Source organism: Fistularia commersonii, chromosome 10, assembly GCF_037954325.1.
Source record: "Fistularia commersonii isolate RoL2024-O1a breed Wild chromosome 10, RoL_Fcom_v1.0, whole genome shotgun sequence".
NCBI lineage: Eukaryota > Metazoa > Chordata > Actinopteri > Syngnathiformes > Fistulariidae > Fistularia > Fistularia commersonii.
The window spans coordinates 15963864-16250173 of NC_141293.1; the positions used below are offsets into that span (position 1 = coordinate 15963864).

At 43.1% G+C, this 286310-nt stretch overlaps 16 protein-coding genes and 1 non-coding gene across 28 annotated transcripts; 5 read left to right on the forward strand and 12 right to left on the reverse strand.

Annotated features, from left to right (window-relative positions):
• Positions 1–28218: 28218 nt before the first annotated feature.
• On the reverse strand, positions 28219–59595 carry LOC147230602 (forkhead box protein O6-like). Of its 2 annotated transcripts, none has more exons than XM_086154053.1 (3): positions 59467–59595; positions 58060–58563; positions 28219–31486 (listed from the first exon to the last, which is right to left on the reverse strand). In XM_086154053.1, the coding sequence occupies exons 2-3, from the start codon at positions 58555–58557 to the stop codon at positions 29711–29713; spliced, it is 2274 nt and encodes a 757-aa protein (XP_086010179.1). In that variant the 5' UTR covers positions 58558–58563; positions 59467–59595; the 3' UTR covers positions 28219–29710. The 2 variants fall into 2 exon arrangements, with proteins under 2 accessions (XP_086010179.1, XP_086010180.1); XM_086154054.1 differs by lacking the exon at positions 59467–59595 and adding an exon at positions 59224–59302.
• Positions 59596–65969: 6374 nt separating this feature from the next.
• med18 (mediator of RNA polymerase II transcription, subunit 18 homolog (yeast)) lies at positions 65970–67798 on the reverse strand. Of its 2 annotated transcripts, none has more exons than XM_086154462.1 (3): positions 67498–67798; positions 67160–67256; positions 65970–66637 (listed from the first exon to the last, which is right to left on the reverse strand). In XM_086154462.1, exons 2-3 carry the CDS (start codon positions 67230–67232, stop codon positions 66081–66083), a joined length of 630 nt encoding a protein of 209 aa, XP_086010588.1. In that variant the 5' UTR covers positions 67233–67256; positions 67498–67798; the 3' UTR covers positions 65970–66080. The 2 variants fall into 2 exon arrangements, with proteins under 2 accessions (XP_086010588.1, XP_086010586.1); XM_086154460.1 differs by having other exon boundaries at positions 67345–67798.
• A 1784-nt stretch (positions 67799–69582) lies between these two features.
• On the forward strand, positions 69583–77045 carry cyp4t8 (cytochrome P450, family 4, subfamily T, polypeptide 8). The gene is made up of 12 exons (XM_086154048.1): positions 69583–69818; positions 70766–70910; positions 71031–71075; positions 71151–71278; positions 71505–71629; positions 71710–71864; positions 71941–72047; positions 73133–73323; positions 74229–74362; positions 74910–74974; positions 75442–75524; positions 76584–77045. The coding sequence occupies exons 1-12, from the start codon at positions 69630–69632 to the stop codon at positions 76759–76761; spliced, it is 1545 nt and encodes a 514-aa protein (XP_086010174.1). The 5' UTR covers positions 69583–69629; the 3' UTR covers positions 76762–77045.
• A 1013-nt stretch (positions 77046–78058) lies between these two features.
• ppp1r8b (protein phosphatase 1, regulatory subunit 8b) lies at positions 78059–82416 on the reverse strand. The gene is made up of 7 exons (XM_086154050.1): positions 82348–82416; positions 81739–81799; positions 81264–81417; positions 80614–80828; positions 80320–80464; positions 79851–79915; positions 78059–79709 (listed from the first exon to the last, which is right to left on the reverse strand). Exons 1-7 carry the CDS (start codon positions 82398–82400, stop codon positions 79356–79358), a joined length of 1047 nt encoding a protein of 348 aa, XP_086010176.1. The 5' UTR covers positions 82401–82416; the 3' UTR covers positions 78059–79355.
• LOC147230606 (small Cajal body-specific RNA 1) lies at positions 81531–81699 on the reverse strand. Its single transcript, XR_015106764.1, has one exon.
• Positions 82417–84230: 1814 nt separating the features above from the next.
• On the forward strand, positions 84231–88932 carry themis2 (thymocyte selection associated family member 2). The gene is made up of 6 exons (XM_086154463.1): positions 84231–84326; positions 84952–85092; positions 85163–85585; positions 87019–88205; positions 88594–88705; positions 88808–88932. Exons 1-6 carry the CDS (start codon positions 84236–84238, stop codon positions 88852–88854), a joined length of 2001 nt encoding a protein of 666 aa, XP_086010589.1. The 5' UTR covers positions 84231–84235; the 3' UTR covers positions 88855–88932.
• Positions 88932–94168, reverse strand: rpa2 (replication protein A2). The gene is made up of 9 exons (XM_086154464.1): positions 94043–94168; positions 93784–93878; positions 93209–93310; positions 91455–91568; positions 91173–91247; positions 90354–90470; positions 89840–89965; positions 89599–89693; positions 88932–89355 (listed from the first exon to the last, which is right to left on the reverse strand). The coding sequence occupies exons 1-9, from the start codon at positions 94053–94055 to the stop codon at positions 89268–89270; spliced, it is 825 nt and encodes a 274-aa protein (XP_086010590.1). The 5' UTR covers positions 94056–94168; the 3' UTR covers positions 88932–89267.
• A 2287-nt stretch (positions 94169–96455) lies between these two features.
• smpdl3b (sphingomyelin phosphodiesterase acid like 3B) lies at positions 96456–99709 on the forward strand. Its single transcript, XM_086154445.1, has 8 exons — positions 96456–96516; positions 96600–96813; positions 97236–97333; positions 97419–97562; positions 97682–97851; positions 98046–98226; positions 98316–98449; positions 99341–99709. The coding sequence occupies exons 1-8, from the start codon at positions 96456–96458 to the stop codon at positions 99707–99709; spliced, it is 1371 nt and encodes a 456-aa protein (XP_086010571.1).
• An 86-nt stretch (positions 99710–99795) lies between these two features.
• mecr (mitochondrial trans-2-enoyl-CoA reductase) lies at positions 99796–103850 on the reverse strand. Of its 3 annotated transcripts, none has more exons than XM_086154465.1 (10): positions 103544–103850; positions 102358–102455; positions 102130–102261; positions 101908–102051; positions 101593–101695; positions 101301–101403; positions 101121–101194; positions 100966–101026; positions 100800–100872; positions 99796–100335 (listed from the first exon to the last, which is right to left on the reverse strand). In XM_086154465.1, exons 1-10 carry the CDS (start codon positions 103801–103803, stop codon positions 100178–100180), a joined length of 1206 nt encoding a protein of 401 aa, XP_086010591.1. In that variant the 5' UTR covers positions 103804–103850; the 3' UTR covers positions 99796–100177. The 3 variants fall into 3 exon arrangements, with proteins under 3 accessions (XP_086010591.1, XP_086010593.1, XP_086010592.1); XM_086154467.1 differs by having other exon boundaries at positions 102194–102272; positions 103544–103575; XM_086154466.1 differs by having other exon boundaries at positions 102130–102272; positions 103544–103575.
• Positions 103851–109609: 5759 nt separating this feature from the next.
• lin28aa (lin-28 homolog Aa) lies at positions 109610–115870 on the reverse strand. The gene is made up of 4 exons (XM_086154447.1): positions 115840–115870; positions 115419–115591; positions 112222–112406; positions 109610–109835 (listed from the first exon to the last, which is right to left on the reverse strand). Exons 1-4 carry the CDS (start codon positions 115868–115870, stop codon positions 109610–109612), a joined length of 615 nt encoding a protein of 204 aa, XP_086010573.1.
• Positions 115871–119645: 3775 nt separating this feature from the next.
• On the forward strand, positions 119646–130212 carry LOC147230612 (glycoprotein endo-alpha-1,2-mannosidase-like protein). The gene is made up of 4 exons (XM_086154051.1): positions 119646–120298; positions 122764–122873; positions 126262–126338; positions 127718–130212. The coding sequence occupies exons 1-4, from the start codon at positions 119737–119739 to the stop codon at positions 128352–128354; spliced, it is 1386 nt and encodes a 461-aa protein (XP_086010177.1). The 5' UTR covers positions 119646–119736; the 3' UTR covers positions 128355–130212.
• yrdc (yrdC N(6)-threonylcarbamoyltransferase domain containing) lies at positions 129391–139346 on the reverse strand. The gene is made up of 6 exons (XM_086154052.1): positions 139098–139346; positions 137972–138158; positions 136081–136195; positions 135854–135973; positions 131095–131225; positions 129391–130960 (listed from the first exon to the last, which is right to left on the reverse strand). Exons 1-6 carry the CDS (start codon positions 139261–139263, stop codon positions 130897–130899), a joined length of 783 nt encoding a protein of 260 aa, XP_086010178.1. The 5' UTR covers positions 139264–139346; the 3' UTR covers positions 129391–130896.
• A 3003-nt stretch (positions 139347–142349) lies between these two features.
• mtf1 (metal-regulatory transcription factor 1) lies at positions 142350–154914 on the reverse strand. 3 transcript variants are annotated; one of them, XM_086154055.1, is made up of 12 exons: positions 154830–154914; positions 153302–153367; positions 152520–153049; positions 148472–148710; positions 146905–147036; positions 146537–146610; positions 145892–146025; positions 145368–145445; positions 145182–145284; positions 144434–145083; positions 144272–144341; positions 142350–143859 (listed from the first exon to the last, which is right to left on the reverse strand). In XM_086154055.1, the coding sequence occupies exons 3-12, from the start codon at positions 152985–152987 to the stop codon at positions 143390–143392; spliced, it is 2418 nt and encodes an 805-aa protein (XP_086010181.1). In that variant the 5' UTR covers positions 152988–153049; positions 153302–153367; positions 154830–154914; the 3' UTR covers positions 142350–143389. The 3 variants fall into 3 exon arrangements, with proteins under 3 accessions (XP_086010181.1, XP_086010183.1, XP_086010184.1); XM_086154057.1 differs by lacking the exon at positions 153302–153367 and having other exon boundaries at positions 154830–154902; XM_086154058.1 differs by lacking the exon at positions 154830–154914 and having other exon boundaries at positions 153302–153679.
• Positions 154915–155092: 178 nt separating this feature from the next.
• inpp5b (inositol polyphosphate-5-phosphatase B) lies at positions 155093–179021 on the reverse strand. Of its 2 annotated transcripts, XM_086154059.1 has the most exons (23): positions 178853–179021; positions 177354–177432; positions 177092–177189; positions 176971–177000; positions 176761–176871; positions 174540–174683; positions 170478–170568; positions 166448–166618; positions 163775–163876; positions 163447–163561; positions 162483–162599; positions 161122–161309; positions 160902–161013; positions 160684–160793; positions 159816–159951; positions 159611–159721; positions 159230–159395; positions 158611–158846; positions 158416–158517; positions 156897–156981; positions 156138–156265; positions 155933–156044; positions 155093–155546 (listed from the first exon to the last, which is right to left on the reverse strand). In XM_086154059.1, the coding sequence occupies exons 1-23, from the start codon at positions 178908–178910 to the stop codon at positions 155449–155451; spliced, it is 2700 nt and encodes an 899-aa protein (XP_086010185.1). In that variant the 5' UTR covers positions 178911–179021; the 3' UTR covers positions 155093–155448. The 2 variants fall into 2 exon arrangements, with proteins under 2 accessions (XP_086010185.1, XP_086010186.1); XM_086154060.1 differs by lacking the exons at positions 174540–174683; positions 176761–176871; positions 176971–177000; ... (1 more) ...; positions 177354–177432; positions 178853–179021 and adding an exon at positions 173014–173111.
• Positions 179022–180166: 1145 nt separating this feature from the next.
• On the reverse strand, positions 180167–187942 carry LOC147230616 (uncharacterized). Its single transcript, XM_086154468.1, has 9 exons — positions 187855–187942; positions 186662–186719; positions 185507–186028; positions 185378–185433; positions 185170–185268; positions 183099–183264; positions 182948–183018; positions 182721–182819; positions 180167–181204 (listed from the first exon to the last, which is right to left on the reverse strand). Exons 2-9 carry the CDS (start codon positions 186693–186695, stop codon positions 180959–180961), a joined length of 1293 nt encoding a protein of 430 aa, XP_086010594.1. The 5' UTR covers positions 186696–186719; positions 187855–187942; the 3' UTR covers positions 180167–180958.
• A 3285-nt stretch (positions 187943–191227) lies between these two features.
• On the forward strand, positions 191228–195876 carry LOC147230617 (uncharacterized). Of its 5 annotated transcripts, none has more exons than XM_086154471.1 (8): positions 191228–191410; positions 191514–191615; positions 191697–191784; positions 192149–192333; positions 192407–192494; positions 192591–192693; positions 194388–194624; positions 195360–195872. In XM_086154471.1, exons 2-8 carry the CDS (start codon positions 191541–191543, stop codon positions 195415–195417), a joined length of 834 nt encoding a protein of 277 aa, XP_086010597.1. In that variant the 5' UTR covers positions 191228–191410; positions 191514–191540; the 3' UTR covers positions 195418–195872. The 5 variants fall into 5 exon arrangements, with proteins under 5 accessions (XP_086010597.1, XP_086010596.1, XP_086010595.1 ...); XM_086154470.1 differs by having other exon boundaries at positions 191517–191615; positions 192576–192693; XM_086154469.1 differs by having other exon boundaries at positions 192576–192693; positions 195360–195870.
• Positions 195877–198161: 2285 nt separating this feature from the next.
• Positions 198162–208094, reverse strand: zc3h12aa (zinc finger CCCH-type containing 12Aa). The gene is made up of 6 exons (XM_086154475.1): positions 207994–208094; positions 205777–206147; positions 204612–204751; positions 202686–202920; positions 202393–202499; positions 198162–201590 (listed from the first exon to the last, which is right to left on the reverse strand). The coding sequence occupies exons 2-6, from the start codon at positions 206127–206129 to the stop codon at positions 200686–200688; spliced, it is 1740 nt and encodes a 579-aa protein (XP_086010601.1). The 5' UTR covers positions 206130–206147; positions 207994–208094; the 3' UTR covers positions 198162–200685.
• Positions 208095–286310: the final 78216 nt, after the last annotated feature.

The following is a 286310-nucleotide window of genomic DNA, read 5'->3' on the forward strand; positions in this document are numbered from 1 at the left end:
TTTAAGATATTCAAAGAAATATAGCTGAGACCTTTTGGGTAGTCATAGCTAACACCGCTAGCTTTCCCCATGTAGCCTGCAGCTCCATGGGAAAAAAATATATAGTACAGTCTGATTATTTTAATTAAATTTAAAGTGAGAACACTGTCCTCTCCATGTTTGTCATGGTCCAGGCTGGAAATGCAATCCATCGGAATTTGTCTCCAAACAAAAAAGAATTCAAGTAACAAAACAAAAATCATATGAAACTTTAGATCAATATATGCTGTTGTTTGAAACAGAAAGCATTGCTTATTATCTTTTTAGCGCTACCTTTTGGATTCATTCAAGAATGGATGAGAGAAAATTACTGCAGATATCTGTCAAAAAATTAAATGTTATTATCCTTACTACATAAAGAGTAACACTCCGGTATTAAAAACAATATTGGTCCATAGCATTTCTGATTACGGTAAAGTAACCTGGAAAATCAACAGTTTTTCGAATGTATTTTCCGCTACATTGAATTGCAGTTGTGTTTGTGCAGTTTTGCAGTTGGTGTTTTTGGAGAAAAGAGCGGTTACACACTCAAGGTGGGTAGTTCAGGGAGCCTGGGAATTTGGAGAATTTCCATTGTGAACACTGTCTGCTTTCTCTGCTTAAGTGACTGTAAGAAAAAAAAGTTTTTGGGCTGTTGGTTTGTTGATTCCTCAAGCAGTCTCAAGAAGACACATGAGATTTGGGAGGAAGAGAAAACACAACTTTTTGAGTTTTTTCCACCAAAACAAAATTCAAGAAAATATATATTTCTTTTTGTTGCAGCCATAGATGCAGTTCTTCAATCTAATCCCAAATCACAGTGCGTGAAGAGTGGAATGCTGGCATACAATTACCGTTTTCGTGAGACGGAACGCAAAAACGCAGAAAGAACGTCCCCTGTTCAAGTCCAGCCTTTCTTTGTGGGCTCTCCAAGTTCTCTGTCTTCTTCTCACAGTCAAGAAACATCCAGCTGGTTCATTGAATTCTCCTAATTCTGAATGAGAGAGTGAATGGTTGGATTTACCTATAAGTGGTCAAATGATAGGTGATCAGTCCTAGTTAAACCTAAATGACAGCTGGAATTGGCTCCCCACTGGAAGGATAAGTGGCGCACATTGCAAATGAATGAATGAATTTCATTTCTTTCAAACCTAAAAGACGCTGAAAGGTACAAAGGACGGGAAAGTGGGCCCTATAACAGCGCAGTTGCAGGTAATTTGAGGTGAGGTGAGATGTGTTTTAACAGGAAGAGGCGGATTATCATGCCGCTTCACGGCATGTTGGTCCAGTGCAACGAAACACATGTTTGCGGTAAGTTCCGGCGCTTTCCTAACCACATGTTACCACTTTTCTGTGTGTGTGCTTTTTTTTTTCTTTCAAATTGACCAATTTGCCAAGCATTTAGCTGCAGATGCAGATAATCCTCTCAGATCCGCGCACAGAGGCGAAGCACCTAAACATATAACAATAGCACTATACCTATACAACGCCTAACTATGCCAAGGCGCACGAAAAATCCCAATGTAGCACAATGTGATATCACCTACCACTGTTGCTTCACGGGGTATTTCAATTCATTTCATGAGTTAATTATGGTACAGCGCTTCCACCTCAGAATAAAAAAGGGCCCTCAGAACAGTGGGCCAATGAGAGAGGAGGATACAGAGAATAGGGTTAGATGGAGAAGGTTGATTGGCTGTGGTGACCCCTGAAAGGAAGAGCCACAAGGAGTAGAAGAAGAACAGCGGGTCTATCAGTGTGGAGTCTGCGTGTTCTCCCCACATCCACATGGGTTTCCCCCGGGTTCTCCAAAAACATGCAGTAGCTTCATTGGAGAGTCTAATGTGAACAGGAGTGTGAACGGTTGTATGTCTCCATATCAAGTGTGAATGACAGAGTAAATCCATGTGAACAATTGGCGACCAGTCCAGGGCGAGTACACTCCGCTTCTCGCCCGATGACAGTTGGGATAGGCTCCACCCTCCAGGGGTAAATAGGATAAACAATATGGAAGATCGCCAAATGATGATTCCTGACTTTGGCCCAGCTGGTTTCTACAAGAGGACGTGACGTTTTTTTTCTGCCATTGAAGGGAATCATCGTGAAGCTATTTGCAAAAAAAACCAAATCTATGCGGTTACATCTCGAGGCGAATATCAGTGAGGTTTTGCAATGAGTGGAGAGCCCAGAGGTGTATGCATGTGTGTGTGTGTGTATATGTGTGTGTGTGTGTGTGTGTGTGTGTGTGTGTGTGTGTGCACAGGTGGGGGAGGGGAGGATGGGATGTTGAGGGATGCAAAGAGAGGGGAGCTGGCTGACGGGCAAAGGCGCTCGCTTGCCTGCAGGTTCAATCTGCCCGCGAGTCAGGCATCAAACTTTCACATCCACACATCAATTATTCAGCGCTCCGCACTGTCGGAGTGTTAGATGCCACAGTGGCAGACGACAACGCTGGGCGAGCAGGGAGAAGGAGGACCCAAGGAGGAATACAATCATCCAAGAGACAAGGGGGGGAAAGACCGCAAGCATGTCCGACTGGTTTTAAAACATTCTAAACACCGGCTATGTTAAATATTTTATCTTAAACTCTACCCGCTCTGCAGTCAGAGGTGAAACACAGTCCTCTTTCATTTTTTTTTTTTATTATTGCAAGTTTCAAGTCAACACAGGCAAAAAAACCCAGCACAAAACTGTGGGGTTTTTTGAATCCTAATTTGGTAATAATTTTAAGGAGAAAAAAAATCACGCTTGCAAAAAGATATATTTATTTGAATCATTCTGCCCCTTTAGCCCTAATAAAGAAGACGTGAGGTCCAATAAAAATCATCCCATTACCTCGAATTAAAATTTAAATGCGAAAAACAAAGGGAGTGGAGTGACAACTATATTTCAGCAATGTCATTCTCTTTTGTTTGTTGTGATGATTTAGCCAATCTGATAGATCTGAATATATCATATGTCAGAATGTGTGTGTAATAAATATATATATACAATTACCTTGTATGAGATTGGAAAAGTCAAATACACTATACATATATTTTAGTGTATTTGTGTATTAGTGTACTATAGTGTATTTGACTTTTCCAAAGGTCATACGAGGTAATTGGCGCCAAAGCCGATGTCCAATGGGAAAGACCAATATTCACAACTCCATGTCCAAAGCAGATCCAACTTCTTAGGCCTGATTCCTTGGGGGTCAAATTCACACTTTATTTCAGAGAAGCAAAGATTTTTTCTCTCTCTCTCTCTCTTTCTCTCACACACACACACTCACTCACATATCAGTGTGAGCTTGAATCAGAGTGGATTAATGCTAAACACATGTATGCATTCCAGTATGGCGCTTGTCGTGTATGTGCCTTTTTTTTTTTTTTTTTAAAAAAACCCATACAGAAACCAACATTCTTCAAGATCAGGTTTCTCTAATCCCCACAATGCCAATTACGAGAAGCGTGTTCCTTTATGTTTACCGGAAGAACCGCAGCTAATCTGCATTTGTGTGAATATGAACGCCCTACGCTTGTGGTTCTGGTTGTCTTGGAGTTTGTCTCGAAGTCAGCGAGTTCAGTCTTCGCACGCGCTCGGCTCCCAGGACATGTGACCGAGGCACGGCGGGAAACTGAAAACGGCAAAGAGCGAGCGATAATGTCATAAACGGTGAAAAGTCGAATCAGATTTTATTCATATAGCACCAAATCCTGCCACAGTTTTCTCATGACACTTTTCATGTAGAGCAGGTCTGGACCACGCTCTTTAAAATGATTTACAGACTCCTAACCTTCCTCCATGAGCAAGCACTTGGCAAGAGCAGCCAGGAAAAAAAAAGCAGCTTTTTAACCGGACAGAGACCTTGGACAAATCACAGCTCCGTGCAGGTGGCGTTCTGTCTCGACCACCTGGGTTAGAGAGAGTGAGGGGAGAAGGAAAGACAGTAATAGTGACAGAAACAGGGGGGTATGAGGATGAGGACAGATTATCTCACTAAAAATTACTGTATAATGATAATTATATTAAACAAAATGAATAACAGTTACATGTCAATAGTTGACAATAATAGTTTAACTGGCATAACTCGGGGCTGGTCTTGCCCTGACGATAAGCTTTCTCAAAACGGAAATGTGCTCTGCACCTTGTTAGCACCACAAATACATGCTACTTTAAAATCCAAAACATACATTTCCTTCATATGAATTTGAGTCTATACATAAAAACACCATTGGCTGAAATCCTTTTGTGTATAGATCATCATCTTCTTAAAATTGTTGAAATTTTTTGGCTAAAATTTTTGTTTTTGTGTAAATCAATCAATAATTTTGCTTAATCAATCAATAAGCCTCAGTTTTTACGTATTTTGGAAAAACCTGAGAAAACAACATAGGCAAGTGTATTAAGAATGGGACAATAAAGGCACAAGGGGAAAGTCAATACTAGCAAAAATGTACCTCGAATATAAAGAAAGGAAAAGATAGTAGCTAAAAAAAAATATTTTGCCATGAAACACCGACAGATACCTTGAAAAATCTATAAGAATTTTTTAAGAAGTTATTGAGGCAAAAAGAAAAAAGGAAGAACAGTGATTTGAATATTGACTTTGCAGGACAGTCTGTCATTCATGTGATTTTTACGAAACCCCTGAGCAGCGATCCCTCCATAAATTTATATCCTTCATTTCTCAAGATCACAAGTTTATTTTCTCGTGATCTCGAAAAAAAACAGTTTTTTGTGACAGGAATATGAAGTCATTATCACGGAAATCCAAGGGAACGAGACATTAGAAGAGATGGCCGCTTGAGGCTTTCTTAGACCTTCAATACCCAATCAATCATTTGTATCAATGTTGAAAAGAAGAATATTGGCACACATCATATTTTCTGTTTGTCTCTCTGACCTTGAGTGGCACGCGATTTTGCTGAAAATGGATTTGATCTGAACCCCAGGCAAAGGTTATTTGAGAGGGGAAAAAAAATGGGAAAGGGTTGAGACAAAGGTGAGAAACCCACGGCAACCGAACAACGGATTCCCGGTCGAAATAATGACCCTTTTCCACTCCACACTTCCGACATGTACTCCACTCAACTCTGTTTGGGCGGTTCTTCTTCAACGTTGGCAGGGAAGTAAAACGCCACGGCACAAAACTGCGATGATGTTGCTTTCTACACGACAATAAACACAAACAATGGAAGACGTGGAAGCGATGGTGTGCCGGCTGTTCGGTCTGTTGCTTTTTGATAAGAACGCTAGGAGAAGGCTTGTAGGTGGCGAGACGCAGCAGCCACCAAGCCATGTGTAGCACTCTGGCTTTGGTTTTATTTCTAAAAAATTCTTGTGTAGATTGACTACTGACGACATTCTTTGGCCAGTAAGTCTGTTGACGTAACGTTTTAGCAGTGGTGGGCCGTTGGGGCCTGCATGGCCTGCTCCGCTCGCCTAAAAGATATCCGAATCACAAACTGATTTTAATCATATTTTTCCATGAATACTTATTAAATAACTCCAAATGGTCTGTTCGCTTCCTTTCATAGCTTTTTCCCTGGCTGTGCTGCTTCCAAACATGTATTTTCATATTCAACCAATCACATTTCAGCCATTATTTGTTACTAGGCAGAGTCAACATCAAAAAAAATCTGCCTGGAGGCCTGCAGAATCAGATTCACAGGCGCTCTGGCAAAAAAATAAGTGTCGATGAAACTGTTCCTTCCACCAATCAGATTTTGAGTTGCGACACGAAGGCCTTCTAGAAGGGTGCGATAACATCAGAATGTCTATCCTTTTGATTGGATAGTCGGGGAGTGAACGAGCTAGCATCTGTAGCGAGCTGCGCAAACATAGATACAGTTGTGATGTGTTTGTCAACTCATGATGATTGAAGGAAGAGAAGAAATTGATACGGTTGCAGATTTATTGTCAAAGCCATTTTCAAGACAGACTTTTCGAGAAAAGCTGGACATCGTTAAGAAAGGTCACGCATTTCCGAAGCCAGCAGGCCTCTTACGGCGAGGAAAAGGATTTGTCTGTCACTTTCAGTCCAGTAACTGTGAGCGGTCCCCCTGGCTCACGGGCTCCGAGGAAAGCTGCAAATTGTATTGCTGGGAGTGCTTGTTATTTGCCACTGATCGACATGGTGGAGCCACACAGGGCTTGTAAATTTGACTTGCCTAACCAAGGCAGCAATGAGACACATTTTGGCATAATGAGCTGTTTTTTATGGTCATAAAACAGTTATTGAAGGATGGATTGATCAATGGAGCATTACTTAAACCTTAGGTGTGACATGCACAACCCGCCACTGTGTTTTAGAATAAGCTAGGGTGGCTAGGTGCTAAAAAAAAATACTTGGGACCGGGTACTGTTCTTGATGGAAACTCAAAAAATCCGGGTAGTGCTGGAATTACGGTGTGGAAATGTGCTATAAGATATCTAACCCCCTGCAGCCAACGGTGCCTTGGGCACAGGCAACAATTTGGGTGATTTGGGTGTGAGGCCGCCTTCGCAAGGTCTGACACCTGAAATATAGTGCTTTTAATGGCAACGGCGGTTCTTCAGGAATTTTAAAATAAAAAGAATGAATAAATATCTTTCTGGGCTATGCTGAAAGGACACATTAATTTTTCCACTCATTAGCCTTTTTTTCTTCTTTCATTGTTTTTAAACAGATGAAGTTACAGGGCTAATGAGGAGCAAAACATTTTTCCAGATTAAAAACAACTTCAAAAATAAAATATATGTATAAATGTTTATGCACACATATATATGAATATCTATATACAGTAAGTATGTGTGTGTATATGTGTAATTTTCTTGCAAAAGCTGCATTTTTGACAATGCAATTTGTTGATTTTGTGAATTGATACTTGTTTAAGTTCTACTTTTAAAACCCTGATAATCTCCTGGTTTTGATTTGAACAGAACAAAGGCGTCTGAAAAGTGTGTATCAAATCGCTTCTTTGAAAACTAAAATGAATAACAACAACAAAATGAAGCACAATTAATGTCATTTTTTTTGAGTTTTGGTACCTTTATGGGGGTGGGGGTTAAACCAGAATACAACAGATGCAGGTTGCAAGTTGTTTTACGCTTAGTATACGCAACCAAAAATCGTTTCTATGCTGATAACTCTGCTTTGTACACAAGAACGTCAGCCCCCTTCACCGCGGCATTGCTCCTCTGGATGGAAGCTCTTCAGTTTCACCGTTCCCAATCACAAAGCGAGATTGAAAACAAGGATAACTCAAAAACAAATAAAAACAAAATTGAAGGGCCGGAAATCGATGAAGAGTTCAATTGAGGAGTATCTCGTCTAAGTGATCAGCCGGCTGCTTGTTCAACAACAGAAATGTTGTCTTCGCACCGGGACATTGCTAAAAAAAAAATTTCCGCAGTAGTTGTTTCATAAACCGAGGCACCCGTGTTACATCTCAGAGTCCAAGTGTGAGGAAAAAGACTCGGAAACGTAGTACATCCCGAAACAACTGTCGCAGGCAAAAGAGTTTAGAAAAGAGAAGGAAAAGTGAGACACCGAGGGATTGGAAGAGGATGATACTGAGGGATGATACTGAGTGATTCCCCCCGCGAAACGCCGTTTTGTTTTAGATTCCCTGGATAGAACCACAGCGGCTACAGACCTTCACCTGTCCTCTACCTTTGGCTTTTAACCATCTTGCAGGCAGTAGGACGCCACCTCTGTTTTTTCCCCTTAACACACACAAACACATACGCCGGTTTGTACGATCACACTTACGACAACCTTCGCAGAGCTACTTGCCTCCATCTACTCAGGACTGTAAGGTCAAGCAATCACGAGGGAAGTCTTGCTCAACTTCCTGTGGGCGAGCAAGCGGGAGTATCAATAGTAGTACATATACTACTACGGCTACTTATACGCCCATTTTTTTCTTTTGTTCGGGTACATCTAGCCGCAAAAGACCCAAAGAAAAGTGTTTCAGCCTGGATACTCACATTACCTCCAGTTCTAAAGAAAAAAAAAAAAACAACACTTTTCTCCACCTAATGGGAAGAGCACTTGAACACAACATGTTCTGTTCACCTGGGTTCTTCTGAAAGTGTTTTTAAAAACAGCCGGTAGACTGAGACGTGCGCGACATCCCAAGGCCGAGTCCTTCAAATGCGGTCTGTGCTTGAATCGAGACTGGGGCACTCGTTGTCTGCTGCCCCCCTCCATGCTACGGCCCCCTCCCCGATACACATTTTCCATCAATACGAAAATAAACACTTTCAGAGAGACTCATGAGTCACGCATCTTTTTTTCTCTCTTTTTTTTTTTTTTTTCCTCCCTTTGTCGCCGCGTAGCCTCAACAAGTTGACGGAATTTACTGACAGTGAGTTTTGCCTTTCCCCTTGGGCGTGACATCGTAGGTTACCGATGGCGGGGAAGGCGGGGTGGGCGGGGTACGTAGGCAATTCATCAAAAAGTGAATCAATTGGGAGTACATATTAATAATAATAATACATTTCATTCAAACTCAAGGACACCGTACAGACGTTTGTATATACACAAAATACAGATAATATAGATACAATGAAAATAATAGCAATAAAAGTGGAAAAAGTGGTATAAAATGATATATTATATATGTATCACATTCTAGCTATTGAGTTTTTCTCATCATTACCGTCAGGCAAATTGTCATGGAGGATAAAAGAACAATAAGGATTTTCCTGTAAAATAAATGATAAATGATACGGGTCAATCTCCCGGTTGTCGACGGCCCGACACGGAGCGATGACAACATCATGTGACACTGAGCAAATTTTCATAGAGTTCAATGGAGGCCCCTGAACCCGGTCAGTGACCCCTGACCCGAATACCAGGATTTCCCCTTCGCTCATTGCGTTTCGTTTCAGATTATTATAATCTGTTATATCCCATTGGGCTCCTTAACCTTGTAAGGAATGTGTGTGTGTGTGTGTGGGAGGGGGGGGGGGGGCTGCCTTCTTGATCTTAAATCAGTCAAGCAGGCAGACAGAAGACGTGCGCAGCATTGGAGACGACTGTGTGTGTGTGTGTGTGAGTGTGTGTGTGTGTGGGGGGGGGGGGGGGGCTCAGACATCATTTATATTTCATAAACCTCTCAATTAGTCTCAGTGTTTATGGGTGGGAGGATGAGGAGGGGGTACCCGCATACTTGGCCTGTACTTCTGCTCATGCTTGGAACCCCCCCAGGAACCCTGCAACGTCGACCCGCTTGCACCCCCAACCCCATCGCCACGGAAACACAATGCAGGCTCTCCACATTCACTCACAGTGCACTAGGGAGGGAAGCTTTTATGGGGGGGGGGGGGGTATGCAGTTTGATCTTATATTTTCTAAATGCAATCACAATGTTGTTTTTTTTTTCAAAAGGCGAGAACATAAAGGAGCAACGATCCCTCGGGACCTCGGGTTTATCATGGTTTTCATGATGTACATTTGGCAAGGTGGGATTGTCGTAAAACACGAACGGCATTAAATCTAACAATCTCAGATTAACAACTTCGCCGGTTAAACGCATCGAATTAATAATTTAAAATCTCATTATATGAATTGATGTGGAACTTTATAGTATTATGTGACAGATGATGCTTTTTTTTTTTCTTTTTTGGTGCAGGAATGGAGGGTACATTCATATTATCTGGATAAGCGCCACTACCTTTCCTATGACGTGTCAAAATGGTAACCTCAAGGAATCTAAGTAAAGTTACATAATTTCATGGACAGACAACTCATTGATTGGTTCAATCCAATTAAACCATGAATATCATATTATGTTCCTCTGCGATGATCAGATTCGCAGTGACACAGAAAATTAAAGAATAAATTGCAAGTGACAATTTCAGGGCCGTAGACTCATGGTTATTTCATCCAGCATGAAAACGCTGTTTAACACACATCACGCAAAATAATCAGCAACGTCAAGATCGGCTCGTCAGACGGTTGTTAAGGTCTTATTCTGGCACCCCGTTGCCTCATCTGACGCTACAGAAAAATATTACAATTTATAAAACCATAGTATCAATAGAAAAATGACCCGACAAATTATGACTATAAATTAAATGACTTATTATTTTTAACTGTTTTTTAACCAAGAAATCAACAATTGCAACCATCTAGCGCTACAAGTGTTTCAAAGGGAATTTCAAAAATGTTGAAAGAGTACGTGCTGCCCTAAATCCTAAAAAAACGAATCTTTTTTTCCAAATATTAATTGAGCGTGACGATGTAAAATGCTAATTAGCTGTGTGTCTAAAACGCATCCAAGTTTCACCTCAAGTCACTGTTCTGCATCCTTAATGTTATCAGATCTGCATGTTGTCTTTTTTTGGTCCGATCCATCTTTATATTTTTTATTCCGATGTCCGCAAGTATTAATATACGGTAATAGCCCAATTAGAAATGATCATTATGTCAACACACATATATATATATATATATATATATATATATATATATATATATATGAGGGAAATATTTGCATTAGTTACAGCTTCATGAAACCGCACATGAGTGAGAACTTGTTTTTTTCACGATAATCCCTTTGTCATTGAGAGTTTGAGTTATCCGTGTTTCCAGAGTCATGAGGCGTTTACGTTGAGATTTTTTCAAATTTGGAGGAGCTAGAATGTGATCATTACCACGATTCGGATTACAGCGGGAGCTGATGCCGCACTTGTTTACAGCTGGATCTGCGAATTTGGTAATTAACTATCTATGACTGTTATTAAAAATAGCCTACCGGAGACATTTTTCTTCTCATACACGTTTCGCACGGACCGCCATCTTGAAATAATCTTATTTTGACAAACGCAGCTGGATAGCGGGAAGACGGATGCAGCTCTATCACAAGACAGGTGCCCTGAGGAAAGAGGTTGTCATAGATGAGAAAGACATCGCCATAGATAAGTAATAAGCGACTACGGGGAAATAAGATCTATCTATAGATGAGGTCGACGCTGCCATTCACGCTGTCCTTAGTCAATTAAAAGCAGAAATTACTTTGAAACCTAAACATGTTGTTTGACGCACTGAGAATTCAGTCTGATACCATGCAAGAAAAACAAAGGGCAATATAGAAGGGGGGGGCGGATTTTTTTTTCCCTTCTTTTGTGAAGTCGCACAAAGACGTTCGCCTCCGTTGGCATTGAGGAGAAGCACGGCTCTGCCTCTCCTCCTCTGTCTCCTTCTTAACCCAGCTGGAAGCTCCAGCTGCGAGGTTATAGCTTGCCTGCTGCTCCCCTGTGTCTCATTTAACCGGAGAAGGCAGCGATGTAGAGACAAGGAGTAAATGAGGGTTTATCAGACAAGCAGAAGCCGCCAGCCAGTGAGAAAAAAATTAATATTAAGGAGAGAAAATAAAGAGTATAAAAGAGGAGTGGACAGTTGCGTTATACATGTGCAAAAGAAGTATGATTTTTTTTTTTTTTTTTTTTTTTGCCACGAAGTTTTACCATTCAGTTTTTGACTCAAGGACTCCGCGAACACACTAGTGGAGGTCGGTGTCTCTCCCCCGCTTATTTATTTACTTTTTTTTTTTTTCAAGTTGCCGCCTTTTCGCCTCAGACGGCCGAGAAAAAAAAAAAAAAAACGCTCCGGATCATCTTTTCTTGACAAACGGCAAATCATTTTCCCGTCGTCGTGCCATTTAAGAAAATCGGGTTGCAAACGTTGATTATATACAAGCAAGTCAAAAAAATGCACCGAATGAGAGAAAGAACTACGTGGCCTCCAAACAGAAAGAAAAACATGATGAATGGACGGACCGGGAGAAGAATGTGTGCAGGATTTACTCTTTCGACCCAGTTTGGTGACCATGGAGGCTAAAGGTCAAACCTATAGGCCAATAGCAATTGGTTCCCTTGAGAAGAGTCACAATGTGCATCTGGCCTTGAGCTCATCCATGCATTTTGTATCTTTCTCTTTTGCTCCTCACACACACACACACACACACACACACAGCGCGGGGCGACCTTGAGAACGTCTGCTTGAATTCCATGCTTTTTCTCTTTTTGTCCTCCCTTCCTCCAACTCGCACAACAATTACTGCCATAGGAGTCTCGGAAACCGGCGCAATCGCTATTTTTGCTCGAGGAAGAGACTAGACCGCTCCAGGGGAGCGAGTGTGCACGCGCATGTGTGTGTGTGTGTGTGTGTATCTGTGTGTGTGTGTGTGTGGGTGGTACCACTCACCTCAGGTCAGCCCCCCCAACACTCTTTTTTTTTTTCTTGATGCAATAAGTAGCTGGCAAATGTGGATTCGGTGAGCATTTTAGGTTATCCCGGGATTACCTTAGGCCGGGGAATAGGAGAGGGGTGCAAAGGTCAGAGGGCCAAATGTGACTCAGGCCGTGAGTGTGTGTGTGTGTGTGTGGGTGTGTGTGGGTGTGGGTGTTTATGTATGTGTGGGTACATGCATTCAGTCCAGCGATGATCTATTGAACATACCGGACAATTTTCCTTTGGTTTAATAATTCATCTCCATCAGACACCAAGTCAAGTCAGATTTTATTTATTTAGTGCTAAATCACAAAAAACAGTTGTCTTGTGATCCTTGGCGACAGCGGCCAGGAAACACCGTTGCAGAAACCTGGGACAGAACCCAGCTCAACGCAGATGGCCTTCGGTCTCGACCAGTACGGTATCACAGTTGTACCCATCACCGCGGCGGTCAAAGATCCAGCACTTCAACGGGACGAAGACCTGATTATTGGTTGTTCTAACACATCATCAAAGATCACATTTATTTTCGTTTCTTCGATCATTTAGCAAGAATCTTTTCCATTTCCTCTCGGTGTAACTTTTTTTCATTTTTTTGACAATGGCAGAAAATAGGAGGGGACGGAGCTCACAGTCATTTGTTATATTTCTATGATAATTGGTCCACAGTTTGGTCAAGAAATAATAAGAGCAGCCTTTGCAGGGGCCATTCTGTTGGTCCCGTTTAAACAGCATATCATATTTAATCACGAGAGGTTGCGAGACAGCTTTTACCTGCCTCGCTTCGGAGAAATCATTGTTACCGCTACAAAAAAAATGGATTCATTTTCCAAATAAGGCTGGAGGTTAACCCGCTTTGCACATTCTTAGATTTGAGGTCAGGACTCTGGATCGCTTCAACTATTGATCAAATATTAACAGGCCCTTTTTTCTGCTTTCACCTCCAGCTATACATCCAAATCATATGTTTTGGGAAAAAAACTGGAATCTCATTACAGCTATGATGGCTATACATTAGTCACTTTCACACTGTGGGAACTTTTTGCAGTTCCCAGAACCTTTTCGGGAACTGGGCATTTTTTCATGCATTCGGACGGCATAGGAACCAGAGACCATGAACCTCAAGTACCGCTCTAACTCCTCCTCTGAGACGGGGTCTTTTTTGGGTTCCATGGGAACTCATATGACGAAGATCTTGGTAGAGCTCTTAAACCACACCCATTACCAGATACTTCTTGTGGTTCACCATATTTAAAAACTATTGTGGTCACTGGTCAGCCATTTTCTTGCAATAAAATGGAAAGAACCAGCACAGAAATGGATCAACGAAGAGGAGGTCTAAGCTCTTCTGGCACAGAAAGAACATTTTAGCCAAAATAAGTACAGAGTTAAATAACAGATGGACTTAACATTATTCCCACCGTGCAGAACATGAATGCTGCGGCAACTGCGTTCTCCGTGTCGTCTTTTTCTTCTTGCGGTAAGACTCTTAAGGTAAGACGTCGCACCTGTCCCTACGTGTGCGAACGCGCAACTAAAAGGTTCCCCTGAAGGAGGGTACCTAGAACTTTTCCGGACAAAAGCGGCTATCGATGCCCAATACACAAGGCGAAACGGCGTGCTCGCAAGTTGATTGGTTGCATAAGAAAAGGGGGAAAAAAACATACGTGACCTGGCCTTTCATCGCACTCATCATCATCGGCGAGATGATACTTGTTATATTTGCATCTCATTTGCACCCTAATGACAGCCCAGCGGGGTGTGCCCGCCCGGATGCCATAAGTTGTTTTTTTTTCCCCCACGGACGATTCCATACATGGACCAAACGCAGGAGCATGAAGTCATAGCTAGCGCTCGCCGTAAAATTAAGCTTCTAACATTATCGGGGGCCGCTCTTCGCTAATTGCCCGTCGTCTGAAAGTGGCTACTCTCGGCCCTTCGAGGGCACTAGACATCATCCAAATCAAGCAACGTGCTCTTTGTTTGCGTCGATCGCTAATCACGTCCACGCGAGGTAATACGAGACGCAATTACGGGTCATGAGCGGACATTAATTCATTTTAATCACCTCAAACCATCAGCAACCGCGATAAAAGTACACTTTGGTCGCCTCCTTTAAGCAAGCTTCCGTGGCTCACTTCCCGTCATGTGTAACCTTTTGTGGCGGCTTTGTTTTTTTTTTTGTTCTTTTTTTATTGTCATCTTCTCAATCGGGTTTTAGGGAGCGCCAAAAATGAACAAGCGGACAACACGCCCGAAGAAAAACAGTAGGACTCGAGCGCAGCCCATTTGATTTTGCCGCGCCGGGGTACGAAACCAGCTGACCCCTCGCAGAGTCTAATGGACTGACGGCGCCGATGGCCGACGGTGACTCGTGCAAGTGAAACCAATCTGGAGCAGGGGAGGAGGAAGGGTGGGGGGGCTACATCCCGTGGCAAAGTCGTGGCGGACACCTACCTTAAGCGACGCTTTGACTCGGAGAGACGAGCGAACCGTAGCTGGGAGGCCGGCTGAGAAGAGCCGCAGCTCCGGGCTCTGGGGAGCAGTGAGAAATTAATTAACAGTGAAACAGCAGCAGGAGGGAAGAAAGAATGGGGGGGGGGGGGGGGCTGAAGAAAAAGAGACCACAAGAAAGAGAGAGAAGGAGCCTCCGGGAGGGGGGGCCTCCTGGAGGATCAAGACAATTATTGCTATTATCATTGTCTAATTTTTCCTCCTTAATGCCCTCCCCACACTAACTTCACTTGACTCTCCCTCCCTTTAGTTTCCCCCCCGTCTGCTCATCCTCCCTTTCCTCTTGGAGAGCGCGGACGGGCCTCTCGCCGGTGGGCGCAGAAAAAGGAAGCGAGAGACTAATGAGATGTCTATCGCCTCCGTCTAGACCCCGGACCGCTCCTCTCGGAGAAGCGTCGGTGCTACACCGGCCCAAGATGTATTACACACTCGGTGCCCTGTCTGTTTAGAAAACTACCGCCTGCTGAGGGAACGGCAACGGTTTTATTTGTGTGTATGCAGAGTGTGTGTGTGTTTGCATGCCTCAAGGCTGTGTGCGAGGCCGCGCATGGCAGCAGCATCGGCTCACTTCCGCATTTTGAAACGGCGTGGCCAGTGGTGGAGCGGGGTTTTTTTTTGTAGGGCGCCGGTGCGAGTCGGCGCTCTTGTTTGTCTGTGTTTTTTTTTTTTTTTTTTTTTTTTCTCAGCGACACCATCTCTCCGGTTTGGAGTGTGTGAGAAGCTGGCCGTCGGGCAGACGATATTGTGACGGATGCCCTCGCACACGCCCTCCTCCACTGTTGCCTGTCAGGGCTCTGCTCTCAAAGGCCGACAAAAAAAAAAATCTGCCCTCCAAATAACGCCGCCACACACACTATGTTTGCTAAAGACCCTGTGCATTTCCTGTTGGCCCAGCCTGTGGCGAAGCTCCACTACGGGGGACCTCTGTTATTCCGGAGAGACCTCTCCATCGGCAAAGTCACCGGCTGTATACTCAGTGCTCAATTACGCCTGTTTTCCTGTGTCCATCTCCATTTATCTTTTATAAACAGAAAACACTGGTGCAAGTACTCATCTATAAATGAGTAATGAAAAACTTTGGGAAAACTTTTTCCCAAGCACTGTGAGAATATTTGAACGTGTTTGCAATAGAAAATCGAAAACTTCTCGTGAGGGAGAGCTCCTCTATCTTAAAGCGATATGGCCTTTTGCTAAAAAATAAAAAAATAAAAAAAAGTGCATCGGGGACAGATTGAATTTTTTTTTTTTTTCTGTATCCTGTTGGTACAAATTTCATCCTGGTAAAAGGAGCATTTCAAATCTTACCAAAAGGAGGGAAACAAAAAAAAAATGTTCAAAAGAACTGACAAAAAATCATGGTTAAATCATATATCCCCAAAAACAAAACCGCCCAAAAAAATCTTCGCCGCTCGATAGAAATAAAATTAATCAAGGAGCAGAAGATCGGCAGTGCAGGTCGTCCAACACTGAGAATGTTGAAGTTGCAAAACAGGTTAAGAAGTTAGCCAAACAACAGCAAAAACAAAGAAAAAAAACGCATGTTTATTTTAGCCAGGAGTTCGAAACCAAATATTTTGCTGCTCTTCTAGACGTTTTACCAAGTAAAAAAAAGTTATAAGGCCATTCTTCGGGTTTTGACTCAGAAAACCTTTAATAAACATGCAATTACCCTTTTGCAAACGCCGGCGCTTTTCTCAATATTATTACTTTTTCATTCCCTGAACCTTATGTCGGACGCCACATTTGGAATTTCAGTTTGGTCACTGTGAATATTTACATCAGGGACTCTCTTTATCCACACATCTAAGATTTTTACGCAGACTTTTGTGGGAGAACGGCCTCAATCATTTCACATGAGACGCGTAAACCTGGGACTGATCCATACGAGAAGGGACAATCACCAATAGAAGGGTCTTTTATATTGCCATTGAAGGGGCAGCTGTTAGCTTTTAGCTGTTAGCGTCACATGCTATTATAAACACAGCCAAGCTCTTATCGTTTTTCAGCTCGGTTCCCAGCGGAGCGAGCTGTGAAAAAGCTGGAGCTCATCTCGCTGGCAGCATCTTTCTCTCTCTCTCCCTGTCCGTCCATCTCCCTCTCTCTCTCTGTTTGTCTCTTTACATGGGGTTTTATTATCAGGAGCTCTTGTGTGGCATCTCTTATGCTAACCTGGTCACCACACACACACACACACACACACACTCTGTTCATTAAAGCGCCACTTGTTTGGAAGGGTAACGAGAGACATAAATGAAAGGAAGCGGCGAGAGGGTGAGAAAGAAAGAGCATGAAAGAGAGAACGAGAGCTTGTTAGCAGCCATGCTGAAAGTCTGCTCCAGTTATTCGGCTGAGTGTGAGGCTCCTCCTCTTTTTGAACTCTTCCCCACTATTTTTTTTTTTTTTATTCCCTCCTCTTCCCTCGCTATGTCTGTCTTCTCTGAGCCCCATTGGCTCCAGGTGACAGGCTTAGTGAGGGTCAAGCAAGACTGCGCCACGTGCACGTGAGCCGAGCGTGCGCGGAAACGCATGCATTTACTGTCTGTCTCCATCTCTCTCTCTTAGAAACACACACACACACACACACTCGATGTGTTCACACACTGGGCTTTCGACTGCAGGCCTCATTAACTACACTACAGCTGCCCCTGTTTTAGAGACACTCCTCAGCATGCTGTCTCTCTCACACACACACACACACACACACACACACACACACACACACACACACAAGTACGTATATTGTCCCCTAAGCTTTGTATTTTCTGTTCGCCTCTCTCTTTGCCTTCAGCATCTGAATCTCTCTTGCCGTTGTTCACACCAGTGTCTTGACAACGTGCCCAATTATGAGGCTCATTGATTTGGGGGGGGGGGGGGTTCTGATTTTAACCATTGATGAAAAAAAAAAGCAAAATTTGGGGAAGAAAAAAAAGTCAAGGAATATTTCCACACTGAAAAAACAAATTGTTTTTTTTTTTTTTTTTACCATGCCTATTGAAACAAATACACACTGTGTGCCACTTCATATGCAGACAGTATGGCTAAAGTGCCTTTCATTTTCTCTAAATAATATCATTTATGGTTATGGAGACGCGAAATCACCACCCCTAGATAGGAGTTTGTTAAATAATGAATGCAGAAAAAATAATGGTGGATGGTATAGAAATTGTTCTTGGGGGAGGTTGTGCTTTTCCTTTAACATAAAAAGACATTAAAAGCATTTTTTTTTCACTCAAGGCTGCAGCAAATGCGTGCAATACTGATATAATGCAGTGTTAATGTCAATTAACGCCTTCAACCCCCCCCCCCCCCGCCATCCCCACCCCCGCCGTCTCCGGCGAGTTCAAGAGACGAAGTATTTCACCTGAGTTCACCTCAGCACTGTACTTCACAACCAGACTGACGGGTCGTAATTGTAAGCACTTTCGCATTATTTATGTGTGTGCTCGTATGTATCTGCGTCCCTCGGGAGCCTGCAGCCTCGGCACAAACAGCTCTTATCTGCAGCGATCGAGTCTGACGCTCCAAAGCTGCTGCCATCAGCCACAAACTCATTAATTACTCTTTAGTATCAAGCCGTAATTAGAGACACCAATCAGGCCCCCGCTCTGCCCCCCCCTTCCCCTCGTCTCCCAACCCCCAACCCCTATTAGCACTCCACATTGCACAAGCTAAGCTAGTGATGTCGACTGGCGCAGCGGCGGGATGAGCTCCCCCATGTGTAATATTAGGCCGCGTGTGATTAGATAGGAGCGGGAGGGAAGGGGGAGGGGGGGGGGCAGGTAGTGCCGGGAGGAAATAAAGGATGAAGACAGAAGGGAAAGACGGAGGCGGTGAGGTGAGGGCGGGGGGGGGGAGAATACAAGAGGGAGGTGAGGGGATGTCGATGCTCAGGAGGAGCATTAATTTGACATTAATTGTGTCATCGCCGCTTTAGGTCACCCCAGCTCCCCCCGGCAGCCCCGCCCCTAAACCCTTCCACACACACATTTGTGCACACACACACACATACACACTCCTCCTCTCTCGCCTCTCAAGAGTGGATCAGGAGAGGAGAAAATATCTGATTAGATATCTGTCTTGTCTGTCTTCACTGGAGGAGGGTGAAACAAGGACAAGAGGGAAGAGGTGAGAGGGTGGGGGTTTGGATTCATTAAGGACAGTGATTGGTGTAATAATGTGCAAAGGAGAGAGACGGATAGGGTTTCCTGTTAGATCATTTTCATTTAATCAGGAAGAAAAGTCAGTGGCCGTGGACACCCAGGGGACATTAAGGATGATTATGTAATGTACATATTACCTTTCTACATATTGTTATGTGGGATTACTTTGAAATTTTCTTTTTTTTTTTTTTATGATAGAGTTTGGTGACACTTTTTTGTTATATAATAATGTATTTTTTTTCTGAAATTCAATTTTTGTACGGCATCCTTTTACAGTCACTTCACGCGCCAATTATCGTCATGTACAGATCAAATAATACGTTTTTATACAGATTCAATATACGTATGCAGTCGTTTCACAGGAAGACGGGATCCGAATGGTGTTACATCATTACGCCTGTTGCAAAGGTTCTGTTTCAACGGTACTAACAACGTATTTTCAGTTTTAGGAACAATCCTGTTCCGTCTTTGCACGCAGATCAAGGACTTGAGCACTCCAAATGACTCTGTTTTCATTTCGATGATCCAAAATCATCAAGAAAAACTGTAGTCTATTTCTTTGGCCTCACGCTTACAGTGAGCTGCCAGTGAGACGTGAATAAATTAAAATACAGGGTTATTACTCGTCATTGTCAAATTCATGTAGTTCTTCTCCAAAACAAGGAAACCAATGCCTCAAGTGGTTTGCGTAGAAAATCACTCTCACAGCTGCCGTACATATGTGTCACGAAGAGGTGGGGGGGGGGGGGGGGGGGGTCATTTTCCAAGGGGACTCGATCCCTGCAGAAGTATACCCCGGAGGATTAAATGCTTTGTTTACAACTGGTCAAAGGCGCGGATTCTCGGTATAACGGAAACGGGCGCAACGACAGCTCATTTCTAGGAAAGTGCATTAATAGTGTCTAGGTCCGTTTGTCAGCGGTTCGTGGATCCGGAGAACACCAAGGCACCACATTATTGAATCAGGTCAGGGTAGTTGGAGGGAACATAAGGCCAGTCACCTCCGCCTCGCTGCGAGAAGGTTGCCGGTTCGACCGTGGACGGAGCTCTCTTCGATTTCTCTGCTTTGCTCCAATCGTCCAAAAACATCCGGGAGGTCAGCTGAACGATCCTTCGGAATGGCCGTGGATCTTCTGGTGTAACCCTGTGATTGACAGGGTTACACGCACCTCTCAACCCCAGTGTCAATTGGGATTGGCTCCAGCCCCACCCAAGTCGAGCGTGCACATTAAACCCAATAGATCGATGTTTCATGAGTTGTCGCTTTTCTTTTTGTGTAAGGGCCTGTTGTCCCTACACTGGCTACCGGTAGCCGCCCGCATCAAGTTCAAGACCCTGGTGCAGACCCTGGTCGGCCCCAACTTATCTCCAGGAAATGGTCAAGCCACGTGTCCTTACCCGTCCCCTCCGATCTGCCACCTCTCGCTCCCGTCCACCCCATCGCTCAGAGCTCCTGGCCGCCGATCGAACCGGTCCAGGATCTTCTCGGTTTCGGCTCCTGAGCTGTGGAACAAACTCCTGAAAAAGGTCAGAACAGCGGGGTCGCTGCCCATCTTTCGGCATGAGCTGAAAACATACCTTTTCACCAAGCGCTACGCTATTAATCGCACTTAGCACCCAATCACCCCGCAAAAAAAAAAAAAAAAAGATGAAACAAATGTACCTATATTGTTCTGAGATGGCTATTTGTGGTTACTTCTGACTTCCGACTACTGGTACTTTGGATCTTCAGTGACTGAATTACATTGCATTACATTACATTGCATTGCATTTGGCAGACGCTTTTATCCAAAGCAACTTACAACAGAGGACATAGGGACTCCAAATACACTTGCAAATACGCAATGCACAGGAAATATACAGAACAGTAAGCTTGGGTTAGTGAGGGTTTTTTTTTTTTTTTTTTGGGACAGAGACACACAAACGTACACACACACACACACACACACACACACTGCATAGCCTAACTTGCTGCCAACCTGATCTGGGGCATCAGCGCAGTAAAAAGTCCTGAAAGAGAAACGTTTTTACCTGTTTCTTGAATTGCACTTTTTGTAAGACACTTTGGATAAAAGCGTCTGCCAAATGAATGTAATGTAATGTAATGTAATGTTTACAGTACAATTTCAACCAATGACCAAAACCATAGCAGCTAATTCCAAATGCCATTACAAACATTTCCATCAAGACACCTATCCAGATTTTATTCAACAAAAACTACAGTACATGCTGTCATGCAGCTAAACATGGATAACCTTGTTAACTCGGTCATGCTAATATCCAAGGCTTGATGCAACAGCTAGTATCACATCGCATGTCACTGTTAGCTCTTTGACCAAGTCTCTTTTCTTTTCTTTTTTTTCGCGAGGAAGCGGACAATTCCGCGAACAAGTTAGCGCGGTCCTTTCCTCGGATGGGAACACAAGAGAGATCATTCACACCAGATCTGGCGCGCACAGTTGTCCATCCCTCATGCCGCATTCTCACATCGCACTGGTGAGAAGTAGCTTTTGGTGGACTGCATGTTTTTTTGGCCGGTGTCATCGGCCGGAACAATTTCCCTCGGGTGTTTTTCCGCGCTTCCCGTTGTACTGATTTTTTTTTTCCTTAGTTCATATGTTTCATGTCGCGCATGAGCCTGAAATGAGGCAAATGCTTTTGCAGCAGTAATTCTGCCGGCTTTACCACTCCTGCAGGTCACAGGACACAGAGATATAAAGACTGCAGGTCTAAAAATACTTGAAAGGGCTTCGCTGATATTTCATGGGGAGGGGAGTTCCTCTCTCGGAGTTACAGTGAATACCAATCTATTATCAGCCTGAATATCTCGATATATTAAATATGTCTCAAATGTGCAGAGGGCAGCAGGGTGGCGTAGTTAACGGTTTTGCCTCACAGCAAGAAGGTTGCTCATTCGATTCTGACATTAACTCATTTGTGCCAATTTAAGGCCATATCAATAATCTGATCAATCAGTAATTGAGGGTGATTATTACCAGTTATTATGGCGTTCTCACTGATGTTCATTAAGCAACATGGCTACGGCTAATGCCGCTGCTATGGCACGATCATTAAGGAAAGAAAAATGGTACCTCAAACGCATTTTAAAGGAAATCTTTATATCGTAGGCGGCGCGGTGGTTTAGCCCTACACAGCAAGAAGGGTCCTGGTTCAATTTTGACAGGAGTCCTTTATGTGTGAAGTTTGCATGTTCACCCCGTGTCCGCGTGGGTTTTTCGCGGTTTCTCCGTTTTCCTTTCCTCTCGTCGTCGAGGCCCAGAATTGCCCGGATGTTTGAGGAAAGAAGTGAATGGGTGATTGTCTCTATATGACACGTGAATGAGAGAGTGGATGAATGAGTGAATGGTTCTGCGATTGCCTGCCGATTGGTCCGGCGTGAATGCCGCCGTTTGACAGTTGGGATCGGGGTCAGCCCCTAGATCAGGCGTGGGCAAACTTTTTGGCTCAGGGGCCGCATTGATTTTTAAATTTGACAGGCGGGCCTGATCAGCACAAGATACAATACATAAAAAAAACAAAATAAACAAACAAAAAAAACAAACATTTCATGCACAAACTGATTTTTCCCTTGTAGCTTTCCGTCCAAATCATTCTCGTGTGTCAGTGTGTCCGCAGTAAAGGCGAAATCACAAAGCCAATCTGCGTCATTCAGGAAAATTCTCAAGTGTTCTCAAGTAGCTCCAAAAATGAAATAATCTCCTGTTTGAGCTCCCACATTCATTCATCCAATCATTCACATCAAGTATGAATTCTGCGCCAATCTTGGCGGGCCGGATGAAAAAGACCAACGGGCCGGATGTGGCCCGCGGGCCGTAGTTTGCCCGGCCCTGCCCTAGATAATCCTGCACATTCCTTTTGGCAATATGACTGAAATCTAAAGGCTAACTGTTAGCCTGGCTTTTTGTCCCCCTCAACATTAACTGTTTTCTCAATCAAGGCGGGTTTGCTGTGTGTGTGTGTGTGTGTGTGTGTGTGTTTTGTAATGTAATTTTTCTGAGAGTCACATCGTTCTTTCTCTTGGATTGGTTGAAGGTCCAGCCAAATCGATCCAGGGAGAGCAGCTCACCATGCCTGGCTTACAGGTTGGAACAATACAATTCAACAGATCATTTATTTTGAGAAAATAAAGCATAAATCGGGATATATTACACCGAGGATGTAAGAAATTCAATTGAATTTAATTACTATACCAAAGGTTTGCTAATCATCTCTTCTGACTAGCTTCCCAGCCCATATTTTCCTTAAGGGTTAAACCATCGGGGCCTTTGGGGGATTGTTTTCTTTTTCAATTCGGACGCAGAAAAGGCGGAATCTTGCCTCCTGGTCACGAGCAACATCCCCACCAGTCTCCTTTTTTTTTTTTTTTTTGGACGTTTTCGCTGTTGTTGATGTTGTTTTTGCTCGTCATTTTTCCCGCTCTCCCTCTTCCCCGCTTCAGCGTTCATCATATCTAAGCAGGATTCAAACCGCACAGGATTATTATTATTCAAGCCTTCAAGCGGCTAAGGGCGCGCATGCAGATCTCATTGTGTTTCAAGATAATTGGCCCAGATTCATCCTGGTATGATCAATGTCTTTTTAAGCAATAGCACACATGAAAGGGTTGATTGCGGAGCTGCTGCAGTGATATCCCAAAACACCTACTATGACAAAGCTTGATGGCTTATTTGAAGAATCACAGCGGTCTGAAAGACTCTTAATTGATTGTGTGAGTAATGGTTAAGACGGCTCGCGATTCAAACACAAACAAAGGAGGAGTCCGACGGCCGCAATTTTGAAAAAGAAGAAAAACATAACTGGAAACGGCACTAATTCCCAAATTGATTGACAGGTCTTTAATACACGGACTAACACGATGCAACCTCTGAATCCAAGTTATTAATGTTTGCCCATGCCGCTGAGGTTTGTTTACATCGGTGTGATGAAATTTAAGCTGTCTGAAGTGATGCAAAGACTCCTCCACGGTGAACCTTTATGGAGGCTCCGAACCTAATCGATGGCAATTCATTTAAAAATACAAAACGTGAAAAAATGTTTTCGTCGGAAACCGAGACGCCTATTTCAATGTTTCTCCCAATTATCCCGGCCGTGTGTTTTGTCTGTCCACAAGGCCGGTTGTATTACGACACAAACAAAAACACAACTCGGTTGTCTGATGATACCTTCCATGTCGAGCAGGTGTGCAGCACAGTCTCTCAAGCACTATTCGGCGACGGCGGCAAGGAAGCGTCGGTTGGGTGCGGGCGGCCTTCCGCCTCGACCGTTCTGAGTGGAAAAAAAAAAACAACGAGAGAAAGAGCTGCGAAAGAGACGGTGGACGGGTTTGAGGCACAAATGATCTATTACTAACAATAATAGCGCTAACAGTTACATGGTTGCAGCCGAGGTGTTCCGATAATAGTTTTAAAATTCATAAAGGCAAGACAGCTACAGTAGATCAAGCGAGACCCCCTGGGAACCTGCAAAATGAGAGAGCCCAAGGACTCGGGAGGAGATTTCTGTCTTGAAGGGACACGAGTGCAGACAGGATGCGGAGAGTGGGAGGAATTGAAGAAGTGCATCGTGGGATATCTCTCGGCAGAGAAACCCGCAGCATAACTAAAACCTAAACCTCAAAAAAGGTTTTAGGCCGATCCTTAAACAAAGAGAGGGTGTCCGTCCCCGGATGGAGATTCGAGGAGAGGGGAGAATTAAAACGCCTTAAAAAAATTAAAAGAAATCGACGACCGTTTCCGTCATCCTCGTTTTTTGTTTGGATTTTGTTTTTTGCAATTTAGTGTCTAATATATCTTCGTGGAAATGCCGCTGTCAGAAATTTTCTGGTTAATTTCTTTATTTTAATCGCTCGAACCCCCGGCAGCCTTCAGCCCCCTCGTGAGGAAAAGGATGGTTTTTTTTTTAAAACCTGGGAAATATAACGGCGCTCTCAGCTTTTGTAACCGAGTTCACATCACCCGTAACCTACCAGCTCCGAGTGCAAATGGAGCGTGAGGTCCACTGTTGTGGCTATTTAAGCAATTTCTATCCTGTTAAATCGCAACCTGGCCTTGAGATCGCTCCTTTTTTTCCTTTATTTTTTTCTCATTTCAACACGAAAGTGGAAAAACTTGTTAAACAGTAACCCCCGTCTGTAAATCAAAAGTGTATCCAGGAGTATTTTTGGAATCCTGTGAGGCTTTTATATGTATAGTTCATTTAAAGGACTTTTTTCGGGGGGTTTTGAGAATCATTTGGCGTCCTTAGGATCATTTTCGATTGTTTATAGAGCTCCATTTTTCCCCTTGTAGGTAACACAACCCAGACAGTAATGAATGTGTGGCCCAAATATGGCTCACATCTGTTCTCGTTTCATTTCTCTCGTAACTATGAATTACGTCGTCACGGCCGGCGTCGAACCCGAGCGCAACGTACCGGTCAAGGTTAGTTCGCTTCTCATTACCACAGCTGAGTACCTTGCATTATCCACAAATACCCGTGCTATTTGTTAAATACTACATTTTTACACGCACCCCATGCGGAGGTGAGTCAATGGTAAAAGTAAAAAAAAAAAAAAAAATTCTAAAATATTAAATTGATTTTTAAAAGACAATGAGAATCAGCCTCGGGACCGGCAGATCCTCCTGAGCTCTGAAGGACACGTGCACCCCGGAGCTGCGCTTGGGTGGGTCTGTCTGTTAGCGGTTAGCAGCCGTGTCCCTAGCCAGCCTTTAGCTCCGAGGGCGGTCTCCACGACGATATCGCCGGGGCCAGGCGAGGAGAGGACCTGCTCCCAGATGCTTGAGTGGATGAATAATGACACTGTAACACGGCTTCTCTCTCTCTGATAATGAGGAACAGAAGAGCAGACCCTCCCCGAGGCGCAGCACCTGGACGAGACTGCCTTCCTGTCTACTCCAGCCTCCATCTCTCTCGGAGCGCCGGCAGGAAAGAGCGAGACTCTGGCCGCTCGCCAGACGAGTCTCGCTTCCATCCAATCACCTGTAGTTTGATCTAATCGTCAGACATATTTGAAGGTTTTAAAGGGATACGTCTCTGCCGTGTCACACCTCTTGAAATGCTCGTGAAAATACCATTTTTTTTTTTTTTTTACCTCTATGCCAGGTACGTTTAATCCTAATATATGCTCCCTGACTTCCTCTCTCCGCACCTATGCCTCCCCACTTCTCACGTCCCCCCCCCCCCCCCCCCCCCCCCCACAGGGAGGCTTTGCCAAGTGGAGTCAATTAAAACTGTACATCTAAGTGTGAAGCGGCTGTTTGAACGTGTGTGTGTGTGTGTGTGTGCCGGTGTGTGTACCGTTTCATAACCGTGCCTCTTTGTGCAAGCGTGTGAACTTGCGGTGTTTTTGAAAGTGTTGTGAACATGTTGCCTGTGCGCGTGCGTGGATGTCTGGGAGGAGGCTCCCCTGGGGCCTGGCGGTATGGCGCCCGTAGTGCTGCACACTCCTCCTGTGAAAACGCCTCCAATGGGACCAGGACAGCTGTGGCCATCCTACACCGCTTCATGGGCCCTAACGAGCCTCATGACACACACACACACACACACACACCTCTTCCTCTCTACCACCGACAGTCCTGTCTGGGGTGTCTCCCTCGCTTTGTCTATTTGGGAATTATTTCTCTCTCTTTCTCCGTCTCTCTCTCTCTCACACACACATAAACAATCCCGTCCAATTTCTGATGCAGACCGAGACACAAGTGATGCTTCCAGACATATGTGAATGTACCCCACACACACACACACACCGCTAGTTTTAATTTGTACAGCCCACCCCTCCTCCTCCTCCTCCTCCTCTTCCCTCCCACGTAGCAACTTGGTGTCCTGGTCAAACATGACTGCCAGGAGGGATTGTCTGCATATGTGATTTATGTGTAAAATGTGGCAAAATAGCCAGCGAAAAAAAAAAAAAAAAAAACGTGTTTACAAGCCGTATAAATTTGTTCATCCTGGCAGCCGCCGAATCAAACAACTTGAGAGAGAGAGAGAGAGAGAGAGAGAGAGGGAGCACCTGACATGCAGAAGTAACCTCAGCAGAACCCACTTCAAGTCTCCCTGAACTCCAAGGTCACTTTCATGCGTCTTCATGAAAATCAAATCCATGTAGTTTGGTCGCCATCCAACAGACGCAACAGAGACGGCCTTTCTTTTAATTTCATTTATTTAACAGTCACCAGATGATGAGATACATTCTCTTGAAAAAAAAAAAGAGAGAGAGAGGGAGAGAGACAGAGCAAGAGAGAGAGGGAGAGAGAAGAAATAGACAACAAAACTGATATTCTTCTTGAGATTTTTAAAAACTATTTTACAATATTCTTAATATATAGATTTTGTACAAAATAAAAAGTAAGTCAAAGGGGGTAGAGTGACATCTTAAAAAACAGAGGGGGGAGGGGAGAAAAAAAAAGAGGAGGGGGCAGGAGTTGACTCAAACTACCACATTTAGGAGTGACAAAGACCATTCTCTTTCATAAATAAATATAGGAAAATTAGACATCATATATAGCTCTCTTTCCGATAGAAGGGCATCGCTAAGCACGGGTTTGGAACGTAACTGCATCGTGAAGCCCATTTGCTTAGAGAATTCCACGCATTTTCCATCCGGAGATTAACTGGAACCAGTGTGGCTAAAAGCCCTGTAATAAAGGTATTTACCTCAGTAATGGATCTGATAGTCTATGCCGTGCTTGACCTTTGGCTGTAACAATAACCGCCACCCCCACCCACAACACCCCCCGCCCCCAGCACACACACACACACACACACACACACACACACACACCCAGCCGACCCCCTGTCCCCACCCACCCTCCTCCTGCTTTTCCTTTGTGCGCCGCACTTGGTACGGGCTAAATGCAGGGAGTCTCCTTAAGGGAATTGGTGAATAGGGGTGTCCTCTCCTCTTTTTTTTTCCCCTTCTCCCCAAGGCCAGTGAGAGGTTTCAGAAGGCCCCCCCCCACCCCCACCCACCCACCCAACACCACCACCACCACTCACGAACACAAGAGACGTCTGAGCAGAGCACACGTAGGAGGGCGCGTGGTATTCGGAGCACAGGGAAGGTCACACCGCACTACCGACATTATTTCACCACAGAATTCCGTCCGTACACTATGGAGATTTCATCGTTGTTGGTCCTTACAATTTTCAACAATACAACAACAACTACAAGACAACAGAATAAACACACAGGGGTGGTGGTGAGGCGGGGGGGGGGGTGAGGATCTGTCTGACAGGGACGTCTGCCGCGTGGATTGGCGGACCGTCTCTCTTTGCACTGCTGGTGGGTTCCGAAGCTTCGGGTTGGGGGGGGGCGTCGGTAACGTGGGTACGATAGAAAAAAAATGATTTACGATGATTTTCAGACGCGCACGCCCAAACGGCGTCGGATGATCGATCCCGCTATAACAACAGACCCGGTCTATCCTTCGTCTCCATCTTTTTTCATTCGTACCCTCCGCGACATTGGCCTTCCCAGAGCGGGACGGCGGGCGGAGTGACTTGGCATTAATCAAGGGTTTTCGTCTCGCTTTCTTGGCACATTAAGTTGGAGAGGCGAGTGGCCGCCCCGGATGGCAGGGGGGTGAGATATAGGAGGGACAATGCGTTGAGATTCTCAATAATGACGCGTCGCCGCTGCATCACTTTAGAGATTAAAAGCAAGATGCTGAATTTCAATCAAGCTACATTAATGGCTCGCCATGAGTAATGGTCACTTTGTCTCCGGTGGCAGGCTTGAAAGTGCGAGTGACTTAGAAGAGGTGGGAGAGGGAGAGAGAGAGAGGGACAGGAACTGGCATGAGAAGCCCAGGTGAGACAAGGTGATGCAACATTTTAATTCACCAAATTGCATGCTAGCCGGTAATGATAGAATCCATTTTATGATGTAGTGACAGGATTGTTTTAACCGTTGGCGAAAGGGCATTAACGGACTGTTACGTCGCAGCGAAAAGTCAAAGTGCCAAGGTCTGGACACGCCGAGCCGTAAATAACGACTCCGTAAGATCTTTTTGATAAGTAATTGGTTCGTACGGGCGAATTTCATTAACGGCGAAAAAATGCCCAATCCTAAAGCTAACCCTAACCTCGGTTTGACTTCAACGCACTGAATAGGTTTTTAAATGTACGATAGATTGAGTGATAAGGAAGAATGCAGCGAACGCTTAATTAAAAGCTCAATTCAAAAAGAGAATTTTTCTTTTTTTTTGGGGGGGGGGGGTGAAAAGTTCCTTGTTATCGATAATGACTGCCTTTGAGAGAAGAATCCAATTTGAATTTTCGACACGGTGATCTCATGCCTTATCGACGCCGCTCGCGATTTCCTCATTTGTTCCCGTCACATTCTGCCAAAAAAAAAAAAAAAAAAAAAAAAAAAAGCGCCGACCTCCGCCTGAGCCGCTCTGCGAACGCGTCGCGCCGTGAAACCAGACCCACTTGCAGTAAAGTGCACGGAGAGTTCAGTTCTCACGGTAGATGAGAAGCGATGTTAGGCAAAGCACAGCTGAGAGATTGTCATCACAGTATAGCTGATATGAAGAGAAACCTAATGTGACGCGAACGGGATCTCTCCGGGGTTAGGGTGATCCGAAAAAGAAGAAAATACAAAAAAAAAACAAAGAAGGAGGGAGGGGGGGGTTGACAGAGGCATTGTCAAGACAACAAAGAAAGACATGAGTGTTGGTCCTATAGTCTCTGTGTCAAGTCAGGAATGTCACAGTTGAGCACAGTGCTTCATGGGTAGGATAGTCTTTTTTAAGGAGGGGGGTGGGCCGGGGCGTTGCCGTCCTCCGGTTCAGCCGGGGACCCAGCTCTGGTTAGTATGGGTTTGTTGCGGACCGGTCAGCCCGTTCATCCCCATACCCATGGTCACACCCATCCCCATCCCCATCCCGATGCCCACCCCCTGGGCAAGGGAGCAGTCGAAGTTAAAGTCCATCTCCTCCCCCGAGTCCATGATGTCGTGAAGGAGGATCGACTCCACGTCGCAGTCCAAGCTGCCGTGGAACATGTCGATGTCTAAATCGGCCGGTAGTCTTTCGTGGGGGTGGGGTTGGTGATAGCTGTGGTAGTTGCTACTGCTGCTGCCGCCGCCGTTGCCGACCATCCCCTGCCCGTGATGGAACGGTCCATTAGCCATGGCTTGATGTTGCAGGTCGGGGTAATGGTTGTGACGGGGATGCGGGTGCGGAGCTGTCGCCACGTGGCAGGAGTCCTGGGGCATGCCCAGCATACCTGCCGGGTTCGGGGGCAGGGTGGTGGAGGCGGGGAGGTGGGCGTGTGACGGAGGGCTGTACAGGTAGGGAGTTTTATGGTTGTAGGTCTGCAGCTGGTTGCTGTTGCCGCACGGGGTCAGAGCCAGGGCTCGGGGCGGCGTGTGGTTGTGGCTCTGGCTGGCGTTGTGACCGTTCCGGGTCAGGCTGTGAGGTGAGCTGTGACTGCTTACATTGGTGTGATTATGAGCTGGGGTATGGCTGTGAGTTCTGTTATGGTTGTGAGCTGAGTTGTGAACATGAGGTCCGTTGTGGCTGTGGCCATGACCGTTGTGGTGGCCGGCGTGATGGGTGTGATGGTTGGAGCCTACTCCGTTACAAGCTTGGCCCATGATGGGATGGCTTTCTCGTTTCTGTCCCAGCATCATGTCCTTGGGACAGTACTGCTGCCCGACCGACACGCCCGTCAGCAAACTCTGCAGGGCGTTGGTGCCGGAGTACGCCCGCATGGTGCCGGAGAAACTGGCTGGCTTATTCTCTTGGATGGTCTGCATGGGAGAGTGGTGGCGCAGCATCCCCATGCCCGACGCGCCATAAACGCCGCCGCCGTAGGAGCTCTGCCCCTTCACTCCAGAGCTGTAGTGGTAGACGGGAGTCTGGTGTTTATGTCTGCCGACCGCAGGATGCTGCGGCGGCGGCGGCTGCTGCTGCTGCTGCTGCTGCTGCTGCTGCTGTTGCTGCTGCTGCTGCTGCGTGTGACGGTGATGATATCCATCCTCCATCAGTTGTTCGTCCAGACTGATGGCACCGGCCAGATTGGCCAACTGAGGCAGCTGCTCGAGGGGAGGACAACGATTCCCCGCCCCCATAGACGGAGATCGGGCGCTGGTGGGCGAGGGGTAGAGGTGGGGCGAGGCGGAACAGGACAGGCCTCCTTCCTCCGGCTCCTCCGGTTCTCCCTCGGCGAGGATGGGCGACAGACGCCCGCTCAGGGTGGAGGCTGACGAGCTGGCCCTGGAGTGCAGGTCCGTCCAGGCGTCGAATTCGCCGTCCGTCCCGGACGTTCCCCCGGAGCCGGGCAGGCCTTTACGCGACGGGCTGCCGTGGTCGGGGGAGCTCTGAAGGCCCGCGACGTTCGACGCCGCTCCGATGCCGGGACGCCCGGCCCTCTTGCCTCTCACGCGGCCTTTGCTTTTAAGATACTTGGTGCTGTTGTCCATGGAGACCGCTCGTCGCCGCGGCGCTTTGCCCATCTTCCCCCCGTCTGGGTTTAGCATCCACCAGGAGCTCTTCCCGGTCCCCTCGTTCTGCACCCGGATGAAGCGCGTGTGCAGGGACAGGTTGTGTCGAATGGAATTCTGCAAAGAAAAGGTGGGGGAAAATAAACAATCGGCGATGGAGACCCGGCACATCGCATCTTGTTTACTCCAAATGTATTAGCGGTACCGAGATGAGCTATTGAATTTAGAGGAGTCTATAGATGACTTATCTCAAACCGTGAGGAGAAAACATTAAGACGTCAACTCCGCCGACTCCTGCTGAATCATACAGGGAAATGTGACAATCTATCAGACCGCTTCAATATATATCATTATTATTTCTATCAGCCGTCTTTGCAGTCGACCAAAGTCACCGAGTCAGGCAATCAAAAACACGTTTCCCGAAGAACAAACACGTTTCGGAGGACAGCTGGAGACATCGGGCGCGACCCCGTCGGCCGACCCGAGGCGACCCGAGACAGCTCTCAGATGCCCGTTTTTTTTTTTTTTTTTTTTTTTTTTTTACATCAATCCGTGCCATCCTCCTCTACCCCGCCGGCGCGATCGTGATGCGAGCCGCGGCACTCGGCGTTCTGTACGTTTGATGTCTTTGCCAGTCTGGCTTAACGCCAGCCCCGTCTCTTTTTTGCAACCGCAGCCCGAACAGGTCGGCGTAAGAGACGACCCAGCCGGGTTCGGGGAGGTGGCGAGGAAGGCTAATGGATATTTATCCCACCTTCAAATACCGGCCGCCACTAACCCTCTCCTTTCCCTCCCCTTCCAGTCTCGATTCGCGATCTGCCCCCCTTTCCTCTTTTGTCGCTAAGTGTCATATATTTCTTCCCGACTTTCCCCTTTTTCTTATTTCACACACTTGTGTGCTCAGAAACGGAGCTCTTTCAATTCCGCTTTCCGTCTCCGTGCCTTCAATTATGCAGTGTGTCACCAATTACTTTCCTATTATCCTGGCAGCATGTACAGTCACTGACTCAATAATTCATAGGATATAATTTTTTATTATCATTTACATCTCAAGGGTTGCCGAGAGCCGGGGTTCCTGATGTGCAACAGAGGCTGCCGTTGTAATACCGCTTTTTGTTGTTTGCCAGGCATTTTGACGCTCAAGCAGGAAAATATCAAATCAAAAGCACCTCCCGTGGTTTCGATATATTCCGGTAGAATAGATTGATTCAGATTGAGGGGTACACACACTTCCACTCCATTATGTTGCAGATTATTTGTATTCACACGGAACTACGCGGCGGGGAAACAAATAAATCAAATTCCGGCAGAGAACACATAAATGGGGAGGCGAACTGAATTCAGGTGATCTGTGAATGCCTCCCCGGGTTATCTCGCTGTGACACCTCCAGCATTGTGTAACCATGGCAACGGCGTAAACGTGCAACAGCAGAACTATATCATATTGTGGTGAGAGTCAAGAGAGGGAGAGCGGGGGGATGGTGCAAATGATGCGAGAGGTTGTTTGATGCTGCTGCTTCAACACTAAACAGCCTTTCATCTCGGCAGTGCGGGTCCGCAGGGGACGCCTGCTCCCTGCTATGGACGGCTTCTCTACGTGCCGCGCCAGTCCTTCTCCCCCCCCCTCCGTCTCACCCCGGCTGGATTACCTACCCACCAACCTACCATACCGATCCAAATCATCCTTATCGGGTCTCGTGCATGCCCAAATTCAAACACGTGTGAGCTTCTCAGCCATTCCGCTGCAGAGCCGACGGCGAACGGGGGCATATTTCACAGAGCCGAGCCTCTTCCCCCCGTGCAACTCCATCGACACCACCCGTCTCTTTCAAATCTCAATTTATCCCTGTAGAAGGGAACGGCGGCCACGTTGAACTTGAAGCGGGGGGGGGGGGGGGGCTGGATTTGTCATCATCCCCGAACCCTCATTATTTGATGAATCCACCTGCTAGTGTTTTGCCTAGAGTTTGACCAGCGGCCAGCCGCGGCGCCATCATCATCATCGTCGTCATCGCCATCATCATCATCGTTGCTGTTTTCAACCGCTTTTTTTTTTTCAAATTCGCCATCCTGTCTGCATGTGTGTGTGTGTGTGTGTGTGTGTGTGTGGGCGCATGATTTAGCATCTAAGAATAGTACAGCTCGCGAATGCTTCCGCTGTGGGTGTGGTTCTCTCCACCTCCTGTTCCCCCCTGAGTGTGAGTCAGGGGCAATTTGGCCAGACTATGGCCCTCACGCCCCCGAAACAGGCAGTCACTACTAATCCCCCTCTATCCCAGAGTAATCCCAGACAATCCTGGGCTAATCCCAAGTTGATTCAGGGGCACTCCCAGCTGGGTGTCTCACACTGAGCCATGCCAGGTCACCGTGGACGCAGTGGGCTGCCCGGATATTCTATGATCCAATAGTAATACCGCATAAGGGGAGTGTGACATGCGGTAAACAGGGATAGTATGTTGCTCTTATATTCTTATATATAATTCCAAATGGACGCGTTTATACTGCGTGCCGTCCTTAAAGGGCAGCTTTGCTCTTTTTCTTTTTTTTTTTTTTTTTTTTTAACCCTCGCAGATTGAATAGAACAAAATTGAAAACTTTATTATATATTAAAAATTCATCAAATGGAAATTCTCTTTTAGCCGCCACCCCCCCCCACCCCCCCACCGTCCCCAGGCTTCCCGAGGCAGACGAATGGAGCCCGGCAGAAACACACAGAGAGACAGAGTGGGAACACACACACACACACACACACACACACACACACACACACACAACACACACCTGTGTCCAGGAAGCGACGTCCCTATTCAAATCATAGTCCTTTAATACAATGGGCTGAGTAGAGAGAGCTCTAAATAATGAATGAAGCGATGGCTGGGCTTATACAGCGGAGATGTACTGCCTCCTCGCACAATACTGAAAAAATATCACAAGCGGAGGAGGGAGTACTTTGTATTGTCATCAAGGACGTAAAACCACGCCGACTGACCGGAAAAAAAAAAATGGGACTCGGGTCAAAAAGGGAATAACTTGACCGTGAAGTAAAAGAGGATGAGGGTAAAAGAGGCGGACCAATCGTGGCCAATTAAGGTGAACAAGCCCCCCCGGGTTGTAAGAAAACAATCGGCTTGGATTAAACTCTCATTGAGGCTTTAAATCCGTGAGCTGATATATTTAGACGCCGTGATAGGCTTCTTTGTCTTCAAAATAAAAGGTTGAGCCCTTTTCCGACAAATCTGACAGGTCGGGCCCTGTTTTCACCGGCGCCCGATGAGGGTTTTCACCAGGGCTTAAGAAATAACTCTAGTCCGGCTCAGATTATTTCCGAACGGTCGTCGAGCGTCACTTTTCCTCGCGCCGTCATCCCAGCTTTTGTTTTAAATAGTTAATAATCCGTACTCCCCCCCCCCTCTCTTCCGTCACGCAGATAGAGGTTGACTCAAAGGCCGCAGAGGCCCGTCAGGCTCCAGAAATCGATCAGATGTAACGACAAGTCGCCGGCGCCGGGGCTTATCGAGGATTAGAGATCCGACAGCCGACGCGGGCGCCCGAAATGCCACGTCCTCTCCGGGGGTATCCGACGGCCGCGGGTTTATTCGGTTAGGTGATTCCGCCCATGTGCCAACCCTGGCTTAGTTCCCACGTCCCTCATTTGCCACCCCCGGGATGTCGGTCAGGCATTAGCATTGGAAGTGTCGCGGGGCGAGGGGGTCGTCACATCGCGCCCAACCTGACTGGCACGGCGGCAGCTGTGCGAGGGGGTACGAGAGGAGGCGGGGGGTAAAGGCTGGGAAAATCGAGATCCAGCGAGGGGGGCCCCCTACAAGCCACACAAAAGGGGTGCCCTCATATGCCTCCCCCCCCCCACACACACACACACACACTCACACCCCCGCCCCCATCGCAACCTGCGCAGGGGTTTTTCCCGCTCGCACACATGCTCACACACACCGAGGGGCGAGGAAACAGGTCAAACGGTTTATTGGGCCCATCTTGTGGTGAATGTGCACTCATTCAAACTGAACTGAGTGAGTAACTAAAGGACTGTGAGTGGGGTCTGGGAACTGGCAAAAAGAAACCACTCACCCGATTCAAACAACCTCAAGGGTGAAGCAGCGTGGTGCGCTTTGCCCAACGAAGAACACAGCAGCTGTTCTTGTAGTGGCACTGGGTAAAAAAAAAAAAACGTTTGCCACACTCGACTGGTATTACCGAACCATTTCATGCAGAATAGACCCATTATAAGAGGGTAAAGGGTATCCCTCCGTGGTGCACATTCATTTGATGAGCCTAAATCAAGGGGGAGTAACAGAACCGCTAACTGTGTTTATTGTGATGCTGTTTTTTTTTTTTTTTTTTTTTTTTTTTTTTTCCGCCTGTGCGGAAAGGCAGGAGGGATCGCGGGGAGGAGCGTGTGTGTGTGGGGGGGGAGGGGGGGTGATTTTCAACACAAGCAGTTTTGTTCAGCACAGGAATGAGTTTTGTCAGCTAAGCTTGTCTCCAGGCTATTGGTGGAAATTAGCGCCGGCTAAATATTCGCTTTCCGTGATTGATGTCACGGCTCGCGTTGTCCCTTTGAAGGGAAATAAAGAATTTAGAACCATGTGGATTAATAGGGACGGGGTTGGGGGAATTTTTTATGTGTCTATTTGGGGGGGGGGGGCTTGAAGAGGGACTAAAGGGCCTAATGGCTCCACAGATATGGCACAATGGAGCTGAGACAATATGTCGTATCGGAGACTGAGCGAAGACAAGTGAGACAATGACCGAGAAAACAAGGGAGAACATTAGAATATGTTTACGTGCGTGTGTGTGTGTGTGTGTGTGTGCAAGTGCATGTTCCTGTGTGTGTGTGTGAGAGAGAGAGAGAGATGGAGCTATTTGCCTGAGAAGCTCAGAGTCAGATGATTAAAATCCCTTTAGGAGGCTTCTTTAAGAGAGACAGATGGGCAGACGGGCCTGTTTTTGGAATGCAATCAAATTGAAAAGATTAAAAAGGAGTCTCTTTTATTAGGAGGTGAGAAACAGTTACTTCTCCGCCTCATGCCATCGTCGCCTCCGCGGCAGCGGTCACAACTGCGTTGGCATGCGAGGCGCATTACGCCGCTCATTGTGACAGAAATAAACCTGGCATTAGGGTCTTATCTCTGTACACGGGATCGCCGGTGGTCCGTGCCAGTTTGACCCGCGTTCGTAATTCCATGTCAGACGACTGGGGTAAAAAAACGTTTAATTTTTTTTACAGGCTCGTTCTCGATAAAAACGAGTCGCTTAGGGCTTTTTTTTTGTGTTTTTTTTTTTGACGAACACCGCTCTGTTACGGATGCCGCGTTATCACAACGCCGATCCGAAAAGGTACGATTTAAACTTGCAATCCCTAGATTACTTGAATAGTCTGGGTTTGCACAGTGCGGTGATTCAAGCACTGTAAAAGGTGCTCTGTGTTCGACCCCATTATTCTACTACGCTGCAGGAGAGCCATTTATGAAAAGGTTTAAAATGGAAAGCAAGTGTGTGTTAGTGCCTGGTAGCCTCAGATCAGGAAGTGGCTGTGGAGAGGGTGTGTAATGGAGTTGGTAGGGGATTCCTGCCTGACTGTGCACTAATTGAAGCCAATGGCTGGCCACTCATCAACCGTGCCCACCTCAGCGCCAGCGAGAGCGTTGGCATCGGGGCGGCAGGGTGCGGGTTAGAGAAAGGGCCGCCGCGGCTTTTGGAGTTAAAAATAGACACCGACAGATTAGTGGAGCATCTGAGACCCGGACAGGGGATCGGAAAATCCACTCCGCCGATGCCAGGGGCAGCTGAGTGTTTCCGGTGGGCGTAAAGGGGACACAATCTGGACATCTGACGCCCACGCGCGGAACGGCCGCCTCGGCACATAACCGGCACGTGCCGACCGAACGAGAACGGGGGGGGGGGGGGGGGGTTCTTTTTATTTATTTATTTGTTTGTTTCGCGTTTCATACCTGCAAGGTAGGCAGACCTTCACACCCTCCCACTGAGGATTCACACAACAGGTGTTTGGGCTCGGCCACCTGTGGGGCCCACCGCCTGTTCACGCTTCACACACTCGGGGAGCAACTCACATTTTCCACTGGTCTTGCCATGCCTTATTGCCGCTATTGTTGAAAAAAACCAACACGTTCCTGGCTCTTTTTTTTTTTACAGCTTTTTTTTTTTTTTTTTACAAGATCATCAAAATTTGAACCAGCGTGTCTGCATTTAGTCTCCTTAATGGACGACAGGCATGAAGCGGATTTGATTATATCCAAAGCTCCCTCTGGTCCGTATGAAGAAACCGTTAGTCCACGGTGGAATCGATGCAGCCCCAGATTTTTTTTTTTTTTTTTTTTTTTGCTCATACTTAGCCTCCACATAATCTCATTCATAACAATGAGCATCTCATTTCCCACACTGTAAAGGTCAGTGCACACCTCTGATCACACTTTAATAAACATCATTCTCAACATTTAATTTAATTTCAGCCAAGCAGGGAACTCACTGGCATGCAAAATTTATTGGATTGTCCCTTTAATTGCTTCAAATTCACAGTGTGGAGAAGAATGCTTCTAATCTCGCCGGGGGGAAAAAAAAAAATGTGCGCTTGCGCTGAAACACGGACGGGCATCTGTACGCTCACACACACACACACACGCACACGGAGGGATGGTAAGTTGTAGGATTGCTTGTTTTGGATGCCTTTGAATAAAACAAGCTTTTTTCGTTGTTGTTGGACAGCGAGCGAGTCTCGCCTGCACATCTTCGTCATCGCACGTTTTAACTCTCACATAAAGTGACAAAATGCATTCTCGCGCTCACACACACACACACACCTTAAACGCACACGCTCACAAATACAGTGAACACACATGCCAGCATGACACAAAGCCTGGCACACTTGGCATACTCATTACTGCAATGCCACGCTACCAGTTGCTAAGGAGACCTGTGGGAGAGGGAGGGTTCCTTGTTGTTGCCATAGCAGCCAGCTCACTCCCTGCCAACTCTCTCCCTCGGGGAGAAACAAGGCAAGAGGTGGGGGGTGAAGTGGGTAGAGGTAGGGGGCAGCAGTTTAATAGGGCTATGAGGTGCAGAGGAACTTCATTAGCCGTCAGTGTGTGCCGAAACCGACCGCCGCGCCCGGTGAAAGCCTGCCCGCGTGCTACTCTTCAGCCGGCGGAACCGCCACTTACTCACGCACAGCCCATAGACAACCCCCACCACCACCACCACCACCACCACCACCACCACACACACACACGCAGATCGCACACTCTCGTGCACGCACCTATACGGCGAAGAAGACGGAGAGCGGCATGCTTAGAATGAAAAGTATGGAGAGCCACGGCTGTGGGGGAGGGGGGTACATGTGTATAGATAGCGGGGAGGGGCTGAGAGGGCAGAGGTGGGCGAAGGACTAAAAGAGGATGGCGGAACAAAGGGGAGTCGAAAGGGGGTCTTGAATGTGGAGGCCTGCTCGGAAGAGGCTGGGCTTTTTTTTTTTTTCTTTCTTTTTTAAAGGCGGCACAAAGGCGCCTCTCTCCTAACCCTGTTCTCCTCCTGACCTTGACCTTCAGCTTCAGCATCCATCCCTCACAGTTTATTTTGCTGTTTTTTTTTTTTCTCTGTACACTAAGCTATTGTACACGGAAATGATTCTCCTGCACGGCATGGTATTTTTTTTAAGCGGATCTCAAGATCGGCGTGCTAATTTGTTCTTTCTAAACCTTTCTGACCCTCTAGACTCCATGAATTGCGGCTAACTGATATTACCGCGTAGCTAATCGGCACCCGTACACACCATCGATTTCCATATCGGTCGTGACCGTCAATCATCTTTCTGATGCTACAGATATAGACGGCGGCGTAATGTTATAATGTACACGACCTCATTAGGGATAAAATCAATAAGACGAATGACTTTGGCGTTCTGATTGGTGGCGCTGCCCTCATTATCTTCCATAAAACTGATTTGGTGCCAGAGGTATCATACCAGGGTGGTATTTGGAGGCTATTTTGCTAAAAAAAAAAAAAAAAAAAAAAAGGCTGTCATCATCCATAAATTGCGAAAAAGAGAAAAATTAGAAAATGTCAAATGTCTCCTAATGGAAATTTACAAGCCCCTTGAGCCGGCAGCTAATGAGCAGCTTTTTTTTTCCCTGCCAAACTTCGGTGTTGTGTTGTTGTGCTGCTCGTAGAGACGGCGGCAAGAATATGGCGGCTACGCCAAAAATGCGTGATATGACAATAACAGGTTTGTTACTATATCAATATGATATGACACCTACATATTAATATGTAATCTACATTCTTAAAGCCAGAAAAATAAGGTGTACGATCAATGCTGTATCGCTGCACCCTTTTCAGACCCACCTGGAGAAGCAATGGATTTTTGGTATTCGCACACTGATGTCTTTATTTGCTGCTCAGTCACGGCGAGCGACAGTCGCCGGTTTGATATTTGGCGCCCGGAGCACGGGAGCGAGAGAAAGCCACGAGTCAGAACTTGTTTTTTTTTTTGTTTGTTTGTTTTTCGGCCTCTACACTTGGTAGAGTTTTGATTTTATAAACCCCAATTCGGCAGCCGAAGCCTTAATTAATGACGGTTGTGCGTCGGAGAGATACCCACCCCCGCGTCGCACGCCGAATCCACTGACGCCACTGTCAATTACTTCATTCGGCCTCATTAAAGAGTGAATCCTGCTGTTTTATGAAGTCTGACAATCACTGAACAACAGCATGTTTAGCTGCAACTATTTAATTCATTTTATCTCAGAGGACGGATGAGTAGAGGATGATTCGCTCAGTGTATATTTATTCGAAGGTGCCTCACAGCATGAGGGTCTTTGGTTTGATTTTGCTCAGACCTGCCCGTCTGGGTTCTCCCGCGCAGTCCAAATACAGTCGTCGGGTTCACTGAAGACTATAAATCGTCCGTATGCGTGAACGAAATAGGGAATTGTCGGGCATTACTATAAGTGGCCCTGTGATTGAAAGGTGAGCGGTCGAGGTGAGGTTAAATCCCGCCTCTCAGCTGCGATTCGCTGCCAATAAATGCCTGGATAAACATTCATCCTGCACTCGGCAAGAGTGATGAATTATAAGATAAATATTTTTGACGATGACTTCGGTGTTTTCATTAGTTTATGCAACTCGCCTTATAGTTTTACAGTTTGTTTTGTTTTTTTTAGTCATTTATTGTCACAATAAAACTAAACAAGCACAGAAAAACAGTGCATCCAAAGCCCTTTCATTACGGTATCTCGCACAAATGATGAGGTAGTAAAAAAAATAAAAATAAAGGATGCTATGTACAACTTCATGAAAATATCTGCTGGAATTGATCCCATTGTGATCCTGCTTGCAGGATAAACAGCTCAGGTGATGAATGAACGCATGAATGAATGAATGGGGGGGCGTTTTTGTAGACCGACTTACTGAACTACTGCATTAGTAGTTTAAGAGTTTAATAAATCTCATGTATAACAGGGGGAATCGATTGAGATAAGGGATGGAAGTCAAGATTCCAGACCGGTCTTTTGAGGGGGGGGGCTTTTGGTGGAGTTGGAAAAATAGAAAGTGGAGAAGTCGGGGTGGACATCTGGTGGGCAGCGTCAGAAACAAAGGAGTCAAGGTCAGAAGAGCTCAACTCCTGTATTTGTATTCAGGATTCGCCCGCCGCTTCAAATATTGACAGCCTGATAACGCACGATACCCCCCTGCGCCTGTGCACGTACACCCACCGCCCACCCGGAACTTTCACCCCCCCTACCAACCACCTCCCCCGACCCAACCTTGACCGATTTTTTAATCCAAGCTGCTAAATGGGAACAAAGAGAGAAGATGAACAAACTAGAGTGAAAGACACTTTGCAACTGAGAGGAATGAGATGGGGGGGGGGGGGGGGGGGGTTGGAATGCACCCTCCTTTCTGTGCTTCATGAAACAAAAAGAGCCCAATTAAGTCAGTTTGAGTTAGGGTCTTGCATGTGTGTGTGTGTGTGCGTATGGTGGGCGGGCATAAACGTATATGAGTGTGTATGCAAGAAATGGAAATCAGGAAGAAACACACAGTAAGTTGCGGAGACTCTGTGAGAGGGTTGGGGAAGGGGCTGTGTGTGTGTGTGTGTGTGTGTGTGTGGGGGGGGGGGTCTCTCTCTCCCTTGCTGTTCGGCGTCTCTCTCCAGCCCGAGAGGGCCAAACTCGCTCTCAGCTCCTCGGCGGGAGACGCTAAAATATTAATCGCCACGCTCCAGCCGCAGACTAGTGAACACAATCGCTTCAAACTCCCACCCTAATGAGTGTGTTCATGAATGGCTAATGTGCACAGATGGGTGGCTGATGACTGGATAGATCGGAACGGGGGCGGCGGGAGGGAGGGGGGGGGCGAGGGAAGCCGGGGAGGGTGAAATTTTGGCGGGGCTTGGTGATAGCAGTTGCGAGAGGGTGCGGAGGCATGCCATGACCTTTTAAGAGCCTCCTGAAAACTTAATTAAGACTGCGTTACTCTCCCTTTTTACTCCCCTTTCCACACACACACACACAGCGGATTGCGCTCGCACGCCCGCGCGCACACACACACACACACATTAAGGAAAAAAAAAAAATCCCCTCGCCTCTCATCCGACTACATGCCGAATCTTCGCCCCCTTGCCCTTCTGCCTCCCGCCGGGCTTGACGTCTAAGAGATTTTCTGTGGGGGGAGCGCGGGGTGGGGGGGGGGGGGGACTTCTGAATAACATCACGCTGGCATTTTTGGACAAAGTTTTGTATGCATGATGAGTAAATTAAATAAAATATAAAAACAAAAAAAGCACAAGAGGGCATTAAATCTGCAAGAGTAGATATGTCTGTGGCCGCCCCCTGCATGGAAACATCCTAGAAACACCGTGGAACCAAAGATGCCGGGGCTTCGGGAAGAAGGGCGAGGTGAAAAGCTCTTTCGCCTCAAATGTTATTTACTTCCGGGAAGAAGGTTGAGCGGCGCCGGTCCTCACCTGCATCACAGGGGGGTTGGAGGCGGGAAAGGAGGGGTGGCGGCCACAGGACCCTCTCAACTCGGGCTTGTTCTTTGGGAATGTTAAACCCGCACATGCATCTTTTATGGTTGTTATCTGACCCACCCCCGCCCCCCTGCCCACAGGAAACCCCCCCCACCTCCGTCTTTATATCCGATTTCCCCGCGTTACGCTCAACCAACATGGCCGAACGTCATCGACGGGGCGGGCGAGAAAACAGAAACGCGGGTCAAAGCGTCTTCCCAGGGATGTTCCATAACCGCAGAAGCCGCCTCGGGATTAGGAGACCCGGCGTCCGGACACATGTCCAGACCCACATATGCAGAGAGGCGCACACACACACACACACACATGCATGCACACACACACAGAGTGGCAGCGGCGAGCACACACTCAGCATCTAATTAGAGGAGTGCGATGCTGTGACCTAATTCCTAACCTCTCCTGCGCAGTCTGTCTCGGGGCCTCCACTTGGATCAGTTAGATTAAGCGGGAAAATGGAAGGTGCCTTACCGTATGGCGCAGGAATTAATCAGTAGTGGCCAGGATTCTTACGTATTAAAAAAAAAAAAAAAAAAAAAAAGGGAGATGATGGATGAGGTTTGGTTACACAGAACTGAGCATCAATATTAAAATTAAAAAGAAAAAAAATTAAAAAAACAGCTTCTTATCAAGATGCCCGGTAGCAGAAACGAAATCTGGTGCTTTTTATTGTGGAAAAAATGCAAACAATCCCATCTCAAAGGGCAGCCTGTCCGACAAAACACACCGACGGTAATGCGTTTGTAGCTGAACGTGAAGGTGACCGTACACAGATTGAAGGATGATGTGAATTTACATGAATTTTTTATGACAAATGGATCACTTCAATAAGTCTCTTGTTATTACATTATCATTTGCCAAGTGCGACAGGAAAAGGTTGATCCCTGTCACTCTGTATTGATCCAGTTAGGAGGAGGACTCAAAATGCATGGAGCGCTTCCATTTTTCTTCAAATTGAAATGCAACATCTTGCTCAAAGCACTAGGGTTGCCGGGAAACTCATAACTCTCCGAAATATTTTCAGTATGAATCGAAAACGGGCTACGCAATGAGAAACCGCTTTGGAGAAAGTCACGCGAACGGAGCAACGTCCTCTAGGGGTCTCCAGAAGTCCCAGATCTGGCGGCGTTCGACGGAACGGCGAGAACGGACACTTCCTGTAACATCCCGTTTCAGCCCACGGCCCACTTGAGCCCACTTGAGCAGCTAGAATAATTTAATCTTACAGCTTATGTGGAGTTTCTAAACGTTGTCTGAGCGAGTGCATAAATTAAACGGTTCATAAAAATATCTCGGGGATTTCATAGCCGTTTTTTCCTCAACGGAAGTGGGACATCCTTCATCGCCCCGACGACCTTCAGAACACAAGTCGCCTTCTGCCCTTTGCCTTGACACTTTAAAACGCAGCTCGCGACTGGGGGGGCCGCGAAAGGTCAAAGGTCACTGTCCGACACCTCGGAAATCATGTCATTCAAGATAAAGGAAAGAAACTGTCTTTTTTTTTTTTTTTTTTGGCATCAGTGCGAAACCGCTCGCTTTTTACGAAAAAAAACTCCACCCGAGTTGTACGCCGTCACGCATTCCCAAAACAACGAGCGCCTCAATTCCATTTCTGCATCCTTTCGTGATCTCCGTCGCATCCGTGTTCCGCATATTTATTCACGGTGATGCTCGCAGGCCGCAGGAGAACCTGGTAGCATCCTTAACAAGCCCGCTGATCACCTAGATGTCCCGCGTCTTTCAGTCGCATACAAATTCCCCAAGACAGGCGCAGCTGGATGGAGGCGTATTTACAGTAAGTGCGTGACAGCAAACGCCACGGCGGGGTGTGTGTATGTGTGTGTACGTGTATGCAGGGAGGGGTCACACCCCAATACACATCTGTCAGCATCTTTGCATGAGCTAATACACGCCTGTGAGAACGTGCCTCACCTTTGTATGTCATGGCCGCGTGCGCGCGTGCATGTGTGTGTGTATGTGCACGAGCATGTGAGTGTGTCACCGCTCTCCTGGAAGGGGGGCTGCTGCATTTCCGCCTGAGTGCGGCTGTCAGTGGGCATCATTCAGCCCCGGCAGTGTGGCAGGATGCGAGGATCATTAGTGAAGACGGAGAGAGCGAGAGAGAGGGAGCAGAATGGAGGAGAGCAAAGGAGGAAAAGGGGAGAGAGGGGCAGCCACTGTGTGAGTCGGGCAGCGTGTCTTAATATCCGTCTTGAGAGCATTACACACACGGCAGTGCACTTTCCTCTCAGTCACGCAATCGCCCCACCACAGAGACCCCAGCGTGGCCCCCTCCTCTGTCATTTTCCCCCCTCTGTCACTCTCACTCCCTCCATCCATCTCCCCTCCCTCCGCCCTGCTTCTCTGATTGACCCCCTATGTCCGTCCCGGTATTTCTCAAGTGCCGGCCTCACTTAGGCACAGTGTGCAGCGAGGTTTAAATTTCCCCCGCCGCTTCCCACGCCGGTTCTCGCCGGCCCGTCGACACGGCGCGGCTCGTCTACTCCTCGCTACACTTGACCTCCCCGCGCACGCAGCGGGGTGAAACAGCTGTATGACACGTGTGAGCAGATGCACGTCGCCGATTCCGTGTCCTAAATGGCAAAAATGGCTGGCGAAAAAGAGAAAAAATTTGCGTTTTTTTTTTTTTTTTATCGCGCTGAGGGACGTGGTTGCTGGGATCGAAAGTTGCGACCTCACCGACGCCAGGTGTGCCCCCACGTCAAGCCGATGACGGCTCTACAGTGTTTAAAAAAAAAAAAAAGAAGTGACAAAATGACAAGCTCCCCTCACTTTGGGGATTGACAGCAGTCGCAGAGGGTCATTCGAGCTCAGGGTGGTTGGCCTCGTGAATATCAATACAAAAAAATGCGATGAATTTTCAACAGAAAACACTGTCTTAAAATAGTTTCTGCAACGTACCTTCATATCCCTTACTAAGTAGTGATTAGTTGTAGACACTATTACAGTAGTGATCCTTATGAGGGGTCAACGCATCTCATAAATGTAAGAGGTAAACATAATAAATACCTGTAAAGTCTAAAATATCAAAAAAAACTAGCTGAGCAGTCTTACCTGTCATTCCATCGCCTAACCATCCAGCACCTCTTCATCCTCGATCATCTCTTTTAACTTCCCCCGATCTCACACCGGAATCGACACACGCGGCGTTTAACTGAAACTCACTGAGCGACCTCTAAAAAGCTATGTTAGCACAGCCGCTAATCCCCCCGTCTAGTTTGCTCGCCCAGTGGGTTTCCAGGTTCAGGATCCCTCTGTTTGCTTTAGTATCATGACATTTATTACACAAATTTGGGCCCATTGTGTAATATATTCAGCCCCGTGAGCCGAGCCTCCGCCTCCCGCTGTGAGTGTAGTTTAGCATTATAGTTTGCCGAGCCGCCCTGGAAAGCTGCCAGGTCTGCCGAGGGATCGACCGCTTCCCGATGGCACGGAGTCAGGAGCAAGGCTGGCGCGTGAGCGTGGGGCGCGCAAAGAAGGTCGAGGTGCGAAAGAAGGCGCCGCGGCGGGTTCTACTGGTTGTAATAAACGCATAACGACAATGTGATTACAAACCGAATTTCAGGCCGCGCTGCCCTTGTCGCTCTAGGACTGCCGATGTTGCTGTCAGCCCTTAATGACCCCTGATATTTCTTCAAGAGCCATCAAGACGACACTCCGTTGTTGTTTTAGAGGTCTAATAAATGGTTTGACACGGCACTTCAGTCATCCCTCCCTGAGGTAATCACTCTGACACGCCCCTTAAAAATGCATTAGGAGACCTCCTGGACTTATGACCCAATATCTGCCTGATTCAAATTCCCAGAAGCCTTGACTCTATAATCACTTGACTCCAAATGTGAAGTTGTTGTTCTCCTCCTTTTTTTTTTTTTTTTTTTTTGTTGTTTTTAGTAGGGGTTGTGGGGGGGGTTGGCTTTTTTTTTCCACGACAAACATTTAATTTCAGCATAGTCACCGAGAGCGGGTCAGAAGTTTATTAGCTCGAAGCAATAAGAGATTGAAGAGGAAAAAAAAAAAAAAAAAAGGATTGATTGATAAATTGCGCAGCGCCACAAAGCAGAACGGTGGTTTCATCAAAACGGGGACCAAAGAAATCTAACAATGGTTGTTTGTGCCTTTCTGGTTCACTGGAGACCGACCGCTTAATTGCTTCACTTGGAGAAAGTCCAAAGATGAATGTGAAGTAAGAAAATATATAATCGCTTAAAGTTTATGATAAGTTAATAGATTTGACGTATCATAAGATCTATGTGTTAATATCCATTGATTTAGTGCAATTATCCCATTCATCAGACAATAATACATCCTAGTGAGGCATTGATTCACAACCTTTATCTACAAGTGCTGTTTTAGTTTTAAGGCAATAATAACCTGCGTAAACATTTAACATTTGTTAAATAAAAGTGCTAAACAAATGGTTATGACGTGATTATGAGGGAAAGTTTAGTTGATGATCTTCAGCAGACGATAAGTTACATATTACTGATTCTTTTTTTAATATAATCCACCATTGGGCACAAACTGACATCATTAAGCCAGCCTAAAATTAATGTTAAAGCCAAAACACAACCTTATTACATATTAACTACGGCGTATCAACAACAAATAAAGAATTGGAATAATGTCATCCTTTGTTATTAAAGAGTCAAGAATTTCGCAATCATCTCTCACCATCTCAACATCACACCTTCCAGCGGTCGTCTAATACACACACGCACACAAACACACACACACACACACACACACACACACACACACGTAGACACAGGCGCGCGATCGGACATGCACACACACCTTCCGCAACAGTGCGACAAACATCATACCGCCGTCACTTACTCATTTCCACACGCAAACCCGACGTTACGACCTTTCCCTAATAAGTATTCCAGACGCACACGCCTGTTGTCCTGGCGACAGCTGAGACACACACACACCCATACGCATACAGACACACCGTTGACCCCAGCAACGTCCCGTCAGCTCTGTTTGAACCCCGCAACCTTGACACCCTCCCCTCCCCTCCTCCCCCCACGCAACACTCATCCAGATCCCTCCCTGGCCAGTCTTTGAGAGGGATCACTTGTAAGGATTTGAGAAAATACTTTGTTAAGATGATTGCTTTAAAACACACACAACACACACACACACACACACACACACACGAGGGGTGGGGGTGGGGGGGGAGAATTACCATTGCACAACTGCGTAAAAACCGTCTTGGCTCATGATTCGCCTTATGTAATACATTGTGCGGTTGTGCATGTTCCCGAAATACCACTCCCCCTGCAGCCCCTACCCCGCGCCATTTACCCATTTCGCACTAATTGAAGGATCTTTTTTCAGAAGCTGTAATTGCACGCATTTAATTATTTATTTTGATGGGAAGCAATCTGGTGGCTCGGGCAAGGAGATCGCGAACGTGTGTGTGTGTGTGTGTGTCTGTTTGAGAGAGGGCGGTGTGGTATGGGAGGTTGGCAAGTGTAGGTCAGTGTAGCTCTCAGGGTAAGTGTGTGTGAATGGGGGCAGAGCTACTGTAACGTTAACTGTACTTTGTCTGCGGGGATTTGAATATACGGACAGCGTGTAAGAAATTCACTCTTTACATCTGTGTGTGTGTGTGTGTGTGTGTGTGTGATGCATCCCAAAGTGCACGGCTTTCTGAGTGCACTAATGGACGCACACTTGAACTGAAGTGTGCAGAGTGTAGCTGAAGTGCAGCCAAGTCTGGCTTCCACAGTCCTGCTTGGAAGCCCTATAATCTCCACTCTCCCCCCCCCCCACACACACACACACACACTTCCCTCTCCCTGTCCCCGACTCTTTTATCAATTTAATATTTTCATCCCCCTTTCTTCAGTCAGCAACCCCCACCTCACCCCCTGTCCTCACCCCCCTCTGGTGCGCTACCCTTATTAAATCCCTTTATCCAGGTTCTCCAAAATTCAAGACATGCAAATGGGTGGACTTTTCCTCCTCCTGCTGAGCAGCGCGGAGAATGAAATAAGGGAGGATGACATGTAACCACCAGCAGTCTTGACCTTTATCAAGCTCCAGTGCCTGCGGCTGGGTGAATGAGACATTAAGAAAATGACTGAGCATTATTAACCCCTACTTACACACACACACACACACGCACACACATTTGCATAAAGTCTAGCCTGAACAATGGCTCGGGCGCTTTTTTTTTCTCTCTCTCCCCTTGCGCTTTTCTAAGCTCGGGACAAATGATCAAATGGAATTAACACTTACGCATTCTGTTTCAAGGCCCTTTGTAAAGAGGAGAACCGGCGGACCGGCCCGGTCTGCCAGCTAAGATTGTTAAACTGTGATTGATCCCCTGTCGAGCTCCAGCTTCCCACCGCTTTGCGAATGCAAAGCCCTGTCGGAGGATTGATGTTTCATTACTAGCCGACCGCACAAGTTCTTCAAATGATGCCCCCCAACCACCCACCGACCCCTCACACACCACCACCACCATCACCCCCCCCTGCTCTCCTTCGAGAAGGGGGCCGGCATGTGAGAGCAAGATGTGAGCCCAGACGGCCGCAGTCCCAAGTCGAGCCGCGCTTCTAAACGATAGATCATCCCCCCGCTACCCCCGTGTGTGTGTGTGTGTGTGTGTGCGTGCAAGTGTATGTGCATGTGCATGTGAGCCCACCCTCGTACTCTAGTCAATCAATGAGCAGAGACAATTCCCAGAGTGACATTTAGGGAGAAGAAAGCCAGCGATTTATCACTTTAGTTTTGGGATAGTAAAAGAATGACTTAGTAGGGCTGTGTGTGTGTGTGTGTGTGTGTGTGTGTGTGTGTGTGTGTGAGAGAGAGAATGAGCATAGGAAAGACACACACACATACACATAGAGAGAGTGAGAGACAGAGGCAAAGATGAGAAGGGGATTTCAAAAGCACATGAAAGGAGCAGGAGAAATGAGTGAGGGAAATAAGTGATAAAAAGAGGGGGGGTATACTTTGTGTGTGTGTGTGTGTGTGTGTGTGGAGGGGGGGGTGTAGAACAGAACAAGCGAGTGAGCGAGGAGGCCGTCAGCGAACGACAGAAAAAAAGGGGCTCAGGAAGGAAGAGTGGGAAAATGAATTAAGAGAAAGGGAGGGTTCGGAGGGGGGGTGAGTTCATCCGAGGGTATGAGCAGAGTCTGCGTTGGCGCTGCACGCGGTCAGCATGCTAAACACCGGACCCAGAGTCCTGACCCAGATTAATGCCGGTGACATACAAATCCAATTGGGAAGAGAGGGATCTCACCAACGAACCCCCTCAACACACACACACACACACACACACACACAGAGCGCCGCCACGCCCCCACCCACCCACATTTCCCTCCCTCAATCCCAGCTGGCCTCGCAGTCACCCGACAACCTCGCCCAAATCCTGTAACCCACGCACACATGCTGGCTCTCACACAAACGCACTCACATACACACAAGGGTTGCCTTCTCTCCACTCACACTACACTACACACACACACACACACACACACATGTAAAGTGATTTCTTTTCCAAGGTCGGTATCCTCTTTTCAGCTCAGGTCAGCTGACATTACAACTCAGCGGGGGTGCAGCTCCGGTGCCAGACCGGCCGCTACCCGAGGTGACCCCTGCTCAATCCATCAGCCGCGGGGGCGCGGGTCGGCCCCGTGCGCGCCCTGCCGTCCATTAGCATAACAAGCATCATTCTCAGACATAACTCTCGCTACTCCGGCCATCCGCCATCAGTCACCGTTAACTACATTTCCCTCCATCACCAGCCGCGCACTCAGGTAAACTGATCGGCGGGGCCTCTCGCACGTCCAATAACCCGGCGGCTTTGTGACGGATGCGTGACGGACAGGTGGAGATGCCCGCTCGGCGGGCGGGGGCGGGGGAGGTTCCGGAGACGGAGCGTTGTGAAATACACGTTTAGCCGGACATACATCATCTCCCCCCCTCTCGGGGACGGGACGTGACAACCCCCCCACCCCGACGCACACGCCCACCCTCCGGCGCTCACATTTACAAACATGCGCGCAATCATCAATCCCCTCGCATTCGGGAGGAGATCGGAAAAAGTGAATTAGGGAATACAGGCCAGGTGATTTGTGGCGAAGGCGATTTTGTGGCCGCGAGAGAGAAATACGGCTCGGGGCGCACTTCATCTTGGCGCGAGAACGAAGAGGAAGACGCATCTGTGTTGTTTATCTAATGCCCCCCATCTAGTCATGACGGCACGACTTGAAATATTCATATACATGTATGACAAGATCAGGCCCATTATGTTGCTCTCTCAGCGGGGGCTTCGCTGAACGGATTGAATAGGAGCCCATCAGTCAGAGTAAATTATGAAAAAAAAAAAAAAAAAAAAAAAAAAGATACGTTTCATAATCCTGTAGATGGGCTTGAAGAGGAGCATTATTGTAACCGAGCATCGATCACAGCACCGCGTCTCGTATTGTGTCATCAGTATGATAATATGCTATAGGCTATTTCAAGGATAAACCCACCATTATAATATTTCACAAAGCTTGTGAAACCAAAGGAAAACACATTAGGCTATATGTTAGCGTAGCATCATCAGCCATTATATGACTTGTGTTTTAGATGCATATGGAAGGAAACAAAGGATACTTCAATTACGGTGAGCCATAACTCTTACAGCCCGCCGGGGCGGTGGAGAATTATTATTTTACCTCGTCAGATTCGGTTTTGCTTGGCGACAGACTTGTTAAGCGCATCCAGATGTCACTGTGACAAAAAATGTCTGGCATGATTGAGTTTGAGCCGCGTTATCCGCGTCGGATAAACAAGGCCGGAATAGGACGCAAAAATAGATTTTTTTTTTTTTTTTATTAACTTGCATAAAAAAAAAAGAAAAAGAAGCTAACTCATGTAAAGTGAATAAAATAGACCACTGCGCGGCTAATCAACCAGAATCTTCCAACATTAGGAAAGATTAATGGAGCGCAGATAGGATCTTGGAAAATTAAAATCGATGCGAGATAATTACAACCAGCAAAAAGAAAATTAAATAATGCAAAATGAGTGTCATATCCTGTGCTAACAATGTAGATGAATGGAACGATAAGATGGATTTTAATATTTTCAGCTAATGCAGTTACACGTTACCCAAATCGAGGCACGTTAAGCGGTTGACTCTCTCTTCCAACATGGCGGCCGATCCGATGATTCTTAATAGGAAATGACTCCATCGAAAAAGGGGGGAATGTTAGCACTACGCTAAGACGTAGCACAGAAACAGCGACTTTTCGCCTCAGCTGGACAAAAACAAAAATCTACCGCACCCCCACCTGGCGGATTGCATCTTTTTCAAACTCACTGTAATTCCCGCTTCAAAATGGGCAGGAAGTAGAAAATGAAAAATAGTATTCGGGCAGTACATTAGTGCTATTAAAGGTGTAGGTTAATATGGAGTTGGCTGGCCTGAGGCCACATTGCTGTGTCGGATGGAGAGGCGTGGGGGGGGTGGGGTGGGGGGCACCGGAGATGGAGCGGTGGCGGAGAAAGAGGCAGAGCGCGTCGACCCAGCATGACTACCGCCTGCCTGAGAGGAGCAGCCTGCCCGCAATTAAGGTGGAATCAGGGAGAAATCTGCGCTGCCTTGATAATGAGCCTCGTCTGAATTATTAACGAGAGCTGTTCCCCCGGGACCAGGGCTCCCACTGAGCCCATCAACCCCCCCCACCCTTCACACACACACACACACACAAACACACACACACGGGAGAATAGAGAGAGATGCATGCATTATACTCGTCATACACACACACACAGAGCAACAACAACAGCACACTGACACAGATGAGCAACAAGCCGGTACACGTGTGGAAATGTCTTGCCAAAGCGTTATTTCCTCATTTGTCATCTAAAAACGGGATTCTGTGACATTTGACTCAAAGCGCCCCCCAAAAAATATTTTTGGTTAATATGTTCCGGTCCAATAATTTCCTCTGATTAAATAAAAAGCACAATCTTTTTTTTTTTTTTTTTTTTTTTTTTCATTCCTGAGAAATGAGGGGAGTCATTCAGAATGGATGAGTCATGTTTGGAAGGTAACATCGGTCAACGGTGAAGAAAAAAAAAAAAAAAAACAAAGACCTCGCTCACGTGCTCCCGCTCTAATTTGAATTCAGCCCATCCAATATAAGCAGCAAATGGATTTCTTTGTTGTTGTTTTTTTTTTTTTATTATTAATAAATGAATAGCGCTCTGCGTGGCACGGACGACCCACGTCCCGCTCCTGCTGCTGGTGTCAACAGTGCAGCTGGAGGCCGACCGGGCAGGGACACGCTGATGTTTATTCCTGTTTTGCTGATATGTGGATATTGCGAGTGTCTGCCCAGGGTGAATCCTGGAGCTCTGTTATGACACATACCCCCCTCCCAACCCCACCGCCCGAAATGTTCCGTCCTCTTCTCCACCGATCTCATAACGTGTTTTCCTGGAAATAGAAACGAGACGCGCCTCTAAACGTGCCTGTCGATTGGTCGTGACATGGAATCGCAAAGCCGGCGGAGGGGTGGGGGGGGGGGGGGGGGACAGCGACACACACAGTGTGAGAGAGAGCGAGGGAGATAGAGACGCGAGGCCTTCTGCGCCTGCAGCTGGGATCGGTATTGCCAAAAAATCCAAGGGCGCTCACCAAAACAGAGCCCCGCCTTCCGTACGAGCCAATTGCCGCGAGTCAGTCAGGTTTCAAAACAAACCAGACAGCAGAGCAACACAAGGGAAAGTCTCTTCCGCTCTGGGTCAGCCCCCTCTTCCAAAACTGGTTCACCCCACCCAAGAACAGAGTGTTCCTCCGCGGGTGGTTTGAGGAGGCACAAGTGTTTCTTTGCGAATATGCATGTCGGAGCCGGAGGGAGCGGCGGGAAGCGTCGCCCTATGGAGGGAGAGGAAGTTCACTGACGCCCGCCGCGGCCAAAAATGAGTCGAAACAAAGCCGACCCTGTCAAATCCGGGCGACCTCGACGGCATCGTCCGAGAGTTCACTCTTGGTCAGGGGCGTAAAAAAACATTTTGCAAAATGAAAAAAAAAAAAAAAAAGAAAACCAACATTGTTATCCTATTATCTCCGAGATAATGCAAGATATGAGATCTCCTTTAGATAAGACCAGGCGCGCCGCTTAGGGTGAGCTCCATCAACCTGCCGGAACTCAACATCCTGACACCACAGCGCTCTTTCTCCTTCTCAGGAAAACACTCTTTACCTCAATTGGCTCTAAAACAACAACAACAACAAAAAAAATAGCAAGAAAGAAAGAATGCTTGGAATATCTAATGAGGGAAGGTGTGTGTGAGAGCCTGCAGATGAAGGAGGAGATAACATGTGTCTGCTCGATGGACGGATAAGAATGAGGATGGTAATATCAAAGAAGAATTTATATTGTTTTTCATATTCTCCTGATCGCCGGCGCCCGTAGTTGAATGCGTGCCCGCGCTCCGGTAATTTGCATGCGCATTAATCATTTGCGGTGAGAAATGAACTGCCGTAGACGCACGGAGGCCCTGCGGTGGTGGTGGAGATGGAGGGAGGGAAGGAGGGAGGAGGAGGAGGAGGAGGAGGAGGGGGGTTGAAAACGGTCTTCTTGGCGTCAGACGCCCGGCACCAAACCGAAATATACCGCCTGAGCCCAACCTGGCTCCGGCTGCGGGGAGAGCCGAGGAGAGATGTAAGGTGCTCATAATCCGCCGACATAAATCTGTCCGGCATGCATCATATGCTCTCATTTCGATTGCATGTGTGTGTGTGTGTGTGTGTGTGTGTGTGTGTGTGGTGCGCGTGTCTGTCGCACTCTCGAATTACTCTGCTCCCCCTGAGCCAAGGCGGTGGATAAAATATGAATCAGCTGATGTCTAGGAGGGTTTCCACCCCCCCCACCCCCCCGCAACCCCCCCGCGCTCCCAGGGTCGTCATTAAGTAACGCAGGCGTGCACACAAGTCCCGCACGTCGCACGCAACTCCACGCGCCGAAACTTCCTCCACTTCACGCTAAGCTTCTGTCAAACACGCTCTCCGCGCCGCGTCTGACATTCATATCCCTCCTATTTGGAGGGATATGAGCGTGTCTCTCTCTTTCTCTCTCTCTCTCTCTCTCTGCCGCCGCAGCTGAAGCATGTCCACAGTGACAGGATTACAGAGGCCGCTCCGTCTCTTTGTAGATAGATTTTCTTTAAAAAAAAAAAAAAAAAAAAACATCAAGTGATATGATCTGCCCAGATAAACGTAACTGTCCATGGAGAAGGGGGTTAAGAGTCTTCCTCCTCCTGTTTATACCCTCCCAAGTATTTTTGCTTTACACCCTTTCCTCGATTGAGAAATGTGCTAAATAAATTTTAAAAAACGTCGCTCCGGGTCCGGGAGCATCGGTATCGGTAACCGCCGATCGCAGACACGTCAGTTTTTGTCGCGTCTCGTCGATTTTGTCCAACCGGCGCTCGGGCTCAGACGCACGCCGTTGTTTGGATGCTAATATTTGTAAATCTGCATCGCTTTGACTTGATTTCAGATGTCTGACGGTCAACGCACGCGGTCCCCAAGTGGTCTCAAAAAGAGGGGAATAACACACTAGTGTCATATTTCTGCTTCTTCTCAGGAACGACCAGCGGTGACGTGCGCGTTGAAGTGACCACCTCGCCCTCAAGCTTAGCGATATACGCCAACCGCGTTTTAAAGAAGCCGCGGGTACCTTGTGGTCCCTGACATCGCATTCGTCACCCGGACCGATCACCTGCTCTCGGGAGTCACCCCACACGCACCCTGGTTACGACACACACACACGGAGGGCAACGACACGAAAGAAGATGCTTTTTTTTTTCTTGCAGAAGTAAATCACCCACTCGCGCCCTTAAATCACAGCTCCCGAGCTTAAGTCCTGCTAATTTCTAGGTTGGAAAATAACGGAGCCGCGGCCGAGACCGGCACACCCAGTGTGACGGGAGGATAACAAGTGCCCAGGTCTTCCTAACCTGCCTCTCTTAAGAAGCTGATTGGGAAGTCATGACCTCGGTTTAATTCAGCTTTCCTAGAAGTCAGGAGCCATTAATAGGGGGCTTTAGGCCTACTGTCTAGGTGTAATCGTCGCCCTGGGCTCCCGGTCAAGAAGTCGTCATCGCGTCCTCTCCGGCACAGGAAAGAGCGGTGGCGGGATAATTCCTGACAAACAACACGTTTGGGATTTATTTTCCCTGCTACCGCCAGATCCGGGTTCGATAAAGGGTCTCGAGAGGCTTCCTTTGCCTTTCAGTTGGCTATCCCTGCCCTCCACCACCAAACCCCCCTCCACTCCCCCGCCTGGATGCCTCCCACGCAAACAGCCCAGCTATATCACTTTGTTTCATTTCATTTCATCACCAGCTTACCATCAATTACTTTATATATATATATATATATATAAAATAGAATCTATATATAAGCTCTCTACAACAGAAAACGCATGACTGTTTAGCATTATTATTTTTGTTTTATTTTATTTTATTTTATTTCATTTTTTTATTTTATTCTATTTTATTCTATTTTTTTTTATTATTTTATTTGTTGAATATTGCACATGAGCCAAGTATCTGTCAAATATGATTGCCTTCATTATACAACTGTGTGTGTGTGTGTGTGTGTGTGTGTGAGTGGGGGGGACATGACCAAAACATGTTGCTCCACGCAAACTCGCACTGGGAAGCTAATTCATTCACGAGCAAAGCCCCGATTTCACATGTTACGTTCTTGTTCCAGGACTATGAAGAAATAAATCAAATCGAATAAATCTGCAAAGTTTCTTTCCAAAAAAAAAAAAAAAAACAGGAAATGGATAAAAGTTGAAAACACTTATTGCGAGGGCCAAAGTGGGCAGTTGCATCAGAAATGAGACGGTGCAGAACGCGCACGCAGCAGAACCCGAATACGCGCCCCCCCTTTTTTTTTTTTTTACTGTTTGTTTGCTTCCTGCATGTGACTCCTGTATGTGTGTGTTTACATGACCGCTCTGACCGAAACCAGGTCGGCTCTGCGACTGACATTATATGACTGGCTGCTTTAAACAACTTACCTAATCCCAGCCACCACCACCGCCGCCGCCGCCGCCCCCTTCCCCACCCCCCTGTCATTACCTGGTGTGGGCCCCATGTCTCGTCTGTGGCCTGAAACGGCCCGGGACCCGCCACCGCCAAACCCCCTAATTTGCAGTTTCATAAATAGCATGCCTGAGATGTTGCTAAAGATAACGCGGCCCTGCGGTCGCAGAGGTTGAGTGCAGGCCTAATGCCTACCTGGAGACGTGCCTTAGCAGAGTTCACTTTAATGGGACGGGATTAAGGTGTCAGTCAGGTGCTCTGGATTAAGGCTGAGGCCGGCGGAGCCTTGACGCCGAACGGCGACAGTTGGCGTTACGCAACCGCACCACAACAAGTTTTGACAAAAGACAGATCCTTTAGCGAGACAGGCGCCGTGCAGCGCGAGCCGGGTGAAAAAAAAAATCATTATTTTTGCATTTCAATCGAGATTGATGATGCGAATGACACGCCTAGATGGTTCCAGATAAGAGGAATTATGCCGTGATTTCAATTCAATGATCCACCCCCCCCCCCTTCCCGGTAAGTATTTAATGGGATAAATTTAGCAACGAGCGTCTGAATGCATGCTCAATAATGAGCTTACTCCTGGAAGTAGACGCGGCCCGCCAATGCGGAGGAGTCCCTTTCCAAATCTTGGTGGGTAGTAGTAGTAAAAAGGATATCCGGCAAAACCCAGATACCACGTAATGGCATTTTCCACGCAGAGCGAGATTACGGTTGGAAATGCAAAGCAATTCAGATGCTAATATCACACACACACACACACACACACACAGCCGTGACCCCCATGCACTTTTTAAGATCTCAGCTCAGAGAGGTGACTGATCTCCATGTCCTCAAACAGCCACAGACATTGGAGGGGGTTCGATAACGCCAGCGCACGTCCAGGCAGGAGGTTATTCCAGGCTTCGGGCCAGTGAATATTTATATATCGGCCAGGTGACCCCTGATCTTCTACAAGAACCCCCCTCCCACTCACACACCGCCCCCCCCCCCAGTTCATTCTAGTATCTTTTGCTCCAAGGAGACAAAGCAGTGAGTGTTTATTGCTCCCGATTTCCAGTAAACTAGAATGATCAGAAATCCGAGATTTGTTAATCCGGAACATGTTAATCCGCCACGTTTAGAAGAAAGAGAGAGAGAGAGAGAGAAAGAGAGAGAGAGACGCTCATCAATCATTAACCGGCGCTCCCGGTGAAGAGCTTTTTCACGCACCGTCTCGCACACACACACACACACACACACACACACACACACACACACACACACACCGTTGACATCCAGCGTCACCGGGCGATCCACCGGGATGACTGACGGCCCGTTAATGAGCCAAGACCCGAGATCTCTCGCGGCGCCGTCGGTGCGTAACCGAGCACGCCGTGCACCGGCGGTGACATGTGCGCGTGCGCGTGCGCGAAAAGCCCACCGTCTTTTTTTTTTCTCTCTTTTCTTTTCATCTTCTTCTTCTCCTTCTCCTTCTTCTTCTCCCGTGATTGTTTGCTGATGTGCGTGTGCGTGTGCGCGTCCGTACCTTCCAGCCCGCCGAGCTGTTGCTGTCGCCCTTATCCTTGAAATAGGGCACGTAGCGGACCATCCAGTCGTAGATCTGTGACAGGGTGAGACGCTTTTCCGGGGTGCTCTCGATGGCTCGGGTGATGAGATCCGCGTAGGACTGGTTCCCCCACGCGTTCCGCCGGGAGGACTTGGCTTTGCGCAGCGGTCCGGTCACGTCGAGCCCGGCGCCGGCCAGGCATGGGTGCGTCGCGCCGGCGGGCGCCGGAGCGCCGGCCGGGTGTTTCAGCTCCCGCGGCGGCGTTCCGCCCACCAGTCCGGCTCTGCACGCCGGCACGTCCTCCGGCTCCACCTTGATGCCGGCCAGACCCCCGGGGAGACCCCCGCTGACCTCGTGTCCGCCGGGGAAATCCTCCGGGCACGGCAGCGGCCAGGTGCAGGAGCGAGGCCGGCTTTGCGGCTCGAAATCCGAATCAACCTGATGAGCGTCTAGTTCGTCGTCCTCCATCATCTGCATTTAACCCTTCAGCGGAAACAGGATAAATCAAGTCGGGAGCGAAAGGGGGGGAGGAAGATACATCCACGGCTCCCGTATCCGCCCGTCCTTCGGAACCACCTCGTTATTACGCGGTTATTAAACTTAACAGTCCGGCGTGGATGAGGCGGGATTCAGTGGAGCGGCGGGATCATGGTGGTGGAGGAGGGGGAGGAGGAGGAGGAGGAGGAGGAGGAGGAGGAGGAGGAAGAAGAGGAGGAGGAGGAAGAGGAGGAGGAGGAGGAGGAGGAGAAGCGGAATCACAGCGCCGTGTGTAAAGATAAGAGAAGTAACAAAAGTAACAGTAGTATCTGGTCCATTTTCTTGTCTTTTTTTAAATGTCAAGAGCGTCACGTCAAGACGCGTGAATCGGAGCCACGGTCACGGCTGTGTCTGTGTCTGTGTGTGCGTGTGTGTGTGTGTGTGTGTAGGGGATCCTCAATCCGGCTGCAGCAACAGATGATAATTCAGATAAGGAGCATATGTCGATAAATCCTCCACGAGACAACGGGAAGAATGAAAAAAATGGGGGGAGGGGGTGGTCGTGGGGAGGAAGGAGGGATGGGTGGAGGGGGGGGGCGTGGGGTGGGGGTGAGAATCACCGGGACTGAGTGGAGAGCATCCACGGAGGCGATAACGCGCGATTACCGTGAATTATTAAATCTTCCAGTCGGCGCGGATTAAACCGGCAGCGGCTCGTTCAAGTCAATTCAGGCTGAGCTGACACACACACACACACACACACACACACACACACACACACACACACACACACACACACACGCAAACTGTCTGGGATTATAATGAAGAGCCGCCGCGCACACGTGACGAATCGATAAATTCCCCAGGCTGAAAGATCTTTAAAAAAAAATACTACTTCACAAATCAAACCTCGTATCCACTTGTCGGGCTGATTCGTTTCTCTCTTTTTCTTTTTTTTTTTTTCCTCCTAAACGCGCCTCCTCTTCCTCGCCTCTTCCTCACGCTCAGATCCCACACATGTTCTCATTTGCTTACAACTCGCTCCGCGGACGCGACGCGCGGATGACGCGCCGGCGCGGTAGTGAAGATGCTGCCAATTGGAGTAGCTCACGAAATCAATACCCTCCGAACACGATTACACCGAGATCTCTCTCTCTCTCTCTCTCTCTCTCTCTCTCTCTTTTTCTCTCTCTCTCTCTTTTCCTCTCTTTCTCTCTCTCTCTTTCTCACACGCAAAAAAAAAAGCCGCGCGTTTTAATGGGAATTCTGGCGCAGCGTCACGCCCCGCAAGATTATATATATTTTTATTTCTTCATCCTTTTTTTTTTTACGACGGTTCTTTTTTGCCATCTCAAAAAAAAAAAAAACGGTTGGACGTGTTTTGTCTTTCGGTGTGTGTGTGTGTGTGGAGGGGGGGTGCAGGGGCTGCAGGGGGCTTCGCTCCTCAGCTGATTATTTGCAGACGATACCGCGGTTTAAGTGTCGTTTTCCGTGCCGATTAGTCCGATTTACTTCAGATTAGAAGGGTTTTAAATATCCCACGGATTTTAAATCCAGGAGGAGTCAGGTGAAATAGTGCTTTTCAGAGTGCAGGGCACCTATATATCAACATACATATATATTTGTTTGTGTATATTTATTTAATTCATCCGATGCTCTACGTTTATTTTTTCCCAGTTGGTCAATTGTTAATTACTCATCTCATTCTCTAATCCACTCTGACTCAATCTGTACATTAATCTTTTTTATCCAATGTCCACCCATTCTGTAAATATACATTTTTATATCCATCTCACTCTGGATATATATACACTGCTCAAAAAAATAAAGGGAACACTTAAAAAACACATCCTTGATCTAAATGAATGAAATATTCTTATGAAATACTTTGCTCTTTACACAGTTGAATGTGCTGACAACAAAATCACACAAAAATGATCAATGGAAATCAATTGTATCAACCCATGGAGGTCTGGATTAGGAATCACACTCAAAATTCAAATGTAAAAACAAACTCCAGGCTGATCCAACTTTGATGTAATGTCCTTAAAACAAGTCAAAATGAATCTGCGTTGCTTCCTGAGTGGACACTATGATTTCACAGAAGTGTGATTGACTTGGAGTTACATTGTGTTGTTCAAGTGTTCCCTTTATTTTTTTTTGAGCAGTATACATAATTATCTATCTATCTATCTATCTATCTATCTATCATGATCAAATTTTGAAATAAAAGTGAAAAACAAACATGTCCGGTGGTTCAAGGGGGGGAGAAACAAACTCACAGAAGGAGTTGTGTGTGTGTGTGTGTGTGTGTGTGTGTGTGTGTGTGTGTGTGTGTGTGTGTGTGTGTGTTGGGATCATACCTGTAAGCCCACTACCCTTGGAAAGTCACAGGTGCTGCAATTCAATCAGCAGTTCATACATACATATATAAATTTAGAGAGAGAGAGAGAGAGAGAGAGAGAGAGAGAGAGATGGATGGATGGATAGATAATGGATAGATAGATCACCAGCTTTATCCAGGTTTTCTGATGTCAGTCTGCTCCGCTCACACCTGTCACACTGAAGGCGTCATTGCGAGGCCGTGCCCCTGATTGACAGGCACAGATCCTGGGATGCCCGCTCATCTTCATCATCATTATCTCCAGCAACAGTTTAAAATGGCCTTAAATACACCCCTCTCTGTTCGTAAACCCCCCCCCCCTTTTTTTTTTTTTGGAAAGATAATTTCTGTCTTCTTTAGTGGGTTCATTTAAAAGTATCAGGACATTTTTAGGTCATTTTTATTTTAAATGTATTATCGGCCGCTTTTAGGTCGATTTCCAAAAATTAAATAAAGTTTTGAATGATTCTCCGGGGCAACACGAGGTCTTCCGGGGATCTCTGGGTATTCTCTCATCTTCCATGTGATCTCTTTGACTGGAAAATTGTTTTCCGAGGCGCGTGGGAACCCTGCCACGGGTAATCGTCGTGCCCTGAAGGTTCGACGTTGGCGCAAACGCCGGTAGTGGAAGGATTCGGTGGCGGTTGATTGATGCCTTGTAACCGCACTGACACGTACATTTCACTCCCTTCAACAGACTCTTAGCCCGGCCTTCCTGTTTCACAGCGACGCAGGAGCTACCCGAGTGAGTAAGATCAAAACAAGCTCAACAATCACAGGGGAGCCGCCCTACCGGGGCCAAATCAGGCTCAAGGTACGGCTAGAAGTTGCACAAGACTCTGGTGCGTGTCAGAAATTGTGGGAGGATGTGTCACAGGACGACCTACTACTGAACATCAGCATGATCACATATGTTGCTAATAGTCACACCAGGCATCTGTGACTCATAATTGTCTTTTTTGGGCGGTTGGGAGGAGAAGGACGGGGGTGCTGGCGGTCGTGACGAGGGGGGTGTTTCTGGATCACTTCAATATGTACGAGGAGTCGGTCCAGTACCGGAGACAGCCTCTCAAGGTGCTACTGCTCTTGTTCAAACTTGATGTCACGTAATTATTAGGCGAGCCAGAGAGCCGGTCGCCGAACAGAGGAGGAAGACCCACACAGTGCGAGTTAAACAGCTTCATATGTGTGAAGTCCCTTCCAGGGCTGACTGCTACACTGTCCCCATACCAGACATTCCAGAGGCAGTGTGGCTGGCTGCAGGCTCTGTGTGGCTGATCCTGGAACAGCATGTTCCGCACAGCAGTAATCACCTCAGCCAGCCACAAGCGAGGCAGAGCACCACGGCAACAACAAGGCACAGCTTTGTGCCTGTCAATTTGCACACACACATGAAAAAAAAAAAAAAAAAAAAAAAAAGTGCACTGATATTTCATCCGTACACAGGAAGAGACAAATTTTCAGCAACACCCCCACCCCCCTTCACCTCAACCCTTCTTCTGCTGTCCTAAGGGCCCAAGATCCATCCGGGGGCAGATTAGGACAAGGGAGGTGGCGGCGGCGGTGGTGGTGGGGGCTCTGTGAGACCTCTACTGGGGGAGATTGATGCCGGTCTGGGAAAACACCTCCCCTGGTTTTCCCTCCCCTCTCAGCAAACAAGCCGCGTTCACTAACAAGCATATGGGCTCCAATGACAGAGGAAGGAGAGGGCTCCGATCCAGCTGCCCCCTCCGGACAAAACATGGCCGACTTGAAGACTTCCTGCCCTCGCCAGAGAAAGAAAACTCTGCGTTGGCGGCGGCAACAAAAATTTGAATATTTCTTTCAGGGGCGACAAAGACGACCGGTGGCGAGAGTTTCAATCAGAGGGTGTTGTGAGATGGAAAGTAAAAGCATGTGAAGATAACACCCAACCCCCACTATTTCTGAGGTCTACCAAAAGAAGATTAATTAACACTGTCTGTTTTGTCCATTAAGTGTATTCAACAGTTAAAACCCTGAACAAACAAATAGTCCTCCAAAGAGTAAAATTACCGTGGACCCCCGGCGCACCTACTTGGATTTTGTTAAACCACAATACACCCAATTATGAGACACACTATCTGAGGCCTCCGTGAGTGGCGGACGGCTCAGATCGCGGTGTGGGTTCTTTTAAATGTCAGCCTGCGATGCTGACTAAACATATTTCTCCCCTTCTGTGTCACCGGACCGCGGGTTAAGAGAAAAGAAGCCGTTTAAAGGCGTCACCCGGGGACTCTGTTCTCATCCCCGCTAAAAATGTTCTGACAATAATTAAAATTCTTGTTAGCTCCAGCCCTGCTGCAGTGGCTCCAGTCGAAAAAAAAAAAAAAAAAAAAAAAAACTATGATAGCGGCGGTGTCGACATGCTGCACCAGTATTTCATCACTTAGTGAGGGAGCATCACAATGAGAAGTGATCGGTTTTGACGCTCACACGCTAATGCTAAACCCATCGGGGGGGAAGCGATAAAGTGACCTACGCGTACATGTTGGAAGAGGGCGCAACTGAAGTCCATCTTGTGGAATAAAGAGCGTGGCATCTCACACCAGCCTCCGGCGATGAGTTAAACCCCCCCTCACTTGTGCACATCGATGGTTTGGCTGCATCCACAATAACCGAGTAGGCCCGATGCCAAGACACTGATTAGCCCAGCTCTGCCTCTGTTCTCCAGGCAACGTGGAGCGAAGGTGCAGTGGGAGTCCAGCTCATCACCAAAGAGCACTGTGCTAAACACAAGTTTAAGTGGAAGAAAGCCAGCAAACTGTAGAGTATCCATGCTGGACACATAAAGCCTTGGGCAATGAGGCATCTGCCTCTGTAATACATAATTCACTGAGAGCTGGAACATCATGCTTTACTCCCTCTGGTTGTTCGGAGCATGACATGCGGGCACCGCTCCGTTACGGCGAAACTCATAATCTCGATTATTCGGCCAATATCGGGTTGGCTGTTACTTAACACGATGACACACCGGATTTGGGAACATTCTGCTCGTCAGATGTTCTACTTCCAATTCCTTGAATCCATTTTTTTTTTTTTTCAACCCGGAGCTCAACTGACACCACTGCGAATTTGATACAATTGGGATGAATGATTTTAAAGAGAGATGTTACATTTTTGTTACGAATCAACATCGCGTGCTAACAACCACTCTCGGCTGTCATCCACGTTTGAATCTCGATGGCTGCCTTCGACATCCTGTCACCTGCCTCACGATCTACCGCGCACCGAGCGTCAACCTCGGTTATCCAGCCGCGGATGAAGATGCACACAAACACATCCGATCTCATGCGTATCAAATATTGATCTGTGAAGTTTCATATCGGGCAGCACAGCCATCTGTGCTATTGGCCAATAGAGATCAGCTGACCGAAATCGATCAGGCTGTGTTCCAAACAGCTGTGTGTGTGTGTGTGACCCGACAAGAGCCTCACAGCAGAACACAAGAGTAGTTTAGCCTCTAGCGTCCCGTCACACAACAATCAGAAGCTGAATTTGGCCTTAAAAATTCAATTTGATTAGTTTTCCGGTCATGCAAGAGTCTCAATCGGCTTTAGAGGCGTGAACGGACAAGTTGTGTTGTTCAGAGGATGTTTTCAAGGTGCAGCGCGTGCATGTTTGAAGCAATGTCACCTCACCTTTCCACCTCAGCGAGCCGGTCCTCATCAACTGTGATGTGCAGGTGGGTCAACACAGAGAGACAGCCGTCGGCCCCGGGAGTTCTTCCCACGGATACGCGCGTGGTCACTTTACATAGGCGCCCCTGCAAATGCATCCCGCTGAAGGGATATTATTAGAGGCACTCAGAGTCTTCAGGGTCACGTTATCATCACAGCTGACAGGATGTGCATTGGTTACTTCTGTCGGCCGTAATTTTGACATTGCGAGTACGCGGGCCCTTTGAGATCTCGGTATGCAAACGGTAGAGGAACATGTGCGTGTGGGGTGGGGTGGGGTGGGGGGGGGGGCGCTTTCATACATAATGGTCCCAGCTCAAGTTCCCATGAAAGAGGCACTAATGGGTTAACAGTAGAAACGAGAGGGTAGGAGAGGGAAAATCAATGCTTTTGTTGAGGGGAAGAAAGGCTTTCACAGGTCTATGTATCATTAAGCAATTGAGAAAGCTAATTAGAGCGGGTGGGGGGGGAGGGCAGATCTCACAGCTAATTATTTCCATGGCAACCAAAGCCACCCTCCTCCTACCCCCCAGATATCTGAAGTGGAGATCCAGCGGTTCCCACTTACCTCGACAGTGGCGTGAAGAGCAAGCGTGACCCCTAGTGGACAGACGTGAACTACAAACGCAACTTACTTAAGCCAAAACTTCATTAGACTAAAAATGTAAACTAAAAATAGCAGTTAAAAGCTTTCAGCCATAAATACCCCCAACTTCTTGAAGAAAAGTGAAAGCCTTTCATTTTTCAAATTAACATTTTAACAAATAAAACCGTAATTGCTGGTGACTTGGCGAAGTCTATGTAGTTACACAATGTCAAGGCGACATTAAAGGGCACAGGATAGTGTATATACTCAAACACAGTTCCAAAATTTGAAGATAAAAAAAAGATAAAGATTATTTGTTTAACAATAATATAACCCACACAGGAAAATAGTCCCTTTCAACCATGACCGTAGTCAAAGAAGCTTTAGAATATTTGTCCCGTCACACAAACACATGGATGGTAAAGCTACGATGTAACCATGTTTTCTGTTAGGATTGCTACTGAAGTGGATTTTATTTAAATCCAATTATCTATTGTTGAGAAATCAAGAGGCATATGGAACCGAGATTTGCGAGATCCCAGTGACAGAACATGTCTCATGATATGCAATGATGCTTTGTGTGGTCTACAAAAAATCTGAAACATTTTTTGCAAGCCAAGGGGTGAATATTTGCCTGGAAATGAGACTGCACTATATTCTTGTATCAAAAATATGGCATAACATTAGTGTGATGAGGAGGGCAAAAGCGACATGAATTTGGAGGAAGACAAACTGGACCAGACAGTTGACTCTCAAGTCAAAGCTGCACTGTATTTCATTTTCATAAAAAAAAAACTTACTCAGCAATTAAACAGACAAGAGGTCAAAGGTGACTCAATCCTTCACCCTCTGCAACTCAGTGTCTCTGTTTGCTGGGGTCAATCTTCTCCAGGTGAACAAGCGGTTTGAGCTGCTCAGCGAAGTTACGCATGTCCTCTGACACGGTGTCCTGGCCCGCCGGAGCCAGAACGCTCAGCTCCACCAGGTATGACAGGGACAGGCGCTCGGTGTTGTCTGTGTTGCCGGGCACGAGGATGCGCGACAGCTTGCTCACCACGACCTTCATGACGCCTTTGCGAAAAATATGCCCATTGGACACAAACTCGTGGTCCATGCGGAAACCCATCTCGTTCAGGAAGTCGGGCAAGCTGTGTGAGGCGGCCACATCTACGCAGTTACGCACCAAGGCGTGTCGACTCTTGTCTCCCACCTCAGGCTGGCCCAGGTAGCGCAGATGCCACGGGGTTGTGGGGTGAGAGAGGGAACGCCGTGCTCGCAAGATGAACGGGTTCCCCTGCTGGCCTTTTAGAAGGAAAACCAGTTCGTGATCGGTGAAGGTCTCGGGTTCCATGTTGTCGCACAGACCTCGGAGGCGATGCAGGAGGCTTTCGAGGGCCTGGTCCAACACGCTGCCTGAATGATGAGCACAAGTTCAATAAGTTATGTGACACTTGTGCGCAAAGTCTGGAGGAAATTTCACAATTTTTTCCCTCTTCTTTACCTTTGAACATCATACTACTGAAATTCATACTGGGGATGAGCTTCTTGCTCTACTTCATTGTCATGCTTAACCAACAACTGTTATTTGTGTTTATCAGTTTCATAATATCTATCAGCAGTTATGCACCGACTTCTTTTTTTCATCCATATGTTACTGTTTATGTATAAATGTGCAAGCATTGATCTGGGCACCGGTATATTACATTTACAAACAAATAAAACACCAAATGCATTTAGCACAGGGAGAAAAATATGTCATGTAACAACATATAGAAGAGTGTTACATTTCAAGGACAATGTTACATTTCTTAAGCCAGCTTGAGTCTTTGTAACGTTTCACTTGGTATTCTTTGTTTGAATTTTAGTGTAGAAAGACAACAGTCTATGACAAAAATACGTTTTCCCTTTTCTTCTGTCATAATATCTGAGGCTCACCTTGCAGCAAATACTCCATCATGTTGATGGTCCCGCCGGTAACGGGCATCACTGTCACAGGTGGAGCCTCCATCTCTCGTCGGTTTTACTCCGGCAGCTGCAGGAGTGCAAAAAATACAAACAGACATAAAGCCAGAGGACAATCACTTTTGCACTTTAACCTCACTCATCTCTTTATCTTGTACCTTTTCGATCGGAAGTTCGTTGGTGTTAGCAAAACAAAGTCGGGCACTAGCGCCTATGTCCAACTCGCTCCCAGTTGTCGTTACCGTAAACTGATGTGTTACCCGGAATAAGTGAAAGAAAAAAAAAACAATGGTAATAAAGGAGTCCCTCACTTTAAGAAAGTTGTGATTTTCTCCTGATATCCTGGTTACAATTGAAAATCCCGACGGCTGGGCTCGTCTGTTCGATTCAAAGCATGGCTACTAGCAACACAGCTAATACCAACTAGCATCCTCAGCTAGCTAAATAGATAATTCGATGCTAAGCTTTTCTACCTCCACTGAAAAATTGCAAAGTGTCAGTATTTCGCCTTGATTTTTCATTATCAATAACACAAATTGGGAAGAAAAAAAACAAACGAAAAAAAATACTCGTGCGACTCAATTGGCGAAAGAGATTGAAAACGTCACTCGCTCTTCTTCTGATGTTTTCAGTGTTTTGTAACTTGTGGGCTCAGTGGTGACATCTACTGGACAAAGAGGGAAAATAACCTATATCATGCCATTCAAGCCCCAAAATTTATTTTACCATAATGTATTAATACGCGGATTAAGCATCATTATGATAACTTCAATTCTTAAGATAAATAAAGACATGTTTACATATTTTTATTCAAAGTGGAAACTAGACTGAGAGCAGAAGTCAGTATTTGTGAACAGCAGTATAGCTTCGTGCCTAGAAAAAGTACTACCGATGCAGTGTTTGCTTTAAGAATGGTAATAAAGAAGTACAGAGAAGGCCGGAGAAGGTGCATTGTGTCTTTGTGGACCTAGAAAAAGCATATGACAGCGTGCCAAGAGAGGAGCTCTAGTATTGGATGAGGAAATCTGGAGTGGCGGAGAAGTACGTTGGACTGGTGCAGGACATGTATGCTTGCTGCGGGACAGTGGTGCGGTGTGCCGTAGGGGTAACAGAGAAGTTCAAGGTGTACAAGACAGTGATGAGACCAGCGATGCTGTGTGGACCAGAAACAGTTACAATGACAAAAAGACAGGAGGCAGAGCTAGAGGTCGCAGAGATGAAGATGCTCAGGTTGTCTTTGGTAGACGGATGCTGGAATTGGAGCTGCCAGACAGGAGGTCTAGAGGAAGACCAAAGAGAAGATTTATGGACGTAGAGAAACAGGATATAAAGTTAGTTGGTGTGAGAGAGGAGGATTCAGAGAATAGTGTTGGATGGAGAAGGTTGATTCGCTGTGGTGAGCCCTGAGGGGAGAAGCCAAAAGGAGAAGAAGAAGCTCATAGGCCTATTATCCAGTAATTATCGGTTATGTATTTCCATGGAGAAATGCTGCTGTAACTTATTACTGCTACAATGTAAATATACCCAATCTTATCAATAGAAGAGGGAAATTAGCTATTAGGCTATTATTGGGCTAATTAATATAGTATAATATAATATAATATAATATAATATAATATAATATAATATAATATAATATAATATAATATAATATAATATAATATAATATAAAGCTTGGAGGGAAATGAAAAACAATAAGCTTTTGCATATGATTAATACAATCTGAATACATAGCTTCAGGGGGAAAATTATTTTTAAAAAACAAGAAGTTTTTGCATATGATTAACACAATCTGATTCCGATATTTCAAATTGCTTTAATATTTTGTGCTGAAATTTCTTCACCCCAACGAACCTATTTCTAATTCAAATTAGTTTTAATTTGTTGGCATAACTAAGAGTAACTTTTATGGTCATAGTAGTGATTACTCACCAAACAAGAAATGACGATCGCGATCCCTCATGAGATATATATATATATACACACACACACACACACACACACACACACACACATATATATATATGGCCACATAAAAGACACTGAAAAACACTTAAATACGGTGTCATTATAGTTGTAAACATCCTCAAAATGGAACAAAAAACACCAATAAGGAAATTGTTGATTGTTTGAATTTAACGAATTCGTTCAGAAGAAAAATAAACCAAAAAACTACATATTGTTCAAAATGTGCTTTTGAAAACATCTGATTCGGGAATGTAAGAGTTAAATGTGAGACGAATATTATGACGGTTATTCAATATTACTTTTAAGTAAATTAGTCACTTATTGTGTGTGTCGCGGGGAGGGGAATCTGATATTTCCGGGAGTCCGTGAAGGCATCACTCCACCGCCTTCCGTTCGCTTCACGTCACCGACACTCGAGTTTATTTCACCCACCGGTGGTCACCGTCCGATCTGCTCTCGTCACGCCTCCCCGTGGATGATGTTGACCGAAGTTCTTCGCGATCTGAACCCGGGCGTCCCGTTGCATCACGCGTTTGCGTTAATCGTCCTGATCGCTTGTTTTTACAAATTGACGCTCCTGATCAGAAAAAAGAGGGATGACCTGCGTCATACCGAGTCCTTCCCCGGACCGCGGTCACACTGGCTTTTCGGACACGTCTTGCAGGCAAGTCGCGTTGCTTCTAGCCGATAAAGTTGCACTTGCACCTATAACATTTTGGATTTGTTATTGTTATTATGCTCTTTCACGTTCCAAAAACTTTACTTTGTTTTAATGTGGGTCACTTACACACACACAAACACACACACATAAATCAGTTCCCTTACACCAAGGGTGTCAAACTCAAATACACAGTGGGACAAAATTCCAAACAGGGACAAAGTCGTGGGCCAACATTGATATATATTTAAAAAAATATCTTCCTCCAGATGTAACAGTGACCCCTTTCACCCGAACAAGTTGTGCTTTAAAACTGTATACGGAACAAGCAAAGCGTAATGCTAGGCAATATACAACTTAATATTAAAATTGAAATTCAAATTATTTTGATAAAAAATTACATAAAAATGTGCTTCTTTTTTATTTGCAACGTTCTGAGTTAAATTTTAACCTTTTACCACAGGCTGATATTAAATGTAAAAATGAAATAATAATAATAATCATAATAATGATAGTGCGTCAAGAAAGTTCAGTTTGCTACACACTGATCTACTCTGATCATCTTTTTGCTATTTTTCGGAAGGGTAGTACGTTACCAGTACCAGCATAATGTTGCTAGGATTACTGTCAACAGTGGAGAAGACGTTTATGCGTCCTGTCGCGATTTTCGTGCCAAAACACCAGCAGAGCATTCTGGGATTTGTGGTAAATCATGCGCTGTAGGCTATAATACCGGCAGGCTGGCACATATTATTTAGCATGGCTTTGCGGGTCAAAAATAATTACACTGCGGGCCAAAAGTGGTCCGCGGGCCAGAGTTTGACACCTGTACCTCACGCACACATACACACACACCCCATCAACACCACCACCCGCTTCCGTTTCAAAACAAACCAGCAGAGGGGCTGCAAGAGCTGCAAACCGAGGCTTCCCCGTCCCACTCCATTTTTCAGTTCAAACAAGATGGGACGGACCTGGACAAGATGGTGAAATTCGGACAGCAGTACCCGTACGCCTTCCCTCTGTGGTTCGGTCCCTCCCTGTGTTTCCTCAACATCCACCACCCAGCCTATGTTAAAACAATTCTGACGTCGACAGGTAACATGAGTTATTTCGCTACTAGTGCATCGTTATAACACAGTAACAAACTCGGTGACCAGCGTTCACTGGTTTCCCTGTTATTAAACCTTTTTTAAACTTGAACTTGTTATCCCACAGAGCCAAAAGATGACATTGCATACAGGTTTATCCAATCTTGGATCGGTAAGACGCCAGAGTACCGCGCCCCTCAGCGTGTTATTATGGAGTTGCACACCTGTCCTCTGCTTCTGTCTGCAGGTGAGGGTTTACTGGTGTCAGATGGTCAGAAATGGTTCAGGCACCGGAGGCTCCTGACGCCAGGCTTCCATTATGATGTTCTGAAGCCATATGTAAAGCTGATGTCGGAGTCGGTGAAAGTGATGCTGGTAAATGAGAGTATAAGGTCGTCCCTCCTCGGTTGAAAAGCTAAAGATCCCCTGTAAGAAAAAAAATCGTTCAAAATATCGATCTGCAGAAGTTTACAAATTTGGGAAACATACTGATATTTGTGAGAAGCAGCTGTCTCATAAACAAGTCAGCTCCAGTATTTGTTGCTGGCAGACTTGCACGTCGAAGCTTGAAAAAGAAAAGCTGATCGCCCGCTGTCTTCAGGACAAATGGCAAATCTACGAAAACGACGACGGGCCCTTTGAGCTGTTTGAGCACGTGAGCCTGATGACATTGGACACCATTTTGAAGTGTGCATTCAGCTATGACAGCAACTGCCAGACTCAGAGGTCAGCCTCACATACACACACACACACACACACACATTTTTGTTGACCGTGTAACAGATGTGTAATAACCGTCATTCCAGGGGAACAAACACTTACATCAGAGCGGTGTACGAGCTCAGCAATCTGATCAACCTGCGCTTCAGGACCTTTCCGTACCACAACTCCCTCATCTTCTACCTGAGCCCACACGGGTACAGGCACAGGAAGGCGTCTAAGGTCACTCACAGTCACACAGGTAAGGCGACGCGATACGTCGAATCGACAAGATTTAGTTGTAAGCGCTTTACGCCAGCCCTCGTTGTCACCTCAAGAGAAAGTCATCAGGAAGAGGAAAGAAGCGCTGAAGGAAGAGGATACACTGGATCGCCTGCAGAGCAAGAGACACCTGGATTTCCTGGACATCCTTCTCTTAGCCAGGGTACGTTCGACGAACCTGACCCGCTTTCAAAAACCGATATTATGCTGTCAGATCTCCCAGGACATCAGGCCCACCTCATCGTGTGTGTATTGTAAATTCCTGTTGTGGGAATGCAGAATAACATGAATATATTTACCCAGAGAGTCTCTACCCTGGAATAAATCTAAATGTTTAAGTAAAAATGTAAACGCATTTATCTCGTCAAGACATAAAATTATGTGATATTGACAAATTTCAGAAAGTGCGCATTTGTTTTGACGCTGCATTTGTGAGCCCAAAAGCATAACATGAGTCTTAGGCACACCACACCCACACACACACACACACACACACACACACACACACACACACACACACACATAGAGCATAGTATTGTTGAAGGGGACGAGGGTTGTAAGTAATAACAATTATATAGTCCTAGTAGTAGGACTATTATGATATAATAATCCATTATATTATTATTATATTACATAGTAATCATTTTTTGTTATTATTGTTATTATGCCAATGATAATAATTACAATGATGATAATTGTTCATAGTTGTAATAGTGTTATCATTAGGCTCATGATTATATAATAATAATAATAATATGAGTTATTGTGATGATGATGATCAGGATAATAATAACAAAAATAATAGTAATAATTATGATGATGATTTATTTATAGAGCTTGTAAGTGCTGTACAAATGAAGAGGGTTAAGGGAAGGACGCAAATGTAAAAAAATCACTTACGTGACGCTATGAAACCACAATGACCTCATAATGACCACGATTCATTTATTATTCAAGATGATATATTTAAACCAGAAACCCGTCTGACGCTTTCTCTACTTAGCTGTATAATAAGATATCACTTTCATACTGCTACCACTTTTTTTACAATTCTACAATATCCACCTTAGCATAGCCTGTCATTGTTCTCTGTGACAATTACTTATAATTTTTTGTATTTTTGCACCGTGGGTCTTAGAATAAAGCTATTTCAATGCTCCATATGTGTGAACACATGGCGGTATAGACAATAAAGTTGACTTTTTGACTTCGATGAAGAAGAGTTTGTTTTTTTTCCCACTCCACAAGGATGAGATGCAGCAGGGTCTTTCCGACGAAGATATCCGGGCAGAGGTCGACACCTTCATGTTCGAGGGCCACGACACCACGGCCAGCGGCATCTCTTTCATCCTCTACTGCCTGGCCTGCCACCCGGAGCACCAGAAGATGTGCAGGGACGAGATCATGCACGTCTTGGACGGGAAGGACACGCTGGAGTGGTACGACCGCCAAGGAAATCCTCACACCAAAGATTCACGGCGAGACAGGACCGAGCCGCCGAGGCCAAAACGCTCCCTGAAACCCCCCCTAGACACAACTAAACACAGAGTTTGCATATCATTCATTGGCGGTTCGACTGGCAGCTCCTGCATGCCGAAGCGTCCTTGTTGAAGATGCTGAACCCCTCCCTATATATCCTTAACAGGATGTTAATATAAAAATATAAATGTGTGTGAATTTACAGTCAAGCCCAAATTAACTCGTAATCGGGGGTATTTCACATTTATATCCATGTGCATGTATTTCTATGTGTGTATATGTGAAACATATTTAATGACGTGTTTACAGACATTTTTCAGTACTGTTTATATATGCTTAATTATGCCGTAATTACAAGGCGATCTTTTGTCTGATACAAGCCCCCCCCCAAGCGATCAAGCGATCTGCAAACCTTTTTTTTTTTTGTTGATATTGAAATGGAAACACTTCCATGGATGCCTTCAGAGAGCGTTGAGAGGCAGATTACAATTTTTTTTCCAAAAAACCCTAAGTTTGGAAGTTCAGTTTAGGGCTGGAGAATTGGTCTCGATCTCGGTTTTTAACCCTCATATTATGTTAAGGGTCTATTTGACCCATTGAGTCAATGGGTGAAATGGGTCAAATTGGCCCTTAACATAATATGAGGGTTAAAAAACACCAGAGGGCCCCCTTTTTAATCACTTTTTTAAAACAAACTGGGAGCAGCTAGCAGTGAGACCAAGAACGCTTGGATTGTTGTTTTGGAAAAAGAGCACTCTGCTGCATCTGTATAAACTCCGGTTGCTGGTTTGAGCCTGTTCCGTCCCGAGTCTTTGCTCCTTGCTCTCCATTGGCGATCATTAACGGTGACACTTTTCTTTTCCAGGGACGACCTTGGTAAAATTCCTTACACTACAATGTGCATAAAAGAATCCCTCCGCCTTTACCCACCAGTGCCAGGCATATCCAGAAAAATCACCAAACCGATGACCTTTTTCGACGGAAGGACGTTGCCTGCAGGTCAGTGGTTGTGATTGGATACAAACCCTTGAGTTCATTACAAGATAATTTAATTCTGTTGAGTTTGATTTCTAATAAGGCTTTCCACCTGTCACCATGTTGTTAAACCTCGGCGGTGGCAGGCTTTACTTTCCTACTTTTCCTGCACAAGTGTTATAAGTGGGGCGTTGAGACAACAGGTAGATCCGCAGCAGATCCTGGATGTCATGCAGAGCCAGAATGCTGCTATCTCAGGAATCCGAAGCTGAAATACGTTATTACTTTACTTTATTGATGTGACTGAGGGTCAACCTGTGGGACAGTTGCGCCAAAAATAAAATTAAATGCTGATACGGGAAAACAAACCTCTTGTTTGCATGTGAGAATATCTTTTTTTTTTTGTATTCAGAGAGAGTTATATAAACTTTTTTTTACATTCACTGAGGTTCAACTGATTCCAGATAACTTGAAATCCCAGCTTTTAGGAGGTATTTTAACATTTACCTGAACAATAAACCAGATTTGTAACTCGAGCTTTGAGAAAAAAATGGTACCTTTTGTCCCTCAGGGTTTCATGTCGGAGTGAGCATATATGGACTACACAGAAATGCTACCGTCTGGGAAAACCCTGAGGTATGTGAATGCATTTTATAACCCCACCGTCCCACCTGTCACCTCCAGCTTTTTGCGTTTTCCTTTGTCACGTAATAGAAAAGAGCCTAGTTGATGATTGATTACACGTTTATACAGTTTGAAGTTCTTTTACTGAGCACCGTGGCTAAAATGCTACCGCAAAAGATGTTTGGGATGTAGTGTCACATGGCCACAAGAACAAATCATGAATTAAAATGTTCAAGCAAAATATAAAGAAATTGTTATAATAAGCGTTGTATTTCATATTTTCAAGTGTATTTTTACAACTACTTTTATTTAAGTGAATTGTGTTCACATAATAGATTTTAATATTTCAAATTAAGCCTATCTTTGGTGACACATGCGGGAATACAGCATTTCAGGCAGGCTTATTTAAACATTTTGTAAATTTGTATGAATGAGCTTGTTTTTTTTTCTGAAATGCTCCCATCTTGTTTCGTCCACAGATTTTTGACCCGCTTCGTTTCCTGCCCGAAAACGTCTCCAAGAGGTCACCTCATGCATTTGTGCCCTTCTCCGCCGGCCCGAGGTTTGTCTTCTCCTCACGCCATCTTGACCGCCGCCATCTAGTCAGGGAGCGGCTCAGTTAATGGCTGCTCTCTAGTGAAATGTGTAACTTACAAGTGGTTCCCACCAATGCATTAAAAAACACTATTTTTTTCGGAGGGGTGGTGTAAAATAGCTCAGTTGCCAAGGATAGAATCAGCTCAGAAATATATTATTTGATATTAGTGCTTTAAAAGTTTGGAGATTACCAAACAATTTAGAGATTATTCAGCTTTCTTTGTTTGCGTGTTTTTTTTTGTTGCTTTTTTTTTTTCGATGTCACAAAAAAATAATTTAGTCTAGCCGGCGTCCGGGCCTTGAGTACTGCAAAGGTCAAACAAGTCTAAAATATCATAATAAAGATAGATAAGATAAAGGTGATAGAATTGTATGAAGGCCTTACACCATTTTTATTGACATTATTATACATTGATGTGTATTATTAAAGCATAGTTATAATGCTTATGGTGAAGTCTTTGCATAAGAAAAATCTATTAACATCTCATATTTTTGTTTTATCTGTTTCACCAGTAATTAAGTTTTTACTTCATGAAGTGTCTCACAGAGGCTGTAAATGTAATAGTAAGTGCATAATTTAGGATTAATTCTAAATGCCAAAAATGCTAAATAAAACTGACAGTGCACAGTTAACAGATAATTCATCAACAATAATGTTTGTTTTCTAATCTTTGATAACACAGGAAGTAAACATGATAAAACATATTTATATCAAGCGAGTCAATTAAACAAAACAAAACAAAGGACAGTTATAAGAAACTCAAGTTTGATTAGTGTTAGTTGGCATATAAACAGTTAAGTTTCCTATAATCTAAAATAACAACAACATGGTTGTCATTTGTTATTGACAAAATAATAATGTTAATAAGAACGTTATAAGCTCTTTGTTAACATTCAGGGAACACCATTAGCTTGTCTTGCTGCTGATGAGAACTGAAAACACTCCTTCTCATATAATCACACACACACACATACACACACACACACACACAGTCCTGCATTTATTTTTTCATCTCCTCTCAAGAAACTGCATCGGCCAGAACTTCGCAATGAACGAGATGAAGGTTGCGGTGGCCCTGACACTGAAAAGGTACCAGCTGTTGGAAGACCCCAGCAGGAAACCAAAGATTATTCCCCGCCTGGTGCTCCGTTCCCTCAACGGCATCCACATCAAGATCAAGCAATTGGATTCCAAAGCCTGAAAGGAAACCGCAGGAACAAACCCCAAAATGATGGAAATCTAATCATTCTAATATCAGCGAGAATCGATTGGTAAATTATGCCCTTCTTTTAAATCGATAGGTAAATTATGCCCCTGTTTTAGCACTAACTCCTCTCTTCTGTTGGATTTAACACAATCCTCTGGCAAGTTCATTTCACTGATGACTCATTTTGCACTTAAGAAAAATGACCTGCAAGTTGCCCCTCTTTGCATATTTTCATAATAAAAACATTAATAGGAGACCGTTATCCATCTTCGATGCAATACGTCGTACATTTTGTTTTAGAATCATTTCATTCATTCGTGGCGACTGACGCCTGTCCCAACTGGACGAGAGGCAGGATTCACCCAGGACCCATCGATCACAGGGTCACACACGCACACTTACAATCAATCACTCTCTCATTCACACATCTGGGTAATTTAGGGGCTCCAATGAAACTGTTATATGTTTTGGACTGTGGGAGGAATCCAGAGGGAGAACGCAGAGACTCAGACCACGGACATTCTTGCTATGAGGCGTAAGTGTGAACCACAGCCCCCGACCCCTGTCAAATTATTACTGCACATTAAAATAAATGAACACGTCAATTAAAATAACAACCATAAAAACGCAAATCTTATAAAGTTAATCTTCACTTTGTACTGTTAACAACTCATCATTCATGTTGTGCAAACATTTGCCCCTGACCTGGATTCGTGCTCAAAGTTCCCCCAGGACTCTCAGTTAATGTTTAACCTTTGTTGAACCCATTCTACAGCAGTTAACCTCATCAACATAACTCTTTTTTGAATTGTGTTTTTTTCTATTTAGGTATATATGTTCTGGGTCAAGAAAGGACTTGAGATGTAGATTCAAAAAAGAAAATGAGTGATAAACTAGCAAGGAATTACTTCCCTGAGTCACAACAACACAAAAAAATAATCTTTAAATCTACAAGATGTGGGAAAGCAATACACATCATCAGAGATGGAAGCAAAAACTGAAACTGGAACAAAGTAATTAGCTTAAAATCAATTATACCTCAATTATTTCGATAACAAGAAGGAAATCAGAAAATCTCCTTAAAATTGAAATTACCTTGAGATTAGAAAATCTCAATAAAAAAATTTAATAGCAAAATCTAATTAAAAAACATTATTGTAATTGAAAGTGTCATGACCCGGGGTCTAATAAATTATATTTAATGAATATAGAGTAAATAAATAAATCATAAATCCACCAGCCTTGAATCAGACTTAAAAATAAATAAATAAAATTTCTCAGACAATATTTTGGTTGTTATTTTTATTGTTATTTCATTTTTTTTTTTAATTTTTTTTTTTTATTTACAGTCAAGTTTACAAAAAGAAAAAAAACGTCACCTGCGCACTTTGTCCCCAACCCCCTTAATAAAATCCTGGGCTGACGGGTAAAATCCGGAATCCGGAGTAAAGGGGGACGGCTTTGTTTGTCCGACCTTCCGTGTCGCTTTTAAAACCCCGAAATTGTCCAGTGAAAAATCGGGGGGCAGAGTAGGAGAGGGGAAATGGGAGGGGTAGAATACCATATTTAAAGTTTACCTAACAAAGGAACCTGTTAAGAAAAAAAAAAAAATTTTTGAACATCTGTAACAGACACTGCTCACCTGCTGCAGCGGCTCTGCGCACGTATGAGTGCGTGCGTGAGAAACACTCCTGTTGCGACGCTGTAAAAAACAAATAAATCCCAAACTTGTTGGTCCGCCCCACCTCCTATTTTGCGCCCTATTTTGTGTTTTGTGCTAAAAAATCCAAACATGACGTAAACAAAACAAAAACAGATCCATACATCAATGGTTCAGCGGTGTTCTAAGGCAGAACAGGGCGACAGACTTAAAAAATTTAAAAAAAAAAAAAAACTTAAAAATAGCAAAGAGGAACAACCATGATTTGGGGAGTGAAGGGGAAGGGGGCGGTGGTGGGGGAAATGGCTTGGTTCCATCCAGACCTCTTCCACTTCTTCGCACGTGGAGAGTTCACATGAGATGGTCGCTATCTAGTGGCGGTCAAGAGAACAGCGAGATGCTTGTGCCACTGGCTCAAAGTAAGATGCCTGATGGGAAGTCGCTGGGTGAGAACGACAAGGAGGGCCTGGATAACGCTGGGGGAGGCGGGGGGGGGGATTTAATGCGTTAAAAGAACAAACCCTCCAACCGTCTCTCTCGTCTCACAGTAAAGTATCTCATATAAAAATACGTTTCTTGCCATTTGTTTAATAGCACTTTCAAAATATCGAAAAGGAGTGAAAAGATGTAAGTAGAAAAAAAAAAAAAATCGTACAGCTTTACATCCGACACACTGGATAAAAAAAAAAAAAAAAAGGCGATTCAGTTTTGTGTGTGTTTTCTTCTGTCGTTTTCTTTGCAATTAATGACATGTAACTGTTGAAGACGCTGTTCGGTAACGGGGACGTCCTGCCGTACGTGGTGCCTCCTTGTGACGACGGGATGTAAGGAGCGCTAAAGTGAGAGCGAGGCGTGGGCGGCTCCGTCCGGCCGGGGCTCACAGTCGCCCTCGGATCCGCCGGAAACCTGAGAGTCAGCAGCCGTCCGGTCAGATGAGTAGTGACGGGGTGGGCTTCTTGCCCGGCCACGCCTCCTTTGCGTACTTCTTTTTGCGCGGCTCGTTGTGGGTCTCTGGCAGGTAGGGGGCCGTGACGGGCGTGGGGTTGAGGGTGACGGGCGGCTGGGGGGCCTCCGGGGCCAGGTCCACCTCCGGCGCCGGGTTCGGGAAGGGCAGGGGGAGTCCTCCCTGCATGGCGGCTCCCCCCGGAGCCCCGGTGGGCTGGTTCTCATGACTGGTGGGAGGCAGGTCGCCGTAGAGACCCCCGCCCATTCCGTAACCGTGGATGCGTTTCGCAGTCATGTCGTCGAGGCCCAACGTGTTTTGACCCTCAGATCTCCGTTTCTGTAGCATCATCACAAAGTACCAGTATGACGTCTTATCAAAAGAAACACATTTATTGGCTAAATGAACTGAATAATCACAAGACCTAACTGGACATGAATTTGCATTCTGGGGAAATGTGATGGGCAAAGTAAACCTTACCTTTAAGGGGATGACAGCGGTCTGCACCATGTTCCTGAAGCGTCCCACTGAAGGGTCTATGTCCTCTGCAAATGCACAGAAATACAGGTGAGAGACAGTCACCCAACATGGATGTGCTGTGGAAAAGGTCAGCAATACTGGAGTCTTTTTTTTTTTCTGGCATGAAGTATCCCTCTGCGAAACCATCTTTGGTCATATTCCTTTATTGTGTTAACACTTCACCTGAGGGCATCTCCTTAAAATTGATATCGCTGTGTCATTTTTGATAACTGACAGTACAGGCTGTAAAATAAAGGCGTTTCTGAGATGTCCAGCAAGCGCTCCCATTTTGGAGCCATTTCAAACGGTGCATTGTGAGAAAAGAAAAAAATGCAGGAGAAAAAGTCTCTCGGAAATACTTTGCATTTAAAGCACATGCTGCCCAAAATAATGAGAGTATATAATCATGGAGCTGCTGTTTGTTTTGAACCTGGATTGATGATAGAATCCTCCTCGCTGAAGGTAACTCTCGAGTTCCTCCGTTTCCTCTTGGGCCTCTGGATTTCCAGGTTGCCCTCCTCAATGGTCAGGAGGGAGATGCGCTTGTTGTGAGCAGTGTTGAATTCTGTAAGGTTCTGCCAAAGAATGGAAATCAAACAATAACAGTATAGGTGACTCAGTACTGTACTAACATAAGAATCCTAAATGCAGATACTTGCTTATCCCTATAACACCTGTTATTATTAATCACGTTATTAATACTAGGCAAAGGTCACGGCTGTACCTCCAGCTCTGTCTCTTCTTCTGGCAGCCCGAGGAGTCCCTTCAGCTCCTCGTCATCTCCGGTCTTGTCCCCGGTCCCAGCCGTCCCTTGGGTTTGGGGCTTCTCCCTGATGGTGTAGGTCCGCGTCGAGGCCCCAAAAGATATCGTGGAGTCAATGGGGACTTGCTGGGGCTTGTGGGCTTCCAGACGAATGCGTCCCAGAAAGGTACCATGTGCTTTCGTGAAAACATAGAAATAAGTACACCTGCATGTTACAGTGGGTTATTAGCCAGACACTTAAATGGTAGCAGTATTTACTATAATTACTCCTTTATAGTGCTTATCATACACTGAGTTTTAATACAAACATACTTAACAGGACACTGGGTTGACAATTTGTCAATTCTATTTTTTTCACTATTTCAATTCGAAAATAAAATAAAAATCTGATACAACATCCCTGAGCTGACATTTAAATATTATTAAATGAGAATTGGACAATAATTTAAGTATGTATCTTATTAATGATCCACGGTAAATAAAGGTCTTAGGTAAGACTTTACAAAACAAATACAGCTCTAGAACATAACAATGTATTCAATAATTAAAAGAATGCCTCCGCTCTGATAGATCCATATATTGACAGAGCAGAGATTTTAAAGGTTTCTTACTGCTGTTGAGGTCTATCAGAAAGACCCTCTTCAGGTGTTTGTGGTAAACCAGGGCCGCATGGACGCGTGAACATGACTGATGGTCGATAGTGAAGTCACACCAGTCCGGATTCCTTCCAAACAAGTAATACTTCTTCTCATCTATGATCAGTTTCTGCAGAGAGCGTGCGAGAGCAAGAGACACGCTCAGCTCATCATCTCAGTCACTTGTGAGTCCACACACACACCTACACACACACACACACCAGAGCGAACAATCCACTGTCATTCTGTGCCTCTGAGCCATAACCCAGCAGTGTGGCTTCCCACTGAAAAGCTTAAATCTCAGGGCTGCCGTTCCTCTGGCACCTTGGGAAGCCGTGCAGCCATGGGACTCCCACCCGGACGCGTAACACGTCCGGGGCTGAGTGGGCTGTCAAGCTTGTATCTGATGCCGATGCCCTCAATATCACACCATCACCACCCAAACACTTACCTCGATCAGTTTGTCTCCCTTCATCACGTCTAGATGGAGTCCAGCGGGTGGTTTTCCTCCCCTGCAAGCAGACCATGATGAGTTAAGGCTTTATAATAATAGTAATAACAGTAATAGTAGTAACAAAAGCACTTGAAGGATTTGTGTATCCATGCAACGGATACATTTGTCAGTTTCCTATCCCCTATTGCGGTTAGAAACGTATGAATGGAAAAAAAAAAAAAACCAAAGGGGCTCGACCCCTGCAGTCTATTCCTGCACACAGCGGTGGTCACCATTCGCAAGAGCAAACGATAAAAGAGGGGTAAAAACCGGGGTAAACCGTACTGTTATAAGCACGGTGAAATTTATGCTCAGTTCGGTTCACATCCTAAATAGTAAAACGCAAACGCCGGATCACACACGCGTAGCCATCGATGAATTACTGGTGACATGAACGAGTTAGCATAGCAACTGGCTAAGATGCTAACGTTAGCTGCACCCACTTAAGTGCTGAATTCTCTCTGACTGAATGTGACTGATACAAATGAATGACTCTTCATTCTCCTCTCGGTACCTGACAGTATAATACATATAAAATTTCAAACTTTAACATGCGAATTTTCCCACCATGACGGACAATCAAAAGGAGGAGGACCGTCTTTGCTTATTTTAGTCGCCATCTTGGCTCATCTTCTTAGCAACGCATTGTATTCTGGGTAATGTTTTTTTTTTAATAGAATTTAAAAAAATATTTGTCACTTCTTTTATTAGTCTAAACACAGTATCCCTATTTTTGGTTAGATTTTTACTAGTTATAAAAACAGCATTTAAATTCGCAATATTCTGATATATTCGCAATATATTAACTCAGTATTAGCTCAATATTTTAGTTCCCTCAAATGCCACTAGGTGTCACTAGATCCTCCTTCTTCTTCTTCTGTTCCTTTTGGCTTTTCCCTTCAGGGGTCGCCACAGCGACTCAACCCTTCTCCATCTAACCCTATTCTCTGTATCCTCCTCTCTCAACCAACTAACTTCATATCCCCACTCGCTCCATCCATAAATCTTCTCCTTGGTCTTCCTCTAGACCTCCTGCCTGGCAGCTCCGATTCCAGCATCTGTCTACCAATATATTCACTGTCCCTCCTCTGTACATGTTTCTCTGACCTTCTCTCCAAAACATCTAACTTGTGCTGTTCCTCAGATGGACTCATTTCCGATCCCATCCATCCTGGTCGCTCCCAAAGAGAACCTTAGCATCTTCATCTCTGTGACCTCTAGCTCTGCCTCCTGCCTTTTTGTCATTGTAACTGTTTCTAGTCCATACAGCATCGCTGGTCTCACCACTGTCTTGTACACCTTTCCTTTCATTCTTCTATCACATAGTACCCCTGACACTTTTCTCCACCCATTCCAACTTGCTTGAACCCGTCTCTTCACTTCTTTTCCACTCTCTCAGTTGTTCTAGACTGTTGACGCCAAGTACCTGAAATCCTCCAACTTCTTGATCTCCACTCCCTGTAGCCTCACCGTTCCACCCGTGCTCCTCTCATTCACACATATATACACTGTCTTGCTGCGACTAACTTCCATCCACCTCCACCTCTCTAGATTTTCCTCAACCTGTTCTCTGCTCTCACGACAGACCACAGTGTCATTTGCAAACATCATGGTCCACGGAGATTCCTGTCTAACCTCGTCTGTCAGCCTGTCCATCACTACAGCAAACAAGAAGGGGCTCAGAGCTGATCCCTGATGGAGTTCCACCTCCACCTTGATCTTCTCTGTTACCCCTACAGCACACCGCACAACTGTCTCAAAGCTAGCATACATGTCCTGCACCAGTCTAACAAACGCCTCTGCCACTCCAGATTTCCTCTCTTGGCACCCTGTAATATGCTTTTTCTAGGCCAGCAAAGACACAATGCAGCTTCCTCTGGCCTTCTCTGTACTTTTCGAGGTGTCACTAGATCTGCTTACTTCAACTTCAACTGTGGAAGGAAAAACTGGCGATGCAAAACTCAATCCACCGGGGGGGGGGGGGGGGGGGGGGGGGGGGGCAGAATTCAGCTAAGATGGTAGAACTAAAGTGGAGTTTGACATGAGGGACTGAATCTGAAGCATTACGTATGATGTGCGTAATTGTTTGTGGGTGTGTAATAGTGTTGTATTGAACTCAACAGTAACTACTTCAGGAACCTTTAACTATGTTTTTTTTCCTTTGTGAATCCCATTCCTAAACCTGCATTGTGGTGACACACTCAACTGTTATGCGTATTTTTATTTTGCACAGAAAATTGTTTTGTCAATTGCCAGTTTCCTTATTTATTTACATGTTGCCCCAGTATTAAAATCACAGGTCTATTTTCTACTTATGTTTGCATTTGTGAATTCAAGCATTGTGAAAAAGCCACTCTGACTTCCTTATTCACATTGTGGTTTTGCTGCTTCATTTTTGCTGCCACTTCTCAGTGCTGAAAGGCAGCACAGCGAAGCAGCAGTTATGGCAAGCATCATGCCGGTCCCCCTTCAGCAGTACATAGCATCACTGGACAACAGCTGTCTGCCGAGGATTCTGCAAATTTGCACTGGGATCTACTTCCAAGGTATGCCGAGTGGGACATTTGTGCACAATTCCAAGATACATAGGAGAGAATCTTTGGATATCAAAAGTAAGATGACTGCTGCTTAACATGGTGTGGAAGTGTCCACCGTGCTGATTTGTTTTAAAACTAAAATTTTACTAGGTAAGATCATTTTAATTTGATGAGTTTATGAGGGATTTAACAAACAGATATTCATCATTGGCTTGCCTCATGTAGGATAACAATACAACAAACACAGGATAGTGATGAAAGAAGTAAGTGAATAGATGGACTTATAAAATTGTTTTGTTTTTTTTTGTAAATGAATAATTCAATAAAATATATACTTTGCTGAAAATCGCAGCGCAATAAAAAAAAAGGGGTCAGTTTATTGCAAATGGGAATCTTCTGCAAATTTTATTACTTCAGCAAACATAAAAATATACTACCGGTAACTACAATAAACAGTGACAATGGACAAATTAATCGATGTAATTTCTGGTTTGTTTGTTTTTTCACAAAAGAGGAAAAGATAAAGCAACGGTATTAAAATACACGTCTGTTGAAAGTACAGTCCGTGAAACAAAATGACGCTGCTTTTGAAATTGACAAGGTTTGACATTCTGGATTCCCGTTTCGGTTGCAGGGTCTGTCTATGAACTCTCAGGCAGCGAGGTTTGCTTTTCAAGCGGCGACGTGGTGAAGATCATAAAGCTGGAGCTCCAGTTCATCTGTTGTGAGAGCGTCGACGGCGAGATGAAGTTTGAGCTGCCGGTGGACCACAAAGGTTGGTCTGGGAGATACTAGTGAATTTTTGTCAATGTTTTTTTTTTCTCAGACTCATTGTTGTGCCTCAGGTCTGTTCCAGTTGGTGCCAGAGGACATGCCTTATAGGACTGTGGAGGAGATGGTGAGGCTCAGGCCCTTGGGCCTGGACTCCTCCCTTCCCTTCGCTTTTACCAACAGCTATGACATGACCTTGGAGAATTATACCGTTCGAGCAGGGACAGTCTTGACCGTGCTCCCCTCAGGATCCCATGAAAGCAGGGATTACCTGCGCTGCCTCATGGCAGGGCAACAAGAGGCTTCGGCCGAGGTGTGCATCCCAATTTCAAGCCGTGGGGAATTCAGGGTGTGCGCCGGGGAGGATCGCTTCACCGTGCAGGAGATCATATCCTCCGCAGGTCTGTGCAACCAGAGATTCCGCTTTGTCAACAACGCAACCTCTGAAAATACGCTCTTCCTCAGTCCCGTCTACAAGATCCATGCTATCATGAGCTGTGAGTACCACCTTTTTTATTTATTTTTTTCAAACTCACATTTCACTTTTTAATTTCAAAAGATCTATGTCGCACTTCCCCTTTTTCCAATGAGACTCTCACGCGATTTACTCAAAACTCCTTGTGGTGCAAACACATGGTTCAAATTGAAAATGAATTCATTTGGTGAGATCCTAAACAGAAAGTGTGTCAGAGCCCCCAAAAAAGGATATTTGAAATAGCACTTTATTTTTTATAAAATCTCACATCCCTTTTCTTCTCCCGGATACATTTTCTGATAATGTTCTGAAATTGAAAAGGAGGAGTCCCCCCCTACACACAGACACACACACACACAAGCGCGCACGTCATCGGAAGATATTTCCTGACCTGTCTTCATTGACTTCAGTTTCACTGGATGGCACAGGAAGCCCTTCTTTAACTCGATGCTTCATCTAATCGGAACTCTTTCTAGGGCTTCTCTTTCAACCAGACCCTTCCGTATGAATTTTCTCACCAGAGGGAAATTTTGCGATGAAAATTATACATATTTTCCGTCCGAAAATACAAATAATCACAGCAGTAAAGGGGAGGCGGGACTTGTGGACCTTTTCAGCACCTTTACGGGTAGTTTTAGACTTAATGTCCATTAAGCGAGAGCGAAGACAGCAGTTTCGTTTCCTCATGCTTACTGTATTATTGACATCTTACTTTTTAGGGGGTGATTGTTTAGTTCAAGGAGGATAATGTCAGATTTGTGGAGACAAAATAAAAAAAATAAAAATTCAGGCTTATTTGAATGTTACAGCATCACCTAATGTCATGGAGGACTGTTAAATGCAGATTTCCACGACATTTCCCAATAAGAATTGGGATTGATGCATTAAATAAAGAAACACTTGACTATGGCAACTCGCTTTCAGTAAACAATCACTCCATATTTTGACGGCCCCCCATGGCCCTGTCCCTCATGGCCATTTAGACAGACAGTTCCAAGGTTGCCAGCTAGAAAGAATAACGTCAAGAAGAGAAAACAACAAGAATTTATTGTAAAAGGGAAGTTCCTTACAAACCCAAAGCCACAACATGAACACCGTGCATTTCTGAAAAATATGTGTGATCATATGTGAGCATTAGTATTGGAGCTCAGTGTCACTCAATGAAATCACTAGATAAGAACTAATTGGAACTTTCTAAGACCACAAGAAATAAATTATAATAAGCCGATAAAAGCAGATTACAGCAAATTGAAATTGTTTTTGGTTCAAAAAGTTTTGATGAATTGATGTTTGTTTTAGTTGTCTTTAGAAAAAGGCTTATATTTCATTCTTCTATCTTGTATCCTCTCGTCTGCCATGTTTATGCTACCTTATAAAAGAAGAATCTTAAGTACTCATTTACTTTATTGTGTATCAAAAAATATTCTGATGTTGGTTCTCCTGTTTAATCTATAGTGAGGAGGACCATGTTCAGTTTCTCATCCAGCTTAGAGGTGGATGTAATCGACATCACCGATCAATGCAAGGATGAGAGTTTCTTGACTCCGCTCAGTCTGACGGAGGTCCTCGCCCTGCCGGATGACTCCCTCCCCACTGTAGTGGAGGTCCTGGAAGCCCCGAGGAGTCACTCCCTGCTCAAGCCCACTTGGCTGCCAGACCTCCGGGTGAACAGTCACCTGATCTTCCACAGGAAAGGCCCCGAGCTAATGTTCCTGATGTCCAACTGCAAAAGACGGGCGGGCAGGCAGTATTTTCTTGTATCCCATCGGTACGGCGGACGATTCCGGAGGCGGCCTAGGGAGTTTCACTCGGTGTACGAGCTGCATGTTGCTTCGCTCCAGGCGCCGGGTCTGAGAGTCAGCGTGACAAAAACTTGGGAGGAAGAGGACGACAGCCTGCCTGCACTCGGTGTTGGGGAACAGCTAGAAATAGTTGGCTTTGTCAGTGTGGAGAGGCCTTGCAAAGGCAGTAAAAAGAAGGAGATGACCGAAGCTCTGCTGTGCCTGCATTATCAAGTCATGGAAGATGAAGACGACAGCGGGGATGAGAAGGTCGAGGAGCACAGGGAGATTCACCTGCCTTTGTTCATGCAGGGTCACTTTGTGGAGGTGCTCTCCACTACCAAGAAGTTCTCCCTGGGAGGCTTGGGTGACAAGTTTACCCTTCCACTGGATGTGAAAGTGGCGAACTGTGATACCGACCTGGAATGTGACCCATTGATGGGGTTGTCCTTGCTGAGGATAGAGGGGACTATGCTGGAGCCCACCATCCATGCCAGCTTTCTAAACAAGCCAAACTGCGGTTTCAACATCCCAACCAAACGCTTTGAAATGTCCGTTTCTCTCACTAATGACGCCCTCCCGTGTCCCATCGGGGAGCCCCTGAAGTGCCATGTTGTTACAGTTACTGAAGTCACAGAAGCTTTTTACTGCGAGTTTGTAAAACACGGTGACTTGAACACGATGGCACCACCGCCTCGGCCCCCAAAGAGAAGTACGCCGTGTTCAAAAAATTCCGACGGATATAAAACTACATTGAAGTCACACAAATCCAGAAGTGAACCAGACGCATCCATCCTCGGAAAAGGGTTGGAGGACTTGAAATTGAGCAGCAAACAGATACACCCAGTGGCCCCAGTTCCAGTAAGTGAATCCGTGGCATCCGAAAAACCCTACTTAACACATGCATTTTATCGCTTGATTAACAAAAAAAAGGGTCAGACATTAGTAGTCTAGTAATTTAATGTTGGTGTCTTTCAAGATTTCTGCTTACTTAAGGGGAATAAGGGGTGATTTTCATATCCTTTAAGCCCTTCAGGTTAATTTTTGGCTGTTTTTTCAAAATTCGTTTAAATGTATTTTCGCTCTCCCACCCTGCAACAGTAAACATAAAAGAATGGCCTTGTTCCTGTTGTGGTTACAAAAGCTTGAATTTTTCTCAAGTATCGGGTGTACGTGTCGATTGGGCGTATTGTTAAGTTTGCTGTCAAGAATTCAAAGCTTGTGTTAAAATTGGTGTCTCATTTGACAGCTTGGCTCAGGGTCTCCTTGCTACCCCCCCATTCCTCCAAAACCTGGTACGGTCCACGGCAGCAGGACGCAGCCCAACACCTACATAAAAATAAGGCCATCAAAAAAAAAAGGTGAAGCTCTGCTGTAAATGATTCTGATAAATGGAAATTCTTCCTCTCTGGCTGAAATAGTTACTGTGTGAAAGTGAAACCTCCCTTTTTGTTCTCCCCCAGCTCTCCTTGACAGCAACGAAGAACACGACTACGAAGACCTGAATTAGCAGCAGCCGGTTTAGTGATTAAAACACTTGTAACCTGTAAATAAAATGAACTTTGTGAATTAAATTTGAACATGTGCTAAGAAGAGCAGGAGCAGAAGAATTTTTTTTATTAAGTCACACAAACTTGAACACAAAGTCGATAATTAAGTTGCCAATTTTCAAAATGGAAGCATTTTTTACCAAGTGGGGGAGCAAATGGGATAATTTGTTAAGAGTCTTTAACTAAGATGCCTCAGGAATACAGGTATGTATTACTTCCACCATGAAATGTGAAGGTGAAATGCCTTTTTACTTCATCCCACATCAACAAAGAGACCAAGCGAGATGACAGTTAATGTCATTCTGTACTCAAACAATTTTTTGGGGGGGTGGGGCGGGTAGAGGGGGGTCAGATTCCATTCTGTGGAAGGTGGCTAGTCATCACTGTCCGTTGATTTGAAGTGGTCTTCATCAATTGTGGAGAAGATGTGACCTTCATTGCTGAGGAAATCCACAGCCTGCCTGTTTTTTTTTTTTAAATTAAAAAAAAAAAAAGTGTCAAAGAATCCATGTACAAGCTCGCCTGGAAAACTCACCTCCGTCCCTCTCTCTTTATCTACCAATCAGTCCCTTTCTTATTCTTTTCTCCCATACAGCATAAGAAACCAGCATTTACAAGGCCGAGCTAGACATAGGACGATAGGATTGTTGCCTCAATATATGATTTCCCTACGCACTGACCCTGAACCGGCGTCTGTGACTTACTTGATGACAGCCATGCTCATTGTGCCGAGCCTCTGCTTCAGGTCCTGGATGCTGATGCCCTGTGGTTCCGGACAGGCTCTTATCAAACTCAGCACCTGCTCGAGTGAGGAGATTTGGGGTCAACGTAGCCAACTTACTCATATGCGCAGATTAAAAATGATCACAACCTACTTAAAAAGGTAGTATTTGACATTATCAATGAACAACTTGAAGGGAGTTGGAATTAATACCTCAGCCTCACCTGATTTTGATTCGCACTCAAACCATTATTAACCATGTCGTTCGCTCCAGCGTAGCTCCCACCCATGCTCCCCAATCCTGATCCGGACATGGGTGTGACGCTGCTCATTCTTCCTCCAGCCGTCATCTTCAACAGTGAACAACAAAAGTGGTGACACGTTGTCGTTAAATATTTCAATATGCAGGATTGACAAGTTGCCACCACACAGTTCCTGTATGAAAATAATACACCTCAAAACAAGCGTGAAAAGATTTTGATGTGCCAATCCAACTGAACGTTTTTTTTCTACCAAAAATATGAAAATACCCTGCTCACAAGGTCTACCACTACCTCTAAATAAACTCCCCACCAGCAAAAATAGATGAATGTGAAACATAGTCAACTCCTGAAAATGTGTTCAAGTCCTTTGAAACGAGCATGGCAAACAGTAAAAACAGGATCTACTGAGGTCAGACAAGTTCTCTATTTTGCCTACAGAGTACAACTGTTTCATGAAACAAGCTAAACGTCTCACCGAGGTTTGCGGTTTGCTGAGGGCCATGTGCGCTTGTACCACCTCAAGCATATGGGAAGTAATTTCATTCATGTCCTCGAGTGGCCTGACGTTGAATGCCACCACAGATCTGTGGCTCTTCGAAGAAATGAGCAAGTGAAAAAGAAAGAAATAAGATATACAATAATAAAGACAAAGAAATTGCATCTGTTTGGCTTTTAGTTGGCTGATGAATATCCTAACTGTCCAACAAAACCGGAGTTTAAACCTGAGATTAGGTTTGATTGACCTGAGTAGAGGGGAGGTCAAGCACACTTTCCAAATATGGAATAAATGGGGACTCCAGTTTTCTCCATTTTATCATTTGTCATCACTGCAGTGATTCATATGGTCAGAAAAAAAAAAAAAAAAAGTTTTTCTTTCCTTTCCTGTCTTTTCACTTGATTTCAAAGAAATGGAGATTTCATCCTCAATGTTCTGAAGACTCGCTGAATGATGGAGGAGGGAACTAGTGAATAAATGAAGGTCCCTGAGACTATTTTTATTGCTTTGTTTGGTTTGGTTTTGAAATGCAGTAAGGGCCAGAGCAGCGGTATTATCGCTGGTGTTTTCAATTCTGGGATGTTCTGTCTTAAAAGTAGCCAAAAGTCTCAGCTGGGAAAAACACTGCAGTTTGTTTAGAGAAGCAGGAGATTTCAGTCAGGCTGTATGTCTGTCCACCTCAATACCAAATAAATGAACACTGCGTGTTTTGCAGAAACTTTGTTTTACTCCCATAATAAACACACTGTGACAAATCCATATTTATGGTAACTCAGCACAGTTAAAAACAGAACTCACCTGAAAAGAGCGGAGACTCCCCGAGACTTTGACATAGGTGCCTGGAGGCACAGCGGCATTGTCCATGCTGTTGTCCTGAATAAAAACAAAAATGTTGCTGCTTCATGTCTGCAGTTTCCAAAACAAAAATCTGGTACAGCTTCATGAGGCCAAAAATCACAACACCACATCCAACTTCTGAGTTTTAAATATCAAATGCTTGTTAAAAAGACTTAATTATTGCTCTTTTAATAAAACTTGGTGCATCAGAATATTTTTAAACTGTGTGCGATGTGATACAACCTCCATATCCACCCACTGCTTGACATCCATGGGGGATCCTGTCATGTCATCCACCTTGTACTGGATGTTAGTCATGGACTTTTCGGTGTTCCTGATGATACCCACGATGGTAACCTGTGTGACAGAGCCGGAAGTGGTCACACACGGAGATCTGAATCCAACCTGACCATATTCACTGACTATGATAACCCCAATTCCAAAGTTATGGCACTGTAGAAAATTTAAACAATTACAGAATGCAATGACTTACAAATTTGATAATCCTATATTTTATTCCCAAGAGAATATAAACATATCCAATATGTAAACTGAGACATTTCATCATTTTAATGAAAAATATTAGCTCATTTTAAACCTGATGGGAGCAACACCTCTCAAAAAAACTGGAGCAGAGGCGAGAAAAGGCTTGGAAAGCAAATGGCACAAATCAAAACAACTGAAGGAGCATCTGACTACGAATTACGTTAATTGGTAACAGATCAAGAACAAGAATAGGAATAAAAAGGGATATTTATAGGAAGTGGGGGCTCTTTGATGTAAGGATAAACCTCAAAAATTTAGAAAAAGGGAAAAATTCAACATATTTTGTGACTCATTCAGGAAGCGGATTCATTACACAGAGTGAAATATTTCAAGCCTATATTTCTTGAAATTTTCATTGTGGCTTACAGATAATGAAATGCAAAATTCAGTATTTCTGAAAATTGGAATATTGTGAAAAATTTCAATTCTGGAAAGTCATGGAGCCTTACACTAAACAGCTAATTAAACTCAACACCTGCAAAGGTTTCCTGAGTCTTTAAATCAGGCGTCTCAAACTTGGGGCCCAACTGAGTTCCACAGGACAATATTTTGTGCCTGAGGGAAACAACTCAGCTGGATGTGTCTGTGTGCAGTGGCTCTTGATGCACTGACTCACTCCTTGTGAAGCTCACCCCAATTGTTGAATGGATTTTGCATGACAGCCCTTTCAAGGCTGTAGTCATCGCTCTTCTGATGCATCTTTACCTACCACTATCTCTTTCCCCCTTCTATGAATATGCTTGAATACAGCACTCTGAAAAAGCAAGTTCCGTAGCAAAGACCTTTTGTGGCTTATCCTCCTTGTAGGGGGTGTCAATGACAGTCTTCTGGACATTTGTTAAGTCACCAATCTTCCCATTGATTGTGTAACCTCCTGACCCAGACTGAAAGACCATTTATAAACTCAGGAAATTTTGCAGGTGTTTAGAGTTAATTACCTCTTTAGGGTGAGACACCATGACTTTCCAATATTGACCTTTTTCACAATATTCTAATTGCCTGAGACACTGAAGTTTGTGTTTCACTTCCTATAAGCCACAATCATTAACATTTAAAGAAATATGGTTTGAAATATTTTACTTTATGTATAATGAATACACATAATGTGTGGATTTCCCTTTCTGAAAAGAGCGAACTTTGTCAACATTTTGTAGATATACCCGTAAAGCTGGGCAGAAGTCTATCAAACAGTTGTTGGAGAAAGAAGGAATATAACACAAAGGTAGACATCACCCTGTCATAACTTTTGTTGGATGTGTTGCTGCCATTAAATTAAAAAATAGTTAATATTTTCCATAGAGGGGTGCAAAATGTCTGTTTTAACATCTGATGTGCTATTTAGGTTCCATTGGGAGTAATATACAGGTTCATGAGACCTGGAAATCATTGAATTTCTATTATCAGATTCTCATAGGATTTTGATCATCCATCAGCGTGGACTCTCAACTTACCTGAGAAATTTCAACATCTCCCACTCTGAACACCTCATCAGACTGAGAAGCTGACATCAGCTGTGAAACAGTGCAGGGGATTATCTGTGTTGCACGCAGCCTCTGAAACACACACATTGTATATATATAAAAAAGACGAAGACAAGACAAACTGACGGCATGTATATCCCATTTGCCACATTTTGATGTGCTTTAATCACTCATGAGTCAAAATATAAAAGTATACAGTTTTAATGTATTTAATTATTGTAAAATAGGTCTTGATACGTGTGCCAGCTGTCAAACGTACAAACTGTCACTGCTCCTACTGACTGATACATACATAGTGGTTAATATAACACATAGTTTAAGGAATGAGAATAAACACTACCTCAATGTAGAAAAACTGAAAAACAGGGTGTTTGTTACTTTTGATGTCAAACACGGTGGGAATACCACCTGTGGTTTTACAGATAGGACCAAATGGGTGAATACAGAGGGATGTGAATGTATAGATACAATACTAGGGCCTACGGCGTTGAGTTCATTCAAAAACTTCAGTGCAAATAAATAAATACAGAATATTGTATACGAACCCCTTTTTTTTCTCCTCCCTGGGATAATGCTGGTGATGCAAAGCCTCCCGGGGACTGAGTGTAACCTCCACCCATACTGGGTTCACTGTATCCCCCTAAGAAACAACAACTAGGTTTAATAATCAAGCTTAGCAACGTCTGGGTTTTTGCTAGCTGCCAACAGCTGAAACACGACAAAGAGTAAGTTCAGTCACGCTAACGTCACTAGCTTTCAAACAGAAACGGCGTAGAAGTAAAAGCAATATGGAATTAGACTCACCCTGATTCCACATTTTGTGAGGACCTTCTGTTAACTATAAAAACTAAGACGTGGAATAAAATTGGCAGAGTAAACAAGCACTTCCAAAGGCTCTTCCCTGCAAGATCCCGCGCGCCAAACGTAAACGTAAGAGGCGCATGCGCGACCCAGACTCCCGCGAACCGGCGTTCCTGCGTTCATGTTCGTTTACCCTGATTTTAGTTTGCCAGGACGCTCTTTTTTCCTTAATATACCAGCACGGTGTGTTTTATGCTAAAATCGTCGACTAATAAACACCCTCGACTCTCGTAAAACGCTTGGAGTTAAATGAAATTACAACTTAGTGGTTGAATATTTGAATAGTCTGGACAAGAAGACCTGTCAGACATAGTTCAGGAACTATTTTCCGCATTACTCCTATAAAGCAACATGCGTAAAAAGAATCTGCGCCTGTGCGCTGCAACAGCACTGCAAACTGCAGACTACAATAATTCAGCACATCTCATCGAATGTCATAATACTACAACTATATACTTAAATTACTTTCACCTAATAATTTCAAATATGAAAAGTTTAGAGACAATTAGAAGCTTCTACAGAATAATGTATGCAACTCAATCAGTATGCCACATCATAAGGCCAACATATTTTGTATGCAATATTAGACATAGAGGAAAAAAGGAACCTAGCACTACCTATTACTTGCCCTTAGCTGTGCCTTACACAGTTTGAATGTTTGACATTTGTTGGCCTATATCTAATTTAAAAGTCTTTATTCTAATTCCTACGTTAGAATGCTGTTCATCGACTTTCGCTCAGCATTCAACTCAATCATCCCCCAGAAGTTCACTCACAAACTGGAGCAGCTGGGGCTCAATGACTTGATGTGCATCTGGCTGTTGGACTTCCTGAAAGGCAGACTGCAGGCAGTACAGGTCGGCAGGACAGGTCGGCAGGAACACATCCAGTACCATCACTGTGAACCCCTCCAAAAGGGTTTATGCTGAGCCCTCTCCTGTTCATGCTGCTGACACACGGCTGCACACCGACACACAACTCTAACATCTACATCAAGTATGCGGATGATATAACTCTGTTGTCATCAACAACGGAGATAAGACCAAAACTACAGGAGCGAGGTGAACCACCTTGCTGTGTGGTGCAGTGCCAACAACCTCTCTCTGAATGTGGAGAAGACATTTGTTGTGGACTTCAGGAGAGAGCAGCACCAAGTTCCTGGGTGTGCATGTGTCAGAGGATCTCTCCTTGACCACGAACACTGCGTTATTGGCCAAGAAAGCACACCAGCGTCTCTACTTCATCCACAAGCTGAACCCCACACCCCATCATGACCACCTTCTACAGGGGCACCATTGAGAGCATCCTGGCCAGCTTCATCACAATGTGGTACGGCGCCTGCACAGCATCCTGCCTCAAGAGCCTCCAGCACATAGTGAGAACGTCTGGGAAGATTGCTTGTGCCCCCCTCCCCTCCATCCAGGACATCTACAACACCCACCTAACCTCCAAGGCCCTCCGTTTTGCAGGTGATCCCTCGCACCCGTCTGACAGCTACTTCAGTCTGCTGCCATCAGGGAGGCGACTGCGAAGTCTCCAGGCCAGGACCAGCAGACGAAAGGACAGCTTCATCCACCAGGCTGTCAGGAAGCTCAGCTCCTTCCTTGCTGCCCCATCTGCACTTTCAGCCAACCCCACACCCACATACAATGGATTCTGGACCCCCCCCTCCCAATCCACACATACATTCCAAGCTCTGCCCCCACCCATACACACACTAGGACTGTCATCAAGAACCAACCATAAGAACTTTTTCATAAACTCACTTACACACACTTAAATGCAAAATATGCATTGTAAAAAGCTGTTGATGCAACTGCACTTTGATCGTGCTATCACTTTTCTTTTTTTCTTTACAACTGCACCTTAGTATTAGGGTTCTTTTAAAAACAAATCAAAGTAAAATTGCACCTTAACCATGACTACCTAAGCATAATTCGTAGTTGTTTTTTGTGACAAATTATTTATAATTGTTTATATTTTTACACCGTGGGTAGTTGAGTAACACTATTACAACGCTCTGTCTGTGTGGACATATGGCAGTATTGACAATAAAGTTGACTTTGACATGACAGGTCAAGTCGACACATTGTCAAATAGATGTTCCAAGATGTTATATAATATTCTGCCTATTTGCAGTGAAAGACCATTCCATGTTAAATTTCTAAACTAAAAGACTGTTTGACTTTGACTGTTTAAATCAATAGACCATGTAGTATTTTTTGAATTAGTATGTTACTGCGTTGAACCGGAAGACGCTCCACGATGGAGGAGCGTACACTGAACTTGCGACTCCCGGGAACCCTCCTTATCTTATCGACGCTCACATATCTTTTAGTCGTTTCCCTTCTTCACCATGTCTGGACTGAAGCTGCTGTTACGGTTTCTTCTCCTTCGAGAGGCTCTGGCTCTATCAGGTCGGGGATCGAAACCTCTAATACTTAATTTCAATGCAACCGTCCCAACTTTGCGTGCGTAATTACGCGTGGTTTTCCATCAGGGACCTTTTGGCACATCACGGACCTGCACCTAGACCACACGTACACGCTGACCCTGGATCCCGAGCGGGTGTGTAATTCCAGCGGTCAGAGACCTGCAGAAAACGCGGGGATGTACGGGCACTATGTCTGTGACGCGCCGTGGCACCTTATTAACTCCTCCATACACGCCATGAGGGACATTGTGCCGGATCCCGATTTTATTGTATGGACGGGGTATGTATGCATATATGTGCTGATTGTCACCTACTGCTGCTGGTGGACAAATACTCACCCCGTCTCAGTGTCCACCACGAGGACCGTAATTAAAATGTTTTATATTTAATTAAATGAATGGCTGCATGAAAAAAAGTCAGACCAATAAATGTATGTTTTAATATCTGGGAAAAAATATTGCGTCAGTATTACGAATCAACACCTACTTAATTGTTGCTTTCTAAAGAAACGTAAAACTCACATTAATGTCATGACCTCCTTACACACAGACATGTACAGTATTTTCATCAAATTCAGTTCTGCATATTAGTTCCCTTTTTCATTGTCTTTAAGTAAACTGCATGCAAGATACTCCTTCCGCAGACAGTTTCCCACGGGTGTTGAAATTCACTTGAGGTGATTTTGAGTGCTTTGTTTTGAAGAGACGACACGCCACATGTTCCTGATGCGGAACTAGGAGAGGAAAAGGTGTTGGAGATAATCAGCAATCTCACGCAGGTCATAAAGCACGTCTTTCCAAGTAAGTACTGTATGTATTAAAGCGGCATCAAGAGGTGAGGGTCAACACAGGTTTACTAGCATTTTCACTTTCTTGTCCTCCACAGACACAAAAGTCTATTCGGCCCTTGGGAACCACGACTTTCACCCTAAGAGCAGACTTCCCCCGCACTCAAACTCCATTTATGACAAAACAGCTGAAATGTGGCAGGATTGGCTGGAGCCACAGTCCCAGGTCACATTCAGAAAAGGTGGCTAACTCCGTGCCGTCCCTTTTAACTATACTATAGATTTTGTTAAACTGAGAGTGACTCACAAATCACATGCGCAAAGATCAGGGTGTGTTTTGTCGCACCTGCATCTCCCATAGGTGGATATTACACTGAGAAGCTGCTCAACCACACGGGGTACAGGATGCTGGTGCTAAACACCAACCTTTACTACGACCAGAACAACTGGACAAAGGATCTGGAGGACCCGGCGCAGCAGTTCAGCTGGGCAGATGAGGTTCTCACAGGGGCGGCTGAAAAGAAAGAGAAGGCAAGTTAAACAGAAATCATATGTTCAAAATATGGATTTAGGGAATAATTAAGGGCCTCAATACAGTGGCTCTGTTGTGAACTGGCACTACATAAATAAACACAATCAGATTTGAAGTAATGGGAGTTTTTTGTGAAAGAAAGGTGTCTTGACATTTCATCGTGAACGTCCGACTATTGCGATTCGTCCTCCAGGTGTACATCATCGGTCATGTTCCCCCTGGTTTCTTTGAGAAAAAGAGGAGCAAAGCTTGGTTCATGCCACGCTTCAATGAGCGCTACCTGGCGCTTATTCGGAAGCATCACTCAGTCATCCACGGCCAGTTCTTTGGCCACCACCACACTGACAGCTTCCGCATGTTCTACAGCCTGAACGGTACCTTTACACAGTTAAAAAAACACTGTTTTTCAAAGAAATACCGCTGTTTGTCACGTGTGCCGCCATGGGGGGGGGTGTTTTCACAGGGTCTCCTATCGGCTCGATGTTTCTCAGCCCGGGCGTCAGCCCTTGGAAGACAACTCTCCCCGGCGTTGTGGACGGTGCCAACAACCCCGGGATTCGCATCTTCGAATATGACACACAAACTCTCCTGCTCAAAGTAGGTCGATGGTATATACAAACAAAAATAAAGCAATCAATAATTTGATAACTGGATTACAGCTATATTATTTCTTGCCAAAGTATGTCCTCATATGAGGGCAATAGGTGAATTTAAACACGCGCCCGCACCAAAGGCTTTTTTGGTCAAAGAGCTTTCCACTTCTGGTCGAGTCCACCAAGGTGTGTATGTGGTTAGGGAGGGTTTGGTTCAAATGTCCTGAAATGGGGCTTTTTGTTTTGTCAAGTTAGTTTATTGCTGGGAGCTTTACATAAAATAAAATAGTTAAAAGTTGGTTGCGCGGTGGTTAGAGCATCGGCCTCACAGCACGAAGGACTCTGGTTCGATCCTGACAAGGGAACCTATCTGTGTGGAGTTTGTATGTTCTCCCCATGTCTGTGTGGGTTTCCTCCCACAGTCCAAAAACATGCAGTAAGTTAATTGGAAAAAAAAAGGAAAAATTACCCCAAATGCGTGAGTAAGTCAATGTTTGTCTGTATACGTGGCCCTGCTACTGGCTGGCGACCAGTCCATGGTGTACCCCACCTTTTGCTCCCTGTAACCCAGAGTGGAGGATAAGCGACAGACAATGGATGGATTGATGGATAGTTAAAAGGTTAAATACCATGTATGTAACTGGGGTTACTTTGGACTTTCAGAAATCATCAAGTCAAAGTCAGGTTTATTGTCAGTTTATCCACATGTACTGGACATAAAGAGGAATTGAGAAGATGTTTATCACAATCCCACAGTGACATGAAATTAACAATATAACAATAACAAGAGTACAAGGCTTCTAGTAAGGTGAACTGTTACATCAAACAGTAAACATTAAACTATGCGGTATATAATTTTTGACACTTTGTTTTCTGTTTGCCTAACCAACCTCAGGATGTGGTGACCTACTATCTGAATCTGACTCGTGCCAATGCAGCCCAGGGTCGCTGGGAGAAGGAGTACCGGCTCACAGAGAGCTTCAGAGTCCCGGACGCCTCCCCCGCCTCCATGGACAAGGTTCTGAAACGCATAGCCAACGACCGCTGCTACCTTCAGAAGTACTACGAGTTCAATTCTGTCAGTTACGACATGTCGGACTGTGATGGCAACTGCCGCGTCGATCACGTCTGCGCAGCGAGAGAGGTGGACTTTCATGATTATCACCTCTGCGTGACATCAGGAATTTCATATTTCACTTGTGGTGGGTTTCTGCTGCTCCTCTGTGTCGCTGCAAGTCTGAGGTTTAATTACTCACATCTTTAGTTGAAAGAAATGGTGATCGTGAGCTTTGAATATTACGGTAAGATATTATTAATATTGTATAATATCAATGTATGATTCAGAACAAGTGTGGCAGTAACCTTTATTAAAGGGGAAAAAGGGCAACCTTTGGCTTCAGCATTCTCCGGTTTGTGATTTTGTGCATTGATTTGACAAAGGCAAACACATTTTTCTGTTTTAATAGGAATAAAATTGCAACATGGACTGTTGATTAGAATGATCTGGATTTATGTTCTATTCATTTGAAGTACAAGAAGTTAGTAACCATAACAGATAAAGCTTAATTATATCATCATTCAAGTTATACCATATCCTTTTATGGAGACTTAATTGCTGCAATCAAAGTAAGATGAACTTGCCAATGGGGACCATAATATTGCACTTAGAGCCTCCTCCAGGCACATTAAGGATTCATCAATGTGAAGTGACAGTACAGTGACAGCAGTGAGGTCACATGATCAGGACCTGTTTGGCGGTGGTGAAAGGCTGCATAGACATGTCGAGAGCTTTGCTGTAGTCCGGGAGGGCCACCTCCGTGCAGGCGGGTGGGGCCAGCTGCCCCCGCTGGATGAGGGAGCAGAGCTCGCTTAGCATGGCTCGGAAGTCTCCTTCAGCGAGAAACAAAGTCAGTTACATCTCTCGTGAAATTAGTTGGAAAAACAGTGTCTACAGACTTAAAAATAGTCTAATACTGCATTTATATATAATCTCTAATCAGGGAGATTTCATTTTAACATAAGATAGACTTCAAGCCGATGGTAGATTTTGTTGACACGAATTTAAATCAGGTTGACTTTTAAATCCATTCTCTTGAAACAAACTGTTCCATGTCAAGAGACATGAAAGCATTGAGTGGTTGGCTCAGGGGTACCGAGCATTGGCATTACAATGTCCTTTCAAGAATAAACGAACATCTATAAACCTTATGTTTTTGAATGGAAATGTAAACAAGACAAACTGACTGGATCTTCCATATCACGAATATTGATCCGATTCTCATATGTCATTGAATAAAGGCTGATGTTATTATTGGGTGAATGATACATTGGTCGGAGTCTAAAATATATCATACCGTATGAGTGGTCTCTCTTCCACTGTGTGACCCAAAACCCACGAACTCTGACATCTTTGAAGATAAGAGCGCTCTGGCAAGGACAAGTGTAGAGGGACACTAAATGTGAACACGTGGCATGAAGGGTAGGGTTGAATCGCAGAGGCGGGAGCAGGATCTGTCTTACCACGGGGATGGTAACAGGCTGTTTGGCCATCCCTCCGTACGTCACCATAGATCCTCCCAGCCTGCAACAAATATTGCACTTCATGACTTGGTTTGTTTTTAATCTCAGTTGATATTCATAATATCAGTTTGTTTTTTTCTTTCCTCCTTCCTTACTGTAAATGACGAAGCAGTTCAGTCGCACTCTTGCCTCCGACTCCGTTTAATGCCAGTTTAGGCTTTGGGCAAGTCTTTGAAGAACAAAAAAAAAAAAAAAAAACCACACACACACACACATTAGAGTCGTGTTTATTATAGATAACAATAAAGATTGCATCTATAAACCTAAGTGCGGACCTTGAACAGTTCCTTCATCTCAGGCCGCCTGAGTGACTCTTCATTGATCACATGACTGGCCCCGATAGCCTTTAGCCTTTCGCTAAGCTGTGTGAAATCCGGCCTTTGAGGGGAAGACAAAAACGATGTTCAATACAGTCATAAATTCCGACTAAGGACAAAGACCCAAAGCTTTTTCGGTCAGATCGGGCTACAAGTACAAGCCGCTGATCAGTGTCATAGCAGTATGTCTGTTATCAATATTTAACAATTCAGAAAAATTCATTGAAGCATGAAAACCGTCTGAGTATACCTGTTGCGGACAACATTAATGGTTTTTATTCCCCTCGCTGCGGCGATCTGAATCACAGCCTGACCAACTCCACTGTTGGCCGCGTTCTGGATCACAGAATCACCTGGATGGGTGAGAATATAGCAGGAAAATCTAGAACTGCCCTTCCAAATACCTGCAGAGACTACCCATTTATAACCTGTCATACCGCTTCTCCAAAATTCAACTGACATTTAGACTTACATCACTTGAGGAGTTCATCATGTAACTCTCTTCTAGAAGGAGATTTTTTTTTAAATTCCTTCAAAAATATCAAAGAATCTGAAATGGTTCTACCTGGTTTGAGGTCCTCAAAGTCAGAGAGCATCCTGAAGGCGGTGCAGGGATTGACACCAAGGGTGGCAGCGGACAGCAAGGAAATGTCACCGGGCAGCGAGATGAGGTCGTCCTCGGCCAACACTGCTTTGGTCCTCCACATCCCTGTGACATGCAACGCACGTCACACAGAGACACGTGATGGTGGCCCTGCGTGCTCTCTTATTTTCTCTTATTATTTACCCAAACCAGCATCTCTTGGAATGACCCAGTCTCCTACTTTGAGGGACTTCACTTGGCTGCCCACCTCTAAGACCCTGGCCACTCCCTCATTGCCCCCGACAGCCGGGACGTCTGGCAGGATGGCGTAAGTGCCTGAAAAAACACTGTTAGGATTTATTTAAATGTTTTTACGTTGTCCTTTTCATTCAAATAGCCAGATAATTTGGGTGTAGGATGACCGTCACACACCTTGGATCATGTTGATGTCAGATGGGTTGACTGGAGCTGCAAGTATTTTCACCAGGACATCCTTCGCCTTGACGGGAGGCAGATCCATGTCCACTAACCTGACAAACAAAACTTCTGTGATAGCGAGCACATTTAAAACCTGCAAACTAGTGACATGCAGACATAGCAAACACGAGTTTTCCTACGATGGCACTTAACGTCTTTTCGGATCCACCAGTTGTTGCTATTATTGAAATAATCAAACATGTCAAATGGTGACAGACATAAAAATGGAAGTCAGTATTTATCTTGTGGTAAAAATTAGGTATCTTGATTTTTAAACCACTCCAGTGACTTAATTGCAAATGTTTAATTTAGTGCAGGGGTGGGCAAATATTTTGGCTGGCAGGCCACATGTCTTTTTTAATTTTTATGCACGGGCCAACTAGGTAGCATGTAAATTGAACAATATAAAAAAAATAATTGAAATATTAAAAATTTTTGGCATTCTATTTCAACATTAAAATCATTAATGATCATATAAATGTACCAACATAATTTTGTATGTAATCACCCATACAAAATTAAATAAAAGGAAAAAATAAGGAGTTTCTAAATTCGATATTGTTTGAAGATACAAAGAAAATAGTTTGGCGCACAAGATAAAAAAACAAAATGGGACAGATGTGGCCTGCGGGCTGTAAAATGCCCTGGTCTGCTTTAGTGGTCACAGAATGAAGAATAAATAAGGCAAAACAAACAAAACACCTACTGAATGTTTTGACATCAGTTTTTTGCCATAAAAAAAAAACAACAAACAAACAAAAAAACACAGAATTTCTTGCACCCCAAACCACATCCACAAAAATCACACAGAAAACAAGCATCAACATAAATGCCACCATTCGCGACTCGCAGCAATATACACAAATCTGCAGGAAACAGTCTTGTTTTATTGAGTCTCCCATCGCGTGCGATTTGCTGTCTATTATTGTACTAAATATGTCGTAATAGTTTGATACAAGAGTGGTGAATATCACCATCCAGTTTCTGTTTGAACGCAGCGTTGTGAAAGGGACTTCTGTGAAAAGGCATGTTTCCTGTAAGTTCATTAGTTACGTCATACGTTAGCAGGTCAAGAGAAACCGAGCTAAAATAATAAAAAAGATCGTGTGTAGTCAGGGCGATGCTCGGTTATTCATCTTACTGTATAACTTGAAGAGGATCTCCGTGTGTTCGGTACTGAAGGGCTTGACAAGTTGGGGCAGAAAGTCCAGCAGACTTGCTGAAATTGCGAACGTTAGCATGATAGCTGTGTCGTGGACGTTTTAGAAGAGCGACGCTTTTCGCGCATGTTGTCCGACTCCGTCGACAAAGCGTTTGAAGCGGAAGCCACATATTGATTACTTGATAAATCCGGCTAGCAAATAAACAAGTTTGTTTTTTGACAAGTTGGTTTCCTAGCATCCTTCACAGACAGCGGCCATATTGATATTACCCACAAACCCTTGTCAAATAAAAATAAACAGAACAGCGCCCCCTACTGGTTGGATGTGGTAATTGCGCCGAGTTCAACTCCACGTGTAGTTCATCGACCGTCAGATAATCGAAAGTTTCTAATTTTTATACACTGTCTAAACAACATAAAATGTCGATAACAAATACATCACCACACCATAAAGAATATGGCTAAAGGAACTGTATGAAAGTTAAATTTATGTCAGATTTTTTGCAACCGATTTGACGATGTTTACACATCATGGCCAGTTGTATTTATTACAGAATTATTTCATCTTTTCTTTCAGCTGCACCCTTTAAGGGTCACCACAGTGAATCAACCCCCTCCATTTAACTCTACCCTGTATGCCCCCATCTTCCTGCCTGGCCGTTCCAACCCCAGTATCCTTTTACCAATAGAATCACTATCCCTCCTCTTTACTTGACCGAACCATCACTAGTGGTGGCGCCAGTCTTTCCTGGGGGTCATCTGCCTCTCCAGAGTCTCCGGACGACCAATACAGTCACAATCTCTCCTATGTACATGACCAAACTTTCTCAGTCTGGCTTCTTTGACTTTATCTCAAAAACATCTAACATGTGCTCTGATGGACTCATTCCTGATCCTATCCAGCGTTGTCACTCCTACAGAGAACCTCTACATTATCTCAGCCACCTCCAGCTCTGCTTCCTGTCTTTTCCCCAATGCCACTGTAACTAAACCATAGAGCATCGCTGGTCTCCCCCTGTCCTTTCATTCTGGCTGATACTCTTATCACACACTATCCCTGACTCTTTTCTCCATCCATCCCAACCTGCTTGAACACATTTTTTCCATCCACTTCTTTTCCAAAACTCTCAATTGCTTAGAACTGTTGACACGAAGTACTTAAAATCCTCCACCTTCGTTATCTCTTCTGGTACTTCCCAGAGGGGTTTCCTCAGCCATGACAACCAGCAGGTACCATTACCCACCCAGCGAACATTTGTTAAGGCAGGAGAGCAGCCTGAGCCACAATTCAAAACCTCTGCTGGCCCACTGTGTTCTGCACAGGACTGGCAATGAATGGTTGCTCTTGGCAAGTAACTCAAGCTTCCAGCAAACATCCTTGCAACTAGACATGATTCTTTCAGAGGCTTCAAAAAAGCTTGCCATGATACAGTTGACAGTGCCATGGGAGGACTGCATAGAGGAACCTTTTGAAAGGGGGTACACCAAATATCAGGAACTCGTCGAAGAACGCCAGAGACAGGGAAGGTAACCCTGCTGCTGTCCCGTAGAAGCAGGCTGCAGAGGCTTTGCATGTCACTTTGCTTAGATTCTACACCGCACTGGGCGTAAGAGGGCCAGAAGAGGACGAAAGGTCGCAAGAGACACAGCAGAGCCTATTGTGGATATTGTGAGACTTCAAACACCCGATGAACCCAGGATACATCACTAATGATGCGTCCCACGAATGGCATGTATCGATCACAGGACAAGTTACCTATGAATAATTCACAGTAAAATGATTTCGTTTATTGTGGCTTACTGGTGAAATAAGCTTAGGTCACTGACAAAAATAGAGATTTTGAAACTAGGGAAAACTTTTGCTATTAAATTGGGAGGACATTTACAAGTCAAGAGCAAGCAGTGCGTTTTTTTTTTTTTTGCTCAAGTGGGTCGCCCATGATTACAGGTGGTAAATGGTTGAAGACAACAAGCACATGAATATTGATATATTTATTATGAAATGGAGCAGATCTTTACATATAGAAACAATCACAGTAATACTTTGAAAAGTCTACATGCTGCTCATCTTTGACAAACTATGCACTGAATTGCCTGAGATCAAGAGATTTGTACTTTTATGGCAGTAAACAGATACATTCATCAGTAATAAATGCACATTTTTTGGAAGTAGCTCTAGCCATTAACCTGATAAGATAAACACCACAAATTAAATGGCTGATGGTCACAAACAAGATGTGCCGTGAAAAGCACACGAGAGGAAACTGTGAAACAGAATTATTACACATTCGCCAAACGTCACCCTGAGCACATTCGTCTTACAGCTCCTCAAATCTTCAAGTCTAATCTAACCAGATATAAGAAAAAACACCCAACAATGAAGTCACAGTAACACGTCGATGGAGTGTTGCAAAGAGAATGTCTGTCATGAGGCTTTTAAATAACGAAGGGACATAGGACTGGGCGTTAAGACATAAAACAGATAGTTCGAAAATGGCATCAAATGTCAAAATTAGCATGAAAATTGCCAAAAAAATATCGGGAAAAATTCGAGCCTGATAATAGTCCTATGTCAAAAAAAAAAAAAAAAAAAAAACCTGTTACCAGCATTTCAGTAGAAGTGGAAATAAACTATTAGTCCTTGACCTGGAAAAAGCTTGTCTTTCGTGGCTTACATTTCGTTTTCTGCACCAAACAGATTTCCGTGTCGCCCAGTCCTCAAACGCACAGCAGATCATTGCAAACAGTACAACACTGTCATTCAGACTTTTTAACCCCTCCCTCCCCCCTCCCCAAAGTAAAGTGGGTGACTGAGTGGTTACAAATTGCCGAGATCAAATTTTACTAGCACTGCGGTCATGAGAGAGCCTGATCATTTCCGTTCATCACATCATGAGTGAAACTTGATTTAAAGTACAAAGCAAAGCAGCAGAGGATGAGCGAGGAGCCCAAGAAATCTGCCGCTCAATGTTTTTGTCAAAAGCATTGATAGTCTGAAACACCAAGCATCAGCCATGTGTTGAGATGAGACAACCCCCCGATATACACTACAAGCCCTTTACAATATTCTACTACATCCCATCTACGACGATAAAGAGAGGAAAAAATTAAGAACATTTTCTTCATACGGTATTGAAGAAATCATATAATGGCATGTTATGTCATAGGAGAAAGATTAAGAATGTCGCTGTAGTGGCCGAAAACCTTGTCAGTTGAAACATCCTCTGAAATAAAAGCAAACGTGGCAAAAGCCACTTCATATCATGAGATCGGACATTTTGCCCGCTTTATCACTTAAACACTCAATGACTCTTTTTGACAAATCTGAGGTATCCCTGAGTTTTCAGATTGGCAATTCCTGAGATAAGCCAAAGAGTGTCTTGTTTTTTGTTTTGTTTTGAAAAATAAGCAGCTGGTTGTATGTGGTTTTCCCAAAAATATACACAAAACACATTCGACAGGTAAATCTATTACAAAAAAAAAAAAAAAAGACAGAAAATTAATGCATCTTGAGCCTGCACGTGATTAGTGCAGAGTAACATTGCATTGGTTTTGGCATATATAGAAAAGGTATCGGACTTTGCCTCTACAGTATCCCGAGAAGGGGGAAGTAATCATACAAGGCAAAGGCAATACAACAAAAAAAAAAAACAGCAAACAAATTTATCAATAACTACTGTGTATCCGCGCAGAGATCTGTATTGATAAGTTTGTTGCAATATATTATTCCTGAACTGCATTGGATTATCAAAGAGAAAGACTAATGAAAGTACAAAAAGGTAAAAAGTAGTAAAATCAGAATTTGAGCAACACTACATATATGGAGCTAAAAAAATAATGATAGACAAAAACAGCTGATATCTGAACTGCATATTAGTTGGATACCGTTGGACGCACCCCCACCCCAAAAAAGAGCTGCCCTGGACATTAATCTAATGTAAGAATGACATTAGAAAGAGGAGACTAACCTCTTCAAGAAAAAAAAAAAATCTAGATCTTTCACAAGTAAAAATGGTGATCTGAAAAGTTTTTGAACACAAATACCAACATGTAAAACGTTATCATCGTATAATCAGTTAGCTTGTAAACACATCTGGCACTAAATAGGATGAACTGGATGTCAGAAACACTTTACCCAAATATTTCCTCAAGATGTAGCTTTGAAACCGCGTTTGTTTTTCCTGATGAACCGACTTTGCTGAGAGGCTTCGACAAGAGCACAGGAAGAGGCGGACGTGCTCTTGAATGAAAATAAATACGTAGTAGGATTTTTCACACAAAAAAAAAGACTTTAGAATAATTTTACATATATATTAATTGGGTGTATAAGTCTCGTCAGCGTCTCCTGTAAAACGGGAGTACAAAGCTGATTAGCTAGCTAGTTCTACAGGCTCCTCCTTCTACAGGCAAGGTGGTCCTGAACTCTGACCCCCGCTAAAGGGGGGGTCACTGGGAGGCGATGTCTTCTATAAACTACCTGGGAGTGGATCACTTTAGATATTAAAATAAACAAAAATAAAACTCACTAGCCTTCCCAATATCATTTCTGATTATGCCTAGTTTCATTCAAGTATCAAGAGGAGAGCTAGCTGGACTTCTCAGTAACTCAGTCCAGATCAAGTATCTTTGCCGTAGTGATGATTTGGGAACAAGTTTTCTGTCAGCTGTAATTCTGTCAAATTCAATTCTAGTACATAAAGCAGTTTTTTTTTCTCCTTTTCAATACATAAACCAGCCTCTGATATGTGAAATGTATGATGGCTGGGAATGTCACAGGAGCAAACTAATGACAAGCCCACATTAATGCTGCAGTGTGCAAAGAGGGGGGAAAAACAAACAAACAAAAAAAAAAAACAAAAACACAATTTTATCTAGATTAAAATAATCTAGAAAATCAGATTCTGAAATTAATTGAAGGGAGAGGGAAAAAGGGTAAAAATGATATCTATTAACGGCCTTGGCCTCCAAGATCATAATTCCTCTTATCAAAACGGTTGTTTCTCCAAAACACACACATGCATTGTGAAATTAACGGATAGCAATTAGGGATTATTTGCATAACCAGCCTTCTTGAAATGCATACATTTAAAAAAACAGCAGAAATAATCTCTTTGTAATGGTAAGTTTAAACAGTAGCTAGGTTAAAAGGAGAGAGTACATCCACTGCAGTTAAGTAGGGGGAAAAAAAGGCCAAAAATATATCAATCTCTACCAACAACAGACCATTATATTGAAGGAATGTCACATGTTGGTAATGCACTTGGAAAAAAAAAACTGAGGTATCCATCAAATCTTACCATTACCTGTCCCTTGTAGCGTGTGAGAATATTTGGTTCACTGTCAGTGGTTCAGATGACAGGTTTTAGTAGCACCAAATGCAGGTAAAACGCTGGATGGCAGAAAAAAATAAACTAAAAAAAAAAAAAATGACCATAAGCTGGAAACCCTTTCTGGTCTGACATTCATTTTGCCCCGGGAAAAGTGGATGGTCCATTGCGATATTGGCAGGTGCCAATATATTGCCTATAGCTATACCCTTAAACCCTAACAACCCCCATCCCCATCCTATGCAAATAGACATTCAATAGAGGTACTGACCACCACATCTCTGCCTTGTTGGGTGTAACAGTCAGGAAGGAGACAAAAATTATTTTTTTTGGTAAGGCAGCATAAGTGAAAGTCTACAAAACACACAGACTGAGAACTATGCAAAACTAATTGAGGTATATCGCCTACAGCAGAGGCCACGTAGCACAAAACAGATTTGACGCAAAACCCCTGAAGATTATCTGTTATATGGCATTACTCGCTACAATCTCTCCCCTCAACCACAGCAGTGATATAACATCGTGCAATAATACAGCAGTATTCCTGAGTGTTACACCGAACGGAAGAAACAAACAAAAGGGAACATTCTTTGTGAGATTTTGCTTTCCAACCTGAGGTAGTTCCAAAACGTTTCAGGTGAAAGTGGACCTTACGCTCCGCCTTTCTAATCAAAAGCAGTTTGATTGGCTCCTGTGCTTCATCCCCATGGTTCACCACCTAGTCGGAGGGTTCGGGACCCGGCAGCGAGTGGCCCTGCTGCTGCTCCTCCTCCTCCTCTTTCAAGGAGGATGCTTTTCCCTGAGAACCCGCTGCGGGTTGCTGTGCTTTGATTGGGCAGGTGGCAACCATGTGGTCGATACTCTGGCAGAAATGGCACTTCTTGGGCTGGGGTGGCAGCTTGCACTCTTTGGCGTGGTGGTCCAGGCCACCGCAGTTGTAGCACCTGCAAACACAGGCGGCATTCGGTCAGTTTTGAAAAGGGAAATGTCACCTGTAAGACTGTTGGTACTTTTCTAGACTAGCACGACGTTTTAAAAATAAACAGTGGGTATTACATTATGGATGCTAAGCGGTGCAAACAGACGCTTCCTTCGATTTTCCCTGTGTTCAAGAAAGGGAGTGTGTTTAACTCGTCCTGTTCCTGCAAGAATGCTACAAATAAGGATTTTCTTTTTTTTGGAATAGTTGGGCCAGTCCCACTCAAAGAACAACCTCTACAGCTCAGACGCAAGTCAACATCTTAATGAACGCCAGGTTTAAAATACAAAAACCCAAAAGGGGCGATGCGCAGGACACTTGTTCCACATTTGGCCACTTGATGGCAACATTTCACCTGAACATCTGGGGGCATTTCAGGTCACACTACAAATGGCCTGAGACGAACTGTCACAAAACTACTCCCATAAATCCACTTTCATACACTGTGCATGTACAAAACTATAAATGACACACTCCTGACATGTAAATATACCAACTTAAAAAAAAAAAAAAAAAATGACAGTTTCAATTGTCAGTATTTCTGGAGTCGGGAGCCCACTTGGGGGCATCACAAAGTATACCCCCCTCTTGGAAAATCCAATATTCCTAAAAACAACCAATTGTGATTTACACAGCGAGACCCAAACACCTGGTCAGAACAGGAAAGGTTTTGCGAGCAGGTCTCGGGGCGAGGCGGTGGGACAGAACCTGCTTGCCAGCTGGGGGGGCTCCCATCGGACACCTTGTGTCAGTGGGACGTCAGTTTTGCCGGTACTGAACTCGAACGCCACGGAGGGCCGGCGGGGGCCGTACATGCTGTTCGGACATAATCTATAGAATGGCCACGCGTGTGGGGGGCAGAAGACAGATGGGAGGTGGGCGTGATGGAAATGAGGGTTGGATCGGGCGGCCGCCGAGGGGTCAGGGACGCTTTGTACCGCTGGCCGTTGGGATGGTGTCAATGTCTACGCCGTCACATGGCGGAACCTCCCTATATCAGCATCCATCAGGAGGCAAGTGGAGGGAACTGGAAGTGGTCCTTTGTCTTGAAAAGCTGCAGTAATGACCTCTGAACTCTGACCCCCCTCCACCCCACCCTTTCCTCAGTTCTTTAACCCCAAAGTCCCGTTCCCAGCCCCCAGCCCGCTTGCATTTACTCATACACTGTTGCCATGGCAACACTGACCTTTCACCCGCTTGCCTGGGCTCTTGCATCTGTTATCAATTAAATGGACGGGAGGTCCCCCCCCCCCCTCCACCCCGTACCTCAGTGAAACACAAAAGATGGATTGAAAATCCACAAAAAAAAAAAAAAAAATCCAACATGAACCCGGAGCCGACGACCAGAATGCATAGTTACCTTTACTCCCATCCCTCAGATTATCCCATCCGCCATACCTAAATAAAACCCCGAAATGACGCCTGGTATTGCATAATGAAACCCTATGGGAGGAAACGATATCTTATCAATGGATTAGTGCATCGGAGGAGAGTTATTGAGCCACGGTCGGCCTCGCAGGGCCTTTTGAAGCGGTAATGATCTCTGTTCTCACCCCAACTACTGCCAGGCTCTAATCACAGCTGACAGGGAGGTGAAGTTGATACACCACTAACCCCGCAACGTATTAATATTCAAAGAACCCCCCCATCGAAGCAACCTTCTAGGATCTTTTAAAACGAAAAGCTCTGTAAGATTTCCTAGTTTGCTCATTCGGGGCTTCTTTGCGTCACTTCTGCAGGGCTTGGGCTTTTCCGGATATGTATATTATTTTTTAATTGGGATTTTCTTTTGAAATTATAGCTTTTGCCAGCTCCGGCAGCATAAACGCATCCTCGTGTCCAGGAAAGAGCCACGCACCGGCACAAATATGCAGGGTGTGTCCACGTTTCTCTTGATTTTTGACAGGTTTTGGTGTTGCAAATCACATTGGTAAGAAGAGGTTTGGGAGGAGAGAGTGAATCAGTGGGTGTGAATTCACCAGGGGCCTGCAGATTTAAACAGTTATTGATCCAGGTCACACGTCAGCCCCGCTGGTGTGACCCCAGGGGTGGGGGTTGGGGGGTCAAGGAAGAAAAATGGAAGCTTAAACACTATTGTATATCTGATCCAAAGTGGTCAAAACAAAGACCGTTCACAAAGAAACATAAAAACAGAGGTTTTATAAACACTATTTTGCAAGTTTGACTGCAATCCCTTCACGAATTCCGATCAAATGAAATCAACAATGCCGCAGAGGCTTCTTGAAGCTCTATTTTTTAGCCTTGCATCACGCGGATACATGATACCTGCTTTCAATGAAAGCGATAATCCATAATATTGTAAAACTTCCCATCCCAAAGACCCCACTTACCGATCCCCCTTTGAGCGTTTCTTCTGGACCTTCTTCCCTTTGGGTCTCCGCTCGCTACCCACGCAATGGATGCCACCGGGCCCCGTAACGCGCTGTGACTCCAGGCCCTTCGATGACTTCTTGAAGGTGAACTCCACGGCTTCACCCTCCTTCAGGCTGCGGAAACCCTCCATGTGCAACTTGCTCTGGTATCGGGTGGGTGAAAAAAAAAAAAAAAAATCATAAATAGTCAGGGATAATATGATCACATGTTGCACTAAGAGAGACCGTTTAGCTGATATGGGGAAATAAGGAAACAGTCACACAAACACATATTTAAAATAATCAAACAAATAAAAAATAGTCGCTTGGTGCCTCTGTCTTTTTGTGTTTGAGCGGTAAAACCTGATTAGGATAACCTTCGCCCCATCCCCCCCTCTGGAGGAACGGCATTCCACACTGCTGCCCCCACCCACATCACAAAGCTCCACTAACAAACTGACCACCACCACTAACCCTAAACTGCAGGATGCAGGGGTTAGCATGAGGGATGGGGGTGGGGTGGGACAGCGGCATGGCTTCTCTGGGAGGTCGGGGATCAGGATGACATTCCTTGGATGGTTGTTTGGCAGAGAGCCATGCAAGAAAAAAAAAAAAGTTAATGGGAAGCACTGGCGGTGTTGGGGATACTGTTTGATCTCGCTGTCTTCAGACAAAAAGGTTTAATTCGGCGGCGCGCCAACGACGGAGAAACGATCGATCACTCAGTGATGAAGATGGGATACACGTGGAATAAACAACGAGCCCTCGCACGTCTACATACGCAACCCATCACTTCACCTGAAGTGACCTTTTCAAAAAAAAAAAAAAAGAAGGGGGAGCGCTGGATACTCCGGCATTTCCTGAGAACCTTTCAAACGAAAGTTGGGAGACGAAAAGGTGAGTACGACGCATGGGAAATTCCCTAGAAAAGGATGGATGGCGGGATTAGACGGTCACGGATCATCACGTGGAACGTTACTTTTTTGGTTTTTTTTTTGCCTCTTTTTTTCTCAGTATCCCGCAAACCCATGTCTTCAATTACAGCACCGCCACATGTTTGATCTAAAGCTTATATCCTCCCAGATCTACTTTTCTGCATTAAGAAAACAAATATGCGGGAAGAGTGTGAAAACAATAAAACACTCGTCTTTTAAAAATCTGCCGCAAAGTTCTTTGCAGTAGCATCGTAAGGATGTTCGCTGAGCCCCCATCAGACCTCACGGCCCTGGTGACCGTTAACCCACTTCCTCTCCCATGTGTGACCCGTCCCCTCCCACACCCCAGAAACCATTCAGCCCATATAACGGGCCTACAAAAAAACAAAACAACCCCCCACCACACACACACACACACACACACACACACACAGGTGAGAAATGGAAAACCTCCAACCACAAGGGCAGAATCAGAGCAGGGTGGGGGAGTGTTACTGTCTACAGTGAGTTTGTGGGAGAAGAGTGGAAACAGAGAAAGACATCAGGGCTGTGAGGGGACAATAGCGGGACTGTCGTGGAGACTAACAGGGGCTCGGTCACGGCCAGGAGGGGGGTTTGGGAGGCAAGGGGGGTCTTATTCACATGCGGGGCCCCATTGTCCACCTGCACAAAGGCCACTGGATCCCGGGAGTTTATTTTTCCTTGACACGTGGCCACTAATTTTAGGGTTGGGGCCTTTACGTCGCCATACCCCTTATAATCCATCATTGGCACGCGTGTGCGCGAGCGAGCTGTGGTTCAATGCTAAGGGGGAAAGGCGGTAAGCCGTGCCCAGCTATGCATTGCAAAATAAATCTGGTTTCATTCTCTAACACCTTTGGTTGTTCGTCTCATCGGCCCTGCTTCACTCATTTTCACGTTCTTGATTTCTGTATGAGTCATTGAAAAAAAAAAGAAAACCCACTTCCTGCGTTTAGTCGTTTCGGTTACAGAATTTAAATATCTCTGAATGAGTCAGCCGGGACACTTAAGTGTCTCTATAGCTGAAAAGTAAATGGAGTATAAGTTCTCAGATGAAGACTTCACTCTTAAGTCTGGTCAAACTCACATCAATTGTGTGTGTGTGTGAACAGAAAAGAAGCCTTAATCACTTTATGACAGGAACCGAGAGGTGAATGAGGAGCAGTGGGGATTCCTTTCATTCATATGTTAAGCCTTTATCTTATCAGACAGCAGTAGGGGGCACGCAGGCGCGTGCACGCTCGCTCATGCACACACACACCACCTTCACCAAAAATGTTGCCAGATAAGAAAGTGTTTGCGCAACCATCACCATCCCATTCAGTTACATTTTCTAAAACAACTGGGACATGAGATTTACAAATCTGACCAGTTAAATGCATCCACCTATTTTCAGAGCATCTCTGCGGTTGGTGTTTGCTTGCTGACAGGAATATTGTTACAAATCAACTGATAAACACACACCTTTTCACAGCCTGTCAATCAAAAGTAGATACCACATGCTTAAAGTGCCTGTAAATTAAATTCAAGATGGGGTAAAAAGAATGTATCCAAAGACAAAAAAATGGGGGTAAAAACTAAATACTGCAGGTAGAGGCACGCACACGCACACACACACACACACACACACACACACACACACACACACACACACACACCTCATAGCCTCATAAGCAGATCAATGACCTCACCGTTTCAATGAGTTTCAATACAACACAAACACCTTAAGCACATTAACGTCATAAAAAGTTATTATTTTTTTTATTCTTCTTCTTAATCTGCGGGTTTGCTCACCGTCCGTGCGCCACGAGGGAGACCAACAGCGCAAACACGTGTTTCCAGGAGAAGCCGCACATCCACGGCAGGGGAAGGAGGGGAAAGCTCACCCTCCGTTCCGATTAATCGTTAATCGATAATCGAACCTTGTATGTATAACTGACTTCAAACGGTGGTGGTGATCACGTCCCGGATCATTTATGTCCTTTTGTCCGAAACCGTTTTCTTTCCCGCCCTCAAGTTTTGTTTTGTTTTACGCAAACATTACGCGATCGCGGGGAATCCAGCTTGCACGAATAAGCTATTGATTAATCGGTTATTGGAAGCAGGTGAGATGACTGGTTCCAATGTGCGGGGGCGCGCTTTTTTTAATTCAGAAAATGCGCGCCCCCGACTCCCCCCCCCCCACCCCATCCATCCACGCATCCATCCATCCATCCTTACCTGGTGGACGAACACGTCGACCGGCTCGTCCAGCGGAACCCCGTCCCGGGCGGTCATGGACAGGAACCCGAAACCCATCCGGACGTTGAACCACTTGCACATGCCGTGTCCGTGGAAAGACTGCGTGTCTTCCTCCGCGCTCGGTCCTTCGTCCTCCTCGGTCTTACTCACCCCTGCCATGACAAGTGAAAGCAGACGCGATCAGGGAAAATCCACAGCGAAAGGGAGGAAAGAAAATGAATGAATAAATGAAAAAAAAGGCATGAAAGGTGTGAGGAGGGAAAAGAGAGAGGGGGGGGGGTCAATGCGTTGATCACAACGCGCATCCGGTAACGGGACAAACAGATTAAACAGTCGATTCTGTTAGAGTTTACAAAAAAACAAAGAAATAAGTTGCATTTTTTTTGTGATTTTACCCAACCTGGGAATTCCTGGTTCGAAACGGAGCCCATGACTTCCAAGCTCCCCCCCCTGCGTGCACAAACTATCCCGCTTTTATATATATATACATATATTACTTGTATATAAATATATATTATAATATCCTGTCCGCTCCTTGGGTCCGCGGCCGTCCCACTTCCACGCAAAGTGAAGAAGAAGAAAAAAGAATGGGGGGACGCGGAGAGAGGGAAAGCGGGCAAAGGGGAGGTAAACAAAAGGGGGCAGGCAACCTATTCCCCCCCTAAACAATAAAGGGGTGTGTGTGTGAGTGTGTGTGTGAGGGGGGGGTGTTGAAGACACCCCCCCTCTCACACACACACACACACACACACAAATGAAAGACAATTCAAGGAAACCCGGCCTCTCCTCACAAAATAGTCCCATCTTTTACCTTCTGCCATGTTGTGCGCGCCGGCCTCCTCCTCTGCAGCCACGGCGACTCTTCCTCTCTGCTCCTTCCGTGGGTCGGTCAATACAAATAACCGTTTCTCTTCCCCCCACGCCTGACACCGCGCACACACGGTCACGTCCACGTGACGCCGCAATATCGACGCCGCAGTGGACGGCAGTTCGTCTTAAGTTGCACGCATACCCTCGAAAAAAAATAATGAAAAAAAAATATTGAACATTTTTTTTTTAACTTCAAAGAAATCTGTTTAAAAAATTTGGGAAAATATGACAAAAAACACCAGATTTTTGGTGATATTTGATTTAAGGGGTGTTCACAAAATTGCGTGTTTCTTTTAAGTCGAGGTAATATTTTTGCACTTTATTTCTTTTTATTTCTACCTCCTCACGTGACCGGGAATGTTGGGGTGCGGGGGGTGTGCGCGTGCGCGTGCGCGAGTGGCGGGGTCCCTCAACGAAACATCAGTCCACGCAACTCAAAAGAAAGAAAAAAAGGATTAAAAACAGTGAGGGGAACGAGAGCAATTGTTTTTTTTTTCTCTCTCTCTCTCTGAAATAAAATCACATTTAAAGCTGGAGGGGCGGTTGGGAGGGGTTGAACTGGTCGAACGGATCGATCGATAGTGATTGATCACATCATGTTAAGATGTTGACTCTTGTCCTTGTGGAATGATGGATGAATCAAAGACATACAAGAGAAGTGAGTTCTCTCTCTCTCTCTCTCTCTCTCTCGAAACCTGGCGGATTAAAATGCAATCCTAAACAATAATGTTTAAAAAAAACAAATACATGAAAAATTGTCGTCATTAATTATAAGCCGAAATATGTTTTATTAATGATATACATGATATAATATAATTGTACGAAAAATATTAGCAGGATTGATTCCAAATTTAGGATTTTAGGCCCATGTTTATGCGTCGATCAATGAAATCGTGAGATAAAGATAATTCGTTATTCATTTTCTGCAGGGGGGGTAAAATTGTTTTGAAATTCTTGTACCGTCGCTGCATCTCTGGGTTCTGCCGAATGTGGCGGATTCTTTTCGTGATTTTAATCCCTGGACCCACAAGAACCGCCGCAGTTCTAACGTTATTATGTAATTCAAGGCCTCTCCGCAAAACATCACCACATCCGGTGGCAATATGACACATCAGAAATATAAAAATAAACTTGCCCAAACAGTCCGTAAAGAATTAGTCTCCCGTGCTGTCTACGTCGATAAGATATACTTTAAATTACTTTTCAATCATTCATATGATGAAACACTTCTTCTTAGGTTGTTTTTTCTTTTAATTTGAGACACTTTTGTGCATTAATCTCCAAATAAGATCACCGGATAAGGGCTCCTAACAATCACTTTAAATATTTTTATTGGTTTAAAAATAATAGTATTAATTATTATGAATTATTATTAACCACATAATCTATAAAGACTTTGTGGCAATATGTCACGTGTTTCAGTGCGGATTTTTAACCATATATGGGAATTTCCTTTTCAACAATCTCGAAATGATGTTTATGCAGAATATTTTCGAGCGCATGTTTGTTGCAACTGCGGCGGGTAAATTCGATCTTCTCGCGAGAAAAACAAACAAACGAAAAAAAAAAGGTTCGAACCCGACGCCACCTTGGAGGAAGTCACGTGATCAAACACCCATGGCTGCTATAGTTTTACAGAGAAATGCACCCCTCAAACAACAAACTTAATCCATCGAATTCACATTTGAATATTGCAAGTCGTCGAAAAATAACCGAAAAACCAAATGAATCATTTATTCATAAGTCAAGATTTTGTAAAACGTTTTGCATTTTTTGGCATCATGACATTTACGCCATTTCTGTCGTTTTGCGACACGTCATTGTCGCAATTAATTCAGTTTTGTCAACATGTGGGCTTTTGTTGAACTTTCTGTGTGAATATATATATGTATAGACGTGTGCGTGGGTGTGTAGGTGTGTGAGTGTGTATATGCATTTATGAAAGGATGTGCTGTATGTGTGTTTGTGTGTGTGAGTGTCTTTGCATGCATGCATGTACTTTATGGAAGTCAGTATGCATTCATCTAGTCATTAAAAAATTAAAAATAGATTAAATAGATACATTATCGAGATTATAAGATTTAAAAAATAACAAAAATTAAAAATGTGTCACTATTACTTTGGTTTTGAAATATTTCCCAGGAAAACTATTGTTAAATAATTGATAGATAGATAGATAGATAGATAGATAGATAGATAGATAGATAGATAGATAGATAGATGGATAGATAGATAATGTAGTTTTACGGTGGTAAATATGCAGATAAATAAACCGTGGGGCCTAAATCAGTTGAGATACAACACGACTCACTACTGCCCCCTTATGGTCACACAGAGAATTACAGTTTCGGGATTCCGGGGGGGTAGATGACGTAGTGGCAGTAACACGTGGATTTAAAAATTATTCTATAAATTTAGTATTTCCATTGAGTCTTCTCAGTGAACCCATTCATGTCATATTTATTTCATCTTCCCATCAGCACTGTCAGGTAGTATTTGCCTTATCGTGTTTGCCAGGAATCTCAATTGGTAATAAAGTTTGATTTACAAGTTCACGTTTCCGTGACTTCTGGATTTACCTTATAAAAATAGTGATATTATCATTTAACATTCCAAGTACATCTATCCATTTTCCATTCCAAATGGATAATGCACCTACCAAGAAATGTTAAGAATATACACCCAACGTGATCTCAAACTATATTTGCAAAATATATGAATCTCTCAGTATGAGTAAAATGTCACCCAATAGTTTTTTTGTACTACATGCACCTGAATATTTTCGTTAAAAAAAGTATCATGATCTCTCTATCGAATGTGCCTTCTTAAAATATTCCTCCATATCCTGTAAACTTCATTATAATATTCTCTGTGTTATCACATGTTATTAACATATAAGTCGCCCTTACTACTAGGGTTCCTGCACGTATACGCACATACTGCCTGTGAGTTTTCCAAATTGCCACTTGATGTCAGCAGAAGTCTAACTCTTCACAATCGGAGCCTTAACTTTAATACCAAACATCAGGACGTTCTGATCCACGACAGAACCCACGCAGCGTGTTCCGAGTCCGTGTCACCGCACGTAAGACGCTGGGTTGGGGGGGAGGATACAACTGGACAAAGTAAGGCGGATGTGCGGGGGGGGGGGGGGGGGTGCATAGGAAATCCCGCGGGAAGCCCACCCACCCACCACCCCAACGCAATTTCCACGCAACGCCTGCCGTGTGTCGAGTCCAAACATCCGGTCCGGACCGCTCAGGGTTGCACGACGCTTCCGGTTGATCGGCGGAGGTGGGAGGATGTAGCTGCTCCTGGTCGTCCGGACAAGGTGTGTGTGTGTGTGTGTGTGTGTGTGTGTGTGTGTGTGTGTGCGTGCGCGTGGGGGAGGGGGGGGGGGGTAGAGGAGGGACGTGCCGTTCGTTGGATGCCGAGCCGGGACGCACCGGGGAGGACCGGGGGAAAGATCGACATGGCGCGGCTGCGGAGGAAAGCGTGCGTCGCCCTCTTTCTCTTCACCCTCTTCATCTTCGGGACCATGATGGGACTGAGGACCCTCAAACCCGCCGAAGGCTTCCCGGATCTGGCACCGGGCGCGGAGCTCCTACCGATGATCGGCGTGAAAGCGGAGCAGCGCTCCGCGCCTCGGGTCGCGCCCGCGTCCCCGGCCGAGTCCCAACCGGCCGCCGCCGCCGCCGACATCAAACCCCTCCTGCGGAACACCGGTCCGGAGGGGACGGTGTTCTACGACGTGCACATCTTCTACTACGTCTGGTACGGGACCCCGCACATGGACGGCAAGTACATCCACTGGGATCACGTCCTGGTCCCGCACTGGGACCCCAAAGTGGCGTCCAGCTACCCGCGGGGGAGACACATGCCGCCCGAGGACATCGGCTCCAGCTTCTACCCCGACCTGGACCCCTACAGCTCCAGGGATCCGGATGTCCTGGAGTCCCACATGGAGCAGATCGGGGCTTCGGCTGCAGGTAAACTTGAAGGAAACTGCTGCTCGTTTTCTGTGAGTCTCCGGAGAGCGGACGTTGTTTCTCAACGCCCGCTTTCCTGCTTGAAAAAGAAAATCAGCACCAGCGTGGAGTGGACAGCTCCTCTCCACGCAGCAAGGAGCAACCCAGGCAGGGAAACAGCTTCTAACAGTGTTATAACATCCTAATAACTGCTCTAACAGTGTCAGAACTCTTAGCAGAAACTCCCAAGTAATTAAAAAAACACACATTGCACTTATTCTTCCCCTAAATCCAGTTATTTGCAAAGGAATATTTGAAAGATAAATAAATAAAAAGGTTGGGACGTTGATGCTTGGCGTGACAGGAACTGCCAAACTAGAGTCGAGCCCGTTTTATACTGATCGCTGTCGGAATACGTAATCAATGGATATGTCGGCGTCTGATCGAAAAGATCAGAATCCCAACTTCTCTCAGACAGAACATTGTCGCTTTTCACAGCTCGTCTTTCTAGCGCGGGGCGGGGTCAAAGGTCAGAGGTCAGAGCACGGAGAGGACAAGACCAAACGTCACTTTTGAAAAATTGTGTCACCTTGACGGGTGGATAATGGAGGCTCTGGCTGCCAATCTTTTATTCTATTTATTTATTTTTATTTTCCTTAAGCTATCCATTTAATTAGACAGCGGCCGGCCAAACTCTTGCGCTCTAGGCTCGTAAATAAATATATCCCGTAGCAGTGGCCATATTGGTAATACACACACTGACACGCATGGGGATTGAAATTTAATAGTCCCTGTGGCTCCCAAGAAAAGAGGACAAGAGTTTAATGAATTAGCCGGACCCCCCCATACACACACACACACACACACACACACACACACACAGAGTTCTTGGGCCCCCACCATGACAACTGCAAAGCCGTATCTCAGCTGTCGTCGGTGCACAAATGAACACTTCATCTGATCGAATTTATGGGACGTCACTCTCCGGAGACTGCCGCTGAAATATAAATAGTTCCCCGAGCTGAAGAGTGGACCTTCATCAGTCAGCTGAAGGATGCAGGTTGTCACAGAGACGATAAGAACACAAAACAACATCCGGGACGACATTTCTATCTGAAAAATAATTATGTGTAATTAGACAATCAAGCAGGGGGTCTTCTTTCGGTGATTTCACCCCCCACCGCCGCCACCATTTCACCGCTCCCGCTTCCAAATCGGTTTATAACTGTTATTAGGAGCCCCATGGGTGCCAACCATAAACATAACTGTGTGTTATAACTCTAAGAAGGGGAAAGATGTGCACCCTTATTCTTGCATCTGCAAAGTTTTGCAGTTGCATTTACTCTGTCCTCATATTCCACTCAGATGTATAAAGTATGGAGACAAACAAAGACAAAAGATGGCAAGATATGACTTGATATTCATTGTTATGATTTGTGATGTTTGCATCCAGGTGTACCTGCGCCAACTCCCAGCCTCTGCTGTCGTCCCTTTTTTTTTTTTTTTTTTTTTTTTTGCTCTAGTCGCGCCTTCCCAGGAACTTTTTTTTTTATATACTTATTTTTTTTTTGTTGGATTTAAAAAAAAAAAAAAAAACACAAGCTGCGAGAGTCCTATTATGTCCAATTTAAATCAACATGTTATCCTTGGGGGAGCCGTTGACTGAAAGTGAATCTGAACCTGTGCAGAATATGGTCTTCAAATCAGATAATTGTTGCTCGGGCTTCTTGTAGCAACAGCTTTATAATCCGCGTCAGTCATTAGAAATGCACATATAAAATCAAATTTTTTGGTCAATCCGTCCCCTATAATGGTGGGGAAGGACCTTATCTCTCGAAAGATCCGGCGTCTGGGCCGCACTCGCTATCTATGGACACTGAAGTTAGTGACTCCGAGTAGAGACAGGAATTTAGGGATATGCCAAGTGAGGCGGGTTTAATGTGGTGGGATTGACCTCCGGGGGCTGGACTTAGACCGGCGCCAGCTGCTTCCCGCACCTTGACTCACTGCGTCCAATCAGGGCAAATACAGGTGTCTGACGTCGCCACACCAAAAAAATGTCATAATGACAAAAATGACAAAAAAATGTAATTGTTCTGGTGCTGTTTGGAATATTGGAGACGGGTGACAGAAAAAATGGACCTTCAAAAGGATATTCTGTCGGAAAAAGTAACAAATGGGAAAGGGGTCAAAGAGGTAAAAAAAATATAATAATAATTAAAAAAAAAAAAAGTATTGAACTGGGCAGGTTGGTGTGCTTACCCAGCTGGAATAATAGAAAACCTAACCAAGGAAGTTGAAGTGGGACATTTCTGGGCCAAACAGTCCACGCTGGTGGCCTTCTCAAAATCAGCACCTTCTAAAAATATCACCACGACCGCTATGACATGTAATTACATACATATAACCGATAAGTTTTACAATGCGTTAAAGAAACTACTGGTGAGCCAGAATGGACCGTCACCCCCAGTGCATTTTGTGTCCAGGGGTCCTGGTGGTGTCTTGGTACCCCCCCGGCATGGCTGACGATAACGGGGAGCCCACAGAGGATATGATACCAGCCGTACTGGATGCGGCTTACAGACACAGCCTCAAGGTAAATGAAACGGATGTAAACGCAATTAATTTGTCAAATCTACTTCTCGATTTCATTAAAAAGCGCAGATTCCGCAACCCGCCCTCTCTGTTTACAAATCAAACTCTAGTCTGGGATGCGGACAGTGACATTTCAATTGGGCGTCAAGAAAAAGTGTGTCAAAGAGCTGCAGCTGGATTGGCTGTTTAGCGTGTTCCAAGTGAGCTTAGCATGTCGGCGCAGGAAACACGGCCGCGGGGCCACGGGAGCAGAAACCAAAGGGCCGATTGCCAATTAGGTCGTAAAAGAGCACTTTGGAAGGAAACAACCGCCCTCCGTGTTGGACCCTCTGCCTGCTGTCACCGCAACAGAGGCCGATTAAAATTTAACAAGCAGCGTTGTAACGCGATCCACCGATGTCATCCACCGCCCGCCTCCTGGATAGAGAAAAATACGAGAAAAAGAGGAATCGGACCTTCCCAGCATCTTTGCCAATATGGCTCTCGGTGTGTTTTATCAGCACTTCCCGAGGGGGGGCTTTCTCCAAAATTGGAGGCAAAGCTAATTCGGAGAATCTCTCCTCTGCACGTGATTGAATATAAGGAGACAGAAAAGAGATGCCTCCCGCCTCCCCGGCACCCCCACCCCCACCGCCATGGCAAACAGGTAGCATTAATATTGCATCCGCAGCTCAATTCACTGCAACATTAAGTAAAGAAAACCAGTCAGCTGACATACGGAGTCTGGAGTGTTTCTGCGTGTGCGTGGGCGGGGGTGTCAAATATAATCTCTCCTGCTGTTTGTTGAAAAGAAATACACTCATTGGGTTTAAAGTCGTCTCTTTCTGCATCTCGGTTGCAGGGTCGCCGCTTAAAACTGGCACGGCGAACTCACTCTGGATCATTGTGCCAATAATTGGAATTTAAGTAGAAGAGGTAAAAAAAAAGAAAAAAAATATAGAAAAATATTATTTGGCCAATATTTTTGCGCTATGTTGAAGGACCTCAGCGTGTTTGGGAAGGCGTGCGTTCTGTTTGTCTGTATCTGTATATCTATATTAGTAAATCATAAGATGAAAAAAGAAAAATACTGTAATGCTGCAAACCAGAGAGGTCAAAAGGTTACTGAATTTGTATTTATATATGTCAAGAATGAAATAGTAAGCCATGAAATGATGAATCAAAAGAGTAATGATATTGTGATTCGAAAAATGGTCACTATTGCTGAGGGTGGACATTAAAATGAGAAAAATTTAATGAACTTATGTAATAAAAGACTTGAATTTTAATTCATTTCTTGATTTTTAAGGTTCTAAACAGGTTTACCGTGTTTTCACTGGGGGTTCAATTATCAATGCGCTGGTCACATTTTGCTACAAAATAAAACAGGCCTGCAAAATAACAATTTATTTGTTTATTATCTGTCCATATTGCCAAAGCAGTTACAGCCAGGGAGATTAATAAGATTAAAAGGACGGTGCTGTTTTCGAATGCAGCACATTATATTTCTGCCCTACGTGGCTACGCTCAGGAACGCGAAGAGGTGAAGGGAAACATTTTTTATTTAGAAAGTTGTTTTTATTTCCCTCTTTTTTTTTTTTTTTTGAGCAGATGTAAGAAACCCGAGCACCCGAACCCTGCCGGTTCCAGTCCCACGCCGTGCGGCTGAAGAAGCGGGCCCACTTTGCTAAAAAAGACAGTGGTACTTCTTTTTTTTTTTTTTATAGGATTATATAAGATGAGCAGCTCCCACACACACACACACACACACACACACACACACACACACACACACACACACACACAGAGGGCTTGATCATTGCATGGTTGAGCTGGAGAGATGAATGTAGTGTAGCTGCTGCTCGACCCGAGTTCCAAGCTCCACCTTGATGACCCCCCAACCCGCCCCGCCCTCACCTGGGGGGGGATGGAGCCGCTCGGGGGTCGGAGGCGGGGGTTGGGGGCGACGCATCCCGTGTGATTCAGAACGCCTCTCCGAACTATCTGAACCCCGAGGGGCTGAAAAAGCTCCGATGTGTATATAGGCCACGTCGGCCGCCTGCCTGAGCACACGGGGACCCCTGGGTGCCTGATGATGTCATCGCTGAGTCAGCCTCACTTCCTGTTTTGGCACGACTGGCTTCCACAACAGGCCGAGAAAAGCGGTCTCGGTTTGCAAAAAGAAAGTTTTTTGATAATATCGATGTAATTGTTTTATACAGCTGTGCGCCATTGTTTCTGCATGCTAGGACACTAAATTCCGCCTCCGCTCAGCATAAATCACGGCTACCGAGGGCTGACGCCGTCAGTGTTTATGAGGGATTAGAAATGCTTCGACTGTCTCGTTTACCTCTAATGTGAAATGGGATCGGTGTGCCTGGAAAATGCGCCCGGGCTGCAATGAACACACACACACACACACACAAACAAACACACCGTCAACGATCCGTGGCTTCATATCAGACCTACATCAGTGGACGAATCTTTTCCGCCGTACTTTGAATCTGTATTTCAACTCAGTCGCCACCATTAGTTGCAAAAATAAATCGGGACCGTTCTCCTACCGACTATCCGGAAAACCTTGCTAAAGATCACGCGCATCTTCTCTAGATGGAGGGTCCATCGCTTGTCTTGACAACAGTGTGACGGATTGTTATAAAACCTGGAGCGGACGCCGGGCCTCCTCTCGGGGCCGAGCCCTAATGACTCCTAGGATGGATTGCGGACCCCCTTCTGGTCCCACTGGGGCTTGACTGTCACTTTGTCGATAATGGCACGGCGGTTTCAGGGCCACGGTCCTGAGAAAACTGATGAATTATACGAACTGTGAATTGATGTTTGGCTCGGTAAAAAAAAAAAAAAAAAAAAAAAAAAAAAAGGCACGTTTTCTTGGCAAGATCACCATCACGGATCCACATGGTTGGGATTTGTTTGATTTCAGAAGCAAAATGATGTTACCATGCTAAAGTTACGAGTTACATTCGTGTTTCCTGCGTGGAGCAGCCATCACGGCCGAGGGCTTGTTCCAACATAGTGGAAAAAAACGGATGGTATTTTACATCCTCTTAAGTTATTATTCAGCATCCATCATCCACAAAAGCCATTTTCCTCCACATTTCTGCCATTACCCATTGTTTCCTCTTTGTCATGCATAATTCGTGAGTGAATTGTCCATGAATGCCCTTGAAATATTCAACTTCAGAACATTTTCTTTTTTGAGCAGGCGTCACTTCATATCCCAGGTTACACTTGTTCCAACTCATGTTCTACAGCTGCAGGTTTTGCGCACTTAGCTCGCAAAACGCGGTGGACGGGCGACGTCAGAAATGCTGACCAAGTGGACTTTTTCACCTTCTAAGACTGTAATATGATGAAAGATGCCGGTCTCACGGTGTGTTATACCTTCCCAGGTCACGTTTCACATCCAACCCTACAGAGGGCGGAATGACCAGAGCGTGCATGACAACATCAAGTACATCATTGACAGGTTGGCACTTCGTTTTAAATCCCAGAATGAGAAAATGCAGTAGAAGTTGTCCAAAAATTAACAGTAATGTTTTTAAGTCCAGCACAAATGCATCATGTATAAGTACAACGTGTGCAAGAGTGTTTTAATCGCGTAGAAATACGAGGGGATTTTTATTTAAGATTATTTGATCATAAGTTTTCTTTCATCGCATTGTCACCACAAAATCCAATTCAAAAAGTTACAAATTATAATTTATTAATGACCCTTTTCATAAAGATAGTTCAGTACAGGTGTCAAATAAAAGCAGCGGGTATAAAGTACAATATTTCCCTCTGCAATGGAATGGAAAGGCAGTATGAAGTAGCACCAGATTTGCAAGTAATACTGTACTCTGACACATGGTTCGTGTCTAAGTACACACAAACCAAAGTCTTGAATTTGAACCTGTGAATTCCTTTCACATAAAAAACCATTTTAGCCCAAAAAAGAATAATACATTTTGGAATTAAATGAATTATTCATCTTATGTGTGAAATACCGTTGACTTGCTGACTGCATGCAGATGTAACTTTACTTTGAGCTTTTATGCTTCGATGCTTTCACTTTAAAAAAAACCCCAAAGGTTGCTTTACTAAAAGTACTTCAGTACTTTTGCTTTAACCCACCCGAAAATATCACCAGGCACATTAGTCTTCTTCGAAATACAGCCAAAAATGCATGGAGGAGTTATCATGAAAGCACAGAGGAAAAACGTGGAGAGCTTTGTTACATCTCTCAGAGGACTTTTCAACGGACTTAGACTTAGAAATAATAACTAAAAGTACGCTGGAGCTCACTTATCATTTTGCTTGTTTGTAATTAAATCATAAAGAACGCTGTCAGCATTCTCTGTTTGTTTACCCTGTAGAACTCTGTGAAAAAAAAATGGAACAAATGCATAGATTCAACCGACTGTTTGTATAATTAAGAACTTACAAAAAAAACAACTAGGATTAGTGTTTTAAATTGTCGCCTGTGTGTAAAATAATATTGATAACGATAATAAAAAACTATAGCATTGTAAAAACTACATGCGTGAATCAGTGATATTTATATTTATGCTTTTTTTTTATTTTGGCTCAAAATACAGCATGTTATGTATTTGTAAAAATGCTGTTCAAATGTTCATTTTTAAAATCAAGTTTGACAAAACAGGAAGGTGTGATTCTTTCCACAGGAAAATCAGCTGTTTTAACCTCTTTAGTGTAAAGCCTAAAAAATATAAAAATGAGGGTATTTGAAATTGTTTCTGGGAAAAAAAAACAAAAAATAAAAGTTAAATCACAGAAGTTTTTTGAGGGTAGCTGGTTCTCATTGGAATATAAGTAATCTATTATGGGATGTCATTGTTTCTAAAGGTACGGGGACCACGGAGCCTTCTACAAGTTCACCTCCAGCACAGGGAGGAGTCTCCCTTTATTCTACATCTACGACGCCTACCTGACCCCTCCGGAGTCCTGGTCGGAGTTTTTGTCAGCCACCGGCTCCCACAGCGTGCGCGGATCGGCCTACGACTCCGTCTTCATCGCCCTGATCGTGGAGGAGAGGCACAAACATGACATCCTCGCCGGCGGTTTTGACGGCATGTACACTTACTTCGCCTCCAACGGCTTCTCCTTTGGCTCCTCCCATCAGAACTGGAAGGCAGTCAAGGCTTTCTGCGATGGCAACAACCTCATCTTCATCCCCAGCGTGGGGCCCGGGTACATTGACACCAGCATCCGCCCGTGGAACAACCACAACACCCGCAACCGGGTCAACGGCCGTTACTATGAGACGGCCCTGCAAGCGGCCCTGAACGTGCGGCCGGAAATAGTCGCCATTACTTCCTTCAACGAGTGGCACGAGGGAACCCAGATAGAAAGGGCTGCGCCCAAAAAAACCATCACCCGGGTTTACCTGGACTATCAGCCCCACGGGCCGGACCACTACCTGGAGCTGACCCGCCGCTGGGCGGAGCAGTTTAACAAGGAAAAGGAGCAGTGGCTCATGTGAGCTTTAAAACAAATCTTAGAAGCAGCGACGTCTATCAAAGAGCTGGGATTTACGGATTGCTTTGTCGTTCCATAAACGGCTATTTGAGACGCAAATTCTTGATATACATATTAATAAACAAACTGTATATTCATAAATACAGTGTCGTCATGCAATGGTCGCCATGCAATGGTCATGTTTCTCTTTCCGTGATATCCAGGCGCCATATTGAATTCAGGCGATGCTTTATGAGCTTAAAATACGAGGAAAAGTTAATTGACATTCAATGGCAACGTTGCGAAGACGATAGCAACCGTTGTCACGTAGTAGCCGGTCAAAGCTTTTAACATGTTGCGACGAGGCGTTATTGTTGACCATGCAGCACGTTTACCCTTATTCCAGCGTCACAACATGGAGCAAACTACAAAGATGATTTGTCGGGAGTTTACCGGGACATTATCGTTGACAGATTTGGAATCACTTGGTCAAAGTAAAGTTTTTTTTTTTTTTTGTTAACCAGCTCAGCATGTCAATAATCCAGTGTGAGCCTGACACTTTGTTTACGTTGCAATCACATTAGCATTAGCTTAGCCAACTCAACTTTGATTGGTTCAACATCTTGGTGATATCTGACGTCTGTTTTCCATTTTCTCTTCTGAAAACACTGAATTCTTCCTTCACTTCCTTGGAAAGTGAGCGTGTGATTCTCACCATGAAAAAAGCAGTTGTATGATCTACTCCAAATATCCTGGGTGGATGTATGATTAAAAAATATTGACAAGCAAATTAATTAAATTGCCACAGAACGGTCCGTGAGATATGGACTTTGTATTGTTAAGTAAAAGTTACTTCGGGAGTAAAAATAAGCGCTCTGTCACGGTCTTGGTTCATTTATCTTTTTTTAGTCTGATTATTGATTTTTAACAATAACTAGTTTCAAGTTCAAACCCAGGCACTTGATAAAAACATCAATCTTGAAAGGGGCTTTTATGAGTGTTGACGGGAAATCTTTCGCTTTGCATCGGAAGATTCAAAGATACTGAAACAACAAAACAAAGGTGGAATAAAAGTGGGCTTGTACATTTATTACAGTTCATCTTCCATCAAGTTAAACATATCTCCCCAGTGTATATTACATTATTTTAAGTATATATTGCTGGTGTCCGGTTTGAATTGTAAGCCTCAGCAAACGCACAAGCTGATAAAATAAAATAAAATAAATAAAAAAGGGGGCAAGAAATTATGTTCTGGAGCTTCGTTGGTAAAGTTATTTGCATTTCGCACGCAGAGAAGTATTTAAAATAAATCTGGATGATGAGAGTCTAGTGTTGGTTCAAATGCTCCCGGTGTGATAAAATACATAATAAAATCTTTCACACTACATTGATTTTTTAAACATTCACTGTTTCAGATCAAAACAAATTATTTCTATTTATTTATCTATAGTCTCATCCAGGCTTCCCTGTGTTCCTCAGATAAATGTAGAGAAGTGCATCTTCGCATTTTTCCCCTTGCACAACTTCCTATTTAAAACATACCCAAGTGCTACCGCGATGATGAAAATGACAAAATCAAGTTATTCGCACTTTTACTGGGGTTTGTTTGCATCATGATTCAGATTGAGAGCACGGTCATGTTGTCTGCTTTGGGCGTAAAAGCTGACGTACACTTTATTAAAGTGTGAAGGTGTGTCACAGAGACAGGAGGGGGAACCAGACATGACCGGCGTAGATAATAAACGCTTAAACTGAATGTGTATTAGTGTCAGACATGATATACACATCATTGGATCATATTTTAAGAAGTGTCTTGTGTAATTCCTTAATGTATTTGATGTCATTTTGCATTTACAAATGAGGATATAAATTTTACCGCCCGACACTCTGAGTGCCTCTGAGTTCCACTGCTTATGAAATATTCAATGGTCTTTGATTAATTTCATTTCAATTGTCTCGTATTTCAAATTAAGAAGGTGCTCGTCGAACAGTTACAGCTCAGTAAAACACCGGTCCAGGGACCGAGGCTCGAAGTTTATTATTACACGGATCTTTAATTTACATTTGAGATCAAGCCAAATTAAATGTGCTTTGGGCTTTATTATACAATCTTTCTTCAAAATATTTTTACAAATGCAAAACTATGCTTGTAAAAAAAGACATACGCCCTCTCTTGGATAATTGCAGTTACATGCAAAGGTCCCAGAAATTTGCGAGTGTAAAAAAAATAAGGCTCATATGGAGGTTACGCCAGACCGAAACGATGCCTAGAAAGTAATGGTTTATTTTCATAAACCGAAAAACCTACAAAATAAAAGACCCCCTCCCACATTTTTCAGTAAATAGCATGACAGAAATGAATGCAGAAAATACAATATTATCATAAAAAATGTAACACATTCACTCAATTCGGTGTGTCACGTTTAAAACTTTGAGTGGTTTAGTATTCACGGCATTCCTGAGTGAACATCGCTCCCATCGGTGCCGTGGAAAGTCGGAGAAAACAGAAGAGGAAGCTTGGAGAGGAACTCTTGTGCGTCTCAGCATGTTGAGGTGTCAAAGGTCATTCATCCCAAATCCTCCAACAGTCCATATTTGTTTTTCAGCACATCAACCGTTGATGCAAAGGCGCTGAAATCAGGGTTATAGTGATGAGAATCAGACAGTACGTTCTATGTACTTTTTCTATGTGTGGAGTAGCAAAATTGCCACATTACAAATCAATGTAAACTGCTGCTTGTAACTACGAATAAAAAGAAATTTACCAGCCTGGCCTGATGATGCGGTATTTTCCGTACACTGCTAGGTCCACCACGGTTGACCCCAGCCGACTTTGGTCTGCGATCGGCCCGCCGTCCACCACCACTGCTAGTTTGGGCCAAAGTTCCTGAAACTCCTTTGGAGTGGAAAATTAAGACTTAAAAACTGTACTTCGCTGAATCCTGACCTACATGGCTCCATTTTCTAACGAAACAGCCCCACTTGATTATTTTTGAATGTTTTTACCCAATGGGAGGAGTAACTAAGAAACAGCTACCGCACTGCTGGAGAGCTCATTTCTTCCCAGTCCTAACAGAGTAAAAAAATAGAACTGCTACAATACAGCTAACTGGTGACAAAAAATACTGCAACCACAATGCTAGCAAAGGCTAATGGTCTACATCATAGCTAGACAGAGGCTAATGCCGCACTGATGAAGTCAATACACAAGTGGTAAACGTTGCACATAGAAGTAGCAGCTAGTTATCCTCTACAGTACAACACACATGGGGGAAGCTTGTGTTGCAGCACTCCTGAAAACACGTGTAAGTTGTAAGAACTCGTGCATCTTCTGTCTTTCTAGTCAAACCTTTTTCCCTCCCTCAAAAAAGCAGTGTGGGTGTGTGTATGTGTGTGTGTGTGTGGGTGTGTGGGCTGCTGTGAGAAGCAAATGCTAGCTTAATGCATTTCAGGTTACCTGTATCTCTTCCCAAATTTGATCAAAAATAGACTTGGGCAATAAAAACCTTGTCAAGGGCATTTTAGCAATATCGCTTTCCCGGCAACATTTCGGTGTCTTATAGTACTATGTTCTTGTGGATAGGTGGGTGGTTATTACAACACCAAAAGGAAGGACAGGGGCAAAATTAATTTTGACATTGACTGTTCGTGGGAAAGGGCTGGAAGTGATTTTTTTTTTTTTACTATGTAGTCAGGGTGGCAAGCAGCAGCCCTCCTGGTGTGTTTTTAATTTAATAAGAGGTTAACACGCTGGTAGCACACTGCCAATATGCTAGCACACTGCTAACCAAGGTGGAAAAACTGCTAGCACACTGCTAACCAGGGCTAATGATCTGCAAGCATACTGCTAATTGAGGCTAACGTTGCGTTACCACACCGCTAATCGAGACTTATGCACTGCTCACGGAAGAATTATTTCAAGTCGCTAACCGACGAAAGCTAACATTTCCTCCGGCAACCGAAGGCTTTTTGTTCTGGTTGCAAGGGGACTTCAATCACATGATTACACGCTACCCAGTTTTTACTAGCATGTCAACTTTCACGCACGAGGAGGCAACACTCTGGACTGTGTGTTTAGCAACATTTGCAGCGTGTAAAGAGCTCTCTCACCCTAACTGACTACATTTCCATCCTGCTCGTGCCAGCATACCGCCCCCTGCTGAGAAGGGTCAGGCCAACAAAGAAGACGGTCACTGTGCGGCCCAGAGGTGCAGCCTCTGTGGTCCAGGACTGTTTTCAGTGCACAGAATGGCAAAAAGCAGCCACGGGTGAAGAACTAATGCAACTCCCTCCTTGCCGGTGCCCAAGCGGTGACCATCAGGCCTCTGGAGCTTATTCAGAAAGCGGCAGCCCACCTGGTGATCAACCGTCACAAATTCTCCCACACAACCCCCCCTTCTTGTGTCCCTTCACTGGCTCCCGGTAGCCGCCCGCATCAAGTTCGAGACCCTAGTGCTCGCCTACCGGGCGGTGAATGGGACGGCCCCGTCATATCTTCAGGATATGGTCGAGCCACACGTCCCTATTCATCCCCTCCGATCTGCCACCTCTTGGCGACTGTCCGCCCCATCACTCCGAGCCCCCGGCTGCCGATCGAACCGGTCTCGGCTCCTCAGTGGTGGAACGAACTCCCGGAAAAGGTCAGAACAGCAGGGTCGCTGCCCATCTTCTGCGGTGATCTGAAAATGTACCTCTTCACCAAGCACTACCCCGCTAATCGCACTTAGCCCCCCCCCAAAAAAAATAATAACCCGAAGAAATGAATGTATGTATGTATATGGTTTTGAGATGGTTATTTGGCAGTGATGACTTCTGAATAACGACTACTGCTACTTTGGATTTTCGGTTATTGAATTGCAATTTTTGTAGGTCGCTTTGGATAAAAGCGTCTGCTGAATGACTGTCATGTAATGTAATGTAATGAGAGGTGCAGCCATCGCAGAGGCCAAAGCCACCAACGCTCTGAGAATTCAGGGCCACTTCAACACCAATGACCCCCGGCGCATGTGGAAGGGCATCGAGTTCATTACAGAGTACAACACCAGAGATGCACGATGCCCGAGGGACCCGTCGCTGCCAGATGCTGTCAACAGGTTCTGCACTCGCTTTGAGGATCCTGACATCAACCCCCAGCACCACCAGATGACACGCCCATCAGTGTGACCACAGCAGAAGTGAGCGAAGCTGCGGGAACATTCCAGGGTGGCTACAGACGGATTGTGTACACCGGCTATGTGAGATGCTGGCGGACATCTTTAACACGTCACTGTCACTGGCATGCCACATGCCACCATCGTCCCCATCCCCAAGTGCTCCACAGTGACGTCCCTGAATGACCACCGACCAGTTGCTCTAACCCTGATAGTCAGGAAGTGCTTCGAGAGGCTGGTCACGAGCCACACCAAGGACTCTATCGACGTCACTGTGGACCCTCACCGGTACGCCTACAGGAAAAACTGTCTCATCGGTGGTCCATACAGCCCTCACCCACCTGGAGAGCAGGAACTCCTACGTCCGTCTGCTCTTCCTGGCCTTCACCGCCATCATCCTACAGATTCTGGTGCAGAAGCTCCTCTCACTTGGACCGAGTCCCACACCGGGAGACCGGATCCTGGACTTCCTGACCAGCGGATCAAAAACCATCAGGATTCACAACACCGTTTCCTCCTCCATCACCGTCAGCGCCGGCTCGCCCCGGGGCTGAGAGCTGAGCCCCTTCTTGTTCACTCTGCTGACGTATGACTGCTGAGCTGTCATATTGTGAAGCTCGTGGATGACACGGTAGCGTGATGCCTTACGAACAACAATGAGTTAAATTACAGAGAGGAGGGGGAACACCTGGTGCAGTGGTATAGAGATAACTTCTGCATCATTGTGAAGAAAACCAAGGAGATGGTGGTGGATTTTCAGAAGGTTCAAGCGCCCTCCCCTGCACATTAGAGGAGAAGCTGTGGAAATAGTCTCCGGCTTCAGGTACCTGGGTGCGCACACATCCAATGGCCTAACTTAGAATACCAACACCAACTGAACGCTGGTCAGAAAGACCCACCAGCACTTCTTCTTCCTCAGGAAGCTGCAATGCTGAACTTGAGAACCCAGTCTTGAGGAGCTTCTACCACTACAAGGTGGAGATCATCATCCTTTGCAACTGCATCACAGTGTGGCACGGCAGCTGCACTGCTGCTGAGATGAAGGGTCGGCAGAGAGTTGTAAAAGCTGCACAGAGGACTGTCGGGAGCAGCCTTCCCACCGCCTTGGATCGCTAGATGTCACGAAGCAGGGGGAGGGCACTGCGGATCATGAAGGACTTCACACATACCACACACAGAGTGTTGAGGAGCATTCAGAACAAAACCACCAGGCTCAGAAACAGCTTCTTTCCAGAAGCTGTCAGACTGCTGAACTCCAATCGTGCTCTGTAGACAGAGCAGCTCTCTCTCTCCCTCTCCCTCCCTCCCTCCCTCTCCTTCTCCCTCTTCCTCCATCCATCCTCATCACTCCCAAAGAGAACCATAACATCTTCATCTCTGCGACCTCTAGCTCTGCCTCCTGTCTTTTCGTCATTGTAATTGTTCCTAGACCATACATCATCGCTGGTCTCATCACTGTCTTGTACACTTTTCCTTTCATTCTGGCTGATAGTTTTCTATCACATAGTACCCTTGACACTTTTGTCCACCCATTTCAACCTGCTTGAACCTGTTTCTTCGCCTCTTTTCCACAAACTCCGTTGTTCTGGACTGTTGACCCTAAGTACCTGAAATCCTCCACCTTCTCGATCTCCACTCCCTGTTGCCTCATTGTTCCACCTGGGCTCCTCTCATTCACACACATATATTCTATCTTGCTGCGACTAACCTTCATTCCTCTCCTTTCCAGAACATACCTCAACCTCTCAAGATTTTCCCCCTCCTGTTCCCTACTCTTACTACCGATCACAACATCATCTGCAAACATCATGGTTTATTCCTGTCTAACCTCATCTGTCAGCCTGTCCATCACCACTGCAAACAAGATGAGGATCAGAGAAGATCCCTAATGTTACACCTCCAGCACAACCCACCACTGTCTCACAACTAGCATACATGTCCTGCACCAATACCACCAAACAATCAAAGTGCAATATTTCATTATCACAGGTGCAAAAATACAAACTACCTCCTTGCTTTCACATGTAAATTTAGTGCTAACAGGGCTAACTTTTGCCTCTACATAATTGTTATTCTTACTTGTTAACATGTTTACATTGTTGCTATTTGTTTTTGTTTTTTTGCTCATTTAATTATTAATTATAACCACAAACTGTAAGTTGTGCTGGTATGACTATAAAGATTCCTGTAATTCATCATTCATTTTAATTTTCACTGAGGAGTAACAACTGACAGACCAGATTAAATATCAATTCTGAAAGCAGTTCAATGAAAAGAAAAAATTAAACCCATTCATACAAACAGAAATTAAAATATGCTTAAACATTTTTCTGCAAAAATGTCACATTGCTAGGATGTACAACTTCAAACTTACATGGACGGCGACAGTGCTGCTCTGAGCACTGATGTTTGCGCTGGTGAGAGCGAGGGGCTCCTTGCAAGCCTGGCAGAGGCGTCTGATAAAGGGACAGTCTGGGATGCGAACTCCGACCCGCTGAGGGACAAGGGCATGACACGGACTTTAAAAGGCTCAAGTGTGAATAAACACAAAAACATGGATCCATCCTTGTGGATGGATTCACACAAAAAGGCCAGACTTACAGACGTGAAAGGATTGAAATCTGCATTGAGGAGCTCAGAGCGCTCAAACACCAGGGTGACGGGTCCAGGCAGCAGGTCCGACAGCAACTCCTTTTGCACCATCACCTTACAGTACCTGCGTGAGAGAAGCAGCGCGCACACACACACGGGCGGACAGACGGACGGACACACACACATACACACAGTGACCCTTATGTAACACATACTAGGTGATTCATCTAGTGCAGCACAATTCAGAAATGGGTGCACAGGTTGTGTGGGAAGGGAACTAAATAACATTTTAATAACGGTCAGAAGCTCCGTCTCTTGAACGGAGATCTCATTCATGCTTTGGAAATAAATGAATATTTAAATAAACATCAATCAATCAAATGCTGGATATCAACACGTAAAATGCAGATTTCCCCCTCCCTTTTCAGGAAACTTCCTCTCCCATTGATTTCATGCATTTTTCCAGGAGATTTCATGTAATTTCACAATAATTTTCCTCCCTTGTTCTTTTTACAGGCTCTCTGCAGTTTTCTTGCTGTTGCTTAAGGAGGTTCCTTAGTAATTCTCAGCTATTGTCTCTGTATTTTTCGTCTGATTATGGATATGATTTATTTCTTAAATATCAGACAATTTCTTGCTGATTTATGGGCAATTACCCGTGTAATTACATCTATTTATTGGTATTTTTTCTTCTTCCTGATACTACTTATTTACTTAATTTACTGTGTGACAACGACTGAAAAAATGTTTGATAAACGTTTGATATTGCAATAATGCAGGTTTCAATGTGAACATAAAACATAGGTAACATTATGCACATGGGATTTGGGGGTCATCATCATTAATAAATTTGTGACATTGCAGCCACATGGAAGCATCACACACACACTTCCACTAGTCCAGTTCATCAGAGAAATCGATCCTCCATATAATATATTGTGTGAAAACTCCCTTTGCATTAGCAGGACATTGCAATATCCAATATATTCTTTTTATTACATTTTGCCCTTGAAGGCGAAGAGTCATTTTTGCAGTTATTACAAAGAGTGATTTCCAATGTCAGAAATTAGTTTTGAAGAGTTTAACTTATTCAGACTATCCAGACAAGGAAGTGAGATCATTTTGTCCGAAAACATTCTGGAAACAGAGGTATATTCTTAAAATAAATTAGTCATTTCCAGAAAGCAGTGAAAGTCAGACTGAGCGGCTATTACACAAAGGCCTGAAGCTCAGGGCAATAAAATGGGATATAATGCCAGCGAAAAGTATGAAAAATTTAAAGCTATTAAAAACCATATTAAAATGGCAAGGGAGATGTATAATACTCTTACATTTTATTACATACTTTTAATGATTTTTTGTAGTTCCCCTGAAGATGTAAACATGAAAAATATATTGGGAGGGGAGGTGTTTACTTATTTTAAAAGGGATATTTGGCAGTGAAACTGCATTTGGAGTTTGACGTGGGAACAAAAGGCTTTTCTTTCTTTTTAAAAACAAAATGCATCAGAATGCAGTGAAAATACAAACAAATGAGGTTTAAAAAAAAAAAGGATAAAACAACAACCATGACAATAAAAGCAAAGAAACAAATGATACAATCAAAACAATAGGGAGGTAATACATTTAATAAACACTTGGCTTTTTCAAGGTATTGAGATATTGTGGAATTTTCCAATATCATATTTAAGCAAATTAATGCAATTAAAAAAAGACTTAACGGTAATAAAACTATTCCTGCGCAGCTGACAATCATTTAAAAACAGCCTTTGGAATTTGAGTATATACATTCTGTTTCCATACAACCCCCCCTCCCCACGGTCACATGACCACACGTGGAACATCAATCCCAATTTGACATTAAATTACTGGTACAACTGCAGTGAGCCACTCTACTTACTTATATATATCCTGAATTTCTCCCACACAGATGGCCAGTGGCTTTAGCTCATTGCGTCCCTTGATGTTGTAGGTTTTTCTGATGCCGTCGGAGTTCTGGGCCAGGCACGCCAGGCCATAGATGGTGTCTGTCGGCAAGGCAACAACGTGGCCGTTCTTGAGAGCCTTAACAGTGCACCACAGGGCATCTGCGGAATTTAAATCCAAAAGACAGAAGTCAGGATTGAGGCCGTGCAGCAAGTGATACAAAGAGGTTGAGGATGAATAAAAAATACTGAGCACCTTAATGTCATTGTGTTGATATCATAGAGTTAAGAGATTTTACTATACACAAATGAAAATGAATGTAATAAGACCGAGATACATATTAGAAAAAAATATGTTTTTTGAACTATAGTTATAGAAGCACCCCATTGTTTTTCTTAGGATACTTGATGATATTTGCTTTTTGCAACCAACAATGACCCCGTCAATGGTAGTGACATTGAATGCCAGCAATCATGGCATTATATATTTTTTATGGTTTAAGTTGTTTTTCTGTTTAATATCCATTTAAGGTTGATATGTATGTAATTCTAAAACAAAACATCCCAATTCTGCAAAAAACAAAAAAAAAAGCCAGCTCCAAATTGATATAGAAATCACAGAAGAGGCTGAAAAAAATTAGTAAACAAACATATTTTTGGAAAAAAAAATTCCCCAATAATTTGAATGTCTTCAATACACATTAATATGGATTGAACATGTATATGATTGAGATATATTCTATGTTTATAAAAATAACATGAATATATGAATCTTTGAATATCTTGGTATTACATGAACAATAACCAGGTATGTTTATATGACACTAAGCTCAGTTTAATATAAAAGACAACTTGATAAATAAATACATTTGTTTATTCCTGAAAAGAGGTAGGGAAATGTAAGGACACATCGTAAACAAATAACTCGCACTGAATAGAAATGCAACAAAACCAGTTCCTGGGTTGACCATGTGACCAGAAGCTGATGAAATAGGCTGCCGTTTTTACGTTGGTCAATATCGATAATCGAGGATCAAACTCTTCGGTTATTGTCAGACAGACAGCGGCAGCCCCTGCAACCCGCTCCCGCCGGACACGAACCTGTCTGGGCCTCCGGAACCAGCGGCCCGTTGCCGGTCTCGGGACACAAATGTAGCACTTTAGTCTTCAGTTCTTTACACATCTCGGATCCGCGTCGACGAACCGCCGCCGACCCGCTGGCTCCTCGGGAGATGATCGTCACGGCGAGGCCGAACACGGACTTCATAAACCGGCGTGATCTTGTCAGCGGGTCCTCGTTTCTCAGCTGAGAACCATGTTGCTTGCGCCGAAATCACTTCCGGGTTAAGCCCCTCCCCCAAACAATGACGTAACCCACAAAGAACTTAAAGGGCGACGACGGTTATTTAATAAAACCCCTTTTCTTTTCTATTTTAAACTGTAACTTGTTAAATTACATTTTATTATCTATATCCATACAACAATGTATAATAATTATACTCTGTGTGTTGAAAGCTTCTAATCATTTTTTTCCAAATTATATCAAATATGTTGTAGCACACCACTTCATTTTGCACTTAAAAATAAGTTTCATGTTAATGAGAGTTAGTGACGGTAAAGGAATTTTAGAATTCAAGTTAATTTTACATTACTTCAAATAACTCCCAAATGTGACAGAAAATGGTTTCTCAATTACGTTTCAAGAGGTTTCTCCCCACACAGTCCAGGTGGGTTCGACCCCAAATCACTGTGTTTACATATCGTCAGCCTCTTAAAATAATCACCTAAGTAATTTTTTCAGATTTTTCAGGAAACACATAAAACTGAACCATTTGACACACTCTTTACATTGGCAATTTCTACCAACGGGGTAGAATGGCACAATCTGTTTAACTGAGGATGTAGGCAATTTTGTCAGAGGTGGTCAGCATCATGAGGAGATGATTTGGGGGAAAAAAAAAAGTAGAAAAATGACTGAGGAAATTATTTTAAGAGGGTGACGATATGCTTAAAGAAACTTTTCTCGTTTTTTTTGTTTGTTGTCAAGTCAGAATAAAACTTGTTCAACATAAAACCGCCAACTAATTTGGGTCATTGAATGCACCTGATGAAGAACATCAGACTCACCTGTTGGCCTCTGACCCACTTCCGGTGTAGAAGGTAAAAGTGCATGCGGCTTCTGCTTCCAGCCTTTCCCGCGATGTCGGAGCGCAACGAACCCCAGCCCCCTCTGTCTCCCGGGGCAGAACAGGTCAGCTTCCCCTCCTCCGGCACCCAGATCCACGGGTAAGCTCCCCTCTTACGGGACCTTTCTGCCCCCCCCAGGCGCTGGGAGAGATGGAACAGAGGATGGAGAACCTGTCTGAGAAGGTGATCTTGTGTGACCAAGTCCTGCGAGATTTGAAAGACCTGGCTGATGTTCTGAGGGTGAGTTCCTCCGCAGCCATGGTCGGCTTCTGTGGTTTTGTTGAACTTGTCTTTTTCTCTCCCCTCAGAAGAAATCTCTACAGGATGAGACCTTCCTTCCGCAAAGCTGAACGGAAATGGACCTGGAGGATAATTTTCTGCATGTAAATAATTGTTCACCAAGCCCAGTAACACTTCCGTGACAAGTATAAGGTTTTATTAGTATATATTGCTCTCAATTCAGAAAGTTTATCATATTACTTTATACAAAACAAGCATAAGCAAACGTTTTCACATTATACATTCTTTTAAAAAATACAAATCCTCAATTCCTCACTCTTTGGGTGACAAGACATCCCTTTGGAAGCTCTGTTTTCTTCCTTTTGGAAAACAAAAAAAAAAAAGGAATTAAACATTCCAAACGGTCCATTTTTGCAAACAACCTGCTTCCAAACACGCGTCGCCTTCAGGGATTTGCACTGGCTACGAGTTCCGAAAAATGTCAAACCGTATCTGCTTCCTGTTTGCACCAAAATACTGGCTGCTGTAAAGTTGGACTCTCATCGGAAAGGCTGACACAATTACATAAAAGGAGTGGGCCCAGATCAATCCTGTTGGAAATAAAAAAAAAAAAAAAAAAATGTATATATCTATGACCCAAATAATTCTTAAAACAGAATCATTAAATGAGCCTTTCAAACAAATCAGTGTTGTGTTTTTTAAATTGATACCTCAGAGGCGAAAGCAAGCATGAACAGAACACACCACAAAAATCCAGGCTCACACCACATGTGAAATTCAAACTATTGAGATGAACTGTAAGAGGCATGCCTTGTATGGATCGGAAAGGAAACTTTTGGCACAGGAGTTCTGCATATCGCATTATAGAATGGGTGGAGTTATTTGGGGATCATGTTATGCCACATAAAAATTGCATAGTTTTATTGTCCGTATGTGGTAAATGGCTGGAATGAGGTGAATTTAAGAATAGGCTGAGCACATCGCCCCCCCCCCCCCAAAAAATCCTGTGGCTGTAGGATCAGCGTTATAATCAATGAATGCCGCACTGATCGGAACACAAACATAATACAACCATGTGTGGATAAAGGAAAAACAAAATTCCAGCCAGTTAGAAACTGAACAAATCTACCGTCATGTGTAATAATTGATGTGCATATGGGACTGGTTCGGTTCCGCACATATGAAAATGTGCTACTTTCACCTGGCTGTACGCCGTTTCTCTGGGAAAGTGTTGGCCTGGGTGCGGTATGCATGAAAAGAAACGCTTGCTTCCCTGTGAGGGTGAGTTGAGTTGGCAGGTCTAATGTTATAAGGCCGTGAAGCTCCGGTAAACGGACACGTTTCCTCAGCTCTCATTGCATTGTGTCCCACTGTGAAACAATACTGTTACATTACGCACTGAGCTGCAGGCGATGGGTGAATATTTCTAGTTTCTAGTGACTGAATAAGCGTCTAGTTCCGTGAGGAAATATTCGAATAAACTGCAACATTTCCCGCTTAAATGTGACTCGGGCCGAGGAGGATGCAATGAACAGAAGTACGTATTAACTCCAAACTCTGCAAGTTAGTAATTCAAAATCTATACAAAAATACAAATTCTAGAATCTACAAGTGTGAAATGTTTACACTAAAATGAACCATATTTACACTGTCACCAGGACACAATCTTCTAAACTGATACTATACAGCAGTTGTGTACAAAAAAACTGCAGTGGTGCTGCACCGGATTACTCACTTAACAAGCTAGTGTGCAAGACACTGGGAGCAGTGCAGCAAAACGTAGGGCTACTGCGAGTGTGGGGCAGAAATGCGATGGACTAATTCAGGGAACCAGGATCAGTTATGATTTGATGCATCCCTGAGAGGGTCACAGCCCTGGAGAACATGGGATGATGACAGTAGTTGTTTACTGTGTCGAAATGAACGTTTTTTTTTTTTTTTACTCTTGCAAACAAGTGGATCCTAGGAATTGTTTGCTAAACTGTGCAGTCACCTCACTGAAACCCATTATGTCCTTGGAAAGCAAAGCAGTTCAGTAACGCAGATCAACTAAAAAATACAAGTCATCAGAATAAATTAACAAGATGCTTTTGCTATCTTTATAGTATTACTAGTATAATGAAGTTATTGAGCATTTAAATAAATTAAAATGTACAATTTTAAATTAATTTTAAGTTATAAGCAAGTTATTTGATGTGTTGATTGAATTTCACAGGCAGATCTCATCACACCTTTTTTTTCCCTCTGTTTGTAAATAATACAATGTGGAAAATAATCACATTTTCTGGACTAAATTTCCTAGAAAAAAAAAACAAACACTGAGGAAATCACTTCACAACGTAGGAAAAGTCATGAGGGGCCGGGCGGCCGATCCCTAGCTTTTTCAAATCTGCCGGGAGCTATACTTGATAGAACTACAACAAATTTCTATACAGTGCATTTTGCTCAATTGCATACCAGCTTTAAGCATTAGATAGGATTTCTAGTACAGTACAAAGATATCGACAAACAATAAGGACACACATGTTGCTCTCCTGCTCATGCTTGTGACGTCCAAGCCAGGAAATTGGAAATCAGAAGTTTTCAGTGCTTGGACAACACCCACTGGTTTCATTCAGTCAAACCACACCAGATAACGATAATGGGTTAATATATACACAACTTGATTATGTCAACAAAAAGGTTCTACTGCCTTTTCCCTGTATTAATTAGGATTACCCTAGCTAAATCTCAGTAAGCAAAACTAATCTTGCTTCAAAAAACTCAACTACTGCAAAGAGACTCGATAGCAAAAATCAGTCAGTTTGTGTGTATATATGTTGCACAACACCAGAGAAATAGAATGCACCTTGGGCACGGTTGGGGGGGGTGCGATGCACACACTATATAGGGAGAGATGAGGCTTCACTGATGGCCTGCCATGTGGGTGGGATTGATCCCCGTGAGAAGCCAGACTGGCGGCGCCTCTAAGGATTGCTGTCAGTGGCCATGTTGAAGTCCTCGGTGACGAGCAGCAGCGCCTCAATATTGGCAGCCGTCTCGGGACTGAGGAAGTCCGCGACTTCCATGTTGGCCAGTCCGTCAGGTGGGGAAGGGGTGATGGCGCAGCTGCTCGTGATGGCGGGGAAACTCTGAACCGAAGAGGAGGAGGGCGCCTCTAGCCTCACTGTAGCCAGCTTGGAGGAAGACTCGGGGAGGCAGCATGACGAGGAGGAGGTGACAGGAGGGTTCAGAGGCTCTTGGTGCTGCGGCAGGTGTGGAGGAGGAGGAGGAGGCGGCTCTGATGGTGGCGGTGCTGCAACGGGAACAGTGGAGGAGGCACTCTTTGAACTCTTGTCTTTAGCAGAGTCCCTGCAGGCACACTGGCACTGGCAGGATTCCTCCTGTTTGATGATGATGACCGGCAGGCTCAGACCGATCTGTTGCACCGAGTTTCCTAGGGACACAAATGTCACTCTTTTAAACTCGCTGACAAAGAACAGACACCCAGCCGACGGTCGAAGCCTTTTACTTTTCTGAACGACCATCCGATGGAAAGAGAAAATATTTCAAGGCCCTGAAGACTGCTGACACACCACTCTAAAGCGGTCCCACTTTGTGCTCAAATTAACAGTCATTCTCGTCAGCTAGGGGAGCGTAAATGAGCTTTCTGCCCAAATTTGAGTTCAAGCTGGTTCATTGAGACACTGAATTCATGAAAAAACACGTCAGACTCCATTTTAATCTGGTGGATGTTGATTTTCTGAGGCACAGTGAGTAGAGCTCCAATATTAACTCATTCCGGGTTGGCGTTGATTGATCACTTTCAATCATTAACATGAAATCTGATTTAGCCGGCATCGTCTTACCCGCGTTTCCTCCCACTGGTATGGCTGTGGTGAAGAAAACCTTCTCCACCTTTGGAGCTCCCTGATGTGGCTGTGGACAAACATCAGAAGTCACATGTCAAAGCGGGCGCTGGAGGACCATCGGTGTTGTCGGCAAACAACACTTGAGTCACTACTACTCACCACCTGCTCTGGATTCTGCTGGCTGTTGGCGGCGCTACTCAGGATCCACTGAAGGTTCTGATCCGACATCACCAAGCTGGGCTGCAGCAGGTTCTGGGTCGGTGCTATGGTGATGGTGGCGGGGGCCGGGGCCAGACCGGGGCCAGAGTTAGGAGCGGGGTTGGTGGCCAAAGGCACAGGTTGCGCTACGGCTGTGAGACCATCCGTCGTGGTGCCTGCAACAACCGGCACCGCAGGTGCGGCGACGGGTGCTGCAGGGGTCAGTGCTGGGGCCACGGTGGCAGGGACAGAGATGGGCGGGGGCAGAGGGGCCGTTTGGGTGGCACTATCTGGCTGAAGGAATGTTGCTGGCAGCGTCATGTACTGCTGAGGGGGGGCACGGATTGGTGCTTGGACAGAAGCCTGGGCAGGCACATCGGAGAGCTGCATGAAAGGGGTCGGTTGAGTGGCGGTGATAGCAGTAACTGGGGCGGGCGTAACGGCCTGAGACGAAGAGCTCTGATTGAGCTGGGAAGGAGCCTCCATGACTGCCGTTAAGTGGGAATGAGTGGATGAGGAGGTAGGATTAAGCGAAAAGGTAATGAGGGATGAGGCATCAGTCACTCCCGGGTGGGTGGGGGTCTGCAAGGTGAACGACTCAGCAAGGCTCTCTGAAGAAAAAAAAACCCCAAAACAAACAAAGCCTCCGTAAGTGGGTAAAACCTCCACCGTAGTAAGGGAATGGTCAAGAGGTGCTGAATGGTCTTACCACTGGGGTGGGCATCATCTTGGCTTCGACTGTTTTCAGTACTCTGTAACATGAGCTCAAAGATTTTCATGGGCGTCGTATTGCCGAGGTCCAAATTTTGTGCCTGTGGAAAATGTAAAAATGGGGAGCTGCCACTAGCCGGTGTGTCTAACCGCCTCCTTTTCTCGTGTGTACTTTTCTACTTACATTGTGGATGTTCTCCCGCAGCTCTGAGTCCGTCGAGATGAGACTTAAATCACTGAGGCACAGGGAATGATTCGCATCCTGTAATTAAAGTCGAACAGGACCTGATTAAACTGGTAACTGCATCGGGATTGGAAGTTGAGTTGTAAAGACGAGACAGTGACATAAAGGAATGCAACCCTTAGTGTGCAAGAACGTCTTACTATTAAAAGTTAAGGGGTTTCGGTCGAAGCAGCGCTTTGAGCCAAACAAAGTTCCTTTTACATGCTCGATTTCCTACTGTGTAGTTAAAACTCCTAACTTTGGCGTATGCAGCCTCACGTCAAATATGGCTGCGGGTCTTATCTCAGACCAGACTGCCCTGGAGACGGTTTCCGGCTGATCCGAAAAGGTGTCTTTGGAATTGAAACAATTTCGGATTAGCGCCACTGTCGTGGTGCCTGCCAAAAAGAGCATTACCCCTTCATCACAAAGAGACGAGAAAAACCAGTCCCGACACACCGAGAAGCCGCCGCATTGTGACTCACCTCCGACAGCGGGTGAGTGAGGGTGACGCTGAAGGGCTGTCCTTTGTCGTGGCCCCGGATGTGACTCTTGAGACTGTACTGGCTGCTGAAAGTCTTCTCACAGCCGTCACTGGGGCAGTTGAAAGGCTTCTCCCCTGCAACACATTTGGAAAAAAGATAGGAAGACTTTAAGATGCAGTGTTTTTCCCAAATCTAAAAAAATACACAAACAAAAAGAGTTGGAAAAAAAAAAAAAAGACAATGTAATTCTATGCATTTACTGGTCAAAAGGTTGAAAGGAAATGGCCATTTTTGAATATTAAAATCGTCCTTTAGCAGGAAAAAAAAAAAATCTCTGCTATAACGGTCCCACTGGAAATTGCAATGGATGTTCAAAGTCGAAGTCAACTTTCCCGTCCATTTCTCCGCATGTACTGGACATATGGAGGAATCAGGAAGACGTTTCTCACGATCCCCACAATGACATGAAGTTATTTACATTGGTGTGAGCGTGCTGCGCCTGCAGTTACTTTGATTTCAACTGACTTTGTACGGTGACAGACATGTTAAGCTGGTGCAAGCAAACCAAATGTAACACTACACGTCTGAAAGTAGTTAAGGACGTGAGTGTTAACTGGATGGAGTGACAGGACAAACAACACCTACCTGTGTGGGTCCGGACATGGGTTTTTAGGTGGTGACTAGCAGCGAAAGCTTTGCCGCAGCCGTCGTGGTCACACCTTGAGGCAGAGACGGAGACACCATGTCTGATGTGCACTGTAGTGGAGGCTAAATAGCTGCTTAGGACTTTGGGAAACAATGGATGTGACGTTCACTAACAGTTAAGCAACAACGGCCCCCAGCACGAAATCAGTAAACAATGTAGGTGGAGACTTTTACATGGTTCATTTCGCATCACTAACAGACACCCGTGGTACAAACCGACATTTGACAGGTGTAATGCATCAAATATTCTGTTATTTTCTTTACACCTGATATGACTTAGTCCTTAGTGGGGTCAGGGAGATGCTCACCGGAAAGGCTTCTCTCCAGTGTGCGTTCGAATGTGCTTCCTCAGGTCGCTGAGGGTGGTAAAGTACTTTGTGCAGCCCTCGGATTCGCAGTTGAATGTTTTGCCCGTGTGAAGTCTCTGGTGTGCCTTTAGTCTGGGGGAGACGGATGGACGGACGACAAGAGCAAAAAAAACAAAAATAAAATCAAGTGCTTTTCATTAAAAATCTGAAAAGACGACTCCACGAGAGAAGCAGAGTACAGCACCACTAAATGGCCAGATTTTATTCTGAATACACGCAGGGCCTGATTTATTAACATTCTAAATTTGTAGGGGGAAAAAAGCATGCTAATTCCAAAAGGCAGCAGAGTTGTGCAACCTTGTATAATTCTCAGCACGACTGTGTTAGGGAGGAGGCTTGTCTCTAATCCAAAAGAACAAATACATCAACCGGCTAACAACAGCTTGATCAGAACCTTCCGGAGAACCCCCCCGCACACACACACAAACAATGGAAACACAAGGCAATAAAAACAAGTCATGAGGAAGGGGAAATTAAAAAAAAAAAAAGATTTCTGATAATAGAAAAAGAAGTTGTTTGTGGAATACTAGGAAGTTAAAATGAATCACGTCAAAAAAAAAACAATAACAAAAAAAAAAAAAAACCACTTTCAGCCTATATATCCTTAACTTTGTGCCTTAAACACCATCCCTGTGTTTTGCTTGGCTGATGATCAAAATTTGACAAGTGTTTTAGAATGAAGAGAGAACCCAGGCTCCACCTTTGCTATCAGTGAGAGCTCTCCCCGCTCATGGCTGCGCTGCAAACTTCATCGCGATGGGACGGAAAAAACCTGCAGCGTGTTGTCGAGCCAAAGCTCACTGGCAGCATCCTCAGTGCCGGAAGCCCCCGGCCCAATGGATGGGATGATGGGCCACTGATGCGACAGTAAAGGCTGTCTGAACAGCAGGAATGATGAAGCATTTGTCTGCGCCAGAACTACGTGCAGACACGGGACGCCGAGAGAGATTCTCGGTTTACTCAACAGGGTAAATAATTCTCTCAGTAACTGGAGAAAGGTGGCAAAATAATCCGGTCAGATCAGAATCCGAAATGATACTAAATTCCCGATTTACTTTTAAAAGAACTGACTTGTTTTGATCGACCACAGGCTTAAGAAGTTGTAACCTAAACGGGACACTGTTGAAGAATTGATTATTTCTTTTTATGTCCAGATTCTATTGCTATGGTTTCATCACATGGAAATGTGGTTGTCCCTAAAACACCAGTTACAACCCAAGCCTGACTGGAGAGAGATGCATCTTATTATGGCTGCAGGTAATTCCATCCCCTACTAGGACTGTTAATAGTTAAATTAACCCTAGCCCAGGCAACATTACTGACCCTCTTTTCAGACAGCAGGGACCTTGATCTTACGATCAGACCAAAAGTGCAGATGGGTGCTGGATCTCTACCAAAATGCTACGTTTGGATATACTTGTGCGTGTGTTTTTTGCAAACAGAGTACTTTTTCAAACCGCTCACAAGCGATGGACGGTGTAAACAATGGAGCTTTGTTTGAGTTCACCTGTACAGGGTGTTGAAGGCCTTCTCGCAGCCCTGCACGTCGCACTCGAACGGTTTCTCCTTTGTGTGCACCCGTACGTGGATCTTGAGGCTGTACGAAGTGAGGAAGGCCTTCCCGCAGCCCTGCTGATTGCACACAAACGTGTACTCGCCGCGGTGGGTCTTCTGATGCGTCCGCAGGTTCCCCGCGGTGCTGTATGTCCTTGTGCAGCCCTCGAACATGCATTGGTAGCGCTTTACCTGACAGAGAGCGAGAGAGAGATTCAGTGTAAGCACTGGGGAGTCTGAGGATGATGAATTGATATCATCTGCAATTAATGACATCCCCCTGACACTAAGGAAGATAAAACCACCTCTGGTTGCAATCAATGAACCACAGTCTTTAACTGGTATTTTAAATGGCCAGGGGAGTAATAGGATTTAATTTGACTCAGCAATAACCAGACGTCCTATTCAGTGAAGTGACAGATTGAGTGTGTGTGACCTTTCATCGGGGACTTGAACTCAATGACTCAGCCAGCCGTCAGCGGATGGAGCGAGTGAGCATAAAGGACAGCAATGATGACTAACCCCCGTGCAATACATCTCCTCTAATTCAATTTCGCTGCACCGATGTCTGTCTGCTGTGCGTGCGGATACACACACACACACAAACGCACACGCACACACGCCCCCTAGCAGCCCATTCTGTTATTTGGAAAACACTCTCCTCCGCTGAAACCTAGGCCGTGCTCGAGGGAATCATTTCTAAGGTAACCTTAATTCCCTAATGTTCTGAAGATCTTGAAATATGAGGTAACATTAAACTCATTTCTTTTAATCTGTCAGCCCATCACAGCGGAAATGTAGCAATGGCACACTCAGATATTTAACGTCAGGTAATGCATTTTTTGATGTGATGACAATGAACGACCTCACGCCAGACTTTTTTCAGAGTAAGTGCTCTACATTTAGCCTGAGTGACTGTGAAAAGCTGGGAGGAAGAATCTACTTACAAATATGTGATCTGAATTTTTTTGGCAGTGTCTTTCAAAGCAATTAAATTGTTTTGTATTTGTGAAAAGTGAGGCGTAAAATTAGCCCTAAGCTGAAAACAGTTTATTGCAGTTTCTGTTGTAATTTTCTCTCAATTTATCCACCGAAAGTGACGTCCTGCGGATTTGTTGTAAAGTGACTGTGAATTCCAGTTAAACAGGACTTATTTGATGTATTGAGAACTACACTGCAGGTATGAACCGAACCAAAGCTCTTTTTAAAATCGATGCACTAAAATACAGCTAAGTCATTTGCGATGTAAATATGTTTTTAAAATGAAAAAAAGAAATTGAGAGTCATGAGACAAATGACGAGCATTTCAAATGTTGTTTCAGAAGAAACTTTCTCCAAATTCTTAAGTCATTTTCTTGTTGAAGTAAAGGGTGATTATGCAGGGTTTATTTTCAAGTTTTTTTTTTCTCCCTTGGTAAATCATGTTATTTCTGGCTAATTTTGAGGAACTGATCCATTTCTTGCATTTCATTCATTAAACCTCCCTGAGATTTAAGGTTGCCAACAATTTACTTACAAAATTTCGCAAGATTGCACAGTATCAAAGGAATGTTAAACATGTGAGTATAAACCGAAAGAAAGCAAATAAAGGAAATAGCTGTCAAAATTATACAAAAATGTCACATGAGAACAGCCAGAGTTAACATACAAGTTTCACTAAAAAACAGCTTGATACTTTAATCGAAATTCTAAAGTATTTACTTATTAAACTGCCCAGCCTTAAACACACTCTCCCCCAAGTTATTGCTTTGTCATTGGAGAAAACAGTTTGCATCAGCAGAAATCTTTCAATGTCCAGTCAATGAATTATTTCGTTGTGACACATTCATCAATATTTCCATGCAGAGCTCATACACACAAAGAATGTGTTCAAGAAAAAACAAAAAACAAAACAAACCGAGATCATTGACCAAGAAGTAAAAAGGCACATAATTTCGAGGGGAAGTGAGAAAGATGATTTGTTAAGCAAATGTTAATGCAAACCCCTGGGGGGAGCCCTTCTGCTGCCAAAGGCTTGCTGCCGTGGTCGTTCTCCACTTCATCGTGACTCTACTCGACCGTTTGTTTGCTCATTGTGAAGGGCCATTGTATGCTTCGGGGTCACGCACAAAGTGGGAAAATTCCACTCCACGACAAATCCAAGGTTTATACAAGAGTATTTACAGTGACATCAATGGGTGCCTGATGCTTTTGGCAAATGGGGTTCTGGGAATTAATCAAATCCGGCTACCATTTATTCTACTTCTGTTGTTCAGAGACCAAGGCGTCTATTTTTGTTTCGATGTAAATAAAAGGGACTTGGACATCCAATTCTCAACATGAAACATTTTTTACAGCCATGAATTACAATAATTCAGCCTTTTCTGACTATAGTTTTCACTGAAAAGTCTTCCAGAGCTGTTAGGGAAAATATGACAAAGGTGGCTGGATTTGTTGTTGTTGTTGTGGTTGTTCTCTCTGCTGTCTATTTATTAGTGGATGTCTTTTGGTTTTTCTAATTGCCTCCTAATTGTCTCTCTATTTATATGCATATTTATTTGACACTTGTAACTGTACGCTGCTGCGACCATAGAATTTCCTCTATGGGGATCGATAAAAGTTTATCTGATCTTATTTCATTTTCGTTTTTTTCCCTTTTTTCCCCTCTAAGACATAGTCTGTCATCCTGAGATTTTCACCTCAGGTCAAGTGTCACAACAATAAGAACAAATGCTAAAAGCAAACTCAAAAATAAAAGGATGCTCACCATAGACAAGCTTATTCAAGTATCATAATTCTTTTTTTTCAGAGGTTAAATCAACAAGTGCTACCAGTTTGGTGGTTCTCATGGTATAAAAGTCAAAACAATACTGAAGCGGGACGCTGCAACTTAACGCAGTCACTAAAACACAAGAGAAATATTGATAAAATGCCTTGTGACTCAACTCAAGAGGACGAGGTACTAAAATCGAAACAAAATTCATTATTAGAGAGACGCACCATATTCTTCTCACCATTCTATGAATTCAAGGCAGCGATAAATACATCTCCGAATTTCTCTGCACATATTTTCTGTTGCCATCATCTCACTCACAAAATGTTTTGCAAGTTTCAAGAACATCTTGTAAACATATTTATGAGACAACTTTAGGATCCAAATGTGAGATTCTTGTTCTCATAAGCGTTCAAATGTTGGCAAAGTACAAAACTGAGAATACTAGAGTGGAATTAGATTGTCCTGTCGCACTTCAGCTTTCACGACTCATGGCCCGTGAAGACAATACACTGCACACAATCGCTCAACGTTGCATTTTTTAAGCTGTCACTTTCTCTCCAGTGGTTGACAACACACTGATTGTCTCAGCTGCTCTTCTACAATACATGTGGAGTACCCCTCCTTCCAACTTATATTCTGCTGGGATTTAATTATCACAAAAACAATGACAATTCAAAAGGACCACATCAAGTTGGACACTTGATCAATTCTGTTCAAGAGCTGACAGACATTTTTCACCCAAGATTGTGAATTTTGTTTTGTTACACAGAATTGTCTGAGCTAAATGACAATGTCATTTTCAACATTTTTTTTTTTAATCTGTTATATACTTGCAAGCAAGTCTTTTTAATATGCATGGATACACAAACTTATCTCTTCCTTTTATCACTTTGTTTAATTGAAAGGCTTTTCTGCTGGCTTAAATGTGGACAAAATGAAACTGCCCTTAAGTTAATATTTGTTGTTTTGATTACTTAAAGAACTCATGCATGTAAATTACCTCACATAGCGACGACCAGAGGGGTGACGGCTGATGGAGTCAAATTACAAATATAAAAGTATAATGTTATGATGCGATAGTAAATACACTGGTGGGCGGTCACAAATATGTCAAGACTTCCCAAATAACCCTCATAAGTTTGCTTTTCATGTGTATTAAACATTTTTCCCTCTCCTTCTAAATAAGGTACTTGTCAGCATATAGCAAGTAGATATTCTTTACATTCCGAAGAAAATGATGACTTACCTCTCTCTGCTTGGTCTCCGGACACTCGGAGTGCAGCGTAAGAGTGGCACCCTCGATGTTGCGTGGCATTGGAGTGGAACCTGGATTTATTGTGAACTGTATCTGATCTGGAGAAATGGTGTGGTGCACATAACCCTGTGACATGGCATCAGGGTCAGCCATGAAGGCCAGAGAGCCCTCTTCCTCATCTCCATCCCCCTCCCCTTCAGTTAGGAAGGTGACGCCGTCTTCGTCGCCTCCGCAGTGGCCTTCTTCCTCACCCTCCTCATCCAACCGAATAGGGTCCCGTTCAATGAGTACGGTGGTACGGTCGTAGACCCGCCCAGAAGACGACGACTGCTCGGGGATCAGGTGCTCATCTTTGTCAAAATGAATCTTATCCTCTTCTTCTTCATCGTCCCGATCCAGGGGATCCACTTCCACCTCAAAGTACATTGGCGCCTCCGTGCGAGGGCCATTCTCACTCATGGTCCCTAGTGCGTCTCCTTCCCTTGCAAGGAGGATGGCACACTCAAACTTCACGGCACAACCTGACAAATAAGAAGCATATTCCCTTTCATTTTCATCACGAAAAACGGGCTTATTTGATTCATCGAACACTCCTCTCCTTACTCAAAGCACTAATTCACCCACATTTATGATGGATGTTGACATGATGATGGCCAACAAGGTCATCAGTAGTTATAACATTTGAATTTTTCCTCAAAGTAACAAAAAGTACAGCCCCCAGGGCAAAATAAACGCACACTTGGGGCAACTGATGAACACAAGTGAATTCTTACCCAAATGAATGAATCCATGGACTGCCCCCCGAAATGTGTGTGGGTCTGTGTTCAGTCAAAGCAAAGCTGAAGGCATGGATGACAAAAGCACACAAGCTGAGCCAACTAGTCGGCCTGGTTCTATTTGCGGTTCCCCTCTAAATCTCATTTTGGCTTTGGCGAGGATGACAATGAACACAACAGAAGACATGAAACTCGCAAGTCAACATACTATTAATCGTATGCCAGGTAAATACTCGAAATGATCTTGATATGACTTTCAAAGCTAACCGTGTGGCCCGAGAGGAAGGCCACTCTACATGCCCACTCCACATGTCATATTCTTGCAGTAAGTTTCCAGAGTTTACTTTGGGGAAAAAAAAAACAAAAAAAAACAAATTGAAAGTGCCTGCTTAATATGAGGAAGTGTGGTCCAAACAGTCGCACGGTGCAAAAGAAGCAGTGATAACACGGTCGGAAGATATAATAGGAAAACTTTGATAAGTTTAATTGAAAAACACCACTCGGGTGGAGGGACAGTATCAATAAGTGCACCATCCAGACAAGGGCTATTTGTGATGTAAAGGTACCGGCATGCAACTAAAGACGCATATCAGTTTGTCAACAAAAAGGACAATTACATTTTTATCAGCAACAAAATGCTTTTCATATTTGTTTGATGACCAACGGAAAGAATAGCGTTAGCTCTGCTTGGCGCTACCACGTCGAAACCAAGAACTTTCTGTTTTTGAATGACAGAAACCGAGAGACGGCAGGAGCGAAAGCGAAATGACAGCCTTATTTGAGATTGAGCACAAAATGTAAACGCGTTTGTTTATCGAAGATATGAAGTGATCGGCGTCAATTATCAGGAAAAAACGTAATAGTTGTCACATACTCGAGTTTGAGCTAACCTGAAACGTTACTTCCAACTGCGCCGTTACAAACCTGGCCTGGTCAAGATAACAATGTCCGTTAAGTTTATCACAGATTGAAAAAAAATTCGAAAAATCACATGGCGATGACAGCAATGAAACCCTTTTATGCGGTAAAATGCCGCCTCGCTGTTAAGGTTGATAGTCTGATAGTTGATTACCAATCCGATCTGCTTTTGCACACCATCTTGACGGACAGCGGTGCTAGCCACACAACATAAACCGCTAACTAGCCTCTACCAACAAAAACATTTTGCTGCGACTTGAAGACCTCGTTGACATGTTTACCAGGATTCACCTTGTCAACTTTACCTGTCCCGAGCCACGGATGCGAGCGAAACAGAACCGCGGTCTTAAATCATCATCATCATTCGGCGACATGGATGTTAGCTGGTAGCTTTTAGCTAGGTCGTAATGCCCAGGCGTATCTCTGCTAGCAACCGATATTAGCTCATCTTGGCCCGAAGGCTAGCTAGTGTTATAGCTAGCCTGCTATCGACAGTTAACATTTCCGACTTCACTTAAATGAAGTCCAGCATGATGCCGCTGATATAGAGATGGACATGCAGATTAACTTTGTCGAGTCAACTTGAATGACATTAAGATATATTTACCTGTGTCAATTTAATCTTGTGTCTGTGCTTTGGATGTTGGGCAGTTTCGCCTTATGCCCTCCCACACGACACCGAACAACGTCACAGACCCAAAACCATCCCCGATGAATTATGGGAATTTATATGTATTCAAATAATATCATTTACATATTGACCAACTGGACTATGGATCAGCAGTCGAGAATCGTCAATACTATTTTGTTCATGATAAACAAAATCAACCCGAAGATTAATATTGAATGAAATCCCAAGGAAAAAAAAGGTTGCTGAAATCACTTTATATGTATATGTATATATAAAAACACATGATTCTGGCATGATCAGAATCATTAAAATACAGAGTTTTAAATAAAATATACATACATTATAAACTGTTATGTTTCTATGGATGCCGACAATGTACATTAAACTGTGCATCAACAGAACACAGAAATTGCTTTGAAACAAATACAAGTGTCATTTTTTTCTCTGACATTATATATATCTATATAAAGAATTATCTATGAATATGCAAAGTCGTCACAGTTTTTTTCTTCTCAAATACTGGACTTTACAGTTCTTAGTGTTGCTTTTCATATTGAAAGTCAAGGAAGGGAAGTCCTCCAATCTTGGTGGAGCCTTAGACCAGGAAGTGCTGAAAGAACTCCTGAGTCTTCCTCTTTTCTGCAAGATCCTGCTTTGTAGGTGACCTCAGGAGCAAGGAGGCAAAAATAGTGGCTATGGAAAAAGAAAATTAATTATTACCTTTACTTACCATCAGAAAAATGTTGTTTTCTGGTCTTTGCGTGTTTCTATGTTAGCAGTAAAGCGTGATTATTATAATAACAAATATATAGAGTTCAATTTAATTATTCAAATTCAGTTGGGTATTAATGACAAGCGTATGTATTTTATCTTTTATTTCAACTGAGAAGTTTATTTTTTTACGAAGAAATGAGAACAAAAATGACAGGAGGTAACTATCGAAAGCTTAAATGGTTGATTCAAGTCATTTTCATTTCCTTAAATAAAACCCACGAGCTAAAGCAACATCCAAACATCCAGTAACATCCAAAAATAGTTTAAATGCAGAGCCTGAGGAGCATCCCGCACTTGTGTCTTACCCAAGATGTTGACGTCTAATCGGTTGCTTGTAGAATTCTTCAACAGTTCTCGAAGAAAAGCAGCTAAATAGTTGAATACGTTTCGATGGCATTGAGGTAGCACGGAAATAACCTTCAAAGAAAAAGGAAGGGCTGTCATTTTATTTAACCCAGGGGATAAATGAAGCTATCGGTGAATTATTGCAGGCAACTATCTCAGGTTTACCTTCTCACACTGGCTGGCATTGGCACAACATTCTAGGCATTGCTGGTAAGAAGAATAGGGAACCACAGGCTCCGGCAGGGCATCTAAGAAGAGCAGCAAGGCCTCAGCTACTGAGTGATTGCTGCCGGCTAAAGGTAATTACACAGTCAAGGACAATTATTTCACATCAGACATGCTTTTAAATATTGAAATTGGGCCGGTATTGTTACGTCATTGAACAAATTCAAGGTGGAAAGTTCACATGTATCCAGATTGAATATCTTATGGCAAATTTACACAAACACGACGGAGTTTATACATGCCATGCAGAAAGAATGTTTCAAGGGTTAGGTCAGTGAGTAGGATAACTGGGAAAGTTTGTAAAATTCAAGATTCTGGAAGAGGGTACATTTGGAACATTATCTTACTGAGGTCTTTATCATCGGTACAACAGGACAGCAAATCCTTGTAAGAGAGAAGAAGACTTCGGCCAATTTCATTATAATTATAATTTATGTGTAAATGAGAACCAGAGTGGCTCATTTTCACGAGGCATGCACAGAATTTAGAGATCAAATTTATTTTCCAGAATGCTGGCAAAGATGTACCATGTAAAAATAGTTACACTTTGATAATTAAATTGAGGAAATGATGCATGTATAAGAACACGATGTCTATGATAAAACAAATTTACCATGAACTGAATATATCCATAAATGAATTCAATTTTTCAAAATTATTCAACGGAGAGTATTTTACACAGATGGTTTGAAAGGATACGGAGAGAATCTGGCATGCCAGTGTCAAGACAGTCCCTTATTTCGGCAAATTCACTCCGGAGACCAGGTTGCTGGAATAAGTCCTCCTACAAAAATGAGGGCCAATGATGAGGATGACACTTAAAATGTGTTATTAGGATTTGTCAGAGAGAGATGTCCTGCAATGGTTTACCAAAGTAAATCAGGTTGACACTGGAAATAAAAAACATAGTTTAATAAGAAGAGTGAACAGATGCAGGAAGAAAATTCATTCAGGCAGTAACACAAGAGGAAAAAGAATTCAGAGCACGGTTGTTCCCGATAGGAAGATTCTGACTAATGGTACCCGAAAGGTACTTCAGCTTTCACAATATTTTAACAAGCATTGCGAGAAGGACATGAAATGACCTATATTAGAATTGGTTGTATGGAAGTACTCCTCTGTAGTCAGACATCCACTGTGTATTTTGGTCATAAAAGGTTTTTAGGTGTTTGAATTTACTTGCAGTTTCAGAGTCAGCCCTTGCTCCAATAAGTTTCTGACTCTCTCCATGAAAGGAAAATTTCATCCCCATTTATGTGTTAATTGCTCTTCTTGGCCATCAGATGTTTCTGGTTTTCCAGGTTTGCTTCAGGAAAGACTAACATCAACAGCACACATCCTTGCTGGCTGCTGATTCTCTGACAATGACCTTCTCTGCTGACATGAGCTAAACCAGACATCACAGACTGGCAGGGTACAGTCTGTTTAAAGCACATCAGGGCATTTTATTCCATCCTGTGGCGACATCCGGCTCTTTCGCTGCCCCTGTACAGCCTCGGTGATGTTAATAGGAAATTACAAGTTAAAAGTAAATATGCATGCAATACAACTGCAATACCTTTATTCTGAAGGCAAGAATTAGAGTATATGTGAAAACATATGTTCCTTCACAATAATATGTTGGATAAGTGATTTCTGCAAGTGATGCTGAGTTAGATGTTAGCCCATTGCGCCCAGAAAATTTTACTTTGAACTCATTGACCTGCTGTTTGCTTGTAAGTCCGAATCACTAATGGGTATTTCCACAAAAAAGGAGGTTCGATAAATATATGTGATATAACAGTATGATATAATGTGACATAGTGCTATATTTGACCTACTGCACATCTTATATGCATTCTTTGTAGTAGATACTAATAAAAACAGTAACATTTACTGCCTTTAAAACAAACTAAATCATTCATGCTGAGCAGAATTAAGTTTAGTATTGATCCGTCCCTTAACGACAGGTGGAATTTCTCATGGGGCTTCTTTGGAAAATAACTGACCGCCCCAGGCTTAACATCAGGACTGACTAACTTGGTCATTTTCAGACATTTTGAACAGCTTCCAGTTCTCTGGAAAAGTGTGTGTGTGTGTGTGTGTGTGTGTGTGTGTGTGTGTGTGTGTATATGTTTGTGTGTGAAAGAAGCCAATGGAATCTTGAATCAAAAGAGCCCCCACAAGTTAGCTCAACTGCTGGAATTTTGGTTTCTTGATTATAATGTTGTGTTCTGACCTGTTTAATTGCATTGCGGAATAAGTGATCCACCATCATCCAGAGTTCTTTAGGAATGTCTAGAGGCTTTTCAGTGTTTGCTACAATCTCGTTTCCAGCCGCCTGTAGTAGAAAACAAAACATCCAAAAAGCTGTTGAATCAAAACTGAAAAACTAAGAAACTTTAAGAGCATGCATTACTATGTTGACACTTACCAGCTCCAGGAGAGTCTCCTGTGGCATGTCCTGGATGGGTTCCCTCAGGTGGCACAGTGATTGGATGGAGGAGCCGTAACAACTGGGCAGGTAATTTCCTGTCACTGAGATAAAGTAGTCCTTGCCGCGCTCTAGATGAAGGACCAGAATGTCTTCAATCTGCTGCTTGCCATAGTTAAGTTCAGGCGCTGTTGAGCGATTCACAAAAACTTCGAGGTCAATGTCCATGGAGCCACCTAGATTAAAAAAAAATACAAATAAGGAAAACGGGGAAGAAAACTGTCAGGCTCAATAAGTGATGTCTGCTGCTCCGCCACAACTGATATTACTAACTATTTTTTCACACAGTTCGTGGTTGAAGACCAACACTGTCATTCATTTGTGAAACTGAGCGGTGCTGCAGCCCGGTGATAGTTTCATGTTCATAATTCAGAAGGAAACATTTGACAATCCATACTGACAATTCATGCACGATATTAACAAAAGTGACACTTAAAAGAACGACAGATGTGAAAATGCCTGACTCACTTCTAAACATTTTCATCCGCTGTCTATATTTATGTAGCTAATGAGTCACTATCTGCTTTACAATTTGTCTAATCTGAAATCAGCCACTCACCCTGAGCAATGAAGCCTTTAGGGGGGTTGGCTGTGAGCCACGGCTTGCAGTATGTGGGCTCATTCAACTTCTGGATAAATTCAAACTGACAAGGAACCTGGCCATCATTGAAGAGGCTCAAAGTCTCTGCGTGGTGCTCCATAAACTTCACATCCTTAAAGTGGAACTAAGAGGAGTAGGGGGGGGATTCACGGAGAAAGATGGAAAGTCGACTTACATCATTGTTTCCTCTAAATATTTGGACAAGGCTAAAAGCCAAAGATCAATGCAGATGATTAATTATTCATAGTTAATTCATCAAACAGAAAGCCAGACAAATTATAAAGATATGACTGCTCCACTTATATTGGCTTCGGTGTAAAAGTGATAGTAAAAATGTACCTCTCGCTGAGACAATGTCAAGGACGGAATGCACTCATTTTCCATTTTATCTATGTTTCGGACAATGTCTTCGAAGGTTTTCTTATAAGCCTCAGGATTTACTTTCTTGATCTGCAGGAACACATATAATTGCACCGTGTGTGGTGATATATCTTTGTAAAAAGAAAGAAACTCTGTCAAAATTTGTTATAGTTTGAGAATTTACCCCTATGATAAGCAGAGAACTGACTGGCTTGTGGTCACTGGTTTTCAGAGCCATGTGACTCTGATAATGTTGCTGCTTGATGTTTTTTCCTCTCCAAAGGACACGGTCACACCACGCAGGCACACGACATTTTTCGCTGAATGCAAGACAAAAACAAAAAAAAAGTTCCCTTTATTTAGTCTTCTTTGAATTATACTTTAGAAGTGAAACCTTAACTTTTCTCAATTATCTGATGGGTTTGTGTTGTTTCCTGCTTTGTTTGAGTCAGTGGTGGTGATGAACATTTAGTGGAAGCTTCTTGAATAAACTGACTGTGCTTACAATGTGAGAATTTCTAAATCTGATGCAGGGGCAGGTGTGGGGGCTAAAATTCTGTTGAAGACAGAATGTCACCTGGGCATTACAGTGCTGAGATGGCAGTGTTTTGTTTCGACCAAGCAGGCACAATGTCTCTTAATCTCATTGTTCTCCAGTTTTCTATCTACCTGTATTCGGTATGCTTTTTGGCCATTTCTTGCATACGCAAGATTTTTCTATGTTTGCGACTTGACAACACAAATGCGAGACTGCAGAGCTGGCTTTTTTCAAGACCACTGCATTTCTGGGCTAACTTTTCTTATTTGCCTTTAGATATGGAGCTCCAGTGACTAAGACCTGATACATCAGATTTGCACGGGGCTTTGGCCAGCTGTTTGGCAGGTTTTACATGATACATGAGAGTTCATCAGACCAGAAACCCTGTTACATGTGGCTTAATCTGAAGAATTGGCTTCATTGTCCTGTACTCATACTGGAAAACATTCCCCAAAAAATTAGGATTATTGAAGAATTATGTCCTCGCAGGAATTGTTTTGTTCTCCGAGATTACCTTGTGTCCCACTTGTCAGAGCCGGTGTCGTACTTGTAGGTGGGTTGGAAATCAATTTCTCCCTCCACAAAGCCAACAAACACAGCCTCTTCGTCGATTTGCCTCTTGAGCTGTGAATGGCACATTGCTGGTGTCACTAATTATAAACAGTAGTGACTAAAATAAATGTTATGAAAAATAAGGGCGGGTTGGGGGGACAATAACAGCGCTGAGATTACCTGATCGTAATTGTGCAGTGTTTCAAAGTCCTTCTTGCTGATTAGTTCCTTCACATTGTTTACATCAAGGTCACTGATTCTGTAATTCAGGTCCCCAATCCATAAGACCACACTGTTGAGGGAGGACAAAAATGTAACAGTTACATGTTTAATTCAACTACGCCACATTAAAACATTCATTATAAAAATTGCATTTTTTGATCCACTCATGGTTTCATACTCATGCTTCAAGATGGTGAGTGCCGGCTGCGTTGGGTCAACCTGACGAAACTGTAGACGGCTACAAATATCTTTGTAGTCTTGGTTGCGTCTCTCAAACTCTTCGATGTGTGCAGCAAGGTGGGAGTTGACCACACAGATATCAGAGCTGTGGAAGCGGAAGCGGACTGCCACAGCTCCCTTGTTCCCCTGCAATTCCATGACAATTTACAAGAAGCGAAAAATTTACAGTCAAAATAAACACTTTGGGGCAAAGTGATGGGAAGGAAAAAAACAACACGTAATTTTACATTAGAAGTCCGCATACACTCTGAGTAAAAGGGCACGATTACCCTTTTCTCACCCTAAAACAAATACTATACTACTGCTCAAATTTCTCAATAAATGATGGCCATTATTTGACATTCATGCCTATTTTTGCCTGCTTTGTAAGATGCATGAGAGCTTTGGGTCACTGGGACTCTGGGCTGACACACTTTAAATTGAAAAGCTTTCTTCAATTCTGAAACAATTTTTACAATATTATTTTTTTGATAATTTTTTTTTAAAGAAGAAGAAGAACTATATAACTTTTGACTATTCCATTTCGATGACAGTAGGCAGCTTTTCTGGTCAACAAAGGAAATGTTTCAGATTCTTCTTCTTTTTTTTTTTTTTTACACAGAACATAGATAAGATATATCATACTGCAGCAGTGGGTGGAACAAAGCCAGCCAGCTTTACACCACAGGGAATGCTGAATAAGTCCAGGTGCATAAAAGGAAAAAAAAAATCTGCAACAAGGCATGAGGCGCATAGTATGAGTTGTTTGGATGTGACGCATTACAAATGAATTAGCCATGAAGAGGCTTAGAGCAGGTGGTATTGCTTGTGATAATATTCTCATTCTATTCTTTGTACTGGTAGCTGAATACCATGCCTGAGCTGTTAGCATTTAAATTAAGTCTTCAGGGTAGGCTACTATCTCATTGCTGGCTTTTTACAAGTAGTTTAGTGTAATTAAATAATAGTCACTTTATAGTGACTGAGACATTTTCTCTGATCAGCTTCATTGGTTGGTGTGAAAGGCTTATAATCCACAGATGATAGCAACACTTTGGAAGCGTTTATTTTGAAATTTCATGTGTGCTTCATTGCCTTGAGGGTCATGAATGTGATCAAATCTGAAAACTAAGAAATAATATAATTTGCCATAGACAAAAGTTACAGGAAAAATTTTGTAAGTGATTTAACAGCTTAGTTTGAGAATGTGAACAGTAAAACAATGACAATGAGAGATACGGTCTTAACTGCTTTCAGCAGCAATATAATCTCCATGTGAGCTGTGCAGCAATGAGTTCAAACTGCGGAGTAAGTCCTCACCATCCTTCCCATGATCCCAGTCCCGACTGTCTCCGTCTCTACATCAGAAATGAACTTTGCGTGTTCCTCTTTCACATAGAAGAGGAGCATGATGCCCACTAGGCGCACCAGCTTCACCTGCAGTCAAAAAGGAAGAACAAAAGTAAAAACATTGGTTGAGGAACGTGATAAGACCTATTGTCAAGTACTAGTTACATACAGCCAATGTTCGTTTAGCATGCTTAATTTCTTAATTTCATGTTTAATTTACATATCACAATTCATGGGATATGGTTTTGTAACCATGGAGGTACATTACAGGGGCTTAAAACCTATTGGGTGATTAGGTTTCTTGTTTTCATGTTTTTAGCTTTTTATGCATTTTAGTTGCATTTCAGTGCAATCAATACTCATAGAAATGCTTATGGTTGATGAAGGGGAAAAAAAATGGGACTTAAATGCAGTAGTACAGAAAATACTGCAGATACCTTTGAAATGAATTGTATGACTACCTCTTACATGAACAAGTTTCAAAAAATGTATGAATAGCGTAAATCGAATTAGATGCATTCTAAAGAAAATAAGTGTTTCTGTAGATGATCTCTGTCATCACTTGCAGACTTCCTGTCATTCTATGAGAGGAAACTTAAGACTATGCAGTCAGCATTTTCAGCGAAGGGAAGCACCATGAAAGCAAAAAATAGGAAGAAGACAAAAGCAAAAAATAACTGAGAAAAAGGCCTGACAAAGCTAGTATGACAATCAAAAATAAAAAAATTCTGAGTGGAGTCATGTGTAATAAAGCATCGATAATGGAGGACAGTAACTATGGCTGCAGCCATAAGCTAAATTACATTTCTGAAAGGTAACTAATAGGAGCGTGAGAATAATTTTTAATTTAATAACATTTCGCAAAAACAGAATACTGTGGTTCATACCATTAACAGTAAAAAAAATGATTAAAGTAAAATTAAGTTTTACTTACAAAGGCGTACTTGGTATCTGGGTGCAAGGCATCTGACACGGCCTTCATCCATTCCACCTCTTTTGGGGTGTCATTGAAGAAAAAAGCCTCTTTGCTCAGGTCCAGCTCCTGAAAACTACAGGAAAAGGAAATTATTGAGTTCTTCACACAGTATTGTAATAAGCTTTCCACCACATCAGTGTTGAAGCAGTGAGCCGAGATGGAGGCATGGATTAATTGACAGCTCCAGTATGTTTTCCTACCTAAAACAGCAGCAAGGTCTGTTTCTGTCATGCAGTTTGAGAGGTGAATTGCAATATTTCTCTTCAGTACGGCTGACGTTACTTACCCCACGCAGTAAATGTCAGGAGGGTTCAAAGTGCAGCTCAACCACGGACTGAGGCTTTCTTTCGGCGTCTGACCGTTTACGTTGTATGTGCCGAGAAAAAAGCTGAAAAAGATCCAAATGATTACAAACTGGGATTGAAGACGAAAATAACGCGGTCTAATTCTTTTTCCCTACAGGTTTACTAAACCAAAGCTGTATCATTCTGTTGATGACCTATTACAGGATAATATCTATGTCTCAAACAAACAGATAGGAAGAATGCTATTAATGTCGCATTCATTTTTAGACCAGTACTTTGGGCTGAGTTCTGTTGATCCTTTAAAGTGTTTTGTTTCCACATAATTAATTAACAAAGACTTGTTTGACAGAAAATATCTTAATTCTTTGATTTTTCCACAGGTAAACTACCATATTTTCCGGACTTAAGTGCACCTGAATATAAGCCGCATTGGCTAAAAATATACAAACAAATATGTGTACATATACAGGCCTCACTTATCTATAAGCTGCAGATGTCCACCTTGCCACATGAGATAGTAACACAAAAATAGTTTTTTTTTTACTTTTAATTGAATAGATAGTAATAGATAATAATATTCACACAAAGATGTACTGGAAATGCTTTTTTTCCAAATGCCTGTAACACAGCTGATGATGAAGCTTAATAATAAATAACACAAGGAAAATTCCATCCATCCATCCATCCATCCATCCATCCATCCATCCATCCATCCATCCATCCATCCATCCATCCATCCATCCATCCATTTTCTATCCTTGCTTTGTCTTACTTGAGCTGATTGCTATCTTTGTCTTCCTCCTGCGCACTAAAACCATGAAAGTCTGCTTCTTCTTCTTTGGCGACAAGAAGCTTGTTTGACCCATAAATAAGCTGCGTCACTGTTTAAACTGCAGTGTTCAAAGTGTGTGAAAAAAGTAGCAACATAGACTTCAGAAATTACGGTACATGCTGCTCTTCGACGGAGATAAGAAAAAATCTTGTGTTGTTTATTTCATGTAGGTAGGATGCAATGTTTCTAGTAATGTTATGAGTCACATTCACACCTCAGCATTGCTAAAAAATAACCAACAACATTTTTTATCTAAAACAGCATCGACTTCCAGCCACGGCCTGTCAACTGTCATCTATATGTCCACAGAGACGTACTTCCAGGTTTCGGTTAAAAATCAGCTTCCCCCTGCTGGCTTGCTCCTGTCTCTGACCTTCCAGCATCTGCTGCGCTGTTCGTTCTGCTGTTCTTTTACTTATTTATTTATGTTAGCTGTTGTCCACCCGGAATAAAAATGATAGATGGTGCAGACAGGTTTGCATACATTTATGGACAGCTGCTCAAGTAATTTATTTTGGGCACCTTTTAAAATGAAAATACAAAATTTAAATCAAGCAGTCAATGTCCACCGTATAGCAGGATAATAAAGGATCAGTCATTGGGAAACACAGTCTGAGAACCTCCCACATGGAAAAATCAAGAAATATTTATACTTTTCTCATACTTTAAAAAAAAAATTCAAATGGTCTACTTGCTGGTTATCGGAATGAGCACAAATACTGTTAGTCTTGTATTTCACATTTAATAGAGCACTGTGTTTCCATGATGTAACACTGGATTATTTCTGTATTAATTCTTATGATGTATACAGTAATATTTGTCAGCTGTATAAATTAGAATATCCACCTCAATTTACCAAACAAACTCCATTTTACTCCTATTTTTTTATTCCTTGTAAGGTTTATGCAGGAACAGAATTCCCTGCATGCTACAAGATAAAATGTGGGACAAAACAAAAACAAATACAAAAATATGGGCAAGTCACATTACCAGCAACCACGCTCTGACTCAAGACTTAGAGGCATTTTTTGCGGCCCAGCTTGTCTAACCTTCACAAAGGGGGAGGTTCTCAGAGATCAGCCGCATGAGGATGCAAATTCATCAAAAACAGAAAACATAAAATTGCACTAAGAAAGGGTCTTTCATTGTTGATGGCAGCAGTCCTTTTATTTATTCATTCATTTGTTGACTATACCAATTATCCTGCAGCTGTTATAAGCGAGAAGTAGGGTACACCTTAATGGATCACAGGGCCACAGATAGACATAAAACCATTCACTACCTTATTCACATTACTGAGCAATTTAGAATCTCCATGCCATTTAACATGAATTTAAAAATGTTTTCTTTTACTAGTTTCCACTGGCTACTTCACAACTGTGGATAAATGTTTTCTGTACTGACTCGCCAACAGGTGGCAGTGTGGAATACAAATACAAGGTTAGTCAGAATATTGGGTTGCACCGAATATTGAGCAAGCAGCACCTGATGTAGCGAAGAGGACTACACTCTGAAATACCCACAAATATTGACTCATTCTTTTTACATAACGATCCTTGGATGCAAACTGTGCCCTACTATGGCATACACGGTTCCTGGACAAAAAACATCCATCCTTCATTTAAAAACAACAATCTAAATACTAGAGTACAGTGGAAAATGAAATCCGTGTAAGAGGGTATCGTGTGTTTTTTTTTAGCTCTTCAGGTTGGCTGAGACAAAAAAAAAAAACAAAACAAAACCCAAGACTGAAATTTCTCTGTCCAGTGCGAGTGATATGATATGAAAAAAAAAACTTCACAAGCAGTTGAGTAGTACACACCTGAAATGCTCTCTGTAAATGTAAACGTCCTCATTCTTGAGCAGTTCACATCTGATGAGGTTGTCTCGCAGGCCGAACTGAGGCATGGCCAGTATCTGAGCTTTGTTGGACGGGGTGTGACTGGAGGAGCGAACAAGGTCATCACGGTCTTCTCGGCTGGAGATGCCCTGACTGTATGCCAGGGGACAAGAAGCAACAGTGAGGTGTGGCAGTGCGGAACAGACCAAGATAGAAACGACATCATTTTGTGACTGGTGGGATTTCCAATGGGACAAGTACAATGGATGTCATGAATGGTGCATTTGGGCTGGTGTGCAGGCGTTCTTTTGCATACTTGCTGATACAGCTATCAATACACATTAATGTTCAAATACAGGACTAAAATAATTCATTTAGGTCAGGAATCTAAACTATGAAGTCAATATGGAGTGGGGCTGAGAGGAGAGGGAGAAATTCAATATAGCTCGGGCCTTGCGTTCTTCCAGGAATATACTGTAACCTAACTCCATCTTCGAACAGTTTTCTAAAAGCCCCACTAAACTCTGCTTGTTTTTTAAAGCAGAATTGTGACTTCCACCACACACAGAAGCCCCTTAGAGTAGCTGGTTGTCATAGTAACACCACATGAAACCAATGTGACCGCGAGAACTTTTTTCAATGTGACCAAGACAGGAAAGGAGAGGATATCGAGCTGAAAGGACTCAGACAGATAGGCCCCAAGCCCTCAATTCATCCAGGAAATTCACAGAAAAAAAGTCTAAAAAGTGTATAAATATGTAAAAAAAGAATTAATCACTCTGAGTCAAAGTTGGGGGACGGTAACATGAAAACAAAGTTAAAAGACTGACTTGTGGCTTGAAATACTCATTAGTCTACGTCTCATTTCTATTGAAGAACTTCATGTAATTCAACATTGCTGAAAATACAAACATTTTGTATAAATACAATACAATGATAAAATATTTTGCCAATGGTGATTCATTTTGTTTATAAGTCAACATTTTATGAAGAAAACCAATAATGAGAAGATACTGCCCCTGTACTTCTTTAGGCCCATTGGCAGTTTCATTTTAGGATCTGGGTCATTCAAAAGTTCTAATGACTGCTGTTAAAAGGCTTTTTGTAAGAGTTTAACAGGTTTTCATTTTACAGGCAGTGAAGAGAATTATCTGAAATGTTCCATATGTGCTTGTGGGAGCATGTGCGGTAAAAAGGTGTCAAAAAAAGATGTGATGATCTGCAATGGGCCAAGCCAGCACCAAACACAATCCTCATTGGTCGCAAGTATGAGTGAGGTGGCCTCCGGCTTAAACAAATTAGCCTGACACAATTTTATTTTAACATGAATTAATAATAATAATAATAATAATACATACGATTTGTATAGCGCTTTTCACGGTACACAAAGACGCTTATAAACACAAAGGCTTCGGCTACAAATGCCCTTGCTTGAATCTCAAGCAAATAATACTTATATCATGAACTTTTGAGAAAATCAAAAATTCTGTTAAACTACATATTGGTACTTATAAATTTGACAGATGGACCAGTGATAGTCGTATCTTCTCCTCACACATTCTGTTACTTTTTTAATCAAACAACCAAGATGTTTTGTATATGGTGCAGCTTGTGGTTTGCCTTTCACTGCTAAGCCTGCCCTGTCAGATGACTATCTTGCAATAGTTTTTCTTGCTTGAGGACTCCTGCGAATCATTCGAATATGCTGTAACAGTGGGGTATATCTATGTCTACTTTTTTTCTGTATCATCACAGAAAGTCAGCTCTTATCATTTGCATACCAACACATAGCATATGCAGGATGTCCACAAAGTAATCTTCAGAGCAACTTCTACAGCTTTACATATCTGTTTGGCTGGGTATACAACAGAGGGAAAGTTGACAAAAAATCCCCAGTGCCTTAGAATTGTCAGAAATCAGATGCAAATTCTCAAACTTCACCAGAAGACGTCCCTACAATAAGGTCTCAGCCCATTCGCATCCTGCTTATTTCTGTTTATTTGTTTTATTTTTGTCATTGCTATTGTCACTCTGTTTATGTTGTCGTTTAGTTTTGGTTGTCTATTTGTCACCCTTATTGTCTTTTTTTTCTCCATTCTGTTGTCCACTCTTATCTTGATGTTGTAGTTGTTGTTCTCTATGCTGTCTATTTATTTGTGGATGTATTTTGCTATTTTCTAACTGTCTTCTAATTCCCTCTCTATTTATATTCATATTTATTGACACTATAACTGCTACGCTGCTGCGACAAAAGAATTCCCCCTATGGGGATCTATAAAGTTCATCTTATCATAAATAGAAAAGCAATAAAAAATTCAAATTTACCCCAAATGACTACAAACTGTACAATATTTGGAAAAAAAAGTGAAATCATACATATGAATGGTTGAGGAAACACATTCACTGTTGTTCAAGTTAGAAAGTGTTGACATTTGTTTTTTTTGTTATTGTTGTTGTCAATACACGACACCAGGGAGATAAATAATAAGACACAGGGAGACAAATAATAAGCTGCGGTTGATGCCAACAATTAAAGCTCTGTGCCAAACTACTCGACTTCTACAGATCCAATAATGGAATAATGAATGATGTACAAGCCTTACATCGAAGACGTTCAGTTTCTGGCAAAATTTTCCCCCGTAGAATTCGAGGGGGAAAAATAACTGCAGAAGTTGCATGAGAGGGACGCATCCTCAGGTATCAAACCTCTGCTATCTTCCTTAGTTAAGAGTCCACTTGCAATTACTATCTGTTTGAAACAATTCAACATTAGTTCCTTGGGGATACTTCTTTTTAGCTTTGGAAGTGAAAGTAAAGCTGTAGGCCACGTAAAATTGCAAAAGGGTCAGCGACTGGCCCCCTGGGCAGGCTTCAGACGTGCCTGACTAAAAATAACGCATTCGGCAGAAACATTTCAAGTGGGGGGTCTCTGCCTGCTGTATCAAGTTTAGTTGTCTGTCTACAGCCTGTAGTAAAATGCTGTTTACAGTTCTTATCAGGGAGCTCATTCATCATTTTCTCCTATAGTTGGTAATGTAATTAGCACCACATCCATTTCATGATTGTCATACACAACCTCTACTGCAATTTTAAACATGGTACGTGATCATTTTCAGGATTTGGTCGCCATATCCGTTGAAAGGCATGGTTATAATTTTCTGACAGGTGGCTCAGTCGTTACTGGTGATAATCGGGGAAGAACCTGCCATTCAACGCAGACTCATGTCTGGACCAGACAGGGAAACACTGGTTAAGATTAGGTGCCAATCAAAAGCTCAGAGTGCAGTTTTCTATTTGTTGATTTGGATGCAATCAGAGGAAATTAGAAATAATAGGGTAATGGGAAATAATGCTACAGTGGTTTGTGCATGTCTATGGGGGGGCTTGATAGGTTAAATTCGGTGTAAAAATGTTGTTGATGTTGTGCCCCTTGTATAACTGAATATGACAATAAAGGTATTTCTTCTTCTATTGCAAAGAATGTGTTTTGAACTAAATATTTTACATTACTTTTGTATTGTCAGCCTTTGTCAATGTACAAACGCCACTATTTGGCGATTCATAAGTTAAAGCCATTATTTAAGCTTGCTAATTGCTTTACTGCAAGTGGAGCTACTGGTAACCACTGTAGTGAATTGACCCAAGATTTTAAATTTAGACAATATTTAGGGTGGAGGAAGCCACAATTTGACACCACTCAAGCCTGATACACCGTTAATCTATTTAAACGTGACAAAACAACTCACAATGTTGCACCGCTTCCTCTGATACAACATCGGCCTCCTTTTTACTGATTTCTTAACATGCTGATCTTCCCAAATCTAGATGTTCTCTGAGGTAGGCATACACACTTTAGTTGATTACAATCTTTAAATGGTCATTTAATTTAATTTTCTCTTGATATAACAGAGTAATCCATATGATTCAACAGCAAAACATGCACATCTGGCACTTCATGTAGTTTAAGAAGAGTCTTCGAGTCATGCAGTTTATGACTTGGTGATTTACTCACCTCTCCGGGCCGGAATGTGTTCTGGAGTTCTGTGTGCCACCGAAAGACCCCTTCTCCTCATCTAAACTTCCCTTTTTATCTGATGACTTTTCTATTCGGAAAAAGCAGAAGAATATTAATGAGGACATAAAAGTGATACAAGTGCAACAGAGGAAGAACCTACACCTTTATGATTTCCTGCTAACATGTTCCTGCAAAGGCAACATGTGCCTCACTATATCTTGGTGGACGGACTGAGGGAATCTTTTCCTCTCAGGTCGTAGTTACGGCATCTTAAGTAGCTGGACTGAAATAGTGATTGCGAAGGATGAGACAGCGTGGGCACTGTCTCCTGTGGCTTGGCAGGCAGCACAGCTGGCTGCTCTGAAAAAGGGAAAGCCTGGTTCACAGGGCAGGAAATTAGCTCTTCAAACCAAATTAAAAGCAGTGATACAATAAAATGGGCCACTGCTTTACAAACCGGGCGCAGCTTTTCTAGTGCAATGGGATGACATTATTTGCAACTATCGAAACGAAATATGAAAACACTTTTCCCAACTCTGCCAATAAACCATTTGTTACATATATATAAACAAACAAAGATGCTAACTTATAGAAGGGCAGCAAGAATGCTTTCAATTTCAAAAGTAGAAAGACAAAGGAGCCAACAGGGATCATAATGAAAATAAAAAGCAAGAAATATCGTAAAACAAATCTTTTTAAAACATGAAAATGATCATTTCTATGGGATAATGTAACTATTTTTCCATTTTAGAAACTAATATACAGCCATGGTAGAAATCTTCAAAAAAAAAAAAAAAAAAAAAAAAGAATAAAGAAATGGTAAGTCAGGTAAACGCTCAGTAACATTTTAGAATTACTCGAATTTATCTGGGAATTTTTATTTTAACTGTGCTGTTTAACAGAAAAACAAAATAAACGTGCTCTTAGTTTGAATGAGAAAATCATCAAAACACTGTGAAATTCTTTCTGAAGATCTAAAGAGTGTAATTATCTGCTTGAGCACACAAAAGAGACAAACATAAAACTTAATGAGCTGATACAGAAGCAACTGCACAACGTGTAGAAGCTCAGCCTCTTGTCTACAAATTAAGACAACTGTCAGAAAAAAAGTTGACTTCTCATATTCCAAAGGACTTTTTGCACCTAGATGTAGACCACTAAATTTAGCAACCAAATAGTCTATATGACACAATAATAAATAGAAACAAAAAATAAATGAACCAATGAGTGATTTTTTAAATTGCATCACATCGTACTCCTCGTTCTTCTTGTTGGTGTAGCACTTTGATGAAAACCACTTTATAAATGTATCTATTATTGTATTATCATTATTGTTACAATACGGATAATAATACAGGGATGAGTCCATTAAGGCTTAACCGAACTCTTAATAGATGCATTTTAGTGAAGTACCTCTACAACTAGATACAGGCTAAGCAGAGGTCGCTTTTAAGAGTTACAACACATACATACACGGCTCTTTTATACTTTTATACTCAGATCTCTAATCGCATTTTTCAAAATCTGAGAGGGGAAAAAAACCAAACACATTCATTGAGTGATTTGCAATGTATTTACTAATTTAGAATCCACATTTCAACGTAATCCAAGGATTTTCTGTAAACGGATTTATTTTACATTCCTGCACTTTCTTAGCTTTACCAACAGTCTAATGGGCTTAAATAATCTCTAAACAAAGTCTGACGAACTGCAATTTCACAGTTACGCCTTTATATCTGTGGCCGATCATGTTGTTTCTTCGGGCCCTCATACTCTTCTCTTCAGTGACAAACCACAGCTTTCAGATGACAAAGTTCAACATTACATCACATCGCCGATAAATTGCATTATCCTCCTCTGTAGATTAAGGGTTTATATCTCAAATACAGTCGCTGTTTTTTTAGGAATAACGCTTTATACACAATCTTTGAATAAAAGCTACATTTGGATCAGACGGTGGCCCGTCAATACAAGTATGGCATCTTTAATTGCCAAAATGACTCAAGCCCGATAACTTGCGTCAGTTTGGAGGATATAATCAGACGTTCGAATAAAAACCTCCCGACGACAGAGACGATAGAGAAGCAATATATTGATCAATCGCATACAAAAACGTAAAATTACAGAAACACCAACCAACCTCTACAACAAGTGTAATAAAACGTCTCATATTGACAACTGGCATCATAGCAACTACATTATTAACCATAACAATGCACACTTCGTAAATAAGCATTAACGCGAATGCCGGTTTTAAATGGAACCAGCTACGAAAAGAATTATGACGGTGATGATAAGAATAATAGTTATGAAGATAATAATAATAAGCTCGTTGTGCCGGTTTAAGTGTGCAAATATAGTTTTGGTTTAGGTTAGCTTCCTCCAGTGATGGCCCTGTTATTCGTAAGCACAAGCTAGCAACAAAACTAACTGACCGCCTGGAGCATAACGTCTCGGGGAAATGAAAAGCAAAACAAGATAAATATATACACGTATAACGCGATGAGCACACATAAAAAGTTTAATCTCATACCGGAATCTTTCATCACTCTGGACATTTCCCCGTACCGTCCCCACGCATTCTGTGCCAAAGAGCAATGTCCACGGTGCTCCAGAGGCAGACCTGCCCATGCTAACGCTACTGGAGGAGGAGTTGAGCTGCAAGCAGGAGGCTGAGCCCTGCTATGCACACTGTGCAAGGAAAATATTTGGAAAACGCTGAAACACTAGATATCATAATGCCATTGCACTGTATGTCATTTCAAATGAATCTTGTTCCTTAAAATGAATTCACTTGTAAAGCTAGAACATGCAGACATAGTATGCCCGTCTCATGTCTGTGGTTGCCATGTCTATGGTTCAAAAGCATCATCGAAATTAATACTTTATCTTGAATTAAATAAGGATTATCCATCCATCCATCTTCTACCACTTATCCTGCTCTCTTAGATGCTGGAGCATATCCCAGCTGTCATAGGGCCAGAGGTGGGGTACACCCTGGACTGGTCGCCAGTCAATCGCAGGGCCACATACAAAGACAGACGACAATCACTCACTCATTTGAGGCAATTTTTTCTCAATTTTTTCTTTCCCAATAAACCTGCTGCATGTTTTTGGACTGTGGGAGGAAAGCGGAAACCCACGCAGGCACGGGGAGAACGTGGAAACTCGACACAGAAACGTCCCCTCGTCGGAATCGAACCAGGGTCCTTTGTGCCGTGAGGCCGAAGCGCCACCCGTGCAGCCCTTAATAGGGATTATTTTAAACTAAATACGCTAAATTTTCATATTTCAACAAGGAGCATGCAGTCTGAAGCATGACTAAGAACGTCAACATTTTTTTTTTATGCAAATATATTTCTATGAGGTACATTCTGTATATTGTTCTATTAGATAACATAGTATTTCCCCACTAGGATCTGCAGGTCAGCTAGTTGACACTGCTTCTTTTTACAATTTCAGATTCATATAAAAAAAAAAAAAAGTAAAAATAAATCATCCATTACTGTCATTTCCTGGTACTGTACCAACCGTTTGTTTCTTTAGGAAAATTATTAAATTACTTGTTTGAGGTTTTTTGTTTACTGTGTTTCCTGCAATGCAGAACATCTTTACCATATAGATTTATGTTCTTTAAAATGTAAAATGTTGAAAAAATTTAAACGCTTGTGACGTTTTATGATACTTCAGGTTATAATGAAACATGGAAAAAGGACAGCTGGATACAACAATTTGGAAATTCTGCTGCATCATTGGTTGCTGTGCCACTCATACTTTTAGGCCCATTTCCTTGCTGCTATAAGTGTAGCTTAATGGGCAACATATCGATTTTCATTTACGGCTGCCATTTTCTCAAAAATGACAAAGCAAAAACAAAAACAAAAAAAAAAAACCGTGGGACCCAATTTGGTTAGTGTAGGATTGCGATACAGTGGGTGTCTATCTGAGTTGTCATACGTTATGGTGAGTGATATTCGAGAATGCAATATAGTGTGAATTAAAGAATTCGATGGGATATGAAGACAAAGTGTTCTAAAGCACAGAAATAAAGAGGCAAACCTGCTCGTCTGTGGAGGCTGAGCTTATTGAGTGTTGCGCCGAGGGGAGCGAGGGCTTGTTTGACCACTCCCTGGCCTCCGGTGGCGTTGCGGTATTTGCTGATCCACTCAAACTTGGTTTCTGGTGAGGGAGACTTGCAAACATCTGGAAAGAGGCAGGGAGAGAGCAAGAGAAACTCACCTTATCCGAGAGGAAAACTAATGGAAACACCCTTGCTTTCGATTAAATTTTTTCAATATTTTTATCTATTCAGTCATTAATAATACAAGTCAATTTGTCTTCATAAATGAATTATAGTAAATAAGTTTCTCTCGGTGCTTTCGTATACAGGATTTCTTTGTTAAACCCTACGTGCTGCCAGTGTGTGCTAGACTGCAAATACAAATTACAGATAAGGCGCTTTCATTGAGGAAATCATTACTTTCATCTGCTTACCTTCACAATTTCTCAAACTCTTCCTCTTAACAGCTTCCTTTAGGTCATTTAAACTTTCCATCACTGGTATTCCACAACAGGTTTTTAGACCTTGAACTGCCACATATCAGTCTTCATCCACGTTCACGTGGAGCTTCCACTGTGAAGTAGCAAGCTAGTGACTAAACTGACACATCCCTAACAAAGTAGCCCTTCAGTGCATCCTGCAACAGCCTCTGTTGCGGTGATGAACAGGATGCAAAGAGGAAAAAGATAACAGTCACAGCAGAAGTACTCGAACGTTTCCATTACGCCCTAAAAAAAATTTGCAATGAAAAAAAAAAAAAAAAAGTGCAGTATCCAAGCTTTGTCCCTCCTCTCTCAATGGACCCTTGTGTCTCTGTGTGACAGGTAAAGAGACAACGCCTGTCTGCAGGAGTAAATACCTCATCAAGCGTCGGACGCCAGCCAAGGTTTCTGCAACAGTACTTCTGTTTTATTCTTGTAAAACATCCGAAAAGAATGCCTTTCCTACCAAAAGAATAAGGCCGGTCTTAGCGCGTCGCATAATTTAAAGTGAGGAAGTTCAGTTGGACTGGATGAGCAGGTTTCCTCTCTTCTGATCAGAATGATTTTTGAGTTTACAAACACACACACACACACACACACACACACACACACACACACACACACACACGTACCTAGTCCAGAAATAAAAGTAAATAAGTGATTGACTTAAGCTAAGGTTAGTCAATGGCCATGTCTACTTTTTATTAGAATTCAAGACTTGGCTGACATTACTTTTATACAATTTTACCAAAACGTGATCCTTGAATGAATGAATGAATATTCTGTAGTTCTATGATTCTTACATTCTGTACACCTTATATTTCAGTTTGCTTTTATTTAACTGTGACTTGACGTCCTCTCGTATTCACTTTTTTATGCCCACTAGTGGTGACAATATCAAGTGACACCCACTATGGTAAAAATGATATGTAATCACTCCAAAAAAAGAATAAAGCCTGACACTTAAGAGGTCAAGACACAAAATCTCACCAACGTTTCTGATTCAGATGCGTAGCGTATTTGCAGTCTGACGTACGAACAAATGGTAATTTGGGACAAATATTACAACTAGTCAGGGATGCCGAGCTGCAGGATAGGTTTCCCTTACTTTTCTAACTTCTTCTGAATAAGAAGCCTTACAGCCAAATAGTGGCGCAAAAGGTCGACCAATCGTTTTTGGAACTGAACATTCCCGGTTCGATTTGCAGCTCCTCCTAATGTGTCGAACTGTTATTGAGCAAGACACTGAACCTCTAACTGAGACCTGGGTATTTTACGGCCACATCCGTCCCGTTTTGCTTTTTTTATCCGGCCCGCCAAGCTATTTTCTTTGAATATCTTAATAAGTATTTTCAATCCATATTCAATTTATCAACTCCTTATTTTTACCTTATGTTTCATTTGGTATGGATGATTCCCTACAAAATAATGTTGGTACATTTATATGATCATTAATGATTTTAAGGTTGAAATAAAATAACAAAAAATGTAAATATTTAAACTGCAATTTTCATTTGGTTCAATTTACATGATACCGAATTGGCCCGCGCATAAAAATTAAATAAAAAAATGTGTCCCGCCATCCAAAACAATTTCCCAGCCCTGCCCTAACTGCTCCCCTGGCGCTGGTGGACGGCAGCTCATGGTTCATCCATTGTAGAGAACAAATTTCCCCACGAGGGATTAATAAAGGATAAATTATAATTAACTGTCACATGGATCCATTTTTTAAACATACCGCTCCACGCCTTGTTGACATCGCTGAGGAAGAGTCTCGATTGGGACCCGAATGGCAATCTGAGCTCCAACGTCTCCTCCTGGTAACTAACTCTCACTCTGGTATCTGCGCCTAATATCATTTGGTCAACATAGTCTGATCAGTTTCATGCAGTGGATCATGTTGTAACTGTTAAAGCATAGGTTTTAACACAACTAGACATCATCTCACCCAGAACGGCAAGCTCTTCTGGTGAAGAAACTACAAAGAAAAAGAGAAGTGTGTAGGAATATGACATAATATCCCAGGAAAGAATATTTTGTCATGATATGTGAAGTAAATCTCTTCTCACCCTCCACAATGGCAAAGTCAAGGCAGATGGGCACAATGTCCTCCAGTGACACATCATCAGCAGTGATGGCCATCCTTCGATGGGTATAAATGAATAATCTACAAAAAAATGACAAGGTTTTATTCAAATTTGAACGATAGATATAGTGCCACGCGAATTGACAATTTTTTAACGCCTTATTTCTGGATGCAGGTACGCTGGGGCGGTAGGTAGTTACGACTAGATTAGTCGTTGCTAATTTTTAAAATGCTGAATGACTCACGCGTGTTCGTCTGCTGACTTCACCAATCCCAGGAGCCTGCTCTCCGTGACATCATCCCAGAGGACATCGCACTGCACCGCATGTTTACAACTCAGTTAAGGAAAAGCCAAGACCTCCACGTCCCCTTCTACGTTCATGTTCAATAGAGTCACATTTGCATAACACTAGAAATAACCAAATGATTCCAACACAAAACTATTTCATTTCTTGCCTGCATTTCTATGCTTCCGAGCATAATTCTATACCACAATTAGATATGAGTAAATATTATGGCTTGATCAACTTTAAAGTGGAAAATTATTAACTCAGCTGTTGAGATCAGATCTCAAGAATATTACAGAAAAAAAACAAAAATATCAGAGGCTTATATTGAAATAGTTGACTTTTCATCAGGTGGTGGTCATGCATTTATATGTATTAATGCTTATATGCGTATATATATTCTTCCAGTATTAACTAAAACAGTGCATTGTATTAATACAGCAGGATATTTTTGAAATTTCCTACAGAATTGAAGACTAAACTTCATATAATACATGAGCATTACTTTATTTAATTATACTATTTGGTGACATATTGTTTGATCCAGGCTTAATTGAAAAAATGTCAACCCTAGGCCCAGAATGACGGAATTTAGTTGTTTATTTTCGTTGTTTCACCAAAGCTATGATTAATTTCGCACAGTTATTTAAGGCATATGGAGAGTATATGTCTCCATCTTGTGGTGGACTTTGAGAACCGGAGGTCTTTAAAATTTAAGATCAGCAATAACTATAAATCCATTTATAGACATTTATAAAACTATAATCCATTATTTTTACACCCGTCCTCAGGTGAGCTGATGCTTGCTAATCGAGAGGGTAACTTTTTTTTTTTAGTATAATCTCACGTTCCTCTTTATTAATCATTTTAAAGTTAATACTTTATACTTGAAAATGTACTGTACTTGAGTTAAGCCCCCTTTAAAATCGAAATAAAAGAGCTCTAAAGGCCAGGTGCAAATTTCAGGGACTTCTATTTTTTAAGTACATCTTCTCAGTATGAAAGGGAAATTTAAAGTTCTGCGGAAGACCTTTAACTTTAATACTTACCTCTGGGAATCTTGTCTGAATGTCAAATCTCAATTTTTCTTTTTTTAAATTTTCATTCATTGGTTTTGCTTACAGAGTTGGATTCATTGGGTTTCATTGAAAACTGGCACAACAGCGCCCTCTAGCGGCAGAACCCGATAATTACAGAAAATGGCTCACGTCTTGTCGGAAGTCACGCCCGGTTGTCTTGGCACATTCCGCGTGTAGAAAAAGGGGAAAAAACAAAGAATCAAAATCGAGTTTGACGAGTTTTTGGCTCCACGCGAATCGATACAAACCGCACTGACAAGCGTTGACGAGCTGTCCACGGGATTTGCATCCATCGGATCCAGTGAGTCCGATTTAAGCTGCAAATCCTTTGCATGGGGAAATCCGTGCAGATTTTTAGATGTGAAGTAGGAAAGGATACTATAATGCAGTTTTCTTTGGCATCCAAAGTATCTTGAATAGCGACGGACTGATCCATGGTGAAGATGGTCAACTTCTCCCGCCTGGAGTTGACGCCGAAATCCACGACTCCCGGTTGACGCTCGTTCTCGGGGTGTTATAATCCCTAATCTAACATTATTCCTGTTTCTCCCCGTGTGTGTGTGTGTGTGTGTGTTTTCTCCCCCCTCTCCCGCCTCCTTTTGCGTTTCGGATCTGAACTGAAATGCCACGCACTGAATTGCTTCTGCGTCCCGTGACGTCACAGCCGGGCCGTGGGAGTCGACCCGCTCCCGCCAATCCACGGGATTATGCCGTTTTCCACGGAAACCGCGGAGTGGATTGCGCAAAAGATGCGAAATAACTTGGTTCAAAAGTCACATTTAGAATGTGGAAAAAGTAAAAACTAAGCGAAACATTGACTTGTACTGCATTTAAAAGGAAAAAGGTAAATCAATAATATATAACTGAATACAACATGAAAATAAATTATTGTCTAAAGGATATTTTCTGCAAAGTCATATCCATCAAAACTAAAAATGAATAAAAATGACTGCAAACTTAAAACCGTGATGTTTACGAGGATTATTTTATTTCATTTGATTACAATAAAGGAAATTTCCTGTCACCGCGCTGAATACGACATGAAAATAAAATATTGTCTAAAGGAAATTTTCTGGAAAGTCATGTCCATCAAAACTAAAAATGAATGAAAATGACTACAAACTTCAAACCGTGATGTTAACGAGGATTCTTTTATTTTGTTTTATTTTATTTTATTATATTTTATTGTATTTTATTTTATTTTATGTTATTTCATTACAATGAAGGGAATGTCCTGTCATCACGGTAAATACGACATGAAAATAAAATATTGTCTAAAGGAACATTCCTGGAAAGTCATGTCCATCGAAACTAAAAATGACTGCAAACTTCAAACCATGATGTTTACAGTATTATTTTATTTTATTTTACTTTATTTTATTTTATTTTATTTTATTTTATTTTATTACAATAAAGGGAATTTCCTGTCATCACGCGGGAAGTCCTTTGGTAAAGTTTAAAGACCTTCTTACATTATGGACATTCTCAAGGATTTAAATAAAGACTAAGTTCTTTATTTCATGCCATCCAACTAATCGATCGTTCATAAACCAATTTTTGAATTCCATGAATACATTTATTCCAAGTCAACTTTAAAAATGACTTTAAAAGCCCATTTGGTATCGCTAAAGAACAGAATCAGCATCAACTGAATGAAATAAACCCCATTAGACAATCAGTCGATTAGATTTATTCTGCATCAAACACAATCATTATACATTTTGAATTTCGGCAAGCATTTCCAAGATGCCATCATATCACAAAATATATGTTATAATGGGACAAGTACAGATATCCAACTCGTGAGTCACAAGAAAACAGAAAAAGTAGCAAAAACAGCACACAATTGCACATTTATTATTATCTAATTTCCAATACTACTAATAAAAGACCCTCAGCTAACCACTGACACCAGGTAACAGCTTGACGGCGATGTTGCGTAAAGTGCATAAGGTCACAGCTGCGCTACGGTCACGATGTCTTCTCGACACCCAGGAAAAGTTTGTGGTGTTGCTTGCTGATATTTAAAAAAAAAAAAAAATTACCCAAATCACCTGGGGTCGGATATAAGTTTGAATAAAATGAAGTCAGATACTAAAAGCGAATCAGTGCAAACTCTTGTTTTGGTCGAGAGAGAAACAAACAGCTGTAGTCCAGAATTCAGCTGCTGCATTGTGCATCAAACATTAAACCAAAGCTCGCATCAAGGATACTTTTCATTTATTATATTCTTGATCATCATCGAGTGATAAAACTTCAATCTTACCTATTTTTTCCTCCCCCTGGAAATACTTTTTACAGCCACTGCGCCAGAATAAGACGACTTCGATTCAGCGGAGATGAAAACCAGCAAAGCTTTCCCCGAAAATTATAAATGATCACAAACAGAGATAAATGTTGGATAAGGATGTTAAACGTTAAGCTCTGGTTTGCTGAGATTTATTTCCGGGCGGGTCTCCTTCGCCCGTCGCCTCCCTCCGTCTCTCACAGCAGGAAGGCGAGCAGGCCCAGGAAGACGGCGACCCACTTCCTGTGACGACGCGACCCCCCTGTGGCGGAATTGGGCATGTTCATGGTACCGTTCAGCCAAAGGCAGGAAACCGCTGTGGCGTTGCAGCACTCCAGGTGACAGGGAGGCCTGGTGGAGGCTTTGCACGGGGTTTTCTCCGAGCAGTTGGTTGTGCAGCCGGCCGTCCACTCCAAGGTGGAGCCTTTGCTCTCCTTTTTCAGCTGACGGGAAGAACAAATAAAGCCGATATATATACTGCTCAAAAAAATAAAGGGAACACTTGAACAACACAATGTAACTCCAAGTCAATCACACTTCTGTGAAATCATAGTGTCCACTCAGGAAGCAACACAGATTCATTTTGACTTGTTTTAAGGACATTACATCAAAGTTGGATCAGCCTGGAGTTTGTTTTTACACTTTAATTTTGAGTGTGATTCTTATCCAGACCTCCATGGGTTGATACAATTGATTTCCATTGATCATTTTTGTGTGATTTTGTTGTCAGGACATTCGACTGTGTAAAGAGCAAAGTATTTCATTAGAGTATTTCATTCATTTAGATCTAGGATGTGTTTTTTAAGTGTTCCCTTTATTTTTTTGAGCAGTGTATATATATATATATATCTATAAAGGGACTTTTTTTTTTTTGACCACCCCCTCATGAACATGTGCACAGTTCTGGAACAACTCCACTCGGTTTGAGGGGTTCTCCATTACTTCCAAGGAAAAAAATGGAAAAAGTAACGTTGCAATGTATTTTTTGCTTCAAAATTTGAAAGCAAAATGATTTTTTGATGGGAAAACATCCAGTGACATTGTTAAAACGATCTTTTCTTTTCTTATTTTTATAAAAAACACAAAAATGATAGCAAAAAAAAAAACAAAAACAGGCAAAAATAAAAGATTGATTTATTAACCAGAATAGCCATCATCAGCCATGTGAACATTATACCTCTTCTTACACATGCTACCAATCAATTTTCTAATAAATTCTATTGGCAAATTTTCTCACAGTAACAAGATTTTCTCTTTTAACTCAACAATATTTTAGGTCGTAATTTTATTAATTCTTTTATAATATTCATTTTTAGTATTAATTTGTTATGTATCTTTTAGAGGAACAGTTAATTACATATAAAGATTTTTATAATTTACCTGTTTACCTCCTTCACACTGAAACAAAGGAAAAATTTGGACTTAGCCTTACTTCTCGGTAATGATTTTACTGGTCCGGCCCCCTTGACATCAAATTAGGCCGTATGTGGCCCCCGGGACCAAAATGAGTTTGACATTCCTCATTTAGAGTATAAAATGAGCTCAGTACCATGTATAAACATACAGTACTTTTTTCAAGTTCATATACTCTACAAAAATGACTTCATCACTTGCCGTACTATTCTTATTTTTATATTTCATATTTTATATTTTATATTTTATATTTTATATTTTATATTTTATATTTTATATTTTATATTTCATATTTTGTATTTTGTATTTTGTATTTTATATTTTATATTTTATATTTCATATTTTGTATTTTGTATTTTGTATTTTATATTTTATATTTTATATTTTATATTTTATATTTTATATTTTATATTTTATATTTTATATTTTATATTTTATATTTCATTGTTGTAGACCTCTGCCATAGGATGTGCTAAGCTAACTAATGACATCAGCGATGGTATGAGAAAAAATGGAGCATTGCGTTGAGATATTTGGACTCTTTACCTGACAGTGTGGCTGCCCGGATGAACATGTCTGAAAGGTGGTGCCAAAAGTTGTGTAGCAATTTGTGCCAGTGCATTTGCCTTGATGGCACTTGTTTCTCTTTAAAAACAAAGAAACACAAGTGAAATTGCAGCAGTTTATACGGCTGTAAGAATGAAAAAACACAGCAGGAATACATGTTGGTTGCTTTCCATGCAGGGGAAACATTTAAACAAACAATAGCTTACATTGTCTGCCGTTGTCGGACGGTTGGTGGTCATTTTTGTCGTAGACTCGGTCATGGGGGAAGTTGACATCACTGAAAAAACAAAATGAGGATGATCTCGAGGTGCCAAGAGGGAAAGGAATGAAGGTGACTGTGCTGTTTTTTTTTTTTACCCGGTGTCGTCGTCATCATGGTCATCATGGAAGCAAAGCTGCCGTTGAGGCAGTCGGTGTAATTGCAGCAGTTCACGGAGCAATTAGTCTGGGAATCGTTGAGGCAGCGGTCGGCGCAGGAGGCGCTGCAGCTCGCGGCGTAGCACATGTCCGTCTGCCTGATCAGCTGCAACGTGGTAGGACGACACAACTGTGAGTACATCTTTGCTGACGCTTTCGCCATTTTTGTTTGTTTTCAGTTCCAGAACTTCTGGTTCACTTGTCCTTATTTCATGTTTTGCCTCCACCTTCCCCTGGGGTGGATGCTGAATTGAAATCATGCTATTCGGCTACCCTGCTACGTGTCACAACACATTAATTTACATTTTATCGCACTACTTAAACAACTAACCTCCAACCGTGCCTGCAGCTTTACCACGGCGGTAATTGGTTCTTGCCGCGTCGACAGCGTCTTTAGCTAATTAATGCAACACATTGTCGGGTGATTCTCCTAATAGTAATAGTATTTTAAGAATGTTTTCTCGAAAATTGCAATACAGCAATAAACAATAATCAAATGAATGCATAATACATAAAAAAATCCAAATCATTACTCCTTAGATTAGTTTAACATGTGGAAAACTTCAGGAACATAAAGATATGTATGCCATCATGAATTTCATCATTTATTTATAGGGAAATTTGTTGCAATTAATCCATCATGGATAATCCATGAGCAGTCGGCATGTCAGGGGATCAGTGTCTTGATCAGCAACATTTCGACACACTAAACTTGTTCCCTGACCAGGAACTGAACCCCTACCACGGCGGTGAAAGCACTGAATCCCAAACACTCGACCACCAGGGATTTTCACTCAACATTTTCAGACAGACCTGCTGAAAGCGTATAAGAATCTGTCATCATAGCAACAGATAGACTGAAGCACCAACACTTGAAATATCATCAGGGGTTCAGCCATGAAAAGTGTCTGATAAGTGGGCAGCTTCGTCAGAAGAGGATAAGATAAGATAAGATAAGACAAGACAAGACAAGATAAGATAAGATAAGATAAGATAAGATAAGATAAGATAAGATAAGATAAGATAAGATAAGATAAGATAAGATAAGATAAGATAAGATAAACTATGTTGATCCCCGTAGGGGAAATTCCTTTGTCAAAGCAGCAAGACAGTTATAATGTCAAAAAAAAAGGAAAATAAATTTGAATAGAAAGGCAGAAGACAGAGGATAGCGAGACAAAAACTGTTTTCCACGAATAGACAGCAGGTAAATAGACAGCAGACAACAACAACAACAACAACAACCACAACAACAACAACAACTGTAACAACGGGCCACATGAAGGCACGGTGAGGGTGAAGCAGCAAGGCACTGTGAATCCTTTCAGCCGGTGCTTCCTCTTCCTGGTGTGTTTAACCAATCGTCTCCCTGACGCTTTTCTCTCATGTTCTGCACAGTTTGATTGGGTTTCTTTTCTTTACTTTTTTTTTTTTGCCTCCGCTTCCAGCTTTCTGCTCATTCATTCCGGCCATGTATTTTATGTCTTTTTTTTTTTTCCCCCTATTTTACCAAATTTTCTTCTGCTTGCTTGTCTTTAATCAACAAATACACCCTCCTGTGCGTTGGTACTTCCTCTACCTGCATTAAGGTCCCTCCTCCTGCGTTGGATAATCACAACAATCAGAAGCCCCTTCTCACTGTTTATACATCAGAGTATCGGCTTAGGCGCTAAAACACCACTTGTAGATTCACAAATAACCTGCTGTTAGATGAATTTATGTCTGATTTAATTGTAATTTTTGCGAAAGGCTCCTGAATATGAGGTATGGCTGCAAAAGAAATGGAATTAATATATTGTTTTAGGGAATGACACCTTTTTTTTCTTATTTCTGTCTGATTTTTATTCATTTATTCGTGTTTTAATGACGAAAAACACAGATGTTTAACATATTATCACGGTTGAACCTTAGGTTTTTTTTTTTTTGTTAGTAATGAGTAAATAATTCTCAGCGCCAACTCAGTCAATGACATTCGTATATATGCGAATTAAGGATAGGATGGTTTGCTTACCTGACAGTAGTCGTAGCCGGCGGTGCACATGGTGGCGTTTTGACTGGTGTACATCATGTAGCAGTCTGAGTAGTTGCACATGAACGCGGGACAATATATCTGAATATGTGAGAGTTCAAAATGTATCCAGGTTGAGAGGATGATCAGGAATTGAAAAAATGAAAATGCTCACAAAGATGAAGACATTTTTGATGTTTTTTGCACTTGCCATTGTTGTGGAGGCGTTATTCGGCACTGAAGTTCCGTTCATACCCCACGTAAAAGCTACGAAAAAAAGAACAGTTTTCCTGTTTTTAGGTATCAAAACAGGCTTTTTTTTTCTTTATAGGAGACCTACCGGTGGAGTTTCCTGCTGGGTCAGTTGTGGAGGCAAACGTGTTTCCGGTGTTAGCGGCGGTGACCGCACGAGAAGAGGCCATGGAAACCGAGGGATCGGGAGTGGAGGGGACGTTCGTCAACCATCCCGATTTTGCGGTTGCTGATGTTACGCCTCCGGAGGGGAGAGTTAGAAACGGAGACGGACCGGAAGAAGCTCTGTATCCAGGGCTGGTTGCCATTGCGGGGGTCTGGGCGGGCGTGATGATTGCTGTGCTTGTAGTTAAAGTCGTGACTTTGGGGGTCTTGGATGTGGAGCCTCCGGAGTTTGCTTGGATTGAGGTGTAGGTAGTTGTTGCTGTACCTCCGGATTTGCTTGCGGTAGCTGCAGTTCCATATATCATATTTGTGGGAGATGGGCTGCCGGAGATGGTGGCCGCTGTGGCCCCACTGGTTGCCGGGAACATGGTGGATTCACCCGACACTAATACTGACGGCAGTAGAAGTCCTAAAAATATGGTGAGGTGCAAAGTACCTGCGCATTCTGCAAAATCAGGAAACATTCAGTGAGGGAGTTTGTCTTGAACACATATGGCCGTCACACGTTCTGTGATGACGCCCATGTTAATCCAAAAAGCTAATGTTTTGGCCTGCGTATTTATGTTCATTAAATACACACTAGCGTGCTAATGCTACACCGACACAGTCAACACGGCTGTAATTTTACATGCTGGAAATCAGCCCGCCTGGCTGCGTGAGCATACCGACAATCGCATCGAGCTCCTCTAGGATCCTGTTTTGTTTTCTGCAACATGCGATGGGGAAATGAAGAAATACAGTTTTCAATCTGGGCAAGAAAAGGATCCACTTGGCAACCATGTAAAGTAAAGCATCTTTAAATTCCTTTTCATTCCTATCAAAACATGCCTGTAATTGCCGAAGCAAGAAACAACAGGAAATCCCCATCAATTGGCAAAAACAAAATAAAAAACAAAATAATAAACTGTATTAGGAAGTTCCCCCAAGTTTCCTCATTTGAAAAGGCGATCCTTTTCAACATACGTTTTTTTTAAATCTTCTGTGCCATACATGGGAAGGGAAACTTTTGCACACTCTATGTTCTATACCGTTCTTTGACGACCGATGGCGATTTCAAACCGGTGAATCTGCCTCATACCTGCGTCTCTGATCAGATCGGTCGAGGCCATCATCACATTGGCGAGCTCTGGCGAGGCCTGCAATGGAAGAAACCAAAATCCTCTTAAGGAAAAGGTGAAAAGCACTTAACGTCAGTGACATCTGCTGGACGTTGTCGTGTTCATGTTGCGCAGATTCCGGCGAGTACGCGTGGTCGCCCACTGGAACCCACCGGAAGGGGGCTGCTCCTTTTTCCCCACTTTTTTTTTTTTACAATCCTCCGATTGTTCAGTGGAAACCGATCCCTTAATTGTTTGCGGCCATGAAAAAGGAGCTGATCGGTTTGATACCCGACGTCGCGCAACGCTTCGACCTTTTTGGCGGTTGATACCTGGCGACGGTCAGCTCTCAAGAGCTCCTATTTTTTTGAGCTGTGACATCATTTCAGGTGATGCCGTTTGCCCGGGTTTGTCTGCGTGTGCAATTAAAATGTGTTTGTTCCTGAATCCCCCCCCCCTCCTCCCTGGGGACGACCGCCGAGCAACACCGCTTGTTTATTCCCTTCTCCCTTGGATCCAATCACAGTCTCCACTGGGCTCCTCTCCCTGGAAACTGACTGAAAACAGTGGCCGTTTTGGAAACCTTCCGATGTGGGTGCAAAATTAAGTTTTTGTGTCCAAGTACAAATCTCCTCTCCTCTGTTTTTGTGCTAATGCAGAAGTGCGAGGACCAAAAAGAGGCGGAACTCCCAGGGTGAACTTTGGATTGAAGTTCTGCTTAAACGATAAAAGGAACCATATGCAAGCTGCTGTTTTCTCTGGCACAAATTTTGTGAATTACAACAACCATAAAAAAAAAGAGGGAAGTACCTCATCTAGAGATCGGAACTACAACAAAGTATTATATCAACCGGGAAATAGCTGAGGACAATGTCTGATCTGTTTTAAAATTTGGAATACCGAGTATTTTATCACAACTCATTCATCAAAATTACGGTTAGCCGCTAAGTTGCTCAAAACTGAATATAACAGTCTGTCCACCTCATTCATCAAAATTACAGTTAGCCGCTAACTTGCTCAAAACTGAATATAACAGTCCGTCCACCTGCATCCTTGGCTGCAGCCCTTTTGCCTGCATCACTTTTACGTGATTCAACATCCCCAAAAAGTGCATATAAGAAAACAAAAAACAACGGCGTAAATAAATAACAGCACTGTGTCTGATTCCACTGACCTGCAGCGAGCGTCACGAGGATTTGTCAGCTGCGCTTGAAGTGAATGAGAGTCTCTCTGGCCGTCCTTTTCCTCTGCTGACGTGTGGTCCCCCACCCCCACCCCTCGCCTCCCACCGAGGGCCCCCACCTGCGCCGCTCCGCCGCTGAGAGACCTGCAGCAAGTGGTGCTGCAAGACAGTGAAATTAAGAACGCAATTAGAGTACTTACAAATCGTGTGATTTTTTTGCATTGTATTGTCAAAATGCATTGTTTTTGTCTATCATCAACTAATCCATGTTTATCACGGTTGATGATAATGGAAATTCATTTCAGCTGAATTTGTTTTACTATGTAGTGAGTTCATTTTTAGTTTTTCAATTCATTTTAGACGTCTCCGAGCTAATAGTGAGGACAAAATAAATCCGCTGACGAACAGCTGAGTTTTCGATTAAATTTTGAAGCGACCCGCGACCGGGCCTCCATGCACGAACACACAGATAAACTAATTTGCGGGCTTTCCGTTGTGCTGTCGCGGAAGTAGTGCATCCTCCTCTGCGTAGTTTACATCCCTCATCATTGTATTCTTCTGTTATAGCGCTTTTATGTGTGTTTTACTGGAAGCCTCCTATTATGGCTCAAAAAAAATTGAAGCGCGTTAATGCTAGAGGTGTAAAGAAGTTAAGACTTACAGTCGATCTGAACAAAGAAAGAATGGGTAAATGTGAGATCGGTGTTCATGTTACAGATCTCAGAAGTTGACCATCTGTGCACTCCTGAAGAGCAAAGATGCGCTAAAGACAGCTGATGTGGCCAAAGGGTGACTGGCAAGAAGAGAGAGTAATATTTAAGGTTATCCTTAATTACTTTCTGTATTATTGCCACAAATAAACCCATCACAAAGTTTTATAAAAGTAAGTAGTATATTATTTGTGCTGGAGAACGGATTAATGGGATTTAGACTGATATCAATGGGAAATACTGATTCAGACATTTCGGTTGCAAAACTGAGTCAAAGAACAAATTAAATTCGTAATTGGAGATTCTATTGTACATAAATCCAGTGCTGTATTGGAAAATGATGTCCTCACACCAAGATGACTGTTTTTGTTTTTTTCCGTGTAATGTTTACCCTAAATGATATGATGATATTTCTGTTCCCATCCCTTATTAGTAAGGGTAGGATCTTGGGTTAAGAGGTCACAAAGCCTTCAAACAAATACTTTCACATCAGCTGCGTTGTAGCTTATTATTGTTGATCGTTTATTTGACGTTCGCGTGGAATTCAAAGTGGTAAAAAAGCAAAAACCATAAACCGATGACTTTTTGTATCGATTCATGCCAACGAAAGTGAAGTAAATATAGGGAACTCGAAATGCAATGTCCTCTTTTTGGGACTGAGGATCGGTTAAATATTCTATTAGAAATAGTTAGATAATATGTTAAAAACCACCCAAGTATTACCTTTGTCGTACTTAGTGATGAAAAATACCATAAAAGACAATATTACGTTACAGTGCGTGACGGTGTCTTTGAGTGAGGGGAACAACAATCGTGAAACCCTGCAATTAAACAAATAACTTGGTGGATTAAAACGTCTCAAGCCCACGCCGGGTGGGGAGATTTCCCAGTTTCGGTGCAACACAATGTGAAATCGGACCCCCCTCTTTCCACAAGCTGCGGACCCTCCTCCCGCCCTGGACTACAATTGGTCTTTTGTGGCCTACAGATCACATAATTCTATGGGAAAGACACGCATTCAGGTGACGGAGGTACTTTCTTTGCTTAGTACTTATATCAAATGTATTACACCGTGTGCGAATCGAGAATTTCTGTGTTTCTATTTAAAATCAAATCTGGTTGATTTTTATAAAATGTTCTCTTCTTTTATGCAGCAAAAACTAAACAGTACAATTGACAGTGTTTGCAAGACTGCGTCTCTTCCTATGAGGATTTGAGATTCACAAGTCGTACAGATACAACCGTTCACCCTCTCATTGAAGTAGAAAGTTTCGCGGGGTGGGGAGTCCAGTTAAATCTGTGGTCCCCAAACTACGGCCCGGGGGCCGGATACGGCCCGCCTCCACATTTTGCCCGGCCCCCGAACAATACCAGAGATGGATTATAATTTCTTTTTTTTCATTCTGGCCATGTAATCGTGACTCGTATATAAATTGAACTTAACATTCTATTCCACCCTTCTGCAGTCCATCCTTATCTGAAACCCCTCCCTCAAAAAAAAATAAAAATACTGGACACACCCCTGTCAAATAACACGGAATAATGGCGGAAAGATTAGGTAAGAGAAAAATATATTCAGAATGCAGGGTATTTAACCTGCAGTGGATAAACAATTTTTTTTTTGTTAAATTCAAAGAAAAGGCTGTTTATCTCATCTGTCAAGACACGGTGGCTGTTTTCAAAGAATACAATCCGTCACTCCCGTCACAAAGACAAGTGTGATAGCTTGCAAGGGCAAATGCGAGCAGACAAACTCTCAAAGCTAAAGAGTGGACTGTTAGCTCAGCAGAGTACGTTTGTACGCCGAGCTCAGCTAAACCGGTCCTCTGTTGAGTGAGTTTTTTGTGTTTCTCAACTGATAGCGAGCAGCAGTAAACCTTTCACTGATGGAGAAATTGTCAAGAAATGTTCACAGTGAATTTGATAATCGAGAGCTGCAAACAGTTGTGTCTACAAGAAATTTAATGCTCCTTGGTCTTTTTTTATATGAAAAACAGTGTTATATATTTTATTAATAATGTTATTATTTATTTTCTGATTTTTTTCTTGTCGAGACCCCAGAAAGGGTTAATTTTTGGTTATGTGTGGCTTTCTGGAAAACAATAAATGTTTACGTTTAGACACCTCTGCGATCGTCAAACATTTTGTTACCAACTGGCCCGGCCCCCCGTCAGAGAAGGGCAAAGGGAAAATATTCGGGGTCCCCTGATTTAAATAAAAACATCTCGAGGCAAGCAGAAAAAAATGATAAAAAAATAAAAAAAGAGCATGTTGCAAGTCCTGTCTATTTATAAATATCATCAAGTTAACCAGAAAATCCAAAGTGTGCTTAAATGTTCTGCAATCAAACACAAATAACAACAACACAAAGGACTCATGTTAATTTCCTTTCTGTGAAAGTTTGTGTGGAGCAATTAAATCAGTTTGATGATGAGTTTAATGTGTTTCAGCTTTTTGCCACTGTTGTGGGATTTATAATCAGTCATTGTGTCCATTAGGAAACAAAAACATATTTCCTAACCCAAATATTTGTGCATTGCTTTACATTGCAAGCTTACAAACATTACAGATAAGGCTCGACCAGCCAAATTAAGCAACCTGGATGCAACTGGACTGTGTGACTAAGAGGATTAGGTGAGATTTACGGAGCCAGCAGTTGTCTGCGGCACTGTTTGCCTCGGTTCGCGGTGCACGACAACAGGCCGGCGCTACACAACCACACATTAGCATTAACCGGCGAATAGGTTGAACAAAAAATGACAATCGCTGCTCCACCTGCACGTTCATCTCGGCGCTCCCGAACTCCTCTGACCTCTCACTGAGTCTCCGGCCAAAAGGTGAGCTGAAATTTCTTAGACTTTGTTTTTTTTTTTGTGTGTGGAATAGGTCAAAGTAGCATCTTTGTCAGCCGAACAGATAAATCTTATCTCATCCACCAAGGAGGATGTGACACGAGCATGGTCGGCCATGATGGCGTGCATCCTGTGGAGTGTGTTTACCTGGACCTTCAAGGGTATATTGTGCACCTGCCGCTTCCTTTGGGTGAGAACGCGCTTCGTTTTTATTTCATACCCACCCGTGTGCTTTTCGAAACGGCCTGATATTTTAGTGTTCGCACGGCAGATATGTCCATACAACGCCGTCAAGTTCCTACCCAGGAAGCGACACATGGTAGTGGAAGCAGACGCCGGCCACCTGAAGCACCATGCAGGTAAAGGAGCACCCAGCAAAATAATCCGCCTAAAATATGACACTATTTTGGTATTTAGAATACTCTAGCACTCCGGGTTTTATGTATACCCCTAAAATACCTTTTTAATTCGATTTAAAGTTGTTGTCAACATGTTCTGGTGCACTGTTTTGGGCGTCCGGTAAACGAAACCTGCGGCGGAGACATTTAATCCCAAGATTTACCCCGTGGTGTTTCACCGGCTCACTGACAAACACCTTGAAAAAAAATGTTGAAAGTTGTGTTTGCACTACTGCGTAATAACAAGTGTACGTTACAAGTCCCGATGCCACAGCGATCATCGTCAACATTGATTTATCATCAATCCGACAACTATGTTCTTTAGGCTGCGAGAGTAAAGTGATGGCTGCCATACCGGGAAGTCCTGACCGTACGGCGGCCCTGAGCAAACGTCTGACCAAAACAGAGAAGGACATCCTGACCCTCCGGAACAGGATGGCGTGTGAGAGGGCGTCTTGGGAGCGGAGGTTTGCCGAGCTACAAAGAAAGCAGGAGGACATCTGCAGCTCGGTGCGTTTCCACCAAAGCTTTGCCGCTTCATGTTACATTTGAATTGTTTCTAAATCCTTATGTTTTTCACCAGCTTGTCCCTCAGGCCGCTGTTCTGCTGGGAGCCGGGGATGATCCTAGAGATCCGTGGGTCAACAACGGAGAATCGCTCGAATGCTCAAGTAAATGGTCTTCACACCCTGCAGAGCTTCTCCGATGAATGTTTCATTCTTACATTTACTATTGTGGAACTCTGAAATTAGCTTGCAGTTTCACAGGAGGGTCTGAGGGGTCACTGGGAGGTAGCCAGCAGTCACTGTCATCATCGCTGAGCTCATTGCCCGCCTTCTCCTCCACCTCCTCCTCCTCCTCAGTCAGCAGGTATGTACGTACACACCGGGACAAAAGTGATTTATTTGTTATGGCTTTCCACTGAAATGAATTGTGACAGGCACATGCTGCACATGACAGTACAACAATCAAAATCCGAATTAGTCATTAAAATCGTTGGGGAAATGGTGCCCCAAAAAACATTGTGTCATTATTAACAAAAAAGTAAATTGGACAAAAAAAAAAAAAAAACATAAACAAAAAAAAAAACCTAAAGTAAATGTAATTGTCAGCTGTATGGAAGGGGTTGTAGGAGTGTATGGGAAAGAAATTTTTTAAAAAATGATAAAAAAAAAGGGAAAAAAATTTAGCTCTAAAAGTTAGCCATGCTCCAAATTGAAAAAATAAAATAAAAAAATATAAAACAAATCGAAGGTAAACTGTAATTTTGCCAAAGACCTTGTTGTAAATGGCTACTGCTCTTGTGTTGACTGCTGATATAATTTCTGCTGTGGTCACAGATCAACAGGAAATAAATTCGTGTGTTCAGGGCGGGGAAAAATTATGGTTGAAAATTAAAAAAGAAAAAAAAAAAGTGATCACTGAAAGCTGACTAGAAAGTGAATTTTGTTAATAAAACAACAAAAATGAGTCTTATCTTCAAAATGATAACAGCAACAATAGTAAAAGCAAACATAGTAGTAGTAGTAATACTACCATGATTATGATAAAAAACAATATTTCTACTATCATAATTATAACTATAATACAATATGAAAAGATCTGGTATTAGTTCATTCAATGAGTTCATCGTATCATTTGGGAAACAAACGACCTTCACAAGAACTACAAGCAATAACGGAAAAAAAACAAGACATTTCCTGAATATGTGATTAAGGCAACCTTGAAAAAGTGAATGTAGTAATAACTGTACCTTAAAAATGTATGTCAGAACTGACTTGACAATTTATCTAAAATGAAATAAGATGGGGTAACAAATATTTGCAAATTCACAATAACCATCTAGAAAATCATTCAACCATATTGATAGTTTTATAAAAAAAAGTTCCGGGAAAATGATTTTCAACAATAAAATACAGAAAATTCACCTGGAATCAATCTGTTGATGAACAATGACGATTATGAAACAAGGATTAGAATAACCTTAAAAACTTTACTCCTACACCTTGAACTTGAAAATGTAGCTATCATTCAACAAGAAACATCCAGTAAATTGGATGAAGTTAAAAATGAAGTAAAAAAAAAAACTAAAATCTTTTTCTTCTCCTTTCGGCTTTTCAGCCTTATCCATCCAACACTATTCTCTGCATCCTCCCCTCTCACACCAACTACCTTCATATCCTGCTCAGCATCATTATTATTATTATTCATTTTTATTATTTTTTATTTGATTAATATCATTTTATTTTTTTAAATATTCTTATCACTTATTTGAAAAAAACAAAATGAATGCTAATAATAATAATAATGATGCTGAGGACTACGACAACAGAAACAGCAACAACAATGATGATAATAATAGTGATAATAAATAAATGAATGCTAATAATAATAATAATGATGCTGAGGACTACGACAACAGAAACAGCAACAACAATGACGATAATAATAGTGTTAATAAATTTGCTTAAAAAAATTTCCTGGCAGGAAAAATGAGTTTTAATCTGCCACGAAAGTTTGCTCTGTGCCAAGATCAATCTGAGAACATGTTTTTTGCGGAGCAGTGTTATGTCACGGAGGTCATCGGGACCCCAGCGAGCGTTCGTCCCTCACTCCCCCATGGACCTGCAGCTGGGTCAGCGGGTCAGGGTGATGCTGCCTTCGGGGCGGATCAGCACCGGGACCGTTCGCTTCCTGGGCCTCCTGCAGGGGGAGGCAGACCTCCACCTGGGGGTGGAGCTGCAAACTCCTCACCAGGGACTGCATGACGGCAGTCTGGGAGGACAAAAATACTTTAACTGGTAAACACTCTTTTTTTTTTCTTTACTCGTCATGATGATTATTGTTTTTTTTTTTGGCCTTTTTCAAAATGTTGAACCACTATGATGATCATTTTGACCGTTTAAATGTTTTTTTAATCCTATTTTTGGGACATACATATATGTTTTAGATGAATTTTCTCAGAAAAGACATCCAATTATTTATCTATTTTTTTCAGCAGAATATGGAGATATTTTTATTAATAAATCATAAAACAGATTTTCAAGTCAATTCTTCCAAACATTTTTAAAGCACAATAATAATAATAATTCTGATGATAGTTATTTTAACCATTATCAAAACTATTCTAAAGGGTGTTTTAATCCAATTTTCAGGATGGCGTCTGATTTTTTCTACTTCCTCGCAGTTTTTCTTTTCAACTTTTTCGTTCTTGTATTCTTGCCAGCAAGCAAAACCTTATATTTTGAAAATATTTCTCTAAACGCCCTCTCGGGTATTATTACTAAAATGACAGATTTAGCCCAAAAATGTGGGTGTCTTTTTTAGAACAAATCCCATTGCATTTTTGGATCGTTTCAAAAGCCTCAAGACGACCCACCAAAATGTAACCGGAGCGTCAGCGTTTTCCGCTGAAAGTACAAATGACGTAACGATGCAGTTTAATGGCTTTTATTCAGGACAGAGTGGTTTTAAAAATCAACTTTCAGACGTCCCTGCGACATTTCTACCCTCTCAATTCTGTTTGTTCTGTGCAGCGAGCCCGGATGCGGTGCCTTTGTGCCATTTCACAAACTACTGATGGCCTGGGAATGAGTAGCGAGCGGACGGACCCCTGGGGCGGACGGATCTGTCAACCACAAGATCAATAATGTAGTATTACACTGTAGTTACAGCTGAGGACCTTTAATACAAACAATAAACGTTGCCACGAGCATTTAATCATGATTACCTGGAGCTTGAAAACGAAATAAATAATCACTATTCACAATGGGTGACTGTGTCCGGTGGAATTAACATTGAAATGGTACATTTCAAAGCAGCACTCAAAGCATCCAAGAAGAAAAAGAAGTGTAAGAAAAAGGAAAAGAAGCTACTTTGAAATGAAATGCACTCGACTTCGGCGTCTTTTAGTCCAAAGGGGTTTTTTGACTCGGAGCCGATGGTGCCAAAGCCTCTCTCTCATGCTGCTTTGTCGAACGTCCTCTGAAGGTCAAATTCTGAAGGTCGCGCTGCCTCAGATATTTAAGAAAAGCTGAATTTCTGATCATATGAAGAGTTGGTTGATGGGATTATTGTGCCACTCTTAACTTAGTAAAAAAAAAAAAAATTAACAATAAATGACTTAACCCTTAGTGTGACTGATTCACAATTCTTGATGCACATATCTTCATATAAATAGCAGCACATATTTGCCCATTTAAATACATCTGGACAAAAAAATTTTTGATTCTTATCAACTGTCATGTCTTTCTTGTGCTCTATGTTAAAATATTATCAAACAAATTTAATATCTCAATTCTAATTTTTTCAATTTGATGGATATTTTTCCGCTTCATTTTTATGAGATTTCTAGCTGAATTCGACCATTTCTTGTTTAACTAAGAAACAATTGTATACAATGTTTAATGCTGATTTGCAGGCAATATAAAATAATAATAAATCATATCAAAAATGAGCTCACATTTAACACTTTTAACGTAGAAGTAAAGCAATATCCCATCAATTTTTGAATCAAAAATAAAATTACATTTTCTCTGTCGTTTCTTGTACATTTTCAGGAAAGGCGGAAGCTAAAAACACTTATTCAAGTGGATAGAAAAACAAAACAGAAGAGAGGCTATAAACTATCTTATGATACTTACCCTGCAGGGTTGATGCCGTGATCAGGAAGGTGTTTCACCCTGGGCGAGCCTCAGCCATTGCACTCTGGCTGTGCAATTTCTGGTAACGGGGGAGCGATAGTCCTTGGAACCGAACATTTCTTGTTCGATTATCAGCTCCTCCTAGTGTGTCAAAATGTCGCTGAGCAAGACGCTGATCCCCCAACTGCTCCCCTGGCGCCACTCGATGTCTGCCAGCTGCTCATGGTTCATCCATGATGGGTTAAATACAGAGAAGAATTTCCTGCAAGGGGTTAATAAAGTACAATATAGTAACTGCTAAATGTTTAAAACCGCTTCAGCTACGCAACATGATAATGATGCCGTTTTAAGGGGCGGCGGGGATCAGAAATAACGAGGGAATTTCGGTGTTGAAAAAAAAATTTAAAAGCATTCTCAGATCCGTAAAAGTGTCTTTTTTTTGGAACATGCAAGTCAGGTTCTTCAAAAGACACCATCTGTTACTTGTGTGTGAATGTGCTAGAGGGCGTGCAAATTTTCTCAGACTTGCAAAATGGTTCAAGATTCAAAGTGTTAATTGTCATACGTACAGTATGGAAATGTGTTTCGCTGTACAGTGAAATCTTACTTTGCTGTCCATATTGCATTGCGATTTGTATTGGCAATAAGTAGGTATTGCGCACATCATCATAAATATGAATGGTATTGGCCGTGCAAGTAAAACATTGAGTGCAGCTTGCTGTGCAACTTAAAAAGTGCAGGTGGAACGGTGAGGACAGTTTAAATAACGGCAGTTCCATGTTCAGTGCTGCATTTAAAGTGCAGAAAAGAAGTATAAGTATCAGCTGTTTCTGATAGAAGATTCTGAAAAAAGTTGGGTAGAACAAGTTCTTCAGTCATGTTGTTCCACATTTCCCACTCCTTTACCTCCAGCCAGAGGGCAGGAGTGTGAACAGTCCATGTCGAGCGTGGGTGTGGTCCAAGGCAATGGAGGCAGCTCTCCTGTGGACTCTGTTATGATGTTAGATGTTCTGCAGATCCTCTCTGCAGTCTTCACCACTGGCTTGGTCTCAACAATGCAGCTGTAGAAGTTGCATAGTATCTTAGGCGGCATGCCAAACCTCCTCAGCCTCCTCAGGAAGCACAGCCGCTGCTGAGCCCTCCTGACCTTCTGTGTGGTGTTGAGGGACAAGGTGAGGTCCTCGCTTATGCAGGACACCCAGGTATTTGAAGCTGCTCACCATCTCAACCTCAAAACCTCGGAGGCACAGTGTTTGATGAGATCTCCTCTCCTTCCTCATGTCCACTATCATCTTCTTGGTCTTGTCGAGGGTGAGGTTGTTGTCCGCGCACTACTTCACCAGAATCGTCACCTCCATCCTGTAGGCCGTTTCCTCCCCGCCGGTGACTCATCCTATCACTATGGTGTCGTCTGCGAACTTCAGGATGATGTCGTCCTCATGGGAGGCGACGCGGTCTTGGGTAAACAAGGTGTAGAGGACGGGGGTGAGGACACGTCCCTGAGGAGCGCCCGTGTTCATGATGAAGCTGGCTGAGGTCCTGTTACCTATCCTGACGGACTGGGATCTGCCGGTCTTGAAGTCCAGAGGCCAGTCACAGAGGGTGGAGTGCAGGCCAAGGGTGGACATTTTGTGTGTGAGCTCAAAGAGCATCCTGATGTAGGAGTCTTTGTTTTCTAGATGGGAGAAGTGGAGGGTGGCGGCCATGGCATCTGAGGTGGACCTGTCGGGTCGGTATGCAAATTGCAGGGGGTTCGGGGTTCCCGGGATGCCGCTCTGAATGCTGGGCAGCACAACTCTCTCGAAACACTTCATGATGATCGGAGTGAGTGCTACTGCTCATTCAGGCAGGTGGGTGGGCTCCTTGCGGGGAGAAGGACGATGGTTGCTCTGGCTGAGGGAGAGGTTGAAGATGGTGGTGAGAACATCATCCAGCTCATTGGCACAAGCTCTACCGGCCCGCCTCCGGTTGATGTCCGGTCCGGCTGCCTTGCTGGGGTTGGTCCTTCTCAGCGCTCGGCGTACCTGGTCTGATGATACTGTCTATGGCCTATGAACCGAAGAGGCTGAGATATGCTGAACTTGTCACAGATGCTTAGCGACAAGGCTGGAAAGCGAAGGTTCGTCCAGTGGAAGTAGGCTGCAGGGGTTTCATAGCCACGTCAACATCTAGGCTACTCAGGGAGATGGGAGTTAAAGGACGTGCCCACAGACAGGCAGTCAAGGACTTGTCCGGGGCTGCTGAAAATGGGAGCCAGTGGCTGTGGCTGAAGAGAAGAGATCCAACGTGGGCCTTCAGGTGAGCTGATGGCATCTAGGGAGTGAACCTGGGACGCTGGGATTCACTGCTGAACCCTCTGGAGATGTCGTGGGCCAATCAGCGAAACATTTATGAAGGAGGGCGCTCACTTGACAACCCGAAGGAGGCCATCGTTCACTTGAAACCCCACAGAGTCTCATCGGTGCCTTAGGTATGCTTTCATCAAGGGATACCAACACCTAGTCCTACACAACAGATCTGGTCAGGACAGAGGAGGCGTGAAAGGGGCGGCCGGAGGTCTCCATCCAGCTTCTCTCTGGACTGCCTCTTGGCTGGTCTGAGGGCCTTCTTCAGTCCGTGCTTAGGAGTTTCGTACTCCGTCTCATTGCCGGACCTAAAGGCATGAGACCGGGCACGCAGCATACCTGACTGTTCAGCCAGGGATTTTGGTTGGGGAACTTCCTGGCTTGTATGGCGGGCACGATGTTGTCAACACAAGTGCTAATGTACCCAGTCACATAATAAGCCTGTATGCTGACAGAAGAGTCCTCCTGAGTGGCTGCCGACTTGAACACATTCCAGTTGGTTGTAGCAAAATTGCCCTCTGAATCCAAGGTCCAGAGTTTGATTTTGATTTGATTTGATTTGTTTACGGCGTTTGTGAACCGCGGCACAGAACATTTTATTCTCATTCCTGCAGAAAAAGATCGGGGAATTAGTTCCTGTTATGACCACTGAGTAGCAAAAGCGACTTCCGGAACAAAATCATTTATTAATGATTAATAGAAAAACCATTATAAAACAGACCTTTTTGACAATTCTTCTTGCTACCTGTGACATTGTCAAATAAAATGCAGCTCTGCAAAGCTTGTGAAAAAAAAAAAAAAAAAAACCATACATGAGAACTTTATTCCTTGTTTCTTTGACATTTTCCGTCAGGCGGTGACCCCGAGGCCACGCACTGAGATGTAGCGGCGCCTGTACGCTTTCATGAAACTGATTTATAGAAGGCAGCCGTGAAACGGGTTGTAACATTGCAATAAAAATACCGGTAGATGTAAAAACATAAAATACCCCGGCTATTTTCTTAATAAAAAAAAAAATAAATAAAAAAATCACCTTTTTTCGACTTTTAAAATCGAACTAATCCGATTGGCTTTGTCTGAAGTCCACAATTAGTCTTTTAAAAATATTCATAAATCGGACCACTCCTGGTTTGATTATATCCTTAAAAAAAATCCTGACTTTTCTGAGAATTTTCAGGTAATTCTTACCGACTATTAACTTATTTTATTCCCAGTTAACAAGTATTTCTTTAAACCAGTCTGTCTAGGCCTAGGTTTGTTTTTCAATTTAATTTACCTCCTCATTAATTAAAAAGATCAGTTATTCTATCGACGATATTGACTGTGAGCGAGATATGGAGGATCAAGTGTCAGTGAAGCCTTTCAAAATAATACATTTCCAGGCAGTTTCAGCGACTTCCTGGCTGATTTGCAGCCCAAAGTTGAAGGTATCCCGAATTTGATTATGTTCGCATTAAAATCCCGGGTTGATGATGACTGTTAACAAAATGCCAGAGTCAAACATAAATGCGATCCTACATTTTACTGCAGTGGGAGAGTAATCTTAAAACTGCAATAAGTCACAGAACTTGCTGTCAATATCTGTAGGATCTCAGTGTTAAAACAAACCTTATGGGACACAATATGCGTCAACTATTGAAACCCTGAAGACTCGATCGGCCGTCTAGAGGTGGTTTTTCATCCAAAACATAGATCTCGAGGTAATGTTTGACAACCGTCATACAAACCTGCGTTTAAAACAAAAACAAACCCTCTGCTTTTTACCAGAAGAGGACAAAACTGCATGTTTATTGTGTTGGAAAACTAGCCAGCCCACAGAAAGCGGGATTGGGATGCGTGTGTGCCGGGGGGGGGGAAGGATGAGGTCGGCATAATCAGAACATCCCTCTCTGGGCCTTCAGGTTGACGATCTCGGCGGCCAGTTTCTGGGCGTCTGTCACGTGCGGGAACATTTCCATGACCGTTTCCACCTGCTGGGGGTTGAAGATGGCCTGCAGTTTCTTCTGAAGCTCCTGCTTTTGCGGGTCCGCCGCAGCGGGGATGTGCTGCCAGGGGTCGGGCCAGTTTGCTGAGGGGCGGCGGCGGCTGTGGTGCGGCTGCGGGGGCTGTGCTGTCGGGAGACTGAAACATGTCCTGGCGGGGTGCGGCGCCTGGAAGGGATCCGTCCAGTAGCTTCGCTGGGGGTCGGGGAGGCTGGCGTACGGGAGGCCGAGGGGGCTGTTCTGCCGAGGCGGAAGCACGAGACAGGGGATTTGACCCTCTCCCTCGGTGTTCCCCCAGGGAGTCTGTGACGGCGCGCCGCAGCCGCAGAAGTAGCTGGGGTTTTTTTGCTCAGTGTGCACGGGGACACTCAAGGGTCCGGCGTGCGTGACCTGGCTGTCGTAGGACCCCAGACCGGAGTCCAAGTACCCCTGAGGGACGCCGGCGTAGTAGTGACTCGGCAACGAGTGCAATCCGGACCATTCGTTCTGACACCGCACCGCCGGGGGACAGGTCACATGACCGAGGCTGCTTCTGGGGTTTTCGTCGAACGGCAACTTATTCTCACTGACGGTGTTGACCGGAGAGGAGCTTTTGTGCTCCGTGTTTGATTCCTGAGTTAGAGGACAGACGGGCCTCACCGGCGGAAGCTGCTTCGGGGACGATCGTGCATTTCTCTCTTCTTTGCTGCTGGAAACCTGGGCCTTCTCTCTCAGCTCGTCGGCAAGGGACAGCTGGGACCGGTTCGCTCGCTCTGGGTGGTAGAATTTGCACTTGATGCCATACGTGCACTTTTTGTCTGATGAGAGCAAAAGCGTAAGTAAGAGCGTGCCATCATATTTGTAAGAATTTATACCATCTAGCGACAGAACAGTCAGGTGATGCGTTCATCGTTAAGAGCTGGAATTTGGACTTTTTGGTGTTGTATCTATCGTAAGACACGAGGACAGAGGTCTTCCATGTGCTTCCAGTGTAATAAATGGCGGCCTGCTGATTACAAGGTGACTGTTCAGATAATCTGACCAGTCTGCTCGATTTGATTACATCATTTTAGCACCTGTGCTTAAAAAAAAACCAAACAAACAACAAACTCTTTCTGACTTCCTGGTGATCTTTAGGTAATTCCTTGCCAGTTCCAAACTTAAATAATCACAGTCAACTAGCATTTGTCTCAACCAATTTAGGTCTGTTTCTCTTCTATATACTGTATTTTGGAGCAAGGTTTTTTTCCCCATGCTAGTTAGCTTAGCATAATAAACGGTGGCCTGTCATATTATAAACTTGCCTCTGTGTACAGACGGCAAATACGCTCTTATGGCTATGTCTGGTCAGGCTAATTTGCAATGTAATTGCAATCAAGATGTGAAACCACAACTTTCTTTTGAGTCCTTGAATTTGAAATGGAGATTTCGGTTGCGATTTTAATCCGGCGATCATCTTGGAATTTTATGTCATTTCCTCAGACGGTGACTCAAGATCTTTGTGATTCTAACCATTGTTAAATTCCTGGAATTGGTCTGTATTCCGTTTGCGTCGACTGTGTGAGTCAACGGCACTGCTGCTCGCGGGATCGTGGCGCCGCGACACGCCCCTGTGCTTACCGTACGGGCAGAGCTGCCTCCTCTGCTCCGCGGGGAGGGGCTTGGTCCTGAGGAAGTTCTCCAGGCTGGGGCCGTGTCGGCCGAGAGGGTCATCGGGGGGCATAAACCTGGCCGGGAAGAGGACAGTAAAGCGCCGGCTGCTTTTGTTTGGTGCTGCTTAAGACATCATTTGCATGAGTCATTTCCTGATCAAGTAAACGGCTGTAGCGGTTTGCCCTCGGCGATTCTTTTTATCACCGTTCATTGATGGAAGAACTATGAAACCCAACAGGATCCTGCAGCCGACAGCTTACTTGTCATTCACAAAGGAGTACATGAGCAGCCGCTCCTCGATGCACTTCTTCCACTCGGGTTTCTCTCCCTGCAGGTCTCGGTAGGTGTCGTTGGATACGATCACGCCGCCCGACTCGTGGGCCAGCTTGACGATGAAGCGGTCATCGTAGCACACCACTCGCCGGCCGCCGACGCGCCGCGATGGAGTGAAAACCAGAGTTTTTTGCTTCTCCAGCTTCGTCAGGATATTTTTGTCTGATGAGAGACGATAAAATAAATTCATAATTAATTGCACCTCCGAGCCAGAAGAACAAGCGTAAAACATGGAGGATGTAAATCGGCGCCTAACGTAAAGAAGGTCAGGGTTGCATGGCGACCAGAGATTCATAGACAAGACACCCGAAACAAAACTCTTAATCCTATCTCTGACAAAGCGCCTCTATTATCTGCGGTACCTGTCAACACTTGGACGATTGCCATTGCTTGAGTGCACTCCAAAGGTAAGCTAGATGTGGAAAAAGGGAGGGGAGGAGAAAAAAACAAAACAAAAAAAAAAAACCCAAAAAAACAAGACACCTGCTTCCTGATAGGGCTTTTTCGGAGATTCTAATCCTCTTACTTCATTCATGAGGGCAGACGATACATCCTTATGAGCAAAAAATTCCCCGACTCGTTTCCCCGTGTCTGACAAATAAAGATTATCACGAACCTCGCTGGTGTTACTCATAAGGTTGAACGTACTCTATAGAGGCGTCTCTATGAGGTTTTACAAAAGTTTATCAAGAGAAAAGTTCCTTTCCTCCACTGTCCTTCATACGTTCACCCCATGGGACTTTGCATTTTTCATTTTTTTTTTATAAACTTTTTAATTTCTTCTCCTCATGTTGTCATCGGCCTTACACACTGGAAGGGGGTTTATTCCAGTGTGTGAAACTCAAAGGGATTATTTCCTCGCCTGGCTCCATCCCTTTGGTGTACCGATGTGTGAATTCTTAATCATATTTAAATAAAACGAACAATAATGAATGATTGACAGCTGACATTATGCCGTATTCGCCGGATTTATCAGACCTGTCATCGCGTGGATCGTCTGCTCAGCCGCGGCATGTGATGTGGGGCTCTCAGCTGTGCGCCACCGCCACGAGAGACATCTGTGCTCGCAAGTCAGCCGCTGCTAATCACGTTAAACTACGCCTTTCCCCAAACAAAGTCACACTTCATCGGACACAACACTTGGCAGACTCTAATCTCGGCGTCACCCCCGGCTTTTAGAATCAGCGAGGCGGCTCCGGAGTGCGTTGACACTGAACGCTGACCTCGAGCTTTGGTGGAACTTCATCGCTTGTAATGTGGAAAAGGAGGAAAAAAAAAAAAAAAAAAAAAAAAAGTGTCTTGCTCTTAGAATTCATTTGTTTCAACACTGGATGCAAATGCCTCGGGTAAACCGGCGCAATACACACACACACACACACACACACACACACACACACACACACACACACATATATAAGCACATATAAGTATATATGCACATATTAGTATATATGTATATATATACACATATAAATACAGACGTATATATATATATATATATATATACATACATATTTAAAGACATATAAATACATATAAACATGTACATATATAGAGAGCATACACATACACACACACGTGTATATATATATATATATATATACACACACACATACATATACATATATATATATACACACACACACATATACATATATATATACATAATACATATACATAAAAATATGTGTATGTATTGAAAAAAATAAATTAGAAAAAAATTAAATAATTGGGAAAGTTGCCCCGAATGTGCCCGATGACAGCTGGGATAGGCTCCAGCATCCCCGCGACCCTGAGTCCAGGATAAGCGGCAGATGGATGGATGAAAAAAATCTGTATTTGACAACAGTCACCTGTTATGGGGGCGTCGGGCCTGGGCTGCTCCTTCCGCCAGGCGGGAACGAAAACCGTGATATTTCTGTGGCCCCTGTCCCGGAAGAAGTTCACGGCCAGCTGAATACCTCGGCATGAGAACACTTCCTTGTTCCCGTGACTGTAAACACGGTGAAAAGAACAAAGAGGCAAGGTTGACACAAGATGAGATTCAGTTAAGAGCCTGAACCTGCTAATGCTGTTTAGCGTTTACTCTCTCACGTATTTGACCTTTTTCCGTTATCGCTACGAAAGGGTATATCGAAAAACGTGAACCGTTTTTGGTTGCAAATCAGCTGATCTTCTTGCTGAGCGGCGATGATTCAGCTGGAAGGGGACCCGCCCCTGGAACAAACTGTGTTTGCAGAGCGGCGTTTGTTACCGTGGCATTTCCACAGAATAACAAAACGAACAATAAAAAAGAAAATGTATACTGTTCTGTATACACAAAAACCTGTTTCTGGATCAGATGGTATAAAGCTGACATCATAGCTGTTTCTACAGGTGTATTTTATTTTCTTGGCTTGCTGTTGCCTTTGGCCAAGTCTCCTGGTAGAAGGACACCCTTCGAATTCGGCAAGACCCGACTCGTCTGAGAAAATTCCGGTTTCAAGCCGTGCATTCATCATTTGTCTGCCGTTGTTTGTTTACTTAAAAATAGGCTTACTCTCTGGAACACGGGCTGGCAAAGATTCAAGGTCTTCTACAGGAACATTTTTAGCCCACTAGGTTTTCCTGGAGGATGGTGTCTGTTCTCACTCAGGAGGTTTTTCCATTCCAAGGCGTTTTGTCGCCATTATGTTCACACCACCCCTTGCTCCTCTTTAAAACAACTCTGGGCAAAACGCCAATGTAGTTATCTTTTCTTTTCATTAGAGACATGTAAGTCATAGGCTCCCTACTTAAAGACCGGGTTTTACAATTTACTGTCCCCAAAGTCTGAGGGAATTAAGATTTTTTTTAATTTTTTTTGTACCTGATGGATGGAGTCATTTGCAAAATGATGTTCAAATTAAGAGTTAAATCTCCTGAGTCAAGGTTGTGTGGAAATATGTATTAATACATCAAATGCGTGACTGAATATGCAAAAGTTAATGCCCCCGGATGGGTGGGGTTTCTTTTTTTTGTTGACTGGCGATTGTTTACCTCATAGCAACGTTGCTTCCGTCAATAACAATGGGTCTCAGTTCTGCCTCTTCACACTTCCTGTCCCCGTGCGTTCTGGGGGTCCAGCAAGTGGGCGGCGGCTGATATTTCTGGTTCCTCTTGTCACTGTCGGCGCCGGTCCTGCTCCGCACCAACTCTCCCAGCATGGAGTTGGTGTCGGTACTGAGGCCGAGCTTACTCAGAGCGGCCATCACCTCGGCCGGGGAGTAACCAAGCTTCCGGAAGAAGTCCACCCTCTCCCTCTCGCTGGCCGCAGCTGAGATCGAAATCAGGACGTCTGGTCCGTCGTTGAACCTTTGGGGCCTCTTCACAGAAGCTGACATGGATGACATCCCCCTTTGGACAACATTCTTAGAAAGAAATTACATTTAATCAGAAACATATCCATTCTGTGGTATTTGTAATTGTAATTTGTAATTTGTATAGGCTGTTGACTGGTTAAATAGAGGATTTATATTTTGCACCATATAGCAAGATGTTCTTATATCTTTAGCCTGGTACATACAGTCTTCAAAGTATTTTAGTTCTATGAAACAGCTTCTTCTTCTTCTTCTTTCGGATTTTCCCTTCAGGGGTCGCCACAGCGAATCAACCTTCTCCATATAACCCTATTCTTCAATCCTCCTCTCTCACACCAACTACCCTCATATCCTCTCTCTCTCTACGTCCATAAATCTTCTCCTTGGTCTTCCTCTAGACCTCCCGCCTGGCAGCTCAAATTCCAGCATCATCACTATCCCTCCTCTGTACATGACCGAACAATCTCAGTCTGGCTTCTCTGACCTTCCAAAACATCTAACATGTGTTGTTCCTCTGATAGACACATTCCTGATCCTATCCATCCTGGCCACTCCCAAAGAGAACCCCAGCGTCTTCATCTCTGCGACCTCTAGCTCCGCCTCCTGTCTTTTGTCATTATAACTGTTTCTAGGTCATACAACATCGCTGGTGTCACCACTGTCTTGTCCACCTTTCCCTTCATTCTTCTATCTCTTCATAACCCTGACACTTTTCTCCACCCATTCCAACCTGCTTGAACCCGTCTCTTCATCTCTTTCCAACACTCACCGCTGCTCTGGACTGTTGACCCCAAGTACCTGAAATCCTCCATCTTCTCGATCTCCACCCTCTGTAGCCTCACCGTTCCACCCGGGTTCCTCTTATTCCTGCACATTTATTCTGTCTTGCTGTGACTGACCTTCATTCTTCTCCTTTCCAGCGCATACCTCCACCCCTCTAGATTTCCTCAGCCTGTTCTCTGCCCTCACTACAGATCACAATGTCATCTGCAAACACCATGGTCCATGGAGATTCCTGTCTAACCTCATCTGTCAGCCTGTCCATCACCATTGCAAACAAGCAGTCCTCTCTGTACTTCTCTATTAGTATTCTCAAAGCAAATACTGCATCAGTAGTACTTTTTCTAGGCATGAAGCCATACTGCTATTGACAAATGCTGACTTCTGCTCTCAGTCTCATTTCCACTACTCTGTCCCATAACTTCATTGTAAGGCTCATCAACTTTATCCCCCTATAGTTGCTGCAATTCTGCACATCCCCCTTATTCTTAAAAATGAGAACCATCACACTTAGTCTCCATTCTTCAGGCATCTGCACACTCTCTAAGATCCTGTTGAATAATCTAGTCAGAAACTCTACTGCTGCCTCTCTTAGACACTTCCACACCTCCACAGGTATATCATTAGGTCCAACTGCCTTTCCATTCTTCATCCTCTTCAATGCCTTCCTCACTCCACTTTTACTAATCTCTGCTACTTTGTGGTCTACAATACTCACCTCTTACACCATTGCCTCTCTCTCTCTCTCTCTATATATATATATGTATATATACTTTATTTGTAACTTACGACACACAGTCAACTGTAAACAGTATAATAATAATAATGATGATAACAATAATGCGTTTCATCTGAAGGCACCTTTCTTGACACTCAAGGACACCATAAAGTCATGTGCATTGCATACAATATGTATTTTCTATTCTTTTATATAAATAACATGCCTTTGGCGAAAGGTCACCCTGTCATTTAATAGCCTGATTTGTATCAAACAAACACACACACCCACACACACACATATATGTATATATGTATAAATATGTCTCTGTATATGTATGTGTGTGTTAACACAAACACACACACACAAATACATACATACATATAGAGGCTCGCTTACCAATCAATGTCCGCAATTATGGTTGCCCTCTTCTTAAGAATTAGTAACAAAAATATATAAATAAATCGTTAATAGAGCAGGAAAGTTTATTTATTGTTCCCGAATTGGCGTGGTACGCGACTACACACGACCCTACCTGCTACAGGTAACTACCGTCGCTTCCTTCCTGGACGAATCCATCTCTCAGGATCTCGCGGGGGGGGGAGGAGGAGAAGGGACAGGACTGTACCAACTCTACTTCCCCTCTAATCTCAGTTTTAAGGTAAATTCGCCCTCAGCTCTTTGTTTCTCTTGCAATCCCGCGTCGTCTTTCTCCTCCAACTACTTCAACCCCTATTCCTTTACTGAGATTACCAAGAAGGAACCCCCTCCTCCACGAAAAAGTTTTGCGTCTGTCCTCCACCACCAGGCGTGTGCGGCCACGAAAGATTTGCATATAACAAGGTGAGAGACACGGCATGTCTGTGCACTTGGCTGTCACTCAAAAGCACAGACAGCGGTGCACTCCTGTACCCCCAAGGCTAAAACATCATTCTGAAATAAAAATAAAAATAATGCCTGGAGTGAAGTCAGACATGAAGAGGGTAATTCCGTAAAATAACAGGATTTTTAGAAAGATATGTTAATCTCGTCAGTTAAAGATAACCCCTTCCTGTTTGGTGGGGAAAAAAAAAAACTGACTAACACCCCAAACAGATTTTATGGAAAAAAAAACCAAACGTCTGTGGTGTGAAGGATATAAAGATATATTAAGTTCCCGAGTCATACTGGTGGCCTCCAGTTTCTAAATCTACATAGTGCTTGTGACATGGTGACTTTAAATGTCTGCGGTGTGTCTTCAATAACAAGGTATTTTACATTATATTATATAATATATATTGTCATGAAAGAAACAGAAATGAAATGAAGCTGCACAAATCCCATGCTTTGTGAGGGTTAAAACTAAAATGTTTGAACTAAAAAAGAAAGACGGTAAACCCTAAGTAGGCCTATAATCACAGGAGAGATGGTATGAGAGGATAAATGCACACTTAAATGTTGATATTGTGGTTTGTGGTGGGTAGATTGGATGGCAGAACCCCAGAATCCTTCTCGAGTTGTGATGACTGCTGGGAGCTTCTCGTGGTTCTGTGTTAGAGAACTCCATTGTTGAATAGTAAGTTGTTGTAACAGGGGTGCACACCCTCCGTCTAACTCTTAGCGCTGAGAATCCCTGTTTGTAGACTGTTGAATTAAAACCTTTTTCTAAAGAGCATAATCTTGAGAACAAGTTATCCTTGATTCCAGTTGTTACTTTGCTAAACCCCAGCTTGCCACAACATAAACATAAAAAAATGATATACAAAACAACAACAAAAACCTCAAGAAAGAGAATTTCCAAAGAGATATAGTGAAATGAAAACCACTCAGAAGGGCAAAGTGACAGTCTTTTGTGAAGGATATGACCCACACTCTGCGCAAACGCCATTTTTCACAGTGAAAATCTAAAATTTAACCGCAGGAGTAGGGCACAAAAATATCTAGTGGGAAACGAAAACGAATTCCTGTTGATTTTCCCTTCACTGCCGAGAACAAACCGGCTTGATTTATATTCAAGCATTTACAAAATAATCATGAACGACCGTTTTACCAACATGTTGCTATTCTACCATCTGACCACTAGATGCCACTATAGCTTCATTCCCCTTCCTGTAAAGTGACCCTTTTTCTCGCCTCGGAGATTACGGCCTGCAGAAGGTTACAGCTTGAATAGGACGAAAGGTTAGCCGAGTAGTCCTGTATAGTCTTTCCTTATGTGTGTGTGTGTGTTTGTAAACAACCCTTTGTGCGCACTGTTAATGGCACGGTCCGGTTGGAGTCACAGTGTGTGACGCTGCTTAATGGCATGTACAGAGTTGGGTTCCGGAGAGCGGAGAAAGTAATCAGGGCCGGTTGCCTTCACCGAGGGCCCACGCCGGCGGTCCCAGGTGTCTGCGGAGCTCGATATTACCGCGGGGCAATGAGCTGCGGCCGGAGACGATGAGTTGGTGGCGCGCGGTGGGGTGAACAAGCGCTCGCTCTTTCACGTGACGGGGCTGAAAGACAGGAAGCGCATTCGCACCTCGCGCTATTTCGGTTGCTTCGCAAAACAATTTGGTCGGACGGATGGAAATTAAACTTGTTATTTACAGAATCCAAAATCTGAAAGCTCAACTTAACCTCTTGGCTGAGTGTACTGTTTTTGCAGTTTTCGACTAAATCCTATTCTGAGGCTTGGTTTGGCATCTGGGAAGCTATTGTTCGCTAATGCAGAACTTGGATCCCGCCGCAAATCCGAGTGGCGGGGAATGGATGAGATTAGAACAGATCGGGTGTTGTGAACATCAAACACTTATTTCCTTAACATCTTGGGGGGGGAGAGGAGGGAGCACTGCCCTCCTCAAAGGCATATCTCTTTCCTCCAGGCAGGTGTACTTTGGCAAGGCTTGTTAAACCCGAGACAGTTGATCAAATATTCAGCCGGTCTCATTGTGACGACGGTGAGAGCTTTTGGATGTGGCTCGGATAGCGGCTCGCTGATAAACCCCCCCCCCCCCCCTCCACTCCCAAGCTTTGTAGCACCTCTTTGCAACCGACCCCCCCCCCTCTTTTTTTTTTTTTTTTGGTATTCCTTTCATTGACTGCCCGGGTCAGTCGTCTGTCAGAAAAATTAATTCTTTTATGATTTCTTTCAGAAGAACCAAAGTAAAGAAAAGGCAGCCTTTAACTGGAGTAATCCATCTTACGCCGATGGTGTCAGAGTGATTCACGGTTTCCAATTTAGCCATGGTTTGAATCTAAAGTAAATCAGGCGGGACGGCTCCACCCTTTGTGCAGCCGGACGACAAACCCTCAGTGACAAGAGCTTTCAAATGAACATATCCCCCCCACATTCATCTTGTTCAGTTATTACTTCAGACACCGCGCTGCTTGTCCTACATAGATCAGCAAGCAAAGATCTCCCTGTATTCTGTTTGAGTGCGGAGGACATATTAGACCCGACTAGGTGGGTGGCAGTGATAGAGGACCGGACAATAGACGAGGAGACCGGTGAAAGTTTGGAGCCGTGGTTTAATTAGATTTGCTTTGATTGGTGACAAGTGAATTCCCTGAGTGGGATGCCGGCGCGGAATTGCAATTTAGCATCTACTTCGACTAGTCGGTCATGGTCAGCTCCCCCCCCCCCCACAGAAATATACAGGGTGACGTGCCCCGGGGGTGAAAAGGAGGGGACGAAATCCTTTTCTGCTACTGAACATTCGGCCACAGTTGGCGGAGTCGTAGTAAAGGGACTGCAAGAGAATTTCATTTGAAATCAGCAAGGCGAGTTTTATGCTTATATTTAGTGTATCCACTTCTTCTATGCCCAATCCGCCTTGCTGTGCAGTAAGTGGGATCATAACAATGTGAAGAAATTCATTTTCTAGCCAGAGATTCCATCATCAAGAAGTAAATAATAGATTCTGAACATGAAATGCAACATTTGATGTTTTTCACGTCCCCAAAGTATTTTCAGTCGATGACGACGGATGCTAAAGTCAGTGGGACGCCGCAGTGAAAGGCTCGGGAAACAGCTTCGCCCGGTTTTCAAGCGGAGACAGTTCAGTCAGTTTTATACACTCAAGTTTATATGTGGCTTAATAAAAAAAATAATCCAAAGATAAATGCTGCTTGTGTGATGGGGCGGTGGTCAGCAAAAGGATCACCCGATGATTGATGCATGTTGCTCATGCAAAAGGCAGTGTTGAATGTTGGTTGCGACTGCTATATCGGGAGATATAGGCTTTTTTTAATTTCCCCTCAAATATTTTCATCAGAATTGGCTCCTGAAAAGTCATACCTTTCAGACACCGTGTATTTGCTCTGAATTCATTGATCACGATTCTTGCTTAAAAAAAAAAAAAAAAAAATGTTGATAATATTCACGCTGCTGTTAAAATGTTAGGTTCAAAAAAAGTGAAGAAATCAGAATTTTACACCATTTTTTTATCCAGATTTACGGCAGGTGAAACAAATACTCAACAAACTGATGTGCAGGGTGGCCGCCTGAAGGTTGGCGGTCCGATCCCTCCGGCTCCTCAGGCACAAAGTCGTCCCCTCATCAATCCTGAAGAAAGGCAACTGAAATTTGATTAAATTAGAGGATTGGCTAGATGAAGCTTGTTCAATGACACCCTTCATGCCTGATTGATCTCATCGCGTTGCCCCGAATCTGGACCGACAGCAGCAGCGGCAGCAGCAGCAGCAGCAGCAGCTGTCTCTGTTTGCATTTTTACCTCTTAGCTTCCCGTACCCCCACGATTTTTTTTTTTTCCCGCATCTGCAGGTAGTATCCACAAGCTTTTTGGCTCCGATCCCGTCAAAGGAGCGGGCTTGAAGAGGAACACCGATGCATTCAAATGTCAATCCGGCACCGACTCAACCGCAGCTAAAAACACAACAACAGTCCGTTTGCATGCGTCGTCTCCTGTTTGTTTTCCGGCCATGCGTTTTTCCTTTTTTTTTTTATTGCAAAAACAAAACAGCGTCTGTCCAACCGGCGCCAGCAGGTACTCCCTGACTTGAAAATAAATGTGTTCCAGCCGGCCATAGATCATTTAAAGATCATTGTGTATAGGGGCACTTTATCTCGGCGGAGCTCTATCCCTTGCAGCTGTAACCCCAGCATGAATCCCCGACTAAGTCCAAGAGCACCAACCATGTTCTGATTAATTGTTCCTGTCAGTCTGGGTCATTTAGGCCTACCTGCTGCTCTGCATATTATTCATACAGGCATGCGCACTCGCTGTGGTGCCAGGGGTGTGTGTGTGTAGAAACTCGCACAAGTGTGAGGTGCACACCGGTGCGCACAAAGATGCAAAAAACAACAACAACAACACAAAAAAAAAAAAAAACACAACAAATCTTCCGATGCCCTCCCAGACGTGCGATAGCGAGATCCACGCGGAAGGCAGTCGGGCGACGCTCCAAGGTGTTCATTACTATTGACGACAACACCCACAACAAGAAGTGATGGCTGAACCTCCTGCAGTCTGTACTGCTTAAAGCTGAGCTCCTCCTCCCCCAGCTGCTGCCCCCACCTTCCTCCTGTCCCCCTCCCTGTCTTCACTTATGAAGGGACGATGCTGTGATTAATGCTCTCTCTGCCTGGATCCGGGCGAACGCAAACAAAAAAAAAAACAAAACAGAACCCGGAGTTCTCGTCGCGTCGCGTCACTGTTCTCGCAATTCCGCCTTGTGGCGGAACGACGGAGCTGAAAGCTCCCCAGCTTCTGCAGTGTATTATTTCATGATTCGTGTAACTTGCTATTCTCCGCATATTTGATAAATTGTATTAAGATTGAGTTTTTTTGATTTGTTTGTCTGAGCTTCCAAAGCCTGGCGGCCATTACCTCTTTTTGCAGAGGGCACCCCAAACCCCGGCCACCCCTGGGCTGCAGCAGCGAGTTTACGATTTACACATGTTTATTTATCTGTTAATATCTTTTGGACATTCCTACTTATCCTTCTTGTTCACCGCGAGTAAAAAAAAAAAAGTGGTTCAGTTGATTGAAATCTGCTCTTCATCGCTCAGCGATGTCATTTCTGCCTTTGAGATATTCGAGTGGGACGCTATAAATCACGATAAGAGTCATGGATTGATGACTGACATGATAACGAATAAGCGGTTTGTATTGTTTTCTTTCGAAATCGTCATTTAGTTTTGACGCGAAGGGCCCTGGTTCGAGTCCAACTGGTGGCCTTTCTGTGTGAAATTTCCATTTTCTCCCCTCGTCTGCTTGGGTTTCCTCCCGGTTTTGCCAGTTTTCTCCAAAAAAAACATGCAGTAGATCCATTGGAGATCCAAAATTGCCCCGACGTGAGAATGAGGATGAATGGTTGCAAGTCTTTCTACGATCTATGAATGAATGAGCGCGCCGCCCCCAGGATAAACAGTATATAGAATTAAAAGTATTTCTTTTTTTCAAACTTGGAAGAAAATGTACCCGCTGAATCACAACTGCAGTGGATTCAGAAGGTTTGGGACTCATACTAACCCTTCATGGATTGTCAGTGTATTGCAAGTCTCATCACATCCCACAAGTTTTAAAAAATAATAATAATAATAAACAAATAAAAAAATAATGGCTGCGGTACCAATTCCCGTAACATTATTGTTGTTTCTTTTATTGTTCATCTTCTTCTGTATGTTTAGTAGCAAAAGCCTGTGTTCGAAGCACTGTCACCTCCATGTGTTTGTAACAGCTCATTTCAAAACCTAGGTTCTGCACGTTTCCCCAAGAGAGAAGGCAAAGGAAGTCTTTTAAAGTCAGGGTTGTTATTTCTTTTCTTTTTTTAACTTGCAATGAGCTGCTCTTTCTTTGGCGTTTCAGTAACTGGCAGACACAGGAAATGGGACGGGTAGTTGTACCACTCGGGGCATGGTTTCCATGACGCTTATCAGTTATTCCTACCATTGGCGTTAGCTACCGCATCCCGCCGCCAACGCCAACCCCACGCCACTGCCAGGAGATGTCTTTATTGACTTGAAAAGACAAGAGAGAAAAATATGAGCTCAGCACTTGAGAGCGCCCAAGGTGCTTTCTGACATGCCGTCGAACATGTACCCGAGCAACCGAGTACGTCACAAAATGCGCGTTTCACAATCTCGACCGTGCTCCGGCACCGTTTGCCCCTTTGGGAACGGGGAACATTTTTTTGGATGGAATCCAACCCCGCAGGTGGGTGAAGTGCAGATGATCCAGTTTTTCTGTTTTGGAGATTTTATATTTTAACCAACCCTCAATTACTGATTTGCTGGCTGACTCACCTCTTTCAAAAAGACACGTAAAGCCTGACGCTTTAGATCGCACCGCATTTCCATGACACACAACAGATGTACAGTAAAGTTATGAAAACGCCGGCTTAAATATCAGCAATATTTTCTCTCTAAAAAGAGATCTAGGGGTGGCACGGTGGCGGGGTTAGCACTTCTCAGACAGAAGATCCCCTGGTTTGATTCAGACAGGAGGTCGTTTTTGTGCAGGGTCTCCTCTTCCCATGTCTGCTGGGAGTTTCAGTAACAATAGTTTCCTTCTAGACCAGAAGGTCCCCAAACTTTTCCTGCGAGGGCCAAATAACTTTTCCCTTCTCTGACGGGGGGCCGGGCCGGTTTGCATCAAAAAGTGTGACAATCGCAGAGGTGTCTAAACGTAAACATTTATTGTTTTCCATAAACGAAAATTAACCCTTTCTGGGATCTTGAAAGGAAAAAAAAAATCAGAAAAAAATAGGAACATTATAATGAATAATGTCTTTGTCTCATCTCTTGACGGATGAGACAAACATCCTTTTCTTTGAATTTAACCAAAAAAAAAAAATGTTTATCCACTGCAGGTTAAATACCCTGCATTCTGTATCTATTTTCCTCTTACCTAATCTTTTCACCATTATTCCGTGTTATTCGACAGGGGTGTGTCCAGGATTTTTTTTTTTTTTTTGAGGGAGGGGTTTCAGATAAGGCATGGACTGCAGAAGGGTGGAATAGAATGTTACATTCTATGCATATACAAGTCATGATGACGTGGCTAGAATGAAAAAAAAAATCATAATGCATCTCTGGTATTGTTCAGGGGCCGGGAAAAATGTGGCGGCGGGCCGTATCCGGACCCCGGGCCGTAGTTTGGGGACCACTGCTCCAGACCCTAAAGTCCTGACATGTGAATGAGAGGCGATGGTCATTGTTTGTCTGTACGAGTGGCCCTGTGGTTGTGTTTTCACACCTTTCACTGCATTAACAAGGTCATCGGGAGCAAGTCGGGGTACAGTGTCTACTCCAGGGGGGTTGCAGGCAGGAGGAGCCGGGAATTGAAACACCAACCTTCCAACTGGAGGGGCACCCGGTCTACAAGCCCACCATGAAAACCCTGACTGCAGGATAAGCGTTATCGGCAATGATTAATAGATAAATATCCAGTAGATCGGACCACTCATTCACTGATTTCTGATTTTTTTTTTAACTTCCAGCCTTTTTTTGGATCTAAATAAGAAAATTAAATTGCGATCTCCTACGGGCACAACAGATAATAATGATAATAATAATACATAGGTTTTTATATAGCGCTTTTCATGATACTCAAAGACGCTTTACATGTGAGAGACAAACGAAACAGTACAAACACACAGTTATTGGGAAAGGCTGAGTGGGGGTGAGGGGAGACGACACTACACGTAAATATAAAGGGGGAAAACACAAGATTAGGAGGGAGAAAAATGTAGGTGATTCGGTAGTACTGGGAAAGAAGTCTCAGGTGTTGTACGTGGTGTGGAATAGGTGGGTCTTGAGGTTTTGTTTGAAAGATGGCAGTGAATTGGACTCTCGGATGGCCGGGGGGAGGGAGTTCCAGAGGATTGGGGCGACGATGGCGAAGGCTCTGTCCCCCAGGGTGCCGTACTTGGACTCGGTGATCGGAGGGAGGAGGTTTGCATCTGAGGAGCGAAGGCGGCGAGCCGGAGAGTGGCGATGTGGGGGATCGGTGAGATATGGGGGGGCGAGGTTGTTGAGGGCTTTGTAGGTGGTGAGGAGAATCTTGAAGTGAATGCGTTGTTTGATGGGCAGCCGGTGAAGTTGACGGAGGATGGGGGTGATGTGTTCTCTGGAAGGGGAGCGGGTAAGTAATCGGGCAGCAGAGTTTTGGACATATTGCAGTTTTTGAAGAGCATTAGAGGGGAGGCCATATAAGATACTATTGCAGTAGTCGACTCTGGAGGTGATGAATGCATGGATTAGTGTTTCAGCAGCAGAGGGTGAAAGAGTGGGTCGGAGGCGTGCTACGTTTGGAAGGTGGAAAAAAGATGTTTTGGTGATGTGGTTTATGTGTGGCTTAAAAGAGAGTGCAGTTTTAACCTTTGAGCCCCAGCCTGTTTTTTTTTTTTCATCCTCTGCTCAAACCCAAATGAATAGAGTCCAGCGATCCCTCGCTATAACGCGGTTTACTTTTCACGGTTTCGCTACTGCACGGATTTGCATCGTGCATTGTGTTCTGCATTCTGATTGGCTAAAAAAAGTCACTCCGCTTCGTCTCTACCTGTGCGTCAATGACATTGCAGTTTAATATGTACACGTACGTAAAACAGCTTGCCAAATTTACATCACGAACGCGTAAATTCTCTTGCAATTTTGAGTTTCCCTAAAACCCATAATGTTGACAAAACGCTCTGGACCGACAAAAGGGCCCAAAAGGCAGCGGAAGATGCTATCTATCGCAGATAAAGTTAAACTTCTGGACATGCTAAGGGAAGGTAAAAGCTATGCGGCTGTAGGTCGGCATTACGGAATTAATTAATCTTCCGTTCGTTCCATAAAGAAGGAAGAAAAAAACATAAGGACGACAGCAGCAATGTATAATAGAGTATTTAATTGTATAATGATTGTGAAAAAAAATAAGGGTTTCCAGTTCACAGATTTTGCCTATCACGGGTTCTTTTTGGAACGTAACCCCCGTGAAAAACAAGGGTATACTGTACAGTCCTCTGTGGCTACAAGGTCCATTTGGGTGATCTTGGTGTCCTAAGAAAGGGAGCGCTTGTGAAATCTGTTCAGATGCGTGAGTGTCAGAAGGTATGTCACTGGCTACGATAAAATTAAGATAGAACAAATGAAAGATTTAATTCATTCATTCTTCTTGAAAAGATGCAGCTGCAGCGCCGAATCTAAGTAAAAGCTAAACCGGTGATCATCGTCATCGTCATCATCATCGGCGCTCGTCACATCCAGTTTTTGACTTGTTTGGAATAATTCCGCTGAACATTGATGCGTTTGTCGTTTTTGAGATTAATAAAAAAAAAAAAAAGAAAAAAAGTCTTGAATCCGTCTACTGTCCATTATGGTGTCCCTTCGCCGCCAGTCAAGACTCGTGACACACAGGCTAATAACTCGGTGGCAGATTGGTCGATTTGGATGACTGACACCTTTTTCATTCTGTCAGAGCAGAGAGATTTATTTGACTTTCTCCAGACATGCCATTGGTTGACCAAAAGGAAGTAAATGCACTGTGAGGACCCCCCCCATCCCCCAGCCCAAAAAAAGGAAATGTTGGATTAACTCAAAGCAGTGCGTTTTTTTCTCAAATACAACTTTTTATCACAAATCAGCAAAAGTCCAACAGAATTTTTGTTACTTGCCAAGTGTTTTTTTTCCCCAACCATTTGTATTATTTGGTTGCTGGTTCACCAAGTGTTTCTACACGGTCTCAGCTTTGGTACAACACCTCCACTGGTTAATGTGGCGTCAGAGCGTTGGTGATAGTGACATAGCCAGCGGGTTGATTTTGATGCTCGACCTTCATGATGAAAATTTGACCGTTGGTCAAATTGCTTGGTGTTGGAGTCGTGTTTGGTGCGCGTTTACTTTGACACGCAATAAGGCACTAGTTCCAAATTTTGGTTTATTGCGCATGTTGTTAGGGAGCCACCTCAGGGGCCCCCCGAAAGGAACAATCGTGTGTGGCTCTCAACCTGATCTTTTGGAGTTGTTTGTATTGAAGGGCCAGGGTTTTTAGTTTACTTGCTTGTTACAAAAGGTGTTTGTGCATAAATACCAAGCAACATGTGTTGAAGAGTGGTTGTTTGCTTCTTCCGCCACTAGGGGGCGCTAGAGCAGACTGTGGGAAATGGATCATACTCTCTTTCACAAACGACTTGTAAGCAAAATTAATTTATTAGAGTAAAACAACTCGGAGATAAAGGATATGAAAACATTATTATTATTTTTTCACTAAAATAAACCCCCCAAAACACAGTTTTCCCTGAAATATATCAGGTATGAAAGAATGAATGAATTAATCTTAAAGATGAACAAAGTAAAAGGCAGGGGCTTTCCTGAATGTGCCCCAATTGACATTTTGAAAAATATAAATCAAATAATGAAGAATAAAAAATAGAATAAATAAAAATTATTAATGGAAGAACTTGATTTAATAACATTTGAGCAAAAGTAACACGTCCGACCTTTGAGTCTGTCTAGCGGTGAACCAAAGAAAGAAAGAGGTGGTAATTAATCATGATTATTAACTGATATTGTTTTTTTTATCACATTCCCCTGACAAATTGATTAGCTGCTTTCAAGCAAAAGACACAAACTTAATAACAGGGCTATAATTAATGATTATTCGGGGTATTGATTCAGCTGCCGATTCCTCCTCCCGAGCGATCGGCTCCTCGATTGCTCGATGAAGTATCGAGAAATAGTGGAAAAGTTCAATCTGCGTTCTGCAACAATATTAAATCCTACAATGCTATTGAAAAAAAAAAATTTTTAATTTGTGATGCTGGTGATGCTGTTGATGCAAAGTATACTTTTATATATTTTTACAAACTAATTTCTTAAATTAAATTAAATTAGATGCAATTTCTCCGTTATTTGTGATCTTTCCTTGTATATTATCAGCAATTTTTTTTTTTTCGGGTTAAATATATTGAATGACTCCAATTTTATTATTGAGTCTCATCTCATTAAATTCACTCCTGTTAATTTTGAGCAACATCAATTCGAAATTTGACCTTTATTTTAAATTATTTATTAAGCTGAATAGGTCAGGAAGATGAGTAGCCTACGATTCACCCTAAAGATCGAGATGCAATAAATTAGTCGACAAAATTACTTTAAAAAAAAAAAACAAAAACCCAAAACATGTAGTATTAGTTACATGAAAATCTGCAAACATAATCTTAACTTTAAACTCAGCTTTGAACTTATTGCATTCTCATCTGAAATTAGAAAAATAATTATATGCCTCCCGCGTCGCAATTCTGAAAAAGGGGTAAATAATAAAAAGAAATGTGTTTATTGAACATAAAGTGCAAAGACTTGAACGCAATTACTATCTAATGATGTGGTAAAAACGAAGCGGCCGCAGTAAAAATGGAATGAGGAGTTGTGCTCCGATGGATAGATTGATTTGTGAGGGAAGGCGCTCTCATCGTCCTCATCCCTCTGGTCGCTACAAATGAAAGATAGATCGCTGATTTCCCCGCAGCACTTTTGGAAACACCCATTAAACATGGATGCAGCCCTCCTACGGGGGGATCTACGTCAACTTCATTTACCAGTGTCTGTAAAAGAAGCTCCAAGCCACACTTAAGGACAAATGTGGTGAAACGTGCACACATTGTTTCAAACTCAGTACCCGATAAAGCATTTATGAAGGGTTTGTAAATGTGGTATTACTGATAAATAGCACTTATCTTGGATGCGGTGGCACAGAATGATTCACTGACACCCGGCACTGCTTAAATTAGATAGAGATAAAGGTTAAAAAGACATCTATTGACTACACTTAACACTTATGAATGTATTTCTGTGTTTACTTAATATTTGGATTTAGAATGACTGGACCTGAAACTGTGCAGCAGAACCTGCCGGCCGAGTAAATAGTTATTAATATGGGAATTAATCAGTGCAAAGGGCTTAATTAACTATTAGTTATCTTACATTGATTGGCTTGCCCGTATTATCATTCTGGAGTAGTAGCTCGTGCATTTTAAAACAATGCAAGATAGAAGTCAGTTCATTAGGAACATGATGATAAACAAAACCTGTATATGCAGCAGGCACTGATGTTTATTAAATATAGGATAAAGTTTTATGAAGAAATTTAATTCACAGACCAATAAAACCTCCTGATCCATTCCCAAACCATCCACATCTACCGACAACTGATTTTGTCGGTAGTAATTAAATGGTAAAAGTCAAAATGAATAAATTGTCACCGAGAGCAAACGCAGGGTTGCAAAAAGCCACGAGAGACGGGCGAAAGTTGCGGAGGAGTCCCCCCTTTTTATTTTCTTATTTCTTTTTGCAAGCAAACACAAGCAGCAACAACAAGCGGCCCTGACGGAAAGTGAGAAAATAAGCAAGGTTTCAATTACAGTAAACACGGAAAGGGCATCTCTGCGCCAGGATTGATATGTCACTGTAACAATGTCCAATTAAAAAGAGAGAATGCTTCCATTATTATGTTATTAGAATACTCATGCAGCCAAAGACATGCACCTCCCGGTTAAAGGTGAGAGCTTATCAGGCGTGAAATGACTACAGCACACATAAAATAATTTATATCCCCCCCCCCCATGGCCATTATAATTTAGTTTTGCAATTATTGAGTGTGTACAGGCGTGTGCTTTTTGTGTTTTAATGCCGCCGAAACATGCAAAATGATGGTTTTTACGGTGGAGCTTATTTTTACGACATGATTCTTAATGTATTCATGTTTCTTTATATCCGCGAACTGACTATATTATCAAAGCTCGAAGCGCAGAGACTTAGATAATGGAGTTAAAGTGTCTTCCGTCTATAACTATTTGACCCGTAAACAACAGTTTGTGATCGCGGTCGCATCTGTATTTAACACCGACTGCGGCTTCAAAGCTGATTTTAATTTCTCGTCTTTAAAGGGAGAGAGTGCGAGGGATAAAAAAAAAACAAGAAACAAAATGATGCGTGGATTATGCCGTCTCTTCAAATGGAGCCCAAAGCAAAAGCGCTGATGTGGAGCTTCACTGTGGCGCCAGTTTTACATTGCATTAATAACCAGTGTGTGAAAATGCCTGATCGTAAATACTCCTGGAGGGCCCCAGCCCCCTGGAAACTTTACCGACATAAAATAAATGTGCCAAATGAAAGGAAAGGAGACATTGTTATCCTGCCAATGACAGATTACATGATGCAAATTTGGTTCGCAGATGTGAAACTGTGAGAAATGGTACAGTTTTACGAGATCACGCTGATTTATGAGGATGCATCATAGCTGGTCTGTCAGTGGTAATACTAAAAACAGCCTCTAGAGGGGCACTAAACTCATCACTGTCATTTTCATTTCCACAGGCAAATTACATTCACTTTTTATAAATGTGTTACAAGCCGTAAGAAATAATGAGGCTATCAGAAAAAGTAAATATCAAAATTAAACATGAACATGTTAGCTATTGATTTTTCTTTTTCAAGTTTATTCCAGAACATAAGTGTATTACTGAATATTTGATTCTTGTGCAGCAGCACAGTGTTGCATTGGTAATAATTCCGCCTAACGGCAAGAATGTCCCCTGCTCGATTCCGACAGGGTTTTTTTCTGAATGGAGTTTGCATGTTCTCTCCAAATCTGCGAGGGTTTCCGCTGGATTCCCTGGTTTCTTCCCACTGCCCCAAAACATGCAGTATGTTTGTTGTAAACCTAATTGCCCAGATGTGTTAATGGAGTGAGTGGTTGTATGTCTCTATAAGTAGACCTGCGATCGACTGGGGACCGGTCCAGAATGGACTCTGCTTCTCGCCCAGTGATAGCTGGGATAGGCTCCAGCACAACTGTGACCCTGATGTGCTGGACAAGCCGTATGGATAATGAATCATTGAGCAAATGGATGATTTCTGGACAATCAGATTGTCCACAAAGCCAAGAAAGAGTACTAGATATGCAATGTTTGCTTTGAGGATGTTTAAGAGGGGGCTGCATTGTGCCCTTGTGGGCCTAGAAAAAGCATACGACGGGGTGCCGAGAGAGGAACTGTGTTACTGTATGAGGAGGTCTGGAGTGACAGAGAAGTATGTTAGATTGGTGCAGGACATGTATGCCTGATATGAGATGAGTGGTTAGGTGTGGCATAGGTGTGACAGAGGATGTGGAGGTGGGACTATTTCAGGGATCCATCGGCCAGCAGGTGAGGTTCGATAAGAATCTTCATGGACCATGATGTTTGCAGATGACATTGTGATCTATATTGAGAGCTGGAAGGTTGGGATATGCCTTGGAAATGAGTGTGTGAATAATAGGGACCCAGGGGCAACTGTGAGGCTACAGAGAGTGGAGATAAAGAAGGTAGAGGATTTTAAATACTTGGGGTCAACAGACCAGAGTGTGGAGAAGAGGTGAAGAAATGCATTCAAGCAGGTTGGAACAGTTGGTGAAAAGTATCAGATATATGTACAATGTCTAGATGTAGAAGATGGTGGTAGACCCTCAAGTGCTTTAGAGACAGGGGCATTGGGCAAAAGACTGGAAACGGAGAAGAAGATGTTGAGGTTCTCTTCGGTGGTGATGAGGATGATGAAGAGGAACAGGAATGAGTCAATTAGGGGGACAGAACATGTTAGATAATTTGGAGATACAGTCAAGCTAAGATGGTTTAGACAAATTCACCGGAGGGTTAGTGAATCTAGTGGTAGAAGGATGCTGGGTTTGGAACTGCCAGGTTCATGGATGGTGTGAAAGAGGACATGAAGTTAGTTGGTGTAAGAGAAGAGGATGCAGATGAGCGGGTTGGATGGAGAAAGATGATTTTCTGTGGTGACGCCAGAAGGGAGCACCTTTTTTCATTCAAAAACATCGTAATAATTTCATCAGAAAACCAGGAGCCAATCAGCGGGATGAGAAAAAAGGCCTACATTCCACAATCTGTTGGTGACCCCGACAGTCAGTCAAACATGACTCACAATGTCATTTATCAGTTATAAATCATTTATAATCGAGGTAATGCATTATGGATTACATATCATGGTTCAATGCAGCACCTCATAAATACAGACGCTTGCAACTGTGTTGGATGCACTCTGGCGGGTCAGCGCAGAAATGCCAGACCTCCGAGCAGGTTGTTTGACTCTCGTATGCATCCCGGGGTTACCGTGCTTCACTGAATTAGTGTTATGCGTCAGATGACGTTTTAATACTGGCGTAAAATATCCCGCTTTTATCCTGCCAGAATTCTGGCAGAATTTTGATTCTGAAATATTCTGCCTTTATATTAAAATTACCACCTTGTTGAGGTTGTGCGTGGACTGGTTATGACTCGGTTTGATTGTATTTGATTGTCCATTAACAGCAAATTGCAAATAATGGAAATTAACCCGTAGAAAATCTTTGAAAACTCCCAGACAGGGGCAGGAAAAAAAGGGCTGAGGGCCAGCAGGTGGCGCAAGTGCCAGAACCACAGGATTTGTACATTTTCAGCCCGAGGATGTGGGCTCCGCCGAAGCATTCGGTCGACTAATAATCGCCTATATTTGGAGAATAAAACGTTAGTTAACATGAAAATGAAAATGCCTGAGCGTCTGCTGCGGTGCTGGCATGGCTTGAAAGGAACACTTATGCAAAGACAAACGGCCTCCGGGTTCGTTTCCATGACCCAATTGAAAATTGGGCGAGAAAGCTCTTTGCGCTCCCTCTTTCCTCAAATATGATGGAAATGATGGAATACTTGTGTGCCGGTGGAGGTCTGCCACCCGACATGTAAATCGGCAGCGGCAAATATAACGCTGGCCAAATCCAGAAGGAGACGGGTGGAGCACAATTTCATCCTTTGCAATAAGGTAAAAAAAAAAAAAAAAAAAGAGGGTGACTTACTTGGTGTTTCTTTACGCTTCTAGTTCCCCTTCTCACCGTGAAAGCATTGTTGGGATGATCAAATGCACCAGGAAGTGGTGATGGTTATTGATTATTTCATGTCTAGAACTAACCAAGTAGTTACACCACCCGGGCCTAACCAAGGCATCGTGCAACAATCTTAGGCATGTGGGTTCTGAAACCGCTGTCTTATGGCTAATTTATGCTAACGCTACATACGTAAACAAGAACATCAGATTCTCACATTTATGTTTATGCTACATGTTTATGTATGTGGTTTAGGTTACAAAGGCTGTTAAGCAGCCTATCCATCCAAAGGACAGTTCAGAGTTCACTTCCAAGCTCTGACTTCATTGTAGACAATAACAAATAGTTGGTGATAATGTGCATGCTGAGACATAGACACATAAAGAGGCAGGACAGTATTTGGCGGTGTTCTTAGGGGCTACTTATGACATAGCTGCAATTAGATGGAGTATTCTTCTCCCTGGTTATTCTGATGCCATGTTGTCTTCTTGTTCTTTGTTTCTGGCTCTGGTCACACTTGAGCATACCGTGTAACCTTGCCCACTTTGGGTGGTACCGCTCTGTTTGTTGCGTTTAGCTACGCATCCGTGAGCTCCCCTGAAAATGTACAGAATTGTGCCATGGAATGACTGCAGAGGATGGACAGAAGGCTCCGTCCGTATGCTCATTTAACTTTGAGCATAGCTTTAGGATCTGCGGCAACCCAATGTAGCGACACGCCGAGTGGACTTTGTCACTCCACAGCAAATTTAGCATGAATTCAAACTAGACCTTTTCCTGCACTGAAACCCAGGGGGAATAGTGAGGGATTGCGGTTCCCCACACCTGCTATCTCGCAACGGGCTCTTGAAAATGGACTGACAAGGAACTGCAGCCTGAATATAAGTGTACAAACTTGAATGCAGATGTGTTCGAACTACTAGCAGTTACCAAACTTCCTCTTACATTGTCCTCCAGCCACAACGGCACTGCTGTGACATTAGCTTTTGTCTCTCAATGTTTGTACACCTGGGTTTTAGTTTGCCTTGCATTTCCAACCTTTCTCATGTTTTCATAAACAGGGTATGGGATATGAACATTTTCTTTTAACATGAGTTGATTTTTGGGGCTTGCAAAAAAAAAAGTCCTCATATGGGGACAGTAGATCTATTTTTCTGAATGCTTGTAACTAAAACACCGCAGTATCAAAGGCAGTCCATGTGTTGTTATCAAGTAGGGACTTAAAAGATTTGCCAAATGCAAATAAATAGCATACAGTTAATTAGCAATGTTAGATTTAAAGGATGGGCGGTCCTTTATTTCCTATGTGATGTTTAAAGTTCTCCACAACCTTGACCCGCTGTCCTCATACGGAGTCTTTCTTTTGCACCTGATAGCGGCACTGAAAGTGTCAAAACAACGGTGAACTGACCCTGATCCTGAAGTGGACAAGATACAAGAACTACGCCAAGTGATCGGTTCCGGATACAGTGACCCTGACTACAGGATAAGGGGTATAGTGGATGAATTAATTCATTTATTGGGTTTCCTATTAGTTTTTTGTTGTCAGGGAAGGAGCAATGACACATTTTTCTGAGTTTTCCCATTTCATATCATGTTTACAATATATTTTGGTGTATTTGTTTATTGTGTTTTGAAAACTAAGTAGTCTTTAGATAAAGGGGAGGGCAATGATTTTGGATTGCGGGCCACATTTCTTATTTTGATTTTTATGCGCGGACCAACTGGATATCGGGGTGCTCAATACGTCGATCGCGATCTATCAGTCGATCGCAAAGGTAATGCTGGTAGATCGCATACAGACGTCAGCCTATCGTCCATCCCATCACTTGATTGATGTACAAGGCAGCCAGTCAGATGACCTCTGATTTTTTTCTGACACTGAGGTCTAGAGGAGGACTTTTTTTCACGATGACATTTTCGAAGTGCGTTTGCCTCATCTGCCGGTCTAACATTGCAAAACCAAAGAAGGGTAATGCAGAGCGGCATTTTCAGACCGTTCATGGAAAATACGACATGGACATTCGGCCGAAAAGCGAGTTTCTAAAGCAAACGCCGCAACTGAAGAATCGTTCCGGGTGAGTCACGTCATAGTTAATAAGACCGGCTGTAAGCAGCTGCTGTTCGGACTGTGCATCCCTTGACAAAAAATGCACATATTTATTTTATGTTGTGCAATATTGGCTCATGTGGTCATGCAAGGTACATCAACAAACATTCCACATATAAAGAATGTTTTGCATTTTTGTTGTGGGTAGATCATTTTGACTCGGTCATTTTATAAGTAATACTTGATGGTAGTACTTTGCATCAGTAGAACAAAATGAAAATTGCTATTAAAATATTTACATTTTTTGGCATATTATTTCAACTTTAAAATCATTATTGACATTATCTTGTAGGTAATCATCTGTAAAAAATTAAACAACAGGGAAAAAATGAGGAAATTCTAAATTCAATATGGATTGAAAACACTTATTAAAATATTCAACCAAAATAGTTTGGGGGGCCGGATAAAAAAAGCCGTAAAATGCCCACGTCTGCTTTAGATCCTCATGATGAAGAGATTATTTGAATTTGCTGCATTCCTATCGTGAAAACACATCTGTCTATATTAGCGTTCGGGGGAGATCGCTGTCATTGAAAGGTCCGAAAATATTGTCTTTCGTAGACTTGCTGGTTTCCTGCGCCGGCATTTCTCCGGTCCTTACAAGTTGGCTGAGCAGGATATGCAGAGCGAGGGCCGGGGTAGGGGGCGGGTTCGGGGGGGGGGGGTTACGAACCGACCCCCACCTGCTGACGGGCGCTTCTTCCCAGGCGAGGACGGAGAGCAAGGGGCAAATATGGCCCTGAGACAGAAGGTCTGTCACAGTGTAGCCCACGCCAGTCTGATTTCACGCTTGACCGACCCCGGGGAGAATTGGGATGCGGCGCCGCTTCCTGTCGTTTCCGCTCGCCGCCGACAGGGGTCACTCTGTGTTTGTCTAAAAGCAGCCCTGTAGATGGGGACGACGACGGGGGGAGACGTCGGGCGGAGAGGGAGGGGTTGTAGTCGGGACGGGGCTTTCGGAGGGAAAATGACGCCGGTGAAAGCGGGTGGTCAAGGGGGGAAATGACACGGGAGATGAGTGCGGATGTTTTCGGAGGGGGGGGGGAGGAGAGAGAGGAGCCGGGAAAATTAACCAAACACAAGTTGGGTTGACAAGGGGAGGGAGACGGCCGGGGCAAAGGGAGGGATGACGAGAATGAAAACAAATGAGATGGTACAAGCGAAGATTGGACGCAGTTTGGCGCCGGTGTCTCCGCCGCCTTCTTGGAGGGAACCGGGGGAGTCGGAACGCGGGAAAGTTCCAGAAATTCTGTTTTCGCCGCTCGGCTTTTTGCACGATACGATCCTAAGGGAGCGGGGCACGACGGATTAGTCCATTTTTTATTGCTTGGCAAACACACCCCAAAAAAAAAAAAAAAAAAACGCTGTCTGCTCATCAATCATTCACCGTATGCTCCTATTCCCCGGTAAGCTGCCCCTCGTCCTCCTTTTTTTTTTTCCTCTCCTCTTTCCAAATTCCGTCTTTCCTTTCCCCATTCTTTTTTTCATTCTGTCTGTTCTTCAATGTCAGTCCTCGGAGCCTCAGAGTACAAGTCAAGATACATTATAGATGAATGGGCATGGATCTTCCCATAGGATTCTCTCTCAAGTTTTTTTTCTTCCTCCTTCCCCCCAACCCTCCACCCTCCTCATCGTGAAGTCTGATTCATTCCGTCTTCTCTCTTCCGTATTGGTTAACGTCAAGTTTTCAAGGTAACCGGCCTCCCGTAATTGCTGGCGAGGCATCCGGCTGAAAGATTTTATTTGCAAATAACAACGCACTGGTAAAAAAAAAAAAAAAAAGTAAAAGAAGTGAGCCGCAACCTTAACGCTCAGTGTGGAATTTCAGATCAACTGTGATTTTTTTGTAGGATTCATATTTGAATATATATATTTTAAGGCAACTGAGCAGTGAACCCAATGTTGTTTCATTGTGGCTGGATAAGCGGGGAAACCGCCTGAAAGTGTAGGAAAGAATTTGCCTGAATTTGAAAAAAAAAAAAAAAAGCCTGAATTTGCATGTCTGTAGGTTCTCCGTCATCCAGGTCGGGACTATTTGTTGATTTGAAGACGTTCCTCCTCTCATCCGGGGGCATACAACCACAGGAATGGGGTTTGGCGCAATGGGATGTGACAGTTGGCCTTAATTTGTTGAAAAACACTGCATCCAAAATCAAATAGCATCACGCACTATATATTATGCATATGAAAAAAGTCAGACAATTTAAGACAAGTTATTATGCAGGAATTAACTGGGAAGTGACCCAAACCGAATCAAGAAGCAATTTGTTGAGGAATGATGCAAGACAAGATGAACAAGAATCTCCCAACCCCCCAAACATTTTTTTTTGCCTAAATATGAAAAATATATAGATAAATATAAAATCAGCAAGCAGAAAATGACCAGGAACTATGCATTTGATTAAATTATTTTTAAACACATATTTTTTTAATCTTAATCAGCTTGTGGTGGAACTCCTTGAAACTGAATTCACTTGATTCAGTCATTAGTGTTGTACACAGGAAGAGCGATTTTTCATTACATATTAAACAAAATTAGAAACGGTTATTAACTGTTGAAAACTGGAGATGCATTTCAAGTGATTTTTTTTTTTTTTCTTCTTCTCTGTCTCTCCTCTTCTGCTATTTCTCTGTTTCGGATCATGTTGCGGCAAGCTGCAGCCTCCCTCCGTGCTCTATCAATGTTGCAACTCACACAAAAACAGTCCAGATGGATAAATATCACAGCCAGGAGTGAGGAAAAATATGGTTTATTTCTTTTTTTTTTTTTTTTTGTGATTTTGAGGCAAAATCGTCTTTTGCAGTTCCTGAGCTCGAACCTTTCAAACAGATGTTTTGGGGCCGTCTGCGTCTCATCCAGGATGATTAACCTTGGATTTTTCTTCCTGCTAAATTTAGACGCTCCAGATTCTCATCAGCTCCGTCGCAGTGGATCTGAGGTGATTCCTTATCTGTTTCCCGACCAAAAAAAAAAAAAACAAAACACTGGGAAGGGTATAATTTGAGCGTGACGAGCCGTCGGTGAAGCGACAAGCAACTTTTTGGACTTTGCTAATTTTGCTGTGAACACCGTTTACGATTTTGACAATCGCGCTCTGAAGCAAGATACAGTATACACTCGCGAGCCGCCCTCAGAGCAAAGATGCACGTGCACGTTTGTATCTGTGTGCGTTACTAAATTGGCTATTTTTGCTCCCTCGTGCACAATTAAGCTACAAGAGCCTCGGTGTCAATATTAGTATTTACATTCACACTCCAGTGTGACTCATTTTGGCACTTCTGAGGAGGGATGGTTAATCTTGCCGTATGTCGCTCTTAACATCCTTGGAAAGTGGCCGGATTCACACGCCGCTGATTCTATTCCCAGCCGACCGGGAGCAGAAATGTATTCAGCTGAGCGTTTGGTGAATCTGTCACTTAGCGTCGCTCTCGGCGATGATCGAGCTTCAGCTGCTTCACCCGTCCGCCCCGGCTGAACAGCTGGGACGCACACTCCACAGAATAGGAGTGGATTTCTGCACAGCTCTTGTTTCTCTTCCTCCATAAAACAGATTTTCTTTACTTATAATGAGCCCTTTAGCTCGTTCGACTTTGCTTCCAACACCCGTGAGCCAATAAAACAGATGACACACCTCCGGCCAAATGCCAGAGCACCAGATGATAAACAATGAAAAGTTTCCTTTTCCATCATCACCAACTTTTATAAAGAAACATTGTTAGAAATAATAAAACCTGTCCTCAGACAGTGACGAGGAGTTAATTTGACTTGTTTGTTGCTCTAATAACGATTGTCACAAAGCTTCATGACCCACATATTTAGAAAACAAACACAATTATAAATTTGGGATACATGAATGGTTCCATATTGTCTTTTGAGTTGTTTTACATTGACTTAATCACACAGGGATACTCCAGGTCTATGAGTATATCCATAGAACTTGTTTTTCTTTGAAACCCATGAGTGCCAGTCAATTTTATTATTTAATTTAATTTAATTTAATTTAATTTAATTTAATTTAATTTAATTTTATTTTATTTTATTTTATTCTATTTTATTTTATTTTATTTTATTTTATTTTATTTTATCTTATTTATTTTATTTTATTTCATTTTATTTTATTATTTTTTTCTAAGGTCAACTAGGATCTCCAGTTGACCCTTCACATGTTTTAGAGGACTGTGGGAGGAAACTGGAGAACCTCACACATCTTGGTGTCATGTATGGTCGGTACGCCCAGCAGGTGGTACCTCAATACCTTGAGGTATCTCCACGTGAGGTCAGGTCAAAGTGAAGTCAGATTGATAATGGAGTCGTCTCTTTTATCGGGTTTGGGGTTGGCAGTCACTTCTGCAGAGTCATACTCGGCCTTTGCATGGACCCGTTGGAGGTTGTTGGTCTCTCTTTGCTTTATCTTGTACTTGTCTTTGTGTTGGACAGACACCGTTGCGTCGCTGATGGTCTGTTTCTACCTCGCCCAGTCAGCAGATGATCCCACATAGCGCGGTCGATCAAGGTTTGTTCGGGCCTGGTTATGAGATGTACCTTATTTGGTGCTGCTGGCGGCCTCTTTCCCGATGATGGCCAAAGTCCTTCTCAAAGAGGACTTGTTTGGGGACGATGGCTGGTCATTAAGACTTCAAGGTTGTACGTTTTGCCCGGAGGAGGACGTTGTTGTTCACGACCCAGTTCTGCCACGAAACCCTCAGCCAGTCAGAGACTGACGGAAATACTTAAACTTGCGATTGTCCTGATGTTATAATACCCAAGTTTCGCTCACATACAGCGAGGCAGAGACAAGGTCGGCCCGATAGACCATTATCTCGATGGTTCGAGTCAAACTATCATTGTCGAAGGCTCCTTTGGTCAGCTTGCCAAAGGCCGCATGAGCTACTTTGACTCCGTTTTCAATATCTTTCTCAGCAGTTGCTCTGGGAATTGTTCCGCGTGCTCTACTTTGGCTACGTTAATCTTGATTCTTGCCTCGGGGGGTTGTTGTCCTGTGCTCGGCTGGAGCGCGACTTTGATTTTGGAGACCGATCCGTCTGTGCGCTTTTAAGAAGTTCCGCGCCAGAGGTCTTAAGGTCTTCTGGTTTGTGGGCCCGTTAGCTGTTGTCGTCGGAACTCAATTAAAAGTTAAGCAGAATGGAATATCAAGGGAATAGAACTGGAAATGTAATGTCCTCATATGAGGACACATTTGACTTCCTCCTTGACTTAAGTGGAATTGAGAAGTGAGGACGCCGGGACTCAATGACATGACTTGTTGAAGACCACATGTGACATTGCAGCGGCCCACCGGTGTCTGTTCTTTGTGAAAATATACAATTTAATTGATCGATATAACTATTCATTCGGCACTTGGAGAGCACTCGAGAGGGTTGGTGGTTGAATTCCCGAATCCTCCTGTCTGAATTTTTGAGTATCCTTAAGCAAGACATTGAACCCTCCCAGATAGCCAAGACAGCTAATCTGCTTCGCTTGTACTTCGGCGCCACGGATTCCGATTAGGTCGGAGAAATGAAAACATTTCCGTATAAACTAACCTCACAGTCTTTCCCATCCTGCCGTTCATCGCAGAGCGATGCTCTGCCTCCGAGCGTTCGCACCTCCTGAACAGACAGGTGTGTGTCTCTCGCTAATCCGTAGGTTTATAGAGACGCCTTTGGAGATAAATGGAGAAGGAACCAAAGCGACATCAAAGAAGCAAAGAGATGCAAAAGGATTTTTGTGCTTCCTCATTACACATGCACGAAAACCTCACGGCTGTGATTTCACCTGCCGCCGGTGAAGGGATCTACGGCCACTTAAGCGTCTGTAGCGGGAGGCCGTTGTGGTCAAACACGTTATTTTCTCTCAATCCATACCGCCGGCATTGTACCTCCGCCTCTAAACGCCTTTTCATGCATCCTTGTTTCCACGTGTCATATCATTCAACCCCTTCTTCCTCTTTTGCTGCCTTTCTCTATCGCCGCACCTCGTCTCCCACACGCTCCTCTTCTGTCTTAAATACACACATGCACCCGTGCGGAAACACACACACACACACACACGCGCGGGCACGCGCCCGTAGACATAAATTCCCGGGTAAGGATGGGATCTGGGTGCCATGACAACAGGGAACATCAAAATCCAATTAAATAGAACTTCCTCCCACTTCACCAGACCGACAAATAACTTCCTCCTATCCTCTACTCCCCCTTTGCATGAAAATAGCTACGGATTATTATGTTGTGTTTTTTTTTTTTTCCCCCCAAGTTATTCAAATTGGCACTCTCGTAACATTGATAAGATTAATATGTCAAATGGGACGGGTGGGGGAGGTAATTTCTGGAGAATTAAGAAACATGAATCCTCCATTTCTTTTAGCACAAATGCAATTTCTCCTGACGTGGCGTCGGACTATGTAACACGACCGTAGAACGATAATAGCTCTGTAATGACATAATCAGAACACCCATGCATGCATAAAATTCAGGCGTAGAATTTCATTGCCAATGTATGTGAAATGGGTTTAGGATAAAATGTAAAGAAAAATCAAAAAAAAAAAAAAAAAAAAAAAGGGGGCGGGGGATACGCCTTAAGGGAAACGTCGTCCCGATCATTAGTTGCTATCCTTCTGACGTGCACACCGTGGCGGAAGACACGCGTTCGACGAGATGTTCTGTATGCAGAAAGGCGTTCTGTGGAGAAAAAAAAAAAAATTTAAAAAAAAAAAAAAAAACTTCCACAAGAGCTGGCTTTGTGTAGCGTCGCAGTGAAGCGTGCATCTGTAGATTTCCATCTGCCGCCGGGTTTCCACAGTGTTAAACGAGGTGGGCATCATCAATCACTGCCACCCCCTCATGGGCACTGCCAAGCCCTCGGAGAGATACCGAAAAGCCTGGCAAGACGGGGAACGACGCTCCCTGCCTACGGAGAGAGAGAAGCAGCTTACACATTACGCCTCCGAGTGGCTGGCCTCATAATGTCCCTTGAGGGTTGCCGTCACGCTGCGTTCGGCGGATACCGGGGGGGCTGCCGGTGCAAGACCGAACGCGCGAGACTGAACACCGCATTAACGCCGCTGTGAGCTTCGGTGGTGGCGTCGGGTGGGTAGTGTGTGTGTGTGTGTTTGTGTGTGTGTCGGGGGGTTTGTGCCGACTGCAGATCAAGGCCCCACCGCCACAGGTAAAACCCAAATGATTAGCAATTAGCCTGCTGGAGAGAAATAAACAAGAGGTTTGCAGAGACAGCCCCTTCAACCACTGTAGACTGATTTGTGTGATGGGGAAAGGGGGGTGGGAGTGGAAGGGTCTATTCTGATGGAGATAGTGAAGTGCTCTCCATCCGCCGATGAGCGTTTCGAGCCCATAGGGTTTACGCCTCCCACATCACGCCGTCCGAGCCCACACACTCCACTCGTCTGAGCGAGAGAGCGAGGTCACCATTCGGTTCGAAGCGCTCCGTCGGCCTCGACGGGAAAAATTTTTTTTTTTTTTTTTTTTCTAAATTCATCGAATTCTCAACGCGTCCCGGAATTTTTTACCGCGCGGCATCCGTGTCGACAAAGCGCAGGCCGGCGAGGCCCGTCCGGGAGGGACTTTTTTAGAATTTGTAAAAAGCCAGAAACACGGGAGTGGAGAAGGGTTTGGAATCCGCTGACGGTTGCGTGATGAATCTGTTGGCTCGTCTCCACCAGAAGAATCGCTCAGGGGGACGGGGAGGCCGGAGAGGGGTTCCTCTCCGTGGACGTTACCCTTCGCCGGTTGTTCATCACCCGACCGCCACTTCGGCTGCGGTCGGTCACGTGCGCCGGAAGAGCGAGGGGGGGGGGGGGAAGCGAGGCACTGAGGTGCATTTACATCAAAAGACTGTTCTCCAGACAGCGGGTACTTTGTAGCTCCCTGCGAATACATTTTTTATTTTTCCGTACAAACACTTTACTTTGAATCACAGAAGCTGTGAGTCAAAGCAAGTTTATAAACTATTACCGGACTCGTTCCTTTCCTTTCTGTTTATCCGCAAATACGCAATCAGAAGTCCGGTCCTGAATGATAAGTATTACATGAATAAAAGCGAAAGAACCATAGTATCGCGGTCTCGGTGAGTTTGCGGCATCAAAAGATCCTGCTCGGACATATCATTCATTCATTATCTACACTTTTTTTACCTGCGCCGAAGGTTCTGAGTGACTACAGTTGACCACAGGGTCACGTATAGAGAAATGCAAGCATCACTCTCTCATATCCACATCACGAGATATATACTGCTCAAAAAAATAAAAGGGAACACTTCCAACAACTCCAAGTCGATCACATGTTTGTGAAATCAAAGTGTTCACTAAGGAAGCAGCACTGATTCATTTTGATGTTTTAAGGGCATTAATTCAACGTTGGATCAGCATGTAGTGTGTTTTTCCACTTTAATTTGGAGTGTGACCCCAAATCCAGACTTCCATGGGTTGATAGATTTCTTTTGCGTTGATCCTTTTTGTGTGATTTTGAATATGTCAACACTCTAACTATGTAAAAACCAACGTATTTAAGAAGAATATTCACTTATTCAGATCTAGGATGTGTTATTTTAGTGTTCCCTTTATTTTTGTGAGCAATGTATATCCATTCACTCTCATTCACACATAATCAAGACAAAGTCTAAGTCAAAAATAGTTAACTATTGTAAAAAAAAGAAAAAGTGACAGCAGTTTCAAGGTGCAGTTGGAAGAAGCTGTGAGACGGAATGAGGGATTACCTGCAATTCGGAGGGTCTTGCAGATGAGGCGGGTGTTGTAGATGCCCTGTAATGTGATAATATACACACATCATAAAGAAATCTAAACCCATTCCCGAACAGATGCCTGCAAAGGCAATCTCAAGTTTGTGGACGTGAAGACGATTCAGTTGGGTCATTTGAAGTTTTGATTTGAATAGCTGTTACAGGAGTGTATCACAATAGACGGCCCACGACCCATGAATAAAACCTTTGCCGGCACTCACGTCCATAAACAAACGGCAACGGAAATGGCGATGTGATCTTCCTTCCTAAAAACATGCCTGGTCCGTAACCGCTCATAATAATCAGCTTGAGATTCGTCTGGACACGGACACAAAGACTATCTCTCTGAAATTTTGTGCGTTGAGGGAGGGCCAGCTAATAAAGAGCTCAAGTGTTTCTCTGCAAAGTAAATGCACATCTGCATGGTGTTTCTTACTCAGGACTCCAAAACACAACAGGAAGTTCCCTTCACAATAAAAGCTAGGGTTTGCGCTCCATGAGATCACTTGTTTATTTATTTCCTTGTTTTATTTCCTCACACACATACGCACACAAAAAATAAAAAAAAAATAAAAAAAAAAATATATATATATATATATCTATAGAATATATGTACATATATATATATGTATATATATACACATATATCTATCATATATATATATGTGTACACTGCTCAAAAAATAAAGGGAACACTTAAACAACATAATGCAACTCCAAATGAAACGTTGGAAAAAACACATTTTTTTCACACATTTTTTTCATTTTTCCACTTTAATTTTGAGTGTGACTCCAAATCCAGACTTCCACGTGTTAATAAATTTGATTTCCATTGATGAGTGTTGTGTGATTATTTTCATTCATTCAGATCTAGGATGTGTTATTTTCGTATTCCCTTATTTTTTGAGCAGTGTATATATCCTGCACTGTTTATTTGTGTATACACATGTGCATGTACATACATGTAGAGATACTAGATGGACAAGACTACATCTATCTATCTATCTATCTATCTATCTATCTATCTATCTATCTATCTATCTATCTATCTATCTATCTATCTATCTATCTATCTATCTATCTATCTATCTATCTATCTATCTATCTATCTATCTATCTATCTATCTATCTATCTATCTATCTATCTATCTATCTATCTATCTATCTATCTATCTATCTATCTATCTATCTATCTATCTATCTATCTATCTATCTATCTATCTATCTGCTGTATTTGAAGATATAAATCATATGGTGAATGGTTGACTTTGGGCTGAAAGAAACTGCTTATATTTTTCAAAGAAAGCGAAACTTGTATTTAAACGTATGTCTAAGATTAACCACTGTTTTATCTGTAATCTTAATTGTGTTATTGCTGTGGATTCTGGTTGTGAGTCATGTAAAAATAGTAGCAACTCCCGGAGAAAGAATCCCAAATTAAAATCCAAGACATTTGCAATCATTTTTGAAATGCGTCCTGTATTTTTGACAAAATGACACAGGAAACTCGGGAGTAAACTCCTCAGATTACGCCCGGCTGCAGCGACTCTGTCCTCCCCACCGCCGTTCGCTTGGAAAATTCCCAAACAGCATGGAAGTCATATTTTTTTTTTTCTCCAGATTTTCAGAAGTTTGCATATTCATAAGCCGTAGCTGAGGCTCGGTGTGTAATTACTTATTCACACGCGGGGACTTTTTCTGTATACACAAGTTAAACTACTTTATGTTAACTTTACAGTTCAACAGTTTACTCAATTAATGGGGAAGGGGAGATGTTTCTTCAGCGAGTCTGGGGTCGCTGCACTGTGAAAATGTGTGCACTTAAAGATTAAGTAAAATCAAAAACATTTTGCTTCCAGTCAAAACTCAGATGCGTTTGATCCACAAAGACGCCCGGACTGAAAGCGTTAATAGCTTATTAATAAGAGCTTAACAAAGGCAGGGGGGTTGTTTACTCCAGCCGATAAGCAGTGGAGGGACGGATGTGAAACGAAAAAAAGAAAAAAAAAAATTCGGCCTGTCGCACTGCAGATAGTGGGAATGTAGAGACCAAAGATACCCGAAGAATATAACTAATAGAAACAGGGATAGACGTGCAGAGACGGTGGGCATCTCACCAAACGCCTCGCTTCATCTACCAGGGCTGAGATTTTTCTCTTTGAGCTGCACTGTTTTACCCACACACACACACACACACACACACTCCACCGACACCCACCCACCCCGCCTGAGAAAACGGGTATCGTCGGGAGTGAACTCCCAGCCTCTGTCTTGTAAACTCAACTTCTGACACCCACAAGACTGCGGAGGGTTGTCGAGCGACAGAAATAGAGGCCTGTTTTTTTTTTTTATTATTTTTTTTTCTTCCCTTCCTCTTCCTGTTTCCCAACAACAAAGCGTCTCTGTATCAAAAACCGCAACGGTTGCACCTTGAAGTAGGAGCCGTATATAGAAATCATGTAAATCAGGCATGAATTAACGTGAAGCTTTTCGTACCCCCCCCCCCCCCCCCCCCGCCGAACCCCTGAAAAATATTAAAAAATAAATAAAATAAATGAAAGACGACTCCGGCGAGGATTTTTACCATAAAGCCTCGAATGCTCACTGTGCAAAAGCCACGGCCCTACCTGAGATTGTTTTTATTTGGACCCGGCAATTAAAATCCCATGTGATTTTAAAGCAACGGCTCCGCCGGACTAAACCGGTTTTGAAACGAACAACAAAAATGAATAAGCGAATAAATAAAAATAAAAAAAGTAATTTTTTTTTTTCTTTTTTTCAAAAATCAATACGTAACAGCTTAAGATTTAAAAATACTGTGCTGGTACGCTGCACAGTCTGATGCGAGATCAATACAGAAATGCATCTGGTTCGCAGCAGGAGGGACGGAGGGACGGATCGATAATAAGCAGATTTCCAGGAATCGCGAGAGGTATTGACTATATAATTAGGCATTTCTCTCCAAAGTTGCAATAAAAGGCCTCACGACGGAAGAATTGTGATTGATCCTCGCTGAAAACCAGAGACACGACAACGTGCGACTTGAAATACTCTTGCAGAAGTCAAATGTTTACGTAGAAAAGAACATTAACAATGCCTGCCAGCTTCATGTAATAAATCCTGCTGTAAATGTATATTTTCTCGATTTGAGAAATGATTTGACTCTTAGCCTCAAGCTAAGCGGCTAACGTGTTTGCGGTGCGGTTGGATCATATATTGTACAAGGTTGTTGAAAGGGGCCGAATGCTGCTTGTTATAATTTATGAAGTTACTGATACACATTTTTAGTATAATTGTGACTGGACGTGCTCCTTTTCTATTTATTTGTCCATTTATTTATTAATAAGAGTTAAAGCCTGATTATTTTAAAATTTGGACCTTTCTTGTGTATATTTTTACTTCCTTATTCCATTTATTTTTGGTCACCTTGAGTGTGGTATATATCATTTTTCTTCCTGTTATTTTTGAGTTGTTTGTTATTCATATGGGTGGATTGTGTGGTTATCAATTGGTAAAAGATTGTGCAGTTGCATCGGATTTCCAGAGGGGGAAACGCACGCTCACCTGTCTCACAATATCAATACATGCAAATTATTTTGCTGTGTGTTTTTGTGTCCTCGCTATTCTCCCAAGTTTGGGGCGAAACATCTCGACCGGAAGGCACAACATGAGCAGTCGACACCTTGTTATTAGAACCCACATAATGACTGGACAACCTCCTTATTTATTTGTTTATCTATCAATTTATTTAATTATTGATCAGACTTAAAGAGAATTTGTTGAAAATTTAGGACATTCATTGCGTTTCTGTTTAATTTATTTGTTTACTTTTTTTTTTTTTTGGTCTCATTGAAGAGTTCACGTCTTGGTTTTGGGGAAAATAAGGCATAAGGAAATGAGGGAGGACGGACGTATATTTTTTTTCTTGTCACATCTATCATGTTTAATTTTTACTTTAATTTTTGGTTTGTTTTATCTTGAAGGTTCTTCAAACTACGGCTGTGTCTTTAATTTGATCACAGTTACTGAGTTAACTAGTTAGCTGAGAAAAAATACATTTTGAGGCATATTTTTAAATGCTTTCCAGGAGCTACACCCCGACTCCCCGTCTCCAGGGGGACGATACAGCTTCCTTAAATGTCAAATAATCTTGGAAGCGCTAATCTCTTCTTTTCACTTGTCAGGGGGAGCCGGAAATCTTTACTTTTCAATTATTTGTCATATTCTGCCATTCCACGGTTTTGGCGGCGACCGTCACAGCTACATCCTTCTCCACGGCACTCATTGCAACAGGCAGCTTCTTCCTCAGGGTGGAAGGATCCTTATTCAATCGACTTTTTTAAAAATAGAAACATAACACATTTTTAAAAATCTGAATGGCAATGTCACAATTCAATTTGCCTTATTATCATTATTATTATTATTATTATTATTGTAACTATATCTGTCTTCAACTGCTTATCCTGCACTCAGGGTTGTGATATTATTATTATTATGATCATTATTATTATTATTATTAATTATTATTATTGGTGTTACTGTACTTCCGCTACTGCTTTAATAACTATACTTCTCATTACAAGTGTTCAGTTGGGTTGTTATTTTGGTATTTCTCTGAAGATTTTATTTCAATTAAACCCTGATGGCCCATAATTAAATTTTGAGAAGAATGAATTGAAAAATATGGCTGCAGGGTACGAATATAGATATATAGAGATAAAAGTTTCTATAAAGCTGAGAAAAATAATGAAATTTATAAATTATGACATTAATTTCCCAACTTGGGTTCGTACAAGTATTTTTATGCTATTCTATTATAATTTTTAGCAACAATCACTGTTGCTAAGTTAAGCATGTCTCCTTCTACATTTTTTTGTTTTATAATTTTAAGAATTTCTTTGAATCGTCATTGTTTCTGGTTTTGTTTTGACGATTTTCCCCCTTAAATTTCAAGGAGAAACTGTTTCATGAGATGTTTCTTTTATACATATATAAATATATAAAACATTTTGCTACAAAAGCGTTTCTTTTTGCCGCCAATAATATTTAATGGAATAAGACCGTAATGAACTGTTTCTAAAGGTTACACTAACATTGTTAGTTATAAATTGTTTAGCCTAAATGCTAAAAAATAACTTGCTTTTATACTTGTCATTGAACACATTTATTTGGGGTGAAACGTATCTTACTTGTTTTCTTTTTCTCTTTTGGGGCAGTGTTTGTGCTGACGGCTGCTGCGGAATATTCACATGGAGGTTTTTTTTTTTCTTTATTTTTTTGGGGAGGGTTTTCAAACAGACGAGAGATGAGAGAGCGTTACTGAAATAGTTGAAGAAACAACAGCGGACCCGGACTTTAGCGAGAGAGGCCCACTACATCGACACCACAACATCAAGACGAAACAGATGAATCATGAAAACTGGAAAAAATAATCATTAAAAAAAAAAAAAAAAAAAAAAAAGCTTAGAAGACGGTAAAAAAGAAAGAAAAAAAACTGACTGTTGCCTTTGTGAGGAATAAAAAAAAAAAAAAACTGCTTACACACCGAGGCTGAGTGATGCTTATGGGCATTGGAGTATTTCTTGTGATGACTCCTCTCATGATTTATGTAGGCAGAGGCGTCTCCTCTGACCTTCAGAGCTGCTTCACTTTGCGCTGATGTTCGGGTTAACCTGGGATTGTGGGAATTGTAGGCCTCCCCCTCCCCCCCCCAGCCCCAGAGGATCTCATTCTTCCTGACCTCACGCAGATTTTCTTTTTTTCTTCTTGCCGGTGTGTGCAAACCTGATCAATATCTGCCCCGATTTACGTGTTTTTCTTTCTCTTTTTTTTTCTCCACCCCTGCTGATATAAAGGCAGCCATGATTGATTGGGGGCTCTGATACCGCTTTGAAGCCAAGATAACCATCTGAACTTCGTTCTCAATATTTAAGCAGAGATAAGATTGTTTAACAAAAAAATAAAAAATAAAGAAATAAAACTGACCGCACTTGAAGTGGCGTAAATCAGATTTAAATGAAAAGAACACATCGTATTAATCCGTGGAAAATCTAAAACTAGTGGCTAAAGGGTCAATTGGTAGTGCGGCACGCTCCTCCTGTCTGCATCCCAAAATATTCTTGGGCAAGATGATGAACCCCGAGTTGCTCCAAATGGCTTGGTTTCCACCTTGCGTGGCAACTTTGATTTGAAAATTGAAACTTTGAGTCCGTCAAGTCCACCGGGTTGCAGGTTCACAGAGGACTATTATTATTGTATCATGTCAGCTATTACCACGTTCCTGCTAGCATTAGTTATTATTAGCATGATAGCATGATAATAAATAGATAAAATCTGACGTCATTTTAAATCTTGAATTGAAATGACCGTTTAAATTCATGTGATATTTCTTTCCTGCGCCTTGAATTGAAAGTGTTCTCTGGAGGTACTTTAAACAATGCAGATGCTGATTCTACTACATGACAATGTTTTGCCTGAAAATAATTCTTAAATTTATATTGCACCCCATTTAGCGTCCTATTTAGCAAAATGCTATATGTGTAATACCGAAAATAACCGTATATTTGGTTTTCACTGCATCGGGACAAAAAAACTGACATTTCACAGGAAACATTTACCATATTTTCCACACTGTAAGGCGCATTGGATTATAAGGCGCACCTTCAATGGATGACCTATTTAAAAAAAAAAAAAAATTATATACTATAAAGCGCGTAGAATAAACGCAACAGTCGTGGCTGGGGTCACGTTATGCATCCACTAGATAAAGCTACGCCAAAGAGAATGTCAACAAAACAGTCAGATAAATCAGTTAGTCAAATTTAATTAATAGAACCAACATTCTGACAACTCTGTTCACTCCCAAAACAAATGATTGCATTCACAATACGGTACCGTACGTACCAGTAGCTCTTACCGGTATTTGCGCCGCCTTTGTTAAAAACAATGTTTTTCCAACTCCATTTGTCACAGTTCAAAGCGTTTCATAAAACAAAAGCACCAAGAAGAACCGCCTCTAAATGCATTGATGTCCATGTCGCTAGCTAGCGCTGTTGTCTTCATTGGAATAGTGACCGTGGTGACGCTTCTACTTGCCGCTCTCTGTTCAACAACCCACAGTTCGAGTTTGTCCTCCAACTTTAACCACCTCGCTTTGTTTCCTCGGAAACTCTGTTTAGTCTTCTTTACTCGGCGCAGGTCATCTGGTCGCTTCCTCCACTTCCGTACCATTGATTCATTAATGCTGAATTCTCTCGCCGCTGCTCTATTCCCGTGTTCTACTGCGTGACTGATCGCCTTGAGTTTGAACTCCGCGTCGTAAGCGTGTCTCTTGAAAGGTACCATTTTGGGTTGTGGGACTGGAATTCACCTTTGCCGTTTTTTACCGCTGCTACGTCGGCGACGCCGCGTGACCACGGTAGCCATAATTAACCAATATTGATCCATATATAAGGCGCATTGGATTATAAGGCGCACAGTTGGTTTTTGAGAAAATTAAAGGCTTTTAGGTGCGCCTTATAGTGTGGAAAATTCAGTAGTCATTGCAGATGTTTCAGCTTTGTCATCGGGTGTGGTGCAAAGTGAGCAACCCCTTTTCCGTGAAAAGTCAGACGCTCATCACCCCCCCCGGCTGCCCATCTACATCTCTCTTCCGTTGTCTCCGACGTTAATGTCCATCAGCCGAACCCGACTTTCAGGAAATTCTCATGGGCACCTTGGGGGGAGGAGGCGTTCAAAGGCACTAAATCAGCGGGTTCATCCTAAGATTTTAAATATTCAGATGAGTCCCCGAGGCTTATTTATCGGGGCGCGGTGAACACACCTTGCATCTTAATTCCGTGACAGAGTTCAGAGATGAATGGCTTTGCTACATCTGTGTCACGTTCATGGTGTATCAATCTGTCACTTCACATCGGCTGGTTATTCAATATTGTCCTTGGCCTCAAACTCCACCAAATGAGACATTCGCTGTCACTAGAGCTCAGGAAGAACCCATCGAGACTCAAGGTACAGTATTTGTGTTTGATTTGAATTCAACGCAGTGCTGATGAAGGGAACCCCCCCCCCTACTCCCTTGCTTTTTTTTGTTTCTTTCCCGAGAAAGCCATTCATGAGAAATCTTGTAATTTCAGCGGAATACAAATCATCGCACCAAACAACGCAGAATCTCCGCGCTTTGCTGGCTTATCGGCGGTTTCCGGGGGAAAAAAAATCAGCATAAAAGAATAATAAAACATGAAAATCCTTCAGCTCTGACAAAAATCATGTCTTTCGGCAGCGATGTTGGTGGTGGCGGGGGGTGGGGGTGGAAATGACAATTTCCTCCGAATTGAATATGAAACAGAAAGGCGGATGAAGTTGGCGATAACTCGCACCGCACATTAAGTCGCTTCAGTTCTCGGCGTCGGATGACAATCTCCGGTCTGCATCGACATGTTTATCTTCAAAATGAAACCGCGTTCGACCCTCCCGGGCCTAGTTGGAGCCAATTTCTTTCTCTTTAAGCCATTATCTTAAATATTAAATGGATGGACGTGCCTTTTAAAGGCAAGGTCAGACCTTCTTTGACATGCAAATGCTTGTATGTTTTTTTTTCTTGTATTTCTTTTGCCTTTTTATGCCAAAAGGCAAACGACTGTTTCACTTGAATAACTGCGGTAAGACGGCAGTCTTTGTTTTTCCCCGGTCGTTGGAAGGGCATGGATCCTGGTGTTGAAGCTAGTCCGTTAGCATCGCTAGCTGCATCACCGCTAACCCACATTCAGAGGCACCGTCAAATATCCGTCACATTTATACCCCGGTATATTTTAGCATTTGTAGCTTTTTAGCTTAACTACCAAAATAATCGGTCTTTGGCAAAGTTTGTAATTTTTTTTTTTTTTTTTTTCAGAAATTTGATTTTGGGAAATAAAAAGGGAAAATCGTTGGAACTGTTCGCTGACTTCGTTTTAATATTCGCGTGCCCTCGATGGGCACGTCGTGCTAGTCAAAGCCCTGGCGTCGGCTCTTTTTCTTGCATATTGTAGCATCATTCAGTTGAGCAGCAGTGAGGCTAATTAATTCAACCTCCCAAAACCTGAGCTTTAATTTGTTATACATTCTTCATGTCTCCTTAGGATTGGAGATGAGCAGGATTGGAGATGTTCTGTCCTCATTTAGCGTGTTAGCTATGTATTCAAATTTGACATTTTCAGACGTCAGTGATATCGAGAGGAAGGTTTGGCCGAGAGTTTCTTGACAGAAACATTGTTTTGCTACGAGACAATCGAGTCAAAAAACACGAGGAACGGCAGGACAAATTACAAAAACCTTCCCGTGTGATAATGGAAATGTCAGGAAGTGAAAAAAGTCAAAGATGGCTTTACAAAAAACAACTTTCTGAAGTTATCCCGGGACTCGGTCAAATGACCCGATACGAGGCGATCTCGCGTCTTTTGGTCTTGGGGTTGCCGGGCGGTGAGCGCCAGATCCACTCCCCCTCAGTGGCTATTAGATTTATTTCCAGTTTCTGGTTTAATAGTCTTGTACAACAGGAAGTAAGGTCACTCCCTCTTATGTTGCAGAAACTGTGCTGCTGTTCAAGAGCATACAGAGCCATCCTGTTCTTTGGCATTGTTAGAAAAGGATATTATTTGCTGGCCTTCAGTAAACATGCTTTTACCCTTATTTGTTACCTTCAGTATCAATGAGAGTGAATGCTTGCATAAATCTATATGGCATGTGAAGAAAAAGTGTGAATGATTGTTTGTCTCTATATGTATAAGCAGGAAAATCAGGATAGATAATGTGAGAGTGATCTTAAATGGATTAATGCAGCGACATTGTGCTTGTTTGATCAGATCAATCGCAAGATTTAAATTTACAGGAGATTTAGATGTTTAAACTTGGTAGCTTTGAGTTGATTTGATCATGAATCAAGTAATTTGGGGGATTTCAGGAGTTTGAATAGTGCATTTGCTGATCATTTCAAGTGTAAATGTGGAATATTCCTCATGCAGCTCCGACTACGGCGCCGTTCTCCTCCCGCTGCGATTCCCTTTCACAAGGACGATCCCCGTCGCCGGAAAACCAATCCAGATTTGTTCGTCTGGAAGGGGAAAGCTTCCAGAAACACGGCCCTCGGGTTTTCGTAGCCAGGAGTGAACGCAGCAAGAGCGTAGGTCAGAAAAATCCCGGATCTGTCACTGAAATGAAATGAACGCCGTTATAACTGGCCGGCTTTCCGGTAATGAAAAGTGACTAATCATTTCCTAACCTCTAGTGGATCCTCGGTTCTCCGCGCCTCCCCTGCCCCCCCCAGTAACCCCCTCCCCGCCCCTGCTTGCTCGCTCGCTTCACTTGCACGATATTAATTGCTGTATTTGTCAAGAAAATGAGCATTTAAGATTTACAGAGCCGTAATGTGACATAATCAAGTTATAATTTATCAATTAGAATAATTAGCAGGCAGATCCAAATTTAATTAAAGTGTTTGAAAAGGCTCAGAGGAAACGCACACACACACACACACACACACACACACACACGTTAACCCCCCCCTTCGGATTATCGGGCGTGCTCATTCGCTGCTGCTCTCATTCGTCCACCTAATTGATTTAGGTTCTTGGTGCATAATGTTTTTTTTTTTTTTTTTTTCAAATTGTTCATTCCTGCAGATTTAACCTGGAAAAATATGGCTTGTCGGGTGCAAAAAAAAAAAGAAAAAAAGATAAAGTGTAATGTAATGCTTTGTGGCGCGTAGTAGCCCGTCAGCGGGGGGGGGGGGGGGGGGGGGGGGGGAAGGGGCTAATGAACTGACACTGTCAGCACGGCGAAACCTGACAGCGCCAGTGCGCTTAGCGGCCGTTCTGGAGCATGTCGGCGAGAAGCGCCGAGCTTGTAGGACAGAAACGAGGGGAAGGGTAGAAAGAGAGAGAGCCGGGAAACGTCACGGGCAAAGACTCGCCAGCCGCGGTTGATAAGATCAGTCGCTCTTAAGGATGTAAGATTCCTCTCCACCTGCCCGAGTTATCACCGTGTCACACACTCACACTATTAGCTCCATAAATCGGTCTCGTATCTGCCTCAAAGGAAGCAGCAATGGGATGATTTATTTTCTCCAAAGCCTCACTTCCTTTCTTCCGCCGCCCTCTCCTCCGGGGCCTCCTGCCGTGACGAAGGGTCGTTTAAAAAAAAAAAATGGCCGATCCGCCAGGTGGGCTGTGGAAAAGGAGGAGGAGAAGGACGAGGGGATCCTCGGAGGGGTTCTCGACTCCCCCCTCGTCCCGGCGTGAGGCTTCTCTTCATGTCACTTTGTTTCAATCTTCGCTCGCCGGCGCCTTCGCGTTGCGTTCGCGAGGATCCCCTTGAGCCCGTCCTCTGTGAATTTGACGGAAACGTCACTAAATAATAATTTCAAAATCTTCATCCCGGCCCGTAAATAAACACATGAATAATTCAAGCGCGGAGGAAATCTATCATCCATCCCAGCTGACCTCAAAACGAGGAGTGATGTAAAACAACCCCAAAATAAAACTTCCCGTTGGATCAATAACAGGGAAATACGGGCCCCTGAAGGGAACTCTTAACGGTGTTAATGGCGTTAATGGCGCTCTCGGTAAATTTCTCGTCATCTCGAGAGTTTGAGAACATCCTGTACGGGATTGGTGTTATTATTCCGGCGCTCGGAGCACGTTTTAGCTGAACAATCTGTTGCGAATGGCAACGCCGGCAATCGTGACAGCAGTCGGTGCTGCAGCTCGACGCTTACAAACACGCGAACGGTTTTGTCACAGTGAATATTATACTTATTAATATACGGATAAATGTAAACTATAGATATAGATGTAAATGTGGGTGTGGATATACATAAACAAACCAAAACAAGGATTGGTCCTGACCTGAAAGGAAAACATAAAAAGAAAATTCATATCTAGTTACACAGATCAGTAGATATACAGCTATCCATGGATAAGGTATAGCTATGGAAAAAAGATGAATAAAAATTATAAATGAAATAAAATAAATAAATTAAAAAAAAAAACAGTCAAGTTATCTGATAATTATCTACCTACTTGTCTGTAGATTGAAATAAATGAAAAAGGGAACGGGAACGAGCCCAGGTGGGAATGAGACGTAATAAGCCATGTCATATGTTATTCATTCATAAAATCTCATAGCACAGTAATGTATAATTTAATCTTGAGGTTATAAAAACACGGCAACTGGGTGATGTAGGGTCATAGTAGGTGTCTTGTTTGGAAAATAAATAGATGTCAGTTTGATAAGGAGCGTGCGCTTCTTTTCTTCCAGAAGATTGACATTATAACTGGGCGGTTTAGATATTGTGCGGTTGCATATTTTGACCCCGAGGTCCGACGGTTGCACTCGCTGACGGCGGTTGGCGTCGCACATCGAGTCACGCGACGCGAGCGCGCACAGAAAGGGGCTCCTCGCCGGTGCGAATTCAATTTTCATGACCCCCCCCTTTCCTCCCCGAGACCCTCCCGACCGCCACCCCCCACTCCGCTAATAAATGCGGATGCGAATCCTGGGAGGCCGCGGCAGCAAAAAATAAATCTGATACATGAATAAACGATGTCCCGGGGGAAGGCAGGCTCCTCCTTTTGTGAGGAAGATTGACTTCTCCGAGATGGGACACATCAGCCACGAGGAACAGACACAGAAATAGAAAGTGCAGACAGGAAGGCTCTTTGCCTGCAGACTTCCTGCCCCCCCCCCCCCCCCCCCCCCCCCCCGACCTTAACCCCCCCGCCCCCCCCCCCAAACCAATCTCCAAGCTGTGTGTAATAATAATAATACATATTCTATGCGTTGTGACTGCAAGCCATCAAATTCTCTCAGAGGTCAGCACTTTTATAATTTCCACGCCGTGTGAACGTAATTAAACGGGATTTAGTCGCCGCTCTTCATTCTCCTTGTGTTCGCTCAAAACCAGCATATTCTAGATGTGTACGAGAAACGGACGACGCGCCCAGGAAATTCCCCGAAATGTATTTCCGTGGCTCTGTTAAAAATGAAAAGTGACTCACCTGGCGGCTGCTTCCTGGTCCGGGTCCAGGAGGGTTTTAGTTTGGGTGAAAACAGGGGAAAGTTCACGTGGCCGGGGTTGACAGAGCTGATGGCAGGTAAGGAAGTGCGACACAGGTTGAGGTTTGACGCACACCCTTGTTTCCCCAATGTCCAATTCAGTTCTTTGTTTATAATTTCTGGTAACTACCTGCTTATAAGTCATTTATAACAAATGCATTACATAGACTGTGCAGGCCAGTCTGTGAGAATGACATAATTTGCCCGAGTTCCAGCGGAACTATTCTCACGAGAAATAACAGAAACAGATCTGCGAATGTTCAATTTGACATTTGATGTCATTTCTTTTTTTTTTTTTTTTTTTTTTTTTGGGAGGGGGTGAAACGCGATTAGCGATTGTTACAAGCTTCGACGCCACTTTGGAAAAGCGTCTCTGTTGCATCATGGCGGCTCGTGATCCACATATATGAATAGTATATATGGATATGCATGTATTGTATGTACAGTATATATATGTATATTATGTGTATATTTAGTGGACATAGTTTATAGGTTGAAAATTGATGATTGACAATATGCTTCCGATGCTGGGATTGGACCGTTGATGGCTTCATTTTTAACATTTAAAGGAATTATGGTGTTTTATGGGCGTGGTGAATTTTTATTTATTTTTTTTCATTTTCTATCGTTTACCTTCCGCTGACAGACAAGCCAAAAAGTGGATTTTGGAAGCCGTCAGGGATTGTTTTCCCCCGGACTCCGGCCGCGCTCTAGCCACATTAGATAAAACCGAGCGGTTTCATTATTTTGCAAAAAAAACAAACAAACAAAAAAAAAAAAAAACTCCCGGGGATCGGACACTTCATTTCCAAGTCAGCCCCTTCCTCTACGGTGAATCTCATTGAGGGCTATTAGCTCGACCACCGAATTCAACCCCCCCGCCCCCACCTCTCCGCCGGCCCCACCCCAATCTGGCGTCACAGCAGATGGGTGGAGGTCTGTGATCTGCTGAGGCAATTTTGTGCATGGCTGCCATAGCCTGTCCTGGTGTGACATCTCCTGCTGCTAGACGAGCTGTACCCTGACCTTCACACCGGGCTGGTGTACAGCTGTCTGGCCGGGAAAAGCACACACACATATACATTAGTGTATCACGCATAATTCTCACAATCCCATAGGAAGGCGGGCGTTACTTGACTGCTGTGGGAAACCAAATCTGCAGGGTTAGAAAAAAAAAAAATTGGCCGCTTAACTTGAATCCGATCCCTTTCGCCGGTTGTGTGTCGGGAGGACGCGTGACATAAACCCGAAGAGACACCTCCTCCGTGGGGAGAGATCTCCTCTCATTACTGGTGGGATTGACACCGGGGCCCGGCCTGTCCGGAGGGAGGTCTGCGCCAATAAGAGAGTAATTGAAAGAGGCGCTTGACTTCCCGTCTGTGGCGGCTTACATATCGGGGCTGATGTGCCTCCAGGAGCGCGGTGTTTAGACAACAGATGGGCGAAGACAAACAACATGGAAGTTGTCTCTGGATTGTAGGGGAGCGAGAAAAACAATTCAGGGAGAGAAGGTGTTTTTTTTTTTTTTTTTTTGTTGTTGTTGTTGTTTTACCCCCCCCCCTCTCTCAGATTATTGTGTTTGCCTCCATTTATCGTCCTCCGCGATGCCGTATCTCTGCAACCTCGCTTTGATGAAAAACAAAAAAAACAGAAAAGGAAAACAGAGAGGTGCCAATGGAGGGGAGGGTGTACAGTACGGCGTTGCGATGTCCTTGCCAGGGTTGATGCGGCCTGAAGTTTTTAAGTGCCGCAACCGGAATGTGCGCGCGTGTGTGTGTGTGTCTCACCAAGGTGTGTATGTCGAGTCCCGGCGGCAAGACTTGTTACGGAGACGACAGCATGTTTTGTTTCACTACACAGCCCTCGCACTGACAGTGTGAAAGCCCGGAGCCAAACAAACACAGGCAGCAGCGATGCCAGGTATCTCAAGATCTCCCTCTGTTTTTTCCTCCTCTCTCTCGCTTTTGCACGTGTACCCGGTACATACAGCCAGTACAGCAGATACACAAACACACACACACACACACACACATACACACACACATACAGAGGCGCAGACATGGCGCCGCATCATAAAAACACACACAAGTAAATCGGCGAACACCTACGTTTTGATGAAATACACAGCGCTGGGGTGTTTTGGCTGGCGGAAGCGGAATAATTCCTCACCCACTCGCCCAACATGCAGATTTTACCTTTTAAATATGGGATTAAATAAAATACTCTGGTCAAACTGTCGCTGTATGTTATATGTCGTGTCCTCCATTATAAACAGATCGTTGTATTTTGTATGGCATCACCGTGCGATAATTATGGGGTGCTAATGCTAATAAGCTATTACTTAATGGTGTTATTGTGTATCCTGTAGTATAATATATTCAAACTAATTATATATATCCATGTACATATATAAGTTGTGAGACACACACACACGCACAGACATGTATGTATATACTATTTGATTAGTCTTGAATTTGATTTCTGTTTTGCTTTTGGGTTAATTACCTTGTAATGAGTTTCAGTAGCTAGTAAGGTCGTCTAAGTGGTTGAGTAAGTCTGAATAAGCATTCAGCGAACTATATTTTCACTGGTAAACCTATAATTCAAACTAGGACCTAAACTTACAATTTTTTTCTGATGCTAAATGTGATCCATTTCATCAGCGGAAGGGCAGTACAGTTATCACTAAACTTATTTTTAATTTAGTGAGTGCGTAGGTTAACACATAATTAATATCTGATTACAAATGCAGTGAAAACATTACAGGAATATAGCAGCATGATAAAACTGAGCTAAGGTAATGGCTATTCCTTAAGGTATGAATAGGACGTAATTACCGAGCCAAACAGCAAGAAATTGTAACTTTTTTTTACAGTTATAATTGCTGTTCAATATTGATCCTTTCTCATTTGATCTGAACCCGTGAGCCGTGAATACAGCGAGCCGGGGCGGGTTATGTATCATTTACCGTTTCAGCGTGCATCAATAATTCAAGTGCGCGGTTGAACCCCGGGTGTGGAAAACAAGGCGGACCTTGAAAACTTTCCTGGAGAAACCGCGGTGCCTCTTGGACCGACGCGAGGTTTGACATGATGTAGAACCGAGGCCGGATGAGAGAACGCGCCTTGCTAAAGAACATGCCTGTTCATCTGAGACATAGGTTTTTTTTTTTTTTTTTTCTGTTATTGTACCCTGAAGCTTCTGGCGGCGCCTCTTCACTGCTTTGCAGGTAAAAGATCAAGGTGCGTGAAAAGCCTGCTGCAGCGGATGTTGCCGGTTCTGTCGGAACGTCCCTATGCTTTACTGCCCCTGCTGAATAACCAACACCACTTTGCATACCGCGGCTGTAACACGTCTATTACACGTCTATTACATGTCTATTACACGTCTATTACACGTGTAATAGACGTGTTCTAATCAGCTTCTCAACAGATGAACAGTTCAAGGGCGTGAATCCGCAGATGAGCGTGAACACGATCGACGCACTAACGCGGGTTGGGCGTCGCATCACGTGACGTCACGTCCTGGATCCATGTTTGAACCAACGCCTCCATCCGGCGGCGCACGATAAAAGCGCTCTCTCTTTCTCTCTCTCTCTTTTCCTCTCCCTCCGGTTTCCATTGATCTCGCTCCTTTTGACCGTGTCGTTTGCTGCCGTCTGAACGCCATCTGCTTCGGGGAGGAAAAAAATAAAAGCTGTTAAAAGCAGCTGCAGATATGGTGCCGCCGTTAATGACGCCTTAATGAAGGGGTTCGAGTGTAGCAAAACGACAAGGGTGGGGGAGGTGGAGCAGCGGGTCAATCATCGCAGGTACTTTATTCAACTTACAAAGTTCAGACGTGCTAAAGTTGGGGACCCCCACCTCTCCACCCCCCATCCAACGCTTATTCAAACCGTACCCCTTTGCCTGACGGACTGCCGATGTGAAACCGGGAGATGGATAAAGCTCATGGGGAGGGGACTCTGAAATGGGAGGAGAGGTTTTTTTTCTTTTTTTTTTTTTTAGCGACTTCTATTTCCACATTTCCCGGTGAAAACAAAGGGAAGAACAAAAGAAAAGTACCTCTTGAATTACTGGGGGAGCTGGCACACTTGTTTTGTGCTCTGTGTTGGAATCAGAAATTTGTCTGCGAATAATATATTCCGCTGCTTTCCCCCCCCTTGCCATTTCCCTCTCCTTCCCCGAGTGATACACAGAGGCTTTTCCTGGTAGCATTCCAAATGATAAATACTGCACATTTATTAGAACACGGTTAGATACCGCATAAGGCCTCATGCTTTATTCACCCCCCCTTAGAATCCCTCCACCCCCGCAGGAGCCGCGGTATCCAGGGATACGTTATGTAAAACTGCAGCCGTGCTAAATGGGATCCCGAACGCCCGACTTCATCGGCGGTGTTTGTGTCGGGTATCGCACCGCAGACCGGTTTTTCTCAAACTGTTTGCCTCGGGGACCCGAAGAACGACGATAATAATTCTCAAAATCGCAATCACCTTTGCACGGTAGTTCGCACTTCCCCGATTCCACTCAGAACAGGGGTTGCTTTCTACGTGGGTCCGAAAACCCGCAGCAGCATAAATGAACTCATGAATGTTTTTTGCTCCTATATAATGCGTGAATGTGATTAAAACATTTTTATTTCACCCCCCGCCTTTTTTTTCCCCCCCCTGAATGTGAGATAATGCTGGTGGGAACGCGCTTGTCACCCGAAGGGGCTGCTGCTGAACCGATGCACGTGGGCGTACGTTTGCTGTACCGTTGTCTTTCCCCGCAGCAAAAACGACGAGAACGTCAGAATAAAGACTCAGAACCGACATGCAGGGAAAGAGAGTTAGTTTCTTCACCTTCACCGCCGTCTCCGTGCCTCGCACGTCTGTCGATCCGAGCCCCGATTTGTCCCCGTTCCCTCTCCGAACTGTCGTGACCGGCGAGCCGGGATCCGCCGAAGCCCTCCGGAAAGCTCCGGTCTGTCAGAGACGCAAAATAAATGACACGCCGAGAGTTTATGAGGCGTCCGGAACTGTAGCCGGCCGATTGCCCCGTCTACGTGGGAAGTCGCCTGGCGACGAGGCGACAAAGGGCCGCGCTCCGGAAACCATAAATGCTGAGAATGTAATTGTCTGTTAAACAAGCAGTGAAAAGAAATGAGGAGGAGAAAACATGAGATTAGATGTCAGACGTGCCTCTGGGTTGTCCTTCAGTCAAACACGTGCAGGACGCATCAATTTGTGGATGGCGGGCGAAAACAAAAAAAAAAATGTGGATGAGACAGTGAACGGTTTGAAGTCTCTATGCGACGAGAGTGAATAAATATATGATGTGTGAATGATTATACTGTGTGTCTCTATATGTGGCCCTGTGATTGATGGGCGAGCGGTCCAGAGTGAACATCGTCTTTTGCCAAATGACAGCTGCGATAGGCTGCTGCAGAGATCGGCAACCTTAAACACTCTGAAAGCAATTTGCCCGGTTTCCTACAGAAAAGAAAACACCGGGAGACACGAAACTCCTTTGACATCATTTTCCCTCCATGCTATATAAAAAAAACTGCATTTGTGTGCTTTGTGCTGCATTTAGAAAATCCATGACCACGACACAGAAAATGAAATTTTATTTCATTTTAACACCTGCGAAAAAAAAAAAAAAAAAGACGTCGGGTTGAAAGTTCAATGTCTTTTTGAGTCCTCCTTACATTTAGTAAATAAAAAGCCGAGCTTAAATGAATCCCCCCCTGCGGCAAACCGAAAATGTCGTCATCAATTTATCGCGTGTGCTGTGGCATGCATTCAGCTGTCACTGCAAATAAAAGAAAGGACTATTGCAGTGAACGTTTGCAAAATTCATTCATTAATTTTCTACCACTTATCCTGCACTTGCAGGACGCTGTCCCAGCTGTCATTGGGCGAGAGGCGGAGTTGACCTTGGACGCTTCGCCAGTCGATTCAATCCGTCATTGACAGGATATATAGAGACATACAACCATTCACCCTCTCATTCACACGTCTTGGCACTTTTAGGTGTTTGCACTGAACCGCTTGCATGGTTTTGAACTGTGGAATCCACAAGGGGGAACACGCCACTCTGATATATATATATATATATGTATATGTATATGTGTATATACACTGCTCAAAAAAATAAACGGAACACTTAAAAAACACATCCTAGATCTAAATGAATGAAATATTCTTATGAAATACTTTGCTCTTTACACAGGTGAATGTGCTGACAACAAAATCACACAAAAATGATCAATGGAAATCAATTGTATCAACCCATGGAGGTCTGGATAAGAATCACACTCAAAATTAAAGTGTAAAAACAAACTCCAGGCTGATCCAACTTTGATGTAATGTCCTTAAAACAAGTCAAAATGAATCTGTGTTGCTTCCTGAGTGGACACTATGATTTCACACAAGTGTGATTGACTTGGAGTTACATTGTGTTGTTCAAGTGTTCCCTTTATTTTTTTGAGCAGTATATTATATATATATATATATATATATATATATATATATGTATATATATATATATATATATATGTATAAATACACACATATATACATATATATATGTATATATATACACACACACACACATATATATATATATGTGTGTGTATATGTATATATATATAGAGAGAGAGAGAGAGAGCGCCTTATCAGAGCGGCGTATACATATATATATACACACATATATATATATATGTTTATATGTATGTATGTATATATATATATATATATACAAATTAAAAGGTGAAGAAATATATACAAATTAAATGCGCCTAAATTGTAAATTTTTGTCAGGACTGGTAAAGCTCAATAAATGGCGCATAAGGAATCAAACATGTTTTATTTTATTTCAAGACCACCTTCATTTTCATATTTAGAATTACAGCACAAAAATAACAAACTAAAATGAAATTAATATAGATTAAACACTCATTATTTTCTAAAGCCACAAGCAGAGGGATGAAAAGGCCACATGTGGCTCCAGAGCGGCGGGTTACCGATCCCTTGGCGACGGCCTCCTGCGACCCGTGTAGGATAAGCGATATAAATGATGAATAAATGAATGAAGGGATAGAATAGACATCCTTTCAGTTCATTTAAACTCCTCTCTCTTCAGTGCAGCTGAGAGACAAGAACACTCAATTAAAGTATACAGGACCGTCTCAGAAAATAAGAATATTGTGATATTTTCTGTAATGCAATTACAAAAACAAAAATGTCATACATTCTGGATTCTTTACAAATCAACTGAAATATTGCAAGCCTTTCATTATTTTGATATTGCTGATTATGGCTTACATCTTGAGAAAACTCAAAAATCCTATCTGAAAATATGAGAATATCATGAAAAAGTAATTGCTGTGTTTTTATTTGCATTACAGAAGATAAAGAACTTTATCACAATATTCTAGTTTTCTGAGTCAGTCCTGTAGTTGCAACGTCAGTCAGGATGTACAGTAGCTTGAGATTGCAATCTGGTTTGCTTAACTTCCCCAATCACACACACACACACACACACACATACATTTATCTACTGCACTGTACATTATATACATACAGAAAGATATTCATGTGTAAATATATATGCAATAAGATAAGATTAACTTTATTGATCTCCATAGACCACATACCAGAACTAATGAATAGAACTAATGAATCCAGGATAATAATTATTATTATTATTACTATTATTCTTTATTATTGTTATTATAATTGTTATTAATATTATTATTATTGTTATTATAATTATTTTCTTTCCCCACTGTCTGACCTTGGTGTAATGTTTCCATCCTGTGAAACCGACGCTTAATTTCAGAATTCTGTGTCACATATCAGATAAATAAAAAAATTAAAAAAAGACACAAAAAAAGTGCAGGAAATGAAAGAGTCTCTCCTTGGCTTATTATAACTGCTTAGTATCAAGGACCAAGAAATGAACGGGAATAATATGTTAATAAACCAGGTAACTTATGGAAAAAAGAAGTCACAGTGGAAAGGATATAATTCACAGAAATTATAACTTCAACATCAATCTGTCAGCTTGACAGGAACATTTTGTCAACTGTCTTTTTTTTTAAACTCCCTACACCTCAGTAAATATGGCCACCCTTCATGTTATTGTTTTCAATTTCGGCGCTCCGGCAGGGTGGGCCAAGATGAGCTTGTCTGAGACCAGGCCTCTGAGAAAAAACTGCCGTGCAGCTCCTCCAACAGCAGCGCGGCTAAAGCAGGGTGACGGTCCGGTGGACGTCAGGGTCCCTCCGCCCGCCACGGGAAGCGCTGACTCCACGTTCTTCGCCACGACAGCCCCGTCCGCTCGGTGCTCTTCCATCACTGTCGGGTTTCGGCTCCGGCGCCGGACAGAACAGGAACGAGGAGCAGGCGGCGGGAGATGATAAACGGAGCCAACCCCTCCTTCCGTCCAAGATCCGCTCATATCCAGAGCGAGGAAACGGGGCCGCGGGCGTCACCCCGTATCCATCGCGCCCCTAGCATGCCGCGTCTTCCAACTCCGCGTGTCTGGTCGGCTCGGCAGGTCGCCCGACGCCAAAACTACCGTCTGTCTTCTCCCCCGGGCCGTCACTCCTGAGTATTTATTCACTATTTACTTTTTCTTGCTGCTTTTTTTCTGCTCTGATTACCTGTCGACCGGCCATATTGGCCCGCAAATATGAAAGTTGGTGAATGCAGCACGAAGCCTGGTTTATAATTCTGCATAAACTATCCATCTATCTGTCTGTTTGGACTCTTTTAAAAGTCTTCTTTTCCAGTCAGTGTTGATTTGGGTTGCCTTGTTATTCCTTGATTTATTTCATTTGCTATTTATTTGCGCCGCATGAAAAGCTAAAAACTTGGTGAAATAGCTATGTCTCAATATATATATATATGTTAATATATAGATTTATGATAAATAGATTTAAAAATCAGTCCATCGACTGAACCAAAGGCCAGTAAAAGTAGAGCACCCACGACAAGAGGGGATTTAAATTTACAGAACAGCATCGTGGGATCATTATAATACTTCAAACTCATCTAACTTTCATGTTACCTGCCACACCTTTAGACTTTTCATCTGATGGCACTATTTTAAATATTCATGACTCAAGTCCTTTGTCACAAACATCAGGAAATCCCCCCGTGACTCTCTTCCCCCTTTTTTTGTTCCGCACGCAGGAATATTCATGTCCCTTGGTATTTTTGAATGACTTCATGTTTTTTTTTTCTTTTTTTTTTTTCCCATCACTGAACTTTCTGAACTGAATTTCCCTCGTCTTTCGGGCTGAATCCAGAAATTACAGCGTAACGGAAATATCCGTATTTGTGCATTGCAAAAATAAACGCCAGAATTTATTCGGTAGCATTTCACTTGAGTGCTGTGAAAACGCTAACTTCACGCGCTCCATTTAAACACAAGCAGTGCAGCTTAAAGCAGCCAGCCAGTTAGCATTAGCCCGGCTTGCATTAGCTCAATTTCTAACACGACGACAGAAACTATTTCACACTTGAGTCGCATAACCAGATCCGAATGCCAAAATCCTACGAGACGGGAAACACGTGGCTAGCCGATTAGCACTAGCTGTTACCCCGAGCCCAACTCATATCCATTGATTCCCACTAAACAAATAACACGATGCCGTCGTTTAGCATCACACTATACAAACATATGTGTGACTTGTATGTTTACCAGACATTTTCTACACTGGAGCAATTCGTGCACCGTCCAAGTCCCCCCCCCCCCCCCCCCCCCCCCCGCCTGCCCCTGTCAACTGGTGTTCCAGCTGTGTAATTGCACATACAGCTATGGATAAAATGAAACGCCCACATGTTTCACGCCAGCTTACTCCCGGGTTCCGTTCACCGATTGGCCCGTAGCCATTGGCCTGCGCAGACGTTCGCCCTGGGCTACGGCGCTCTGAAAACACACCGACCTATTTTTTTTCACCCTTCCTCTGAGAGGGTCTGCATTCATCATAGGAACATTTTGATTTTGCATTAAATGCCAGTCACATTTTCCAGCATTGCCCTTCATATATCACATGAAGTGTTTGATAAGAATAACCTTACTTTTAAAAAAAGGAAAAAAAAAAAATTGTAAAAGGACTACTGGAGGAGGATGACAGTTTCTTTATAGAAAGCTCGGTGGTACGTTCAAGTGTGGCTTTTTTTTTTTTTTTTATTGAAAAATTCAGACATAAGTACCTTCCCTCATGATTGTCTTTGTTTTCAAATGTTTGTAATGTTTCTTTTACCTGCTGAATGTGATGCCAATTCTGATTGGTTGAATTCTGCTAGTGTGGAGTTTGCGTGCTCTCCTTATCCATGCACGGAGTCCAAAAAATGTCATGGACACTGCGGCTTGTTACTCGAGAAGGCAGATCTATGTTTTCGGAAAGTGCAGCTGAGATATAGATTTGGAATATTTCCACTGTTTTCCTGTTTTCATCTGTTTTGTATCTTACAAAAACAACAACAAAAACACACACATCTGTCTTACACGTCTACTACTTATGTGTACTCCAGTGTCTGCTTGCATGGATAATATTACGCACCGCAATTCTGAAAAACAAAAATTTGCAAACCGTAGAATTCCTGTCTGAGTCGCAATCTGGATCAGTTACTCAAATCATTTTAAAATCTTATTTCCAAGCAGTGTCATTAAACTGGAATTTCTGGTGGATCGGTTGCTTTTTATCAGCCGACATTTAATGCCCGTTACATTTATGTGATACGTAGATAACTCAAATCCCCACCGGGGCTGATAAAATATTTGATATAGAAGAAAAGCGAGATGTTTTGTCATGCAAATTTTCAGGCTACTGCTATTACCGCCCTGTTATTACACTTCTATTAACGTATGCATTAGAGCTGCAAGCGAGCGAAGTCGGGCACCTGCTGCCCCCGCGTACGTTCTGCAGAAAACAACGCCGCTAATTTGCGCGAAACCTCTAATTGCAGGTATCTTTTGTGATTTTACAGTCCATCCCTAATTGAGTGCTGCTGCTCGGCACGATTCAATCGCGCCCCCCACTTTTTTTTTTCTTCCCTCAATCACTCGGTTTAAGGACTTTTAACAAGATAATTGCAGCCTCATCTAAAATAATGTGCCATTGTCGTCTCATCAGTTAAGTGCTCTGCCAATTTAAACAGAGGTTAGCGTGTCATAAGGGAGGGGAGGGGGGAGGGGGGGGGGCGCCGTACAAACAATGTTCACTTTTTTTAATGGCCGGGGTGAATGCGACATTTTGTTCTTTTGTTTTTTATGCCGTGTGTTTGAGTCCCGATTGCGGCCGGAACGCCGGACACAAGAGAGCCGGAAGCCGTCGCCGAGAGCTTTCCGCACCACATGCTCTCAACCTGACGCGACACGGATTCGGGTTTCGCCCCGGTTCCACGAAAGAAGGCGGGTTCCCCATCTTGTACGGTGGTTCCAGTGTTTGCATTCGGTGAACTCGCCGTTGACCTCTCTAACCGCCGATCGCGTCGGCAGAGGAGCGAGAGAAAGTGGAATAAATCTCCATCACGGGAGGGGAAAGTACCTTTTAAGATCCATCAAAGCCTTTGCTAATAGGGGTGATCCATCCAGGGCTTTCAAAATGTCACACCGCAGCCTCGTTCATTTGCATAACCTCTAAAGCATCCGGGCGAGCGTGCAGTGCATTGATTTAGTCGATGACTTGAGAGAGCTTCGCTTGTTGACTCAGTCATCTGAGCGAGTGCGACAGTGGCACTTCTTAATCCACTAACCTGGACGAAGAGGCAGCGGCGTGCCGCCCCCTCCTCTTCCCCCCTGCCACGTTTTCACAGCCTCATCACAGCTCATTTGCATACGCTCCCTCGTCCGCCGTTTCTTTTTTGGATAAATATCGCTATTAGTACTTTGATAAATCATGAAGGTGTCTGGTTGCCGGGCCGGGGCGAGGAGGGAGCGAAGTGCCTAACTCAGCAGCTTCCCGGCCCGGACGATCCTTCGGGGGGCGGCGGGGAAGCTGATGAAACATCCCGTCAGACTTGGAATTAAACTAAGCTATTTATTTGTTTGCCGCGCCGACGGGGAATGCGAACTTTCTAATGTCAGTTTCCCCTCCTCGCATATTCCTCGGGTAATTTAAAGCTTGCAAGTCGAAGCGACGTCTTTTCTTGCGGTCGGTGGTTTGTGTGTATTTCACATTGCATTTCTTTTACGTTTTCCCTTTTTCCATGGATTTTTGTCTTTTTCACACGATTTAGTGACATTTTCGTAATGTTTCTCAGTGACATCACACAGGTTGGATGTCATTTGCAACTATGGAGGTTGTGTTCAACAGACATACCCATACACAAGCACTAAATTCAGTCAAAAAACATGCAAGAGGTTGATTGGAGACCCTGAATTGCCCAAGAGAGCGAATGGTTGTATGTGTCGATAGACTGGCGACTGGTCAAGTTGAACGCCGCCTCTCAGCCAATGACGGCCGGGATAGGCTGCATCCCCCGGCAACACTGAGAGCAGATAATGAATGAGTGAATGAATGAAAGATACAGCAGCCGCTCCCGAAATATTATTTGGCTATTTCAACCGTTCGCGTAGCAAACCGAGTTTACATTTTCATACATAAATCATCCACGGCGTCATGGAGTGTGTTGCTGAGTTGCTCTCGGCTGCCGTCGGCAAACATGGCTGACGCTCTCCTGCGATGGAATATGGTTCTTTGTCTCTCTTCGCTGGGTATCAGCCAGGTCATTCTGGTTTGCAGGATTTAAAAAATAACAATTCTCCCAGCAAGAGAGTCTAATTCTGTAATGTATTCCAAACACGCAGAAAAACTCATTTCGCGTCAACTTTCTTTGTCCAACTCTGCTTGATCTCCGACTGATTGCGCGTCTGAAATATACACAAGTCGCTATCCACGCTCGCATTTTCTCGAAATGTGATTCAAATCTTGCTGTAAAAATAAAAGCGGGCGGAACGTGACAACTCGGATGATTAGCTCTCAGCGAGAGACCTGGCAGGGAAAGGCTGTCGAGACCAACACGGATCGTGAAATCAGGCACGGTGAGAAAATCAGCGTTGCCTTGTTGTGGTATCCGGGGAACGGGGTGGGCGGGGCCGGGGTGTTGACGAGCAGCGGGATCTCAGTGTGTGCTGTTACTACGACAACGAATACTGCAAGGGTAAGAAATTTTGTGGAGAAAGTAAACAACCAAATCTGATCCGATGACCTGCAGACACACCGAGGCTGACAATCCCTCGTGGATCTGCAAGCACTGCTCTGGTTTTTGAAAGACAGGAAGTGATGTCGTCCACACAGAGATATTTCCTGATTTTTTTTTTTTGTACGATAAAGAGCAGGGGTGAGCAATTATTTTGGCTGTCGGGCTAGGTTTCTTCTCTAATTTTCATGCACGGGCCATGTAAATTGAACAAAGTGAAAATAGTCTATGACAGAGCATTGAATTCTTCACGTCATATGTAATTTCAATATTGTAGCATTTTAGGCCGGGAAACACATGCGTGACGGTAAAACATCTGTTTAATAACAGCTGCAGGGAATCTTCAATCTTTGTAGTCACTGCTAACTGCTAAGACAATTTATATTTCATTATATTTCTTATTCTTCCTCCTTTCCACTATTATCTATTACTGTTATGTTTTTTACTTGAAACTCTGGCACAACAATTTCCTTCGGGATTAATAAAGTTGTTCTCATCTCATCTCATCTCATCTAATAAGCATGTTGTCAGCCACAGTTTCGCCACACAAGCCTGCGATACAACTAAATGTTCCTGCTCAATTCCTGGCACAAAAAAAAACAGATTTCATTGCACCCCAAACCACACCCACAAAATTCCCAGCAACCCCCAAAATCACAACCCCAACATTCGCGACTGGCTACAATATAATAGTTTCTTTTTCGATTACTTTTGGCTTTTCCCTACAGGGGTCGCCGACGTCCTCCATCTAACTTCATGTCCTCTGTCACGCCATTCTTAAATCTTCTCTTTGGTCATCCTCGAGATCCCAAAATCTTTCTACTTATACTACCTATACAGGGCTGTCTCAGAAAATTAGAATATTGTGATAAAGTTCTTCATCTTCTGTAAAAACAAAAATGTCATACATTCTGGATTCATTACAAATCAACTGAAATATTGCAAGCCTTTCATTATTTTAATATTGCTGATTATGGGTTACATCTTAAGAAAACTCAAAAATCCTACCTGAAAATATTAGAATATCATGAAAAAGTAATTTTTGTTTTTTTAATTATTTAAAAAAATATTTTATTTCTTTAATTTTAATTTCAGAAGATAAAGAACTTTATCACAATATTCTAATTTCCTGAGAAAGTCCTGTAATCATCATCATACAAAATTAAACAAAAGGAAAAAAAAGGAGTTTCTAAATTCAATATTGATTGAAAACACTTTATTAGAGGTTGAGCATTCTCTGAAGCCCGGACTAAGACGGAATTACATTTGGCCATTTTGCTACTCCAAAGATGCAATAGATGTAAAAGCTTGTTTAAAGATAATGTTTCTTTATCTGACAACCTGTATTTTTCTGTAAGTACAACAGAACAGATGGACAACAACTTATTCTAAGTAGTTAACGGAGGCTATTCACTGCATGGCCAACGGAAATCACAATTATTACCGAAATATTATCAAAATATCCTACAGACAACAATCGCAACGACAGCATCAACCCGCAAAAATGGAAGAATGACAACCAATAACAATAATTCGCAAATGCAGACACAACCAACACCAACGGTTGCCACCAACGTCAACAACCAACGACCACCACAGAGCAACCCATGACGCTATCTAACAACAACAATAAGCAATGAAAACAAATATACGTCCACTTGTTGTTTAATTCATAGGGCCAATTGCGGCCCTCAGAACAATATTTTGTGGCCCCTTGCCTGAAATCAAATCTTTGTGTTTGTGCGGCCCCATGCTTTTATGCATCTGTGGGTTTTATACGTTGGGTTCAAAAAAAAAGGGCAAGGAAAAATGAAAAAGTAACTTTGCAATATATTTTTTGCTTCAAAATTTGAAAAACCAAATTTTTTTTGCTAAAAAACTGTCCAGTGACATTGTGAAAATGATCTTTTCTTTTCTTCTATAAAAACCCCAAAAACTAGAGCAAAAAAACAAACAAACAAAAAAAAAAACCGCCAAAAATAAAAAGATTGATATAATAACCAGAATACCCTTGTAAACATATACCTCCTCTCATACACGCTACCAATCAATTTTCCAATAAATTCTACTAGCAAATTTTCCCACTGTGACAAGATTTTCTCTTTCAAATCAACAATATTTTTAGGTTGTAATTTTGTAATTTCATCAATTCTTTTTTAATATTAATTTTCAATATTAATTCGTAATGTATTTTTTAGAGGAACAGTTCTTGACCTATAAAGTTTTTTATTATTTACCTGTTTACCTCCTTTACACTGAAACAAAGGAAAATTTGGACTTAGTGTTACTTCGAAGTAATGATTTTACTGGTCCGGCCCCCTTGACATAAAATTTGGCCGTATGTGGCCCCCGTACAAAAATGAGTTTGATACCCCTTTTTGAAGAGGAAGGATGGGTGGATAGGTGGTGCACTCCTCGCTATCTTTGCCCAGTATTATTGGTCTCAGGATAAACCCCAGGAAACCAAAGGAAACGGGACAGAATTCATCGCCATCATTTTAAAGTGAGCGGGCGCGCTGCGTTTCAAAACTGCGCGGATATCGCGACCACACATCAAACACGGCGGCGGCGATAATGGAATGACCGCGCGCAGAATCGAGTAGAGCGAGACAAGGCGGCGAGCAAACTGGAGTTCATTTGTAATCTCACAGACAGAAGACCATCAAGGCATCGTTTATCGTCGACTCCATCTTCCAAGTTATTAATCCCTTAAGGTTTTGTTTCCACAGATAGTGGCGGTGATGTCTGGTCAAAGGAAATTAGAAAAGACGCCACAACGGGAGGCAGTGAGTAAGATCTGACCGCGCAGACGCCGTATCATCGCGGTATGAAAAACCGATAACTCAGCCGCTGCGTGTTTTTTAACGCCCGATGCGTCGTTTTTCGTTCGCCAGATCCCCCGTTTGGCAGCCGAAGTCAGATGTTTTTACTCAAAAAAAAAAAAAAAAACAATCTGATGTTCCAGCCGTACTCTCCGGGCGTCGGGGTAGAGGAAACCGAATGCGGAGTGACAAGAACAGTTTCACCGGTTTGACATGAAAAGCAAGCGAGTCCAAACAGGATACAACAAAGTGGCTGGGAAAAAAAAAAACGACAACAAAAGAAACAAACGGGAAGGAGGGATCCAGACTATTGGGTGGCGGTGAGCGGACGAGCCGCCGTTTAAGTTCGCCGACATGAATTAAAAAGCGGGGAGGATGACTCGGGGGTGGAGGGGTGGGAGTGACAGATAGGTTAAAAGCATTTGACAGGTAAAAGGTGGGAAAGCCTGGAAACGTTTACTGGACAAATTATGAAAGCATGGGGGAATATTTAATGCAAACGAAGGGCTCTGGGGAAGGTAAAATATGGCTGAAGGTGGGGACGCGGTGAGAATGAGCAGAGAGAACGAATGAGGCTGCATTCATGACTAAAAAACGGAAAAAAAAAAAAAAAAAAACGGGGCCAAGTTCCCGGAAAGTAAATTGAAACCATTTTAACAGCTTTAGCATGAATAAACGGGAATATTTTCACGTAGCGATATAACATCGGGTCTGCCGGCCGGGCTAGAAGTATCACCTCAGGGTTGAACCTGAGAAAGAAGCTGAAAAAAACCCATATATACACTGCTCAAAAAAAATAAAGGGAACACTTAAAAAACACATCCTAGATCTAAATGAATGAAATATTCTTATGAAATACTTTGCTCTTTACACAGGTGAATGTGCTGACAACAAAATCACACAAAAATGATCAATGGAAATCAATTGTATCAACCCATGGAGGTCTGGATTAGGAATCACACTCAAAATTAAAGTGTAAAAACAAACTCCAGGCTGATCCAACTTTGATGTAATGTCCTTAAAACAAGTCAAAATGAATCTGTGTTGCTTCCTGAGTGGACACTGTGATTTCACACAAGTGTGATTGACTTGGAGTTACATTGTGTTGTTCAAGTGTTCCCTTTATTTTTTTGAGCAGTATATATATACAAATTTAATTTATTTATTTCAACAATTTCCTTCTGGATGAATAAAGTTGTTCTTATTTGGTTGGGACAGTGCATGTTAATGAACACACATGACACATGCATATAAACACACCACTACGGACTGTAGCCATGGGCTAATTTGCATCCGTTGTCCCACAGTTGCGCTAACAAACACACTCTCATTCATCCAGACCTATTGTACATGTTTTTAGCGGTAGGGGAACCCGCAGACACGTGGAGAACATGCTAACTCCACACGGGAAGGCCCCGTCAGGCCCAGGAACCGAACCGGGGACCTTCTAGCTGTGAAGAACAAGCACTAACCGCTGTCATTTGACGTCTGCAGCGGCTCCTCGAGACCTTCTACCGGTCTTTGCACTCGTCTTCGGTTTAGTGTGCTGGACCGGTGAGGTCAACGGGTTCGACAAGATAGTGAGAAAAGCCCGGGGTGAACCTGGAACATCTTGAATCGGTGGCAGCGCGGAGGGTGAAGGACAAACCGGGAGCTGTCCTGGATAATCCTTCCCGTCCCTCAGCCGTAGCTCGTCGTGCTCCTTGAATGGTTGATCCAAACCCGGTGCAGAACCCGACGCTTCAGACGCTCCTTTTGCGCCCACGGCCTTCAGACTGTACAACAGCAGCCTGGACGGCACACGACTCTGACCGGCCTGAGGTGCATCTGCGCTTCCGCTTCCACAATCTCACTGCCTCACCCCATTCACCTGTCAAGCCTTAACTCTGCTGTCTTATCCTTGTTTATCCCAGCCCGCACACATCCTGCCTATTTTTGCTTATTTATTTTATTCCCGTCATTGCTATTGTCACTCTATTTATATTTGATTAATTCTAGTTGTGTATTTTTCACCCTACTTGTTCCATTCTGTTGTCCATTATTATCCCTGATGTTGCTCTTGTTGTTGTTGTTGTTGTTGTTGTTGTTGTTGTTGTTGTTGCTGCTGCTGTCTATCTATTAGTGGATGTCTTGCTATCTTCTGTCTCTCTATTATCTTTATATTCATATTTATTTCACTTTTTTATTTTTTGACATAATAACTGCTCCCGACCATAATAACTGTTCCTCTATGGGGTCAGTAAAGTTTATCTTATCTTATCTTATCTTACCTTATCTTATCTTATCTTATCTTATCTTATCTTATCTTATCTTATCTTATCTTATCTTATCTTATCTTATCTTATCTCATCTTATCTCATCTTGTCTTATCTATAATATTTTTGGAGTGTGAAGGAAATCCATGCAGAGGAGAACTTGCAAACTCCACACACTGGAATCAAACCAAGGACCTTCTTGTTCTGAGGTGAAAATGGAAACCAAAACACCTCACACTTGTTCAACAATCCTTTAACCTCCCCATTTTTTGGATTCCCCCTCATCACTAAGAAGCGAGCTTGATGCTGCTGTCTGAAATCCCTTTTTTGAAGGTGTCTCTAACATTCTTCCCCTCTGTCCTTCAGGGGGTCGGGCTGCGTTTGAGACATCAGTTAATACAACGCGCCGAATTGCTTGTTCATGGCACACAGAATTCATCACCATATCGCGTGCAAGTCAGCAACCACCAAAACAATGAGTCGGACTTGAGCCGCCAACCTTCCGAACAGAGGGGTGCCCCACCGACTGAGTCGCGGCTGCTCCAAAATCTACAATTTTGTAAAGTGGCAAGGTTATTGCATATAACATGCTGGATCTGGATTTACTGTAGAACATTTCTCCTCCACTCTCATTGTGTTTAACTTTTGTTTTTGCCTCGCAGAGCCGCCGTCAATAGCTGTTAAATCCCATTATTTATCTCAGAGTGGCAAACGGCAATTAATACTTTTGACAATGAACCATGAAACAATGCTCTCCGTACAAGCTCGGGCCGCAAAACAATAAACCATTAGCCTGTGCGATTGTGATGCATTATACTGAAAATAAAATAGTACTTCATATGCTCGGGGCAATGAATCGATTGGGAATTGCAACATCAGATGGAGCGTACACGTTGCGCGCGCGCGTGTGTGTGTGTGTGTGTGTGTGTGAGAGAGAGAGAGAGAAAAAGAGAGAGCGAGAGAGAGAGAGAATGATTCATTGGGGAGAGGACTGGGGGGAGGCTTATGAATGATGATGAAAATCGATAAAGAATAATAAATGAGAAACAACTGGGCAGATTATGGAGGTTATTAGGATGTGGAAAAAGACCAGCATCGTCCTTTCAATACATGCGGGGCGACTCTGCGGGACGAGTGCAAAGGCAACACCCTTCATGCGGTCATGCCAGATTTCACACACCGCGCCGTCGTTTCGCTCCATCGTCTTCTTGGTCTATCTTTTTCTTATAAAGTACAGGGTGGCTGTTGCCTCGAGGCTGGTGAAACAAAATTTTGGTGCAGAAGGTCACCAGATTGAACTCCTCTCGGCGGAGCAAATACTCCGCCGGCCCCCAAACTACTAATTAGGTGCCCTTGAGCAAGGTCTGCAACCCCTGAGCGCATCCAGGAATAAGTAGCGTGTCCCAGCTGTTTCGGTATATCCTCCGAAAACGCTCAGCGGTAGCTTTTGCTGCAGAGTCAACACAATCGCAACGGAGACAATGGAGAAACTGAAGGGGCCCGGGAGTGTACCCTGAGAGGTTATTTTAGCGGCAAAAAGCTGATTTTCAGTCTACCAGCAGTGCAAAAAAACAATGTTCTACGCCCTCCATTTCTGCATAGAGCTCAACGTGTTTCATTTTTTAAAATCTCCCTTCAGGCCGCGTCGCTCTCTCGAAGCTCTCACTGAAATCACACCGCTAAAAAGGCTCCGGCACGGTAAAATATCTGAAAAGGTACAAGCACGTTATTTAATTTGCGGCACATAAATGATGAAACAGTGACGACCACACACGCGGGAATCTACAAAAATACAACTTGTTTGTATTTAAACTGTGTCTGAATACATTTTTTTTTTTAAAAAAAAAGACCTTTAAGACCATAAAGGTAACAAATCAGAGTTGGTACAACAAAATAGTTTTGTCCCCAGGCTTGTGTTCCTTTCCTGAGTCAGTAGATGGTAGTAAAGAGCAATATCAAATCTTGCAGGAGGGGACTAATACAGTTAATGGAACACAGGGACAGTTTCAACTTTTTACAAACACATAAAGTCCCGTTTCATCACTGCCTTGTCCTGCTCGGGGTCAGAGAGGACGCCGATCAGACATTAGATCATCCCGGACCAGCAGTGTTTGTAAGAAATAACGGCCACATCAGAATTAAAAAGAAAAGAAGAAAGAAGCCACTCGTGGGTCGAATCTGTAACGTGGAGGAATTACATCGCACTTTTAGATGTACAAATGCGGCCCGGAAGTATTTTACATATTATCTTTTGATTTCACCATGCAATAGATATAATATATGATAATCGATCTAATAACGGTTATGATTGTGCTCAGGATGTTTATATCTTAAATTTAAAAAAAAACAACAATAATTGCATTGCAGAAGCAATAAAAGCTATATATATAGCTAAGTGCTATAAAAAAAAAAAAATCAAGAATATGCAATTTAAATCAAAACAATCATATCCATGCCACTTTCTGCCTAACTTTTATCTCAAATTTTCATTTTATCATCTGCTAATATAAATAATAATACATGTTATTTTTAAGCCCCTTTCTTAAAACTCAAGGACATTTTATAATAGATACAAGTGGATACAAAAAATATACAGATAAAAAATAAAATGTATTTATTTATTTATCATTTCTATCTCAGAAATGATACAAAATGACTCTGTTATTTCCTGTTACCCCTCGGCTCACCTCCCGCCAGCAATCGCCACACCTGTGTCTGACCTTGACTGGGATTCTGAACGTGTTGGGACGGGACGGGTGAAGCATCAGCAAGCTTGTCCACAGTTGATGAACACAAATCTTTAAATAATATGACATAAAAAATATAATATTGAACCATTGCACATGTTAGATGTTTTGGACATTAGGTCGGAGAGGCCAGGCTGAGATAATTCGGTTTATACAGGGGAGGGATAGCGAATATACAGGACTATCTAAGAAAATTAGAATATTGTGATAAAGTTCTTTGTCTTTTGTAATGCAATTGAAAAAACAAAAATTACTTTTTCATGATATTCTAATATTTTGAGATAGGATTTATGAGTTTTCTTAAGATGTAAGCCATAATCAACAATATCAAAATAATAAAAGGCTTGCAATATTTCAGTTGATTTGTAATGAATCCAGAATGTATGACATATTTGTTTTTGTAATTGCATTACAGAAGATAAAGAACTTCATCACAATATTCTAATTTTCTGAGACAGCCCTGTATAGGTAGTATAAGTAGAAAGATTTTGGGGTCTCGAGGAATACCAAAGAGAAGATTTAAGAATGGCGTGACAGAGGACATGAAGTTAGATGGAGGACGTCGGCGACCCCTGTAGGGAAAAGCCAAAAGTAATCGAAAAAGAAACTATTATATTGTAGCCAGTCGCGAATGTTGGGGTTGTGATTTTGGGGGTTGCTGGGAATTTTGTGGGTGTGGTTTGGGGTGCAATGAAATCTGTTTTTTTTTGTACCAGGAATTAAGCGGGAACATTTAGTTGTATCGCAGGCTTGTGTGGTGTGACTGTTACTGACAACAGCTATCGCTTATTAAAAAGACGTTTTACCATCACGCGTGTGTTTCCCTGCCTAAACGCTACAATATTGAAATTACATATGACGTGAAGAATTTAATGCTCTGTCTTAGACTATTCTATCTATTCTTTATTTGTTTTTCCAATTCAATCTCAATAGGTTAAATGTTCAAGAGTTAAATGCTATTGACATGATATTCCATATTTCTTGGTAGGTGTGCCGTCGTATCGGGTTCGGGAATCGTTTTCTCAACACAAGCGGCTCCTTTTCCATTTTTATTTTTTTCGGAACATAAAGGATATGTCATCCGCACTTCCTGAACTGTAACACCAAATGCTTATTAATATAAGATACTGTGGAAATAATCCTTTCTGGACAGTGAAATGAGCCTGAGTGATGACGAGTCAAACTGACACACACCCGTTTTCCAAGGCCAGACAGAAACCCATATCATTTAACAACACTCATTTCATTTCCAACAATTATTGCAGCCGTAGCCCCGGGGACGGCGCGGTTGGCCGAGCACCAATATCACATATTACTCAAACCATTCTTCTGAAATTAGTTTCTTTATTTTATTTTTGAAACATATTGTTTTTATCGTGTCACCCGGGGAGCAAAAAAAAAAAAAAAAAAAAAAAAAAAATGGAAATATTTTCTCTGTGACTTTAACGTCCGAGAATTAGCGGTTAGCTCTGAGGAAATTTCAGAGTACGGTGGATGGACCGGCTGCGGGGGTGAGACGGGTATGAAGACGGGTGAAAGAGGAGAAAGAGGAGGAGAAGGAGGAGGACGTGGGGACTCTGGAGAGCTGAGAACACACCTCAGAGAGGTCCATCTGTTCCTTCCCTCAAATCCTGACGGGCAGGAAATCCAGTGCCAAGATCCCGCTGGCCGCCTCTCCCCCTGGAAACGTACACAAGCCCGTGCCCGTGATAGATGTGATAGACAGGATAAAGCCAGGCACATTCACCCACCCACACACACACACACACACACACACACGAACGCGCGCCGAAAAACACACTTTCCAGCAGTGATATAAAATGGCAGACTCCTCCGGATCCACCGTCCTGTTGTCCTCGACCCTGTGACCTCAGCGTCGGTGCACTGGAGGCGCCACCCAGACTTTCAAAAGGCTCTGGGTGCGGGGCGAGGGGAGGGAGGCGGGGACCGTACGCCTTTTGAAAGCGGCTTTACCGCGTCGCTCAAACGAAACAATTCCCCCTCACCAAACCGCACTGAAAATATTCGGATACGACACGCGAAAACTGTCAACTCTCGCGGAGGGAACGCCGTTTCAGTCTCTTTGCCCGCTAAGAGGATTTGTCGCAGCGAGGTGCCTCTGCTGCGAGTTTTTTAAATCACTGTTGACAACAGAGTTTCTCCCCCGCCGGATTAGGCGGCCCCAGATAGCATCTCCGACTGAATTGATAGGTGGCTTATTATTTCCCTACTAAAATGTCTCCGTCCTCGCCACACTGAAATTAATTTCAAGCTAAAAGTGACTGGATTTGCCTGGATGTAGGACAGAGCCGCGCACTCCCCTTTGAAGCTAAGTGATAAAATGCTTCTTTTCGAGCCCCACTTGTCAATCAGGACAACTTTTCTGTAGATTTGATCTCGTGCGTTTCAAAGAGCAGCGAGGAGTGTAGGCGGATACCTTTATGTTTATTGCTTCGTGAAACATCAAGATGCAGACGTGCTCCTTCGCCCTGATGGAGAATGACAGCGCACTGTGAAAAAACACAAATTTTTACGCATATGTCTGCCTTTCTGATCACCTTACGTCATTTATTAACCGATTGTTAACTGTATCGTCAGGTGACCGACGAACTAACTTTGCAAAATGTTGCGTCTATATCAGGGGTGTCAAACTCATTTCTCATGGGGGGGCCACATACGGTCTAGAATAGCATACTCAGCAATAAATAACCAAAGTATCATGTCTTTCCTTTGTTTTGGTATAAAGAAGTACAAGGACATTAGGAAAATCTTAGAATTTAATGAACAATCCTTTTACAAAAACATTTCATGAAACACCTCATATTTCCTTAAACAAAAATGCAATTTACTTCTATCATTCACATGTATGCATTGCAATCGCGTGATCATGCGATCCCACTGATCGTACGAAGGCACAAAACTTTAACAAATAATTGGTATTGAAAAATACAGTAATGCACTTTAACCCTCATATTATTTGACCCATTTCACCCATTGACCCAATGGGTCAAAATTGACCCTTAACATAATATGAGGGTTAAGATTAAATGAGACTTATAAAGAGGGATTTTTAAACCATTTACACATGTGCATATAAAATCTAAATTGAATCCCTGCCTACACCCTGCAAACTAAAAAGGGTGCTATTAAATGTGTAAGGATAAGAGTATTCACCTGTCCTGTAAATGTGTAAACTTCATCCATGAAACATGCATACACAAACAATACATACTTAAAATGTATGGAGTTGCATGAACAGTAGAATTCCATCATACTCGTTTGTAGTGAAGCTGCTGACTAACATTAAATTGCACATTTTCGCTAGCAATTAGCTCGCTGGCTTTTACCGCTGATTCACTGATTTCTCGGCTATGGGTGAAAGTGGACTGCAGTTTCCTCAGACCCGCCAGCAATTCGTTGAATTTATCTCTTCTCAGTTGTCTCTGCAAGCAGTCATATTTTTCGCTCTGATGAGTCTTGTAGCGGCGCCGTATATTATATTCCTTAAATATCGAAACTTGTTGCAAAGGTATCCTGTGCGTCTTTGTAAATAAATAGGACGTGGTCAATTTTTCTTTGAAAATTCTACAGTCTTTAACTACTATTCTCTGTTTTGATAATGACATTTTGTCTAGTGAGGGCGTAGCGGGGAGGTAGAGAACAAGGTAGAAATAACGTCATAACAAGCAGCAGGTGGTACATTGACAACGTCCGCTGATTGGTCCGTCTCAGTGATGCGGATTGTCGTCTACTCTGACCAAAATAGTGCGCTTCCCAGCGGAAAATTCTTGAATTGCGTTTAATGAAAAATAAAAGAAATCCTTGTCTTTTATTTATTTTTTCACTTTCAGATTATCCTGCGGGCCTGGTTGAACCCCTTTGCGGGCCGGTTCCGGCCCGCGGGCCGTATGTTTGACACCCCCTAGTCTATATATTCCACGTAACTCGTGACGGGGGCAGGTCTTTATAGATCGCACGGTTTATAGAGCACGGCAGCTCAGAGAAGACGTTGTGTGGAAAAATGTGACAATATACGCAAAAGAAAGAAAAAGAAAATGGCCTGAAAACGGCAAGGAGATAAGTTTGCGTGTCATTTGTTTTGGCTTTGGGTGGTGCGGCGCTTGGAGGAATTGTCTGATCCATGAGATAAACAGGGACGGCGGGAAGGATAGAATTCACGTAACTGCTGGAGTAGAAGTTCGAATAAAAAATGACGGACTTGATTATTATTTTATGAGAGCACCGTGTTCAGGTCTTTCATCTAAAGCTATAACTTCAGTTTGATCTTCATTCACCCGTTGGACCGTTTGAACTGTCCAGCAGTTGAATTTTTCTTGTTGTTTGATACACAGTTCCATACAAAATTGAGGAAATTATCATTTGTTTTGTATACTGTGGCAATATCGATGTACCTGATATGAGAAGAAACAGCATGATTTCTGATAAAAGTTAAATAAAAGAGGTCCAAATGAACTTTGCGGTACTCCATGTGGTGTTGGCGGGAAATTACATGATATGCATTTACTTAAGTTGAACGACGGCGAGACCGAAACTAATAGACGCATTTTTAATAGGTTTGAAAACATTGCTTCTTTTGAGCGATATGATTTTCTTTTCGATTGTACCTATAATAATATGGCTATAATCGACATGTAATCTATATTTTAGATTAATGTTAGAACTGTATCTTCAAGATCTGCATGAAGATTTGTCCGCTGCTTCTGCAATATTTTGATCAGGCCATAATACTAATAATGATGATAATTATTATGATGAGAATAAAGATCTAAAAATATATATAAATGCATGAACGGAGAGACATGTTTCCGCTGACGCCCATGTCCCCCACGCTTGCTGTCGGGGACGGATTCGGGTGGAAAGCGTGAACAGCGGTTATTAGCGTAAGCCGAGAGACTGTATCCGTGTCAGGAAAAGTACCTCGGCGCCGACCGCAGTTGCCTTTTTAAAGACGATGGCTTTTCACATGCAATTGTTCTCACTGAATATGTAATTTACAGTTACATCCTCCACAATAAGCAGAAGAAAAAAAAAACAGGAAAAGATGATGAGGTTCCTGACAACGTGGACATCGCTAATCACAAAAACCCTACATAAAAGGTAGGATGCCTAATTATATACAACAGGGCCCAGAAGAAGAGCTATTTAAAGGGAGCGACAACAGGAGAAGAATGGGGCAAAATAAAGAACCAAAGACGGAAGGACGGACGAAAAAAATCCACAGGCCATCGGCGTAACCCCTTGCTTTAATCGGCACGTAAGTTTTCTAACGGGCTACCGGGGAAGAGGTTCACGGTGCAACTGTCTGAGGAGATCAGTGGGTGTAAAAAATGAATTAAGGCGGCGGTCCACCCCTTTCACCAATCGTAATTTGCAGATTCAAATCTCATTTGCCGACTGTAATGGCGGGGATATTCTGTCATAACACGAGCGTGACAGCCCGCCTCAGTCGGACCGAATCGCGCTCGATAGTGCATTATCATTAGCGGGGAGCTGCAGATTAATATTTCATTAGGGCTGTGGCTTTACGGGGTCTTCCAGGCACACCGAGTGATGTGTTATTCCACCCCTGCTTCGGGAAGATTACTCTCGCGGCGGCGGGGTCGGGATACAAGGGCTCTCATTATGACGGACAGGGCGCCGGAGCAAGGTGTTCAGGTACAAAAGAGATAGAGCTATTTAACGGTGAGCGGGCATGGCCGGCTAAAGTGGTGTATCATCACTTCTCAAGGCACGGCGCTGTGGGGGGAAGGAGGCGGGAGGCAGCAATTCTGACATGCCTGCTTGACATTGAAAGTAAAGATAGCTAATGCCCGACGCATTATTCTCTTTTAACCCCGAGTTCCCAGATGGGGACATTGAATTTCCGGTCTCGACGGCTCGGCCCTCACTCAGTTTCCCCTCATACGAGGAAGTTTTTTGGGACAGAAAACAAACAAACCAAAAAAAAAACAAAAAAAAAACACCAATTTTCATGGATTATTTCCACAAATAAATAACTTATTTAAGAAAAACACAAAAACCTTTATTTTTTCACGTTGGATAACAGGTCATTCAACATGCAAGAAAATTAAAGTGAGCTTATTTCAATTAGAAATAACGTGTTTTAGGATCTGCTTTTAGTTGTGCACGCATGCAGTAAGAAAACACACAACAATCCTGCTTATTTCTATGTACCTGTTTGAGAACAATGTTTCCATGGCAACGGAGGGGAAAATGGATATACCACAAAATAGAGACGGTGACAGTTTTTACAGATCTTCTCACACTGTTTGCGTCATCGTACAGCCGTAGATGAACCCATTGTCCCCACTCGGGGACGCCGTATTTGTCACCGTTCCGTGTTCGAACACGATGTTCGGTCTTGTCATTTTCATCAGAATCACCCCAAATAGGACAAAAAAGAAAAAGGCACAACAAACAATATTTTGGCTCTCTTGAGGTTAAAATCTGTGGGGGCAAAATAGTGAAAACAATTCTGTGCAAAATTGCGTTATAAATATAAATGTAAATATGTAATATACTTTTTTTTTTTTTTTACACTACTGAGGCTTCGTGAAACGGCACAGCGGAGAGATCTTTTAAATAAGCAGCCAATAAGTCGTTTTTGTTTATTTTGGCGCGTACTGCCGGGCGCCCTGTGGGTTTTTCTAATAAATAAACAAAAGCTATGGTTAAATTACAAGTGCCTCTCCTCAAACGCATCGTGTTCATCCCTTTCATTTCCTCCCTTGTAACATATTTGCATTGCCAATGTGTTGAATGATTTTAATTGTCACACCTGCGTTCGCTTTTACAAAATGTAAACATTTTCCGACGGCGCGTTTTACCCCCTTGTAGCCTGAGTCACTTTTATTGCGTTTTATTGCAAGTCGACGTGATACAAAATGGGTTTTAAACTCATTGTCTGCTTTTTTGTGGGATACAAAACACAATTGACAAAATCCCATCCCTCGAGTCTATTAAATAATCACAGTTTTATTTGCTTTTGCATTTAAAACACATTAGCAATTTTGAAAATTGCTACAATCAATCTAATGGGGAACCATCTGTAGCCTCCATACCTCCTCAGGAGAGGTGTGTGATATGTGCTATTACAGGACTGTCTCAGAAAATTAGAATATTGTGATAAAGTTCTTTATCTTCTGTAATCCAATTGCAAAAACAAAAATGTCATTCATTCTGGATTCATTAAAAATCAACTAAATATTGCGAGCCTTTTATTATTTTAACATTGCTTATTATGGCTTACATCTTAAGAAAACTCAAAAATCCTATCTCAAAATATTAGAATATCCTGAAAAAGTCATTTTTGTTTTTTCGATTGCATAACAGAAGATAAAAAAACTTTATCACAATATTCTAATTTTCTGAGACAGTCCTGTGTATAAAGAAAAACAAGGGTTTTGCACTCGTGGTCAGTGACCCCCTAGTAGTATGCGATGGTATTGCAAGTGGCCTCGTATTTTCAATCTCTAATGGGCATCGTCACAGATCGGTTTGCAGAAAGCAGTGGAACTTGGTTCGAAATCAGTTATAAATCCGTGGAGTGAAACAACCCGTCCCCGTATGAGGACGGCGTATTTGCAAAACCCTCCTTATGGATGTTTCATGACATCGCTGGTCCCAGGCAACCTCAGCGATCTACTTTGATTGTGCGGCCTGTAGAAAGAAAGAGGAAATCAACCGAATTTCTTCCTACGGGTGTTCAAGAAAAAAATATTCTCATTATTAGCTGTGAAGACACTCATATCCTCATTAAATTGGTGTTCTCACATCTCACATGGAGGATATCTCCAGAACTCATATACAACCTGGCACGTAAGATTCCGGCTTCTTGCTGATAAACCACATCGATCCTGCAAAAAAACCAAAACAAAACCCACAGAAGTTATTATCAGGTCGAGGCAGTGATCGTGTCATTCACGTATGGCTTCCCTGCAACACCCTTTAATTGTACAATTAAAGGGTGTTGCAAGGTTGTTTACTAATTCATTCTCTCTCTACCATTTCCTTCATCGGAAAAAGCCAAAGGTAGGCAGAAAATGTAAAAATATATTTTTTTCTTAGTCTTTTTATTTATTTATTTATTTTTTAAGAAATTTAGAATATGATTATTTTCAATTAAGACCCCATATCACCCCGCATATTCACACATAAAATAAATATAAAACAGTAAATACACACATTTCCTGTACATAATGCTCAATGTTGTTAGTGGCCGAACCCCACAGGTGGGATGTGAGTTTGAGGAGAAGTTCTAGAATGAGTCAGGTGAATTGATGCAAAATATCCCCAGAAATGAGAAAGTGGTGCAAGCTTCAGTGGTTAGACAGGAATCTCCATGGACCATGATGTTTGCAGATGTTTGCTGATCTGCAGTGAGAGCAGGGAACAGGTTGAGGGAAAATGAAAGTTAGTCGCAGCCCGACAGAGTATATTTGTGTGAATGAGAGGAACGTTGAGGCTGCAGGAAGTGGAGATCAAGAAGTTGGAGGACTCTGAGTATTCAGAGTAATCAGAGTACAATGACAGCTGGAGGTCACAGAGATGAAGATGTTGAGATTCTCACTGGGAGCGACCAGGATGGATTGGATCAGGAATGAGTCTATCAGAGGAACATATTAGATGTTTTGGAGAGAAGGTCAGAGAAGCCAGACTGAGATGGTTGGCTCATGCACAGAGGGGGGGAAAGTGAATATATTTGTAGACGGATGCTGGAATTGGAGCTGCCAGGCAGGAGGTCTAGAAGAAGACCAAGGAGAAGATTTATGGACGTAGTGAGAGAAGATATGAAGGTAGTTGGTGTGAGAGAGGAGGATACAGAAAATAGGGTTGGATGGAGAAGGTTGATTCACTGTGGCGACACCTGAAGGGAAAATCCAAGAGGAGGAGAAGACACACATATACTGTATAAATGTATGTAACATATATGTTATCCTAAGTTCTGATAATATATGCATTCGTATGGTGCTTTCCATCAAAATGCTGTACGAGCAAGACGAGTATGTAATCATACATACATACAGTATACTGCATGTACAGGCTATACGTACATATACAGTAAATATACTGTATATAAATATATCCATACATAATGTGTAATCTTAAGTTTTTACATGCACAGTGTGCATGTATGCATACATACATATGAACTGCTTGGCATACACTATACAGGCATGATTACATATTTTTATGATTATATAATATAAAAGTCTGTAAACATAAATATACAAATGTGCATACTATACATGTGTGCACATATAGCTACAGTATATACAAGTGTATATATATATACATACATATGTACATTTCCCCACTGTCTCGAACACCTTTCTGTTCATTTTGTCTGATACTTTTTTATCACACATTACCCAGTGCACTTTTCTCCAACCATTCCAACATACTTAAACCCATTTCTTCACGGTTGTATCGATGCCTGCAATACGAAACCTCCTATCTGCAAATTTTTCGATTTTTGGGGTTTTTTCATTGGATGGTGAGAAATGGAATGGCTCCACATTTTCAGTCTATCTGCAAGATGATCCCGCCCTTTCTTTTGACATAAATGTCCCATGACAAAACTCCTATATGCACAATGAAACAGAAAAAAATTGGAAAACACACTTATCTGCATTGTCAGTGGTAAAAATACATGCTATGCATTTCTAAATTATAACATAGAAATATAGTCTGTGAACAATAGAATATTCTTGAATATCTTTAACAAAGACCATACTATTATCAAATTATATTTCAGATAGGAGGTTTTGCATTCCACCCATCGACATATGAATATACATATTCTAGATTCTTTTTTTGTGTTGATATTGACAGAAGGGAAAAAAAAGAAACGCCCGATCATGTTAGGCTATTATTTCAAACAACAGGACAAAAGGGGTACAATATTAAATCCCGTTCAATCACCCCCGAGTTTGCAGCGTTACGGAATCCCGACTCTGAGCCACCGAGCCCGATCCGGACTAATCCCGCAGCCCCATTAGCAGATTCCCCCGCCGCGGCGGGAGAGACAAGCGTGCCGCCAGATGCAGCTCTGCCCTTTTGATATATCAGTGATCATTTGACAAACACGGGGGCATTTATTTTCCCGGAGCCGTCTGTCGGGCAGCTACATTATCATCAAGAGAAGCGTTTGATAAAAACTTAAGCAAATCCTCCCCCTGCAAAGTGTCTCTATTATTCCTGACGTTCTGCAGAAACCGGGCGCCTTCAAAGACGCTGCTTCTAAACCTCGAACTGTTTGAAATATCAAAGCGGCGGTGGCAACTTTCTAAATGTCAACGTGGGGGATCTTCCATTTCTTTGATGCACATTTCACGGGGAGCGGTAATGACAGGTCTGAAGGTGCTTCAGCTGCTTACATGTCATTTCTCCTCCCGGTTCAATACCCGCGCTGAGGACATGGACATGAATTAAACAGTTATTACATTGCCATAAAGCCGCATATTTTCCCATCCCCTGAATCGCATAAATACTCGGTTTGTGGCGTAATTGCCGTTGTCGGGTTTTTTTTTTTTTCCCCTTGGTGTTTGCAGTGTCCCTGTCAAAGACATCCGAAGCATTTTACTTCAGATGTCAGGCAGTTCTGTTCGCACATTCTGGAAGTCGGTATATTTACGCTCAGGCAGCTTCCGCGAACAAAAATGTCGATGATGATCCGATCCAAAAGTCAAGCGGGTTGAGAAATATTCCTTAATGCGATTGTCATTTTTTACAATGACGACAACAAAAACAAACAAAACTAAAATAACCAATTAGAAAATAATGTATTAATTTGGCTCAAATGTTTCAAAATTTATTGCCAAACTTGAATTCAATCAAAACACAGTGCTCTCCTGAAGGGCTTTTTAATTTTCTTTGTTTTCTGTTTGTTTGAACAGGTAGTCTGAGGTTTATTATCATATAGATGGAAATACATTTCAAAAAGGAAACTGAACCTCTTCTATTCACCACTAATGATAAATAACAAAAATAAAAAAACAAATAATAATAGACAAAAAAAAAATAGTAGAAAAATCAACTCAACAACTCAGAGTGGTTCACGTTCCAAAAACAGAGACAATAATATCATGAAATTAAAGCACCTTAAAAAGAAGATATGATAAAATATGGGCTTGGTTTCTAAGTTTGAATTCCCAAAATTAATCGTTCAAGCTTGAGGTCAAGGGGTCAGGCACCTGGAAGAAATTGTTTGGTCCAATTTTGACAAAGTTGAAACTTAAAAACAAACAAACGTGCTTTTTCTCTGCAGCCTGGCGACTGACGCCACGTCATTAGTTCCTCAGATCGGCATTTGAATCAAAATCCGGTCTGGCCCGAATCCTGCCGTCTACGTTAGTAGAACGTGCTCACTTTAGTTTGTCAGACACAAAACAAGGTAGAATACAGTAGTTTTTCAAAATAAAGTAATAAGAAACTGACACAGCGCCATGAACGGAACTGAACTGTGGAAATAAGCTGATTAAGCTGATATAAATCAACTTTAATGAACATAAAACTTGTTTATACCTGGATTAGGGTACATTGTCAAGTGCTCACGACAGATTTCTCCCATTTCTATATCTTGTTTGCCGAAAACTATTTCTTATGATCAGAATGAAAATCGCTTCCGAGCTGCTGCCAAAACAACTGCAAAGTACAAAACCTCAAATCCTGAGCAGTGGATTTATCAGCGTCTCCTCTGTTCCTTCTATTCTGCACGCTGCTGATTCAACCTGCCTCACAGAATGTCTAATAGGCTTTAATTAAGTTGGTCACCACTCTGCGCACACTTACACATACACACACACACACACACACGCGCGTGCAGTCACGCGCTTGTGCACCTAAACAGTCGACATCCCTTTTGGCATGAGGAGCAGGGCAGATAAAATTAAACAATAGATACATAAATAAATGAATGAATATGATGCAGACTGTTATTCACGCAAGGCGTGAACACTGGAATCAGGCCATCAATGAACAATTAGGGTGCTTGTAAGATGAGGTTTTACTGCAGAATACATTTTTTAATCATCATTGACAAATGCGTGAAAACCAGCAGAAAATCAAATGAAGCACTGTGGCGGGTCTCAAAAAAAACTTGTCAGATGTGACTCGGATAATATACTAAAAATCAGCAAGGAGTTGTGATATTAGCGAGAAATTAGATTAATGAAATTAGTGTAAAATATTAATTAAAAAGAAAAAAAAATCTGAAAAGTAGTTTGCCGAAACCAACAAGTTACTCATGAGCATTACATAAATGAATTACAATTTATGTCAAGAATGAATTTCTTTAAAATTGATAAGTTAAATGAATTCAGTTCAAAAATCTGCAAAAAATTCTCTAAAAAAATCAGCCTAATCATCATCATACGTGTTAAAAAAAATGTATGATGAAAATTAAAACATGCATGATAAAATTAGCAGGTCTACATGAAAAGGAGCCATTCAATAGAAAATACCATAACTGGCAAAAATTTGCCGAAATCATAAAGATGGTGAAAATAGAAAAAGACAGAAAATCAATAATCAGCCAGCGGGGGGAGGCCTCCTTGCTCCACCTCCCTCCGCCTCCATCTCCTTGTCACTTGAATGGAAATAAGACAAAAGAAGAAAACTTTCTCTCTGATACACGACTACGACGAAATGCAGGTGATATTTTCATGCAGATATAAACGTACGGCTGAGCCGACACAGTGGCGATCGAATCACGATAAACGAAATGTGTCGAAAAAAATACGTTAAAGATACGCGTGCATGCACGGGACTGATGATGTGGTTGAATTAAGGCCCTTTGTGTCACAGTGAATGCGGTTACACCATGGTGTGGACGCCACCCGGGGGACACAGTGTCAACACCGATCGGGAGGGGCGGTAGAGGTGTGTGTGGGTGTGTGTGTGTGTGTGTGTGTGTGTGTGTGTGTGGGGGGGGGGGGGGCAAGCTTCATCCCCTCGGAGAGTCCAGTAAACGACCAAATGCACTTTGTGTATTGCTTTCCAATTCTTTCTGCTATTGTGTCACGGAGATATAGGCATTTGGAATCTGGAACTATGTGCAGAGATTGTGTGTTTGCCTTTGCAAACACATGCACGTGCACACACGATGAGATTTACCTCCACCTGTGAGGTCCCTCTGCACGCATCATTTACTGTGTCATTAACAAATCCCTCCTGCTGCAAACATCTCAAGCAGAGCGGCGTGTTATTGGTCATCACATGGATAGACCGTTATTACTGCTGTTCAGCGGCTCCGAGCACTTCCTGTCAGGGCGGAGCCATCAATCTTCACTGCCTTTAATACTTCCCTGTATATTTCTTTCATATATTTAAATCTATGTTCCATAAATATGATGTTGATGGTTGTTTCAAGAAATAACCCAAAATTCACATTTAATAATTTAAGTAATTTTGCAACTGCACGGAATTCGCTTTGGTTGATGGTGCTGAACAGACAATATGTAACAGGCATGACATGTAAATATTTCCATAAAAAAAAAAAACATCCAGAAATGACAGCAAGTGAGAAATGAGATAAAATAGAATAAAGTAAAAGGAATCACACGGCCCCGCATGTGTTGTCTGACCTACATGCCACTTTTACGCAACCGAGCCTGGTGTTAGATTGACGGAGGGGGAGGGCGGTTCTGAAAAAAAAAAAATCCTAAAATCCTGCTTGAGTTTTATGAAATGTGGCACTCGCTCCCCAAGCCTGCAGATGTGGAGGTGGTGGATTGGGAGAGTCATGTAAGGGTCGGGGGAGGGGGGGAGGTGCACAACAACGAACTACAAACTAAAACCTCCAGACAACCATCACTTGGGGGGGGTCAGAGAAGAGCCTTGCCGTTCGGCTCGGCCTCTAACCTCCGAGCCCCCGCCCCGAAATCCCACCACCACCTCATGCATGTGACCATTTGACCCCTTCACGACCTTCTGGGGGAGAAGGGGGGGGGTTGACTTGCTCTGACTCTGGCTTGAGGGCTCGGCATCTCTGCAGGAAAAGGAACTGTGAAGCAAACTCCATTCCTGCCCCCCCCCAATGCCTGCACGCATAAATATTGCATCTTTGAGGTGCACATATCTTCGGAGTGTTTGTGTGTGTGTGTTTGTGTGTCTGTGTGAGTGTGTGTGTCATCATGTTTCATTTTCACGTTATATTTATTTATACATTTAGGTAAGTTAGTTTTTTGCGGTAAATAAATACAGTGGTAAATAAATAAAATGTAAACGTGAAGCAGGAATAAATGAATAAATGAATGAATGAATGAACGACTAACAGATAAATAAGATGTATAGAAAAATAATAATACCAAGGAAGGGTAAAAAACTTTCCCATAAAAGTTGAATCAGTTAGAGATAGAACTCGAGGTGATTAAGGAATAAATGAACATATAAAAACTGTCAACAAATTCCACCAGTATTATTGATATTGAAATGCCATATCATATATTTACAGGACTGTCTCAGAAAAATAAAATATTGTGATAAAGTTCTTTATCTTCTGTAATGCAATCATAAAAACAAAAATGTCATACATTCTGGATTCATTGCAAATCTACTGAAATATTGCAAACCTTTTTATTATTTTAATATTGCTGATTATGGTTTGCATCTTAAGGAAACTCAAAACTCCTATCTCAAAATATTAGAGTATCATGAAAAACTATTTTTTGTTTTTTTGATTGCATTACAGAAGATAAAGAACTTTTTCACAATATTCCAATTTTCTGAGACGGTCCTGTATATTTTTTTTCCTCCAACTTTTTTCTCAATTTCAATTTGATTATCATTTCTTGATGATTCAGGGTTAAAAAAATTTTAGGACATTTGGTCCAAAAATATTCAGATTATTTTCTGAATTCATGTTTTATTTCTGTGTTTTTTTCCAGGATGATTTCTAGGGATGAGGGCTTGTTTTGTCATCTTTCCATTTAAACAATGTACATTTTTTTTTCACTTTTTTAGGATATGGATAACCTGATCGACAATTTGAGATAATACAAGTAAAAGTTGGTGCTACAGTTTTTAACTACATGTTGCAGGGATGTCTTTACTTCATGACGAAAACTCTCAGTGCCTACAAACAAGTACATCCCACTTAGTGACAGTATAGTATGTCACTTTCAGCAGCTTCTCTATATTTACATATCAGTGAATATGCATAAGATATAGACATTTTGAGTTTTAAGAGGAAAATGTACACTTACGTGGTGCCACATAATGCATTTAAAGTATTTTAGTTTGAAAGTTGAGCCTTCATTCTGTCAGCGGGAGAATATGTAAGTTTACAGTTGCCAGTTTGTATTTTGCAGGTAGACTGTTGTACTTATTAAACTAGTCCAATGTCATTGCTTACAAAAATCTGCAAAGGGGTATTATTGTTAAATGAATCTACATGTGCTTGGTTTCGTGTTTCTTTAACGAATGCCACGATCCTGTTCCTTGGAGGTGCACTGAGGAAGGCGGTTGGCATTTGGCCATTTTTATCTTCACTCTCTAGAAAAAAAAAACATAATTTACATCTGTCAACATAGCCACTGTAGCATTCAGTGAAAAGAAGTTTGCCAGGTCTGATGCCTTATTTATTCATTCATTCATTCATTATCTATACTGCTTATCCCGTATTCGGTGGCCTGCTGGAACCTATCGGGAATTGAACCAGGGACCTTTTTGATGTTAGGCGGCCACCATGCTGCCGGACTTATGGTTTTGTGACATTTTTTTAGTGACAAAACAGAGACATGAATGAGATTTGCTTAGCGTTCTTATAAAACAGTATTTCCTTCATACATGAGTGTATTGAGAATTAAATATGGCATGAAAGTCATGGAAATGTTCGCAGTATACGTATTAACATATACATAAATGATAGTATACTTTTCCTGTTTCTACTGTTGTACCGTTTTCTAAACTTACCCTTTTTATTCTGATAAGCGTCAATTCAGTGACGTGCGGTGAGGTTCATGGCTTCCGAGGCACTGACGTCATCATAGTCAGATTTACAAACATAAGCCCTACAGAGTAGCTTATTTGCTATTTTACTGGTGTCAGTTAATGTGATTTGTTTACGATATCATATCAACATTCTTTACATATACAAACTAGCATAGAAAAAAGCACAATTAAAAAAAAAAAACGTCATTATCTGTTACCTTTACTTATAAATGAAGTCCATGTGCCGCTCCTTCTGAAGGAAAGCATTGATGACTTGCTTGTAGAAGTCTTCCTTATCTGTCTTCAGTTTTAAAAGTCTCTCTGTCTCAATGGAAATCGCTGCCGGTGAAGACAGTCATCTTTGATCGGTCCTGTTCCGACTGTATGTTTTGAGTCTTTTCAGTGCAGAGAATGAACGCTCCATCGATGCTTTCCGTAGCCGGAACGGTGACCACCGGTCGAAGCAACTTTGTCGCCTCAGGAACAGTTTGAATGAGATCCTCCTGGGCCAAAAAGTTGAGATTTACATTCATCCCTCACAGTTTGTGAGCTTTACAGCCCGATGAGATTGAGAAAAAAATTACTGGATGGCTGCACTTGACTTGCTAACTGTTTACTGTAGCATGCTATTGCTAATTATATCGTTCTGTAGCTGAGTAGTAAGAAGGGTCAGCGGTGCCCCCTACCATGAGGCACCGTCACTGCATGCCTCACTTAATTTCTCTTTGCAATCGTTTTATGAAAGAAAGACGTAACAGTTGTTGATGAAAACATTCAACACATCAGCTCAACTATGGAAATTTAGTTCATATATTAAAAGTGTTTTTTTAATAGTGACATATGCAGAGACAGCAATACGGTCTCAGTGCATAGCATGGCAGCACCGTTAGCAGAATCATTGCACAATCCATAGTGGGCTCAGGTGGTTGCCATGTCAACGCACGTCTCTTCTTCATATTTGAA

Excerpts from the sequence above, each read along its gene's own strand:
- LOC147230602 (XM_086154053.1), bottom strand. The coding sequence starts at position 58,557 with ATGCAGATGATGGAGGACGACGAACTAGACGCTCATCAGGTTGATTCG. Across the intron at positions 31,487-58,059 it reads ACAGCTCGGCGGGCTGGAAG|AATTCCATTCGACACAACCT; the intron begins GTACGGACGCGC and ends TTTTCTTTGCAG.
- med18 (XM_086154462.1), bottom strand. The coding sequence starts at position 67,232 with ATGGAGGCTCCACCTGTGACAGTGATGCCCGTTACCGGCGGGACCATC. Across the intron at positions 66,638-67,159 it reads GATGGAGTATTTGCTGCAAG|GCAGCGTGTTGGACCAGGCC; the intron begins GTGAGCCTCAGA and ends CTCATCATTCAG.
- cyp4t8 (XM_086154048.1), top strand. The coding sequence starts at position 69,630 with ATGATGTTGACCGAAGTTCTTCGCGATCTGAACCCGGGCGTCCCGTTG. Across the intron at positions 69,819-70,765 it reads TTTTCGGACACGTCTTGCAG|TTCAAACAAGATGGGACGGA; the intron begins GCAAGTCGCGTT and ends TCCATTTTTCAG. Across the intron at positions 71,865-71,940 it reads GGTCACTCACAGTCACACAG|AGAAAGTCATCAGGAAGAGG; the intron begins GTAAGGCGACGC and ends TGTCACCTCAAG.
- ppp1r8b (XM_086154050.1), bottom strand. The coding sequence starts at position 82,400 with ATGGCGACTAAAATAAGCAAAGACGGTCCTCCTCCTTTTGATTGTCCG. Across the intron at positions 81,418-81,738 it reads AGGGAGACAAACTGATCGAG|AAACTGATCATAGATGAGAA; the intron begins GTAAGTGTTTGG and ends CGCTCTCTGCAG. Across the intron at positions 80,829-81,263 it reads TCTGATAGACCTCAACAGCA|CACATGGTACCTTTCTGGGA; the intron begins GTAAGAAACCTT and ends TTTTCACGAAAG.
- themis2 (XM_086154463.1), top strand. The coding sequence starts at position 84,236 with ATGCCGGTCCCCCTTCAGCAGTACATAGCATCACTGGACAACAGCTGT. Across the intron at positions 85,093-85,162 it reads GCTGCCGGTGGACCACAAAG|GTCTGTTCCAGTTGGTGCCA; the intron begins GTTGGTCTGGGA and ends GTTGTGCCTCAG. Across the intron at positions 88,206-88,593 it reads ACCCAGTGGCCCCAGTTCCA|CTTGGCTCAGGGTCTCCTTG; the intron begins GTAAGTGAATCC and ends CTCATTTGACAG.
- rpa2 (XM_086154464.1), bottom strand. Across the intron at positions 91,569-93,208 it reads GAGATGTTGAAATTTCTCAG|GTTACCATCGTGGGTATCAT; the intron begins GTAAGTTGAGAG and ends TCTGTCACACAG. Across the intron at positions 90,471-91,172 it reads GGAGTCTCCGCTCTTTTCAG|AGCCACAGATCTGTGGTGGC; the intron begins GTGAGTTCTGTT and ends ATTTCTTCGAAG.
- smpdl3b (XM_086154445.1), top strand. The coding sequence starts at position 96,456 with ATGTCTGGACTGAAGCTGCTGTTACGGTTTCTTCTCCTTCGAGAGGCT. Across the intron at positions 97,334-97,418 it reads CATAAAGCACGTCTTTCCAA|ACACAAAAGTCTATTCGGCC; the intron begins GTAAGTACTGTA and ends TGTCCTCCACAG. Across the intron at positions 97,852-98,045 it reads CGGCTGAAAAGAAAGAGAAG|GTGTACATCATCGGTCATGT; the intron begins GCAAGTTAAACA and ends TTCGTCCTCCAG.
- mecr (XM_086154465.1), bottom strand. The coding sequence starts at position 103,803 with ATGCTAGGAAACCAACTTGTCAAAAAACAAACTTGTTTATTTGCTAGC. Across the intron at positions 101,404-101,592 it reads ATTAATGTTGTCCGCAACAG|GCCGGATTTCACACAGCTTA; the intron begins GTATACTCAGAC and ends TTCCCCTCAAAG. Across the intron at positions 100,873-100,965 it reads AGCCTGTTACCATCCCCGTG|AGCGCTCTTATCTTCAAAGA; the intron begins GTAAGACAGATC and ends TGTCCTTGCCAG.
- lin28aa (XM_086154447.1), bottom strand. The coding sequence starts at position 115,870 with ATGGGCTCCGTTTCGAACCAGGAATTCCCAG. Across the intron at positions 115,592-115,839 it reads TTCGAACCAGGAATTCCCAG|GGGTGAGTAAGACCGAGGAG; the intron begins GTTGGGTAAAAT and ends TTGTCATGGCAG. Across the intron at positions 112,407-115,418 it reads TCGACGTGTTCGTCCACCAG|AGCAAGTTGCACATGGAGGG; the intron begins GTAAGGATGGAT and ends ACCCGATACCAG.
- LOC147230612 (XM_086154051.1), top strand. The coding sequence starts at position 119,737 with ATGCCGAGCCGGGACGCACCGGGGAGGACCGGGGGAAAGATCGACATG. Across the intron at positions 120,299-122,763 it reads GATCGGGGCTTCGGCTGCAG|GGGTCCTGGTGGTGTCTTGG; the intron begins GTAAACTTGAAG and ends TTTTGTGTCCAG. Across the intron at positions 126,339-127,717 it reads ATCAAGTACATCATTGACAG|GTACGGGGACCACGGAGCCT; the intron begins GTTGGCACTTCG and ends TTGTTTCTAAAG.
- yrdc (XM_086154052.1), bottom strand. The coding sequence starts at position 139,263 with ATGAAGTCCGTGTTCGGCCTCGCCGTGACGATCATCTCCCGAGGAGCC. Across the intron at positions 135,974-136,080 it reads ATTTCAATCCTTTCACGTCT|CGGGTCGGAGTTCGCATCCC; the intron begins GTAAGTCTGGCC and ends CTTGTCCCTCAG. Across the intron at positions 131,226-135,853 it reads GCAGCACTGTCGCCGTCCAT|GAGTTTCAGGAACTTTGGCC; the intron begins GTAAGTTTGAAG and ends TCCACTCCAAAG.
- mtf1 (XM_086154055.1), bottom strand. The coding sequence starts at position 152,987 with ATGAGTGAGAATGGCCCTCGCACGGAGGCGCCAATGTACTTTGAGGTG. Across the intron at positions 147,037-148,471 it reads GCCTTCAACACCCTGTACAG|ACTAAAGGCACACCAGAGAC; the intron begins GTGAACTCAAAC and ends CGTCTCCCCCAG. Across the intron at positions 145,084-145,181 it reads AGATGATGCCCACCCCAGTG|AGAGCCTTGCTGAGTCGTTC; the intron begins GTAAGACCATTC and ends TTTTTTCTTCAG.
- inpp5b (XM_086154059.1), bottom strand. The coding sequence starts at position 178,910 with ATGGATCAGTCCGTCGCTATTCAAGATACTTTGGATGCCAAAGAAAAC. Across the intron at positions 159,396-159,610 it reads TGACATTGTCTCAGCGAGAG|TTCCACTTTAAGGATGTGAA; the intron begins GTACATTTTTAC and ends TACTCCTCTTAG. Across the intron at positions 155,547-155,932 it reads ATTAGACGTCAACATCTTGG|CCACTATTTTTGCCTCCTTG; the intron begins GTAAGACACAAG and ends CTTTTTCCATAG.
- LOC147230616 (XM_086154468.1), bottom strand. The coding sequence starts at position 186,695 with ATGATGGCCTCGACCGATCTGATCAGAGACGCAG. Across the intron at positions 183,265-185,169 it reads CCGGCTACGACTACTGTCAG|CTGATCAGGCAGACGGACAT; the intron begins GTAAGCAAACCA and ends ACCACGTTGCAG. Across the intron at positions 183,019-183,098 it reads CATGATGACGACGACACCGG|TGATGTCAACTTCCCCCATG; the intron begins GTAAAAAAAAAA and ends TTGTTTTTTCAG.
- LOC147230617 (XM_086154470.1), top strand. The coding sequence starts at position 191,541 with ATGATGGCGTGCATCCTGTGGAGTGTGTTTACCTGGACCTTCAAGGGT. Across the intron at positions 192,694-194,387 it reads TCCTCCTCCTCAGTCAGCAG|TGTTATGTCACGGAGGTCAT; the intron begins GTATGTACGTAC and ends TTTGCGGAGCAG. Across the intron at positions 194,625-195,359 it reads GGACAAAAATACTTTAACTG|CGAGCCCGGATGCGGTGCCT; the intron begins GTAAACACTCTT and ends TGTTCTGTGCAG.
- zc3h12aa (XM_086154475.1), bottom strand. The coding sequence starts at position 206,129 with ATGTCATCCATGTCAGCTTCTGTGAAGAGGCCCCAAAGGTTCAACGAC. Across the intron at positions 204,752-205,776 it reads GGAAGCAACGTTGCTATGAG|TCACGGGAACAAGGAAGTGT; the intron begins GTAAACAATCGC and ends CCGTGTTTACAG. Across the intron at positions 201,591-202,392 it reads GAGGCAGCTCTGCCCGTACG|ACAAAAAGTGCACGTATGGC; the intron begins GTAAGCACAGGG and ends TGCTCTCATCAG.